This window comes from Drosophila bipectinata, chromosome 3L (assembly GCF_030179905.1).
Source record: "Drosophila bipectinata strain 14024-0381.07 chromosome 3L, DbipHiC1v2, whole genome shotgun sequence".
Taxonomy (NCBI): Eukaryota; Metazoa; Arthropoda; class Insecta; order Diptera; family Drosophilidae; genus Drosophila; species Drosophila bipectinata.
The window spans coordinates 14,583,866-14,830,528 of NC_091738.1; the positions used below are offsets into that span (position 1 = coordinate 14,583,866).

A 246,663-nucleotide genomic window follows, 5' to 3' on the forward strand; every position below is an offset into this window, starting at 1 on the left:
GGCATTTTTTGTTGGCACTTTTTTTTTAAACTCAACAATGCGCCACGCCCACAAGTGGCTGCCACATTGAGTTTCCTTTCGTTTCGTTGGGGATGCGGCCCGAACATAAATCTCCAAAGTGTCACATAAAATTCCCGCACATGTACGGAATCAAAATGAAAAGAAATCGGGGACCGGCGAAGAGGTCGTAGTGCAATAAGTTATCAAAGTTAATAATTCGTAATGTTAGTGCATAAATAAGCTCCAGACAGGCACAGGGACGAACGACGTATCAGGACTTGTCACAGCCAGTGCCCGTAAAAGTATGCTTCAAAATAAATACGACGCAACAACATCCAGCCAAGTCAGCCAACCCAGCCAACCAGCCAAGCCAGCCAACGAGGAGCAGTGAAGAATAAAGAAGGAAATTTAAAATTTATGCAAAAAGCAACAGAGGCAGCGGAGAAATTCAACTGAGGCTGACTGAAGGCTAATTTGCATAAGGAAAACGGCAAACGAAACTCGAACGAATATTTCCCTCTATATGTGTTTCCACTGTACGAGTGTGTGAGTGCGTGTGTGTGCCCACTGGCCTGGCAAATATAAAGCGCAAAGTGTTCTTGCTGACATCGCGACAGCAAACACCCACACACGGACACACGGACGCACATTCGTTCTATAACTGTGTTGGTACAAATGTTTCCCTTTTATTTGGCAGGCCTTTTGGCTAATAGCAGTCGCCAGAACCAGGCCCAGGCCCGGGACAGGGCCGACTGTTTGCCGAAAGCAGCAAGGCGGAAACGCCAGTTCGACAATAAAGCGCACAAACACTATTCAGGCATGCCAAGAAAAGTACACAGCGAGAAGCAGAGATAACATTTAAACCATTCTCCCAACATCAGGCAGGACTGGGGCCCACCCTTCCCTCATAGAATGGTTGGGTTTTTAGGCCAGAAACAATCTAAAAAGGACTTCGATTGTGTCCAGACATTGGTTTGGTTTTATGTTTCTTTTGGCCAATTGTTCCGGTTAGTGTTTGTAACCAGAAAACCGACTGGGCCACATTGCGGTTATGAATATCGAGAAACGTTATTGGACTACAATCGAATGAACTGAAAATATTGCTGGGCTAAACAATTTGAAACAAGTTTTAATTTAAGCTTTAATTGCCAGCGAAAATGACTGGAGGATAACCACAAGGCAGTTTCTAATCACATAATTGGCAAAACTTTGACTTTGGCCAACAACTTTTGGCTTGGGGAACGCAGCATAAGCCGTCGAGGTCATGGAAAATACGAGTACAAACGCTTTTCCTTTTTTTTTTTTGCCAGCTATCTATCTTCCGCTGCTGGAAAATTATGACTGGCGCCCGGAGCCAAGGAGGCTAAAGGACTTGGCCGGCAGAGTTCATTGTGCCACATTTCATTCGGCTAAAAGTGCTCGCAAATAATGCCCGTGAGCTATCAAAACGATTTCTTTATTTTGGGATTTAATGGATATCTTTGAGATTGAAGGACGCTCCTTCGGTCGTGGGTGCAGTTCTAACTGACTGACCGAATGGGAATTCCGACAGCAACTGTAACTGCAACGGCAACTGACTTTCTTGACCGACGAAGACGAAGGCAGCAAAATGGAACTGCCCATCTTGTAGTCCCTGGCACACAATCCTCCTGTTCTCCAGGGTGATTATTTTGCAGTTGTTGTGCCAATTTTTAACGCAAATTGATGCCATACACATTCTGCTAAGGCTGAGGCTGAGGGAGGTATATTTTGATTTCATTATTCCGGCAGCAGGCGGAATGTTTCCAGTTCAGAGCTCAGTTGCTAGCCCCCTCGGTTATAATGGCCAGATGTAGACATTTATGTACATTATTATGATTTCTCCTTTGCCGTGACGGTGGGCAGGCACTCCTCCTTTTTTTTGTATTTTTATGTTATGCTTGCTTACACAGTCGCCGTATTCCGTGCCAGCTCCTGCCTCTGGGGGGCTTGTTAAATGATTGACCTAGGCTCCTAGGCTCCTCATTTGCCTCCAACTCCACCTCCACCTCCTCCTGCTCCAGCTCCTGTCACGGCTATTATTGTTATGGCAATCGCTTTGATTGCACGTTAGCAGCGTATAATTATATTTCATTTTGAGGATAAAAGTTTGCCTATTAATGTGTAGTTTATTGTCCATAATTCGACGATTGCTTTCGAGGCACACCCGAAAGCCCTCATTAAAGAACCAAATCCCGGTTAAATTTTATTGTCCACCTGGCCGATGGCTGGTGGCACATTTTGTGGCACAAATCCATCATAAAATTCATCGTAGTTTTCACTTTTTTGCGGCAGCCTTTTGTTTCTCGTTTTTTTTTTTGCATTTTGCATTCCTTTGTTTTTAGTGAAATCACCCCCTAGACTTCTTTCATGCGCTTGACAAACTGCGTAAAAATCTCCGCTGACCGGAAAGTAATTTGAAAATGTTATTCATTATGCATAGCACTCGTAGTGCTGGTTTCCGAATCACCCTCTATTACGCCCCACTTCTGCTGTTATTTTTCGCGCACTTCCTGCCTCACTTTTCCGAGTTTGTTGCAGTTTCTACGCACGGTCTGGGAAATCCCGGAGAGAGACTTGGGGCGTTTGCCAGGAGTTGGGTGGGCTACTGTATGTGACCGAAAGTTGAAGAAAAACTTTTGGTTTTCGCTTTCGCCGGGCTCTGCGAAAAAGTGCGCGAAACACTAATGCCCGGATTTGAGCTGAGGCTGCCGGAGTTTTAACCAGATTGTTGCCTTAAAGCCGAATTAGCAAAGCTTCTGCGGCGGGCAGGAATGGCTGAACCCATTAAAGATTGCGAACTACTGAAGTCTTTCCCACCAAATATATGAAAATGGACTTTATCTTTTAACTTCCTAATTGAGAACATCTTGAGCATTGCCAGCCTGCTAAGCCTTCTTCTCACAGAGTCACATAAATTGTAAGTCGACAAATTAAGCCGCGCCCAGAGGCCACTCAGCTACCGTCAAACGGCCGAGGATGTGACCAAAAAGTGCAGTGCTAGCCAAACGCCACAGGACCAATATCAAAAGGACTACCGTGGAAACAATGACAGACCAGAGTGGAGGAGCCGTGAGGAGGGGCGGCCAAAGGAAGCCTTGGGAGATACAGCCAAGTTTTAGAGACAAAAGTCTGGCGATGGTTTAAGGCAGGCCAAAAGGAACTGAGATAAAAATGGCGTGCGTCGCATGGAACATGAACCAAAATGGCACCCACAAGAGCTTCCGGCAGACGTCCGCTTTAACAACTCTTTTACCCACGCACCCTCACATATGGAAGCAGGCACCCACACGCGCTTATCCTGCACACCTGAGTACAGACTAATAGGGCAGATTCCACCCCACAAGGACACTCTGGCTCACTTACTTGGAATTTAAAAGACCACGGAGATTGTTCTGCCAAAATAATATCTTACGCTGGTTGGACTTTAAGACTGGCCTTTTTCAGTCTGTGGCTTGAAAAGCTACCATTTCGGCCGCAACTGTTTCTAGGAACATGGCCGAGAACGCCCTGCACATTAGCGAGGATTCGCAGTTGGGAGTTGGCTGTGGAGGGGATGGCTTTTGTCATAAACCCATTAAAAGTCAAGGACAAAATTCATGTTGCATGTTTACTCATGCACACTCGCACACTCCGCCCACACACACACACACCTCCACAAACATTTGTACTATGTACCACCATATATTCATATACATACATCACAGAGCAGAAGGAACAAGCAGCGTCAACAAAGTAGCTTTAATTAATGAAACTCATTAAAGGGACGCCAGGCACTGGCTCTGCCACCGGCACATCCTCCTTCACAGAGCACAACAGCACTCAGTAGCTCGGCAAAAGGCCACAAACGCTGCCAAAAGGACCAAGGACCAAAGGAGCAGCCTAGACTGAATTGCCTGCTTTGACCTGCCACAATGCGCTGTGCCATACATTAGCCACGATGGAGCATTGCTAGCGACTTGGCCTGGTCCACTGCCATTGAATAAAATAATCAGCAGCAGTAGTAACCTTATCCTGCTTCCTGTTTCCAGTTGGCCAAGGCGCACGACTCGACTGTTGGCTTCAAACCCGAGCTTACTAGACACTCGGAAAATTCACGAACACCGCGAGAGAGTAAAAGTGGGGAAAAGCTGGGGAAATGGTGGTGAAAGTTTTCTAGACTCCGAAATCGGAATGACAAAGTGAAAGTATGACAGTCAAGCAGGATATGTTTAGCGTGAAAACTAGTAGCGGAAAATACTGCTTGAGTCAAGGGTAAGAAAAAACAGTTACATTCTACTGCTTTCTATAACGGTAAAAAAGGATGCTTTATGGAAAACTGCTTAGAAAGCAGGACTCTTAATAGAAACAAATTAATAAATTTAAAAAAAACTAGCTTGTGGAATATTTAATAATGGGTAGAAAATGCTTAACCTTTAAAGGTTAATGCTTAACCTTTAAAGTATTTCAAGATAGGAGTAACTTTTGACTTTTTTGAAGAAGGATAACAAGGATACTTTATTGAAAACTGCTTATTAAGCAGGACTCTTACTAGAAACGAATTAATAAACTTAAGAATAACTAGCTTTTGGTAGACAAAATAATGGGTTTAAAAGGGTTAAATCTTTAAAGCATTTCAAACTAGGAGTAACTTTTGAATTTTTTTTTAAAAGGATAACAAGGATATATAATTTTCAAGCAGTACACACAAGAATAACAAACATTAAGAGAGAAAAACTGCTTGAAAGGACATAAGGACACTTCCCCAAGTTGCATTCTACTGCTTGTTCACCATAATTTATCCTATAAAGGACATATTTAAAGCGGTACCCAAAAGGGATGTTTGGCATTCATCATAAGTGTTATATGTCCTTATTTCATACAATAACCGACAGAGGGCTTTTATACCAAATACGATATCGCCCCCACCCCAAGGTCATGCGCTCTCACCAAAGCACCATAGCTAGCACACCTGTATGAATAGTACACGCTCTTGGTCCTGCCTAACTCTCCTTCCCCGTGACCTGCGCACTCCCGTTTTCGCCTTTGAAAGGACTAGGACAACTGAGAACAGGCCGAGATGGCTGCACAGAAAGCAACAGCTTTGTGCTTCGTCCCAACCACCGCCTCCCCCCAACGCCACCCGTCCGCACATCCACATCCTGTCCCGTCCTTTGGCAGCCCCGGCACCTGCTGCATCTTGAAACAAAGGCCATTTATTTAGAATGGCAGCGCAAAACGGAAACGCCAAGAAAATAGACAACACAACATTCCAACGACACCGCAAACGTCGATGGGGGATGGAATGGCAGCCGGAGGAGGAGGAGTGGGAGTATGGTTGCCGGGTTCCCGGTTGCCACAACAACTGCCACAAGCCACAACAAGAGAAAAGTGCGACGGAAAATTAATAAAATCCCGTTCGGGAAAATATATTGTTCTGTGGAAAACGTCAAAGGCTTAAAGATGCAGCTAAAATACCTGCGAACCTTGTTGGAGGGTCAGGTGAGACTAGTACCATTGAAATAGGTCTTAAACGAGGACCAAGCTAACAGAATCGTTATCCTGAAGGAGCAAATTCAACGCATTGCTGGCCTGGCCTGGTCTCCCAACCAACAAAAGTTGGCTATAGCCTCTGCCGATCGGCACATCCTCCTCTACGACGATGCCGGTGAAAGACGGGATAAGTTCAGCACTAAGCCCGCGAATCCCGCCAACGGAAAGAACTCCTATGTCATCCGAGGATTAGCCTTCAGCCCGGACTCCACAAAACTGGCGGTGGGACAGAGCGACAGCATTGTGTACGTGTACAAGCTGGGTGAGTCCTGGAACGACAAGAAGGTCATCTGTAACAAGTTTCCCCAGGCGAGTGCAGTCACGGCTCTTATCTGGCTTTCTTCAGGAGCCATAATCGCAGGTATAGCTACCATTCTAAGTGGTGGACTTAATATCCTTAAGAGAAATCTTTCAATGTGTCCCCAGGACTGGAGGATGGAAAAATCCGTGCTCTTCACAGCAAGAACAACAAGTCGCAAAGCCTTTACGGCGGCGACAGCATCTGCATTTCGCTGGCGGCCAACACCAAGGGGACTGGGTTCCTCAGCGGCCACAACGACGGCACCATCATCCGCTACTTTATGACGGATGAGGCGACGGAGCCACTTGGTAGAGTGGTTCAGCATCCGGTGCCGCCATTCGCTCTTGCCTGGCCGCAAGGAGGATTCTGCGCGGGCGGCTGCGATCAGCGCATAGTCTTCTATGACAACATGGTGGGTTGGCCAATCAAAAGCCACCGAATCCTTGGGTTCATCCTCCTCCATTACAGGGTCGCCAGCTACGCACCTTTGATTACTCCCGAACCGAAGGAGAACGAGAGTTCACAGTGGCCGCCTGCAGCCCCAACGGACAGGCGGTGGCCTTCGGCAGCTTCGACCGTATCCGCATCTTTGCCTGGAGTCCTCGACAGGCCGCCTGGAGCGAGAGTGCCACCAAAGAGGTATCCTGCCTGTACACCATCACCTCGCTCATCTGGCGGAGGGATGGCGCCCGGCTCGCCCTGGGGTCCGTGAGTGGAGCGGTGCTCCTCTTTGAGTCCGTCCTCCGTCGCACTGTCTGGCAGGACAAGTTTGAGCTGATCTTCGTGGCTCCCAGCCAGCTTTTGGTGCGAACCCTGACAGAGCCCTCCCAGCAGCTGACCATTGAGTCGCAGCTGGGACTCGAGATAGACGACGTAAGGATCATGGGCAGGGATAACTACCTCGTGGCCCGCACTGAGGAGTCGCTGATTCTGTGCGACCTGACCCGCAACCTAAGCAGCGAGGTTCCATGGACAGCGTCTGGCCACCACGAGCGTTTCTACTTTGAGAATCCGAACGTGTGCCTGGTCTTCAACGTCGGTGAGTTGAGTTTGGTGGAGTACGGCGATAACTGCATCCTGGGATCCGTGCGGACCGAGTTCGTTAATCCCCACGTGATATCCGTTCGCCTCAACGAGCGAGGAAACGCTAGGGAGAACAAGAAACTGGCCTTCTTGTTGGACGCCAAGACCATATGCGTTGTGGATCTAGTGAGCCAGATGACCTACGGACAGATCAGCCACGAGACCAAGATCGACTGGCTGGAGCTAAGTGAGACGGCCCACAAGCTGCTCTTTCGGGACAAGAAGCTGCGTCTCGTCCTGGTGGACACCTACACGGGCAAGAAGCAGACCCTTCTCAGCAACATATCCTTCGTCCAGTGGGTGCCCCAGAGCGATGTGGTCGTGGCCCAGAGCAACACGAACCTGGCCATTTGGTACAACATTGACCTGCCCGAGCACGTCACCATGCAGTCCATTCGCGGAGAGGCCATCGAGGTGTTGCGGGAGAATGTAAGTAAATCGGAAGATCAATGGTGTCTTATTTTCATCCGAAATCTAATCCCACAGGGACGCACTGTTGTCCGCTCCCAGGATGGGCCGAGTGAGCACAACTACCAGCTGGATGAGGGCCTCGTGGAGTTTGGCACGGCAGTGAATGACAGCGATTTCGGAAGGGCGGTTCACTTCCTGGAATCCTTGGGCGACAAACCCGCTGCCAAGGCCATGTGGCACAACCTAGCCATCATATCTCTGGAAGATGGAAACCTGCGCGTAGCCCAGCGCTGCTATGCCGCCTTGGGCAACGTTTCGAAGGCCTACTACCTGGCCGAGATGATTCAGCTGGCGGATGAGTTCGAGGCTTCCACTGGCTCGCCAGGGCTTCTGTGCCCCGAGGTTCGTGCCAAGATGGCGCTTCTAGGATCGGACCTGCGCACGGCAGAGCGCATATACCTGGAGCAGGGCAACATTGAAGCCGCCCTGAAGATGTACAAGCAGCTGGGCATGTGGGATGAGGCGGTTGCGCTGGCAGAGAGACGCGGTTACGGAAATATAGCGGAGCTGAAGCAGCAACACATGGAATACCTGATGAGCAGCGAGCAGCAGGAGAAGGCTGGACTCGTGCTGGAGGAGCAGGGTGACGTTCAGCAGGCCATGTCGTTGTACCTAAAGGCCAATAAGCCGGCCAGGGCTGCCCGGCTTGCCCTGAAAACCCCACATCTTCTGCAGGATGAGCAACTGATGCTGCAGGTCACGGAGGGACTGGTGCGCTCGGAGCTCTACGAGCTGGCCGGGGACATTGCCCACCGATTGTCCCGTCCGGAAGCAGCTCTGGCGCTCTACCGCAAAGGTGGGGCCTACGCAAGAGCCCTGGAGCTGGGACGGGTAGTGGCCCCTCAAGAGGTTACGTCGCTAGAGGAGGAGTGGGGCGACTGGCTGGTGAGCCGCAAGCAACTGGATGCCTCCATAAACCACTACATCGAGGCAGGTGCCACCCAGAAGGCTTTGGAGGCAGCCGTTGGAGCCAAGCAGTGGCGCAAAGCTGTGCAAATAGCAAAGGTTCTGGACGAGCCGGAGCTCATCCAGCGGTACGCCCTAGATCTGGCCAAACATTTGGCCTTTGCCGGAGACCTGGACGCCGCCGAGGACATGCTGGTGAGAGCCAACCTCCACAAGGAAGCTATTGAACTGCTGAACCGCCATGGAAAGTGGGAGCGGGCCTATGTAATTGGAGAGAAGTACCTGCCGTCGGAGCAGCTCAGGGAGCTTTTCGTGCAACTGGCATCAACCTTGGAGGAGCAGGGAAAGTACAGGGATGCGGAAAAAGTCCTCATAGCCGTCAATGAGCCGGATTTGGCAATAGCCATGTACAAGCGCCGGGAGCTCTACGACTCCATGATTCGTTTGGTGGAGAAGCATCACAAGGATCTTCTCGACAGCACCCACCTCCACCTCGCCCGGCAGCTGGAGTCGAGGGGAAAACTGAAGAACGCCGAACTGCACTTCGTGGCCTCCGGAGACTGGAAATCGGCAGTCCATATGTACTGCTCGTCGGGACGCTGGGAGGATGGCTATCGCGTGGCCAAGCAGAAGGGCACAGAGGGAGCCAGCCAGCAGGTGGCCTACATGTGGGCCAAGTCCATGCCCACAGAGAGTGCTGTCCGATTGCTGAGCAAGCTAGGGCTCCTGGACACCGCTGTGGGCTTTGCCTGCGACTCCGGACAGTTCGAGTTCGCCATGGAACTGTGCAGATTTGCGGGAAAGCCTACGGATGAGGTTCACTTGAAGATCGCCATGTCGCTGGAAGACGAGGGAAAGTTTGAAGCCGCGGAGGAGGAATTCTTGAAGGCCCACAAGCCCAGGGAAGCCATACTGATGTACCAGCATGCTGGGGACTGGCAGGCCGCCCTAAATGTGGCTGAACAGCACCTTTCGGAGGCGGTGGGGGAAGTCCTGATCGGACAAGCATCGGCGGCCCTGGAGACCAGAAACTACAAGGACTACGAGGCTCTGCTTCTGAGAGCCCAACGCCCGGACTTGATTGTGGAACACTACAAGCAGGAGTCGCTGTACGAGGACGCTTTGCGGATCGCCGAAGAGCACTACCCGACAGCGTTGAATGATTTGAGGCGCCTGCAGGCTCAGCTTCAAAGGGGCCAAGCCCAGGCTCAGGCCAACGAGGATGCCGCCTCCATTTCGAGGTCTTACCTCCAGAAGGCGGCAGAGTTCGCGAAGAAGGAGCAGTTCCGCAAGGCAGCCGAGTGCCTCATGCAGATAGATTCGTCCAACGCCGAGAACGCAGTCACCTTAGAAAGAGCCTTGCTTCGAGCCGCGGAGATATGCAACCAGTTCCTAGAGGGTCAGGATGCCCAGGAGCTGGCGCAGACTCTAGGCCCCCGACTTCTGGCCATCAAGCAGATAGGACCGGCTGCCCAGCTCTACCTGGCAGCCGACATGCCCAAGCAGGCGGTGGACGTCTTCATCAAAACCGAACAGTGGAGCAAGGCTCGGCGGCTGGCCAAGGAGATTGATGCAGACCTGCAACTCCTGGCCTACGTGGAGCAGCAGCAAAAGCTCTCCCTGAAGAACGAGGGCAACATCGAACAGCTGGCGGACATTGACGTGGTATCCGCCTTGGATCTCCTGGCGGAGCAAGGCCAGTGGCAACGTTGCCTGGAGAAGGCCAAGCAGCTGAATCCACAGGTCCTCCAAAAGTACGTGGCGGTTTATGCGGCACAACTCATCCGGGAAGGCAACTGCACCACTGCCCTGGGGCTCTACTTGACGTACGGAGCTCCACCCATCGAGGCTCACTACAATATCTACACCAGGATCGCCTTGGATTGCCTGGCACTGAGGGAGGAGCAATCGGAGGGCGGCTCGTTGTGGCGCCAGCTGAGGGAGTTCCTCTTTCGCTTGATACACTCTCTGAAGGAGTCTCCCGAGCAAGCTCAGTCCAGTTTCACTGGCAGCATGGAGCAGTTCCTGTTGGTAGCCCATTACTACGCCACCCGAGCCGCTTGCAGGGAGGTCCAGGCCCTTCAGCCGGTGGCACTTCGTCTTTCATTGGCTCTGCTCCGGCACACGGATCTTCTGCCGGTGGATAAGGGCTTCTACGAAGCTGGGATGGATCTTCGCCAGGCAGGTCGCGAGTCCGAGGCCTTTGTAATGCTTAATCACTACCTGGACGTGTGCGAAGCCATCGAAGAGGGCTCCGGGCAGTTGGTGGATCATTCCGACCTGGCTAGCACCGATTTTCCCAGCTCCGTACCATTGCCGGAGGACATTCACTTGAAGAACGACCCGAATCTGCACGAGGAGGTGCGTGAGTGGGTGCTGGCCGTGAGCATGGATCAGCAGGTGGATCAGCAGCTGCCCACCGACGATCGCGGCTTGTACGAGTCGAGCTTGGGGTCGGGCGATCTGGCCTGTCTGCTGAGCGGGTTCCCAGTCAGAGGCCGCCAGCCGGTAACCTTCCAGGGATCGAGCAACCAAGTCAATCGTGACGTCTGGAGCAAGTTCTCTGTAGCCGTAAAGATGTCCCCCGGCACTGGCATTGCCGACATTATAACCTTCACCGAAAAGTGGCAGGGAACAGCCAACTACGTAATGCACTAAATGAAAAGACCAATTTTTTTTGAATGGCTTGAAATTGTATAATCTATTAAACGGCCAATAAAGGGCAATTGAATTAAAGACAGGGAGGACAGGATGACAGAGGGGAATATGAAGAAAACTGAATATATATAATTGTATATATGTAACTTTAGGTAGCTCCTCTTGAGCAAGATGATCAGGCAACGGATCAGTGCAGTGCGTTGAAGAGATCGCCAGCAGAGGGCAGGGGTGCCAGTCCGCCAGTCACATCCGGCAGCTGAGTCAAGTCGGGCAGGTTGGAAAGGTGGTCGTGGATCTCCTTCTGCAGGCCCAGCATCTTGGCTAGCTTCTTCTTGTGTTCCTGCAATGATACAGGTTGTGAATCGATTATTAACGATCATAAGGGTATTAGGAAAGTCCCATTAGTGGTAGTCATAATCGGGAAACAGTAATGGAAAGCGTGTTTTAGGAAGTGTTTTTCTTATTTTAATCAGATCTTTTTTGAACAACCACTTTGGAACCTTATCTAGTAACCCCCCTAGCAAGTAACATGCCAACAAGGGCGGAAAACGTACATCGAGGCGTTGTTCGGCCTGGGACAGCAACTCCTTCTGTTCCGCTTGAAAATCGCGCAGCATGGTAGCGAGCTTGGTGCGTTCCTCCATTTCTGCAGCCAGCCGGGCGTTGTAGTCGTTTAGCAGATCCACAGCCTCGTTGACCTGAAAATGGCAGAGTTTTAAATCCAAAAGTTATGATAGGTAATCCTAGTTCCCATTTCTCTTGAAAGAGAATAAGTTCCCACCTGCCTCGCCAGTGCTTTGGCCTTGTCCTTATCCTCCAGCTTGCTGATGCAGCTGATTTCAGATATTTCCTGGGGAAGCTTAGCAATCCGCTCCCGCACCACAGCATCACTAGAGGCCGAGTTCTCGATGCTGGTCAGCGCCTTGATCAGCTCCTCCGGTTCAGGGGGTTCGCCCAACGGTAGGTAGGGTGGCGTATGTCCGTTTTCTGGTTGGGCGGCGCCGGCAGGCTCCTCGGCAGATGGCCCAGCGTTAGCACTGCTGTTGCTGCTTTGGTGGTGGTGTTGACGGGAACGCTTGGACTTGGAGTGCCGCTCCTCATGTTTACGCTTCTCCCGGCGCTCGGACTTCTCCGATCTGTGCTCCCGCTCTTTCTCGGATTTTTCCGGATCCCCGCCAGACTTGCTGCCATTGGTGCTGCTGCCGCCCGCCCCACCATTGCTGGCTTCACGGTGCAACCGCGCACGCCAGTCACCGATAGCCTTCGGATCGTAAACTCCGCGCTCCAGCCAAATATTTAAGATGCGTCCGAGGCTGCCTAAAAGTTTATCCGAGTTGCACTTCTCGCCGATGTGGGAGAAAACCTTAGCCAGAACATGACTGAACTCCTTTCCGTACTCCGGGCCCTTCTTTTTGCTGTTCTGAATCACATCGTTGGCCAAGTACATGAAAGTCAGCTTCTTGGGCTCCGGCACTGTGGGTTATGGGAATCAAGCCATTAGGATACAGCGGCGAGTATCCTCTGTGTACTTACCATTCTCCAGCTCCCGCTGCCAGGTCTTCACTATCACCGCACTGTGTTTGCGGTGGTGAATCAGCCACAAGGATAAAGTTTGGATCGACTGTTGGCTGCTGTTTAATTCCGCGAGTTTTTTCATTAGCGCGGATTCCGTAAACGCCGACATGGCTTCTCCGGCTTGACTGGCTCTTGCCTCCGTAAGATTGATTCGTAAGGGGCTTTACTCGGTTGACGCGGAATACGAAAAAACCAAAATATATATTTTACCTTTTCACCTGCTGGTTGCTTTTAGGGTTGTTGATAATATATGGAGCTATCGATTTTTTTCTTATATATCGATATCGCATATTTTTATGCAGTGCGGTCTCTGTAATAGTGATACAGTATTTCAAAATATACCAGATTAAACAGTGTTGCCTAGCGATCGCCTTTAGTCTTTCTACCAGACAACAGAGGGCGCACGGGGAATGGCGCGTAAAATTCAAATAATGTATCCAGGTTGATGGAAGAGAATACCATATAGTTGATCAGCTAAAAGTCAGCGTGGGACGTAATCCTCTCTAGTGCACACCATTACTCCAAACAATTTGAAGTACGCACAGCTGTGTCATCAATTAGGCGCCACCGCCGTCAAAACTGTTCTCACTGATAAGCCATTCAACAGGTCGTCAAAGGTGTGGGACAGGTGGGTGCCTCAGTTGGTCGCGGCAGTTCGTTTGGATCGGTGTGCTCTGATCGGTCGTGTGCGCGGAGCTCTCCATAAATCACCCGGCAGGCAGTAGCGGGGTACGGCGACGAAATCGAATCGGGGCGAGTGCTTATCGCGCCAGAAAAAAAAAAGAGTAATTTGTGATACCTGTCCGTTGAATATTGGCTTGTTGGAGCGCTACGCGCTTAAGTGGTATTAATTTTTTATTAATTATTATCGTATTTATTGCCAACCGAAAGTGGAGTGCGAAAAACGACTCAAGTGCTCTCGGCCATACGTGCTAAGCCAATAAATAAATTACACAGCCATATAGCCGTGATCCTTCCCACCAATTGCAGCTGATAATGCACACGGACTTTATTGGCTGGCCGTGTGAGTGGGGGTGGTGATAGTGTGATTTACAAACCATTAGCGCACTATCAACAACACATTAGACAAATTGCTAAATGAGCTGCTGTTTTAGCAGCCAGCCATCAGCCATTAGCCATCAGGCCTCAGCCGTTAGCCCCTTACCCTTACCCAGTCATTTGTCAGCAAATACAAATACGAATAAAAAACATATATATGTATATATATACGAACCACTGGAGCCCCTAAAATCTGGAGGGCTGCCCTCTCGCTCACTCACATTGGAACTCTCCATTTCCCGCCTACGATAAGCTAAAGCCAATTTACCAATTCAATGGTTATTGGGGGGTGTGATATTTCCGAAGCTGATACCCCATTGTGGCTAATTGTTCGATCTGATAATACCCGCGATTTATTGCCAGCCAGCGGCTCAGACTGCATCTGGTTGGGCCAAGCCATATAGCTGCCACCGAAATGACCCCCCGGGAAGGCTACTGAGTTCCCCCAACAAGCCCCCCCAACGAGTGACAACATGGACTCCTACTTCGACTCGGCCATCGAGTACAATCGCAGCAACCCGCTCAGCCTCAACCGGCCCCAAGAGCAGTCGCAGACCATCCAGAATGAGAAGAACTGGGAGTGGTCCTACCTGGTGGTGAGTGTCAGGAGCTACAGGATAGACATATACACTTTCCTTCACTTCCTTCCTTCATTCCTTCGCAGCGAAAATGTCGCAACCTGGAGCTGGAGGAGTCGTACGACCTGTACATGCGGCGTCTGCGAGTCGGCTACCTTTCCCTCTTCATTTTCATTCATGTGGCTGTGACGGTCATCCACACGCTGCTGCTTCTGACCACGCCGGAGATCACGTACGTCTACGTGGACATGGTGGCCTACCTGTGCTCCGGATTTATTATTTGGTTCGTGCTCTCCGTGAACTTTCGCAGCGAGCTGGTCAGCAAGCACGGCTGGGTGGTCTACGCCTCCTCCTGGCTGGCGGTCTGCGTGATGGTTCTGATGGACATCGGCCTGAACGTCTACCACGCCACGAGCCACAACGACATCCTGAATCCGATCTACGATGCCTACACCCTCTATGCCATCTATATGTTCATGCCGGTGCCGTATCTGCTGCAGCCGTTCGTCCTGGGCTCCGCGGTGACCCTGTGCTACATCATAAACTATAGCTTCGTGATCACCGGGAAGGAGGACAACCAGATGCACAGCATTCTCAACGAGGCCATCTACCTGAGCTGCGTTAACCTGCTGGGGATCTTCTTCCGCCTGATGCGGGACATTGCGCTGCGCACCACCTTTCTCGACCGGAGGCAGTATGTGGAGGAGAACCTGCTGCTGCGGTATGCCCGCGACCAGGAACGCAGCCTGCTCCTCAGCATCCTGCCGGCCCAGATCGCCGACAGGCTGCAGGAGGATGTCAAGAATCGCATCGAGCGCTCCAAGCAGCAGCACCAGCAGCGCTCGCACGTGGATCTGCGTCACAGTTCCGACAGCCAGACCCTGAGGAGGTGGCGTCAGCCTAACCACGGGTAAGACCAAACCGTATCTCGAGTACTCTCTAATCACCCACATCCATTTGGCAGACCCCTCTTCATAGAGCCTCACGAGGACGTGACGGTCCTGTATGCTGACGTCGTCAACTATACCCACCTGACGACCACCTTGGACGTCAAGAAACTGGTCGAGGCCCTCCACGATCTCTTCGTGCGCTTCGACATCGCCAGCGAAGAGTACGACGTGCTAAGGATCAAGTTCCTGGGCGACTGCTACTACTGCGTGGCCGGGCTGGCGAATCCCAACGCCGATCATGCCAAGTGTTGCGTGGACCTGGGTCTCCGGATGATCAAGGACATTCGCGATGTCAGGTGGGTCTCTCAATCCTCTAGTCATTTCTGATAAGGATTAGGACGACTAATCTCCTAATCTCAATCGGGAAAATTCATAAAAAGCATGAATGAAAGTCGAAGTTTGTATTGAAAGTGTGTTTATTTGAGGATGATGTCAGACCTGTTAGCTTAGTTTGGCGAACACTTCACAAACAGAGATAAGCCTGCACATAAATACGGTACGACTTTTAATGGACGAACAACGAACGCCAACAAAAGCTGCACTTAAATGATAAAATTAGAATACATTTGAAACCTGTAGCCAGCACATCTGTTGACCATTTTTCGCCCATCAGGGAAAAGCGTCACCTGAACATCGACATGCGGATCGGCGTGCACTCCGGCGACGTTCTCTCCGGCGTCATAGGGGCGGCCAAGTGGCAGTTCGACATTTGGTCCAAGGACGTAGACATTGCCAACCGACTGGAGGCCACCGGCGCCACTGGACGGGTGCACGTTAGCCAGAAGACCCTGGCCCTGCTCGACGGGGAGTACTTCTTCGAGGACGGCACCGAAAAGGCCCGCGAGGATCCGGTGCTGCAGAAGCACGGCATTCGCACTTTCCTGATCAAGTCGCTGCGCGTGAGTATTACTGGCGGAGATTGGGGCATCATTCACAGAACAGCTCTATTATATGGAACCGAAAGTTGTAGGCCCCCATGCACGACCCGCGGAGGCGTCAGCGCGAGCGACAGGCCAAGAAGCTGAGCGAGGCCAGCAAGGCAAACTTCATGCACAACTCCACGCTCCACCAGTACAACCAGGTGCGGAACCAGGCCAAGCTGGAGATGTGTCGGGAGCTGGACAAGATGCCCATCGGCAGGATTCAGTGAGTAACTGGGGAGTCTAACCAGGCCTATGGCCGACCATTGGAAAGACAATAAATAGGAAGATACTCAAGTTGGCATTCAAGTATAATACTTGAAGAGGCCTGATAGTGATTTTGAAAAAGATAAAGTAATGTCTTGTACTACTTTGAGGTGTACTACAATCGACATTAGAGACAGTCTTGCTAAGCTTTCAAAACTGCATCCACAGACTTACCAAGGTGTTCCGGCGGAGCACTCGCCTCACTCAGGACGAGATCGAAGAGGAGACCTTTCGACGCAACATCAGCTCCTGCTGCCTGTTCTTCCGCATCCGCAACTGGGAGTACCAGTACATGCAGGAGCCGGACGTAATGCTAAAGTACAGCATAGCCCTGGCCTGGGCCATCTACATGGGCCTGCTGACCATCCAGCTGCTGAGCAAAGAGTGAGTACTTCCACCGTCCCACGAGAATTAGTAATCAGCCACCTCCCTTTCAGTGCCCGCTACCACTACTGGTTCATCGACGGAACCACCATTATCCTGCTCACTTCACTGCTGATCGTGTCCTGGTACAAGAAGCTCTGGATCATGTACATGTCGGATGCAGAGGTGTCGTCGCCCAACAGCAGGCTCAGTGGCTTCTTCTTCCGGATGTCGGACGAAATGCAGCGCAATGTCTACATCAGGATAGTGATCTACTTTCTGACCATATTCTCCTACTGTGCGGTGGCCATAATGCAGGTGGTGGGCTGCAGCAGCAGTGACGACTACTTCGACGATGACCCGAGCGTGGATGAGCGGATGCAGTGCTTCCATCCTTGGGTGAGAAACCCCTCTAACGAACTGTCTTTCCTTGGTTTCACTTGGAGCTCTCCCTGCAGATCCTCACCAACTGCATGACTTTGGTCATCGGCATGTCCTTCCTCTTCACTCGCATACCTTTCATCATCAAGGCCTGCTTTTCCACCATAATCACAATCGCCTACGCGATTCTCGTGGTGTTCGAGTTCCACTACATCTACTCCAGCAGCCCGTCCACCAACGTCAACTTCAACGCCAAGTACTCCCACATTTTGCTGATGATCATCACGATGGGAATCTTTCATGTGATGGAACGCCAGACGGAGTTCATAGCCAAAGTGGATTACAAGTAATGTCTTCATGGAATTTTAGTCTCCTCCACTTCTAATCTCTTCCTGATCCTTTAGCTGGAAGCGGCAACTCATCAAGAAGCAGGAGGATGCCCTGATCACCAACGACACCATCAAAGTGCTTTTGACCAATATATTGCCCTCTCATGTTGGTATGTACCTCGTTTACGCGCAAGTGAATCCTTTTTGATCTTCTCCTCACCCCTCAGCCGACTTCTACCTGTCCAACCAACTCCAGAACGAGCTGTACTATGAGGAGTACGACAATGTGGCGGTGATGTTTGCCTCGATAAAGAACTTCGACACGGATAAGATTGGACTGAGTGTGCTGAACGAGATCATCTGTGACTTTGACGATGTGGTGAGTAACCTTTTGAAACCTTCGGGGACTGCCGGACCCGGTATAAGCAATTCTAATCCTATAATTTTTTAACCAGCTTAACAAGTACGGCCAGGCCCTGCGAGTGGAGAAGATCAAGGTGGCCAACTGGACGTACATGGCAGCCTGCGGCCTCGACGTCTCCCGCTCCGAGCAGGTCAACGCTCCCCAGATGAAGTTCCGGAATGTATCGCTGATGCCCAACGGGAGAAGGAGTCGGTACGACGGTGCCCGAAGCTCCAACACGGACGGAGTGCAGCGAGTTCCGTACGGGAACGGAAGCAACATTGCCCTTGATCTCGACCTGGAAAGGGGTCAGTACGAGGGAAATGTGGTCGCTAGCGCCCCGCGACCCAGTGCCTTCCAGAACAGCAGCAGCAGCAGCAACGAAGTCGTGAGGGTGATGGCCGAATTCGCCCTGGATCTGATGCGGACAATGCGCCGCTTCAGCGCGGAGAACATGCAGACGGAGTACGAGGGAAGCACCGACTACGGGATGCTGCGCATTGGCATTTCGCACGGCAGAGCCATGGCAGGGGTAGTGGGCATCTCGAAGCCGCACTACGACATCTGGGGCAATCCAGTGAACATGGCCTCGCGCATGGACTCGACGGGACTGCCCGGCCAGATCCAGGTCACTGAGAACACGGCCATGAAGCTGCGGGAGTTCAACATCCAATGCAACTACCGCGGCATGACCTTTGTGAAGGGTCGCGGTAACATCCCCACCTATATTGTTGGCATCGACAAGGAATACGAGTTCCTGCCGCACCGTGTGTCCAAAGGATCCAAAGAGGAGTAGCTGAATTCCAGGATATTAGAAATAAGATTCATGTATATACATTTTTTTAAGATAAACCCCAGATATAAAATCCTAATCCTTAGTTTATAAATGTTAAGCCTTGGTTTGTACCTCGTCTAGCTTGTATGGAAGCTCGACTCCCTCGTTCCTAGCGCATCTAATCAAACATTTAGATTAGTACTGAAACTATTATTCACACTCCAAAGATGGAGAACACAATTTTTAACGAGGATGTGGTAAACCTGCGTTCCTTGACGAACCTCAAGGGGTTCGAATGGCGGCATCTGAAGGTGAGTCCAACATCTAAAGGTGAGACCTATGTTCTCGATTGGATTGAATCCCTCCTTTCCAGCAAAAGTGTCACGAGCTGCATCTGGAGAGCGTCATGGACTCCTTGATAAACCTGAATCTTGTTGCCAATTTGGCTCGCTTTACACTATACATAGAAGCTCTCGTAATATCGCACGTAATAATGCTGTTATTAATGGTAGATGTGGGTTTGACTCCAATGCCTTTGGTATGACCCCTTATTGTCAGAGTTCTTCTTCAGAGAATTGAAGTCTACACGTTGGTCCCATATGCTTTGGTGGGCATTTTGACGCCTGTCATTGGATGGTACAGCTTCCAGAAAGACCTCAAACACCCCCATGTTATCCACACAATAGTGAGCGTTGCAATATCCCTTCTAATCATCATGGCCGACTTGTTCGAGTCCACCGTGTTACGTGGGGCGTATGGAATAGTTCCCAGCTACGATCACATACTCATCTTGTCGATTTATATATTCCTTCCCATCAGCTCATTAGAAGGCTTCAAGGTATATCTCCTGGGAGTGTCCGTCTCCCTAATTTACTTCTCCCACACGGTCTGGGTAGCGTATAGGTGCAAAAGCTTTATTAAAACCAAGATCGTTACCTACGGTCTCTACCTCTTCCTCCTTAACGCTGTCATGGTGTTCTGCAAACTCCAGCGACTATATGAGACAAGGCGTTGGATCGTCACCCGGTACCAGCTGGTTCTCCAGGGCATTACCTTTAAGGTGGGTAGGATAATCACAAGATGTTACTTAATTTAACTCCTCAGGTTGTGTTCAACGAAGAGAGGGCCCTGCTCGAGTCGATCCTGCCGCAGAGGATGTCCAACTTCCTGCGAGAGGACATGTCCAATAGACTTGCGTACGAGTCGAAGAATGTCTTTCGAGGAACTTACAGGAACCGGTCTGTGATCTCTGGCTTAAATATTTTAGTTTTCCTTTCAACTGTTTCGTTTCTTTATAGGAAACTATATATTGAACCGTACCAGGAAGTGACTATCTTGGTGGCCGACATGGTGAACTACACCTATCTTACCAGCCAGATGCGGGCGCACGAGCTGGTGGAAATCCTGCACGAGCTGTTTGTCAACTTTGACTTGGCGGCCAAGAACAACAAAGTTCTGCGAATCAAATTCCTCGGCGATGCCTACAACTGCGTGGCAGGGATCCCCACCTATTTTCCCACCCACGCCCACAGCTGCATTGACCAGGCGCTGGAGATGATCAGCATAACCCAGCAGCTGAGCCACCGGAAAAATTTAAACATCAATATGCGCATTGGGGTGCACACAGGAGGAGTGCTGGCGGGCATCATCGGGCACTCCAAGTGGCAGTTCGACATCTGGTCTAAGGACGTTGATATCACCAATCGGCTAGAGGCGTCTGGAAAGCCGGGCTTGGTGCATATTTCAGAAAGAACTATGGGCATGCTGGGGGACCAGTACGTGATCGAAAACGGCACAGATGCAGCCAAGCTGGATCCGATATTGCAGAGTTTCCGCACCTACCTAGTCAGTAGTCGATCTTCCGATGCAGTGGAACTCTCTGACTTGGAGGAACACAGCTCCTCCGACAGCTCCAGGGAAAGTTATGCCTCATTCGTCACTGGCGACGTTTATGATGAGATTCGGACCCGGGCGCACCGTGAGATGATCGAAGAGATGAGCCACATACCGGTGGGTCGACGGATTGCATGTCTACACCCGCCAAAGCTAAGAAAGAAAACCTTGTACGAGGAGCACATGTTCAAGTCCCAGATCGAGCCAGTTTTCCACACTTTCCGCGATCTTAAGATGGAGTGGAGATTCGTCAAGCAACCAGACCTCATGATGAAGTACAGCATGTTTGTTGTGGCCATAGCTACCATAGTAATCTTAAAAATGGTTCTGATTGACCCGTAAGTCCCTTTGAGGAACTAAATACTAGAAACATACACTTGATTAATCCCCGATCCGCACTTAAGGAGCGAATCAACCGACGAGGTCGTCCCGTTTAACGCCACACCGTTCGGGTATGTCCTACCACTGTTGCTGCTCTGCCTGCTGGCGCTCTTCAAGAAGCTTTGGTTGCAGAGGCGGCCGCTGACGCCCATGACCCAGCCCAAGCTCGTCCTCTTCCGCTGGCTCCTGAAAGGATCTGAGCTCATCGAGGGGTCGCTGCCCTTCCGGGTCAGTGTGGCGGTCGTGTCCCTCCTGATGCTGTACTTTATGTCATCCCAGCGAGTGGTGCGTAGACAAACCCATCCTCCCATCCTAGCTTCTACGTGGATGCCCTTTTCAGTTTCTCTGCGACATAGCGCAGCTGGAAATCGATGTTATAGACGCGGACCTGCACAACGTGCTGCCAGACCTAAAATGCTTTCTTCCGTGGGTAGGATCGGTGAGACTAGGCTGCCTAGATTACTCCTACTAAGAACCTTTTCTCGTAGGCCGTAACTTACGCTGTGGCTCTCATACTCAGTTTGTTGCTCGTTTTTTCCGGCGTTCCGTTGGTTATTAAGGTGGCACTGGGCATCTTTATCCTTGGCAGTCATTTAGGCACCGTTCATGCCTACTACGGATTTGCCTTTGAAAGATCGCGGACAACGAACGCTGGTCTGAAAGCGGACTGGGCTCACACCTGGTACCTGATTACATTTTTTTCCATCGTGTTGATAAGAGAGCGGCACTTCACCTACATAGTTAAAGCCATGTTCTAGTACGTGGTCCACCAAAGATACTCCCAAAAAAATAACCATCTACTAAAGCACATCTTTTACAGCACTCGCCATTTGTACTTAATAAAACACGAGCAAACCCAGGCCTCCACCCGCACCATCAAAGTCATCATGGCCAACATCTTGCCCTCCCATGTGGCAGAGGTTTTCAAGCAACGGCGACGCCAGGATCAGCTTTACTACGAGAACATTTCCAAGGTGGCTGTGATGTTCGCCGTACTCGATCATACGTCGCTGGAGACCGTGGGACTTCGAGTCCTGCATGAGATCATTGGCTTCTTCGACGATCTTTTGGCCAAATACCAGGGAAACCACAAAGTGGAGAAGATCAAGGTGATTGGTTGGACTTATATGGCGTGCTGTGGTCTCGACGTGGAGGACTACACAGATTTTTCTGTGAGCATTCAAGAGGGCTTAATCGAAGAAAATGAGGATGTGGAAAGGCCAGAAGGTATTCCATTTATAATGAATCAAATCAGTTTCTATCATAGTCCCGGTTCCAGAGCCTAGTGAGAGAAACGTTCGCTTTGCTTCAATATTGGAGGAACAGGACCCAGCCTGGAGTAGTCAGATTAATGCCGAAAACGTAGTCCTGACTATGACAGAATTCGCCTTCGACCTGTTTCGAATCATAGAAGAGATTGGGGCGGTAGAACAAGGCTCATCTTATTCCCCGTTGCGACTCAAAATTGGTAAGCTATTTTTGTAACTTATTTGATTGTAATCCACCCCTCCTTCCGTAGGGATCGCCCATGGCCCTGTTATGGCCGGTGTGGTGGGACTCTCGAAGCCGCATTATGACATCTGGGGTCATGCTGTGAACATGGCCTCCCGAATGGCAAGCACGGGAGTACAGGGCAGGATTCAAGTGCCTCGTAAGACCGCCAAAGTCTTGCGGGCGTTCAACATTCATTGCGAGTATAGGGGTCCGACCCCAGTAAAGGGCGTGGGTGATGTTCCCACCTACCTTGTGGCTCTGGAGCAAGACAAGAGCGAAACGCAATCTGACACTCCGCGATTCTCTAATGAACCATTTCAGAACGTAGAATTCTTCACTCAATCTTCTACCGACAAAACGCCAGACATTCATGAGTAGATTGCATAAAAAATTATTAAAAGGATATTATATTTTGTTTTTAGACCCAAACAGCGCTTTAATTTCCTTCTCAAACGAATTTTTAGAAAGTTATTAGCAAAACCTGATATAGAACTTTTTCAGAATAAAAGAGCTTAGATATTTTCAATGGGCATATAGATTCAAATTTATGTCCGTTAAATATACCAGGTTTAATACACTAAATATACTAAACAATATTTCGATACATTGCCTATCGATACATCTATTGCAAGACAGACGTTTATATTCAAGCTTTCGTAAAACTCATCTCTAAAAAAGCCCGCCATTTTCAAATTATGTACAAGTTACTAACAAGTTAGATAGCTTTTTTGAAAATAAGAAGTTGCCCTTTTCAGCAGTCTTTAGACCTTTTATCAATTGAAGAACGTCTTCCTGTTAGACTGTTAAAGTCTTCCAATATGTTAAACAAAAAAATACATCCTCATAGGACCTCTTAACTTAATGGACTAGTATCTAGCGATTATATTGTTAAATTTTAGTTTAATCATTTTACATTTACAAAGTTTCCGAGCTATAAACGTACGAGTTAAATACAGTAGTTTAAGTTTGTTTATGGCGCATTGTTGTTAACTGAACTATGGGCATTCATGTGGCTATGGGGCTCCAATATTTCAGGCTCCTGTGCTATGCCTCGCTAGGCTTCTCATTCAGCCAGGGCCGGAAGATTGGAAGCGTGGAGGGATAGTGGGTGTGGGTGTCCGGCTTGAGCACCGACTCCGGCCATGTATTCGGATTCGCAGAGTCACCGGAATTGCGGAACGGATATGTGGCAAGTACGATGGGCAGTTGCAGCTTAATCTCCTTTTCCAGGGACTTGGGTTCAATGACGAAGAAGACATCGTAGGAAGTCTTAATCAAGTGACAGCCTTGCAGGTTCGTTGGCGGCAGCGGTGGAACATACAGCTCGTTGTGCCACTCGTCCTTGCCACCGGGTCGGATCTTTCCGCGCACTAGAACGGCCAACTCCCGCTTCTCGGTCTGCACAACCTTGCCCCGAGCCAGGTACTCGATGGTCTGAAGGAAAAGGTGAATTCGTTGTAAGAGGCGCGTACAACCCATGATGAAGTACATACCTCTGTGAGAGATGCCTTTGTCCGTTTGACGGTCACGTTGCTGTGATTGGAAATGAATGCCGTGACCAGAATGTTCTCGCCCGGCACATACCCTCCGCGGTCCAGAGAAACCCTGCACTTGATCTGCCCTCCGCCTACGCAAACGACGCCCAGCTTGTGGTCAACCTCGCAGGTGAATGGTTGCTGCAAGGATGTCATATTAGTGATATAATGAAAAGAAGATTACCCACATCTACTTACCGCCAGAATGGGCTTCTCCAGGTTCAGGTCAATGGGGTTCATTACGATAAAGACCTGATGGTTTTTGTGGATAACGCCGTTGTTTTCCCGCAGTGCTGCCTTGCAATAGAACTGGATCCATCCATAGCGCCCTAGGAAGGTGGAAGGCAGGCCATGCGGCAGTCCGAGCTTGAAGGGAAAACTGTGAATGCCTGGGGAGAGGATGGCCGGCCCACCTTGATCCACGTCCCCGAGCAGTCTCATACGAAAATCAATGTAGTTCTCTTTGTCGTAGGTTCGTTCCTGCCGCCGGCCATTGCGGACGACGCCCTCGCCCACCACATGAAAGTGAAGACCTAATGCCGGCGTTTCGTCCTGGAGTTCGATGAGTACCCGGCCGGACAGGAACTGTCCCGGGAAGTAAAGCAATGATGTGTTGTCGAAGATGATCAGGAATTTAAGGAGTTTGCGTGGCATCTTTGCAGGGGATGATGGACACTTTCATTGGAGACTGCCTGAAATGGAGAGGAAACAAAGGGACATTACTTCTCCTGTCAGGCAGTTGAAAACCTTTAAAGGATCCCTAGTCCCTACAATTTCACTGACTACTAAAATACTCCAGATGGCCAAAAAATCACTCAAGAACCCACTTTTCGAGCTTCGTGCATGCGTTACGTTAGGATCGGCTAATGACAGCTTATCCGTCACAGTTGGATTGTTCTCCCCCTGCACCCCCGTATGTAAATATGTACGAATGGATGACTCTTCGCGTATTTATGTGGGTAGTATTTAGGCGGCAAAGGAAGCAAAAACCAGTTTGGTGTGGCCCCAGTTGCTGCTGCTGCAACACGACAGTCCAAACTTCCGCAGGGCAAGGTCAGCAGCCGGATTGGGAGCCTCTCGTGGCTCAGCCTCGGGACGGGTCACGCCCTCATCGCTGGCCTCGGCCATAGCCAAGTGTGTACATCGTTGCCAATATCGTAGGCTGCAACTACCATAATCGGAGAGCCACTTCGGTGCAATATTTGACAAACTGGGAAAATGGAAATTGGATATATAGGAATTGACGTAATTCCGAAGAGGCCAAGGAACCTGCATTCCTCTGATTTTCAGACAAAAAAGTGTAAATCTCTCTATATGGCCTCTTAACGTTTTTCGGGTTTCAACTACATTCCGATTCCGTTTCCATTGTGGGCGCCCACAAAAGCAATGTACGTATATAATCGCTTATTTTTCTGTTAGTAATACTCGCGCACATACAAATCAAGTTTGTGGACCGACTGGAGCACCGACACAGTCCGTCCCGATCCGATCCGACTCGCTGAAGCACTGGGAGCACGCTAACTTGGCTCGATCGCGACCTCACTCGCTGACGTTGGTTCGGCGACTGATCACCATGGCTCACAATGGTAGCCTTGCATCGTCTCGGGCTGAAAATAACTTGTTTGGAGCTGGTTTTTGTGAGCGATCTGTCGAGAGAGATTCAGCTGGAGCCGGCGATGGATGTCGTAATATGCCAATGAGTTTCCCCTCTCTCTTGTTTTTGTTATTGGCGCATACACACACCTTGTGTTTGGCTGTGTTTGTTTACCTTTTTTGGGAAAGGACAGGATACGCTCAATGACTTTCTTTTGCAGGTGTTTTATTTGAATAAAACAATGGAAACCCCACAAGGGAAGCCCTTAGAATGTAGCAAAAGACCTCTGGAATGGTTCCACACCCTGGGCACTCCGACCAAATGATACCATTCGACTTCAAGCCACTTGGAGCCCACTACTTATTATGCGACGTAGTGGAAATCGGTCGCACCTACAAGTGCCCGACTGGAGGAGGTCTATAAACTGGTGCTGGTATACACAGTATATCCCCGGACCCCCAAACCTGTGCAGACACATAAATGCACTAAGTGGCACACATTTATGCATAATGCATGCAATTCATACCGGTTTAGCGTTTAGTTTTCCAAATCGAGGTATCCAAATCGAAGAACCTCAACTGTAACTCATGAAAATGAAAGGCCAAAAGCCAAGTAACCTGCCAAGGAATAAACAACATAAACATAACTGGCTTTGCAGACACCAATATCTTGTCCAGATACTTGGATAACAGACTTAGAGTCTTGATGGTTCAGTTGCCGAAATTGGCAAATCCAGAGCTGTAGTCTTAGAGCAGCTTTCCAGTAATTCATTAAGACTAACCAATCACCTCTAACCACCGCGCTGATTAGACATTTATTTAGAAAAGCTAATACCACCAAGTTTCTCCTCAGATTCTTTTCCATCCACATTAAGCACACTTTGTGGTAATGAGCCGAGTTTTCCTTTTCAATGTTTTCTCTTCTTAATTGCTGGGAACTGTTGATCTCTAATGACCCTACCATCCACCATTCGTCGACCATTCGTCTGGCATTAGTGTTAGCCCAAAATAGGATTACCCTCAGCTGGTATGGTATGCTCGTTTAGACCGAAATGATAATCGAGTGGCTAGGCTCGTAGTTTTGGCCAGCAGACAATTAAGTCTGTGCTGGCGTTCCAGTCAGTACCACTTTGTAGCTGCTCCATGCACCACCTCATATCCGAGGCTCGGATCTTGGCTCCGTTTAGCGCTTTGTTAAGAAACGTCTCTCCATTCGGCTTCGGGTAATTACAGTAAACTCCACTGTGCGTCGTCTTTCATAACATCAGCGAAAGCCGCACCACTGTGGCTGGCGGGCAAGAATATCTCGGCGTAGCATCAGCCGCAAGGGGAGTGGCTCGGCTCAGAAAACGGATTTGTTTTGGTGGTTTGGGCCAAGTTATAAAACTTACCCACGATACCCGCTACATGTACATTCGAAGAGAAAAAACAAAAGGTGTTCGTTCCTTAACTCTTGCCTTGCCACACAAAGCTTCTGTGTTTGTCGGTGTGTGTTTGTTTTTGCCACTTGGCTCTTTCGTCAGCCGAGCGCCACTTGGACACGTCTCTCCGAGACGCTTCGGTGTTTCTTTTTAAGTCCGCCCCGACCGCGAAGTGGCTCAGTTGTAGCGATGACGCCGAGTGCGCTGGTAAGCCCGATCCCCGCCAGCACGTACTCTCTTTTCGGGGGAGCAGGTGTAGTGCGAGAAAGTTGAAACTGTAACAAGCCGAGTGTGGTGTAGTGTAGTGGTGGTGCAGTCAATGAGTCACCTGCCTTACGAGGTGCAGATGTGCAGCAGGAACTACTCCAGTTGGTCCGCGATCGTATCTGACCGCAGGAACACAGGAGTGTCGGTGGATTTGCATAATTGGCTAATTACCGATCTTGACACGTTGTTTAAAGTGGAGAACGTTTAGTGGCAAGAACTGTTAACGTCTGGTTTCATTCCGTTCACCGAGCAGCCACTAAGCGGCCGCCGAGTTCACTGTCCCGAGTAAACAATAGTTGGGCAAGAGTGGGCTAAGCGGAGCTGCATAAATTACGGCAATACCAAAGGCCTTTATGGCTTCGAGCCAAACCGTTAAGTGGCTGCCGCGACTCTTACAGCATCGGAGCTTTCTAACCCCCCAGCTCAGCTATATAACCCTTTTTGGAACTATCTCTTGTAGGATGGCAGCCGAACCGATGACCACTGACCACACAACAGGAGTAGGCTTGAAGCCCCAAAGTCCACAACCCACCGGGCTGTGCCGGGGGGACGACGGAGACGGGGACTCGCTTTCCTCCCTCTCGGACCACCTGACCATCTGGGTCGACGGCGAAGAGCACTGGATATCCGGCGTGGACGACAATACGACCTGCGCAGATCTGGTGTGGGCTCTGCTCAACTACCAGAATAATCCGCAGAGTCTGAGGAAGCCGACATGGAACCAGGAGTACGCCATTGTGCAGAAGCTGCAACACTACGAGGAGTACCTGGACGGGGGTGCCCGACTAGTTGATGTTATCTCGAAGCGACACGCTTCACTTCATGGCGAGGAAGTAAGTCAAATATTGAGGGTGATCCCCTTTCCATTAATTCTCTCTCCCTACCTCTGCCAGAGCCAGCTCCAGCTACGCCACCTGGGACCTTCATCGACGGTCAAGCACCCTGCGATCACCGACAAGGATAGTGGAATGGGCAGTCCTGTGGAGAGTTCGCGCAGCGTTCGCTTCCGGCGTAGGGGCAGGCACAAGGGGCTCCCCCTGGCCCGAGTAGGCCAGCTTTTGGAAGGGGAGCAGTGGGGGGAGTATGCGACTAGGGGCACCCCAAAGCAACCAAAGAGAAGCCGGAAACTACAAGTACGAAACGGCCAGGTGGCGCCAAACGAGACCCTGCTGACCACAATATTGGCTCAGGATGAGACGATCCTCCAGCAGATGTCCATGTTGCAGTAAGTGAAGTGGTATTGGTGCTATCACGTTCGACTTAAAACGTTTTACTCTTCACAGCGAAAAGGATCGACAGATCCGGAAAATAGAGGAGGAGAAGCATCTAAAGCGGGAAAGGGAGATGGGCAAGAACTACCTCCTGGAAACGTACCTGAAGGACCTGGAAGAGCAGGAGGAGAACGCCCCTCAAGTACAAGATCTCGATGAGGGCGTGATAAGGTTGCACCAAGATCGAAACATTGAAATAGGTATGTCCATGGCGATATAGGTATTCCGTTTCTTAATTAAATGGAATAATTAATTAATTAATTAATTAATTAATAATAATTATTATTTCAGCTGAAGAACCCGCTTGTAAGGACGACGGCTCCGTAACTGACGAAATGCGTTTGTTCTGGCTGGAGAAGATCCACGCAGTGAACAAGCAGCTGCAGCGGGAAGAAGAACGGCTCCTCAGCCTGCACGCCAAAGTTCGGAGGCACCACGTGAAGCGGGCATACCAATCGAAGAGCGAGGTTCTCCAGCACATCGATAGACTCGACTCGGAGCTGGCGGCGCAGGTGGCGGATATTCTTCAGGTGGAGCGGAAGCTCTTCACGGCCAATGAGCAGCTGAAAGCCAAGCTGGGCGTGCTCGAGTGTCTGGGTCGCGAATTCGAAACTTCGGTAGCCTTCAACGACAAAGCTCCATCTCCACTCACAGCTAGTGAGGATAGGTTGACCAAGTTGATTGACTCCTGCTCGCAGCACAAAGAAACCAAAAACGATCTCCGTGTCTCAGCCGTCGGGCAACCAGTATTAGAAGACCATTTACCCAAATCCAGCCGCATCCAATGTCTGAGCCAGCAGGAGTTGACAGAGAAGAACCTCAACGATCGCCATGTGCCCGACAAAGGCTTGTCCAAGCAACTGTTCATGGAGGAGCCTTCTACCTCAACCAACACCAGGCCCACCAGGCTCGATAAGTGTTATGCTCCAGCTCTCTACTCTGCCGGAACGGACATCCAACATCTGGGTACTCTCGTTTAGAATATCGTTTAAGAGATTTTCAAGTTTTTGTACCAAATTATCACCTAACCAAATACAGATTTGATTCATTGTTTATGTTTTAAATATTTTTTGTTAGTTTTATTAACAAAATGCCCTTATCACACTATAAAAAAAGCTAGACACCGCAAACAACATTTACTTAATAGACTTCTTCAGCTGCTGGACGAAGCCAGCATTGGGCTGGATGCACGGACGCCAGGACTTGACCAAGTTGTAGGCCTCCTCGTAGCCCATGTCTCGCCGTTGCATCAAGTAGCCGATTACAACGGCGGCGGAACGCGAAACTCCCGCATTGCAGTGAACCAGTACGCAGCCCCGCGATCTTCTGGCCTCGTCGATGAATTCGATTGAGACGGGCAGCACATAGGGCATTAAGTCGGTCTCTGGCAGGTCCAAGCAGGGTAGATGCTTGCATTTAAGTGTCGCGGGTAGCTCGACATTGGGAGTTTCAATGCCAATACTCAGGATGTGCGTAACCTTAAACTTGAGCACGTTTTCGGTGCTTACGGAGTCCTGAGAGCCGAGGTACAGAAACTCGCTTAGGATACAGGCGGGCACGGTATCGGGCTTGGTGTCTACCACGAAACCGTAGGCACGCGCCTCTAACTGCTGCTGCTGCTCAGGAAACAGATCGACATCCTTTTCGTCGCTGGGGGAAGTGCGCCGCTCGATGAAACGGGCACCGGTGGGCGTAGTTACTACTGTGTTGGTTGGCCGTAGATTAGCCAGACGCTTCTGCAGCTCGTACAGCAAAATCATCTTACTTTTGGTCCTCCCGGTAGTGCACACGACACAGGTAGAGTCCGCAGGCAGGGGCCAGAAGAACGCGGTGATCCCACGAGTTTTTTGAGGGAATTGTGAGCATCTGGTAAATACTTTTCTCGTCGATCCGCCCACAACCTAAGGCGAGCAGAGTGCCAACAATGCGCCTTACTTGCTTGTATAAAAATGATTTAGCTCGAATCTCGATGTCCCAGTAGTCGTACGTATCCGCGGCCAGAGCGGCGTTGTTTGCCACAGCAAGAGCTTTTCCTGGACGGATGGCTATATCGTCGATTTTGCGCAGTGTAAACATGGGATGATCACGTGAGGGGCTTTTTTGACGGCTTACGCTCATGAAGGTACGAAAGTCGTGGATTCCGATGAACATTCGAGCCGCATTCCGGACTCGTTCGATGTCGAAGTTTGTAGATCTGTGGGAATAATATATATATTCATCGTGCGCCTTATACTTTTCTAAGAGTGATATTTACTGTAGAAAATAGCAACGATCGAGTTCCTCAACTGGAACAAAAGACTCGTAACCCTTGTTTCGGAGCTTTCCGCTCTCCAAAGTGCCAGGATTTCGGGAGACAGCGAAACGGTAAAGATAGGTACGACCGGTGGCGTGGTAGCGGCAATGGAAGGTGTCGGACACTACCTGGCTGCTTAGGATGCGGATAGGAAGACGCTGTTTGTCGAGTGTCCGGTTAAGCACACCAGTTAGTGTGGTAGTATCATAGGGCTGACCATCATGCCGCTCCAGATCGACGTGAACCGTCGAGTGGAGAGCGTGTACACCTGCGTCAGTGCTGGAGCAGAATTAGTATGAATTTGAGGTTATTTTATGTTTAAACGTTTGATTTTTTAACTCACCGACTGGAAAGAACTGTTTGAATATCGTTAGTGGGCCGAAAAACGCGCAAAGCCAACTCCAAGCAGCCCTGAATGGTGTTAGTGTCCAGGCGGGCCTCTTCCGACTTGTTTACGGTCTTCTGAATACCACTATGAAATGGAATAAGTTGACCGACAGATGCATATATTGGTTTTTTTAAACTACCTACCGAAAGGTCGTGCCAATGTAGGATATATTCAGCAAATACCTGCAAGAGTTTACGATAATATATCAATAGAACAAACAATATAAAAACATGAACATAATACCTGTGCATAGTACCACCCCACGATGATGAGAAAAACAGCTGTTCTAGATATGTATCGATATATCGACAGATTTCTAGTGATGGGGAAATTAGAAAACGATATTCAGGCAATGTTTTGAATAAGGAAAGTTGCTCATGGGTTCGCTGATTACTGAATGGTACACTATTTCCTGATCGGATACAAATTGGCAGAGCTATGGCCATCGGAAGAAGCAAAAGTGTCCAAAATGGGAAATCCCACAATTTTATGGGGGGACCCCTAGGAAAAAAATCGAAAAATTTCAAAACGATATTCAGGCAAAGTTTTGAATGAGGAAAGTTGCTCAAGGGTTCGCTGATTACTGAATGGTACTTTATTTCCTGATCGGATACAAATTGGCAGAGCTAAGGCCATCGGAAGGAGCAAAAGTGTCCAAAAAGGGAAATCCCACAATTTTATGGAGGAACCCCTAGGAAAAAAATCGAAAAATTTGAAAACGATATTCAGGCAATGTTTTGAATGAAGAAAGTTGCTCATGGGTTCGCTGATTACTGAATGGTACTTTATTTCCTGATCGGATACAAATTGTCAGAGCTATGGCCATCGCAAGGAGCAAAAGTTTCCAAATTGGGAAAACTCCCAAGTCCCGTTAAAGGGGTACCCCTTGAAATATCTGCTACAATTAAAAATTATGTTTTAGGAATACTTTGAATATTATGCATAATCCAAATTATATTTGGGATTTCAAATTTAAATGTCTTTGGCGGCAGAAATGCGTTACCCAGCACAGGCCGCACTATCGATAAAATGCCCGTTATAGAAAAAGTCCTACCCACAAATTTGATCAGGTGACAACACTGCTTGTGTCAGTCATATAGAAGTTTTGTAATCATAAAATTAATAAGACCAGAGACTGGACAGCCGTGCCGTGCTCCTCCCACCGGTCAGATACAGTTGCAGGCTCTTGTTCAGCAAGTCCACCCAAATTGCAGGCGCCAAATCTTCCGACGACAACAGCAGCACATAACCGTACACAGAATGGCCGGCTTTCCCGACTACAATACTCAAATCGAGGAGAATGCTGAGGTGAACGCTTGGATTAGGTTCGGCCTGAGGTTGGGCGTCAGCGCCGCCCTGCATCCTTTTGAGTACTCCAAAACACTGATCCAGCTCGGCTACGAGCCGATCGCAGCCCGTCCTGGCAAGTCGATGCTGGGGAAGCCGATCATGAAGCTGCCGAATATTTTTCAGTATGGTGGGTGCAAAGTTCCCGGTTTTTGGATGCCGGCAAGCAGGATTTGATACGTGACTTTCCGCTTACAGCTGGACACATAAGGCAGATCGATGGCTTCTACGGTTGCTACCGCGGCTTAGCCCCGAAACTGGTGGGATCCGTGGTGGCCTTGGTGGTGAGCGAGCGGGTGGCCGACAAGCTGGGACTGGACAAGCCGGACGAAATCAAGGACGACTTAGACCTGAGTGAGGAGGAGATGCAAGTGGTTTCGCTAATCGATGGTTGGATGCCGTCTCATTTATTTTGTTTCTATCTTGCAGGTATGTCCAGTTCAAGACGACCCTGAAGCGAGACATTGTTCTGATGGTGAGCGGTATTGTCGCCTCACAGCCGTTTCACGTAATCTCGGTGCGCATGATGGCCCAGTTTGTGGGACGTGAAACCCTATACACCTCCATCTTGGGCTCCGTGGCTGAGATCTGGAAGACCGAGGGCATCGCAGGCTTCTTCGCTGGCATCGTTCCGAAGCTTCTTTGTGATGTGGCCTGTCTCGTGCTCAGCAGCTCCACGGTCTACATTCTAAACAAATACCTGATCAAGGACAAGCTGGGCAGGCAGTACAACGCCGGCTTCACGCAGTTTGCCATCTCCAGTCTCCTGTATCCCCTGCAGGTAGTTTCTACCTGTTGTGTTGTTAGTGGCTCCCGCCTTATGGCCGGGCAGCCACCAATAATGCCGGCCTACAACAACTGGGTGGACTGCTGGAACGACTTGCAAGTGCGTGGCGAGATCAAGCGCGGCAGCTCCCTTTTCTGGCGGTAAGTCCCAACAGTAACACCATGGAAATCATGACCTAACCCATCTACTTTGTACAGATCCCAACCATTGAGCGTTCCCATAGTGCCCACTTCTTTCGCGCCCTTGCCGAAGCTTGCGCGTTACCAGTAGACCGGAGATTACCTACTAGACCACCACGTTCAGGCATTGAAGGCGGCATGGACTGCACTCCGACCCAAGAAAACTGCATTTGTTTCACATTTCTGTCACAATTCTTTAACCCCAATATACTTAGATGCACTCCTGTGTTGAAGTCGGCAATGGCCTAGTGGTTGCCTAGTCCATATAATCGCCACCTTTATTTTCTGCATCCTATAGAACTGGTTAATTTTCTAAGTCAGACTAGCTTTTAAATCGGCATAGCTTGCGACATGATTCCTGTTACTGTTTTACTCAAAAAACATTTAAAAAAAATTAAATAAAAATTATTGCCAAATCAGTCGAAGAGGAGGGTATTTATCCTTGGGTCCTTGGAAGATAGAGTTCCACCACTCCACCATTATAAAAAAAATATTTTTTTTTGTTTTAAATAAGGCTTTTTGCTTTTATTAAATTTTCGCTAAAAACTAGAATTAAAATTAATAATCATAATAATTAATTAATAAGTAGAGTTAACGTAATGGTATTATTTAAAAACATTTTCGCGCACAATTATTTACAATTACACAATTATCGTTAACTTTTAAATTTACTTTTTTGCATTTTTTTTATGTTTCTTTACAGATTTATGTGAATTATTTTCTATTTTGCCGCCTTGGGGTTTCTCATTATTTTTTTTTTTAATAAATATTTGACTGTGATTTTTTAATCTTTTTATTTTTTTTTTTGCCGAAAATGTGTGCTTTTATTTTGTTTTTTTTTTTTAGGGATGCACCCGTGTTGTGATTCAACTCAGTGGGAGCTTGAAAATAGGACGAGTCGGATAATGGGATAATTAGTGTAGAGTATACCTAGTCGGGGAGGCAGAATCTGGAATGCGAATGCAATCACACCGATAGAATGTCACCGGTAGATGGGGGGCTTCTTGGGGGCGTGGGTGTTTTGTGTTCGGGACTTGGCTCGAGGCATCAAGCACCTACCTTTTGCTTAGAAAAACCAGTGTACTTTCGCCCACTTTCAAACTTTCGAAAAAAAAAAAAACGCAAAAACAAAAAATATACTAAAACAGAACGTATTTCATTTGGAGTTTTCGGCGCGCGCCAATTTGTCGCAATATCTTATATCCTAAAATACAAAACATTTCCCCCCCCCCCGTTGGGTGGTGGGGGGGAAACATTCAGCTGATCTCTTGTTCATCATCATCTCATCATCGTCTAAGAGGGAAGAGGGGGGAGTTTTCCTTTCTCAATATATATATGCACTTAGATTGCGGCCAGGACGACCGACTTTGATTTTCGCTAAGAACTACAATTAATGACTATATAGCTACAATTGTTGAAATTGTTGTTACTTTTGCACGCATTTAACAGTTTTTCTTTTTTGCTAATATTTTACGATTACTTTACGCATTTTTATTAAATATTTATTAATAAATAGTGTTTAGAATATATATATATATATACGCGTATTTACTTGGTATTCATTTCTTTTTTTTTTTTAACTTTATCGTCAGTGAGTTTTTCAGTTTTTTAGGGGGGCCGTGGAAGGATTTGTGGGATTATACCTAAACCAAGAGCATTTGTTTTTGGATTCTCAGGCTAGACCGCGTTTCGGGTTATCCATTTTATAACTTTAATACAGTAATTTACAGAATCTTAATGTTAGAATTCGCTTCACTAAAACTGTACAATTTAGCATTTCCTGTTTCCGCAGTGAGGCCTCACTGTACATCATCATAATCCCCTCTCTACATGTATATGCATACTAATCAAAGGTATATATATATATAATATAAGTATATATAGATAATATCTTGTTTACGCTCATGCGATTACAACAAATCAATTTTTGGGGCAGGGGCAGATATATATGGATTGGGAGGATTGGGCGTTTCTTACAAACTAACTGTACAAATTAAGACTGCCGGGTCGGGCTCGATCAATGACAACGCAAGTTGGTTACTTAATGGATGTAGGATATAGGTATAGGATAAAGGATATAGGACGCTGGACAAGGACAAGGACACGCGCTCAAGGACATGGCTGCCTCGCACTTCTTATGATTATCATCTAACCTCACAGTCTTTTTTCAATGGAAGTAAGCTGCCTCCTTCGCTGGTGGCGCCTCCTCCGCTACCGTTATTGTTGTTGTTCGAGTTGCTATTGCAGGAATTGCTGGAGGCCGATCCGGTGCCACTGGCCGAGGGCAGCGAGTTATTGCTGTTCTCATAGTTGCCCACATTGACGCACAGCGGCGTGGTGGCTCCCACGAGGGACACCGGCACACCCATCCCGCCCGACAAGCCCATTCCGCTCTCCGGCAGGGAAGTAGAGTCCTGGACATCGGCGCTTTTGCTGGAGTCAATCACCAGGCAGGGCGGGGAGGGGGTGCCAGTGTCCTTGCCCAGCAGGGCGGGCGAGGCGTTCGCGTTCTGGGAGTGCGGCGTGAAGCTGTTGAGCATAAGCCTCTCCGAGGGAGAGGTCTCCCCGAGGGGCGCCACCATCGGCAGCTCGGTCATCGGGGACTCGCTCTCCGGTGGCGGAGGCTCCTCCCGCTTGGCGCCGATGATGTAACCGCCGCCAGAGGAGTTCCTGGCTATCTTGAGACGGAGCGGCGCCTCCACCGCCGGCGGTTGGTCCACCGAAGCTATCTTTGTTGTGGTCGTGGTCTCCGTTTTTCGTTTTCCGAAACGGAGAATCAGCTTCGGCTTGTCGCCCGGCGAGGTGTTGGCCGTGTTCTCGATCAGCGTGCTGGTCATGGTGGTGGCGATGGTGGAACTGCTGCTCAGGATCAGTTGTTTGTGGCGCTTCTTCTCCTTTTTGTCCTTTTTGGGCTTGGAAGACTTGGGACGTTTGGTAGGCGGCTGGGGCATTACCAGGGGATCCCCACCGATGGCCAGGGCCAGGACCTCCTTCTTGCTGGTGTCCTCTCCCTTGTCGAAGTCCTGCATCACCTTCTTGCGATAGTTCATCGAGTCGCGCTTGATCTCCTCCAGCGTCGGAGTGCTGAAGTTGCTTGTAAGGCGCTTCTTGGGCGGACAGGTCAGCCGGGACATCTCGTAGCTGTAGCCCTGAGCCTCGCCGGTGCCGGAAGAAGCCGGAGGTTCATTGGCTGCCAGGTTCCGGATCTTGATCTTCAGCTTCTGCGGCTGGTGGTCGTCCTCGCTGCTCTCGAGTGTCTTGCTCCGTCCACGTCGCTTACCTGCACTGCTGGCCGCACCCGTCTTCCCGCTGTCGTTGTTGCTGCCCGAGCTGCAAGCGCTGCGCCTCCGGCCGTCGCCGGAAGATGTTCCTGCTCCCGGTATGGTGCCCAGCTGGTCCTCTCCTAGTCCAGCCAGGGAGTTGGCGTCGAGGGCTCGCAGCTCCCGACTGCTGCTCGAATTCTTCTTGGACCGCTTTGAGGCATTTCCAATGCCGCCCAGTTCCTCCTTCTCCTCCGATTTGCGCAGCAGGTTCTCGAGCGGCACACTGTCCGAGGCGGCTGGCAGGCCGCAGGAGCTGTCGTCGTTCAGGTTGTCCTTCTGCACCACGTACAGGCTGAGGAGCTCCTTCTTTCGCATGCGCCGTGAGTTGCCGCTGACCGCCGAGGAGGCGCTCACCACCGTCGAGGTGGAGACGGTAGCCTGGACCGCGTTGGAAGACTGCACCAGAGTGCTGGTCAGGCTGAGGGTGCTGCTGTTCGTTATGGAGTTGTAGTGCTCGGGGTAGGCCAGCGGGCTCTTGATCTTCAGCTTCAGCTGGCTTCGCGCGTCGGAGATCATCGCCTTGCTCTGGAGTATCGTCGTGTCCGAGTCGATGGACACCTCCTCCGAAGTCGCCTCCATTGAGGCCTCCACCAGGGAGCCCTCCACCAAGTGCGTGGCTGCCGAAGTGGTCACGGTGCTGGGCGCCATCTGGTTCGCCTCCGTGGAGTGCAGCAAGAGATTCGCTGCGTTGGGCTGCGGGTTGGGCGCGGATGGAGGCACGACAGGAGCCACCGGCACGGCCGGTTGCTTGCTCGGGGAGGTGCCTGTGCCCGTGGCCCGCAGGGCTGACTGGAACTGGCGCTCGTCCTCCTCGTCGAACTCGCTCAGCGTTTGGTCCGCCGTGCCGGAGTCGAAGGCGCCCAGCAGGTTGTTCTGGTAGGCCTCCTGGGATGCCGTGCTGAGCTGCGCCTCGAATCCGAGGTTGTACGTTCGCATGTCCACTGGTCCCGGTAGCACCGGGTGCAGGAGGGGATTTGTGCTTGGCGTGGTCGTTGCCTTGTTTTGGCCGCGCGGCGTTCTCAGCTCGAAGCTCCTTCGCCGGTCCCTCAGAGACTGCAGGTTCTCCACTCCCGGCCCAGCCATGTCGTCGTCGTAGTTGTTGAACTCGAACGGCGTTCCAACGAGGTTGTTCACGATGTGGGTATTGCTTCCGTAGTCCGCCATGGGGGGTGGCAACGTCATGGGTATTCCGCTCGAAGCCCCGGCTCCCCGGCCCCGACCTCGTCCTCGTCCGCGACCCCTGCCCTGCGACCCGGAGGCTCCGCTGCCGCGAGGAGCGCGCTGCCGAGGCTTACCCTGCAGCGTGTGCGTTTGCGGGTCGTACTTGACCTGGGGCAGGTTCACCACAGGCGCGGGAGTCGGTGGCGTCGGCGGCTGCAGGGGCTGCCGTGGCGACTTTCCTGGCGACTTGCCAGGCGGCACTTGGGGCGACTTGTGCGACTGCTTCTTGATCGAGTTCCCGCCACTGGCACTGTTCCGCTTGTTGGGCGAATCTTTGGCCGCCACTGGCACTGGAACGGGAAGAGGCACTGGAGGCGTTGGCGGCATCATGGAGGCTGCTTCCGCACAGCTGCTCATCAATGGTCCAGGGTACACGGGCATTTTTCCGTCCACAGGTGAGGTGAGGGCGAACTGGTGGTTCGGGGTGGTTGTGCTCTGGACAGGAACGGCGACAGGCGGGTGCGAGGGCTGCTGCTGCTGGGGCACGGGCAGCAATCCCAAAGTGGGCGTGGAGTAGGGCGTTCCGGAGTACTGGGTCGCCTGGGCCTGGGGTGGTAGGGCCGCCGGTACAGGACCCACGCCCACTCCGCCATTTCCATATAGGCTGGGGGAGTTCTCCGTGGATGCTGCCTGCGGATGCATCATGGCCGCCAGCTGGGGGTAGATGCCTCCGTTGTACTGGCTGTTCGGAGTACGTTGCTGCGGGTGAGTCGGTGTGGTGCGCTGCTGCTGCGGAGGTGCGGTGGTGTTGCCGAACATGGGCATGCTGTCGATTCCGTTGACCAGGGGGGCGTGGTTGAAGGGCGCTCCGGCATTGGATGGCACTGCGTTGGCGGGTGCTCCGTTTCCGCTCGGATAGCTGTTGAAGAAGTTCTTGCAGGACTCCAGGGAGGACATGTTCCGGGCCACGGATGCCGCGGCTGCTGCTGCCGCTGCCGAGGGAGGCGGATCATTGGATTCTGAGACTGAACTGGGGGAGCTGCTTCTTCTCTCCGCGATGAGGTCGTTCTCGTTCCACGGAATCCTTGCGAAGGGCGACTGCATGCGACTGTTCTCATCGTAGTCGTTTATCTTGTTGTTGCCTCCGGATCGGGTATGCGGTGGCACGGCCGTCACTCCTCGGAAGCCGGTCATGCTGTTCTTCACCACCGCCGCCGCCAGATCCACAAAGTCTGGCGTGGATCCGGGCGGCACTGCGCCACCGGCCCCTCCGTTGCTGGCCAGCGTACACGCTGATCCCTTCTGGAGGGGTGACTTTTCCAGGAAGATGCTCAGCGACGGAGGTTGCTGGGAGTTGGCAAAGTTCACCTGGAACCCACTGCCCGGCCCCAGGTTGTTGCTCATTGTGGCGTTGGTCGGCGTGGCGTTGGGCGTGTTCGTCAGGCTATTGGCGTAGCTGCCGCTGTTGGCGGTCATGGGCGAGTCCTTGATCGTCAGCGACGCCACCGAATTGGGACCGGAGTTGCTATACAGACAGCTTTGTTGTTGTTGTTGTTGTTGTTGTTGCTGATGCTGCTGCTGTTGTTGTTGTTGAAGCTGCTGCTGCTCCTTCTGAACATGGATGATATCCTCCGGGTCAGCAGCATTGTGGAAGGGAAACACTGATGGAATAGCCGGCGTGGGGGGCAGCAGGTCCACCGCCTCCTTGGAGCAACAATCGTCCTGCGCCTTCCGCTTGGTCTTGCGCAACTTCTCCAACAGATTCCGCGTGGCTTGGATGCTGTCCTCCTCGCAGATCGACTTCACCCTGTCCATGGTCGGGATGAGGCTCATCTGGCCCGGATTCGGGGGATTGAGAATGCTCGACGCAAAGTTGTTGAACTTGCTGTCCTCCATGTCCAGAATCGCGTCCACAATCGGCTCCTCCAGGGCACACGGAACCGATGACGCCGCTCCCATGGAGGGAGTCAGGTGTGGCACTGGCAGCGGGTCCATGAGGGACTGGTGGGTCGGAGGTAGCTGCTGGGGCTGCAAACTAGTCGCCACATCGGCCGCGGGTGACTGTACAATGAGCGGTGGTGCGGATCCCAAGGACTGCTGCTCCAGCGGCTGTGCATCCACTCCTGAGTTGGCCGAGTTGGAGTCCAGTTCTATAATCTCCGGTGGATCGGGCGGAATGACCGTCACCGCAGGAGAGGACGTGGAGGCGGAGTACTTGCTGGCGTTGGCCAACAGCTCGTTCTTCCGCTCCTCCTCCAGCTCACGGGCCATCTCCATCTCGTTAAGCAGGTGCTGGGTGTGATGCGTGTGCTCCTCGTCCGGCTCGTCGCTTCGTCTCCTTCTCCGCCGCCTGGAGCGCCATCGGATGCGCCGCCGTTCGCTCAGGTCGCTGCCAGCTTCGGACAGCTCATCGTTCGAGGTGGGTGTGGGAGTGGGTGAGGCGGGAAGTGGGGCAGCGGGCGGTCGCTCATCGTCGATGATGTCCGCCAGCTTGCTGGCGTTCGCCGACAGCTGCGTGTGCGTCGGAGCGGTGGTTAGCTCCTCATCAATGTCCATGGGCAGTTCGCCGGCCTCGGCCGCTACTATCGGCTCTGGCTCTGGCTCCGCTTCCGGCTCCGGCTTCTCGGGCTCCGGGTCGGGCTTCTCCTTCTCCGGTTCTGGGCTGGTTACCTTCCGGGTTGGCGTCGGGGATGGAGAGGGCGTTCGGGACTTTCGAGGTGGCGAGCTGGCGGCAGCGTTGTTGACCTGCTGCTGCTTCTTCCCCAGGAGCTTGTCCAGGGCGCTGCCCAGCTTACCACTGGCAGCCTTCCTTTGGTTGATCTCGTGCTCCAAGCTGGGCACCTTCTTCGGAGACTCGTCGGCCCGGGACTTGCGTCGCGCGGTGGACTTCTCCGGGGAGCTGGACTGCTTCTGTGCCGGCGAGGGAGGACGCGACTTGGAGCCGCGTGTCGCCCTCTTGGCAGACTGCTCCGACTGGGCGTCCAAGGATGCCTGGCGCCTGTGCACCGTCTTCGGCGTGCTGGGTACTGTATCCTCCTTGGTCGCTCCCACTGACTTCAGAGGAGATGTCTTTGGCGATTTGGTGGTAGAGTTCTGGCGGGTCCGGGACGCGGGTGGCTGGGGAGGAGGCGTGGGAGGCGCTGCTGGTGCCGCCGTCGAGGGTGCTGGCTTGTCGACGGACTTGCGGGGCAAACGCTTTGGCATATTGGAGGCGACTGATGGGGTGGAAGAGGCACCAGCCGGCACTGGCTGCTTCGCTGGCGGCTTCTCCGCTTCACTAGCCGGCGAATCGCTGTCGGAGTCGCTGTGGCTGCCGCTGCTAGAGCTGCTGCCGGAGCTGCTCGAGGAACTGGAACTGTCGCTGTCGCCGGAGCTGGAGCTGGAGAGATTCGGTGCGGCAAGGCGACGCTTCAGCGGACTCGTCGTCTTGCCACCAGAGGACGCGTCCTCCTTCGACCTTCGCCTATTGGGGGTCGCTTCCTTCGGCGTGATGGAAGTCTCCTTATGTGAGGTTCGTCTGGTTGGCTTGACCGGCGACGAGCTCTGCGCCGCCGCTACTCCTCCTGGTACAGACGCCACCGGCGCCGCGGTATCCTTCTCCGAGGTCTCGTTAGCGGATGAGAAGCTATCCTGGACAGGCTTGCTGCTCTTCAGCTGCTCCGCCGCCTTCTTGGCAGCCTGCCGCTGGGGAACCAGGGAGACCGCAAAGTTTGACTTGGCAGCAGCAGCCGAGGACTTCGCTTCGGTGGGCGCAGAAGCAGCAGGTTTATCCTTATCAGGTGCCGGTTCCCTCGGCACCTTGGGCGGTCTTCCGCGCTTGCCGCGCTCCGCAGGTGGATCTCCAGAGGCCTTGCCGGCCTTCGGAGGCTGTTCCTTGGTGCGACCCTTTTCGAGACTAGATTTGGAGTCAGGATCCGGCACTAACCGCGAGCCGGAATCCTTCGACTTGCCCTTGCTGAGTGACGAGGTGGAGTTGGAGTCCGGTTCCCGCAACCGGTCGTTGGCATCGGGCTGGAGCGTGGCGGCGAGATTCGTGGAACGCATGTTCTCAGATGCCTTCTTGGCGGCCTGCCGTTGCGGCACCACCAGGAGATCCGCCGGATATGGCAACTTGGTATTGGAGTTGGTTTTTGGCTTTGTGCTGTTGCTGGAACTCGTCCCTCCCTCCGCTGGCTCCTTCGCGTCCCGCCCAGACTTCGCCTTGCCGGACGCCGCCACAAGGGGCGTGCTCGGTGTCGTCCCGGGCACGAACTCCTTCATGGCCGCCTTCGTCCTGATAATCTGCTGGTTCTGCGAGTCACTTACATTGCTCTCCACGGTGGTTAGCTCCTCCGGGTCCTTCTCTGGTTCGGAGGAGCTATTCTCCGAGTCGGAATAGATGTGCTGGCCCATCTTTCGGTTGGCTGCCGGATTGGAGTCCCGCTGCCGGTCTCTGCTCAGAGGCAGCAGCTCCTCACTTTCGTCGCTCGACAGACTCTCATCGACGTCCCGGTCCATTTGGGCCAGGCCCCGCGTCGCTGTGGACAGTTTTCTTCTCGCTGGCGTGGCATCGGCTCCTGGCTTTGATTTGGCGGGCTGGGTCTTGTTAGGTACTGACTTGTCATGGATGGGGCCACGTCGCGCGAAGCCTTTGTCCGACTCTGGTCCGGTTCTTCGCCGCTCGTCCTCCTCGTCGCTGGAACTGCTTCCCGAGGCCGTATTCGGAGACGCAGCAGACGCACCCGCAGCGGCTTGACTCTGGCGTCGTTGACGCCGCTTCTGCCGCTGTTCCACGGATCGGGCGTAGCTCTGCTTCTTGAGGGGACTGTCCGCAGAGGACTTCCGTCGCGAGGCTCCGCTTGTGGGACTGGAGCTTCCGCTCTCGCTTCCGGAATCGCTGCCGGAGGAGCTGGCGGAACTGCTGCTTCCGTTCGCCGAACTGGAATCACCCGATGACGAACTGCCGCTAGACGAACGGGAGGACGCACTGCTCCGGGCATTGGAGTGGGATTGGGTTTTGTTTTGGGTCGACGTCCCCGCCGGCGCCCCGCTCTTTGAGGCACGCCTCCCGGCAGGCGGCTTCCCGGGTGGTGCCGCTCGCCCTTTGACACTCCCGCCCGCGGATCCCGTTTTGGCCGCCGAAGCGGACTTCTCGGGGGAGGTTGTGCGGGAGCTGAGGGCGCCGTTGTTGAGCTTCTTGCTGGGTGACGTCTTCGCCACCTGCTTCCGCTTGTTGGGGGACTGGGAGGCCCGACCGCGCTTGTTGGCTTGCTTGCCGCTCTGGAGCTTACCCATCAGCTGCTCCAGAACGTACTTAAGATCCTGGTACTGTGCAGGCACCGTCTGCTCCGCCGTCGAGCTGTAGAAGCGATCGTACAGCGTGGGCCCGTCATTGGCATATATAATGGCGTCCAGGTCCATGGAGGGGCGCTCCTTCTCGTCTTCCTTCGACTGTGTCAGCTGCTTGTCCTGACGCACCTCGTCCAGCACTCCCAGCTGCTTGTAGAAGACCTGCTCGCGCAGCTTGAACAGAGAGCGCGACAGCTTCTCGCGGCGACTAACCATGTAGCAGAGGTTGCGCACCCGCTCCAAGTCCTGGCGAAGATGCACCACCAGCTTGTGGTTCTCCAGGTCCTGTTGCTCCTGCTTGCGAGCGATCATCTCCACGTCCTCGGACTTGGGCGGTATCAGCTCGCGGTTGTGCCGGGACTTTCGCTTCAGCTTCCAGTAGTTGTAAATGGCGACGATGGCGTCGTGGTCCAGGTCGAACAGATGGCAACTGATGTCATTCACGTTCACGTGCTTGTCGAACTCGGCCTCCACCTCCTGCAGACGTTGCGCCCGCGCCTGGTTGCGCTCCTCGGACGTCAGTTCATTCTTTCTGTGATTTTTCCGCCGCCGCAGATCCTCTCCGGACGTTCCGCACGCATTGCTGCCCTCATCCGCGCCCCCACCCGAGGTCAGTTTGTTCGCCTTGTGCATGGAGCTAGCCAGCGAGCTGGTCGCACCGCCGGCACCATCCTTCTTGCCCTTGCTCATGCTGTGCTTCTGGCAGTAGGAGCGCAGCTTAACGCCATCCTCGGCGTTGCCCTCCTCGATGATGGCCCGCATCTCCAGGCCGTGCTGGAAGGCGCACGTAACGTGGTAGGCTGTTTTGCATGGCTTGACAGAGCACTGGATGCAACTGCCCACTCTCTTGCGACAGAGGACGCAGATTAGGGACCAGCGCGACTGGGGAATGCTTGAGATTTTCGTGATGGGTTCCATGCGGTCCACACAACCGATGCTGACCTCCGGAATCCATAGAGCGCATGAGACGTGCGCCCAGTGTTTTCCCGATTTGTTGGACTTCATGGCACCGCCCTTATTGGGGCACAGCACGCAGTCCGGCTTGATGCCCATGGAGCAGGTTCGACAAAGCCATTGGCCTGAAACCAAGTGGAGGTTAGAGAACTGGATGGAGAGACGCCATTGCCTATTTAGGAGCTTACCCGATGGAATTGCTGTAATGCCGTAACAAGCCTGATGAACGCAGATGTTGCAATTATCACAGAATACCATTTCGTTTGCCTCCTCGGAGTCGGGCGAGCGGCACACGTCGCAGATGACATTCTCGTCGAACTCTATGCCCAGGCCCTCCTCCTGCTTGAGTATGACCTGAATCTGTTCCCAGCAACGAACCTGTAGAGAATAAGAATGTTGTCTTCGTGGGGGAATCACTTGCTTGACCAACTCACCTCCAGCTCCTCGATAACTCGCTCGAACTGAGTCTCGTTGATGGGAAAAGCACCGCACTGGGCTCGATCTCCATTGTAGAGCCGCAGCCAGGCCTCGTCTATAGGATCTATGTCATAGGCACAAGTGTTCTCCGCCAAGGCAACGACATTCGTCAGGTAGTGCAGCTCCGGCGTGTAGTGCTCATCTTTGGTAATGCGCAGATAGCGATTCTTCGGACTGGAAACCCAAATGGTTAGTTGAGAATTCTAGAGCAGATCTATAGCGATCTTGGGATAACTTACAGCTTAAAGTCGTGTGCTGGCGAGACAATTGGCTCAGGCAGAACGTAGACACATGGCTCGGGTAGGGAGTCTGGGTTGACGGGCACCTGCACACCCTTTTCCCACTCCTGCTTCCATTGGTCCGTCACAATTAAATACTCATAGTTGGCCAGCGGTTCCGAGTCAGGCAATTTCATTGCGCTAATGAGATCCTTGCTGCAAAGTCAAAGGATAATACGAAAGGTAAATTATAGAATCTACAAAGTCGGATGGCTGGGTAATCACATACCGATACAGTTCAGCTGGTGCTTCCGTGGAGCTACGATTATAGATGCTCGACATCTTGATGTCCGCCACGGAGCGCGCCTGCCACGAGCTGCTCGTACTCGCCCCCTGCGACTTGCACTTGCTCGTCGACTTGGCAAGTTTCGTTGACTTGGATTTGCTATTGCTGGCGGCACCAGCCGCAATTCCTCCTCCTCCACCACCTCCTGCTCCCGTCTCCCGATCGGCCTCTGGATCGCCGTCATGCTTGCTGTTGTTCAGGGGCAAGAGCGGAACTCGACCCGAGCTCGCTATTCCTGTCACAGGTCCCGTTACAGATCCAGTGATGGCTCCTGCTGCCGCTATGGTTGCCGTGGTCGCCCCGTTGGGGGGCCTACCTTTGCGCCGCTTCGTAGGCGGCGGCTGCGGCTCAACATCCTTGCGCTGCTGCTGCGGCGGTGGCGGATGGTGCGACTGATGGTGATGCTGACTACCGCGCTTACCTCTTTGTGACATTTTTCATTGGTGTCGGTTGATTTTGTTTATGTTTTTGTTTCGGTTGGATATATTCCCTCCTTGTTGTGCTTGTTAGAGAACGGGTTCTGGCTTCTAGACCTGCCGGAGGATGAACATCGGATGGTCAGAGATCGGATCTTGGTAGCAGACTCCGGGATACTTACTACATGCTTAAGGCCACAGTTGGCGACACCACACCGGCTGCTGCTGCTGCGCTCTCCTGGTCGTGGTGCGTATGCTGTTATCGGTGAGCCGTCCTTGGTGCCCCTGGGACATGGACGCCGCTGCTGCCACAGCCCTGATTTTCAGTAGCGACGCCACTTTGCAGTCCGTGTGCGCTCCGCACTCTCCACGGGCCAGTTAGTCCACTCCCACCTCCTACTTGTTCCTTTTGTTATTGTTCGTGTTGTTTGCACAGAATTTGTGCGTTTTGCTTCCGCACTTCTTGATCTCGCGGCTGCTCTCGTTTTAGTTTTTCAGTTTATAGCCAAGCATCTGCTGACCTGCTGGAGAGGATTAGAAGTTAGGGCGCTCGACTGATTCAAGCAAATGCGCTGCGAGGACTTTCCACATTTTTTTTTTGTCTATTCCTTGTGTTTTCACACCGAAAATACACAAAAAAATATAGAAAAACGCTTGCGCTGCCAGCCAGTAGCTGCCCGTTGCGGCACGCGACTTGCGCCCTCTCGCTCCCACTCAGCACGCTCGCCTAAGGGCGCGCTCATTGCTGGCGAAGGTGCGAGCAAGAGGGCAAGCAGGTGGCGTGCGTGTCGGATCAGGCAGCTTCGACTCCTCTGCGGCAGCCTACAAAAACCTCCTTAGCCACTCTCCTGCTAGCCAAGTAATCAAGATTTTTTGCACTTTTTACAATATAATTGTTACAATTTTATTTGTTATTGCGAGTCGCGCACTGGGCCGTCATTCTGCGTCACTGCGCGAATTCGATTCTAAAAAACTCCCGCCCGTTCGGGTGGCCTCGCTTTCGCACAGTCTTGGGGGAGTTGATTTTTGTTATATATTTTTACGTTTGCGTTTCTTGCCGCCGTGGACACACGCGCAAGCCCCCTGTTGCTAGGCGATAGCGGGAGAGCCCCTCCGAATATCCCGTTCTTTCTTTTCAAACTCACTCACAATACAGTTGCATTTCCAATCGCAAGAATTATTTACAATTTTTCCGAAAATTTCGATCAGATTCGCCATTTGCTTTAGTGTGGCCAGATTCGATAAAAATAGTGTGGTCCTCTTGTGTATTCATAGTTATGCACAAATCCGTCAGATAAGCGTCAGCTATGTAGCGTTGCAATATAGCCTAGAGCGCGATTTTATTTTTGAATTAAAAAACTTAAATAGAGTTAATTGTTTATTAGCTATGTTTTAAAAATAATTTCGCGAAGACATTTTTTGTTTAACATGGTCAGCTGTATAGTTTTTACATCGGATGATTCGTAAATACAACGTATGTATGTATGTATTCGAAACATAGATTTCCGAAAAGGAATTAAAATTCATACAATCATTCAACGATAGAGCGAGTAAAGTCACACTATATATTTTTAAAATACTATTTTTGTTTTCCCAAAAATGTTTGATTTATGGTTGGTGCTTAAAATAACAATGTATCAACTAAAATATTATGCTATTTTGGGGTTTTCTGCCGTTTAGTGTCTACCAGTACAAACAAGAATTCCAGCTTCCTATCTTTATCATATTTCTTTTTATTTATAAAAAAAAAATGAAATAAGTGTTTAAATAAACGTTGATTGGAGAGTACAACTAAAACATCAATAGCGGTAAGGACCAGTGCTGCCAGTTAAGCACTCTAGCGACTTTTATAAAGTTTTTCAATAATTTACACATTGGAAATTTTGGAAAGATATTAATATTTCAAAAACATTTTTTTAAATTTTAAACATAATTGTGATTAAAAAATCATTTCAGCATCATTTAAATATCGATATCATGATATTTCATCAAGCAAAGTATATCGATACTTTGACAATCGATATATCATCGAAAATACTAAAATCCAATCGGAATTTGCTTAAGCGGGCCCCTTTTACTCCTACACAACACTAAATCGAATCGGAATTTGCCGAAGACGGTCGTCTTTTCGCGTCGCTCGAGTTTTCAACTTTAAACAGGAGAAAAAGTTGCCCGGTACGTGTTTCACGGCCTCAAAGTGTATGCAAAAATTCGCAAAAACAAGCTGCATAAGGATACGGCATAAGTGTTTGTCGGGAAATAGAAAAAGCTCCCTTAAATCTGATTTGCGAAATTGAAAAGTGCCGGAAAATTGGTGTACAAAACAAGGGACGCCGACGCCCGTGAATGTGTGTGTGTGAAAATCCTGGGCGGACGCCACTCCTTTTGCGCAAGGAATCTTTATAAAAAAAAAAAAAAAAACAAGTAAGCATTGTATAGAGAGCTGCGCCGGAGTACCAAAATCGCAAACACAAATAGGGGAGGCGTGCAAGGGGGTGCAAATAATATGTCGAGACTTTAAACCAGAGATTCCGATCGCATTAATGGATTCTGATTTTAGGGATAAATCATAAAATAAATAAAGTACTTAGGTTTTAGATAATTTCCTATGTACATATGTGAGCTGGGCTCTGTTGGCACTGCGCAGAATCGAAGCTAAAAAAAAAAAAAGATAACGAAAACTTGAATAATTCCATTTTGCAAAAATATACTTTTGCTCCAAACTGCAAAACTGCCAAACAGCTGGTGGGGGGCAAACACCTGGCGAAGAAAAGACGCCTTGAACGGCTCTCCTTATTTTTTGTGGCATTTTCGCAGCAGTCACGGCGGAATATAACTGGTTTTGGAGCCTTTTCGCGTAGGTGCAAGCGAGCAGGAAATAGCGCCTTGCAAAGAACCGTTGATCGGTCGGTCAGGTTAAGTGCTCCCCAACTTGGTGCGGGATCGAGAGAGAGAGAGAGAGCAAGGAGATTGCAAAGAAATCAAAACAAGAGACAACTGATTTTTGTTTTCTTTCCCGCTGTTGTCTTAGGTTCTATCTTGGTATAGGTGTGTGTCAGTCTGGGTGTGTTTGTGTGCGTTTCTGATAAGTTGCTATCATTCTGTTTTTGCTTTCCGTTAGCTCGTTTATCACTTTTCTTCTTCTTTTTTATGCCCCAAGCCCCAGGCCGCTGTTGTTGTTGTTGTTCTTGTTGTTTATTTTTTTTGCCTTCAAAGCGATTTATGCAGAAATGAACATTATTTGCACTATTTTTCCTTAATGCAGTGCCACAGTTACACTGACAAAAATAATGCAAGTCTTTTTAATTAAAAAAAATCAATGTTTTCTATAAATCAGTCTAGGATCTAGTCTAAGATTAGATAGTTGCTTTCTTATGGTTTATTACCTTGTTGACATTATAATTATTTTTATCTGTAAGTAGACTTTAAAGTCCACCCTCTTCTTGAAGGCTTTGTTTATTTTTAGTTGCGGAATTTCTGGTTACAACTAGTATTTAATTTCAATGGCTTCCCCCCCTGACCTGCTCCTTTTCTTTCATCCACCCCGACACTGACTCCAACTCCGACTCCGACTCTGACTCCTCCTCCTTTGTCTTCTGGAAACAGTTGCTCTCCATGTCATTTTGCTCCACAAACATACTCCATTGGGGAGCCACAAAACAGGGTAGAGATCTCTGGGGGAGGAGTGCTCCTCTTTTGTTGTTTATTTTTAGTATTCTTCCCCTTAATTTTGTTCCAATTCTTGAAAAATCATAAAATTTTTCCAGCAATTTGAATTTTTCTTCGAAAGTTCAAGGCATTTGCATAAAATTAATTCATTAATTAGTCAAATGTGGCCACAAATTATTCTTAATTAAAGCCACAGCCAAAGTGGACAGATTTGTGATCAGCATAGCTCTCTTCTTAAGGTCTATTCCCTACTTAAACCCCCCTTTAAAGCCCAAATCGATGGCATATCTGAGGCTGCCCACGCGCAGCTGGCCAAATCCAGTTTGGAGACCCCTCTGGCCCCGAGTCCAGCCTCTTGCGTCACTTTATTTGGCACAAGTTTGGCTCACGACTCGGGGGGCTTCCAGTTCCAGTGAAATATGGGTCTAGATTCTAGACTCTACAACCGAGGCAGCTTAAAAGGTAATGCCACCATATAAGTAGCCGTTTTCTGGTTGATCAGAGATCATCATAACTACTATATGTATATATATACTATAGGAACATAGGTATATTATAGCTATAAGCTCTCTCCAGACTTGTCTTTGGGGGTTAGTGAACCTTATAGCTAATACCTTATACCATACATACCTAATATCAGTAAGAACACCACCATTGTACTTGCTTAAAATTTAAAAAAATAATTTAAATATTTTTGCAACAAGTACTTGGGGAGTTGTGCAACTCAGAAGCCTACAATTGCAGCAGCCGCCCCAGAGCTGAATGGCAACTGGCTGCCAAGTTGCATGACTGGTTTTTCGAAAATTAGTAAACAATGTAAGTTGCGCCATTCATCTACACCTTCAAGGCCCGTTCCCAGCCCTCTGGCACGCGAAACCACCCGATTATGACATCTAAACGTGGCTAATTTATGGCCTACGAAGAATCCAGGACAACTCCTCCACCTGCCCAGGCACACCCTTGTTCCGGTTGACCCCGATTCCGGGTCAGGAACTGCCCAAAATGCTGTCTAATTTGTTAATTAGCGGCCTTAGGCCCTTTCCCCCCTCTGAGGGGCCCTATTCATTGGCTTCATTGGCTAATCCGGAGGGGGGATGCATTCGAGTGGACTCTGGAGAGTGCCCACCAGTCATGGGGGCTCAGTCATGGAGCCAGTGGCCGAACAATGTGTGTTTTCGGTTTTTTATTTTTTAAATTATTGTGCAGCTGCGGATATAAATGGATCTAAGGGGGGGGAAGCCAGAGCGTAAGGCAGACAGGAAGTGTGGGGGGCGGAAGGGCGGCAAGTGCTGGAGGAAAACACTGCCCCGAATAATGACTAAAGTTTATTTTTTTTTTTTGTTTTTTATTCGATTTCCCCTCTCAGTTGCTGCACTTTGTCCTTTGTTGTGTGAAGTACACTGCCAAAAAATTGGGGTGAGAATCCCAAGGCTTCTTCTTGTGTAAGCTTTCGGTTAGCTGGCATTTCCAAGGGTTGTTTCTTAGCTTCCACTGCATCCTCATCCACGGGAAAGTACAGTAGCCGGCAAGGGCAAACCAAGAGCCCTGGGAACTGCTAAAGGAAGAGGAGGAGGAGGAGGTCCAAAGAGGAGGAGGAGGAGGAGGAGGGTACACCTACCCAAGTGTAAAGTGTCTACTTAAGGTTGAGTCAACTTTGATTCTGCCTTTCTTTCAGGCTCCTTCTTCTTCTTACTTGCCACGCCCACCGCCCACGGTATGTCTGGTGGAGTTCTGGTTAAGGAGAGCCCTGAGACCAAGTGTGTATCTTGACAATGACGAGCGGCGCGTGGTCCTGAGTCTTAGGATGGGAGTTGCAATCGATATCTGGAGGAAGTACATCTTATATAGAAGTCTAATCCATTTCTTTGTAGAATCAAGACCCATAACTGCGCCATTAGAGACAAAGTTCATGCGAAACTGAATGAATTAGAAGCCAGCTGAGAGCCATCTGAGTTGCGAAAATTGAATTTTAATGGGAGTGTGAATCAGCTGATAGCGATAAGCCAAGATCTGCCGCTCCAGACAGCCCAGCGCCAGTCCAAGTTCAATTCTAGACATCGTGACTATCACGATGAGGGCAAGTGTTCCACAAAGCTGCAGCTGCAAGTCAAGATAAGAGCTACTAGTTAGTAACTAAAGCTAAAGCTACTAAACTATGACAGTGATAGATATAATAAATCTTAGAAATATAAGAATTATTATATTATTTCTGGCAGTGTACTTGCATTAGCATTCAAGGCGGCGGGCCACCCACTTGGCGGGTCTTAAGTGCAGAATTTTTTCTATTTTTTTCGCTTAAATATTTGACTGCACTTGACTCAAGTGGCGGTGGTGAGTGGAGGCCATCAGACAGAGGGAGGTAGTGGGTGGCTCTACTGCCTACCTGGCAACTGGAAACAGTGTTTGCCCTTTGCCCTCTGAGCCGATAATCCCTTTGGCTTTAAGGAAAACCAATAGAAGGGCTGCAGTTCTTCATGTTTGTAGTTCTTACAGATCTGGTTTCTATAATGCCATCTTTAATGCAATTTTCCGCATTCCAGCGAGCCCATATCTCCTCACGTGCATTTCAAGATTACTGGAGGGGGGAATTACAAAAGACCATTTGTCACATTTAAGATTTTGACTTTTTGGAGCCCATGCCCATCATTATGGCCCATTTTGGAGCTGCTACCTTTTTCACTTTTCATTACTTTTGCTTTCGGGGGCCAAGAGCGTTGAATTCCAGTCGCTTTTTTATTTGTTTAGCTTTTATTTTTTATTATTTGTGGTGTGTGTTGACATTGTCACGCTCTCCCCGATACGCTCGGCTAGGGGGGCGACCCTCGAAGCGAAGAGATCGTTTTTTTAAACGAAAATATATTTCTCTTTTTAAGCTTCGACTTTGCTTTCATTTTCGAGCCGTGGAGAAAGGGGTTAAGAGTGTGGAGAATGAGGAGAGTGGGGTTAAGGCTGGCGGCCAGATGTCTGTCGAGACTTTGGTCAGGGTCGTGGCTAGAAACAGCCTCCCTAACCCATCTGGCATGGAAGGGAATACCTTGAAAGCTGGCCTGAGAAACTCTCTGGTTCTCCAGCTCCAGGTCTGGCAGAGTCAGTCACGCAAGGCGGCAAACGGCAGACGACAGAAGGAGGAAGCCCTACTAATGTCAAGTTCATTGCCTCAATGAAACGACACCATAAACGGCAGAGCCGGCTGCCAAGCTCCACAAACATGGCCAGCTCTCCTACCATAACTCGTTTCTTGGAGTTCGATCCGTCTTCGCTGCCGGATCTGTCCAAGCTGGGCAGCTTGATGTTAGCTTGGATATCTGCCGATAGAGACTAAGATATTTTCACCGTATTTTAGCCAAAACGGATTTTGTGGCAGGAAAACAGGTTGCCAGTGTAAGGAGGAGGCCTTGGCTCGAGGCCACGTGCTCTTCCAGTCTAATTTAATGCGACATGGGTGATTATTTAACTTTAAAGTGACTTGCAACATGAACTCTACTTAGATGACTACTAGGAGAGGGTAATATTCTGTTTGAAATATAATTAGAAATTTAAAAAATATAAGAAAAGATAGATAGATAGAAAGATAGATATTAACAAAGGTTAAAGTTAGAAGAGATAGTAAGACTCTTTCCGAAAGTTGTATCTTTTCTAAAGGCTTTAAGTTATGGAGCTCTATTAACCTGCCTTTCATTACAAAGATTACAGATTACATCTGAGCTCATGGGAAGGGTAATGTAAGCATGTAAATCTTAGCCTATATGACTGTATCTTTGGGATACAGCATCTCTTAATCTAAATCTTTTACTTATATCTAGTGATTTTTAGAAAAACCCCTGGTTCTATAGCTTCAGTTTCAGTATTTTATTATATTTTCAGCCTTATACTTTAGTTCATTATTTATATTGAACTATAGTTTCTATAAGTACAATAGTTTCAGTGTTTAGTTATAGTTTCAATGATGATATACATACTGACTATATCATGGCTTAGATCTCATGCCATAGCGAAATCGATATTAGCTATAAGACCCCACTGCTTCATTAATGAGTAATTTCCAATATTTCCCAATTTACTTCGATTGTCTTAAATATGATTATTTTTTTTGATAGTTTTTTGTTAGTTTTTTGAGTCAAAACATGCTTCATAAAAATGAGTTACGGTTGCAAGTTGCTAACAATTACAGAAGCAGGCTATCGAGTCTATATTATACCCAACAGCACCAGTGTGTTACAAAATCCTATTATGGGGAAAGTATCTTCATAATTCAGCTAACAGGCTTAGATTGAGTATGAGTATCTTTGAGAAAGAGTATTGTAAACTGGCCACTTATCTCACAGCCACTCTTCCTCTAAAATGTCAACTTTTCTTTCCATAAACTAGATATCTTATGGAAGCCTAAGTAGATCAGAATTAGAATGTGCTGCCACCTGGATTGGCTTTCAATTAAAATCAATCAAGATTAGAGAACCAATTGGCGATCAAACCGGTGGTGGCGACTAATAACGGATGGAAGCCAATCTACAAGAGAGTCTTGGAGAGAGTAGCACCTCAACCCCCATATGGTAGTCCCACGAAGTGTGCGAATTCTAAAGGGATGAAGACGTACTAATATCTTCTATTTTGTTGTAGATTCCATGTCTCTTTTTATAGCCTTCTGGCCAAGTTACAAAGAAGTTTTATGTAAACCCGGTAAGGTGTTGGTTTCTCTTGTCATGCTGGCTCCTCGTTTTTATGGCCAGCCACCTTTTATGGTTCGGAGTTTAAGCTCTGAGACTCTGGGAAGATACGTGTAATGTCTGAAATTGGTTCGAGGCTAGAGGCTAGAGTCTTTAGCTCACCGATGTGGTCTTGCCTTTTAAGAGCCCTGCTGCCAAGTCAGTGGAAAGTTCATTCTGCCAGGCAGTGTGTTTATTCTAAATATTTAATAAAAGTTTAAGGTTTATCTTCCATAACTCCAAGACCTGCCTTAAGCTGGTTGGAGGAGCTTGGTGGCCTTACCACATACTATATAGGGAGAGAGTGACGACTGACCATCCGAGTGGCTACTGGAAACGGCCTTTGTTTATCAATTGATTCAACTTTCGCCCCCGGTTTTTGGTTTTTGGTTTTCGGTTTTCAACTCTTCTCTCTGTTTTTGCCCAGAGTATCTTTAGTTTCAGCTCCATACCCCAAATGAAACTAATTGCTTCCGTTCACAACATTTCACCTTCAATTTCCCGGCCCGGCCCGGCCCGGCAAGAAACTAATTTCGTATGCCTTGGAGGGGCACCTTAAAATGTGGCAATTCCATTCAGTTTCGGAGGCTAGCTCTGGGCTGCTTTTCGGTTCATTGAACTCGAATTACACTTCGAAAAAGGGGAAAAGGTGGCTTGCTCGAGGAGAGGATTTGGTAAACAAACATTGGAAGCCATTAGGAGGGTCTGGCTAGGAAACCTCTTTCCTCTAAAGTCTCAACTGAGACCCACTAGTTTTAATAAATGATATATATATGTTTCTCTCTTACTGCTTTGGCTTTTTGCAGAAATTTGCATTTTCATCTTTCGCAAGGCAAGCCAGCCCAGCACACACGAAAAATGCTGACACCGATGAGGCCAGCGGTGGGTTGATTGGCTGACAACCACGACATCCACGTCCACAGAAACAGCAGCGACTGCCAGCCACGCTTGAGTGCCAGCGAGTGGGAGGAAGTGGTGGAGTCGGGTCGAGGCATCTGGTCCAACTGGAAACCTACTCTTGTAAGAAACCTAAGGCCCTCTCTGCCATGACAAGTGTTTGGAGCAACTGCCTCTAAGAAGAAGGATCAGCCGGAGCAGTAAACCAAAAACAGCTAAGAAGCACCTACTAGTTGGCCAAGACAAGGTGAGTTATCCAAAAATGAGGTGAGAGATGATAAATGAGGTCTAAAGATGAGGTCTCTTATTCCGAGGTCTGGTATTGAATCTCCCATTCAGGATCTCCAAGGCTGACAGCTTCAGCGAGTGACTGATTGTCCTTTAAAGACTTGTGAGGTAAACACATTGTAGCCACCCAGACCAAGCCCAGTCCCAGGTGCCCAACCCAACCGACAATCCAGTTTGGTAGCCAACAGATCGGGACTTGGATACACATTCAGGTCTCCCCACCACCTGGCATCTAGTACTCTGCTAGGCTATCCGACTTGTTTTCTCACCGTCTAATTGGCATAATTTGTCTAACAAGACCAGGTAACCAACCAACCACTGGCTGACTGACAACAATAGGCAGTAACAGCGACAACTTGTTTGTTATTCACTGCAAGTCGGGGAGATGGGGGGGCAACCGTGTCGGAGGCATCTGGGATGGCAATAAAATAATGCAACTGAATGGCCTGAAACTAGACAGTTCTCTAGAGCTTTTAAAAAGTCAAATAATAATAATATTCTTAATAGGATTTTATTTCAAGTGCAGAGGCCTACGCGGAAAGTCTCTTGTAACGACCATGGCGGACAAGTTTAGACCCAAACCCCCCTCCCCAAGGTTAGTTCTTGGAGCTCGGATCAGGCCAAAAGTAAATGTCCAACTGAAATCGGGTTGTCTTTCAGTTAACCCCGACCCTATTGTTCTTCCGCTGGCTCCCAACATCATAATCTTCATAATCTCCATCTGTTTCTGTAACTATATCATACTTGCTCTGGCGCCAGCTTTAGTTTTTAATTCCTGGGAACTAGTTGACAGGCCAGCTCCAAGAACTCCTGGGGCTCACTAATTGCTCGCAATCTTGGCACTTCTCCTAGCAGTTCTAGAGCTCTTCGGAGTGGGGCCATCATTTCATTGTTGACATTGTTTTCGTTACACGCTCTGAGCTCTGTAGACTGAATGGTGACGCAATTATGACACATGGCGGTGGCTACCTGCTGCTCACCTCGGGATCGGGTGTCTCCCAGGCCTCCACTGCACGTGTTTCGGCTAACGAGCTCAGCTTAACATTTTCCGACTGCAATTAACTTTTATGCAAAAATTTGAGACCCCCCTTAGTCGGGTAAGCGGGTAAACGGGTTTTTGTGTCATTTGCGAGGCGCTAATTATGATCGTTATCGTTGTGATCGGGGTCATTTAGCCACGATAATGGTTTAAAATGATGATATAGTGAGTCTTAATCCATATTTATGCAAATGGAGGTGTTGATCTGGAGAGGAGGGTGTCTATAATTAGGACTTGATAAGAGGATATTAATAGCTTGTCTAGTTCTCTAAAGTAGGTAGTCTTGAGGGCTGTACTTCTTTGTTTATTCACCCCCCAGCCCTCCATCCATACACGCCCAACTGGCTTACCGGATAAGATAGTCTCTTAGTCTAATCTTTTGCCTCATCCATCTTGTTTCAGGGTCACATTCTGCTTAGATTAGATAGGTTTGGGTTTCTTAGTATCAGTACCTATGTATTTACAAGACCCGGGAAGCAGTAGGAACGACAGTTTAGAGGCAGCCTTTGTCTTCCTACGGGCATGGCCCTGCCCTTTCCCCAGTTAGGTGGACATGGGTGTTGTTTACTGGGGTTCTGGGGCGGCTGGGTGCTTGTTGACTTTGCGATAAGTTCGGCTGTCTGCTTTGTAGATAGTGTGGCGCGAAAATGGAGCTATGAGGTATAAGAGGTATAAGCTAGAGAGACTAGGAGAAACATATCCCTTACCATCTATAGAGCCCTTGGAAAGCCCACTTAGTCCATCGAGTAAATCATAACCAAGCCGTAGTACTTCCTATCAGTCCACGAGCCTATCAGCCCACCAACCCGATGTCGCGCCCTCTCTTTCGATGGCTCTCTGGCCAAAGAAAGCCCCAATCCCCTGCCAGCTGGCAATACCATTAATCGCCAAAGCACAACATTGAAATTTTGCTCACTTCGGCGATGACTTTCACACGCCGAGCACCTCGACGAGTCATCAATGGGCCTCTAATTGTGTTTGTTGTGAAACGTGAATTTTTGTCAAAAAATACAGAAAAGTAAACAAACCAACAAAAGAAAATCATAAACGCAAGAAATCAAAACCAAAAGGTGAAAATCGTTGCGAAAGTCTGTCGGAGAGGCGATCGATTGGCGAGAAAATGGCAAAGGTAATGGCAGTGAGCCACAACCATCGATTTAATCAGTTTTTCCATTTGGGGCGCGGCTGGTGGTGCTCTTTGGAAGGTAACAGTGATAGCGTTGGTAGATAGCACTCCGGAAGTGAATGGGTTTCGAATCTGAGAAGCTAGCATTCCAAACTATATACTCCTCCTCATTAGTTTCAAGTATAAACCATTTCCCTTTCTATTCTTGCAGTTTCGAAATGGAGAAATCGATGCATCACGCCCCCGCCCCGGCCGCCGTGGGTAAGGTCAGCCAGATAGCCAACATCTTCCAGCGCAAGCCCATCGAGATCCAGCCCGTGGAGCAACTGAGTGCCGTGGCTGCCGCCCATGCAGCTGCCGCCGCCGCCGCTGCTGCTGCCCACAACCCCACACCGGTGCGCACCGAATCCCACTCGGCCAGGTTCAACAACGCCCGAGCTCTGTTCGAGAAGCTTGGGGTGGAGTCCAACTCGAATGTCAGCTCCAGGCTTCTGAGAAGCGGCTCCCGGGAGGACAACCTTTGCGACGGATCGGACCGCTCTTCGTCGCGCTCCTCCGACAGGTCGCAGTCGCCGCCGAAGAGGAGGACCCCCTTCCCATCCGGCGTGTCCTTGGTCCACAACAACAACAATGCCACCGCAGCCCAGAACGGAGTGCCGAGCAGCGAACAGCGCCTGAGCAACAGCAAGTTCATTGTAGAGCCATCGGGCCAGGCTCCCCAGGGAGGAGGGGCCGTCAAGTTTCCCCAGCCGAACTTGTCCCGCTTGAAGTCGGGGGAGGAGGGATCACCGCCACCTGGAGGACCTCCCGTCGGCTCGGTGAGTGCCCTGTTCGCCAACTCGGGTGGTGAGAAGCCCGAGAAGCCGGAGCGCAAGTTCAACTCAAGGGAGCTGATCGAGAAGCAGAAGAAGTGGACCTCCCACTTCACCAAGACCAAGACCAGTCGCACCCACAGCGACCTCAACCGGTGCGACATTATCCGGACGGTGCCCGGCACGGGCCTCATCATGGACAGCGAGAAGGTGGCCAAGCCGGCGGCGGAGCCACCACAACCGCCGGCAAACACCAGTCCCAATCCTCCGGCAAGGTCGCAGGCTCCGCCGGAGATAAAGCCCCGCAGCGGGAAGATCGGCAGCCCCGTGAAGTCGCCCCCCCTTCCGCCCATTCCGGCGGCCAAGCCGAAGAACGTCAGTCCGGTGAAGCTGAATCAGGAGCGACTGCGTCAGTCGCCCACGAAAACGGCGGAGAACTCGCCGCCACCTCCGCCCGCCAAGTCCGCGGCAGTAACGGCCGCCATGCAGAGGTCCCTGCTCCAGGAGCAGCAGCAGGAGCTCCTGCGGAACAGCGGAGACGCACCCATTCCACCGGAGAAGCCGCGCAAAAAGTCCATAGATCTCATTGAGGAAACCCCGCCCACAACGGACTGCTCCACGCCCTCGTCCTGCGCCTCGCCCACCAACAGCTCCTACATTGTCCAGCCGGCCAAGAGGGGATCCGTGGACAATGCCATCGCCGCAGCAGGGCAGGTGTCCTACACCGGAAACGGCCTCACCGGAAGCACCAATTCCGCGGCCTCGGGATCTCCGGTGGCCAGCGCCTCCTCGGGTCCCTCCTCGCCGGCGCACACAGAGGACGAGAAGCAGGAAAACGAGTCCACAGAGAAGTCGGAGCTGGAGTACCCCCAGGGCATGCCCCGCCGGTTGCGCAGCGAAAATGAAGGTGAGTTCCATTAGGAATTTAAGAAAAGCTCCACGACAATGGCGGAGCAGGCCATCAAGATAAAGTTGGCACTGATAGCACTGATATCAGGTACTAGATAAAAAGAGGCATTACTCATGTCTTGGTTCCCTGTGGGAGTTCCAAACAAGGGCATTTGGCTCAAAGCGGACTACACCAGGTCACTTCCTCATGAACTCTGCTACCTCGAGTTCAAACACCTTCCAGCTCCCTTTGTGTGTTGGCCTGCTTGTCTGGCATGGCATGGCCCTCCTGGCTTGGCTCGGCTCGGCTCATTCCATTCCATTTAATCCCATCCCATCCCAGGCCTTGCCGGGCCAGGCCATTCCATTCCATTGCATCCCACATTCATTACAAGCTTTTCTAAGCGGCGTACAAATCGTGACTTGTGCGCCGCCTCAGACCGTGCTCCGTGCTCCGTGCTCCACCCCACCTGTCCTTACTCCTCCTCCCTCCTGGGCAACACTGGAAAAACTACATCTTCTTTTATAATACCAACTACAAGCTACCTAGCTACTATTTCTCTTAGTGTACTCGACTACTCTGGAGGCAAATTCCAATATGGGTCAAACACAGCAGGCATATCAAATGCAGCCCCCAACGCAGCCCACAGGGCCCAGCTCGACAGCATTCCAAACCAGCGTTCTGCCGTCCCGCTCCCGTTTCTGCAACTCCGAGTCTCTCGAGTGCAATGCTCACAATCTGTCGTCGCCCATCTTCATGGTCCGAGGCCCGTCCGCGGATTTTGTTGGGATTCCTTCTCCTCCGTCTTGCTCCGTCCGCCTTCCTGGACCTGGGCCTAGGCCTCCTCCTCTTCTAGCTCCAAACATAAAATTGTATTAATGCCAGATTAAAAATTCAATGATGCGTTGCTCCACGGCTCTTCTTCTGCCTTGGCTGCCTTCTTCTCCGCTGATTGCAAAATTGGAATTTGCACGCCGCATTTCCGCCACCAGCCTCAGCACTAAATCTCAGTCCGCGGCCCAGCCTCGGGAATGTCTTAGATGGGCTATACCCTGCTCGAGGAGTTCTTTTACTGCTTCGCTGGCTTGAGACTGAAAAGATATATGAGGTTTAGGAAACTAAGCTGTACCTTCATCTGGGATATTAAAATTACAATATTTATTATCATCTACAAGATAGATTCTAACTTTATCAATAGACTTAAGGGGGGACATCTGAGTAGAATTTTGAAAAAATCGAAATTTTTTTTTTTCGCTTAAAAAATACTTTAGGGTCTTAAAAATGACATATCAAAAGATAGAGTCCGGCAAAAGTGTCTAAGTGTCGAAATTTTTCATTCTGCGGCGATGCCTCACAGGTATATCCCACAGTACTTAAAACTTTAAACGCGTTTTTCTCGAAACCACTTTTTTTGAGTTGGCCGAACACCTAACTCGAACAACTCTTAACCTATCGATCTAAAATTTTGACAGTATACTCAGAATACCTATGTCTATCGACACACGTAGGATTTTTTTTTTATTTTGCTTACTTTTTTTTTTATCAACAATTTTGTGACGTTTTTTGTTAGTGAAAATTGAAAATTTTGTTCAATCACTTGCCATTTTGGAAAAAATCAATATATCGAAAAAATCCTACGTGTGTCGATAGCCGTTGAGATAAAGAAACTAACCAAACTTGATTTTTTGTTCTATATCAAAAATTAAGGACGTTAGGTGTTCGGCCATGGACCCCCTTTAAAAAAATAGGGCCTACGAATAAGGGCTGCAGGGCCGCCATTTTGTTTTCGATTTATTAAAAAAAAATTTTATTGTGTAGTTTAAATATAATATAATAAAACCCCATTTACAAATTTTCGATTAGCTGTTTTGATTTGGCCAAAAAAAATTCGAGAAAAACCGCTTTTTTTTGGCCTGTTACTCAGATGTCCCCCCTTAAGAGATTATTATCTATATCTAATTCCTAAATTATAGAGATATTTTTTGGAGAGACGTCTGCCCACTTTTAGCCATGTATTCCACATTTTTCTGGCACGAAAATTTAAAACTTAAAAATCTCTGATATTTTTTTACTTGCCTAAATTTTTAACTTTTCAATCACTTTTTAGCGTATATCTTAACTATTTCGCAGCTGATTGAAAAACGGAATACCATCCAAAATCAGAAGTCTAATAAGATTCGATTTGCATAAAAAGATGCAACATAATCTAAAAAAAAAATTGGGCTCAATTTTTCGAAAAAATCATGAGGGTGATGCTGATTTCCTTAAAAAATTAACAAAAATTGGTCAAAAATGGTTTGGGCAGATTTTGATAGAAAATAATGCTACTCTCTTTTCTAAGATTGGGAAGGTATTCCATGTCTACATCTGACAAATATTAGCCAAGTTATGAAAATTTTTCTATTTCAAAATCGGAAAATTGGTATATCGCTTTTAATATCGCTTATTTCAACTATTTCTGGATAGATTCAAAAACCGAATACCATTTATTAATCAGAGATCCTAGCCTCTTCGATCTGCATTGAAAGATTTTAAAAATTGAACAATAAAATTTTTGGTCCGATTTTTGTCAAAAATCATGATGGTACCCCTTAAAAAAATTTCGAAAAATGGGTCAAAAATTGTGTTGCCAATTTTTGATGCAGAATGGAGGTACTTGGTTTTCTAAGAACGGGAAAGCATGACATTTCTGAATATGATCATTATTAGCTATATTATGAACATTTTTTCCATTTCAAAAATTGAAAAATTCAAACAATGTTTTTGATATTTTTTATATGTACAAAATGTAAACTTTTCAATCACTCTTTTTCGAATATTTATATTATTCCGCAACCGATTTAAAAGGGGAATGAAATTATTAATCAGAGATCCAAGCCGCTTCGATCTGCATGAAAACATCAATGAAATGATACGAACAAAATTTTAGTCATTTTTTGGGCAAAATTCCGATGGTACCCCTTAGAAAAATTACGAAAAATGGGTCAAAAAAGTTAAGGTCAGATTTTGGTTGGGAATAATGCTCCCAGAAGTTATATGTTCGGGACGGTATAACATTTTAGGATCTGTTAATTTTTGGCCAAGTTATAGCCATTTTCCATAAAAAAAATCCAAAAATTGTGACCATAAATTGTGAAATTTTTTAATTTAAAAAAATATAAGCTTTTTCTTCACTTTTTTGAGATTATTTCGGTTATTTCGCAACCGATTTAAGAATGGAGTAGCATTTATTAATCAGTGATCCATTCCCATTCTAACTGCACAAAAATATGCCAAAACTAGATAAAAAAAATTTTGGTTAAATTTTTGACAAAAATAATGATGGTACCCCTTAGAAAAATTACGAAAAATAATTATATCGCCAGGGATTGATTAAAAATTATACTACTCGGAGTTCTAAGAACGGGAAGGTATGCCATTTCAGGATCTGAAAAGTATACCCCGGTTAATAAACCTTTTTCTGTCTTGAAAATGACCAAAATTAAATATTCCTTCAAGTTCTGTTCTTCAACTGCGTATAAGTGATATAATCGATTACAAAGTCGACTTGGAGTAATACCCCTTTCTTAATACTCCTCCCTCTTATATGTTTGCTTCTTTAGTTCTCTACCCTTTTTTCTCTATCCTACTCCGCTGCGTTTTAAGTATCTTTTTCTGATTGTTTCAGGCCATAGTCTCATAAATGGGGGCCTTGGGATTTCGATTGGGGGAGCGAGTGCAAGAATACGGGCATGCATAGGTGGCATGGCAGAAATTTGAATGGCTGGTGCCGCCTGCTGCCACCGCTTGCCGCCTGTCACATGCACAAGAGTTTATAAATAAATCGGAAAATACTAGTCAAGCACTAGCCCCGTCGAAAGTTGGAGCAGCTGGTCTCCGTGGCAGGGAGGCGGAGTGCACCAAGTGTGCACTGAAAACAAAACAGAGAAACATTAGATGGCTCGTGTAAACATCATAATTCGGGGAAATAACATCATTACAAGGTCGTCTCTTGATTTTCAAATAAAATAGTTTAATGAGAGCTTTGGAAGGGGGTTTCCTGCTCTGAAGGATGGAGGATGGAACTAATTCCAAAGACAAACCCGAGACTATACACATATAGACACTCAACAAAGAGCCGGCATATGAAACAATAATAAATTCATTCGGGAATCTACATAGATTCTCTGGGAAAGTTTGCGAGCGATTGCGCACACTCCTGAAGCACTTTTTCCAGAGGAGCTTTTCGCGGAAAAGTTTCGCCAAGTCAACATGGCGCGAAAATGACAAAAATACAAAACAAAATTCAAAATAAGATACAGATACAAATATATTTGTTTAGCAAAAGCTTTTAGCCGATACACCAACCAGAGGAACTTGTTGACAAAAGCTTCTATAAGGTTTATCTGTGAAATACTTAGTTTTCTTTAGGGGGACATCGCAAGACATCGCTGGGCCCCCAAGAGTTCAACGCTCTGGCGTTAATGGAAGACGCGTGGGCTTCTGACATCCACTTTCTGACGTTCTCCACTGACCACCCGAGAGATACTCGCGGAAATATTAGCTATTTAAGTGCCATGTAAATTGAAAAATATTTATAGTTTATTAAGAGAATTACTAGAATTATTATTTAATCTAATAGGATAGCCTAGGATTATAATTCTAAGGATGTCCCTTCAAGCCTAGTTGATATAGGCATAAAGTTAGCCATTAGATTCTTATATTCGGAATGTAGCTACCACCCTCTACTGCCAGCTATTTCGAGGCAATTTTTATAATTAGATAGACCACGACTATATCACTATCCACTGGTGGGAGAATTTGTCCCAGCACTTGACATGTGGCGATCGTCGCGACCCTCTTGTCGCTCCATCATGCCAGTTTCTGGCCTTTCCCAACATTTCATTTTGCGGATTTTGCAATCTGGCGGCTTGTCAAGTGGCGGCCCTCGGAAAAGCTGTCGCGGATCGCAGATCGCGGTCGCTGGGAACTCAGATCACCCTGTGACTCGGCTGCCAGATGTCTGGCCCCAAGATGGCAAAGAGAATTTTCCTCGCAGCACTCTCGGTTTTCCGAGACGTCTCTCTGGGGCGATGCTGAAAAGGCGAAAAATTTTTCGGCTGGCGATCTCTCCGGCCAGCAGTTGATGTCGCGTTTCTGTGATAAGCGGGCCGAAAACTTTCGCAATCGTATTGTGACAAGATTCTGAACGCGTAATCCAAAGAATTCCCAAGATTAGAGTAATACGACACAGAAGAAGACAAATCAAAACAAATTATTCGCCGCACGTTGCCCCGGCATATATGATAGATAGATAGATGGAATAGACATACACAGTAACCATGAGATTGGGTCGTGATGGGTGTGGGTTGGTTCGGCTTTTGAGGGGCACGTGAGGTCCGCAGATTTGGCTTCCAGCTGCTGATAACGGATCCTCCGCTCTGGAAATCTGAAATCTGAAATCTTGAGTCTGGAAATGTCTTGAATGGTTTGGTGAGGTCTGGCTCAGGCTCGTTCGCTTCGGTCAGTTGATATTCTGGCCTCCGTCGGGAAAGTGTTGCTCCTTCATTTTCTTAAAAAAAAAAAAAGCGTTAAGGTAGGAATAGTGGCTTCATTGCATAATGGTTCTCCAACGGAGGAAGATCGTCCCAAGTGACCCTAATTGGAGTATTTTTTCATTAAGACAGAGATCAGTGACTCTGTAGATGCCGAGTATCGTTAATTGCTGGAAAAATTCTAGCTCTTTGCAGTTCAGAGAACTGCGTTCTGGCAAGAGTGCACCATGGCATCCGAGGCCCAGAATATTGGCATTGCCGAAAAACGTTAATACTTTTTTTATCGCTCGTCTGGCACTTTTGGCACTTCCCCGTCTGCCGCCGGGTTTATTTTAAAATTTGAAACTGTATGCCGCAGCAGAAATACCCAGCCATTGTCATGTGTTTGCAGTTTTCTTCATTCAGAGGTTGCAATGGCATTCGTTTTGGTGTTTTCCTGGACAGGAATGTAGCCGTTGCATACATAGAGATTGTGTGTCTCTTGGAATGTGTCCCAGCACTTTCAAATTCCAAATATTTTGCCAAAGTTGTGTTTATTTCGAGCCAATGTGTGTAAGCCACTTTGCTGGGAAAAGCTCCTTTGTTTTCGAGCATATGGCTATTGCATATCTGCATTGTCAGGACTTTCGGACTTTCTGGAGGCGACTGAGATGAGAGCCACCCACCCACATCTCCTCCTCTTGGCACATTTTGACAGCAACTTCCGCTTCTTGTCTTGACATTCCTGTTTGTCTTCCTTGTCACTTCCTCGGGCTCTCACAACTGCCGTTTGTCTTGTATAATTTGGCTCCCCTTCTGTTGTGGTTTCTCCAACAATTATTTTTGCATTTCTGCAAAAAACTCTTTCATTTTCCCAGAACTAGAAAGAGGCAGCTCGCCTCCACTTGCTTAGAATATGAATTTAATATCCCTATCCAATGATGTTCTCTTTAATTTTTGTACAAAAAAATTGAATTTTTTCGGGCACTTGCTCGCCTTTACTTTTTTAATTGTCTTTGTTCTCATGGCTTTTGTATTTTTTGCACAGCATTTATTTCGGGACCGGCTTTTTCATTAATTTTCGCATCTCATTATACAATACTCTGCAGAACAGAACGAAAAGTGAACAAAAGGCGATTTTCTCTTTGCCTTTCATCGATTTTGAATTTCGCCCGTGCGACCTGCGTTTGTTTATGCCCCGCCTTACGCCTCCCACTGCTCCCTCCCAGCTGCCGAGTGACCTTCGCATTTTGGCTTCGATTTTCATCAAGTTTATTTACTTGAACCGCATCAGAAATTACACATACGCCGCGTTGGCCCGGCCTTCGCCTCTCATCCTCTCATCGAACTGTCTCTTTGGAGACTGTTTGCTTTGGCATTAATTTTTCAGGCTGCTCTTGATTGAAAGTCAATGTGGTTCTGATTGGAATTAGGTTGGGGTAGCTTTTAGTTGTGTTTCTAGGGTAGTTCTTAGAGCAGGACCTATGGAAGCTCCTAGAGTAGCTCCAAGAGTAACTTTTAAAGTTGCTCCTAAGGTGGTTCATAGGGAAGCTGCAAGGTTAGCTCCTAAAGTATCTCCCAGAGTATCTCCCAAGGTAGTTCATAAAGTAACTCCAAGAGTAACTTCTAAAGTAGCAACTCCTAAGGTAGCTCCCAGGGTAGCTTCTATAGTAGCTCCAAGATTAACTCCTAAAGTAGCTTCTATGGTAGCCCCTTTGGTATATTTTAAAACATATACTAGAGTATCTCTTAGAGTAGCTCCTAGACTGGTTCTTAAGAAAGTTGCTAAGGTAGCTCCTGAGGTATCTTCTCGATTGTAGGGTAGCACCGATTTTACATCCTACAGTATCTTCTAAGATAGCTTCCAAAGTATCTCCCAGAGTACAGTAGCTCCTAAAGTAGAGTACCCCTAGATTAGCTATCACAGCATCCCCACATCATGGGTACTTTGTTTGTTGACCATCTTTAGCAACGTTTTCTAGATACAACAGACATCTCTAGATCCATCTATAGACCACAACATGCCCCTGAAACTATAATCAACCATTGAAAAGGTTCACGCCATAGAGAAGTTGTGACAAACAAAAATGTGTCTCAGTTTGCGGAAACTTTGCCAATCCTGTCGAGGTTAGTTTAGCCGTCTGGCATGTAAAAAACTAAAAATATTCCCAAAATACCTAACACATTCCGCGTATAAATATCTTGAAGAACTTCCACGGCATTCCTCCGAAATAGTCAATACTCTTGTGCTGCTTTGGATCCCCCTGGGGCCCATTGAGAGACGTGTATAAAGAAATCTAGCGTGTGGGTGGGCGACTATATTTACGCCGATCGTTGACAGGTTTAGCGTCTGCCAGGCAACAGCACTACCTAGATGGTCCGTGTCCAGGTCCATTAGGGAATCTCTGTTTTCCAAACTCATCTCTAAATAAATAAATTGTGGAAATGAGTGTGATGGTGTGGCCCGATTAATTAAACAATTCATTAAGTTGTCAAAACACTTTGGTTGGACGAGTCACTGAGTCACTTTCTAAGCTTTGACACTTTTGGAATCCGTTTCTACGAAATTGAGAAAAAAATACACAAAACTAAGGAGAACTACAAGGATGCCAGAGACTTCGCAGGCCGAGTGCGAGGAGGACAAGTCCCTTCTCTCGAACGACTTTGTGGTCATGATTGACTGCCTGCCGGAGCTGGAGGAAGCCTTCTGCCAGAGCTCCGAGGAGTACGATCTGGCCTGGATGTGGCTCAACAAGCTGACCACCTTCGAGTGCAGCACCATCTACGAGCTCCGGATGCGCAACGCCTTCATGAGCCACTTCAGTGTATGCCTCAACCAGAAGCGTCTGACTGGGATCTTCCTCCAGCAGCCGCCCGAGGAGCTGGAGTGGGTGAACTTTGATGATAACGCGCCACAAGAACTGGCCCTTGGTCAGGCCACTTGCTGCGCCATGCAGGCCGCCACCACTATGATGCAGAGGTCCAACAATGATGCGACTGCCCGCGACGCCCCTTGCTGCAGTCGGGGTCAGATGTCTCAGTCACAGTGCTCCTTTAGGAATCCCCGGGAGGAGTCTTATTATCCACCCAATTGCAGCCGCTACTCCGCAGGCCATTCCTTTCCTGGCTCTCAGGGGTTCGGGGACCCGGGAAGTTCCACAAGCGAGGAGGAACTGAGTCGCCAAGCCTCCGGCTACACTCTAATGGAGCCTCCGGCCACCTACCGCTCGAGGTCCTCGCCACCCAAATCCCCAAACCGCAACCAGTTGGCCTCCAACTCCTTCTCCAAGGATGACGCCTCCCACTTGCTGCACCTCATCCGGGGAGAGCTGCGCGGCGAACACGACTCCAAGCGGAACGACTTCCTGGAGCAGCAGCTGCGCCGCTACCGGGACTTCTACGCCATCCACAAGCACAAGGACCCGGACTTTGACGCTCCCGTGGTGGGGGATCTCAGCACGGAGCGCATCAACCTGCTCCTGAACATGCAGAAGGATCTCATCAAGTTGTTATTCGAGTAGCCTCTAACTATATTGTTTTTTTTTTTGCCGTGTATTCTTAGGGAGGACGAATAAATTTTAAATGGAAAACTTTTCTTATTATTTTTACCTTAAAGACTCCAAGATATGTAAAGGACATGCTCTAGACACCCTCTTTAATCCTCCAATTCCTTTCTCTGTTTCAGGTCGCAAATCTGTGGACGAAACTCCGGCCATCACCCAACATTCCACTCCGGGATCTGGCTCCGGATCGCCGCAAAGGGTGGCCAACAAGCGGAGCAGCATTACATTCAACATGCCGGCCGCCGGTCTCGGCCAGCGACCCCCGAGCATGATCTCCACCGCCAGCCAGGACGAGGGTGGATTCAACGAGTCTACGCCGGAGCTGAAGGCCAAACTGCAGCCCTCCTACGACCCATCGGAGGAGGAGCAGCAGCAGCACAGCTTGAACTACGTCGATGTGGGCTTCCGCCTCAATCCGGATGGCAGCGAGAGCCGCGAGGTCTACGGCTCCGAGGCCGAGCTCTACGACACAGCCAAGGTGACCGACATGCAGCGCAAGTTCCATGGCGCCAATGGGTTTGGCCGGGAATCCAGTACAGTGTACGCCATCATCAAGCCGGACGTCCAGGACGCCCAGCCCGTCGCACCCTCTAGGGCTGCGCACCTGCAGTCGCCCTCATCCTCCAGCGTGGACGGATCTCCGTTGCACCGCGGAGTCTACAGCTCCCCGCCCGTGGGAGTGGTGTCCCCGATTCGACGCCGGAACAGCAGCAGCAACAGCGTCCAGGAGCAGAGTGGCGGAGGCGGAAGCGCAAAGACGACGCCTCCCATATCGCCAGCTCGCTCGTCCTTCATCAAGGGCATCGCCCCCATTGCCTCCATCGACTCCCACGAAGAGGAGGGCCTGGACTACAACATTGAGGAGGAGGAGGAGGAGAACCTGGTGGTGGAGGTGCACCACGACGAGGACGAGGAGGAGGCACCCGTTCTGCCCGAACGTCGTCCCACCGCCCAGGGCTCGTTGGAGATGCAGGACCTGGAGTACGCGGACACCAGTGCCGGCGAAGACGAGGAGGACATCCTCAACCACCTCAAGGGCAGCGATGTCCTGGACGTGGAGCTCATCGACGATGTGGTGGACGAGGTAATCAAGGTCCATGTGACCCACAACGTGGCCCTTGCGCCACCAGAAGCCCCCATGCCGCGGGTGGACAGCTTCGCCGATGAGATGACCGCCGCCGAGGCCGAACGACTGTTGAGCTCAAGGTTTGTATCCTTAAGATATCCTTTTAAGTGTTGCATTTGCATGTCCTTTTAGGCATTAGAGTTGTCTGGTCTAGCCAGATTAGCATTTAAGTTCTTTGTTTTTGTAATGCATGCTAATATTATCTCAGTCCTGCATGACAGCTTTAAGGACATTCATCTGGGAAGCTTTCTCAGACAGCCTTCGCCTTGGCTTCCTTCCGGGCAGGTGACCCCACATCTTGAGCAAATATTTACCTTACTAGCCGGCCCTGTCTGCCACTATTCATCTTGAGGAAGTGCTGGTGGCTCTGGAAGGCTCCTTTATAGGCCTCCTCTAAGCTGGAAGCCGCCAAACGCGCTTTGTGATGAGGACTTCAATCCAGGCCTTCTTATTCTTGGCCTGGCTTCCTGCGAAAGAATTGACTTGCCATTGATTTATTGTAAACCAGGTGGAGTACCACTTCCTCCCCACTGCCCACTACAGTATCGACTGCAATTTTCAAGCGATTTCCCAGCCATTTCGTTTTGGCTTTCAGAACCCCCATAGTTTTCATGCCGGTGGCTCCGACGCCTTTTTTTTTTTTTGGCCATTTATTACCAGCCAGTACCAGGAATAACAGCTACCCCTGGCATATTCGCACGCAAATACCCAATTTCGTTTTAGCCACGGAAAAAATTACACTTACCCGTAGTTCCTTTCCAGCGCCAGGGTCCCCGCATACGTCAATTAGACGAGCGTTTTGGCCTTTTTATTTATGAGCCTTCCGCTCCACTCCACTCGATGCCAGAGAGCCGAGCCGAAAGCCGAACTTCCACTCGAGAGCTTTCCCTGCATGCACTTTCCACTCAAGAGTTTTTCTCTCATTTTCCGTGCAGTTTTGTCCTGCATTTTCGGAGCAACTCGAATCACATGCCCGCCGCTCGTTCGTCCTGTCGCATGGCTGGGAAAAAGTGTGTGTGTTTTTGTGAAAACCGTGCGGGGAAAACGAAATTCAGGAATCAGGACTCAGCACACCGAGAAAATCCGTTTAGACCGCGAAAAATAAATACCAAAGTAGTTACTATTTAAATTTAAAACAAGGACCATAACGAGGTTACCATTGGGTAGGTAGGTGCTAACTATAATATTAATATTTAATTTTCAGAACAGGATCTCGTCCGAAAGTACTCCTGTTTTTGGCTTTTAATTAGAACTCTGTCGGGCGAGCCTCGTTAGTGGCCAGATCCCGTGGTGACCTGTCGAATGACCAGTCCAGTCCGGTCGTCCGCCCATATGTATCCTCGAATGCATTAATGGCACTGGCCCGGATGCGAGTTGCTAATGATGATGATTTGTTTGCTGGTAGCACTTGATTGGATGTCTTTGTGGTTGCCCATTGAATGCCAGTGCATTCCAAAGATACCTCCATTGAGGCTTTTGCGGTTCAGCTGTCAAATGGTTGTGTAATCGGAATCCTTTGGGTTAATCACATTAAGGTTGAGTGGCTATCCAAGCGATGTCTTTTTGAGGAAGCTATTCGGTTTATACTCCCTCTTCGTTCAGATATTCAAATGAAATTTGTGTAGAGAGTGCGAGGTAATGCAATCATAAAAACAAGCTGAGGAGGAGTCCTCCTCCATCATCCTGGCAGACATCAGCCAGGCGACAAGTGCTAATCGCTCATTTGGCATTCAATATGGTCGCGCCATCCACTTTGCTTTCCTCCGGGGTGCCATCGCCTCGGTTAGTCACCCAAATTCGATTCAGCCAAGTTTGCTTTTAGTCCGGGACCGGGCTTTTAAGCTTAAAGTGCCACAGAGGAGCAAGTAGTAGTGGTCTTCTTAAAGGTGGAGAGAGTTTAAAGTGCACTTCTCCCCCTTACGAGCAATTATTTTGAAATAGTTACTCTCCGCTCCACAAAATTAACATATCCAGGGGGTTCTGGCTATGATTTTGTAAAGTCGGCCACTTTTCGCAGAGGGGGCGAATAAAATTCATAATTTCCCAGCCGAGGGGAAAAGCGCCAGTTGGTCAAATAATTGAAAAACTTCACGCCCCTGTGGGGGCTTCGAACTGGAAATTGAAATTCATTTGCAGCTCAGCTGGAAGTGGCAGCATTGTCACATGTGGCAAGTGCCAGCCTTTTGTATTCAACTCTTCAACGTTTTACATAAATTGCTGGGATGCAGGTCCTGGCCAGAGGAGAGGGAGCCATCTTCGAGTCCAATGCATTCATCTTCCGGGCGAACGTTGGGAGCTCAACAGGAGCGACTCTTTGGTGGCCTTGCCATTCTTTTTGGCAGCCTGCCCAGCTGACGGCACTGTCCCCAAAACGATTGTCCTTGACACGATGCCTTCCACTCCCCAAAGCCCTCTCGATGGTCAAGTGCTTCTCCGATCCAGTAGAGTTCTGGAATTTACAAAAATATGCGTTTAACTTTAGTTAGTAAGAGGGTATAGTTTTGGGAGGTTTAACTTTTCGTAGCTGCCGGCCACTGGCTGGTTAGCTTGGACCCCTTACCTTTGAACTTTTGGCGCCTTTTGAATTTTTTCGCTGGAGCTCTGGGCTCTATTTTAATTTCTGGTTGGCTCTCAGAAAAAGTTTCTGGTTCTGGCTTCGCGTTTTTAGTGCATTTCTTCCGCTTCTCCTATTGTTGCCCCTGCCACGCCGCGGCGTCGTAATCTTATTTGTGTGCTTGGCTTATCGCACGCCCACTCCAGCCCCTTTCGGCCTGGATTCCCCGCCCTCTTAGTTGCAACAAAGAGTGCCACATAAGAGGCGGTGCACAAAGTTTCGAGCGGAGCACGGAAATGGGGCACGAATGACGTTTTGGTCCATTTATTGGTATTTATTTCAATCGGTTCTCGGAATACCCTGCCTCACAGGCCATTACTATTATAATAATGCGAGGGTAGTGGCTCTTCGACTTCGGCAGCCACTCGACCCACCTTTTCTAATGCATTTCCCATCTCTGGACCACTCCATATGGCTCGAGCTCTCCTCCGTAACTTTGTTTTCCTGCCAAGTCCTCAGTTTGAGGCAAATAGTGGAATTTATAGCTCCGCCGCGTCGGAAAGCGTGAAGTTTTCTGCTAATTCGCATATAACGTCGGGATACAAGGACAAATAGTAGAAGTGTGACAGTGCCACTGTCTCTCCCGTGGCCGGGGCTGGGCTGGATGCCTGCTGCGAGGCGCCACACGCTGATTGCAAGTGGAAGTGCCAAAGTGTGGCATTAACTCGCTCCTCCACGCTCAGTTTTATGCAGCAAAGTTATTGAAGTTTGCATTTTTTTTGGGTGCAACTTTTGCTAGAAAAAGTTTTGCGAAAAATGTATTTAAAATTGTTTTTGCCAGCACTTGGCAACTGGAGCACCTCTAGAGGATTACTACGAGGGCGGGGGCTTTCATTAACCCTTCGGGGCAGGCCGAGGTTCTTCAAGCGTTTGATTGGCAGGATGTACAGGATACAGTTTGTTGTCATTTTACTTGAATCGAATGGATTTTCAATCGAACATCGCTTATCCACATCCACCCGGCCATGCAACTCGTTCCACATGCGGGCACGCACTCTGGAATATAATTGTTGCCAAGTTGTCATTTCCAACAATGTCCTGCCTCCGCCTCCGCCTCCGCCTCCTCCTCAACCATCCTTCTGCGCGATTGTGATTTCCTTGCTGCATACTTTGGTGCACACGCAGTAAATATTGTTTCTGGCTGATTGTTGCCACTCGGTCCATCGGGGGGGGTGTGCACTGTACAGTGTACATCTGTATGTAGGAATGCTGTTGTGCTATCGTACGTGTTCGCCATGATAAAATCCCGTTTTCAATTTTCATCGGTGGTCCACCTCTCTCGACTCCCTCGCTGCTGCTCTGCACGCTCGGATTCTGCATATGATTAAGAGCTAAATGGGTTAACCTCCGCCATTGCTCCAATTTATGCAAATAAATCCTATATTTAAAGCCCCGAAGCACTCCAAAATCGGTTCGAAACCCAAAATCCTGTCGTTTTAAATGGTCTCAAAAGTATTAAATTTAATGCATGTGATGTACATCGATCTAGTTTGTCATTCTAAAGAGACATTTTTAAACTCTCAAACTCTTTAAAACTTTATTTAATTAATTACATAAGGTATTTGAAGTCAAAAACAACAATATCTTAAAAGGTTGTGCCATTTTTTGTGTATTTCTGAATGGAAAATTATCCATTACTTCGCTGGCCATTATTATTACTGGCCAGATCTTGAAATGTTATACCTTCCCGGTCTCAGAACTCAAAGGAGCATCATTTTCCACCAAAAAAAAGGCAATATAATTTTTTACCCATTTTTCGAAAATTTTCCAAGGGGTACCCCTTATGATTTTTAGCAAAAAATTGCCAAAATTTTTGTGGTTTGATTTTTGGAAACTTTGGATGCAGATCGAATGGAATCAGATCCATGAATTATAAATGGCATTTCGTTTTGGAATCGCTTACCAAATAGTGAAAATATTCAATAAAATGTTAATGAAAAGTTACGTTTTTGGACATATAAAAAAACTCTTAAAACTGGTTCCAATTTAGGTATTTTAGGGACACAAAAATGTCTATATGTACCTCGGCTAATAAAAGCAGATGTTTTTATACATTTCCGAGCTTGGGATTCGAAGATGCATCCTTTTTTATCAAAAACTAGCAATAAAATTTTTAAGGGTTAAGTGGTTATTGACAAAAATCGGACCAAAAATTTTATTGTTAAATTTTTCAAATCTTTCAATGCAGATCGAAGAGGCTAGGATCTCTGATTCATAAATGGTATTCGGTTTTGTGATCTGTCCAGAAATAGTTGAAATATTTGATAAAAACTGATTAAAAATCTTCGATTTTGGTTTAATTAAAAATTATTAAAAACCATATACAAAATTTCCGATATTAAAATCGAAAAATGTTCATAACTTTGCTAATATTTGGCTGATCAGATCATGGAATACCTTCCAGCTCTAAGAAAACCGAGTAGCAACAGCATCAATCAAAACCTGACCCAACAATTTTTGATCCATTTTTATGATTTTTTTTTAAGGGTTCCATCATGATTTTGACCAAAAATTAAGAAAACATTTTTTTTTTCAATTTTTTGTATCTTTTGATGCCAATTAAAGCTTCTTAGCTTTTTGATTCATAATTGATATTCCGTTTTTGAATCGTTGAAGAAATATTTAAAATATTTGCCAAAAACTGGCTAAAAATCTGAAACTTTCCCCAAAAATAAAAAAAATTTCAAAAATAGTACTGCTTTTGTGAATGACGTTTCTCATGGGCGAACATAAAGGCAGACTAGGATAGACTCCCTAATCTGAGCCAGCAGCTATTAATACGCGAGGGCTGTAAACTGTAAAGCTCACGAATGACTAAACATAAATTCAGTTAAATTTATCGCAACAATAGAAGGCTGGCCGAGTCAGACACATGACGTCATTGTGGGCCATGGCCAGGACGAGCGCAGCCGAAACTCGACTCAGCCGCCAGCTCACCAGGGGAGACTTCAGCTCATTTTTTCCCCAATTTCGTCCTGGGAGAGTGCGAGCGCTCTTGAGTGAGTTTATGAGTCCTGAACTCTCTCTTGGTTTTCTCTCGCATGTGGCTCCGCTTTTGTAGGACAAGGCTTTTGCTCTGCGGTTTCTTTTGGCGGTTTTTTTTTTATTTAAATTAATTATGAACACACATGCATATGGGGAAAGAATAGGAGCTGACCTTGGGTTTCCTAATAGGACAGCGTGCCCCAATAAATGGGCAACAAAAAATGACAATTAAACATCCATTAACAGGATGTTGAATCCTTAGAGTTTCTACTTTCCGCGTTCTCCTGATTTTTGACTTTGTAATTATTTTCCCCCTCCTCCTCCCACTCCCCTGCCAGCGACAAGAACTTTGTCATCCTGTTTCTCACGTCACACACGGCGTATGCGTAATATTCTGTTATGCATGCAGCTGCGGGCGGAAAGGGGTGTACTTAAGCGACACGTACGCTTCAGGAGTTTGAAGCCCAGCGGGAACCTAGTGGCACACATTCCCCATTTCCACCAATTGATCACGAGAGTGTTCCATTTTATTTTAATTACAAACAACAACATGGTCCTCGAAGGGGACTATAGGAGTAGAGGATTAAATCCCATTCCGATCCTGAACTATTCCCAGTAAGCCGCTTAGAGTTTAGTTTTTTGTTTTATTCCGAAATGGCCAATATTTTTGGCGATTGTTGGCCAAGAGGGCTAAAGTTGGCTAATTGTTTGATTGGATTTGAGCAGCTCGTGCTGATGCTGATCCAAATGGTATTGTTTATAGAAGAGCCCCAAATCGGTAGCTGGGGGGAGCTTGGAACTACGCGCTTTAGAGCCAACTAATTAACATACAGCTAGTAGGGCTGCGTGTGAAAATGGCAATGGGAATGGAGGGAGTTGCTGCTGAAAAAGCCATTTAAATGCATGGCACAGGTGAAGCTAGCTGGGGGGACTACCACTTTTAGCTGTTTGATGTTGCCTCAGTGTCTGGTAGTGTCTGCCACTCGGCTCTCATTATCAACAACATAATCAGCCACTTGCAACAACTAAGACCATGTGTGTGTTTCAATGATTGGCAGAGTGTACACTGAACTAAAGATTTTAAAGGTTCTCTGAGGCAAACTCCAGGAGTACCAAGTATTTCTCTCACTGTATGATAGCTGACAATTGTTGGCAGTAATTAACAAACACTACGGGGAAACAGGCACCTTACACGTGACGTCACGCACAAGTGAGAGTGACAAACACTTGTTCGTTAAATGCACCCAACGCTCCAACTGTCTGCCTGGTGGGGTCAGGTGTGCCTCCGTATGCGACATAACTTGTCCTGCCTCCGGTCCTCCCGGAGGAGCCTGCTGGACGTGCTCGTGTAAGCGTGCATGTTTAATTCGACATTGCACCACGCCCAGCACTCCTCCCAGTACTCCGCCAGCCAACATTATTATTACGGGCGAATGAAAGGGTAACTTGTGGACTGGCAGAGCCAGGAAGTGTAGTATTGACACCACGCTGGCTGCTCTCGAATTAAAATGAGCATTAAATTATAATTGCACGCCCTAGTCCCGGCCAACTTGATGGCTGTAACTACATGCATGTTTTTAATTTGTTTGCTTTAATTTATTTATTTTAAAGTGCTTTAGTTTATTTATTATTTTTAAGAATTTTTTATTATTTTGTGCATTCATCTCTCACTTTGTTTATTTTCATTTAATTATCGTAACTTGCCTGTTGTTGTTGTTGTGCTTGTTCTGTCTTGTATCCTGTATCCTGTATACTGTGTCCTGTCTACGTAGCATTTTGGAAAACAAAATCAGGTTGGTCCTGCGAGCCAGCGAGACAAGTGATTCCTCATTTTTCTAATCAACTTTTATCCTCCGAATAGGCAACAGTCGCTGCTGTCGGACGAACAGGCCAAGGAAGTCGAGCAAATACTCAACGCCGCCCCAAGTGTGGGCGTGGCTGTTGCTGCCGTTGTTGCCACCGCAACATCGCCGACCAGCATCAAGAATCTCATCGAGGACTCGGCCCCCGTAGCGGAGCAGGACATTCAAATAGCTGCCGTGCCGGCCATTGTCGACGAGGAGGAGGACGACGAGGACATCGAGGAGGACCACGCTCGAGCCGAGTTCAACGAGGAGGCTGACGGCGACTCGGACGAGGTGGAAGCAGTTGACATTGTCGGATATGGTCAGGCCACCACAGCAGGACCTCTAAACGCCACCTTCACCAAGGCGGACAGCACTGAGACAGAGACCACGACCACTACCACACCCTCTACGGCCACCACTGCCACCACTCGCCACGACGACGACGAGCCAGAGTGGCTGAGGGACGTCCTCGAGGTGAGACTTGCCGCTTTAGCTGATAACCAAACATTTTTACTTAACTTCCACTTTCAGGCTCCAAAACGCAGTCTAGAGAATCTGCTCATTAGCTCCGGACCTTCGGCTGGCGGAGACGGGCAGCGGGAAGTACGGGAGCGGGAGGAGATCCTCCTCGAAGCCAAACATTCCGATCCTAACCAGACCTTTGTAACCGGCGGAGGAGAGTCGCTGCACGAGTCGATCGTGTCGGTGGAGTCGACCCAGTCGGACGCCACACTCAACCAGACCACCACGATCGATGACAGCATCATCTCTAGCAAGCACAATTCCACCTACTCCCTGGCGGATGCCGAGCCAGCCACCAATTCAACGGTTCTGAGCACCGGCGTGACCGAGCTAGACGACAGCCAGTACTACATACCGGAATACCCGCCTGTGAGGAGCAAGGAGGTGCTCGTGGAGGCAGGAGTGCACTACTTTGAGGATGGCAACTTTTGGATGGAAGTGCCTGGTAAGGATGAATAGTTTCTCACCTTTTATTGGAACTTCAAAAGTATCCTTCATCGCTTACAGGTCTCCTAGACTTCGACGACGACGACTGCTCCTATCCACCCATCACAGTGCGCAAGAACCCCAAGGTTCGCTTCAGCTCCGGACCCATACACGTGTACTCCACATTCTCCGTGAACGACTACGATCGGCGAAACGAAGATGTCGATCCGGTGGCCGCTTCGGCGGAATACGAGCTCGAGAAGCGCGTGGAGAAGATGCACGTCTTCCCCGTGGAGCTTATGAAGGGTCCCGAAGGATTGGGTCTCAGCATAATTGGTATGGGCGTTGGCGCTGACGCCGGCTTGGAGAAACTAGGAATATTTGTGAAAACCATTACCGACAACGGAGCAGCAGCCAGGGACGGCCGCATTCAGGTGGGCATCTTAAGGCCGGGTTACCAAGCAGCATAGGTCTTATATTTTAATTCCCTCTTTCAGGTCAACGACCAGATCATTGAAGTGGACGGCAAGAGCCTCGTGGGAGTCACCCAAGCGTACGCAGCCTCTGTGCTGCGCAACACCTCCGGTCTAGTCAAGTTCCAAATCGGACGCGAGCGCGATCCCGAGAACTCAGAGGTGGCCCAGCTCATCAGGCTGAGCTTGCAGGCCGATCGCGAGAAGGAAGAGCGCCTCAAGCGGTTAGTTCCTTGCCTCTCATCCTATAACTCTTTTTGTAATTTCCCATCCTGTTACTATCCTAGCCAACAAGAGGAGTACCTACGTCGCACCCTCGACTACTCCGAGGACTCCACCCAGCCGGTGTCGGCCAATTCGAGTGTTTGCGAGGGTCCTTCCAGCCCGGTCCAGGTCGAGCATCCGATGGAGGTGGAGGCCACTCACTCGCAGGAGGTAGAGTCGCTGAAGCGGCTGCTACAGGAGGTAAGGACTGCCCAGGCCGATCAGAATGTATCTTGATGCTGTTGTTAACTTGTGTGTTCTTGTGTTCTTCTCTCTCCTTTTGCTGAATTTCAACATTTGTGGGTGGATATTGAAATGCAGCACAAAGCGGTAATTGGATTTGTGAAAACGTCATTGAAAGCCAAATTTTAGACACTGCCAGAAATTGTAGAGCACATTCTCGAAACACGTTTACCATTTAGTTTTATAACCTAGACCTTATGGTTCTCGTTGATTAAGATGTTGAGTTGCATTCTGTTTATATTTAAGAACCATTTATTATTTTATTATTCTTATTTATTTATTTTATTTTATTTTTTTTTATTCTTTTCCCAGAGTGAAATGGGTTGCCTGGTTAAGGATGAAATAATCCAAAATCTCAAACGAAAGGTTCGCTTACTTTTTACTTTTGTTTCTCCATTTCATCTCATCTCATCCCTCATCTGCACCAAACTCCCATGAAAGCCCAGTCCCAGATACTAATAAAGTCTTAACCCTTCCCAGCTGGTCAAGCTCGAGACGACGGGCAACGAGAATGAGCTGCTCAGCGAGCGACTGCGTCAGAGCGAGCGGGAGCTCGGCAACATCCGGAAGGAGGCGGCCAACCTGCAGAACATGCTGCAGCAGTCCCAGGGCCAGTACATGGCCCTCGACAAGAAGTACAACAAAGCCAAGCGCCTGGTGCGGGAGTACCAGCAGCGGGAGCTGGACATGTGCCACCGCGAGGAGTTCTACCAGCAGCTGCTGCAGGAAAAGGACACCGAGTATAATGCCCTGGTCAAGAAGCTCAAGGATCGGGTCATCAACCTCGAGCACGAGCTGCAGGAGACGCAGCGAAAGGCCGGGTTCCCTGTGGGCCTGCCCTACGACAGTGCCACCCTAAAGCTCACACCACAGATGATGCGCAAGGCGCCGCCAAAGCCCCTCTTCCACAAGCTGGAGACGGAGCTGTCGGACACTGAGATCTCGGACCTCTCGCCCGATGGCGATGGGGTCAAAACGGCCACGGTGGAGCGCAAGGTTCCGGTCAAGGACGAACTGGACGCAGCAGTGCCCCAGCACGAGCTGCTGGACAATTCTGTGAACAAGACCAAGATCGACCTGGGTAAGTACCCTTTATTACTTATATTCTCATCTCGGTTTGTTTTGTCATAGCTTTGTCGAAAGACCGTCTTGGCTCAAAGGGAGGGATTATGGTCTAAAGAACGACCTGATTTGAAGATTCCCGCCGTTATCTCGTTTTGGCGAATGCCTTGAAGAGCTCCCCCTTTTTAAGGAGGCTATCTTCCTTCAAGGTGAATGGGTTTCAGACCTAAAAGTATCAGGACGTAGTTCTGGAAATACCCAAGAAGATACCTTATAGAGATTCTAGTCCTAGTGACTTGGCCTAATTGATGCCGATTCCATAACGATACCAATGTGATCTCCACTTCTTCAAATGTGGTTCTATTTCCATGAAGGAAGTGTCTAAAGATCATCTAAGAGTCAGAGACCCTAAGACAAGCCTTAAGTGGGTTCAGTACCCCATCTATCCAAGTGTCTTGAGGCCTACCTGCTATAGTTACCCGCATCCTGGCAACTATATCCTTCTACCTCTTCCTTAAACGATTCCCCCCTTTGAGCCATAGCCTGGTTCAGGACAAGTGATTCATTTTGTTTTTGAGCTGCACTTCCGGGCTGACCTCCAATCACCTGCCTCGACCTACCTTTTGTTTTGCCTTTATCGCTCCTCCTTCTTTTGTACTTTCACTGCCATTTTGTGCTAACTGTTATTCTCTTTCTTTTCACATTTCTCCGCATTTTATATTTTGCCTCTCTGTGTCTGCCGTCTCTGTTGTCGTTCCTTCTCGTTGTTCATGTTTGCGTTACGTTTTCTTGCTCGTTGTTTTGTGACTGCCACGCCTACACGCTGCGCCCTCATTTCGCCCAACAACAAAATAATAATTAAAAAAAAAAACAAAACCAAAAAAAATTCCAAAAACACAAATGCACCCCCAAATCGCAACCGATTTTTAAAACAAAAGCCTCCCGGGGCGGTCTAGCCAATCGCCAGCTGCCCTCCACGAACGGAGCCAACGGCACCGCCAACGGAGACGCCCAGCTCTCGAACGGGAACCTCATCAAGCGCAGCCGGAGCAACAGCCGCAGCTCGGAGTGCACGCTGGACGACAGCGACGAGGAGGAGGCGGACGAGGGCTCCTCCCCGAACTTGGCGGGCACTGGGGCGAACGCCCACGAGACGATCAGCAGCCTCTCCAATGGGAACTCGCACCTGCTGGCCAACGTGAACAACCTGCTCCAGCACCATCCGCCGGCGATGGTCGCCACGTCAACGGTGACCCCCTCCAACGGCCATTTGGGCACCACCACGGCCATCCTGCTGAATTCGACGTCGTCGGCCTCCTCCAGCTCGTCGAACCAGTCGACGGCGCGGGAGGCTCAGATCAATCAGCTGTACGCCCAGGTGCACAAGGACCCCAGCAAGCAGCAGCAGCAGTTGCAGCAGCAGCAGGCGGCGACCAGCATCAGCATACCCGGCATCTTCAAGAACTCCCTGGGCTCGCCGGCGGACAGCGGCGGTCTCAACGACTTCCATCGCGGCAGCATGACCACCTTCGGGACGGGTCCGGCCAGCAGCAGCAACCGGGATCTCAACAGCTCGTACGACTCCATACTCGGGTCCAACGACAAGCTCTCGGAGAACGAGCCGGCGGAGAGCTGGATGTACCCCAGCCGGCGACGGGTAGCTCCCAACGGCAGTAAAGTGCCGCTGCCCGGTTCCAGCTTCACGGACCAACTCAACCAGGCACTGTCCGATCGCGAGAGGTGGGTTTTTGGGGGAGAAGTAGAGAAGTTTCATTTGCTAAACGGCTGCTTCAACTTTGCAGGCGACTTGGGGACGGATCCTCGCGACACTCCAGCGACGACTACACGGAGATCAACAAGAGCCAGAGCGCCGCGGCGATCAACTGCAAGACGCTGATCAACGAGATCCGCCAGGCGGTGAACGAGGCGCAGCCCAAAGGTGAACTATGCCCCACCACCAACCTAGTCACGAACCGAATCTAGTCACTTCAGCCAAACCGATATCAACCAGATCAATCCTCCGAATCTCTCCCCTATTTAGCTACATAGGTCGTAAGCCTCCAGACTAACCTCCATTCAGTACCCAGACAGCCAGACAGCCTCCCCGACAGACCAGACCGTCTCATCTCATTCTCATACAAATCTGTACATATGTTTACCGTTCAATCCGTTCAAGCCGTTCAATATATATAACCCGATATATACTATACCTATATAAGGTCTTGAGATTTCATTGAAAGCTGTTTACCGTTAACATTAACCACATCTTCCACACTGTCCTCTATCTATCTTTGAATGTCTACGCTAACCCCACTACGCTAACGAGCGGTGCTGAGCGGTGCACTCTGAACTTACTAACCTCTGTCTCCGGATTCTCTGTCTTCCCCTCTCTCTCTCTCCCCCAAATGATCGATCGATCCAAAGTTAAACAAGTCGTTCCACAATCACTCTCCCCGCCCGGCACAGTCCCCTGGCAGCAGCAGCACCATCCCCAGCTCCAGCAGCAGCCGTCCGCCCACACCACCGGCCCGCCCTCGCCCACCAGCATGTCCTCGGGCTGCTCCTCGCCGGGCTACTCGCCCAGCCGCACCCTGGACCTCTCTGGATCAAGCTCCAGCTTCTCGGATCGCAAGGCGGCGGCTGCCGGTTACCACTACAAGGGTGGCCCCGTCCACGAGTGGACCAAGGATCAGGTGGGTGTAGAATTTACCAGCTAACTAGAAACAGTCACTCATGTATCTCCTCGCAGGTGGGCCACTGGCTGATGGGCATCGAGCTGGAGCGCTACATACCCGTCTTCAAGGAGCACAACGTGGAGGGCGGAGCGCTGCTCACCCTCGACTCGAAGGACTTCAAGACGCTGGGCGTGAGCGGCGACGACAAGCACCGGCTGAAGAAGCGCCTGAAGGACCTCAAGGCGAACATCGAGAAGGAGCGCAAGGACATGGAGCGCGAGCGACGGGAGCGCGAGAAGGCCATTCGCAAGGCCGAGAAGAAGGCGGCCAAAAAGAAGTAGTTGAATTGTTAGCCAGTAAGACTCTGAAGAACAGAATGTAGCCAAAAACCAAAAGCGTACGCAGTATATGTAGTCTATGCATACACACCACAAACACACACACACACAAGCAACACACTCGTATTAGCAGTTATATATATATTTATACGCATCTAATGATAACATAATTTATTTGTACAACACCCACTTCTATTACACATACGTACTACATTTTAACCTATCTCTACTACCCTAATGGAATTATAGATGTAATTACTCTAGAGAGGAGGGCGCGGAGTGCATCCCGCTGTGTTAGGAGGGTTAGGAGCGAGATTCCCCAAGAGAGTACGACCAGACAACAGTCGACAGCTCCCAACCCAATGATGGAGCTAGCAACTAACTCAAAAGGCGTTGGACTGACTGATTTTACGATTAATTTAAAAACAAAAACAAAGGAAATTCTTTTTTAAAAGCCAACCAAAACCAAATAGCCATTTGAAGAGGAGCGGAGCTTGGAGTAGACGGATGTACGGCAGTGGGAGGAGTTTGAGAGGAGACTTGAACATTAATATTAATAGCGACTAATTTAATCCACGGAATGTCTCGTTTTTTTCTAATTATTTATCTGTGTAATTTAATGACTAGTGCGTACTCGATAATATTCAATTCTAGATATAATAACCTATACATATATACGAAACATAAACGGTGGATTGTATTCTATGTCAGACACCTATGGATTACGTATAACAACTAACAACTAATGCTAAAGTATTGTATTGTACTGTATTGTGTATGCTATGCCCGAAAGTCACTGAGTACTTAAGTATAAAGCTGATACCATTTTTGTTCCCTGTTACCAGCAAAGGCCAAACCAATGCAAGTGTCCACCAGCCAAAAAGAAAGTAATCTTTAATCTTTAATGTAATTCGTTAGTTAATATGAGTGAGTGAGTGAGTGTTAGAGTTTGTTTTTCTGCCTTGTATAGTTTTTTGTAGAACTCTTGTATTTGTATATTTTATGCCTAGTTTATGTCTTTCTATCCTTGTGTGTTCTTGTGTTGTGTACTTACTTTTACGTTTATCTTATAATTTCAAAATGTTGCAATAAATCTATAAACCAAATCCTAACTATCGGATCTACGTTAGTCTCTACAGAGCTATGGCCACAGAACCAGGACCCAACTTTGAATTTTATCAAAGAAAAACCAAGTTTAGAAACTAGTCCTTGTTTGGTGTTAACAATTAGCGTAATAATACCTATATGAACATATATGAATACTCTCTCCTTTCTATCTAACTCTCTACCAACTACCATTCTGTCTCTATTTGACTTTTAAGACCCCGGCCGTGGCCAGGTGGACGTCCATCTAGGTGGACGACCCGGGAAGCCGATGGCCGGCAGCGCATATTCACCGCATGTGCATTCACGTCTCGTCGCAAGTCCTTAATATAGCTTTTGAAAAGCTCGCCTCTAAACAGTGCCACAAAAACCATAAAAAACCAAAACAAAAAATCAACCATTATAACTTACAAAAAATGATAACGAAAGACACAATCAAATCGAATCACTTGAACAAATTCAAAATGCAAATTTTTGTGGCGCTGCACGCGTCAAGTGGAGATCAAGTGGATCTCCCCATCCCGGATATTTGGAGAAACCTGATCCGAGAGATGTGATCGCGTGCCGCCGCCACACAAAACGCTCCCGAATATGTGTGTGTGTTCTTTTAAATTGTGCACTTTGTTTACAGTTTATTTTTGGGTAATTGTTAGTAAGCGATTTACATCACATTTAAAACAAAAACGAATATCTTTGAAGAGTATAGGAACCAGTTTGGAATTCGTGAATCAAATTAAACGATTAAAGAACCTTAAGTCGCACCTGTCACCTCGAAATCCTCAAAGAGTAGAGGCCCGACAGGGGCGCCTGATAAACAAAAAATAAAACGAAATGTTAAACACCTACAGAACACATTCGTGCCTTTTTCATTGCGAAAAACCGTCCCAACCAGAATGAACGAACTAATTACCCAGAGCAGAGGAAGACCGTCCTGGTGGAGGGCACTTGGCTGGACACTGACACCCTTCCAGCTCACACAGTCCCACCCCGGCTAGGATGCGTGTGCACTCCTTTGTCACGAATACGTTGAAATATTAAAACTCCCGCAAATGCCTTAGATGAAAATTATATTACCCATTAGATACTCAATATTATTGATTATTTTGCTCGTAGAATTATAGCCCTTTCGAAAACTGGCTTTTTGTCTCCGATTTTGGGAACTTAACGACCAAAGTTGGCTCGGTTTTGTGGCCTCGGGAGTTGGAATTGGATGTGGATGTGGATTTGGATTTGGGAGACTTGTGACTATCGTTCTCACTTAATTATAATTTTAAATGAACTTTAACTCATTTTGGTTGCTCATTCCAATCATTCTTAAACTTTCTGTTTTAAATATTTGAATAATGGCCATTAAATCTTAATTATTTAAATCTTCAATTAATAATTCAAATTTGTTTGAGTTTTGAGTTTGTGAATTTTGTACTGCGTATCTGTCGTATCATTTGTGCAAATGAGTCTATTTTGTTCATATCATAACTAGTTATACTCTTTGAATTTAGAAATCCCTTCTTCAGAAAACCCCAGAACTTCCGCAAAAGATTACTCGAAACTTAATTCGCAAAGGAATAGAAACCTCTTATTAATACAAATCAACGTCAATATTTAAGAATTGGTCATTTAAAATTACAAAATGCAACTCAATCTTAGCAAATCATGGAAAATAATGAGTTATGCAGAACAACAGACAGTGCTAATAAATATACTCCGAAATAAACCCAAATGGAAACCGTGTTGTTTACTCCCCTCACTGGGCCAATCTGCGTTATCGGTGCATCCATCACGTTCCTGTTTATAAATGCAGCACAAACAGCTCGAATGGGTTTGTTGTTCCGCTGCACAATCTGGGAGGGAACGGAGATACCCTCTCCAAGATACACACACTTTACAGCCTGAAGATGCCACCAAACGACCTGCGATCGAGATCTTCCACGGAAAGATGAATGGAACATTTTGAAACATTAGCTGGGTTTTCCTTATCATCGTGGAATTTTCCACTGTTTCTTTAGAGAGTGGTCGGCATGTTGTGACCTCTGCACACACTTTGGGTATTGTCGTAGGGTGCACCATAGAGCATTCGAGACTCGGGTTTCGGCCCTGGGCCTCTGAAGTTCCCACACAATCGTCAACAGATTATTTTTCCTCACGTTGCCGCACCGGAGAGCCTAGCAACCAAAGGGATAGATTAATTAAAATAGGATTATGATTAGTTGGTTAGTCGCATTTTTAGTTAGTCATTTGAGTCTAGTCTTATAACCCTTGACTAGTGTGCGATTAAATTCTTTCGACATGCCGAGAGTTGTTTACACATTCTGCTAGAAATGATTACGCCTCGGATCATTGCCTACGAAGACCCCCCACGAACTGATAAGGATGTTTTGAAATCTATGCGTCTCATCATTCAATATTTAATATAAATATGCTAAAATATTGCAATAAATGCATCATGCCACATCGTTTTTGATTGAGAAATGCACTGTTACTGGGTGATTCAAGATGCAGTCACTATTTCAACAGGCTCGTGTGACGGGGTGTCTGGGCCAGAGCCCTAGGAACTGATGATCTATCAAAACTTTCCGCCTTCTCCGGAGGCTGATAACCCTTGACAGAGGTTACCAGGCAAATTAAATATAATTCTCGGCCAGTGGCATGTTTTGAAAATAATTTTAAAAATAGCTAGAGATGTTTGTGTTTGCAAAAAGTGATAGAATATACTTCAGATTCTGGTAATATTGGGTCTCAACTGAAGAGCTGACTAAGTTTGATTTCAAGAAATAGCTCTTTATGAGTCTATGAGGAAAGAATTCGAGGTCTGATGCTATAAAGCTCATATCAAAAAGTCCATATAATTGAACCCACCTGCCGGGACAATGGCGACATCATTTATGATTACATTATTTGGTTTCTTATCTGAGCTCTCTCGGGGAAAGAGTTGTTTGCCTCCCAGTTGTGGTCTCCCCACTTGGAGGTAAATATACTGATTCGCTCAACTCAATTAATTGGCCACAACAATTCCGGCTGAATAATATGCTACATAATAGGCCCGCGCAAACAATTTAAATTGAATGCTGAACAATCAGCGCAATGACTATGGCTATCCCGATGCCGATCCCGGTTCCGACAGAATCCGATCTTGGTTTTCCTGAAGCGACGCTTCATCAGACCCCGTCGTCGTCGTCGTCGTCGGCAGCAGAAGCAGCAGCGACGTCAACGCAGGCGCAGGCTATATAGTTTAAAAGTCGGCATCCCGGAGCCGAACGACTTCACAATTCCGTAAGCCCTCGAACAGTCAACAGCTCCGCGGAGGATACAATCGACGCAAAAAATATATATGTTTTTATTGAAGAACATTCGAAATTAACCAACAGCTGTGAAAAGTAACAAGATTACAAAGGAAATTCCGGTTCCAGATCACCAGTTCGGTTTCAGTTCCAGATTTCTAAATTGGCTTTTGCAAAAGCGAATAGAAACGTGGCCCGATTTTGACTTTTGATTCGATTTGCGCGAAAGTTTCGATTTGCATAAACAGCGAAAGAGCCGCTGAGATTATATAATTACAGTGAATTGTTCATCTCGAGAGCAGCATCTCCCATCCGTACAATGACGGGATATAATTCCAATGGCGAGGTTGCCACCAGCAATGGCAATGGACACTCCAATGGCCACTCCAACGGACAGAAGACGGCCGACTACACAGCCCAGGAGAACGCCTCGTAAGTAGAGTGGGGGTTAGTGACTATATCTTACATAGTCCATATCGGAGGGCCTCACGCCAGGCGCTCGTTTGCTGCAATCACCTCCAGTTGGGATTTCCAATAACAGCAATGCTTAATGGGGCTATTTGCTTTTCCTCCACCCCGCCAATGTCCTCCTTTGCACTTACTCTACCCCACCTCGACCTCTGCTCTCGCTTACTCCTGTGACCCGCTTTCCAAAGGCCGAATCGATACGGCCTTGGATGTGACTGCCACTTTCCGTAGCAAGCCTTTCTAGACACTTCACTTTCCTATAATTTCCTAAAAAAAAACACTGCTGCCTGCAATAGCCCAAGTTCGGTCTCCGGAAATCCTTCGCAAAATTTCGTGCCTGCTTTTTCTGTTGGGTTAGCCAGGAGCACTGCTCTAAGATCTCTTACCACCGGCAGGATGTGCTCGCGGGACTGCTGCGCCGGCCCAGGAGGCTCCAACAAGGGAGCCGCCAATTCCTGTACGGAGAAGAAGGGCAAGGCTAGTATGGTGAACGGCGAGAAGATCATACCCACGCCCCAGAGTCTTTTGTAAGTTTCCACAAAGTATCCTCCAAGAGGGGGAGTTGGGAGAGGACGGGAATCTCTTTCACACCTATCCCTGACTTAGTTGTCAGTTTGATTCTGTTGTCTATCCAATCAAAACCTGTTCCCTGCCGTTGTTGCATCTTAAAAATGTGCAACACAGACTGCTGTTCCAATCCCAGGGGCAAGGCCGGCAACAAGACCGCCATCCTAGATCCCGAGGTGTTTGTACCCATTCTAGCCACCCCGCAGTCTGAGCTGTAAGTCCTCAATTCTGTTTTGTTTATAAAAACCAGTTTGGAATTCGAATTAGAACCAGAAAGCTAAAGACTCTAGAGTCTAGACCTTGTCCTTGATCTTTCCGCTATCAAAAATCTGTGTGGTGGTATTTCGAATTTGAATTAAGTCATTCCAGTATTCCAGAGGGGCTTATCATTTTTCGCGGCTTGACGTCGGCAGGTCATTAAAATCTTATTCTGAATATATACAAACCGAATAAAATTATATTGAATGATCCGGTTGGTCAATGGGCTCGCTCTCCTGGTTTGAAATTAAGGAAAACATAATTATATATTATATTATTATCTACTAAAAGTAGTGAACTTCAACAACATCTCATATTCTTGTGTAAGCAGTGTTGGCCATGTAACCAAGCCCCCTATGAAAGCGGGTGTGTTCGTCCCGTGATCTTGACACAGGCCCCCCCAGTACGTAATCTTTACTACCAGTACCAGTTCCGTCAGTAATTGGAAAATTGTCCGATAAAGAATGCTATCCACTTGGCCACCGCACCACCAACTTGGTAGGCACTCTGATTAGTTTCTAAACTTGTTTTCGATTTCGATGCTGAATATTGATAAGGCGGCGAAAAGTCGTCGCGTGTTTCGAATGAATTTGCATAAATGCTGCCGACTAGCTGCCGGGGGGTTTAATTTTATTAAGGCTATTCATGCTAAACTAACCAATTAATACAAGTTATGATGGAGGAGGCCTGATGCGGCATTTGCCTTAATGACGCACTTTATGTTTACACTTGATGATGTTTTTGTTTTTCATCTGCAACAATTGATAATATTGGGAGCATCATTACAGGGGCTTATCAGCCTGGGGTCTGATGGAAAAACAAGTGATGAATGATGAAAGCATTTGAGCACGTGGGGTTAGGGGTTCATATGTAGTAACAGCGTTTGACGAACCGCAGCTTATTCGGTTCAAAGTCGTCAAGTGTAGTTTTCAAGCAGCTGAAGTTCATTAAAAGTTTTAATTGAATTCCAATTTTATTGGTAGCTTGGAGCTTTAATTACTCTAGAGCACTACGCGGCCCAAATAGTCATGCAATCTTACCATATTGTTTCTTTTATCGATTGGAGCCAATAAATGATAAGCGTTCTTTGCGGGGGCGTACTACCATCCATATCTTATGACCGTGTTTTTAATAAGAATGGAAACTTACCCAACAAATCAAATCAACCTTCTTTTTACCCTTATTTCAGAAAAAATGGTGGCAAAATCGAGTGTTATTTAACGCCTGAGGAATTAAGAGCAATACGCGTTCTAAACGAAGACACGTTTGTAGTCCAATTTCAAAATTAGCTAACTTTTCATGTTTCCTTTTTGTTATTTTGTCCAAACATTAAAAATGTCTTCATTCTAAAGTTTTTTTTAAAGTGATAACATCTTTGTTGTTTTATTAGAACCATCATGGTATATGTTTATTGGCAGGAAAGTTAAATTATATTGTCACATTTTAATTACCAATTAGTCATCAAAAACAAAGTGGAATCTTTCATAAAAGGTGAAAGGTTCTTGTATTTTAATACCAATTTAACCCATATTGTATAGTTTGTCCAATTCGTAAGTCATTTTTCTATTAAAAACCTTCGTAAAAGTTTCTATTTAAAAACCTACATTGTTTTTTCCGTTTTGTCTCTTTCGTCTTATCATTAAACTGATTGAAAGTTTATGTCTAACCAACCCAAATTATTTTATCAAAAATGTCTTATGTTCAACATTTCATACCATTAAAAAATATTGGATTATAATCATTTCCTAATTTCAACAGGTATCCGTATGAAGTAATCCAGGAAATTGCTGATTTCATCATCAAGGGCTCTGGCATGCGCCCCAAAATCGGCATTATCTGCGGCTCCGGACTCGGCTCGTTGGCGGAAATAATCCAGGATCCCAAGATCTTCGAATATGAAAAGATTCCCAACTTCCCCGTGTCGACCGTTGAGGGCCATGCGGGTAAACTAGTCCTTGGAACCCTGGAAGGCGCTACGGTAATGGCCATGCAGGGACGATTCCACTTCTACGAAGGCTACCCCCTGGCCAAGTGCTCCATGCCGGTGCGAGTAATGAAGCTGTGCGGCGTGGAATACCTCTTCGCCACCAATGCGGCTGGCGGTATCAATCCCCGGTATGCTGTGGGTGATATAATGCTGATGCACGACCATGTGAACATGCTGGGATTCGCTGGAAACTCGCCGCTCCAGGGACCCAACGATCCTAGATTTGGTCCCCGCTTCCCCGCCCTCGTGAATTCCTACAACAAAGAAATGATCAACAAGGCCCTCGAGATCAGCAAGACTATGGGCATCGAGTCGAACGTTCATGTCGGTGTCTACTCCTGTTTGGGCGGTCCGAACTACGAGACCATCGCCGAGCTGAAGGCTCTGCGAATGATGGGCGTGGATGCAGTGGGCATGTCCACAGTTCACGAAGTAATCACCGCCCGGCACTGTGACATGAAGGTGTTTGCTTTCAGCCTCATCACCAACAAATGCGCCACCGAATACAGCGACAAGAAGGACGAGGAGGCCACCCATGAGGAGGTAGGTTTAGAAAGCGTCAATATCTTTGTTTTCCATTTTTCCTGATGGGACCCCTTGGAAATGGGGTTTTCCCCTATAGGGCCCACTGTGGTGGCTATATCTTCGCCAATTCTCATCCGATACTAAAGCGGAGTACCTCAATCAATTCCTGGATCGATTCTCCACCATTCTGCACCAAAATCCTGAGAAAAAATATTTTTTAGATTTTTTGTCCATTTTTCCAGTTGGGAACCCTTGAAAATGGGGTTTTCCCCTATAGGGCCCACTGTGATGGCTATATCTTCGCCAATTCTCATCCGATTCTAAAGCGGAGTACCTTAAACGATTTCTATGTCGATTTCTCCACCATTCTGCATCAAAATCCTGACACAAAATATTTTTGAGATTTTTTGTCCATTTTTCCTGATGGGATCTCTTGAAAATGGGGTTTTCCCCTATAGGGCCCACTGTGATGGCTATATCTTCGCCAATTCTCATCCGATTCTCAAGCGGAGTACCTCAAACGATTTCTGGATCGTTTCTCCACCGTTCTGCATCAAAACCCTGACACAAAATATTTTTTAGATTTTTTGTCCATTTTTCCTGATGGGATCCCTCGAAAATGGGGTTTCCCCCTGTAGGATCCTTATGAAAGTTGGTATGTCGTATTATTTTGTAAAAATACCGAAGTTGTGGCATTTCCTATCAGTCAGTTATTCAGTTTTAAAATATGTCAAAATATCGCATGCGATTTTTGGCAGCCTCGAAAAATGGAAAAACTCTCGCATGCTAGTAAAGTGGAAAATGAAGAAACAACGTAATGGGCTTGGTATAAATACCTCACTAAAATATCATATTTTAACGTAGTCCAACGTATAGGTCTTGAACAAAATATTTCGCTCAAAACATTTGAGAAAAATCAAATTTTAAATAAAACATATAGAAATGTATTTTTTTTGTTTAACATTTTGTTTATTTATTTCATTTTAGGTGATGGCCGTGGCAAAGAACAGACAGAAGGCTTGCTGCGAATTGGTCGCACGTCTCGTCCGCGAAATTCACGCCTCCGCGTCCTAGGCAGCGACGGCGGGAAATAGTGATGGATGCTAAATTTAACAATAGTTAATTCACTTAAACTCGCAGTCACGACTCACTACGACATCAACTGTCCCAAAATTTACAGTATAAGCTTAGGCCATAAATACAACTAAATTATGTAAAATAAATTTCTCAAATAAAATAAAAACTAAACGTACACAATGATACGCAATAATAAAAACAAATACATAGAAGTAGATACAAAGTGGTAAAAAATAAAGCTAATATTGAAAGGATTTCGAATTAAAAACAATGGTTAACCAAATCTAGTCAAATTTTTGGTGTTTGCAGAGATAAAACAAATGCAATTTCGTAAAATTTTTAAAAAATAAACGTAAAACAACAGACCTTAGAACTATAACTATACGTAAAAGCGATTATCTCGAAACTGCATTAAAATGAAGCGGTTAGCATATTTATTGCCTGGCCTTTGCACTTTGTAAAATAATTTTAAAGTGCCGCCTGCCTACATTTGTATATATATATGTTTATATAAAGTTGTATGTACTTGTAAAATAGAAAGTACATAGGGATATGCGCACGTGTATATATGATACTTGGTATACTAAAAAGGCCTAATATGTAGAGTATGTTATAGGGTCTGTTTGTGCCGATTGCAAAAGCATTGCTAAGAAAATTTTCTTTGAGTGATTGTTTTTTGTGATATAGTGTTCAAGTCTATAAGGTTGCATTGTGCTCCTCTCTCCTAGAACAGCCCTCGCTCCTTCTTCAGTTTCGTTTGCTTCCAGATGGGCAGCTGCTCGAACTCCGCCCGGCTGCAGCCCAGTGCCAACTTGAAGTCATCACTGTTCAGGTAGACCTCCAGACGAGTGGGTTCCACGCCCTCGGGCAAGGGACGTGCCTTGAGCACCTCCAGCGGGTATTCGGTCTGGGTCATTTGTGCTAGCATTTCGCTAATGGTTACGGGGATATTTGTTCGACCATCCTAATAAATAATAAATATTTGTTAATAACTTTTATCGGACTACTATTCCACTGTTATACCTCTTCATTGATGTCGCGCACATCTGATCGATCTGTCCACTCGGGGAAGAGAGCCTTGAAGGCCACCGGTTCTAGACCGGCCCACACCACCTGTCCTCGGATGCCATGGAAGGGTTCTTTGTCGTTTTCGCCGTGCTTGGCACGCCAATAGTCGACGGCTGTTTCTAGGGCAGCACGTCGCTCTGAGATCCAGCGATTCACCCCAGCCCGGTTGTCGTTCGTGGGACTGCTACGTTCATCTGTATTTACTGAAGAAGGGAATATTATAAAAAAAACCCACTTAATCAGGATTAAATTTTACATACTTTTCACATCCTCCAAGGGCCACCAGCCCATCCAAAGCCATAGCACGTCGCCATCGTCCAAAAGGAAGCTGGTCGGTTGCCTGGCATTGTACAGTTGCTCTTGGCTGAAGGGATACGGACTCTGTAGTTCTTGGCAACGTAATGGATCAATCAATTCCATAGCTTTGAATACGCCCTGCGTACTGGAGAAATTGAAGATCCTTAGCTGGTAGTTGTAGGCCTTGGAGGACTCGATAAGACTGTCGTACTCCTTGCGCTGATCGCTTAATCCTACGGCCTTACGACACTCCTCTGTTTCGGAGCCCTCCTCCATCTCTGAAACGTTGACACCTTCGCAGCTGAAGAGGTCCTTGGGCTTTTCGGTGACGAGTTCCTTGGACGCTTCCAAGGCCAGAGATCGGGTGTGGGCAGCACTCTTAGATCCATGCCAGACGATTACACTTCCCTGACTTCCATGAATTAGAAGCATGGAGTTCCGGGAGCGCAACTGACTCGCCTGGCAGTCGACTTCTTTGAGGAGAGTTTCCTCTTTAACGTTGCCCTGCAGCTGATACAGTCGCCACTGGCTACGCCTTTCCAGGCAATCCTCCTTGCGTCCTCGATGCTGCCAAAGTTGGCGGAACAAGCGCACGAAGGCGGTGCACTCGTCTCCCTGAGACACCCGCATCTGAGCTCCCTTTTCCTTATCCAGCTCCACGGTCAGAAGAGCTGCAGCTCCCTTTTCGTTGGCACTGGACTGCCGGCCCTGCCAGGTGAAGTAGACACAGCGGTCACGTCCCACCGTGCTTCGGTTCGAGACCTTTCCACTCAGTTCCCGCACTGTCACCGAAATCTGGTAAATCCAGCGCACTATGTAGCTCTCAGCTGAGTAAAAATGCCCGTAATCCTCGCGAGCATTTTCCGAATCGAAGTTGAACTCGTGGATCTGCCACTTGTCTGTGGACTTTGTGATTACATCAAAGTGCCGCATGGTATCCGTATCATAGTAGAAATTGCCGCGACCCAGGTTGGCCTGTTCCAGGACCAGATTTGGTTCTTGGTAGGGTTCTCCCTTGAACAGAGCAGCTCCGTTAAGGGCACGCACTTCGTGGATTCCATTGGCGAGGTAATCTTTTTCCAAGTCCTCGCGCTCCAGCTCCGGCCAGTCGCTGAACTTCTCCTTAAATAGCACCGTTTCCATGTTCTGGGTGATCTTCCCGAGAATGCACCATTCCGGACGCTTGGCAGTTCTCTTGGCATACTTGGTGTTCTCACGACGACCCACAATGCAGGCATAGTTCAGTGGATTGAGGTAGCACTGGGCGTAGTCCGCGGAGTTTTCGGCACCAAAGTGTTCCTGCGCCAGTCGCATGGCCGCCCTCTTGGCGTCCGAGGGGGCGTTCTTGCCGTTCCAAACGTACAGCTCGCTGCCAAAGTCAAAGATGAGCACCTTGCGAGTGTCCAGCATGTCCACCTTGGGAATGCATCCCCAGAACTTGTCCAGTGGAATCAAGCCATCATCTTGGAACTCGTAGATCTTGTTCGTCTCGATCAGGCTGCTCTCGAACACGTCGTCCTCGTCGGCATGTCCGCAGTCGGCAATTTCCGACTTGTCGTCCTCCTTCTTCCCCAGGAGTTGCCAGAACTGGCGCCACTGCCTCTCGTTCACGTACTTCCCATCGGTGAGGATTACCTCCTGAGAGGCAGTGCAGCCCAGATCCTTGTTCTCCACAATGGCAGCGCAAATCTTCTTACTGCGCGAAATCTCAATCACGTTGGCGAAGGAGCCAACGTAGCGGAAAAGCTGGGGGCCAGCGACTAGGATGAAGCAATCTCCTCGGTTGAGGGAAGTGTGAACGGGCTCCACCAGACGGGTCTGGACATGAGTGCGTCCCTTAATGTGGAGCAGCATGACCGGCTTGTGGGGCAGCCACATCTGTTGCAGGGGGATGGACGAGGAGCGCAGGGCCACCGACTTGAAATCCTCAATGGAGGCCAGGCCTGCGATAGCCTCCGCGGCCAGGTTTGCGTTTTGGCCATCTGTTAGAAGGATAAAGACGGAATTAGTTCAAGTCTTAGGCGATGGAAGACATGACTTACATGACTCCAGCTTAAGGCGTCTGAGTTCACGCTCGGCTATTCCGGACTTTACTTCCGTGTATTCTGAGCTGATGTCCTCGCGGGCGGCCAAACTCTTGAGGGGATTGCGAGCAGCTCGGCGTCCCTTGGGTCCCTGCACGTTTCGCTTGCTCACCAAGCTGAAAGAAATTAGAAACCGAAACGAATTTTAGATTTGAATTTTAAAATCAGGCTGTTGGTTTTCCAAAAATTGTAGTTCTGGGAAGCCTTGTGGATAACTTACCGCTCCGTGGGCTTGATGTCGTCGAAGGAACTGATCTCAAGCTGCACGGTCTCCTCCTTCTTGGGCGCCGAGGCAAAGAAGTTCTCAAAGGTCTCCTTGTCGTCCAGACGAGGAACCAGAATCCTGGCCCCCACATTGGTGGGTGCCGCGGCGCTCTTGTTGTTGGCCAGCTCCTTGTTGTGCTTGGCGGTTTGTGGAGCACTTCGCTCCCCATCCGAGTCCGAGCTGCTGCTGTTGGAGCGGCTCAGGCTGGGCACCTCCTCCTCCGGGTTGACACTCAAGCTGCGCAGCGTGCTTTTGGTGCTAGCACTGCCCGTGGTGACCATCATGGAGGGGCTCTTGGCCAGGCCCAGCTGCGGCTGGTTGGCGCTGCGCACCTCCAGCATGGGGCACTTCTTGGCCACATCGTTGGGCGAGCGCTCGAACTGGAGCTCTACGGGGGACTGGGCCTTCTTCTGCAGCCGGCCAGCGACTGTGAACTTCTTGGCATCGGTTTGTTCTGCGGATGATGGGAGTTTTCAGTTGAAGTCACTGTTGTGGACTAAGGATGCCTTACCTATCCGCTGCTTCCAGTTTTCAGAGTTGCACTTGAGTTGGCTGAGGCGGTCGGATACCTTGCCGCCCTCCAGGCTAGTGGGTATAAGCGGGGATGGGGGCAGCGGCTTGTCCGACAGCGAGTGGGCCAAAGAGAGCGATTCCTGAAAGAGATACAGATACAGTGTATTTTAGTATTCGGTTTCAAGATGATCTCCAAAACAAGAAAGGAAAGCTAACTTCGGGCGGAGCCGAAGTTTATATACCCTTGCAGTTAAAACCGGATATATATCGCAAACATCAGATATAGTTGGCCGATCCTTATGAAAATATGATAATATAACCCAATTTAATATAATACAAAAACCAAACCTAAAAATATCCCAAACTTCTATCTTCAAAAACACAAAAGTTGGGGAATTTCCGATCGTTCAGTTATATGGCAGCTATAGGATATAGTCGGCCGATCCTAATGAAATTTGGTACGTTAGATCAACGGACCAAAAATAGAATCTGTATTAAATTTCAGCTTTCTATCTTCAAAAACACAAAAGTTGAGTAATTTCCGATCGTTCAGTTATATGGCAGCTATAGGATATAGTCGGCCGATTCTAATGAAATTTGGCATGTCGTAATGTTTTGCCAAAAATAGCTCTCAAATCAAATTTGAAGCTAGTGTCAAATTTGAACTCTCTAACTCTAAAAACACCAAAGTTATACCATTTCCGATCAATCAGTTATATGGCAGCTATAGGATATAGTCGGCCGATCCTGGCCGTTCCGACTTATATACTGCGTGCAAAGGAAAGAAGGATGTGTGCAAAGTTTCAAGACGATAGCTTTTAAACTGAGAGACTAGTTCGCGTAGAAACGGACAGACAGACAGACGGACAGACGGACATGCTCATATCAACTCAGGAGGTGATCCTGATCAAGAATATATATACTTTATAGGGTCGGAGATGTCTCCTTCACTGCGTTGCACACTTTTGACCAAAATTATAATACCCTCTGCAAGGGTATAATGAATATTCATATTTGTCCCAAAGTAGAGGAGACAATCGTGATTACGTTCACTTTCCAAAGACTGAACCACCCATAAAGAAATTAACAAATTTTAATAGCCACAAATATGGTCAACAATCGCGGCCTTATCGAGTGGCCGGCCTCACCGCTGGGTTGTTCCCATGAGTCAGCCACCTGCTACCACCACTTCTAGCTATAATCCCAATAAAAGGTTTGTTTAAGGAAAAAGCTTTTACCAGTTTTACTTTTTCCATTCCAGCCACTGCCACCGACTTTGCCTTTAATTTTGTTTACTTTTTTCCAGCGATGGGCGCACCTTGAAAACAGCCTCAGTGCCAAGTACGCTCCTCCATTAGTGACCCGCGGATTGATGCGCAAAAAGACCAACTGCGAGCACAATGCCAATTCGGTGACTGCCAATCGCCGTTTGGCTAATTGCCCGCCCCGACCGAAGCTCTGGGGCTCGAGAGCTTCAGTTTGAGACAGTGCCAGTCATACGATTAGATAAGGGGAGCTGCACAGAAAAATAATTCCACACCAAACACTACCAAGTAGATCTAGTGCCTCTGATGCGTTTCTTTCAGTGTGTTGGGTAGTAGTTCGATAGGGAGATATGGTATGCCTATTCGTCTTTATAGGGTGTGGTCTCCTGTTGGCTTTGTTTACGTTCGAAAAGTGTCAAGGCATAATTAATCTTATCTTTCATTTATTCATTGAAGAGAACCAAACAATCTTTGTTAATTTTATTGTAAATAATATTTATTAGCTTGCATTATGCAATTTTAGATGCTCATTTCAGTCTTTTATTAAAAATCAGGGCTCTCCAAACAGATAAACATATGTAGAGTAGTCCCAACCTTGACGAACTCAGCTCACTCCCCTTTCCATACACTTCTCTCGAATTTCCGAGTGTGTCATCCAAAACAGACCATGAATCATCCAATATAAATTGATAAAGCACATAAAGACCTGGTATAAAGAGCTAATGGGGCGCGGAAGAGAGTGTGCCACGGCAGTTTCCTTAACCGAGATGGGACTCCAAACTGAGAACTCTAAAGACAAAAGCCACTTTACCTGAAAACCCAAAACCAACATCACCAAAAAAGAGTATGACGCCACAGAATCTCAGCAAATAAATGCCAATTTATAATATTTTATTGCCAGTTTGTTGTTTCCACTATTTGCCTATTTGCGTCACTTTATTTACATTTGTACTGAAAATGCTAAAATTAGCATATAGTTTTGAGGAATTTGGTTATTATTTTGGGCCACTAATCCACTCCAAGTTCAATAGCAGACATGGCCATGGAAGTATTAATGGATATGGGTGCTTTTTATTAATCAGCACTTGTTGGGAAGTAGTCTTTCCTTTCAGTGATAAGCCTATATCTTCATTGTTGGCTGGTCAGTTGCAGTCTCCAGAGTTCCAGAGTTGAGTGGCCAGCGAAGAATGCAAAGCCCAGGCCTTTCACTGCCGGGTGGACGGATCTTCCAGCTCAGCAAGTGGTCGCTCCATCAAATCAATCAAAAAAAAAAAACACATCACAATGATTTTGCGGCGAATCTCTCTACCCCATATTCCAATTTATAATTAATGATCGCTGCAGAGACTTGATTTGCGTCAATTTATTTGACAAATTGAGTTTGCGGCCAAGACGCGCTTCGATGATTACGAAATGTGTAAACTTTTAAGAGACTTTTACCTTAGAAACCACTAGAGAAATATTCAGCAGCTGTATCGTGGGGATAGAAATGAAGACTACTGACAGCTGTGCATACTAGCTATGCAATTAATGGGTTCTGTTTTTACGAATATGTATATATTGAGGTTTATTTCTTATATTTTGTAGTGTGTTTGTGTTGCATTTGATACAATTTCATAGATCTAACAATAATATTAATACTACAAATTCACAATTTTCATATTATACTCTCTATCAGTTGATTAGTTTAGCAGTACGGTTCGCATGATGAAACAAACAAAGAAACATTTACACAATTACTACACTAAGTACGGCCAACTAAGTGAGCTTTCTTTACTTTGATTTGCTTAAAACATCCGTCGTTTAAACAAACAAAATGCAGGGGAAACCATCAGAGAATGGCACTTTCAGGGACTTCCATCTAACATATAGACTCGTTGAGGAATACCGATTCATCCACCGAGGAGGACTGCTCTTCGTTGAGCAGATCGGTGATGGAGTAGGCGGAGAGTGTCCGAGAGAACCGCCTTTCCGAGAGGATCTCATCGATGCTGGTCACTGGCGACAAGCAGTTGAGGTTGCGTGGCTCCTCCGGCTCCTCGGCGCTCCTGGCAATCACCTGAAATATATCCTCCATACTGGTCTGGAGGCACAGGGATGGAGGCTTCCTCAGGAGAACCGGCGATGAGGGTTCTGCTTCGGGGGAACTGGATAGCGGCGATGCGGTTGAGGGAGTGGCCGAGGTGCCCCTCGTACGCCTGGCCACCGGCACAGCCATCGGCTCCCAGTCGCTGTGCGAAGAAGTCGTCTTCTTGGTGCCCGGCTCCTCCTCCAGCTCCTGCCAGAGGTGCATTGACTGCTCGATGTGCTGCAGCTGGGCACTGAGCTGGCTGGCAATGCTCGGCTTCCTGGAGGCGCAGGGTGTCGAGTCGCGGGAGTCGTCGCTGGCCCCGAACATCCGGATCTCAGGCAGCCGGATCTCAGGGGCCACCCTGCTCACCTGCCGCGTGTTTCCCGACTCGAACATTCGCGCAATCTTGGTGACATTACTCCTCTTCACGGGCGCTGGAACCGGCGGCGCTAATTCCTCCTTCGCCTGGACTTGCTGCCTTTTAGGGTAGACCCTGGTAACTGGTTTTCTCGCCTTGGGCTTGACCTTTCCGGAGGCCTGCTCCTGGGCCAGGACATGGCAGCACAGCTCCGGGCCGTAGCAGCGATGGTAGTGGTTCCTGTGGGCCTCGTAGTCCGCGTCCGCAAAGCGCTTCATCCTCACCAGGGACTTGGGCACTAGGGTGAGGACTACGTAGGCGACCAGCAGGTATGGCAGCCACTCGGCCCACTCCCTGGCCGTGTCCAAGTAGTCCATATAGTCCGCCATGCTGGCCATGACACTCTCACTTGGCAATATTAACTTTTATTATGCCTCTCCACTGATATCGTTTTTGCAGTTTCTGATAAAGGGTAATGGTCTATTATGACATCACTCGCACTGTTATTGGAGGAGTATTATTATGGGTTTTATTGATTTGAAAGAACGGAAAACATTGCAAAATATTAAAGCTCTAATTAATGGCTATTTATTTTGCAATGTTTTCCATTAATTTTACAACTGGCATTCGCTGTTGGAAAGGTACCAAGTCCATAGTTCATTTAATATTTCATATATTTTGTTGCTAAAAGTTCACTTGTACTGATCTCCCACTGCACTGCATCCTTTCGCACCTTTCTAGACAAGAGTTGGCCTCCGTTTGGCGTTTCACATTACTCTTAATATTTTAAAAGCCTTTATTTATAGTTTAGTGACCATAACGCTTTATTTATTTGCTTTTATTTTTGCAAATATTTTGTGGGGGGGATCGTTGTTTCGGTTTCAGTTTTCGGTTTTCAGTTTTCGGCTTTCGGCGCCTTTTGTATTCCGTTGCGCCTCGCGGTCGTTCTCTTTTTGAAACCAAGTGCCGACGACGCCAGCGAAGCAGCCGATCTGGGCCCCAAAACTTGACGAAAGCGAATCACAGAGGCACAGTGGGTCGCATGCTTGGGGTTTTTGGTTAAAAATGATTTCTCTTTTTTCTCTTTTTATTTTAAAAACATAATTTTTGTAGTTTTATTCTTCTGGCTCTGTCTTCTTTAGGGATATAAAGATACTTTCTTCTACTGGCACTCCCCTTAAGCCTCTTATTTCAGGAAGACAGCTCCCTGCTGGGGCTTTGGGAGTCTCTTTCGTTGAGTTGGATGGCCTCTCTCTTCTCTCCAGCCTGCCGCACTTGCGCAGAATTCTTTTTCGCAATCTGAAGATGCCTTTATTCTTCTCCTTGGGTCAAGCTCAAGAAAGAGAGTTGGAAGAAGGGCCACTCGACCCTTTGGCCATCCTTTGTCTGGCCTCACTCCTCTACCTCCATCTCCATTACGAGGTATGTATATTTGCCTTGTTTATCAGACTCTGGCGACATATGCAAACAGCTCACGTAGGTAAACAAACCCAATTTAGAACGAGAGCATCACGAACAGCCCCAACAACCGATGTCGCTTTGTGATTTATGGGAATTTGTTGCTAATTGTTGATTTTCCGCCCCTAGAATTTGTGTCATCTTTCTGTAAGTTGCACATCATAATATAGTATTTATGAGTGTATTTTTGCGTGGGTTTATTTCTCTATAGATTCTCTAAGATTTGTAATGGCCAGAAGATTGCGGTCACTTTTAAGATTTCATTTCTTCAAAAATCTATTTTGACAGTCGCCTCTCGAGAAAGCTTCACATGGTGGGTGGGTGGTGGCTGACAGCTGACAGCCAGTGGGAGGTCAGCCTTGAAACACTTTCTTGTGGCGATTATTTTTTATTAAATTATTCCAATTCCAATTCACTTTTCACTTTTTTTTAATGCCATCGGCGAATGCCAGACATATACAAAATAAAGACACTAATATACACCAACTGTCTTCCTGCTGGGGCACAGTTTATGCAACTCAGGAAACCACTTGGCATCACTTTTTATGCAACTCGCCTCTAGTTTTAGTTTCAGTCTCAGTCTCAGTCTCAGCTTATCAATTTTAATGTCAATTGAAGCCGGCAGAGATGGCAGAGTCGAGTAATAATGCAAAACAATAACAATAACCCGCCACTAAAGCCAGACTTGGGTGTGGCGCAGCAGCGAGTGGTGCGATCCGCATGCCTTAGAGTCGCGACTGGGACTGCATCGAGTCGGTCGGCTGGCGAGATCCCAGAGCCGGCTTGGCATCGGGAAGCGTACTCGGGAGAGCGAACTGCACTCGGCGAAAAGAGGAAGTGTTTTCAAAGCCATCTACGGTTTGCAAAACTAAATTAGTTTATTTTAAATGCATTTGGATATTGTAGGCTTTTTAGAGAAAAGATACTCTGAGGTCAGTGCCCCAGCGAGGATGCCACAGTCTGGCAGTCATCTGCCAAAGTTCGAGTGACTCACCAGCCAAAAACGCAGCCAAGGAGGCCCAACTAACTAAAAATAAACCAATGCAGGTTCGACAATGATGTAATGGTCTAAAAATTCAATAGCACCGATGGCACCAGAAGATCGGATCTTCAGAGAAAGAGAGCCAACGGAACTAGACGACACGCCACCTTATCTTTTCGAAAATTAATGAATCACACACAGAAGCAATAAAAATAATCAGCAATAAGCAGGCAGGCCAGGCCAGGCAGGCTGGCAGGCCATTCCGAATGCTTGCAGCTTGTAGATACAAACGGCCAGATACAGATACATTCGCGGACACAGATACAGATACATGGGCAGATAAAAGAAGAGACCCGAGAGGGCAGCAGTTGATTTTAGAAGTTTATAAAAAAAAAAATAAATAAGAAAAGAAAACAAGGGCATGGACTAATGAACAAGTACAGCAGCAGCCGCAACATCATCCCAACCATCCCAACAACAACAATGATAATGAAGTTGAGGTCGGAACGCGCCACAAGAAACTGCAAGTATATCAAATTTACAAAACAATTTACAACAGAAGGCAGAAGGAAAACGAGCTGCCAGCCAACCAGGCCTGCTGGCTACGAGCTGGGGAGATGAGCACGTTCAAGATCGAGACAGAGATCAAATGGTGGGCCCTTAAACAAGAAATAATAGCATATAGTAAGCTGGCTGGGTTCTAAAAACTGGCTGGCTCGGCCCACGACGACAGGGGCAGGTTTAGAAAATTATGGCCAAATGCAAGTTGGCAGCCTGGATGCTCTCCTGGTCCTCTGAGAGATGGGTTCTGTACACCATCCAGTTCAAGTCCAAGCCATTGTTATGTGCCTTTTGCGATCATGGCCTGATAAATTGTACTAAATTGCTGGATTTCTCTTTCCAGAGTGACACACGCCGGGGACCCAGAAGGGCTTAACCATCAGAGCAGAGAAAAATGGGTCGCCCAGAACTCTAGCGGGGGCTGGAGAATAGAAATCCATCTTAATTTTAAATAAATTGTTGTGTAATGGGCGTCAAGTGTCGTGTGGCGGAAAATGAGGGTACCGTACCAGATCTTGCGAGGTGACTCTATAAGAAATCTGATGAACTCCATGTTTACATCAAACATCAACATCAATGTTATTTTACTTGGAACTGTTTAGAATCTAAACTTGAGATAGGAAAGAGCTTCACGGAATGGAAAGCCAGTGCCAGGCAGCTTGTAATTTTCCAACAAAAGCCATAAACTGAAAACTGAAACAGCAACAGCTGTGGCAACAATAACGAAAGCGACAGCACTTCCAAACTAATTTGACTCGGGATCTGGGCGGGGGATTGGCTTCTGGAACTAGCTCAGAAGTCAGAAGATCGGGTCAGAAGATGCCTCTGACATGATTTCCTCAAAGTTCTTTCTTCCAGCACAGATCCACGAAGCCATCTCTGACAGATGACGGGCGTTGCAACTAATTAAATGTGATTAGGGGGGGAGGTGTGGACTACCCGCATAATTAGTAGCCAGAAGTAATCGTTTAATTGGAAACGAAAGAAAAGGGGCGCGACAGCGGAAAGAGTTCACTAAACTTTCACGCCCAGCACCGGACTAACTGACTAAGTGGCAATGGCACGGAGCCACGAGCGGAGTGGTCATGTCCATAAATATTGGCCAAGAGCAAGCAACACTTTCGGGCAGGTGAAATTAGCTACCAAACCTGCACTTCCTCTTCACCAATCAAGGTTTTCGATTTCGTTTGGGCTAGTCGTTAAAAAGAAACGCACTCGTTAGATGGCGCCACAACATGCGAGGCCCAAAAGTATGCAATATATATATTTGATGTTTGTAGAATTTGTGTAAAATAAGTGGATTTTTGATAAAAAATTAAAAAATTGGAATAAAATATATAAATTAAAGGTAACTTCTATGTCTTTTAGTTAAATAAATGTTTTATTTTATTTTATAAACGTACCCTCATCTATCACTAGCAGTATTAGTCATTCTTTACCTCAAATAGCCTTACTTTTTAAATATTTCCCTTACTACTTCAAGAATATTGGGATTATGTTATAAAATATTTATAATATAAACACAGATTAGAGGCCTAAGAATCTTTGCACTTCCCAGAATTATAAACAAGCCACTTTATCTCTAATATAGCCGCTCCAAGGCTCCTATCCCGCGGAAAAAACCACATCTCACCTCCCCCACCAGGTACCGAGAGTGCGTTCAGGTATCACTTGCACTTTTCGCATTATTATGTCATTGCCGCCAGGTTTCACGCTCGCCCGCCACTCTCGATCGGCAAACAACATTTCTGAGGCATTGCAGAAATAACAGAAAAGCGCAACAATAACGATAAACAAAACGATTAGCAATAAGGAAGCGATTTGAACGCAACACCACCAAGATGATGGTGGTGGTGCATGCTCCACCGCTTAACCCAACGGCCAAACGGTAACGCATGTTTGTATTTCAGATCGTCCACCAGACACCAGGTATTACTGCGGAGTGGTACTCACGTTTACAAAGTTTTCGCGGCGCACATCGTCGACCTCGTCGCGCTTCGAGATTCGCTTCTTCCAGTCATCCTCGCCGCTCTTCTGCAGGGCCGCCAAGCGCTCCGCGATCGAGCCGGTCTTGGCGATCGAACGCTGATCCGGGCCCATGACCTGGTTTAGTGGGGATTGGGTTGAAATGTCATTCAGAGATACACATTCAGATCTTATTTTTTGAAGTAAAACTCACCTCAGTCTCTTCTGATGAATGTTGGGCTTCTTGCAAGGATTGAGAAGCGTCTGCGGGATCCTGATCCTTGGACTTCTCTGGCGTATTCTTGGCTGATGATGTGCTGCTACTGCTACTGGTGGTGGTGTTGTCAGCCTCCTTGGCTACATGACGCAACTTCACAAATCCACTGGCTCCAATGGGGGGCAGCTGGGGACCAAGGCCGATGCCGGATGATATGGCCGAGTGACTTTTGCTTTTCGCAACGGTGTTGCTGCAATAGAAAATAAAATGATAAGCTGGTGAATCATTCGCATAAGGTGCGTATCTGCGAGATACAAATGCACTGCATGGGCAGTTCAGTTCGTTCCCATTTCCACATCTCCAACCTCCCCATTATAGGAAACTCGTGACTTGGAATTTTCCCGGCCACTAATGAGAGTTGGGGACTTTTCCGTTCTTCTTTGAAGAGAATGACCAGGAAGAGGTCTACTCTATGAGGTCCAAACTTTCTCCTTTAATGGGAGACTGGCTGGGGGTTCTCGATAAGACAAGGTCTCAGTTTCCTGCCACCCTGCTTGTAGAGATCGAGGTGGCTTATTCACAAAAGTTTACCCAGAAGACGGCGATTATTAGTCAGCCGGGAACTCGTTTGGATGTTGGATCGAGAACACCACTCACCACTGTCTCTGCCTCTGGGAGGGAAGTCTGGTCCAGATGCTAAAGGTGGACTGCACGCGGCGAGCGAACAAAGACGAATGAGCTCCGATTCGGCGAAAAAAATGGAAATAAAGGCCAATACCAGCATGGCCAGGTCCAGAAGATACCTATCCTAGGCCGAAGCAGGAGCTTAGTACCTGTCGAAGTGGCAGGTAAGCAAACACACCGCTGACAGCCAAATTGCATATTAATTTGGGAAATGCTTTCAAGGGAAACTGTGGGCCGGCCAGGTGTACGAGATTTTAGGTTCTACCTGGAGGAGAGGTTCAGACCAGCTGTCTAAGAATTTCAGAATTTAATGGAATATTACGAGAAACTGCAAACAAATACAGGACATTGGTGAATGGATTTTGGAGTGGGAGGAAGGCAGACCCCCAAAGGTCAAAGGCGAGACACGCGATTGGACGTCAGCAGGGACCCTGCCCTAGACTTCCTCGATGGCTGATGATTCTAATGCACTAATTGCCCTTTGGAAACCGTTTAGCAAGCAATTAGTTAGAGTGCCAAAGCTTATGGGTGCGGCATAAGCTCGTGGCCAGCACCACTCCCACAATAAAAGCCAATAAACGGTGGCCAGCAGAGAGGACTAGAGGACTATAATTATAAGCCATTCCAAGGATCGTTGATCGCTTCTTTCGGCTCTGGAGGGGGGGCACATTTTGTAATTCAATTACCCAGTACCCAGCACCCAGACCCAGTCTCAGTGAGGTAATTAAATTTTTTCGCCATCCAAAGTGAATGGAGAAAGACTAAGAGTGATCACGCCATCTCTATAGCTATAGCTATAGCTTTAGTTGTGGAGCTCCGACTAAGAGGCCTTAATGATATAACAAAATGAATTGTTTTATAAACTATTTGCCGCGGCATAAATAATTGCACGCCACAGAGAGCTGGTGTGGATCTTCTGTTTATGAGCCCGTCACGTCAAACTAATGAAGCTGTAAGTGCTCCCAGGTTCCACTCGAGGTGTTGAAAATTTATGCAGAAATACGAGATGATTATGCGGAGAATACTCGCTGCTACTTCTCTGGCCAGTCAGGGGTACTTGTATATATGAAGAGAAATACAATAAATCAACGTCCCTGGGTTTAAGCGGTTTCGAACAAGGTTAACTATAAAACATTTATAATAATAACATCTGATCTGAAAACAACACATATATTTCCAACAGAAGCTTCAGACCGCAAATGAAATAGGTACTTAATATGAGACTGATATCTAATGGCTAGAATAGCAGACACTTTACAAAAAAGACTATATACCTTTCTAAATCAAACTAGAAAGACCTCCAATAAATTCCCCAAAGGTATACCCCTTATTTCCAAGTGCAAGTGTCCAAATACCTCCCCTGATATGTCAGCTATTTCTCAAGTCATCCACCAGGTAAGCAGAAATTCGCTTATGTAATATATGCTTATTGTGCCAGAAAGCGAAATCATATAGAGTGTTGAGCTTCAAAAGCTAATGAACATTTCAGACTCGGACTGGATCTCTGGGGGATTCAAGTTCGCTCGCCTTTGACTTTCCCACGCAGTGTTTTTCCGCTTCAGGGGCTCAGGGAAGAGGTTGCCCTGGAGGGCGGAGGATGGTAATGACGTTAAATTACAACGTCAACATGGGCCTACAGCGTGTCTCAGAGTCTCTTTTGTTTTTCAGCCACTTGGCTCTTGTCTCTCTTGTCGGGCCATTCGAGCCAACATAGCAATAGTTTCGACGGGGTTACAAGGTAAAAATTTCACCTTTAAGATCAAGGTTTGAGAGCGATTCAGTGACCTATGAGGTGGAAGATTTCTAAACCGAATTATGTTTAGAAACATCATGAGTTTGGCAACCATGTTGCGGAACTTTCCTCATCAGCTGACTTACAGACCGGCGCAGTATCCTTGGCACGTGCTGTCTGGTGGATTACACCCCCCAGTGAGTAAGCAGGACTCCCAGACACGCTTGCCGGTTGCCGGGGGTAACCGACTGCGTCAAAACAAACCCAGCTTTGTCCGGGAGTCGATGGCCAAAAAAAGTTCTGCCCCGGGGGTGGTGAACTCTGCGAGGGATGAGCCAGCTGGTCTGGTGTGTGGGTGTCTGGGAGGCGCCGACAGATGGCAGTAGAGTGACTGGCTGGAACTGCAGCGGAAGCAGGAAACATGCGTTTTTTTTTGGCAAACCAAACAAAGAGCCAAACTCTAGATGGCTGGAGAGGTGGATGAGTCTTGGATGCAGCCATCTCCGAGGAGGTGGGTTTGCCTTTCGGTTGGCTGGCTACGTGCCTGTCACGGGTTTCCCCAATTAGGGGGGTTGGGCGTACCTAGTATTGATTGAGTTTTCCCTGCCCCCCCTAACTACCAGCCCCAACCCGCATTGAATTCTTCCGCTTTCAGGTTCAGTTCCCCTGGGAATATCGTGAGTCAACGATTTCTTGCCGGCTTTTATGCTTTTCTTTTCTTTGTTACTTTTGTATCTATGTATCGGTCAGATACAACGAAGACACTCCCGTTTACCGTTCTTGTGGCGTCATCGACTCTCATGCCTTTCCCGCTTTTTGACATTTTTGGTATCTTGTTTTGGTTTTTCGGCCAGGCCCAGACCCAGAGCCAGAGACACTGGCTTGGAGAACAAGTGCGGATGTCATTCGAGTACCTTAATTGACCGCGAAGGGAATGTACTCGTTGTCTCCAGTACTTCGGCTCCCTCTTCTAGTTGGCTGGGGCAACTACCTTTTCAACTCCAATGAACTCTGCCGTCAAGTTCAACGAGTTGGCTCAGCAGAACTGGAGTCAGTCCATTCAACTGAGGAACGTCACTCGCAAAAATGGTTATTATTTAAAGAAAACGATGATAATAAACAGACTTAGTAGATTTGCTTTCCTGCTTTTATTTAAAATTAAAGTCGGGAATCTATTTGTTTGTTTGTTTTTAAGGGCAGGTTCGGGGTCTAGCCTCGCTTCGATTGTCGCAGCTGTGTTGTCTAGAATCTAGACTTTAGAGGGTTATTGTGGCTATAAGGGGACCAGGGGACATATATGATTCGAGTATTGAGTATTAAAAAATATTTTTAATTACCCTGTACAATTACTAGATACTTACTATTACAAGTCGCACTTTGGCTACTTAATACCAGCTGTCTTTTGATGGGCTTTTGATGGAATAATTAAAAAACGAGCTGCATTTTTATTATCAGCTATATATATTGTCAAACTACAGTGATCGATAAGTTAAAAGACCATTTCAAAAGTGGATTTAATTTAATATTTTTCACCAAGGCACTCAAGTTACTCATCAGAGGCTATATATACCTCGAAACTCTAATTTCGCTATATTTCCACCCAACTAGGAGCCTTTTTCGAGGCTGTACTGTATTTATATACATCCTACCACCTACCACCACCCCTCCCGCTAGCCATTGACGACCTTAAAATTTGTTAGAATTAAACGCTCACTTAATTCGCAATGCAAGCCATGAATAGCGAGACCTGAGAGCTGCAACTTCCAATAGTTTGAAACTTTTCAGTTTCAAAAACAGGTTCCCCGCCGAGAGCTTCCACTCTCAGAGCACGAGCCCCAAGTGAAGCCCCATTCTATATGGTATCAGTGCGCAATATATATAGTTTTTTTGAAACCGAAATCGCGCTTGGCTGGTCAAGCGGGCGGCTATCGGAGCTGGTGCCCGCCAGTTGAGCGACAAAAGCGGCGGCGACAACAACGCCGAAAGTGAATCTTTAAACAGCCCACAGCCTTAATCGCCAGGGAAGTTCGTGAAAAACCCAACAACAACGACAACAACATGTTGCTGACCCTGATAGCTGGCACTCTGATCTTGCTCCTGACCTGGGACTTTGCCCGCAAGCGCCAGCGCGTTGCCACATTGGAGAGTTCCAAGATCACGGGGCCGCTGTCGCTGCCGATCCTCGGCTGTGGCCTGCAAGCCCTCCACCTGGGGGCCGAGAGTGAGTCCTTCGGAGAGAAGCCCTCCTTCCGATCTTGTCTCATGACCTACAACCTTTGCAGACATCATCCAGTGGGTGGGGGAGCAGTTTGAGCGGTATGGCAAGACCTTTCGGATGTGGGTACTCGGGGAGTCCCTGATCTACACCAAGGACCTCCGGCAGTTTGAACACATCCTGGGCAGTACCACCCTGCTGGAGAAGGGGCAGCTGTACAAGTTCCTGCGACCCTTCCTCAACGACGGCCTGCTCCTCAGCACGGGCAGGAAGTGGCACTCGCGGCGGAAGGCCTTCACCCACGCCTTCCACTTCACCGTCCTGGAGCACTACGTGGAGATCATGGACCGGAGCAGTGGGATAATGGTGGAGAAGCTCCGCCCAGTGGCGGATGGGAAGACACCGGTGGACATGCTCAAGTTCGTGTCCTTGGCGGCGCTGGATGTGATCACAGGTGAGGTGCTTAGCTAGGGGGTGAGCCGGGTCAGGTGAGCGTCTTACTAAGCGGTGCTAATGGAATAGACTCTGCCCTCCATCCAACAACTACTAAGTTTTGAAAATCTCCACCCTTTAGAGGCTGCCATGGGCGTGCAGGTGAATGCCCAAAACGACCCCGACTTCCCCTACATCAAGGCGCTCAAGAGGTGGGTCATATCACCCTCCTGTGAACCACTTAACCCTCTCCCAACTTCCTTCCAGTGTGGTCTACATCCAGCCCAATCGGATGCTCAAGTTCTCGCAGCGCTTCGACTGGCTGTTTCCCCTGGCGGCGCCCCTGCTCTATCGGAAGCTGCTGGACGACATCCGCGTCATGCACCACTTCACCGACAAGGTCATCCGGGAGAGGCGATCCACTGTGGAGCGGGCGATAGCCGACGGCAGCTACAGGCCACTGAGTAGGTGAACCACAACCATAAATACTACCACAACTAACTCTCTTTCTTGGTGATAGGTCTGGGTGATGCGGAGATCGGGCGTAAGTCGCAGATGGCTCTGCTGGACATCCTCCTGCAGGTCTCCATTAACGGCGAGTCCCTGACGGACGCCGACATCCGCGAGGAGGTGGACACGTTTATGTTCGAGGGCGACGACACCACCAGCAGCGGGGTATCCCACGCCCTGTACGCCATCGCCCGCCACCCGGAGGTGCAGCAGCGCATCTACGAGGAGTTGCTGGACGTCCTGGGTCCGGACCCCGAGTCTCCGGTCACCCAGGCCCTGCTGCAGAACCTCAAGTACCTGGACTGCGTCATCAAGGAGACCATGCGCCTCTATCCGGCCGTGCCCGCCATCGGCAGACACACCCAGCGGGAGATCAAGGTCGGCGAGCAGACAATCCCGGCCGACACGAGCATCTACCTGGTGCTCTACTTCGCCCACCGGGATCCGGACCACTTTCCCGATCCCCTGAGCTTCAAGCCCGAGCGCTTCCTGGAGGGGCAGGAGGAGGCCCACGAGACCTTCGCCTATGTGCCCTTCAGCGCCGGGCCGAAGAACTGCATCGGCCAGAAGTTTGCCGTCCTCGAGATGAAGGCGATGATCAGCAAGGTGCTGAGGAGCTACGAGCTGCTACCCCTGGGCGAGGACCTAAAGCCCATGATGAACTTTATTCTGCGCTCCTCTTCGGGCATCAATGTGGGGTTGAGGCCGAGGGTTTGATAAGAGGGGGGTTCTATCCTCCACTAGGTTTTAGGGGTTTGGGTTCGGGAATGGTCGTGATATATTACTTAAGAGCTTATATTGTAGTTTAGGAATAAAGTCTTCAGAATCAGAATTACTCACTTGTTACAATCGGACGCGGCGCACTGCGACTCACCCGCCTGACTCGAGCTCCTCGAAAGTTGGACAAATATTTGCCAAGATCGTATAATTAGGCCCCCAAACAAGAGCTATTTGAGTAGCGGATGAGCGTGGCGCGCCATAAACTATTCCCAGTATTTGTTTTCGGCAAACATTTATGCTTGCTACTCGGACAGGCCGACTTCACACCGGTTATTACGGCAATTTAATTTAATTTATTGACGTCACTTGCAGGGGGAGATGCAATTGGGGGAGTCACTCATTTCTCGGAAATGGAGCATCCAAGGCGATCCTAATTCAATCACTCCAACCGGCCGGATCTAGGGCTTATCTGTGGTGCTCTGTTGGTCCAAGAGATAATGCGCCAAGCCGATAGAAAGATTTTGCAAAACCAGCTAGCAGATACCAAATCTCTTATCAGATATCGCGAAAGGAAATAACATAACAGGCTTATCGTCCCGTGCCTGTCAGCCGCATCGGCCGGATTCGCATATAAAAGGCCATCCCAGCCAGACAGAATGCGTCAAAAGTGTATCCATCTCAGAGTCTAGAGACTAGAGACTAGAGCATCTCCTCCGCAATGTCCGCCCTGAAAATGTCAGTCTTTGTCGCGATCGCAATCGCCCTACTGGGTCTAGCCACGTCTGGTGAGGCCATCAGCCGGCCCCTGCCTCCCTACGTGGGCCTGCCCAGCCAGGACAGCCTCACGCACCTGTTCCTGACCTCGCGGGTTACGCGTCGCGATCCCTTCGCCTCGGTGGCCTGTTTCGGCGGCTACATCGGCGAGTCCAACACCATAACGGAGCTCTACAGTGGCGACTACAGCGGCTGCGCCAAACAGGCCGCGGACTCGCGTCATGGCATCGACACCGACTTCCTGCCCACGCGCCGGAGCATCGAGAGGAGTGGCGAGCGCGTCTGCCAGGAGCTGAGGGCATGCAACACGATCAACGGCACCCTCGACTCCCTCAACTGCCACGCCAATGTGGTGAGTCTCTGGAGGGTCGGCAAGGAGTGGAAAACTAACCCTTCTCCTTTCAGGGCTCCAACAACACGGTCTCCACCTACAGCATCTCCGGCAACGCCACAGAGTCGGCCAGCATTCTGCAGGAGCGCTACCGGGTGGTGGACCTCCATCACGAGCAGTGCGTCCGCAAGGCGGAGCGTCGCTATGTGGAGTCCACGGCCAGGAACTACAACTACCTGCAGGCCTGCCTGGATGGACGGGCGAAGCCGAAGCCCATGCCCACCAGTACCAGTACGAGTACTACCACGACCACAACCACCACCACCACCACAGAGGCTCCCGCAACAGAGGCGCCCACCACCACCGACAGTCCCTTGAACATGGAGGATCAGTTCAAGCAGCTCCTAAACTTGTTGAACTAGTCACGGGGGTCAGGGAGAACCACTTTCTAGGGGAAGGGTTTCCGAATTAAACAACTACTTGGAAAACGAGAAAACAAAGCCTGGTCTTCCACTCATTTGTTAGCTCTCCTCCACCACTCGATGACCCTATCTCCCCCATCATCTGGAGGTGTGTCCACACCTCTTATCGGAAACACTTTTGATTAATGAATAGTTTTAGGAGACCATTCTGATAAAAAAAATGGCATGAAAACTTTGAAGAAATGGCAGCAGGAATCTTGAGGAGATTGGAGAGGCAGCCAGAATGGTAATACCTCCATTTAGGGCACAAAGCAGAAGACTATCTGCTTGAACACGTTTGGCTTTTATGGCTGTGGTGGCTTTGGCTTTGTTTCTTCTGGCGGTGGCGGCTTTTCTATTCGAATGTCTCTGACCATTTTGGACGACGACTAGGGCCGCCGAGAACCTGAAAGCGGCGGAAAACAAAGACCACTTGGACCAGAGACGAACACCTGTTGGGTCCACAGCAAGGCCTAGACTGTGGCTTATTTATTGGCACAATTGGCGTGCCGTTGGACAAGTTTCTACAGCCGAGGCAGCGTAGGCAGGGGAGTATGTGCCATTCCAGGAATGCGTCGAGAACCTGCCACTGAAGTCTGGCCGGAGGAAGGGGTGGGGCTTCTAATTACAATGCCACTTGCAGGTCTGTGAGGTTCTTATAAGGTGTGGCAGATAAAAAGACGTGATTGCAACAGGCCACTAATAATTTCGAATAAAAATTCAACTGATTGGCAGGCTACTTGAGTCACTCGACGAAGACCTTGCTATAAAGTCAGTGATTATGTGAGGTTTTTTGAGAACTATATATATTCCTAACCCACATCGACAGCTCATTTTACGCGCTTCGGTGAGCTCTAGCACTGGGTCTGGCCCACTCAGCCGTGCCGAACCAACAAAATATCACCAGGCCTGTCAACGATTTGCAACCGAAACAGGTTTCCACATCGAAAAGCTTTTCATTTTCCTTGGCGGGGCAGAAAATTGGGGAAATGTGTTAATGCAGAGACTCACTCGGTATTTGCATAAAAAAACATAAATTGCCAAAAGCCACAGAGCCTGGTTCGGGCCAATTAAGGCAAGAGTTGCAAGTGCCAGAGTCGAGATATGAGAGAACGACTAGCTACTACCCTGTAAAAGCTTATTCAAGAGCCTAAATACCTATTAATATCTCTGTAGATCTCCTAGCATCTTAGCCCCTTTGACATTTTAGGCAACTCTTCTTGTGCCCACAGCTGGCAGTACTGGTAGTACCCTCCTCCTTATAGAGCAGCTCCCAACCAGCTGTACGCAAAACTAGTTTTCTGCAAAAATCGACAAAAAAAAAAAAAACTGAAAGCTCAGAAAAGGAAATCGTCGCCCGCCGTCATCCAAGTCGTGGCTGCTGCCTTTTAAGGCATTTTTGCCTGTTGCGTGTTGCGCATGCGCCTTGTGGCCTATCGATTATAGTGTTTCGGAGTGTGAGAGACACTGTCCCCCCCAGTGTATGGCTGTATCCGTTCGTGGATTCGGGTCATTCGCATTTTCACATTTTAAGGCGCAAGTGGTTTTGTTTTTTTTTGAGATTTCTGCCTTCCAGGCACTTGCTCGAGTGGCAACTTTTACTGTCCATGGCCAGGGACTCTCTCCTCCGCCTCCTGTCTTCCTGACCCTGCTGGAGCAGCTTTCTTCATTACCTCATATAGCACCATAGCCATTAATAATCGATTAGCAGTCTATGGCGAGAGGATGCTGATGATTTCCAAGCTAAGGAAGTGGGTAGAACTTCCTCTATGACGAGTCATAGAAGTTCGACTGTTAGTGTCACCTGTCAGCAAGTCACTGGCAAGCAACAGGTGTCTAATTGAGTGACTGACAACCGACAGACGAGACACCCAAGATGGGATGATTGGGGGGCTGGGAGTTGGAATGGAAATGGCGATGGCCAAACAATGCCATTCAGAGGAGAAGCTCACAAGCCATTGTTTGTCACTCTGTCGACTGGAAATCGATAGCACTGATAACCAGCAGGACACGAGGCGGAATACTTCGAGGAAGTTACTCAGCTTCAGACAAAGGAAGTGGAACAAGCCCATGGAGGAGAACTAAAGGAATAACAAATGTCCAATGATGATATCTATGGCAGGACAAGCAGACAAAGCAGCCACAGTAGGAGTCTGAATGTTGGATGCTGGAGAAGCCACTACTAAGAAACCAGAACTAGCCGGCGATGCAGATTTATGAGTGCCTGTCATCCAACAAAGGAGGAGGAGGCCGCGACTTGTCCGAAATGAGTTCATTGCACGCTGATCCCAAGGAGGATGCTGGAGGCTCCTGCATTTCCTAATGAGTTGTCAACTGGCTGATGAGTTCTATTTGCCAGCCAGACATACAAAAAAATAAACACAAGCTGGGAGGAGAGAAGTGCAAACAGTCTGCTGGGATTTGCATATTATCCTGTCGGGGTCGGGGGACTTCGCGAGTCTCAATGTCAGTGTCAGACTGAGTCTGGGAGCTGTGAAGTAAAGTGACAGGTTAAGAGCATCTATTTCAGGCGTTACTCTGAAGGAGGCACTTCCTAAAAAGAATGGAATTATAAATATATGTGATAACTATGACTCCCAAGAGATATGTTAGACTTTGAGGCGGTTCATTAAAAATATTTTCTAATTAAAATCGAATCAATTCAGATTATACCCACCATTCTATAGAAATTTCTTCTATCTTCAAGCTCCTCCCTAAGCCTCAATTGCTATTTAAAACCACCTTTTAATGAGATGGCCAGTTGGGGAGCTGTATCTCATGGTTTGAGCAACCCAATCAAGGGTTATCTACCCACAAAGCCATCTCAATCAGCTGATAGTTGGGCCAATCCACTTTCAACAGACAAATTGAGGAAGCGGAGCAGTTTAAAACCGACACACAGCTATCCACAGATACCCAAGGCAACAGCTGTGCAAACCGTAACCCAAAAGATACAGATACAAACGGAGATAGAGAGATACAAATAATAGAGTCAGGATTGTGTAATATACATTAGAAATTTGGTTGTGTACACTAGAGTCTCCGAGACAGAGAACAGGTCCCATAAACTTGCCAGATTTTCCAATAAAAGGAATATTTATAGCTTGGACTGGATTCTATAGCAATGCTGGCTCCCCCCACAAACATAATTAATGGAAATCCATAGCTGTGAGTTAATGGCTGTATAATCTGGAAATCCATTTCCCCGCCGCATCAAATAACATGCCTCCAAATGGAAATGTTTCTCCAGTTGATGGCAGGAGGGTGGGGGATGGCATCGATAATGCATCATCCGATCATGCAGCATATGCCACATGCACTCAAATAGAAAATAAGCTTTTTTTTTTGTTTTTGGGTTTTGGGCGAGGCCTAGACCCTCAGAGAACATTGTTTCAGCTGCGGCTTTGGCTCATTAGCGTTGGGAGTCACGTTCTGGTAGCCAGACGGGGTTGGACTTTCCACAAAACACTTTCCCATGCCTCCCATGCCACTCACAAACTGGGTATCATAAAAATCCAAACCGATAAGCGGCACTCGAATCTGTCTATTTATGGAGAGTCGCGACTGTTTTGTTTACTTTTCGGTAAATAGACCCCAGAGATTAATTTAGTTTGTAGTTTTATTAATGGCTTTTATTTATTGTTAAGTTTCCGAGTAAATTAAACACTTGAAGTAATAAAGCAACCTTTGAAATTCGAGAGGAATCAGTTACCCTGGAAGCCTTATATTCCAAGTATTGGGTGTGGGGTTTGGGGTCTGGGATCTGGCTAGGCACGCTCCCCATCCAAGGCCTGCCAATTGCCAACTAATTTCGATTTCATTTCTCGCCAGAGGCAGACCAAAAAATAAATAAAAACCAAAATTATGCAAATTCATTGAAAACGAAAGGCATTCTCCAAGCACTTTGATTCGCTCCGCTTTTGATTTTTAATTAGTTGTTGGCGTGGGTTGGATTATGATGCAACTTTGCTCAGTTTTTTGGAATAATTATAGAGCTCTAGGGCCTGGGATTTGATTGATTTGCCTTTTTGATTCGTTTTTCTATGATGGCCTGAATAAGGGGGACCTTGAACCGCCATCCAAAAGACAAAGAAACATAATAGACTGAATATTTGCCTAAAACTATGGCACTCGAAATTGGAATAAAAATAATAGCAGAGACGGCTGCAATCTTCAAGAGACGGAGAAACAATGGAGCACAAATATACGTTGCAATAATTGCTTCCAATTTGCAATTTTTACTCTCGGAAATACTAATTACTTGCAAGCTTCTCTGAATCAGCAAAAATATGAATGACGACAGAGGAGTTTGGTTTTATTTTCAGACTCTGGTAGGGGAACCAGGTAGCAGAAACCCTCCATCCCAGGTTCAAATGTAGTCTTTAGTTGCAGATTCTTTTGTTTGCACCAACCTTTAAACGAGAGCAATGCCAAATTCCAGACGTTGCTGCACTTCCACTTTCAATTGTCTCGACGGATCGCCCGATGCATCGAAGCATCAATGGCTTTTTTGCAGCCGGCACGACGCGCGCGCTTAAATGCGTAAACAAACACAGACAAACAAACAACAGTCGGGCTCGGAGCGACGCGTAAACACGTCCGAACGCAATGGGAGCCACTAGAAACTTGGGGCTCAACAAGCGACTCGCAATCCACAATCGTAAAACCGGCTTTGAAATGTTAGGGGTGCGGGAGACTTGGGGATAGGGATGGACTATCTTATATATCGATAACATTGTGTCGTGACTATCGAACGGGTGGTTCGTGTCTTTGCTTAGTGCAAATCTGTATCGAACACAGACCGAGTAAAATGAGTGCAACTAATGCAGTTAGAGCTGGTTTTCACCAAGCAAGGGAGAACGAAGAAAATATCATATTATAGCATATATATTCTAAAATAATTTGTACTATATATTGGCGATAACTATCGGTTAACATATACCTAGCAACTCGATAAATACTAAAGATTTGGTATTTAGTGTTGGAAAAGGTTCTCTGGCACTGTTAACATACTGCCCGTTAACAACATGGCGCCAACATACAATTCAAATCCCCGTTCAAAATTAAATTTCATCCAATTATATTAAACAATAAACTATGCTAGCATGCGGTTAATCAACATCCAGTTAGTAAGCACAACGGAAGGATTATTTTCATAGAACTTTATTCGCGTTTCTCATAGGTTTCTTTGGCTTCCAGTAAAAATATATATCGAGGCGTAATATTTCGTTTAAACAAGTCTTCAGTAAAATATATTGTTCAGATTCATGTGAATACACGTGTATATATATCAGTTGATTAGTTTTGCAAAAATCGTAGTGTAAGCAATGCGAATTGGAACTTAGTTGCTAATTTTTACAAAGTGTTTCGGCCGAAGAAGCTTGTAAAAGGTTCTCGGTTGCTGCTGTGCCACCAGCAACGTGGGCCTCCCTTGTGGCTGCTGCTGTTGCTGCTGCCGATGTAGTTGCTGCTGCGGCTGCTGCTGTGGTAGCGGCGGTATCTGGCCAAGAGGGCAGTAATAGCTCCTTGCCACGGGCATCACTTTGGCTAGGAAACTTTCGTTCGTTCGGGGCATGGAAATTGGTGCGGGAAATTGATTTAATCAAGAGTTTGCGGCAAACGAGCACACACGAATAGAATGGAGCTTGTGAAGACATTTACAATGAACTTCTAACTAATGTAAATTCCGTCGCAAGTTTGTGTTAATTGTATATTTAGTTTCGCTTGGGAACCAGTCTTGAGGTGCACACACATTGGACGCATGTATGGCGTTTATGATGGCCACTTTCAGGGCGCTGCATGATCCTTCCGAGGGTATGTTAGTAGCTAGGGGTTAGAGCACTAACACGCGGAGAACGGCACAGAGGAGTGGCGAGGGATGCGAGGGCCTGGCGTGTACCAGGACCAGGACTCACCCATCAGCCTGCTGCTGTTGCTGCTGCTGTTGGCGGCGCCTTCTCGCCACTGCGCTGTTCTTGATGATGGCTTCGATCTCCCGGCCGCCGGAGCTCTCGCCCTCTGACGCGGAGGCGCAGTTTCCGGCCGCCTCCTCGCTGGCCGCAACTCGAGGCTGACCCAGGGTGGCCAGGTTCCTCACCAGGCTCACCGCGTCGTCGTGCTTCGGAGTGGCGTTCTCCTTGGCCACGTTGCGCAGGATGTGTGCCAGGTTTCGCTGGGGGTTGTCCACCTCGTCACCGGCGGGCCGCGTTGCGTCCGCTGTGGTGGCCGACTTGCGCAGGTTGGAGACAGTGGCGTGGGTGGAGCGCTTGAGCCGGTTCTTCAACTCGGCGTTCAGGTCCACGGGCATAAGGCCGCGACCCATGCCGAGGATGGGCTTTCCCGCCTTTAGGATGCTCTTGAGGGGCTCGGCTGGCTTTTCTGAAAATATATTAGAAGACAATTAGTGGCAATCCAACAAGATCGAAGGGGTATAGGGTGTGTTTAGTCCACAAAAGAGTAGCAAGTCATTCCATCCAAACGGGCAGGCCACATGCAAATACTCACTCAGAGCTGGAACATCAAGACTCAACGATTCATGCTTTAGATTCAGTTTAGCACTTTCTTGGATTTATTTCTCGTTTCAACAACTTCCATTAATTAAATATTACAGTAATAATAATAAGTGTAATACATTCTCATCGTAATATAATGCCGGTTAAGGTACAATTCGCTCTAAGGTTAAATAAAAAGTATTAATGTATAAATAAGCACAAAGCAGTTTCGCATAATAATAGTAACGATTGGTTAACTGGAAGGTTTGCTGGCCAGGCACTAAGTGGAATAGTGGCCGTTTTGGAATAAAACTGTCTCTCGGTTTAAATACAATTCCTAGAAGCTAGAAGTCCTTTGAAGGTTCCTTCCCTTCATATTTCGTTCGACACTGCTGGGGTTTGGGGTTTGATTTCGTTTCGTTCATTGTTTTATTTGGATAACTACGAGACTAATACAAAGCATTGGGGCGAGTAGTGGGGCGGTCGGGGCAGTGGGGACCGGGCGCATCTATCACACTGAGCGCAGGACCCCCCGCACGAAGAGAGCGGTAATTTTCAGGGATTTCGTTTTTTTCGAAAAAATTGGGGGGCACTGGAAAAAAAGAAGTGCAGTGATGGGGGGAATTGAAAAATTGGGGAATTTTGAATGCATGGCCAAAATAGACAATTTTTCAGCCCAGTATCTCGCCGCAGAGCCGCTTGAAGTCCTTCCCAGCCGCGTGCAGCTCGTCCTGCGTCACCTCAATGTCCTCGAAGCTGTCGATGGCGATCTTCCGCCGCCCAACCACCGGAGAGTGGGCCCGCTTGGCGCTCGGCATGGCCGTCGGACTCACACTGCCGCTGGCATAGTGATCCATGGAGACGGGACGGGTCCGCTTTAGGAGCTCCCGGCGCTTGGGCGTCGAGGGGAAGCGCACATGCACGTTGGTGGCTTCCACCTGGATGGGCTGCCTTTCCGATGTCTTGGGGGGCAGCGATTGGGTCTTCAGCACAGTGGTGGTGTTGAAGGTCTCCTTAACGCCAAAGTACTTGGCGTAGCGGTCGTCCACATTGGGCGGCTTGGGGGTCATCGACATGGGGGTACTGATCTCGGTGGTGTGGCGCCGGTTGACGGGCTGTGCCTGCGGCTGCTGCTGCTGGACCAGCCTGTTGATCTTTCTGCGCATCTCGGACACCTTTTGAGGGGCCCGATCCTCGTCGGCGTTCACCTGGTGTTGCTGGTTGGAGGCGCAGTTCTCCTTGCCCGATTCCGAACCGCTGTCGCTGGTTCCGTTCGAGAACTTGAAGTTCGTGTGACTGATCTTCTCCTGCTGCTGCTGCTGCTGCTTCTCGAAGAAGGGGGACTTGATCTTGCCGATGGTGCGCACAGTGACGTCCACAGTCATGGGCTCGATGCTCTGCAGCTTGGCCAGGCATTTGCTCCAGCTCTTGCTGGCCGCGTTGTTGGTCCGTACGTGGCTGAAGGTGTCCGGCACGACAAGCTTGCCCACTGTGCGCATGTTGACGGCCGTGGGCCCTCTCCCGGGTGTCGGCTCTGTGGCGGATCTACTGAGAATGTGGAATCCGTTGTGCACGGGCGCCTCTGACTCGGATCTGCGCACGTGCTCCTTCTCCCGCAGCCGTAATTCCACTTCCGCAAGGGGATTGGTGCAGTTCTCCTCCGGCTCTACGATGCTCTCCAGGGTCAAGCTAGTTGGCTCCCTGTCGGGCACGAGCGAGGAATAGTCCATGGCCGTCGGAGTCGGAGTCCCGCTGGCACTGCTGGCGGTGGTGCTGCTCCTGGGTGTGGCGCGGTCTAGCGGCGGACTCCGGGAGTAGCTGCTGGTGCGACTCCGGAGTCTCCCGCTGGCGCTTCCGGTTCCGCTATTCTCGCAGAGGTTGCTGAAGAAGGCCAGTCTCTCAGCCAGTGACAGGGACGAGGGCTCTAAAGGGGGAGGACCAGAGATTAGTGTGTGTGTGTGTGGGCGGAAGTCCTTCTGGCTAGTGGTTTTGCACCACTTACGCATTTCTCATTTACTCAGACTGCTCGACTGTGTTCAAATATTTACTGCTGATGCTGCGCGGAGGCTGTTGCCGAATCTGTAGTTGCCCCGGAAGGCGGCGACTTACAAAAGTCAACTGCGGAGTAATTTCAGTATTTATCCGCTGCCCACGCCGCGATACAGATGCGACTGATGCTGTTGTTGCTGCTGCTGCTGAGATAGTGAGTATTTCTTCTCTCACTGGGCTATCACTTGGAGCTCTAAACTGACCCACCATCACAAAAGAAGCTCCCTTCCCGCTCCATAACTGATTCATAGAAAGTTCGTCTGCCGTTTATACAGCAATTTCTATAATTTGCCACTTTTTTGCGCTGACTGGCCGGAGTCTTTTGTGTCCCCCAATGGCGTATCTATGGCCCCTACTCGATTTCATTTTCATTTTCATTTCAGACTTTCGATTTGTTCTGCCACACAGTGCCGTTTAAATTGATATGAACTTTCTTTGTGGCGTCTCTAAAGAGGGAATGGGGGGCTAATGATAAGCAAACCTCAAAGGAATTATGAATTGTTTGGAAAATGACTGTCCAAGGGCTTGAAAGAGATCTGATTTAAGCACAAATTAATGAAATAATGAAGAGTATTAAGTTTCAGACATTTTTGATGCTAATTCAGTTTTTTTTTGGGAATGTTTGCCAAGGTCAACGTCATTATGGCTTATCGGTGATAAGTTTTATGGCCATTTCTGAAGCGAGACCACAAAGAATGAGGTTCAGTCATAAAAACTCAACCGATAATAATTTAAAACTGGAACCCACAAAGTGTGTCAGGAGGAACCTTTTCAAGGAAACCAATCCGCATAAAAAAGGCCATTAAATCATGAACGCACAATTAACTGCACTAAAGACTACGAAATGGATATGTTTGGCAGATAAATAAATATTTGCAAAGTAAATCACGCGCGGCTTAAATTACATAAAAACATACAGTGTGGCAAATAAATGTTATTAGTTTTCTCATGCGGCAACAACAACAGATACACATACTGAATAATATTAAAAAAATGAAAACCGGGCAGGTGGGCAGGCAGGCAGCAGCCACAATGGGCCGTTAATTCATTTGTTAGAAAACCAAAAACTGTCAGATACAAAATGAAAAAGTCGTAAATGAAAAACCAATGAACGCACATGCATGGAAAATGGTTTGGTTGCGCCTCTTCCCCATTGTTGCATACTGCTCTGAAGAATTGCGCAATTCTGCGTGGTTGCATTTTTTTTTAATGCACTCCGATTTTGGCATTCATTTGGAATTTGTTCAAGCCCATTAAAAATTAGTCCCGCACGGGCCAATGAAACGTGTGTGCTTTAATGTAAAATAAAAACACAGAGACAGACAGACACAGATACGGTAAGCAACAACATCAATAAATATTTGAATATTAGATTTTTTTTTGGCATTCCAAAACAAGAGCATCGTGCAATAAGATAAACGTTAATGGTAGGAGGGAGAGATTCCCCCTCCAAACTGAATCTTAGGGACAAGTCCACTCACCGAATTCCGCGTCCGCTGAAGTATTTGGCGTTGATGGCTCCTCAGTTGGCGGGGAACTGTCTGCTGGGTTTGGAGCGGCGGATACTGCTGGCGGGGAGTGCCGGGACGATCCTGAAATCAAAAATTCGCACATGTTTATTTTTTTGATCGTGCGATCCCTCAAGTAGCTGCCCCGCTGAAGCCAATCCTTGCGGCAGACCGTCATCATCTTGAGGAATCTTGTAAACTATTGAACTGGCTGCCACCTAGACGAGCTAACTATTTGCTATTTTTTGTTGGGGTTGTGTGTGTGTGTGTGTATGGTTCGGTAATTGTTACAAAACTGGTGTGGGAACAGTTGACAGAGTTCTCAAAGGCATGTTACGTGATAGATAACAGAAACCACTTGTAGACTCCTAATCGAGACTGACCAGCACCCACCCAGCCTAGTCTCCCTGCCGGGCGGAGGGCGAAAGTCACACAAATGTTACCCAACACGCAGCCCCAATTAGTGGCTGATTGCCGGCGATGGGAGAGTAGTGTGAGGCAAGTGACACACATTTTACAGCTTATTAACTTGGCCAGCCACCATGAGGGGCTTGCAACAACAACCTGGCAAACGGCTAATGGCAAAATCTGGCAAAACACTCAGGGAAAAGTGTCGCCCACTGACCAGACCCCGGGCATGGGTTCCATTAATTAGTAATGGAGAGATGTGCTCTGTTCCTTGTTAGTCAGACAATAGCTCCAGTTCACCCGATTGCCAATAATGAGACACTACCTCAACCGAACCTGTCTGCACCCATTCTGGCCCTAGTGGTCTTGGCCCTGTTGTCATGGTCGGTTGCCTCATGGGCCGCCACAGTGCCCCCGGGTCGAGTACCGGTCGCAGCCAGTTTTGCTTTATAGCTTCACGCTAATTTCTGCACCCAACCTGCCGGAGATGATGACGATCGGTCCCCACTTGGCCCCCGGCTTTGGCTTGTCTTCTCCACTCACCCGTAGCCCGCTGGGTGCGGGTCTGCTCCTGCAACTGCTGGAACATGTTAGCCCTGGCCCGGACACTGTTGCTCCTCGTCAGTCCGCTGGACGTCGTTGGGGTTCCTGTAGCGGTTGAGCCAGTGGTGGCTGATGCGGATGCGTTCTCGTCGCCGAGCGACTGGATGGCCGAGTCCTCCTCCAGGCCGGACATGTCAAAGATGTGCTCGGTATCGTTGCCCACTGACAGGGTGAGCTGCTCGCTGAGATTGGCGCTGCTGTCGTTGACCAGCGAGGAATAGCTCCCTGGGCCGGCTCCCTGACCGGCTAGGTGGGAGACGCGCGGCGACTGCAGGGGTTGGGTGGCGCTGCGTACCAACCGGAATGAGGTTCCGGATCCGGAGTTGGTGGACGAGGAGAGCAGCAGGGGGGCTGGCACGTGACTAAGCGGCTGGCCAGTGATCGGAGATATCAGTGCTGGATGCGTGGCTTGGTTGAGACGGATGTCCAGCGGCTTCGTGGGCTTGAAGGCGGACGTGGCCGAGATGTCGAAGGGTGCGGAGTTGGCTTTAAAGCTGCAAGAGGGAAGAGTAAGGTTTGGATTACACATATGTTCTAGTTGTGATTCAGAAGCATAAAACCACAATGAGCTGGAGTTGTAAGTATGACAAAGATGAGTGTCTTCCATATCGGCACTGAGCTTCCTCACGCCACTAGCTACGAGCTAGTAACAGTGATTTGCTTGGAAATCCACTAAAAATTTACATAACTCTGTAGAGCTTCTTCTATCGTTCGTGCCCCTCCTTCTTCCCCCTCTAAACAATGCTCCTCTGACATAATTATGGGCCATTTCGGCCAGGTCAATTATGTTTTTTTTTTGTAGAGAAACTCCGGCGCTAGTGGCATGTGGCTTTCGTCGGTTTCTGCGGCCCTCCAGGCAGTGAAGGTAGCAGTTTGCAGTCTCCGGGACGGAGAGTGAAAGGTGTGAAGAAAGCTCCAGAATCTAAACACTCCAAGATGGAAGCACCTTTGCATTATCTTCTAAAATTAGCCCCACACCTACAACTTGTTAGAATTTTTCGATTTCCAATATTTGTTTTGTTTATCGAGGTTCCCTTTAGAACCTTTACTATGGAGGATGCGGAAAAACAAGAAACTAAAAATATACATATTGTTGTATATTTTTAGTTTCTTGTTACTACAAATGGGCTAATTGGATTTCGAATGAAAAGAAAGAGCCGCAGAGAGGTGTCAAAGAGAATTGGCAATATGCTTTCCTAGTCTTGGCCGAGTTATGGGTCTAATAGCACGACTATCTACACAAAAAACGGCTATAACCTTTGGCCGAGTCAGCGAGGACCCAAACCACACCAAAATGTTGCCAAAATATAATCAGGCACTGTCTTGGACTCTCATATATGGTCATATATATGTACTCTATACTATAATTATATTTTTTTTTGCACATTTCGAGCAATTCGAGCTCTGATTGGCACTTGGGAATGGAATATTCATGACTTCACTGTGCACATTTCCATGGATTTTATTTTTAGACCATTACGAAATATATAATTTCAAGAGATCTGCCCGTTTTTCTTCCACTTTTTTAAGCACTTTCGAGTGGTATGTGGTGTTACCTTTTTGGATTCACACGCGTTTTCAGGGCCCGTCACCCGGCAACTGGCGACTGGCGGGCAACTTCGAAGGGAACGTGGTTGGTTTCTTCGTCCCAAGTACACACACCTGATATAGATATACAGGAGTCTTCCGATTTGTTCTTCCACTGATAAGCCGAGCACCGAACCGAATAATCGACGCGACGATCTCTTGATAGTTTATCAGTTAGTTTTATTATTACTTTGCCCTATTCTTTCGTAATTAGTTCTTGCTATTTTTTTTTTTTACTATTTTTGGGGCTATATGTTGGCGCGGAGCTGGGGAGCCGAGGAGCTGCCGCCGCGGAGACGTTAAAATTGAAAAAGCGATCGCGAGCAACTGAGCGCAAAATTTGTAAAAACAAAAAAATACAGCCGCTGACGCTAACGCTGCCGTCGTCGTCGCTGCTGTGGAAGAGCGGTGGAGCAGCGATGGGTGGTTGGGTGGTGCGGTTCGCCAGTGGTGCTCTGCTCTACCTCTCCCTCTGTCAGCAAATTTAAATTATTTTCAGTTTTGTTTCTCAGTTTCTTGTTGTGCTTTATATTTATTTTGGTACGGCCTTTTCCTCGGGCTCTTCGCCTCATCTTGGCTGGGAAATTGGTCTGACTTTTCCCACTTTTCTTTGGCGGCCACTCTTCGGTCGAGGAAAGAGAAATCCAGATCGCGGTAAGAGCGGTTCCTCGCTATTTTTGGGGCCACTTCTTGTGAATGGGCCACCGACTCGGTTGTATTTATAGGAACTATTGACTCGTAGGGCTAAACACACCAGAAATATTTACTATACCACCAGAAGACCTGGTACACCTGGTAGGTCTGCTCTTTGGCTATCTTATCGGAAGATTAGAAAAGATATAGCATAACTTCGAAGTGGACGTTGTATATGGCTTTATCGATTTAATCGGGCCTCCTATCTGAGTGACGATTTGGGTTCTGTTACCGTTTTCTGATGTATGCCTCGAACATGTTCTCGCTCTGACTCTGACACCGCTGGAGCAACATGGAGCTGGACCCTCTACTGGGGAACCCGCTACTGACTACCGAGAGGTGGCTTCTGTGACGCACAGTTGCCGACCGCGGGCGCCTCCTACTGAACCATCCAACCAACGAAATGCAACTGGCGGACAGTCGACTGGTGGTGGCGGAAACCCCAGGCAGCATAAATTACACGCCACAAAGCGTCGGCAAATGTGCAAAAGATATTGACAATAACGTTCGCAGAATGCAAATGTGACAGCCAGCCAGGCCAGGCCAGCCAGCCAGGTGGAGTGTGAAAAACAAAAGCAACCTGCCTGCTTTCGGTTCGCTTTTTGAGGAATGGGAGTGCCGATGGCGGGTTGCTGATTCCGGAGTGGAACAAAAGCCAGCCCCCTCCCGAAAAAACACAAACATACGAGCACAACAAAGTGCTGACATAAAAACACAGTTAAACAAGAACTGGCAACTTTGTGGCCATGTCTCCGCCTCTGCCTCCCCTGGGTGAGGGGGAAGATTCTAAAACGCTTTTAGCGAAGAAACTAGGTTTACGAGCATGACATTGGCTAGCCCGTAGTTCGCGGAAACAACCCATCCCAGAGGTGGGAAAGGCAGTCGTCTACTCACTACTAATTGCTGGCCAAATTACAAGTCTTGGCCATGAAAATGCAGTTAGTTGGCTGATAAGCCCCCAAAACAGATATCCAAATGGCTAAGAAGGCTAAGAAGGCACTGTCTTGAGCTCTTAAGTCGATCGACCTTCCATAATCGCGAAACCATTACTAACCTTTATTTGTATTTCGCACTCGGGCCGGGTTCTGGCTTGTTGGCCTCAATAGCCCGGGCGGGTTATTAGGCAAGCCGTAAGCTGCTTAGGTGACAAGTACAACCGTAGGGCAATAAAAAAATAAAAGACGGGCCAAAGAAAAGTGAATATATGACAGGCCGGCGAATTGGGGTCACCTATAAGGGATTTCATTGGCTGTTTCGGAAACAGAAAAACAATTAAAATTGTATCAGTTTGGGTAGTACACTAGGGTATGCAGATTGAACTCTATGTAGAATGGCACATGTAATCTGTGATCCATGGTTAACAAAGTATGTCCAAAACAAAGCTAATTAAGCTGATCATGACTGGATTATAATGCCTGCTGACAGAGGGACAGAGGACGGCGCTGTGCGGATACCATGATGGTATGAATATTTATAGGCTCGGCCAAGTGCCAGCCAGAAATGTGCTCGTCGGACCAAAAATAGCAATGAATGCGCGTATATAGACAAATATTTCTCCGGTCGAAGCACAAACACAGATGCACGGCCAGCACCACAGCCGCGCTGGAATTCTGGGGCCCATCGGAGCGTAAACTTGGCGGCTGCTGAGCCGCTGACAGCTTGACAGGCCACACGGCGTATGCGCAATTTTCGAGGGAGTATTGCCCGACAGTGGTCTAGTCGGAAGGGGGACGAGGAGTAACTGACTCTTCCCTAATGGATGACAGAATAAGCCCCCATGGAATGGAATATCAACTCACAAGCTCTTTTCTTCGTTGGTCACTGGTTGGGTCTTGTAGCGGTCCCTCTGCATATCCCTGCGCAGGACACTTGGCTTGAGGAGTCTGGGCGTGCCGGAGGAGCCCTGCTCCGGCGTGGACTGCAACGGCGACTCCCAGCTGCTGTTGGCGCCTCCGGCTGAGCGGGATGTGGGCGTGGAGAGCATCTCCATGCGCTTGATGCGCTCCGCGACTGAAATTCCAGAGGGCGTAGCCACAAAGTCCACGGGGGTGCTGGGCGTCGCCTGAGAGGTGGAAATGGCATCGAGGGCAGCCGCCAGATCCATCACTGGCGCCACGTCCTGCCGTTCCAGGGAGCGTGTGCGTCGCTTGAGAACCCCGGGAGTCGAATTGGATTCATCCAGGTCGTGCGAGGCGGATCCGAGCGAACGACGCTTCGAGGGCGAGTCCGTCTTGAGGATCGAGGAGAGGGAGTCGCCCACCTCGTGCTCCATGTTCAGATCGAACTCCTCGCGGCTGCTCTTGCGCGAGCTCTTCAGGATAGGTCGGATCTCGTGCTCGTCTGCCTCCCCGAAGGACTTCTTCTTGAGAATGGGCTTTGGCGGTCGCACGGCCTCCTCGCTGGAAGTGCTCTCCTGCTTCAGAATGGGTCGGATCTCGTGTTCCTCGCCAGTGTCCTCCACGGCCATGCCATCATGGGCAGCCAGCTCGGCCGCAGCCAAGATAACCGCTTGGGAGATGGACACGTGCTTGTGGCATCCGCCATCGGAGGGCGTCGACAGGGAGTCCTTCTTCTTGAGGATGCTGTGCGGCTGGCTCTCCGTGGCCGAGGGGCATCCGTCACTCTTGCTGCTGTCGTAGCTGCTCTGCTTCAGGATGCCGTGCGCCTGGGCTGTGCTCAGTCCTGCCCCCGAAGACTCCTCCAGCGAATTCCTACGTGCTGACTTGATCAGGATACTCCGCTCGTCGGGAGAGTGGGAGCGCGAATAGTAGCGGGACTCGTCCAGGCTGGACCTCTTCTTGAGTATTCCCTGCCTCTTGCTCCTGGCAGCAGCTCCTGCCAGAGGAGGATCCACCACGCTCGAGGAGAAGGTCACCGGCGAGGGATTGCTCGAGGCACTCGAGTTGCATTCGCCCAGGCCGTGCTCCTTTTTCTTCAGTATAGAGACAATCTGGTTAGGAGCCGGGGGCGAGCTCTGCTGTGGAGCTCCCGTATCGTCCGTGCTCTTTCTTCGCAGGATTGCAGACATCTTTTGGACGGCGGACTCCTCCAGAGGCTGCTGTGGTTGCGGCAAGGTATCGGATTGCTCGGCAATCTTCTTGATCTCCGCCAGATCGGTTCGGGTCCGCTCGTTAAACTTCTGGCTGACTGCTCGTCCCAGAGGAGCGTGTATGGGTCGTGGAGCGGGCAGCACCGCTGTCATGGTCCGAACTGGAACCTCCGGATGGCGAACAACCTGGACGACTGGGCGATGAGGCTCTGACTTGCTGGCGGATGCGGACGTAGTGGACTCGCTGCAGGAACTCTTTATGGGCGAATGTAGCAACTCTCTAAGGGCTTCATCGTCGCCGGGGACCAAAGGACGAGACAGTCCAAGCTCGCGCCGGCGGCGTCTTCGGTTGGCACTGGCAGCTTCACCTGCAAGAAAGGGCTGAGATTAGTATTGCGGACTACGTGAGGAACGGGAGCAACAGAAGCCACTGGACAGAACACATGCATAGCACAGCGATTTTAACGTATTTCACACAAGTGGCGACAATGGAGTAGCTCTCGCCACGCTGGACAAAACGATGGATATGAAAGTGTTGCATGTGGTATGTAAAATGCTCTGTAAGATTCCGATGATGAGGCAGCCACATGATGCTCGCAGACCCGCGACGAGACTGAGTCAACCCGAAGAGGCTCATCGTCGGGGAAAGCCCTCTAGGCGGTGACCCGATTGCGGAATCATTCAAGCTTGAAGGCACTCCGAATACGGTCTTGTGCCAATCATCTGCCACTCGAGTCGTAGCTGCAGTGCATCATCCCGGCTGCCCACTTACCGCCATCCTTGGTGGCTTCGTCGGTCAATGAACGGTTCAGGTTCGACTTGCGTTTGGCCGACTTGTCCCGATCTCCCATACGTCGCGGTGATACCTCGGGCTGGAAGAGTTGAAATTAAATGGAATTCTTTAAAGATTCAAACTAATCCTCACCGTTCTCTTGTTCTTCTGCACGGGACTCAGTTGCAGGTTGGCCAGCTGATCCCGATCCTGATCACGCGTCCCGTTCTCCGTGTTCTCCGTGCTCAGGGTGGAGCTACGTGGGCGCATTCTTAGGGAATACTCCGCTGTAACCTTGGGCGGGCTCATCGCTCCGCCCGTAAAGTGCAGCTCGCTGAGGCTCTGCTTCATGGAGAGGCCGGAGCCCACAGCCACCAGAGGCTGGCGGCGCTGGATGGGCGGCGTGTCCACCGGTTGGGATGTGGACCTGGCCGGGATCCGAGATGAAGTGCCTGCAGAGACGGGCTCCGAGTTAAAGCCACTGGCTCCCGCCGACTTGGGGGACAGTTCCGAGTTGCTTAGTCGTCGCTGGGCCAGCGAGGAGGGTGCACCTCCGTTACCAACTGTCCTCGGAGATGCTGGGGAACTGACGCGCTGGCGCTGCTCCTCTTCCTTCTTTTTATCTATCGAGGAGGAGAAAAAAGAGGGAAACTCTGGTATTGAGGGTGAAGAAGTGATGGATGGAAAGAACAGAGATCTACTTCTTCCAATGAGGGTTAGTCTACACGGATTCACACAAAAAACCTCTAGGGTTGAGCTACCGGAGGGCGGGACTACCAGGAGGATTGAGGGACACTCACCGAGAGCGGCCGCGCGCAGTCGACTCGCCTTGGTGGTGCGCACCGCTGGCGAGGACTGGGGCGAGGTGGAGGTCGCGATTGAGTTGGAAGTGGCGGAGTTCGAGGAGGAGCAGCTGCCGCCGCTCAGGAGCGGACTGGCAGAGGCCTGCGGAGGCGCAATGGCGGACTGGCCGCCCAGACGCAGCGGCGACAGGGGATTCGTGCGGCGCTTGGCCGGCGAGCTGGCGGTGGACGTGGCTGCTGCACCGCCAGTGGATGGTGATGCGGCTGTGGTTGGTGTGGCTGCTTTAAGCACAATTAGTGGCGCTTTGTTGGCGTTGGCTAGGGGCGGCATGGGCGTGGCGTGGCTTGGCTTTGTCTGCTGGTTAGTGTTGTTGTTGCAGTGGCGCTGGCTGTGGCTGTTGCTGTTGCAGTTGTTGTTGAGGTTGAAGGTGCAACTAATACTGCATTTAGCGGCAGATACGATGTCTGCTTTTCTTCGGAGACTGCTGCTAATGCTGCTGCTGGTGGTGGCTGATGAGTTGGGTGTTTGTGTTTGGTTGAGGATGGAAAATGCGTGTTGATATAGTAAGACTTTAAAGCACATGAATGCAGCTTGTTGTGGTTTCGGTTGCTAGTGTTGCTGTAGCTGTTGTTGGTGTGTTTGTGCGTGAAGGGGTTCGAGATTGCATAATGCAAATATGGGAAGCTTAAGGGGAAACCCAGGTGCAATCTAATGGCCGCTAGTGGTTGCTGGCGGAGATTGATTGCTGGTGACAAAAATGAAAACACGGGAAAATAAAATCCAATTGCGAAAGCTCTGTGACAAAAGAAAGGCATTAGGCCTCTCGGGTCATTAGGCTGCGGGTCTAAACGATGATGAATTAGCTTGTGTCATCATTATATTGAGCTATTCGAGCTGACAAAGAAAGCGATTAGATTATTGGCCCACGATTAGATTTCGCTCAAAAACCAACCAAAATTGTTGACTCCATGGAGTACTCGAGTGTGGGAATCAAAAGCCACTACTTATTGAATGTAAACTGGATACCCATCTAGGTAATGATTTGGAAAGAATTTGCTTCTGACCTCGGTTACGTAAGACCGAAAATGATTTCATAATCCAGAAAGAGAGAAATGGGCGGGGAAGTGCTTACTTTTGGCCAAGTCATCAGCCCTCTGCCAGCATCTTCTCTGTAAACTGTCCGTTCATTGCCTTCTGGCCTGTCAGAGATCACTGAACGCTGCGCAGAGTTCGCGGCGAGCGATGGACCCATAAAGTGAGGCAAGAAGTTGCCAAATTGGCGGATACCGAAATCAATATACCGATGCCATCCCACCTGGGGATGGAGGCACAAAGGCCGACAACAATTGGCATGAAAAATTGGAATTTAAATGAAATCGATACCCCAGGCAGGGAGATCAATCATCGAATCATCATGAATTAATAATATTTTCTTTCAAAGCGCAGTTCTTTGGGGCAAACTACTTTGGTTTATTTGGAGTGTATGAAAGACCACCAAACCTCTATGGTTAAGCAGAGAAGAGGATTTCCCATGACAGCCGAGCGATATGCAGATCTATGCTTTCTCAAGACCCCGGCAGACCGTTATAAGAGAGAGAGATACTGTCAAAAATTTATGAAACCCTCGTCCACGTCCACGATAATAAACCCGATTCCGATCAATGAATGGAAGCGGCGGGCTGATAAACAAACACGGAAATTGGGCACAGCCGTCTTTTTGTTGGGATCTATTAGCAATTTTATGGCATCTTTCATTTGCCTAAGTTGCGTGAAGTCCCGGGTCTCGATGGGTTTCTCTTCGGACTCGGATTCGGTTAATGACAAACAATTTTATTCATTTATACGCAGGGTTTGCACAAACTCCACCGAGAGTTACGGCAGCTCCCAAGTATCAATGGATCATAATGCGAATAAAAATTGCGCAAATTGTTTTATATAATTTTTGGGGTTTTCGGGGGCTCTGGCTTAGACTCTTCTGACAGGTCTCAAGAAAGAAACATTAAAGTCAAAACATTTGGAACTGATTTCGGTCTGTTGTGTTGCTCAATTGCAATTTGATACAAATGATTTCGGCCGAAGGTCTCCCAGCTAAATTAACATTTGTCTAGAAAACGTTTTCGCTTGATTGGCAAGCCGACAAAAATCTAATTTAGTTTAAATTGCTTTTAAGTGTTCGAGAGAAACGGAAAACAACTCGGCTCCTCGTACCGCTCACCTCTTCCGAAGATGGAGTTTTTTTTCTTTTTTGGTTTCTGCAGACTAATTTGCAGAAAACGTTGACAGGCTTCGGGGGCTCATTCAGGGCTAAGTCGGTATGGGGCGGGCTAATTGCTGCAATCTAAACTCTTCGGTTTTTGGGAAAGTTTCGGCCAAGAAGAATTAATGAATTTTGTAATGTTCAAGCCAAGGAGGTGAAGGGAAGGTAATCGATCGGAGAAACACACTACTGAATAGAAAGGGGAATCCTTTAGCCCTTTCCGACAATGAGGACCTGCCTAGGCAACAATAGATCCGTGGGAACATCATATCTAATTGCATTAATCGATCGTTTGATATGGGAATCGACGCAAAGGACTCTACTCCTTTAAAGGTTAGGGCATGCAATGCAGGAAAAGAACATAAACACTCAAGGACGAACAAGGACTCACAGCCAACACAGACAAACACACAAGCAACACAAATAACACAAAGCTCTATGAGGAACTCACCTGAGATATCGGCGGGTACCACGGCTTCTGGCTGGAGCTCGGCGGCCAGAGGAGCCCTAGGAACTTCGGCTGGTGGGGCAGGTCTCTGGTGGTGGGCTGGGGGCGGAGGTGTGGCTGGGCCGTGGGTCATCACAGTTGTGGCGGCCGTCTCATAGGCAGAGCTGTTGCCGTTCGCCGACGAGGGGGGATCTCCACTGGCGGTGGCGACCAGCCTGTTGCGCCTCCGGGTGGGCGAGTGCGAGGGCGAGGCGGAGCTGTAGGAGGAGTCGCTACGGTAGCCGGCGGAACGCGACAGCGGTGGCGGCGGGGAGTGGCCGGCGGAGCCCTGGCGACTGGCGGAGCGGGTGGTGCGCGTTATGAATCTGCGAATGGTGGATTAGATACTGTTACTTGGCTGTATCCATTTCATAGCTGCTTTAAATTACACGGGGCGGGGCGGGGGACTCTTCTGGGGAAAACGCGACTGCTGCGGCAGCAAATGTTGAACAACTGCTACGGCTGAACAAGAACCAAAACAAAACACAATAAAATCGTCAATCGGGTATCTGCGATCCGGAGATACAAAGTCGACAGTTCCGCTAGATGCGGCACGGCTAGACGGCAGCAAACACGCTCGGCAACTGCCGAGCCACAATCCAGCAAACACAGAGGAAACCCACAGAGTCGAGACTCTTTTTCTCGTTTGTTCTTCTTTTTTTTTTTGGCGTTTTGGGTTTTGCCGCTTACTGGTACTGGTACTGCTGCTGGTATCTGACGGATACAGATACAAAACGGCGCAGCAGCATCGACGGCCAGAGCAGGGAAAGGCAACCGAAAACCAAAAACCAACAACAAAGTCACTCAACGCGAACCGAAATCACTCAGAGCCCCGAAGAGAGCTCGAAAAATTCGCACATTTGCGCCAGGTAGCTGCGCGACGGTATCTGAGCGCTGCGCTGCCTGAGGTGGTATCTCGGCGGCAGGCATGAGATACAAAAACTCACAGTCCGTGAGCCGTTTGCTTTATCTCCGGCCGTCAAAGAACACAAAGCGTAACAAGTTTTTTATTGTTATAGATGCCTGTTGATACCAACATTGCACGCATGCGCAGAGCCAGAGACATAGAGTGAGTCAACGCAGGTAGCTTCCCGCGCTGCCAAATGTGGCTGGCAGTCTGGCATGTAAATGATATCCATTTAGCAGACACTTCCTCGTCTCCGACAATGCATCTAGTGTCTGTTTAGCGACAGAGTGAAGAATTTTGCAGCTTGCCGCAGACATTCAATCAAGCGAGATACTCTCCGCAGACTGTCCGTCCGTTTGTCCGCCAGTTCGTCCGGCGAGTAGAGGCTGTGTCAGGTAGCTGAGCATTTAAATGTCGCGACATATCAATGTCACTTTTTTGCTTTGTGTTGTTTATGATGGCTCGGGACGAGATGCCAGCGACGCAGATACTGCAACGTCCTTGGAATAGAAGACGTAAATGGCAGGCCCGAGGGAGTGAGCAGGATTCCGAGTGCCAGGAAGTAGGTCAAGGGATTAACCCGGGGGAATGCCATTTGGAAATTTAGACACTATCCTATAATCGAATAATAGTAGAGTCTGGCGTTTATTTTTTTTTAAGTGAAACGTGACTTGATTATCCCAAAGGCTAAGCCCCTTCAATGGACCCATTCTTCTTGTCTTAAGTCTTAATTAGATTATCATTACTATATATTGGTTTTTAATATCATAGCTTTCTAGAAACTTGGTGAAGAACTTTCCAACTCGATGGAAAACCTCATTAGAAAAGGAAAAGTGATGATGAGCGCCAGTCTGGCAACCAGTTAGTGGACTTTTCAGATGTTTTCTTGTATTTTTTGGGAATCTGCACAGCTGCAAGGAAAGCGAAAACAGGACTAGGAACTGGGCCAGACCAGGCCAGACTAGACCAGATCTGGCGGCGAGGTAGCGGCTATTAAATGGACACCAGCAGGTGATCGGATGACGATGTTGACACCGCCGAAGCTAGACAAATTCCCCACTTAATTGCCGCGCATTCAAATTTTGTCTCCATCAGATTCTACATTGAATGGTTTTTAGAAAACTGTCGCTTCTCTTTTCCTCGATTTTTTTGGGGCTTCGTTTCTTTTATGCCCAGGTTGTGGCTGGTGTCGCTATTATGAGGCATTTTTGTAGCGAAAGCCTATTGGAAAAACTTGTCGCTCGACTCGGTTTCGGTTTTCGGGTTTGGCTCTTAAAACAGGTGCTTTCTACGCCAGGTGAGTTTCTTGGGTCTCGGCCAGAGGTTGGGGGTCACATTCGGGAGACAGCGGCGTCAATGTGCCATTCGCTGTGATATATCGCATTATAATTGATGGGGCCCGACTGCGCCGGGTGCCGCTGCGAATTGCACTCCACGCATTGATGCGATTGCCGAAGATCTCCAGACCATCTCGAGACCCATGCGCAGCAACCCCCAGACAATGGACCACGTAACACCCCAGAGCGTTAAGCCAGAGCCAGAGGCACAGAAAGAAATAAAAGCAAACACAATACATGGATTTTGTTTGTTAACAAGCCCCCAGCCCCGCCCTGTGAATCTCGATTTGTTTGGGGACCTGGCTTAAAGAGAGCCGCCAAGTCGCGGGCCATTGTATAACATCGCATCGAACAATATGGGTGAAGATAGCATATGCGTCCGTACAAGAAAGAGGTGGCCACAATGCATGCAATTTGTTTTGATTGTAAGCCAAGGATTATGTCGGGACAACCCTAAACAGATTATGCGTGGCTTAATGGGAAGAGCTTATTCATAAACTGAAATCGCATTACAGCCTGGCTGGACAATCGGCCCCAGTTCCCTGGCGAACACTTTCACGCACCTTGCACTCTCTCCCTCTTGAAACCCAATACCCACCACCCCCAGGTGATAATCAGCTCAACGACCTCGACGTAATTTCAATCAAAGCCAACATGTACAGCTAAGGTCAATAGACTAGTTATCGGATGATGAACGTTTTTGAAATACCAATATAAGCTTCAAGAATCTCTGATATATCCTAAGCATGAAATATAAGTCCTTCAGACTATAGGATCCATAGTCTAATCGAAAACCTATTTCTCTTAACTGCACTGTTTCATCAAGTCCAATTAGCCATTATATAAATTAGCCAGGATAACAGCATATTAAACCAACTCCTGGTCGTAATTATGACCACCTAACCGGTGCCAACGAGGGGCGAAAAGCGGACTAATTAGGCTCTTAATTGCACGGTCAACAAATAAAAGATACAGATAGATGTCAGCAGGGATCGGGATGGCTTGGCTGGCTACAACTGATGGGGATGGTCAGGACATGTTAGTTGGAGGTCATGCGGTGGAATGGCTGGCTTACCTGCGCGCGTTCGTGGCCTGATGATGATGAGACTGGGGCAGAGGTTCGACTGGCTCTACTGGCTCTAATGATTCATGAGGTGGATGATGGTCATGCTCATGTTCGGGATCAGAGTGCTGGAGGCCATTCGCTGCTCCACCGTTCGTCAGCTGCGCTCCTAGGGCGCACAGATCGGTGGTGCTGTCGTTCTCCTCAATCTCGTAGTGGTCGTCGTAGAGGGTCCGTCGCAGGGCGGCCATGGGGACGTTGGGTGGCTCCACGAACAACCTCTCCGTGTTCACTGGGGCACCCGCGTCGAAGTTTAGGACATCCTGGGAGGCAGGCGGGGCAGTGCGCACAGACGAGGGCTCCAGGCTCTTGGCCAGGCGTGGGGCCGGGTTGGGGTTCCTGTCGCCCACTTGTTCGGATGAGCTTGCTGCTATGCACACCACCCCCGAGGCAAGCTCCGAGGGTGGCAGCGACTTGGCCTTGGCGCTCAGGTTGGTGACCTTGCGACTAGAGTGTAGGGCGTGGGCGGAGCCCTCTTCGCAGCTGCTGCTTCCGCTCCTGGCATTCCCATCGTGGCTAGGCTTCTGGATGGGCTTCTGGCTGGGCTGCTTGGTGTTGGAAGTGGGACTGCCGCTGCTGGCCAGGTTGCTGCTGCTCATCGGGGGAGGATTGAGGTAGTGATGGTGCAGAGGCCAAAAGGTCGCCAGCTTGTCGGTTGTGGAGTTAGGGGGCTGCTTCGGCGGGCTCTGATGGTTCAGGTCTGCTGGATCCTGCTCGTTGCTGCTGCTGCTGCTGCTGTTGCTGGCTCCCACGTCCAGGTTCCTCTCCTTGCATATTATGTCGTACAGGGCACTGATCGGACGAGACTCACTGCGCACCCGCACGGCTCGCCGGGATCGGCTGTGGAAGCGCTGCTTGTGTCGACTGTTCCTTCCAGATCCACTGGGAGGATTGCTAACTACTGGAGGAGGACTAGCCGGTTCTACGGGGTCACAACTACTGTTGATGCTTGTGGTGGTGGTGGTGGTGGATGCAAGGGGAGTGTTACTGCCGGTGATTGTGGTGCTGACTACTTCACCTTTGGTAGGGCTCACAGATGCCTGCGAGAATCTGAAGCAGCGTCCCTCGCTGCCGGTCCGCGGATAGAGGCCCCGGCGTCTCGTATGACTGTCGCTGCACGCAGAGTCGCCACGAAAAAATGCGCCACGAGCCTGTGTAGGGGCCGGGGGACTGCTATTGATGGGCGGCGGGGCGACTGTGGCCTTGGAACTTTTGGGAAAGGAGCGCTCCTCCACCAGCTGGGTGCTGGGCGTACTGTAGACACTCCGGTAGTTCTCGTTCAGAGCCCCCACGTCCGAAGCATTCGGCGTGTGGATCCTCAGCTGAAGATCCGTGTAGTAGGCGGGGGTCGTGTGGTGGTGGAAGTGGGGATGCTGGCCTCGGTAGGATGGCTTCTGCGAACCGGAATCCTCCGAGTGGCTCTGTTGCTGTTCCGGTTGTGGTAGTTCTTGTTTCTGTTTCTTCAGCTGACTCGGCTGGCAGCTGGATTTGGCAGTGGCAGGTGCTGTGGACAAGTCACTAGAGGCCGCGATGGTTTCTGCAAATGAAATAAAAATAAAAGGCAAGAGTGAGAGTGCGGCTAAATGAAAAGTAATGTTAGTTCGTTTCCCCTAATGGCGTTTTAACTTGGTCCCCCAAGATGTTCCCCCTTTTCTCTACACTGAGAAATGAAAGAGCAGAGTCTTGGAAATAATAAATTACTTGTTTCTATCATATTTCTGCCAGTGCGCAGTCCCCCATGTTCCTTCAACTAATGCTTGCTTTTCTAATTCACTTTTTCCACGCCGCACTTGGCGCGTAAAAAGCAAATCTTGGCAGCAATTAAATTGCACCTGAGCACTCGGATTAATATATTGCATGCTCTACAGCCACCCCAGACCCTCATCCCATCCGAGGCACCCGAAACACCCACAATCGTGTCAAGGTGAGGTGAGGGTTGCCTGCTTTTTATAGCCAAGCATCTGCTCTGGCAATGAGTGCATTTTCGCTTTTTTGGGCTACGGACTTTTGGCTCTGACTGTGCAAAAACAAATCTCATTTGACGACTGCCAGGGCATAAGCGATTAGTTATGCTGTTGGGCAAAAAAAAAAAAAAGGGGGGGAAGCGCACGGCACACGAGGGCCTAATTAATCACATATAGGGGCAGCACTTGAGAGGAAGATCTGTTGGTTAGGCATTTCCTTACAGCAACCGAGGGAAATGTAATTTTTATTGCGAAAAAGTAATCCCCATTTGACAGATGCTGCGCACATTCCCAGTCGAAAAAGTCGAAAGTCGATGTGGAATTTCATGAATTGGCACTCGGCGAATAAAAATAAAATAAATAACCAAATGCCGAACAAACGCTGAAGATCTGGTAAAGATTTTTTTTGCTGTTTCAATTTATTATGACAAGCCAGCAGCAGCCGGAGAAGAAAAAATATTATTCAAATACAATTAACAGATACACAGGGAGAGCTGGATCTTTCAGATATTTGTCCAGCAATTACGAATGCCCAGTGAAATTCAAATATTGGAACAGTTAGCACTTTTCAAGACGCAAACAGACTCAGTCCAGAGCCGCAATCGAATTGTGTATCTTATCAGTCGGTCTCGGCAAATATCGAAAAAGCAAGTACAATTCAGAGATCGGCGGAAAGGAAAACACTGCCCGTAATTAGGAACAAGTTTTTCGCTGAAAAAAATTCCTAAACATAAAGTATAATTGAATTAATGGAGCAACTAGTGTGTGGGCATTCGTCAGTTTTAATTTTAAGAACCTCCCTCTCATGCCTTCCAATCTGCGGCTGAAGGGCTGGTTGACTGGTTCCCCCTTTTGAGGTCACCTCCCACGGCCAGCCAACACAACAATTAAAAGAGAAAAACGTTGCCAAGCGCCACTGCCTCGGCATTTTGATCTTTATTTTTATTTTCCTGTGGTTGCTCTGCTGATGAATTCTTTAAAGCGAATCTAAATTTTTATCGATGTCACCTGAGCAGTGACTGGCCGGCAACGTCAAGTGCACAGCGCATTGCAATTGGCGATTGTAGAGAAATCAGTAAGAGTCTGTTTTAGGATTGTGGGCGGGAAGCACGTGTTCCCTATTTTTAGGGAACCGCAAATGTCAGGAGGCATCATCTGTTTTCTATAGAGTTCACTGAAATTCCTCACAAGACCTAAAGGAATAGGTCAAGTCCGGAACATCATCATCCATTTGGAACAAAAATCCATAGAGCCCCTAGTGAAGGCTATATCTTTGACAATATCCATCCGATTCCTTAGCGGAATACCTTAAACGATTTGTAGATCGATTCTCCGTAAATCTGCATCAAAATCTGAGAACAAAATATTTTGTACATTTTTTGTCAAATTTTGTGGAGGGTCCCCTTCAAAAATCCTCAAAAGTGGGTCCATCCATTATATGGCCCATATTGAAGGCTGTATCTTTGGTAATATTCATCCGATTCTTATGCGGAATACCTTAAACGATTCCTAGATCGATTCTCCGTAAATCTGCATCAAAATCTGAGAACAAAATATTTTTTACATTTTTTGTCAAATTTTGCTGAGGGTCCCCTTCAAAAATCCTCAAAAGTGGGGCCACCCACTATATGGCCCCTAGCAAATTCTATATCTTTGGCAATGTTTATCCGATTCCTATGCGGAATATCTTAAACGATTTGTAGATCGATTCTCCAAATACTGCATCAAAATCTGAGAACAAAATATTTTTTAAATTTTTTGTCAAATTTTGCTGATGGTCCCCTTCAAAAATCCTCAAAAGTGGGTCCACCCACTATATGGCCCCTAGCGAAGTCTATATCTTTGGCAATGTTTATCCGATTCCTATGCGGAATATCTTAAACGACTTGTAGATCGATTCTCCATAAATCTGCAGCAAAACCTGAGAACAAAATATTTTTTTTCCATTTTTCTGGATGAAATCCTTAAAAAATTCGAAGAACCACTTTATAGCCCTCATTGGGTGGAAATTAAGGAATAAGGGGCTAAACGCAGAATGATAGATAATTATTCTACAAATCATTTAAGGTATTTCGCTTAAAGATCGGATAAAAAATTGCCAATGTATGGAAATTGTGCCGTATGCCGGATATATTCTTAAAGCAAAAATACAATTTCAAGAAAATATTCGCCCGACAACAAAGTCTTTTGTCTTGGCGGCTTAAAAACAACAATTTATAACAAGATATACAATTTATAAACAGTATATTTTGGTAACAATGACAATGGCCGAGAAAGAGTTGAATGAACAAAACTCTATAAGGCTGTGGGGAACGTAGCAAGAAACGTGTGCCGGCCACAATTTGTTTTCATCCGAAACTGCACGGAAAATATTATATTTCCGAATGCATTTACGCAATGTCTAAATCTGGCCGTAAACAAACGAAAATCTTGCAAGGCAAAGTGCCAGCGTGGGATTCTCCAACATATATTGGCCAAGTTGGATGCCAAAATCCAAACCAGAAAATAAATAAGCCAGCAAGTCGTTGGCAATATGCCGCCTTGTGGGTTATTCGAGAAAAGCGATTTGCAAACGAACTATATCCCAGCCTGGTCGGGGCGCAGAGGTTTCCTTTCCGGGAAGGAGATAAAACTATGCCTAATTATTACGCTGGAGTTGGTGTAACTAAACCGCATTGGGGGACAATAACAATTACGGCAGAAGGCAGCAGGCGGCAGGCAGGCAACAGGCCACAAATACAAACTGCTGTCAACATTTTTGCGGCTTCGTTGCGTTGAATTACCGAACGCTTCTGCTTCTGTGTGTGGCAGCCAGGCTGATTGATCGATTGGGTCTTGGGACTGGGGTCTTGCGTCTTCGAGTGCCGCAGTCCCAGGTTGCATAATTAATAAGGTGGGTTGGGGCAGGGACAAGGCTTCAACTTGCTGCACTGCCGCCAATTCATATGCACTGTCAAGGCAATCCCAGTCAGAAGCAGAAAAAGAACACACTGGACAAAAAGTGGCAGAGATGGAAAAACCAAAAGTTAAATCAATATTGGTAAGAACTGTGAATTTTTCACAGTTTGCAACAGCAACAAGGCAAGAGTGCCGGGAGGGGCAGGCAGGCAGCAATGTTGCAACGTCGTCTCGGATTATTTTTAAATGCAAGGGCAAACTGCCCACGTTGAAGTGCCCCTCCACTAGTGGCCCAGCTTTTTTTATGCAATAAACACACATTTAATTATCAACAGCCAGAAAACCAACCTCTTATCGAAACTGCCCATAAACTGGTCAGTTCTGAGGAGAATCTTGGGTAAAGGCCTGGGAATCTGTTGATGGATGGATGTGTGTGTGGGTGCCTGGCAGGAAATTGGGTTAAATAAAGTTCATCCGATACCGATTCTTAAGCGTGGGATGAGTGGGAATCAGATTCTCGAGAGGAGGATAGGTTGAGGTATCTTTCAGGGCCTTTACGAGGCTCCAACCCAATTGCCTCTCTGAAGTAAACCTTGACCTCGTAAAATAAAGTCATAACATTGCAGTTTAGTACTCTATAAAGTAAACCGTTTGGGATGACAGGCAAATACCCCATAGAAAGTGCCCATCTCATAAATCACTCAAGTTAAACCAAGCCAAATAAAGAATAATTCCCTGGACGTAAATTATTTTATTGATGGCCATCAGCATTAATCCGCTTGCTCCAAACTTAAACTCTTTTATAACAGGTCGTGTGTACAAATGACCTCTGATTGGAAACAGCTTTATAAGCTGGCCTCTTGGCAGAACTTAACCCTTTTAAAGCTATACACCGGGTCGCAGGCCTAAGAGAATCAATAGATTAGAGGGCCTTGTCCACCACAGACAATAAAACAAGTGGTACAAAAACAAAGCCCTCAGCTTCGTAGACAAATGACATAATCTTTCTGGGTCCGGGTTGGGGGGCTCTTGTAAAAAAATAAATGTATAAATAAAATAAAAAGCATTAAAACAAACGATCTGCCAGACAATAAAGGGTCGATGTCGAGGTGTCTCTATCGCCAGGTGCTGTTCGGATAGTTTGGAAATATCGACAATAACGAAAGACAATACTCCGGAGCCGGGTCCCCAGCGACCATTTGATGGTAAACAATGGCAATACAAATCATTAACAGTTATTAGACGACAATCCGGTGGAAAAGGCGCATATATAGGGGAAATCGTGCAGATAACTGGCGACGCCATCGTTTAAAAATAACGAATTGCAATAAAAGTGGAACTCAAGGGTTTGAATTCGATAGCTTTGTCCAGTAACTGCCTACTTTTAAACTTGCTATGATTGAAAAATGATTCACTTTTATTATTCTTGAAATCAATAGTAGTTAGTGTAGTATTTAGGTACTTTTGAAGTAGATCCCTTTGGAATTATCAACCGACTTTTCATTTACTTAATGGGGAATGCCCAAGCCACCCACTAGTACACCCGTACACTGATTGGCACCTGTTACCCTCTGGGGTATCTCACAGATACCCGCTATCTCTCTACCCGAAATGCGTAGATTGCGATACTAACTGCGATACCGGGACATATCCAAGATACTGCCACTGCTCCTGGTACCGTGCAGCTGATACTGCCGGCATTTGTCCGGGGCGTCCAGGTTGAGGACCCCCTCCCGGATCAGGCACTCCTTGATGGCCAGCATTCTCAGCCGAAGATGAGGTCCAACTAGCGCACTGCAGTCTAGACAAAGGCCTGGCTAAAATTGGCCCCCCGATGGTAATGGGTGGATTGCTTGCAGATTTTCGTATTTTATTTTAGAAAGTAAGACACACGCGTCAAGTGTTTATTTTCCCCCTCCTGGTGGCTCGAAAAGCGAAACGGATTTTTGTGTTTTTTGGGTCTGTTATTTGTAGGATTTGTGCAGCGACTATGGCGACTATGTGTAGACCCGCAGAGGCTGCACTTGAGGCGAAAATAGAAAAGCGCTTTTCACTCGCGTCAACTTTGCAACGTGAAGAGCGACACTCGACGAGTCGTCTTCTGTTGTTCCACAGTTGCCTCGAGTTGTCGGTTTGTCGTTGCAGCTCCCCGCTTTTCAGTTTCTTAGTTTTTCTTTTTTTTCAGATTTTTTTTTGTAATTTCCCAAACGGTTTCTCGTCGTCAACGACGTCGTCACGTCGTCCGTCTCGGCGCTAAACGTTTTTGCGACTGAGCGGCAAGCGCTAGACAAAAGTATCTAGAACCCAGCGCCCCGTTCTCTGGCATGGCTGGCTTTTCATTCTTTATCTTTCAAAGAGACTACACACTCGACTCGACCCGCCTCGGCGAAGCAGGGGAACTAAAACAAAACGAACAAGCTGCTTGCGGCTGCGGCGCACTGGCTCTGTATTGGTGTGTATCTGTGTGGCGGCTGGCGTATCTGTGAGATACTCGACTCCGCCCGTGTGTGTGCTCGCTCGGGCAGAAGAAGCAAAATCAAAACAAAATAGCCAAAACAAAACGGAAAACGTGCTGCAGCGCCAACTGCCACAAGGCGTGAAAGACTTGCAAGCTGCGGGGGCACAGATGCTGTGCCAGTGGAGAGCTGTGTGTTGAGTGGCAAGGAGCGGTGGCACAGATCGATTCCTCCGCAGAAAGATGCTGCACAGTAGAAACGATGGAAATCGAAAGAAGTTGTTGTTTAAGACTTGAACTATCGGGGTTACTGAAGGGGTTATCCATCGATGGAATTGCATAGAAAATGCTACATCTTTGATGCAAATTCCGAGTCTCTATGTGGCACGTGCCACTGTAGCAGTCTCAGCCAGAGGTCGCTCAGGAAACCTGGGGAGGAAATGGATGGCGTCGAATGCTCCACATGACGCGCAAAAACCAGCCAACAACAACCAGAAACAAAGCTCATTAAACGGCAGGAGAGCCAGATCTAGAGCCAAAGCCAAAGCCAGGCCAGAAGCTGAAAAAGAAACAGAACAGCATTGCGGCTTCGGCATTATCTGGTTTATGAGGTTGGACAACGGTAAATGCGGGAGGGGATGGGGCGGCACGGGGGGAGGAATGCAATGCCGAACACTAATGAGTGCGTGCCATAATTGGCCCGGTAGAGGAGGAGGAGGAGGGGGATGCCAACTACCAACTACCAACTGGCATTCTGGCAACCTGTTTGCGGCCAACTGGGCGTATACTTAATATTTTAAAGCTGTGAGCCAAAAAATCCCCAAATATATGCTTTGTACAGAGAAAAAAACGATACTACTATTTATAAATTTAAGGGTATTTTAATTTTTTAATTTTAAAGAACGACTTTTATTTATTGTTTATGGGGAACTATTTTTTTTTCCACCTGTGCCACCCAGGTTCTGAGGCAGCTTTTGTTCGCCAGCCTTTGTGCGTGTTCTGTGGCATATGGAAAATGTCAAGCGGCGTTGTGCTTGAACTCTGACCTCCGAGACCCTCCCTCCATTCCCCGAAAACATTTGCATGTAAGCGAGGGCAACTTCCCTCGACTCGTCTCGAGGATTTCCACAATTATTATGATTATTATATCAATTTCGTTGGCAGGCCAAGGCGAGACTCCTCGAGCGGGAATCGTAGTTCAGGCACGTGCCTTGGGGTCAGCCGGGGTCTCTGTTTCTGTTGCTGTTTCTGTTCCCATTGTCAGTGTCAATCTAGGAGATAAAGCTTTTCTAGCTAATTGAGTTTTGGCGAAAACAAAACAAACACTTCCGCCGTGGGTGTCGGCGGCGGCTTGTGGGGGAGAAAGATACATATCGAGATATAGAAAGCAAAAAACAGCGATAACTTCCTGCCACTTAACGAGACAAATTGAAACCAGAAAGCGCCACCTAGCATCGGTTGCATCTTGATTTATGAATTGAAATTATTAAGTGCGGGAGATTGTGTTTTGAATTGAACTCGTACCAGTACTCGTACACCGTAGTCGTGTGTTTTTATTGTGCTCGTTAGACCTCTGATTGCGCTGCCTGCCCACTCTAGCGGCTCAGGTTCTTGCCCCTTCGCTTCCGTAATGAGTGCACACCGCGCCACAACACGTAGATACTAAAAATAAACGCAGACTAATAGGTCGGCTTTCGGCAAATGGAGAGCTGTATTTTATTGAATTTGGACCACATTGTAAGCCCTCTTAGGAGGCACCCGACTGGCCATTTAATTAATATTTAATTCAGTGATTACTCCACCCGCGCCAAAGCTCAGCCAGTCTGTCAGATTCATGAGATACTCCGACGCGAGTGACAGTCGGCAGATTTTTTGCATTATTTATGTCAATAATTGGGTTATTAATATGCAGGATACGTGGCGTATGATTGATGCGCCTGCATAACTGAATAATGCATGATCCCCAAGTGATGTCACTGTCCCTATCAGCAGGGTAGATAGACGCGGCAACACTTTGCAAATTGAATAAAGAAACTGGCAGCGTGGGAGGATGAAATAAAGTTTTTGGCGGATGAGAGATCCCTCCAAATTAAGTTACACTATAGAACTATTTCGTCGGCCAACTGAGGATATACTTAGGGGGTAGCCAAGACCACCATAGACCAGCCAGAGCAACCAAACAAACCATAAAAGTGTTTGTCTTTCGGTTTATCGACCTTTTCATCCATCACTGGCTTCGCCCCCTCGCATAGTTGAGTGTCGGGGGTGGCACACCCACTATCCCCCCGTCGTACAAGAGCGCAGAACATTTAGTGGTGCAGCCACAGAACGCATTATTTAGCAATGAAAGTGGATTAGCCGGCAGTGCCCGTACTCACACCTGTCACCAGCCAACTAACCTACTTTTACCTGCCGCCAGGGGGAGTGAGGCGGTGGCCATGGCGGCTTAAAAAGCATGTCAATATTTGTTACGCCCATTTAACCAGTTTAAAAGGCGTTATCAGGCTGGCAGGCAGCGACAGGATGCCACAACACAGGCAGAACACTCTGAGCTACTTTCGGGCTGTGTCTTGACGGAAGAAGACTAGGGGCTCTGAGGACTCCAATAGGCACTTCTAGACCGTCATTGTTCGCACTTTGGCGGCGCAATTACCTCCGACAATTAAGCCAGAACAAGAACGAGCTACGAGCTTGTCAGTACATACGAGGTGCACTTAAAACGACACAAAGCGACAGCTCGCAGACACGCCACAAAGCACCAACTGGAAAAGTAAATTAGCCATAGTGGAAGAGCCATAGCCCCCTCCTCTTAGCTGGAGGAAACTAAAGAAATAACTTGATCAATGCAATGCCATTTAATCACAATTAAATTATGTTTAATTTCAAGCACATGCCTCGAGAGAGTGGCACAAGCTACAGGATATATAGATTCAGAAGGGGATTTCTTGCAATTTTAAAGCTTGCTAGAAAATATTTTTCCCTTCGAATATAGAATATTTTAATTATTTTCCTATGAACTGCTGTCGTGTGTGCTTTGAGGAGATAAGAATTGCGGTGCTGATAGCACTCTGACGGTGCTGATGACGAACATAGCTGACTTTTGAAGCAAAAGGCAGCAACATTTCAATATTATACGTGGTCTCTGGTGAGCGATTATGGCGTAAAGCGGGTAAACACTTTTTTTTTTGTTGATGTATTTCAGTTGTGGGCGCCGGAAACAAACTCTGGTCTTTTTTTTGCAAGTTGAGGGATTAAACTATTTTGTGGGCGGCTGTTTATTGCAAAAGCCAAAGCGCTGAATTGCTGAATAATAATAAATCCCAGACAGACTTTGGAAAACTGTTCTATAATTTGGAGGGAATTCAGACTGTCCCATCAAATCGCACTTCACATTCAACGCCCCTCGAAGTGACTAATCGGACAAATAATGATGTCATTATTGGATCACTTTGTTTATCCATGAAGTTGGGCGGTTGGGACTTATCTAACAAGCTTTTGTTACTTTCTGCCTTCTCCTCGAGTGTATACCTTCGAGTATTGGGGTCAAGTTTGCCGTTTTTTGTATTGTTTATATTACCATTATTGTGCCTTGTATTTGTTTTCTTTATTTTCACTTTCTGGGCGTTTTCCGAGCTTTTCAATTGAATTTTTCAGCGTCAGTGCACGTTGCAAATTACGTGGCCCTTGAAGGTGGCATAAAGTGCATTTCGTGATGACAAGAAGGTAAGCCTGGAAATAATAGAATCCTATTGGCAGCTAGCCAAGTTAGTCGAATGTGAGAGGAATCTGTGGCCATCGAAGCCATCACCTGGGGGAAATGCTCGCAAATGGCGAAAGCCAACTTTAATTGTTTGCAAATGCTAAATGCCATTTAGAGCGATGCTAAATGCTATGATAATTGGGTTTAATGATCCCGTCACTTTGCAGTCAGCCACTTCCTCTCGAAGACTTTCCCACGAAAGAGTGCGAATTCGACACTTTCCTATGAGCCCAACGCATAATTGATTGATCAATAAAATCGAATTTATATGGAAATTGTCCAATTACGAAGCGTTAAAACACAAATCTGACATCAAACCAGGCGCTTATGCAACCAAAGTGGCCACAAAAACAATATCAGAGCGTCGAAGAGCCAACAGAAATGCAAATTCAAGTTGCATTTTCATTTGGTTATGCCTGAGTAAGAGTGAGTGGAAATTTGAATGCAAATGCACCATAGCACCATGGAATGGATCGAAAGACAAGCCAACTTGAGGATGGTGTGGCTGGGAAAGGGACTGTTTATTAATTAATTAACAAGCCGTGACATAATCGAAGTAAAGCAGACAGATGAAGATATTTCAAGTCTAAGATTTATGAACTATTTGGTTCGTGAAGAAGCTAATAGGGGCTTGTTGTTTGAATTATTAAGATTGGAAGATCAGTAGTCTCTTAACGAACTACACTCCCCAAGAATCCTAAGAAGTCACAGTGTATCAGGCCACTTGTGTTGAAAGTTCCTCAGCCAACTGTGCCAAAGTTTTCCGGAATGCAATATGTAAGTTATGCACTTTGGGGGCGTGGCTCAGGGGCTTAGTGTGCCAAATAGTTTCGGCAGGGCAGTAGAAATGTGCCATCGGGGAAAGTGCAACTGCGGAATTCAATTACTGCTAAGTGCCTGAGAGCCGCAGAGCTTTAAAGCCAAATTTTACGACGATTTCAAATGCCTGGGCATCCTGGTGACTTTATTCTGTCATCATAGAGCTCGTCGCCACCATAAATGTCCATCAATTTGCTATTCGGAACCCCTTTTCACTCAACTGTCAGTCAGAAGCTCATTAACGAACCGATACCCTTTGGCTTTTTTCCCAGTCCCTGGCAAGGAGCTGTCAAAAATAGGACAAAGGACGAGGCCACAGAGGGCAAGCCAAGCTCAAAAGTATTTATTGTATTTTTGGGAGAAGTTATCTCCGGATGCCACATTGACAAAAGCTCATTTTTGGCTGGTGTTGCCACGGATGAGTGCACCCATCTACGATGACACCTGACACAAGGCAGTCCTCAATGGGCCCAAAAGTGCCTATGACACATTTAACCCCCGCACTCGGCCACATTTATTTTGTTTGTTTACTTTGACAGCCCTAGGGCTCTGTGTTGGGATTATTATTATTGACAGTCAGTCGCCCAAAGGCCGCACTTGGCGAACAAAACACATAGACCTTTGTAAAGCCTGAAAAACAATAGTACTACAATTATCAAAATTATTTAGATTGTAGCCCAAAAATAATGCTCAGTGCAAGGACATTGGGTGGGGGACGGCTTTCGTCAGTCAATTCAGTTGACAGCTGACAGGAAACGCGTGGGGGGAAGGCAACTGGCAGCGGAAGGAAGACACACTCGCCGAAGTGACGGCCTTCCGAGGGGGAGGATTACATCCATTCAGTGACGTTGAAAAGTCGCGCGTTTTGTAAATGCTATTTACGGATTTATCGATCCTGTTCTATACTCTAGAGTACCAGAGTCCCATTTTATAGATTGCCTTTGAAGCAATCAAATTTAATCAATGAGTCGTCTAAGGACATTGCCTTCTTCTAGAACATTGCTCATACGCCACGTTGTCTTATAAATCACGAAAAACAAATTTTTATAAATCATCGTAACTTTGGTACGGAAAATTCCGCAATTAAGACCTTAGAGTGGGTGGAGAAACCAAACAAATTCTGAAGAATGAGATTTATGAAGCGAAACCTTAAGAACAAAAACGAATAAATTTTCGTCATCAAACAAAGGGAGAAGTCCTCCTCCATACGCCCCGTTGTCTTGGCAATGAAAGCACGGAGATGAAGTTGGGAGGTCGCCGAGAAAGATAACCCCGAGTACAACAGCTGACCTTTATGGCTGCAAATGGTAACCAGACACTTGGGTTTTGGCCATGGCGAGAGCAAAGAAGGTAAAAGGTCGCGTAGTTTCTTGAAGGAGAACCCTTAAGGGGAATCATATTTTCTAATTAATGAGCTCCACTTGGTATTACTTGGAAGACTATGAAGGTTATGGGTACCGAGTACTGAAAATAAATACCTATATCCTATATGCCATTCTTCAATCTACTTTTTTGGATTTTTAATCATAAAATCGAACCGTAACCGAACTTTCCGACCAACTCCAATCGGCTAAATGCATTTGAAAGTTGGCATTGCCATGGCAACAACAAAAACAAACCCATATGCAACAATGGCCATGTAAGCAACAACAATGGGGCGTGCAAACAAAACGCACGCCTCAATGCTCCAAGTAGAAATAAAAAAAAATACAAAAAATCAAAAAACAAAAAAACAAATGTCCCCAACCAGAGCGCAACAACAATCAAATCCCAGACCAGCACCAGCAACAGCAGCAGGTGATTATGTTCCTCCCTTTCCCATCTCTTACTCGGTATTATATAGCCTCTATAAAGCCCATAAGTTCTACGCGCGCTGAGCACTGAATTAAATTATAACAAATTCGCGCAATAAGGCTGGAATGAAACGCACATGAAGAATGTGTCCATTTAAATTAAAAGCAGCCGCATTCTAAAAATAAAATCAACAACGATAAGCCCCCAGGGCTAAAAATAACAAATATGCTAAGTAGACGAAGCGAAAGAGTGTCTGGCGAGGGCTTAGTTAGTCTCTCGTTCGGGGGTTTATCGGTCAAGTGTATATCCGATGATTGGAACTTTTATTTTACAGTTAGAGAGTGAAACACGAACTATCTCTCCTCCGGTTTGATGACCGGCTTTTGAGAGGCAGAGCTTCCCAAAATAAAGATTCCACACTCGACTATCAGTAATATCAGTATATCAATATTATTGTTTATAAATTGTAAATAATTTTGATAATTGTGTCGCGCATTTTCTGTTTACTTACGTAAGTCAGGGGGTTCTACATATATAGTATAGACTTTTCAGAGTTCCAATTTCCCTTGCAATTTCAGGTTGGTGGTTGTATTTCGACAGTTGGCCGCAGAAACTCTACGCGAACAAATCGAGCATGACAATAAACGAAACAATCGGCGCAGATTTGAAACGCATTGCTAAACTTGTTTACGGCGCACAGAGCTCCAACCAGAGCTCCAAGCAGGGCTCCAAACAGAACAACAAACTCACAAAAAAAACCAAACTCTCTCACCGCCAGAACCGAGTGGAGCAGAGGCGGAACCAATTCTACAACTGCAACGGCTACGAAAGTGCGGAAAGCCGACGAACCGACGGTGGGGCGATCGAAACTCTGACTGGAAAAAGCCAGAGTTGGAAGTTGCTGTTGCGCCAAAACAACACCGGCACCGGCACCACCACCACCATCAGCACCACCATCGGCCAGAGAAACGATGGAACGATCGTATGATCGGGTCTACAGATAGCCCGAGACCGAGTGGAGTACAAAAGCGTGGGTGGGGGCTGGAGAGTGGGGCCTCGGAGTGCAATGAGCAAGCAAGTCTGGGGGGAAAAAAGCGAAAAGAACCAGCAACAACAGTTACAGCAATTGCTGGAAAGGGAAAGGGCCTCTTCGAAAAGAGATTATTGGAAGAATCGGGAGCTAAGAAGAATCGTCAAATTTGGGTCTTTGTTTGATAGTAACTATTTAACCCACTAAGGCATAGATCTTGGGGATTATAAATACATATGTAGGTCTATATAGAAAACCGAAGATGGAAAAATACCAGATAGTTTTTAAGTCTTTAGTTTATAACTTAAAAGGTTCTTATTTAATCTAAATGAAATTTGGTTTGTTGTAGGATAATACCACCTTACATAAACCTGCATAATTTATTTTCCTCTAATAGCTATAGGGGGGATATATGCACATATGTATATGTATGAATATGATAAGAGCCCCTATAAAAAGGAAGTCCTATGTAGATCCATTGTAGACTTTCCCACCTAATGTCCATCATTGTGTTACCCCTAAATAGCATTAGAAAGATGATGTCTAGGGATCTCTTCTCGTTGATTATATTCCACATAGATACATACATATGTACATCCTACAAGAACCATCATATCGTAAAGGAAATCTATTATAACATGAATTTTACTAAAAACACTACATGTACTTCCTATGCCCGACTGACCACTGTCATTGCCCACCACCCATTCACACCGATTTCTTATAATTTCGCACATCTGGCTCATATCAGTCGCCGAGACCGACCTTAATGACTCAAGCCGGAATGGAGGAACAGACCGAACAGAATCGGTCTGGCGGTGAAGAATTCGCCATTTTCTACATTGAGTGTGGGGTGTGTTGGGGTGTTGGGGGAAAGTTGGAAATGCAGGTGCCGTTATAAGCATTGCAATGCCCAAGAATTGATCATGATCTCCGGCGTAATTATGATGAAAAGCTCGCAAAGCACGGAAATGCCATAGAAAATTGCTTAATGAACCGTTTCGTATCGCGTCTGCTCCAAATGGCAAAACCCCGAGCGCTCTTCTTCATCCGCACCCAAGTCCAACCAGTCCAATAGATCAGAGTGGACCAGACCAAATCAAATCAAACAGAACCGTACCAAGTTCAATGCCATTAGCAGAAGTGCTTAAATATGTATATAAATGCAGACCCACTTCATGGATCCTTCTCGGCGAGAACACGAAAATATTTATTGCGTAGGAACGCTCTGAAACAAGTACCAACAAATATAAAAAAAAGAAGGTAAAAACGATAAAGAACTGCAGAATGCTGCACTTTCTGGATTTAACCTGCAAATGCTTGCTTTTATTGGAAGGCTTTTATTCCATTTTTTTAGCTCCGATATTTCCCTGTTTGTGCAGGCGGGAGCTACTATAGTATGTATATATGGGAGGCTAGTGGAGTTGTCTCGATGACTGACGATGAGGACCAAGTTTAATGGATGCAGCAGAAAAAGTTTAAGATGAGGTTGCCTTTCAAATGGCAAGATACAAAGGAGGAATAGAAGTAGATGCAACTTCAATCATAGTTGTTGAGATAATGAGACAGGGACCCCTCTCGATAGAATATCTTCAACTCACCCGAAAGCCCAAGAACAGTCCTTTGGTAATATCAATGTTTTCAGTTTTCGAGACTCACCTGTAAGGAGATAAAAAAAAAAGGAAAGTTAAGTTATATTGTCGAATAATAATTCACAAATCATTGCATGTTAATAGGCGAAACACACAAAATGTTGCCTCCACAACACAAGACAACAAAGTGTTGCAAAAATGATGAAGTCACGTCGCGGGCTTTGTGGCACGTGCCCCGAAAATGTAGCGACAAAGCATAATTAACTAATTAATTTGCCAGACAGCAGGCAAAATTAAACTAAAGTTTTAAACAAGCGCATGGGTTGGTTGGTTGGGACGAGACTCTAAATGGGAGTCGGGGTTGGGTGGTTGGTTCTCCGTGAAAATTCAAACAAAAAACTACTCGACTTGGAAGATAGTTTCATTCAGGTTTCGCTTTGCTGTGCTCACATTTTATTTGAGTTTTTATTTGCAAACATTTCAATTGCCATTTGTTTGCGTTTTAGCCTTTGTTTGTTCCGTATTGTTTATGCCTGTTTGCTTGCCTGGTTTTACGACTTAATATCGCCTCACCCTCGCCCTCGATGGTCCCCAGCTAGGGAATTGGACGTTTTAATTAAAGACCCTTTTTACGAGTTCCGAAAAATCACGTGACATCGTCTAGAGTCGGACAGACTCCATAAAATCCCAGCCAAGGACTTGGGTTACTGGCGCCTGAATGGATGATCGACTAAACGGGAAGGTCGTATAATATTTCACTCCCGATCCCATCCCGAGCAGTAAAATATTAAATGAAGCATATTGCAGATTAAGCAGGTCTTATTCAAGTATATAGTAACTAAACCTTTTCCAAAAAAAAAACCTCTACTAAGTTACGACTTTATTTTAAACTAATGACTCGCCATTAATGTTGTTATGGGATCCCTTTGCTATCTATACTTGACACAAAAATGCAAATTAGTGGGACGCCATGGAAACTTTTCAGTGTCATTTTGGGTGGGTGGCAATGATTAACTTTGTGAGCCGTCTGACCCAGGAATGTTGAATTATGCAGGGCTCATACCCCTTTCAAAGGAACCGACACGCACTCATGGACTTTTCAGGAGCTTACCTCTTTCGGCGATGACAACGCTAGCTAGCTTCCTGATACCACCGACCCTCGTCGCCAAACTATTTGGGCCCGGTTTCAATGTTACCAAAATACAAATTTCTGTGTAAAGGTGCGTGTAAAGGTGGGCGTGAACGAAACGTTTGTGTACCTTCTGGGGGCGTGTACGGTTGTGTGGTGCAATCAAATCGAATACGACAAGTGGAACTGAGTCTCAAGTCCAAAAGTTTTTATAAATACATATTTTTTGATTTTTTGCCTTAAATTAAAATTGAAATTTCAGCCCGAAGACTGCTAAGTTAAGCTAGAAGCTTCTTGCAATGTCAAAATATTTGGTCAAAGGTTTCCTATTATTCTCAATATTTATTCAAGACTCTTTGATGATATTATGAAGCGTGGTTTGGCAATCAGTACTAAAGATACCAAAAAAAAAAGGTTTGTCGGCAACACTGAGGATGAGGCAACTGGAGAAACAATCAGTTGGCAATTTTCTGCCACCTTCGAATGACTGTTGAAATACTTTTTGGCATTAACTGGCACTTCGTGCATACGTGTCTCAAATACCCGTTATAATACGATTTAAAGCCACATCTGCCAGCCGACGATGAAACATAATTATGTTGAATCACTCGAGTATCTGAAGGATACACAAAGGCGGAACGGTGAACGTTAAAGACCCAAGATGGCCAAAATATATATGTAGGTATGGGAGCTTGGAGCAACCGACAGAAACTCTGTAGGTGGCAAGGGTTAGAAGAAGCCTAAGATTACAGAAGAAGCCCTAATTAGAAGGGAATTAACAACGTCTTTAAAAGTATAAAGTATGAACCATATATAACAAGTCCTTAGCCACACAATGACTTGCCAGAGCTGCCTCAAAAGGCTGTCAAGAAAGGAAACCCCTGCACTCCAAGAGGAAACATTGCAGAAGTAAACTTGAGCCCCAAAATGCGTGGAAAATCGTGGGTGGGTGCGGGAAAGTCAACCGGGTTCAACGCCCCACGACAATGAAAATCGGCAAACACATGTCAGACAGTCGCAGCAGGACAAAGGCGTGAAAGGCTGGAATGGGGGCGGCGTACGGTGGCGTGGCGTGGTTTCGGCCATGAAATACATGAACTAAGCATTAAGTGAAATGAATTGCTAAAATTATCCAGAGCAGAGAGACCAATCAATGACACAGAGCGAGCAAAAGCGGAAAATCCACAAAATATGTTTTGTGCTCCAAGGAAGGAAGGAAAACTTCAAACAGTTGGCTGTACATTTCGGAAAATTTCGATTAACTGTTGCTGACCAGAATGTTTCACCTGAAGCCAACACGTGCATTCACTCCCACATATACATATAGTATCTTATATATTAATATTCGCCTATGTACATGCCACTTGGTACATGTACCATATATTTATGAACAAATATCGAACTTTAAATCAACGAACCGTTTTAAGTTCTTTGAATATTCTTCCACAGTTTTATTTTACTTTGAAAAGGTTTTCTTGTTTTCACTAATCACTTTTTTTGGGGTTTTCCCCCGAGGGTGGGCCGTAGATTTACGTAAAGTCAGTACTCCAAGGTACCACACTCGCACTCTGCCGCGGCAACTTCCGACTTGGTGGAGAACTCAGCGCAAACTGAGATTCAAAACGGTGGCAGGCAACAAGGCTATGGACGGGTTTTCGTCACGACTCGGCAGAGGCAATTACTGCCTCGGCTGGAGAGGAGTGGCAGTAACTTGCCCCAACAGCAACAACAACCACAGACAGGTCCTGAGCATCCGAACAGCTGATTTTATAGCCGGTTTTTACACACGACCGAGAGAGTACGTGTTCCAATCTTTTAGGATAACACTTGGAAAAAACTAGTCAATTTTCTGGAGGGAATTTTGTAAAAAACGTTGCAATTTAGGGAAAGGCTCTGTCTCGAATGTATAGCCCTAAAGGATGTCCATAACTTGGTCAATCTTACTGAGGAATAGCTCTATCTATTGGTAGATCGATTCTCTATCTATCTCCATTAAAATCTAAGATTTTATATTTTTTAAGATTTATTATTAGTTTTCGGATGGGACTTCTTTGAAAATTTTAATATCCAAGCGAGGGCCCATTAAGTCCCCAAAAGATTTCCATATCTTGGCAAATTTTTATCCAATCCTTATCCAATCCAAAGGATAAGATCCTTAAATGATATCTAGATCAATTCTCCGTCACCTTTCGTTAAAATCTATAACCAATCGTTTGTTATCCATTTTTTGTTAATTTTTCTGAAGCCTGAAAATTTGACCATCCTGACATATTCTTTAATAATTTATTTGACTATGATATCTTAAAAAGTATAATCTGATTATTTAAGTTATTTTATGTTTAGTTTTCAACAGGGCTTCAAGTATTTTGAATTCGCCGTTGGACTCAAATGTCTCCCATCGAGGCGAAGTATTTTGTTTGTACCTGCGCAGTGGCAAGGACGATGTCCAGGCAGCTCTCTCTCTCTGGGAATCCGCACGATGCCCTCTCTAACTGCAGTCCCACCGAATTGAACAAGTCACTTGGCCCGAAAGAGGTGACCCCTCTCCGCGGCCTCGGGTAGCAAAATTTGTGGCCTGCCCCCATTCGATCAGATTGCAAGGGGAATAGGGGAGTCCTAAAGGGCAGAGAGGGCGAGGGGCTCCGCCAAATGTAACCACAATAATCCACGCAACAGTAGCGCCAAAGCCACTACTGACCACATGCTCCAACTAGACTGGCAATCGAGACCGCAGAATGCTCGACAACTGGAAAAAGTCTGATTGAAATCTTCTAGGTCTAGTGAATAGGTAATATTAGGCTTAATCACAAACAAAATGAGACAAATATCGTGGCGTACCATGCGGCGTATGAGTAATGCTAAAGAGGGGAGCCCTTGCCTCACCGTGGGCTTGATAGTAGTTATCAACTAGGGCGGCCACAAAAGGTTCTCAATGAAGCGTCACCGACTCGGAGCGCCCTCTTGGACACGCCCCTTTTGACTCCAGGGGGTGGTGTCAAGTGAATGTCGCTCATACGCCGGGTGGGCTTCCCTGGCACATTTAATGGGGTTAAGTGAGTTATGATTATTTCAGTGATAGGGGGAATAGGGGGAGCTATGAGAAAAGGAACTTCCCACACACAGACACACAAACCCGAACACTTTGTGCGGTTTGGTTTATTTATGGCTTGGAAGCCTTTCTACATTTTGAGGTCCTTGGGGCTGGCAGCCAAGCGAGTCGTGTTGGCCAAGTCCTGGCGTAGACAAAAAACAAATTAGAGCCGGTTGACATTTTTATTGCTATTTAGCCTGGTGTGCCCCAGTGTGTGAACGAGAGCAATGCTCCGGTTCTGCTTCATCAAGGTGAATGAACTCTGGGGAACCCTTTGTGGCTTCATACTTTCAGAACTCGGCCAGGAACCTCGACAAACCAATAATTCAAAAATAGGAGCAAGGTAAATACCTTTCCAAACAAAAAATTAAAAAATTAGAAGAAAATATAATTAGGAAAAAAAGGCTAACGTCCTTTCTGCAAAGGACGAACACGGAGCATAAAACAATAAGCCAACCCAGGTCTGAAAGCAGGACGACCGACCTGCAGTTGAATGTCCTTTTTATGCCACAACATGAACCCGAAGAAGGAGCGGTGGGAAAAGTTTGAACAGCTCCTTGAATGGGTCCTATTATGAGGCCACGACTTTCCCTTTTTTGTTGTTCTTATTGCCGCAAGACGATTCTCAGCTGAGAGCTTCTTCTTTTTCTATTTGGTGAAAAAACAACAAATAAAACATCCGAGGGGTTACAACTTGGCAAACAGTCGGTGACCTGACGAGACAGACAATTTGTAAACAGATTCCAGAAGAAAAGCAAATATACACGGTCCTTTGAACAAAGTTTCAAGTAAGAAAAGTTTTTAAGGTTTACCTCAAATCTTTGTTTGCTTTTGGTAAGTTAATACTTGATGTTTATATAAACTATCTTCAAGAAAACAATTTAATTAATAAAGTCTTTGAAATGCCCACAGCTCTTGAAACCTTCACTCATAGGTGGCGCTCGGAGCAAGGCGAATAGCTTTTAGCGTAGACACAAACCCAAAGCCAATACACCTTTCTCCCAAATATTATTTTCTAAAAATGGTTAAATATTTTAAAACATATATATATTAAAAGTAAGACGGCATTTTAAGCAAGCAACAACAACCATAATTAATTTTTGTCTTTAATATCCGGATTTTTATTTATTTTCCAAAAACACGTTAGTAAAAAAAGGGAAACTAAGTGGGGAATTGTTAGTGTTAAGATTTTGGAAACTAAATTTTAAATAAAAAAAAAAAAAAAAAACACAAAAAGCAAAAACAACTACAACTACAGCGTAAATGAGATAAACTAAAAATAAAACATTGAAAACTGGATTGTTTTGAAATAACATTTTATTAATGTGTTTTATTCGCTTGATGACTTCGGGGATCCATTTGTCTGCCAAATAATATTAACATTAAATTATAGCGAAATAATATGAATGCTACGTAAGATAAGTGTTCGCTGACAAACTTAAACTATTAAACTTTTGAGCTGAAAGTACACAGAGAAATTTTAGAAAATATATATTCTGATTAGTAGACTCGTCAAGTTGTTTAATTCGTTGTGGAATTTTGTCGCATTTTCGCAATCGGTGCTTAACAATTAGGGATAGTACATATCGTGGATTATGATTAAATATTAAGTTGATTAATGATTAGCGCGTAATTAGGTAAACGTAATAAAAATCATTGGCACAAGTTGCAGTCAAATTAACAATTAATTAAGTAATCAAGTAATTAATAGTTGGGGAGTGAGTGAAAACAAGAAAACTGAGTTAAGTAATTCGCATATTTTTGGATGTTGGATGAATTGCACAGTGGGTTCGAAATGTTTTGGTTCACATTTAAGAAAAAAATTGTTGCACTTAACATAGAGTTGGAAAATACTTTTGGTTCGTGGAAAGCATACAGCTAAACTAAATAATAAATTACACAATATCCATGTCCTAAGACTAATTACGCAAAATGGAAATATTCAAGTGCACTTGGTGGCGGTAAGAGTAGTTCTCCCGCCGCTCCCTCCCCTCGAGCATTTTCTCCGCAAAAACAACAAACACTGGCTAACAGCAACATCAATCTGGAGGAGCCGCAATCCACTCTCCTCATCAGGCCAGCGCAATTGCAATAATGATAATCACGCCAATTACGATCAGGCACAGAGTGAGCAGGTCGTTGGGGGAAACCAGGCCCACGGTGCAGGCGACAAATACGTGCTCGAGAGTGGTCCAATCGCCGCGGGCTGCACCACCAACCACCGCAGGTGCCACAGTTCGCTCCTCGCCGAATACCGACAGCGCCTTGGAGCTGGTGGTCGGTTGCTCGTCCTCTCGGGCCGGAAGTCCTCTGCGCTGATGTGTGCCATCTTCTGACCCGCCCTGCTCGTTACGTGCTGAAGTGTCCTCCAATTGGTTGGCTTCCTCAAGGGGTTCCAGTTCCGGTTGCGCTTCTCCTGCCAGTTCCTCCTCCCCCTTCAGCTTCACTTCCGAAATGCTCAGATTAAGCTGTGGGGTCTCGTAGACGACGCTCTTGCGACGATGGAGGGGCCGGCTTGAGTCGCTCTCGTCGAGATCTGATGCCTCCTCCTCCCTAATGGCCAGTTGGCTAGATTCCTGGCACAGTTCCAGTTCGTCCAATTCGTCGAAGGAGGCCTCCAGCAAGCTAGCAATCTCGGCTTCGTCAGTCAGCTCCTCGCAGGCGCTCTCCCCATACCTACTGTCCACCTCGTCCCGGTTCGTCACCTGCAGTGCTTCCGTCGTCAGGTTGTACACCTCCCTACTCAGACTAACAGTGCCGTCCAGTCCGAGCTCCTGTTCCCCCGCCCCTTCACTGACTTCTGAACCCATGTCCGTTTCCTGGCTGCTCTCAGGTTGCAAGTCCTCCCTCAGACTCTCCTCCAGCTCCGCTTCAGTGGGCAGGGGTGGAAAGTCCTCCTCCCTCAGGGCCTCCCGGCTGCCGAAGCACTCCGTGTCCGTGCGCTCCTCATCCGTGGACTCCGAGGCGCTGATCGAGACCTCGGACACGTAGTGCTCCCTGACCTCGAAGCGGCTGTTGTAGGTGGTCTGCAGCTCGATGGAGGCATTCGCGTGGCTGGCAAGGGGATAGTCCGTTAGGCTGACGTTGCCCGAGTCCGGATTGGACGAGGTCTCCTCCAGGGAGCTCAGCGAGTCGAACTGGGTGAGGGCTGCGTTCGAAGCTCCACCGTCCTCCTCATCCCGGTCCATGACTATGCGGATTTTGCTGGCATATATCCGGTTGAAGTTGGGCGAGAGTTTGGGCGTGGAATCGGCGTGGTCGCCCAGTTCCTCCAGGTCATCGTGCTCCGGGATCGTCTCTAGCTTATAACTATGACTACTACAGGTACTAGCATTATCGTTAGCGGTTGGATGGGTAACTGAGGTGGTGGAGCTAGTAGTAACATCAAGTGGGGCATTCAGAACGGGATTAGTAGCGCTATTAGCCGGTTCGAGCTGGGCGGGATTAGTAGAAGTGGCATTGGCATTGGCAGAGGCAGTGGCAGTGGCGTCGGAACTCGGGGCATCGCTGGCGCTGGGGTCATCTCCGTTACCTGTGGGATTCGACGGTAGCCTGTGACGCGGCTGCTTCGGGTGCTCCTCGATGCCAAAGATGGCGGCCAGCTCCTCACTGGAGTTGTACTGCGACGGCGATGAGGTGGCAGAGGAGCAGGAGGCACCCCTATCGTGCCGGCTCCTGCCCCTCCGCTCGCCCACCGGTGTTAGCTGCAGCGGTGGTGGTGAGCCCGAGGTGGTGGCAGATGTGACCCCCGTGCAATTTGATTCCTGACCGAGATTAGTGGTGCTACTGATCGTACTGCTCTGGTTCGGATTCAGGCTGGTGCTCATGGAGTTGGTGCTGATTGTGGTGCTCTGCGGTGTGGACTGCACCTCGTACGAGGTGGTGCTGAAGGTCTTGATCGGATCTGTGCTGGGTGCATGGCAGTCGCTGCTCTGTGACTTGATGTAGTCGCTCGAGGAGTACGGATTGAAGGAGGTGATGCTCGAGGAGAGCGGGCGGCTGGCGCGCGAGGGACTCGACGACTTCGCCAGGCAATCGCTGCTCGAGCTGAACGAGCTGGCGGTGGTGCTCACATTGGGTGGGAAGCTCCCGCAGCCACTGCCGCTGGTCATGCTGGGAGCGGTGGTTCGCTGGTCGTCCGTACTGGGGTGAGAGGCAGATCCCGATCCCGATCCGGAACCGGATCCCGCACTGCTAACCTTGGCCTGACGCTCGCACTCCTGCATTATCTTGTCGATCTCCTCGAGCGTCTGGTTCGCGGCCCGGGGCTCTGGAACGGGACAAACGAGAGTGGCGTCACCCGCTGCATTGGCGTGGATGCTGTTGCTCATATTACAGTTGGACAAGTTGTCGTAGTCTGGGTTGGCGGCCAGCTCGCTCAACTGCCGCATGCAGCGCCGGGCAATGTGCTCGATCTTATCCGACTGTATGGGGTCCAGTTTCTTGATAAGATGCGGCATTACCAGCTGCTCCCCGCCGGCTCCGGTCTTGGTTGTTTGCTTCACCTGCAGTGCCTCGTGCACCACCACCGGTGGCTCGGTGGTCACTATATCCTTGAGGATCTTCTCGCAAACGGCGTTGGCTGCTTCGGACACCTCGTCGATGGCCCGGATGAGCTTGCCCTCCTTGTGCAGCTTCCGCTGGGGCGGCTGCTCCGCCTCCCGATCCTCCGGGTCGGCGTCGGGCAGGGTCTCTAACAGCATCTGACCGCATCGCTTGGCCGCCTCGGACACGGCCTCTATCTCCTGGAGCTCCTCCTCCAGTCGCTGCTGCTCGGGATTCAGCTTGGGCCTGGCCGCCGTTATCAAAGCCTCCTTGCGCAGCTCACTGAGCTCCTGGCTGAGCTTGATGCTGCTGGCCTGGGCATCATGGGCAATCTTGGTCAGGGCGTCGTCCAGCATGGGTTCCGGAGTGACGTTCTTCCTGGGCGCCGGCACAGGGGCCACCTTGGAGGCCTCTTCCTTGGTGAGCCGCTCCGGGAGCTGGGCGATAGCTCCGCCCTGGCTTGGATGTCTAAAGGGTATTGGGTGGTGCTTCCTGGCCAAGTCCAGCTCTTCGTCCTGGGCCTTCAGCTTGCGCAGGAGGTCCAGAGTGGCCGGTACATCATTGGGCTCACCGGCCGCCTCTCCCTGCAGGTTGGACATGCTGCCGGATCTCTCGAGGCTTCGCGACAGCTCCATGTAGCTGCTGAGGTCTCCTCCCGAGGGCTTCGCCGCGTCTCTGTGGATCAGGTTGTATATGTTGGCCGACTGGGTCCTGGTGGCCCGCTGCTTTTTCTGCATGGGGTATACGATGCTGGCCTTGTGGCCCGGCGTGTCCTTGCGCAGGGCTCGGACTGCCAGGTCGTCCTTTACGATGTCCGGGGAACCACTCTTCTTGCGCGTCCGTACCGGCTCCACGTGAAGGTAGTCGGACTGCGGGGCCGGCACAATGGGACCCACTGGGATGCCAAAAGGCGGCTGCCGTTCCGAGGAGCGGTGCTGGAGGTTGGCCAGCTGCAGGTTCCTGAAGGCCACATCGTCGCGGACGGGATCGGGCTCTCCAGTGGGGGAGTCCTCCTCATCGTAGTCATCCGCATGGGCCAGTGCGAACTTCTCGAACTCACTGGGCGTGGGCACTCGGATCTTGGGAACGGCCTCCACCTTTGGCTCTGGTTTCGGTTCGGGCGGCTCCGAGAGACCCAAAGACTTGTAGATGGCCTCCAGTTCGTTGATGGCCTCCTCCAGGTTGGCGGGCTTCTTCCGTGGGAAGAACAGTGGCGGAGCATTCACACTGGCGTTGCTCTGCTTGCGTTCCGGGTAGACTTGGGCCGGGGCCTGCTGGTGCTGCTCCCGCTTCTCGGCCACGTACTCCTCGTACTTGTTGGGCAGATCCTCTCCGGAGCGGCGGTTCTGGTAGTGGTGCGGCATGGAGTTGGTCTTCTGCACGTCCCGGTGGCGGATCTCAACGTAGTTCTGACTGCCACAATCCTGGCTGGGCTTGATGTGCAGGCTGCCGCACACAATGTTGTCGGAGTGGTCCATCGGCGGAGCACTCCTCTTGGGCTTCTGTACCTCGGAGTACATGGGCATTGGGTAGGTGCGAAGCTCGCTCAGCCGGGAGCTGGAAATCGATCGGGGCTTGGCCAGCGGGGGCTGGGAAGAAGGCTGGGGCGTGGGCAGGCCACTCTTGGACGTCCTCAGGATGCCACTGGAGGGCGGCGTGCCTGCTCCGCCAGCCCTGCCGGCAGAGTCCATCATGTGAATGGGTTTCCGGGAGCGGGGAGTCGCGTCGGCCACGTAGTGGAAGTCAATGCCATTCGGAAGCGACTGCTTTCCGGGTTGGGCGTTCCTCTCCGATCGCGTGATGAATCTTCGGTGGTGGGGCTGCTGCGGCTGGCTCACTGGCGGGGCACTGGCGATCGAGGAGGTGGGCTGGGAGTTCAGCGAGTGCACCGACTGGTAGTGCGGTGGCTGCCAGATCCGGTCGTCGGACACGCAGCGGCCGCCCTGGTCGAAGGCGTAGGACACGGGCCGTAGGTCTCCGGAGCTGGAGCCCATTTGGCCGGAGCCAGATACATGGACCCTCCGCAGTGGATCGCGAGGAGGTGGTGGCGGCGGCAGGGGCTTGCTTTGCATCCTCCCGCCCATGTTTTGCAAGTGGATGTGACTGTCGTAGCTGATGCTACGCTTGCCGTCGCTCTGCATCGTGTTCTGGAGGCTCTTCTGGGGCTGTGGCTGCTGGTGTGGCTGCCACTGGACATACCCGCCGGTGTGGTTCGTCGGCTGGTAGATGGACAGCGGGAGCGGTTGGGTTTTGTAGCGGGGCTGCGGATTAACGTTCGCCGGAACCCCCCCGTGACTCTGCTCCCCGTCGCGGGACAGCCGCTTGTAGTATCGCTCGTTTCTCGCCGCTCTACTGCGACGACTCTGTCCTGGCCCGGCGGGTCCCAGATGGATGCTCTCATCGCTGCGGTACTTGGAGAATGTGGAGGAGTTCAGGGATATCAGCTCCTCCTCGCTGGAGTGCCCCGGCACCTTGGGACCTCGCTGCACCGACCGGGACTTGTGCTGCTGGAAGCCATTCCCCTGGTAGGTGGGCGGCTGTTGCAGCAACATCCTTCTGTCCAGGGAGTTGCTGGACCTTTGATAGTAGCCAGGCTGGTTCTGGTAGTAGGGCTCAGGCGGAATAGCCTCTACGGGCAGGAAGAACTCGTTGTCGACTGGGTGCGGCGGATGGGGTGGTGCTTGCTCCTGCTGGGGCGACGCCACAATGTGATCGAATCGTCCGGACGCCCGCGATCCTTTTCCGTGCTTGGACTTGGGCTTGCTGCTGGAACTCTGACGCTGCGAAGGCACGAAACCCGCCTTGCGATCCTCCTCACTGGACGAGGCACTCTCCGCCTCCTTTTTCTTACGGAAGAGCCGCCCGAAGGACCATTTCTGTTTGCCGGAGAGCTGTTGCGAGGAGCCTCCAATGCTGTGATTTCCCCTCAGCCGGTCCATGCTCTCCTCCTCCTCCTCGTTGTTGTGGTGGTGCGTCGATGTGTGGTGGTGGTTCGGGTGATGGATGTCCGCTGTGGTGGTCGTGGTGGCGATCACCTTCGAGTCGTTGTCGTCGGCGCTGTTCCGATCATCGGCTAGCTGGAGCTCCCGGGGCAGCGGCAACTGGGGCCGCCAAGTGGTCTGAACAGTCTGCAAATAGATCGAGGGAAGGGCATAGATTAGTTTATTTTGCTCAAATGGCATTCGCGATAAATGAATGGGTTGACATAATGGGCTTTTGTTTGCCAGTGCCGAAGCTCTGATAAGATATCATACACGGAAAAATATGTCAACAACTATATATCTGACTATACCTATATCTATCATTTTTAAAAGAGTCTATCTGGAGTCTGTCTAAAGCTCTCCATTCTCACAAAAAATAGAATAAAATTCTAAAATTTAAAATATCTTAATTGGGATTTAACTTTCTCAATTTATTTTCACCGTATTCTCTCAGTGTATAGCCAGTTAACTTGCCTCAAAGGCCATACGATAAGCTCGCGAGAGGTTTTTATGGTTTACGACCTCACGTCGCTTACATTTACATGACAACTGGAGATAGCCAGGGTATCAGGGTCGTTGCTTCCCCCCTCTAAGTTATCTAAGATTCGCCAAGAGACCTCTGACAGTTTCTACAGTTTTTTGTAGAATTTGCATGAAGCTCCCACGCCAAACGTATGTAGAATTAGAGCGGAAGCTGCTCTTTATTTTGCAATTAGATGTTTTGTTGAGCACTTAGGAGCTTTTCCGAGAGTTTCTAGATAACAATCTTATCAGTTTGGTTTATAAATAATGTATGATATGAGGTTGCGAATTCATGGAAGTCATGAAGCATATTTGCTCATGAGTCCCAGTCCTAGGAAACTATTTAATCTAATCTGACGCATTCCCACTTGCCAATTGAATTAATTTATTTAATTTTCATTATTTCATTTCAATTTTAAAAAAGAGAAGAAGGCCTGGGGCCGAAATAACAAACTGAATTGCGTGTGAAATTCGTTTATTTTTTGGTCTTTCGAGGGGAATGTATTTTTGTTTACAGAAAAAGCTCTGCAGCAGGCGGCATCTGTGGGATCTGGACGCATCATTTCCGCCGCTGACGCCATCCAAAATATCTAAAGATGATGGGAGAGAAGAGATCCCGAATGGCTACACTATAGGCTAAAGCTATAGCCCAGAAAATAAACAATCATAATTGTAATGATGTTATGATGGTGTCGATTGACATTCGATATGGATTCTGGACATCTGTGATCCGGATCACTTGAAGCATTGCCTAGTAATACCATCCATCTGGAAACCTTTAAGGGCGATACTTGGGCATTAAAATGCCATTCCTCCAGACGCCTTTCAAAGTCTCGTAAAATATTTAAGAACTTTTTGTGACGAGAGTTTCATCAGACTCCCAGAACACATGTCGTGTTGTGGTCACCATTCCGGCACTTGTCAGCATTGATTTATGAATTGATGCAACATCTCACCCCGAAAACTGCTACAGTTTGTCAGAAATCTTTAGCCAGATTGTGAATCACACTGTTTAGAGTCAAACTATAATTTTGATTTGGACTATATTACATGGGAAATTTTGCTGTGGGGAATCTATGGGGTTCTAAACAGCTGCGTAATGTCGGGCAATGTGCCAGTAAAAAGTAAGAAAAATCATAGGTATATACACACATCACTCATACGCAGTGCGTACTATGGCGTAAGCCGCCGACAAAGCACAATAGAAACACACATATCAAACGATTGCGATTGTATCTCCGGGGAAACTATAAATAAGCATACGAAACTCCAGCTGCAAAAAAAACGGAATGAACTGGTTGGGCATCGTATCGCATCGTTCAGATTCCCCAATCCCAAATGGCAAATCCCCAAAAAAGTATAGGCAGAAATGCTTGAAAAAAAACTTATAAATAAAACAGGCGTTAGAAGTACACACTGGGAACTGCGAGCTGGGGGTATTTTCGCAAAAATGACTATAGGATAAACCGAAACTGAATGCAATCCGTTCTGATTCGATCCGATCCGTACACGCGCGCTTTCTAGACTGATTATGGGGCAAAGGAAAACTTTCCGTCAAGATCGATTCGATCGCGCCAGCAGGCGGCACTACAAAAAAGCTCCAACCCGAAGCTCCCTAGCGGCTATAGAACTTGGCGCATAGGGTGGGTTGGGGTGGGGGAACCGGCCAACGAGAGAAGCGTTTACATGGGCGAGAGGGATCGCCATCCCCGAGGGCGCCTCTCAGGGCTCCCAGCTTAGGGCTTGGGTAAACAAAGAAAATTGAAACTAAATTGATTCCTCTACCATAGATTGGGTAGATTCATTAAAAGTGTATTACGAAGGCAACGACCTCTTTCCTCTTTCCCTGCCAGCGGCTATTTAATTAAGGCCGAAAATACACAATTCAATTAAGTGGCTAGGCGGCCAGGTGAAGGCCCAGACTCCACCTCCTCTGGATTTTTCCAGGGAAGAAGAAAAGGCTGGCATGTGTCAACTTTTGTTTTTGAATCTGTCGGCCGATTAACAACCTCATTAATGTCATGCACCCGAAGCAGGCAGGAGCCGGGGTGGGGAAATGCCACCAACTTATGGTTATAAATGCTCGCCGAAAATAGAACCCCCTTATAGTACTGATCGAAATCGTTCCACTTGTGTCATATAAACATGTCCGAATGATTCAGATCGAGCGGCGAAGGCTTACTAATGCAATCATCTACGGCAGCAAGGTAGGGAAAATATTTGGACAGCTTGGAAAAGCGAACTGGCAGTGTGCTATGCGGAAGATTTGGTCGCCGAGACTGGCACTAAAGTGCACTCGCAAAGTGGGTGAAGTGAGTTCCATCTAATTTTAGATGGACGTTTTGCTAAATATACGCCAGAGGAGCCAGCCAGAAGAATGGAGAGTATGATGCAATGTGGGTCACACTTCTGGGGAGCGGAAAATCACCTGAGAGAAGTACTCGGAGTAACCTTGGAAAGCCGGTTTCATTGCCCTCGATGCTGCCCTCCATCTAATAAAATCTCATTCGAGTAATTCTTATTTGGCAGCTGGGCAACGAGAAGTTAATGAACCGCAAAATGTTGCTCATTATGAGAAATACTCGACGTGTTGCGTATTTAAATTTTAATTGCGAGTTTAATGACTTTAATCTGATTTTTTTTTACAGATACAGGCTTCAAAGCGAACAGATATAGCCAGCGATTCCTAAGGGATTTGTCTTCTCAAGTTATTCATAGACCATAGACCGTTTTAAGTATCTGCAACATCCGTTTGCAAAGTTGAAATACCTGCGAGGTATCTGTGTCAGAGCAGAAATCCCCCAAGCTTATCACATACATTATGCAAAAAAGCCACAGAGCCGGCCAGAAATTAAGAAATTTCTTGGCCAAAGCTGAAGTTTTGAGGCTGAAAGGCTGTCAGAAACAAGTGGTTGCCAACAGAGAGAGAAAAGAAGGTGGAACTTCTACGCTTGGCATTCCATTCTCTTAAGTTTGGAGTCTTTATTGTTCTCCGTGTAATACCACATCTAATTCATTCGAAATGGCCCAAACAAACGAATGTCTCTGTCTTTTTGTGGCCGCCTCTCGAGCATGCATAATCTATACTAATTTCTGGTGTCAGGATCCCCGCCTGGAGGTCAATGACAGGGTGAAAGAGTTGGAGTCGGTCAGCTGGAAAAGTGGAAAATGCAGGGAAAGCCCGGTTCTAGTCCAGCCCAGGTTATTATTGTTTATGCAGAGCACGTGTTGCATTTGCGGCGATCCCTAAACGGGGGAGTGCAACTTGTGGCAGCTTACCCCAGACAGGGCTAATGACGAGTGCGTGATGTTGTTGATGTTGCAACACAATCCCATTGTGCATCACAGCAGTGGCATGCGCCTTGCGTGAGTGAATATCTGAAGGGAGTATCAACCAGGAAGTGCGCTCGGCCAACATACCACTTTCTGGCTAATAAATTATGCATATTTTTTGTTCATTTTTCACTTAAGAAGCCCCCGAAAAAAAATGTATAGACTTGTGGCAGGGTTATGCAACTATGGTTCTTTCTGTATAGATTTTAGTTCAACAAAAAATATATATATACTTTACTCCATTCAACGCCAAACTCTAGCCGAGCATGAAAGCGAAAAGCAATTTTTGAAAGCGGTCAGGCCCAAACATTATATTTTTTTTGTAATTTGGCTGCCATTTACCCGCTTGCTGTAATTTCATATGAAAATAAAAATTCTGCGTGGCCCCATGAAAGAAAAATATTTTGCATATTTAAAAGGAAAAAACACACATGCCGCCACAACAACAAACAGAAACTCTTCGCTTTCATTTTCAACAAACTCTCGGAACGGGGGGCCAACAACCTCTCCACTGGTGGCTGGGGCATTTAAGATCTTGGCCAGTGGTGGGCATGGCCTGTCCCATGGTTTCTTACCTATTGGTTTACACTCTAAGCAGCCACCGCCGCCGCTGGGTTTTGTTATACAAAACTACTTTCACTGGAAGTCATTAATTTTCACCCAAAACCTCAAACATCAGACATCAGAGGGCGAGGGAACACTTTTGATTCAAAAAACAACATACAAACATGCATGTAAATCGATTTTTAATTGCTCCGATATGTGCGTTGGTCTGGTTGGTGTTTCATAAGCCCTCTGGGAAACCTAACAAGCAGGTGGCAAAGATCTATTTAAATTTATGAAAATTATTTGTCAGATTATGAGGCTTGGTTAATTTGTAGCGTTTAGTTAGGGCTTTGGATAAAGCAACACAAAAATTTGCATAATTACGCGAAACTGTTGAAGGCTTTTGCGTAAGCTGGTGTTTCGTGGGATTTGGGGGTTTCTATTTTGGATGAATGAAATCCCAATCGGGCCACGAGGCAACAGGTTCAATAACGATGGCTCAATCGAGTGGCTGAAAAAGGTTGTGTTTGGAGTAAACCAGTTAAGGGCTTTGAGAACGGTGGACTTCTAATCAGATCATTATGATAATTGGCGTTCGAATTTGCATTTAAATTTGTTATAATCTTAAGATTTTAACCTTTTGAAAGTTTAAGATGGAAACTGTACTTGGAAAGACCCACAAAAGACAAACATTTCTTCATAGAAATCAAGAACAAAGTCGTGAAAACTGTTTCCCAATGTTTATTTAGTTTTTCATGGACTGACTCAAAAGTCGTATAACTTTTACGATCCCTGGTTTGCTCTGTCTTGGAAAACTCCATCACAGAGGGATGCTACATGTGTTTACTTCATCACAGAGTCGGATCATTGTTGCAGCTTACAAAGAGGAACATTTTACGGAAACAAGACAAATTAATGAACTTTTTGCATGCTTCAATGTTATTTTCTGGCTCCAATCAGACCCCAGACCCGAGACATAAACACGTCGAACGATACTTTCATATAAGACGAGACCTTGACCCAGCCAATTGTACGACGGGGCTTTCAGGGTTTCAGATGGGGCGTATACCTACTAACATAGACTACAAATTGCCCAAAGCAGATCTTCAAAATGTACGTATCTATGTATAACTATACGTACTATACGTACACACAAGAAACGTGCATCTTTTTGAGCTGGCCAGCTATTTCCGTAATACCTCTAGTTGAACACACTCGAAATGGCTTTTGCCATGGCCTCAAAAAAATCAAAATTCACATAATCATCTTGTTTAAAATGCTCACAAAAATTGAACAGCCGCCAAATGGGATTTTGGAGGAGTGCTTTGCCTTTCAGATAATTTTTTTGCCAACAAATTTCAATTGTATTGATTTGGGAAGCCTTTTTAAAAATATCTTTAAATTATAATACATATTTCTTTGTGAATATTTTTTTACTTTTCTATAGACTTTTACTACAGACTATTTTTTTGGCCGCATTCTAGAGACACAAAATGTCAAATCACAAAAGTATATTTAGTAATGCCGGCTAAAATCTTTGTATATACGACCAGGTGTATATACGATGACTTTTGTGATTCACTTTTGAATCAGAGATGTGGTAGAAATGAGATTTTTTATTTAGGTTTTCTGGCATCTGGCATCTAATCGCAAATATTTCGCATTATTTATGAGGCTCGAGGGCAAGGCCGTGTTGGGCATATTCTCTTAGATACCTCTTGGCAGACATTAACTAGACATCGTACAGAAAGCACAACAACACACAATCGATGGGAAACCACCAATTTACATAAAAGAGGCGGAGAACCATAAGCATTAAAATTAATTTCATATACCGAGAGAGCGGTTTCCAACATCCTTTGGGTGGCCGGAAGCGGGCATTTTACATTTCCGTTTGACAACAATAGCCAATGGAAGAGTTGGCCACAAAATTACAGAGTAGTGTAGTGTAGTGTGCCATTCAATCTTCACAGTCAATGGCTGCCAAACAAACTGTGAACAGTGATCGGTGAACGACAAATTGGATGATGTGCGGGACAGGCTCTGACAGGTGGTCTAGATTTTATAGCCCAAGGTTCGAGTGCAAGCCTTCATTGCGGATTAGTTGCAATTATTGTGGCCTCTTGACATTCTTCTTTATGAGAGGTATGAGCGGCACTCGCCACTTACGCATAGTAGCATCGATTTTTTTTTGGGGCCCGTGTTTAAGCCCATTTAAGCCCCCTCTCTTCTGCCATCGATTTGTGTTTTGTTTGACAATAAAAACCGGCCGACGTCATCATTTAAAAGTCAGGTACCGCTAAACTTGTGTTCTGTCAAGCTCCATCATCGAACTTGCCCCAAAAGGGCTTCATCCAAAGGCAGACCCCGATAAAGAGCAATAAACTAAGGGCTAAGCCGGGCAAAAAATCGAACTAATTAAAAGAAAATATCTGATTTTGTTTGTTTTCATTCTCTCTCATTACTGTTTCTTCCTCTTTCACACTTAATTGTTATTGAACTTAATTGGATTTGTTAATTACTTGAAGCTGGTACGAGGGAGAAGTTGAGATATTTCATTACTATTACACTTACTATCCAAGGCAATTGAAAAAAATAAAAATAAAATAACAAGAAACAAAAACCAACTTTGTGGGGACCGGTAGTGATATACCGCTTCGGTTTTATTCTATATGGCAGCTATGGCTATCCTGATCCGATTCTCAAGTGGGGTACCGCAAACGATTTCTGGATCGATTCTCCACCATTCTACATCAATATCCTGACACAAAATATTTTTTACATTTTTTGTCCATTTTTCCTGATGGGACCCTTGAAAATGGGGTTTTTCCCTATAGGGTCCACTGTGATGGGTATATCTTCGCCAATCCTGATCCGATTCTCAAGTGGGGTACCGCAAACGATTTCTGGATCGATTTTCCACCATTCTACATCAATATCCTGACACAAAATATTTTTTAGATATTTTGTCCATTTTTCCTGATGGGACCCCTTGAAAATGGGGTTTCCCACTATAGGGCCCACAGTGATGGCTATATCTTCCCCAATCTTGCTCCGATTCTCAACCGGAGTACCTTAAACGATTTCTAGATCGATTCTCTACCATTCTGCATCAAAAATCTGAGACCAAATATTTTTTAGATTTTTTGTCCATTTTTCCTGATGGGACCCCTATAGGACCCCTATATTTCCCCTATAGGGCCCACTGTGATGGCTATATCTTTCCCAATTCTCATCCGAATCTCAATCGGAGTGCCTTAAACGATTTCTAGATTGATTCTCCACCATTCTGCATAAAAATCCTGACACAAAATATTTTTTAGATTTTTTGTCCATTTTTTCTGATGGGACCCCTTGAAAATGGGGTTTTTTCCTATAAGGCCCACTGCGATGGCTATATCTTCCCTAATTTTTATCCGATTCTCAAGCGGAGCACCTTAAACGATTTCTCGATCGATTCTCCACCATTCTGCATCAAAATCTTGAGACAAAATATTTTTTAGATTTTTTGTCCATTTTTCTTGGGGACACCTTGAAAATGGGGTTTTCTCCTGTCCTCTGCAGGGATATAATAAAATAGAAAAATTGCTACATAAAATGGCCCACCAACAAGGTTTTTGTTGTTTTTCTAGAACTAGTTTTAATTTGAAATCATAGACCATCTCAAGTTTCTGGTACTTTTCCATCCTCTTTTTATGAGAGTTTTTACACACAACTCCAAGATTTGTTTGTCGATAGGAAGCATCACGTAATAAATTTCATTATCACCACAAACTTGACTGAAGAGACTCGGTTTCAAAGGTAAAGAGATTACATTATGTGGCAGGGCCTCTCAGGCGGACATAGATTTTAGAAGCTATCTTCGAGAATAGTGTTATTGACAATACACAATATTTTGCATATGATTCGTGATCACTTTCCGCTTATCTAACCCGTAGAGGGAGTACACATCTAACATCAATTCGAAATGCCATTCAATGTGAGGGACAGACCCCCCCTTATACAATTACACAATACTCTGTCAGTGAAAACATGGCCATAAAAAGCCCATTTCATCATTGTCAGCTACGGAGAATCGAGCCTACCCCGTCCACCCCTGACATGTGTCATGGAAGTCACATCAACATCAGCATACAACAGCATACACTTTATAAGAGATTTCTTTTTCAGCCAAAACACGTGCGGTAATTATAAGCAAAGCCAATAATTTGGTACAGGGAGTATGTGTATTGTGGCTTGAATCGAATGTAATTATGGCCATTAGCTGGTCAGTTTTTTAACGCATTTCTTTGCCGGCAGTTGAAGGTCATCGGGGAGCTGGTTCATGACTCTCTAGCATTTGCATCGATTAAATTAAATATAGATACAACTCGTGTAGTGTTTGCCTCGACTCGTGACCTCAGTCACTTTTATTTTATTGGAAAAGCGGCAAATAAAAGTAAAACAAGTTTTCCCCGCGGAGTCTATCGAGTTAGATTAGAACGGCAGGCAGTGAGCGTGAGTTCCGCTATTAATTGAAACTGGGGGGGCTATCAAGCCCCGAATAGTATATAGAAACTGTTTTGGGAATCAACGCCCTCAAACACCTTAACAAATGGGATTCTCGTTATGCTTGGCTGGATTGTATTAGGAACCATATAAACCTCTTATAAGTCTCATAATCGTAATGTATTCAAATCGAAGAGGGATCCAAACTGATGGCCCATGAAAAGAGTCTGTCAAAGATAAATCATCTTGGGGATCAGGCCAAAGAACATCTGAAAACAGGTAGGAAGAGAGAACAATCCTCCATAATGGGGATTTGGATTCCAAGTCACTTTTTATTTCAATGCCCTATTCTTTCGAGGCCATTCCAAGGAATTACAGAGTTACAGCATCACCGAATCCTGTTCAGGTAGGCCAGGGGTGTGTCATTGTTTGTTTGTAGAACCCCGAAACTACGCTTCTGAAAAAAAAAGGTTCAAAGGCTGGGCACGAAAAGGGTTCTCTCGACATTAATTGCGTGCCCAGCCAGGACACCTGGATAATTAAATTGATACACATTTCATGTCGAAGGGGAATGCGGAATTATTTCGAAGGCGTGTATCGTTTGGAATTCCGCAGTGAAAACTTATCCAGAGTCCAAAGGCCTCGCCCAGACATAAACAAAATTCCATGGAGCTTAGGCTTAAGGTTTCAATATTCGAATTCGAGTGAGTAGAGATCATGTGGCTGTACCCGGTCCGGCCCAACCCAATTCGATTTGAAGACGATCCGCACAAAACCACAGACGACAGAAATTTGAGGATCATGCAACCGCTCGAGTGGGGTATATAGAGCAAATAATCAATGCCAGTATCAAGTCGCCTCTTCCGAAGTCCCCATCTCAGTTTTCAGAGACCAGAGTGGTTGACCCAGAGTAACGGAATCGAAGGTTTTAGCGATAGAATTGATAGAACTGAGCCTCACTACTTAGAACATGTTTTTCCATCTTGGAAAGAAAGAGTCACTGCAGCGACTGGCCGACTGGTTGATGTATGGGGCTTTCGCATGGAGGCCGCCTTATCGAGGCTGCCCCCAGAGATCATTTGTCAATGTGTCAACTGCAGCCTTTGTTTGTGTGTTATTTAGCTCTGGTGTGGCATCTTCGTTTTGCCCTTTTTTCGGGCAAACGGGCATCATTGTTGACCCGCCTCGCATATTTGGAATCTGAGCAATGAAAATTGAGTAATATGCTCGGCTTTTGGGTCTGAGTCTGAGTCTGAGGCATGGAGTATATGCGGTATGCGGCATGCTGCTTCTCTGAGATGGTTAGTCCAGATTAGCGGCGAGTGATGCGGCATTTTATAATGCCAGAGATGAGAATAAGAATGATGTGGCATGTCGAGGGGATTGGCTTTCGGAAGATTCAAGATTCATGGCCGCCTTGACAAGGCCGGTGGCTCAAAGGGGATAGATCAAGATTATAGCTGATGGCAAGTCAAGGCAAAGGTAGTCAGGTATTCTAAGATGTTCCAGCAAGAAAGCTTTTAAAGAAAATACACATTGTGGACTTGAAATATGGCTCTCTATAAGCCGCTATAAAAATTGGGCAATGCTCGTTACTTTAATGAAATTAAACCATTTTTGGTACAGGTCTTGAACGTATTTGGCGCACTTGACACCTCAAGTGTCATCACCTGCCGCCCGCGCCAGACCTTTCACATGAAATTGATTACACAATTTAACCATGACCGCTCTACAAACTGCATTTCCCACGAGGGGCCAAATAATAGTCCAGTGAGGTGCGACACCCACGTTAGCCAACTAATTGCTGAAAAAACAAGTTGGCGTTTCGGCAAAAAGAAATTTCATTGTGAGTGCGATTTATGGTCGAGTGTTTTGACAACAGGCCGCAAAGACTTTCAAAACCAGCCATTGAGATTCGATTTTTGCAAATCATTTACCAAATAGGAATTGGGTTAATTGAGCCCCCGGTTCGAACCGAAAGGGTCCCACAGCCATGAATTCTTGTGTGTAGGCCTGGCCGGCCGGGTCTCCTCCTCCTCCAAAGAAGCGTAGTTTGAGAACTCTGATCTGCGAAGTCGTACAACTGCGATTCCCGGCCGCCTGCGGTTTTCGAGATCTGAACGCTTGAGCTGCCTTGCATCCGTAGGCCCGTAGCACTGAAAAGTGTAATAAAGATACGCTCAGCCAGTTAACTGGGCAAGTGGATCAATATTCCGATTACGATTCCGATTCCGAGATGGAAAATCTAATCGAGAGAGCTGCGAGTGTTGTATGTCAATATTAAAGATGATTGATCGACTTGAGGCGAGAAAGATTCTTCTTGAAGAACAACAGCCAATCAGGGAATTTCTTTTCATACTAACTAACTTTAAGCCACAAAAGATCTTCCAAGATTTTCACTTCATTAAGCCGGCTTTTGTAGAACCACCGTTAAATGGGGTTTCTTTCTGGAATTCTTTGGATTTCGGCACTTTGGTAATTCAGTTGATTAAATGCATTGATCGGCCAGAGCCGAAAACTAGTTTATAGAACACAGCACAGCTTCCTGCCACCGCTAGAGTCTTATTCGTTGAAGGTAAGCCACATTTTCAACCCAAAAGACAAAAGCCAAACACAATGAGCTGAGGAGACACCTGCTGTCCAAGCCACCACACACAATGGACCCGAGATCCAAGATCCAAGAACTAAGAGCCAAGAGCTTGGCCTGCCTGGCCCGTAGATATGCACTTTATAATTGCACGAACCGCTGCACAAGGCTGACCCACTTCGAGCACACCGCTACGACCACTCTTTTGGCACCCGCAGACCAGCAGCCATAATTGAGCTCGTTCTGGGGCTACTGTGGTCCCCAGTCCCCCACAAAAGCCTAGATAGAGAGCCATACACCATACACCGGAGTAAATTAGTTTCAAAACAAAACAAATGGAAGCCCGCATGGGTCGGTCGGGTGATAATTTATGCCACGGAGACAAGTCTTTGAACTTTTCTGAATGCATTTTGGATAACCTGAACCCCAGTTAGCTTTTCTCCTCATACATTTTTTGGCTTCAAAACAACTGAATAAAATTCAAGTCACCAGCAGCTGCCAAGAGGCTCTGATTTTCAGGAACTGCCATTATGGACACGTTGCGGAAAAAGTTTGCGGAACTGTTCCCCCAACAGCAGCAGCAGTCCAAGCTGAAGCCGGAAGAGGGCTCCAGGACCGATGCCGAGGGCATTAGGCTGCCTACCGAACCACAAATCGACCCTTCACTGTACCCAAAGTGGTCGAGTCCGTCGCCCCAAGAAAAGGACCCACTATATCCGAGGGAGGCACCTTCGAACCGGCACCGACGGGACCGGCAGCTCAAGGAGGAGCAGCAGAAGAAGGCCCCCTTGGACATAGACTACCAGATGGAGTTTATCAATTTCGTGGACAGAAACGCTCCCAAGGGGTTCTCCAAGAGATTCATGGAGGTGCTGCCCTACCTGGAGTTGAGCTTCCTCTCCTGGCCGACCTTTTGGCTCTGGCGCGGCTACAACTGGCAGTTCAAGAGGAACTCCGAGAAACTGGGTGTCTACATCCATAGGGTATGATAGATAGTCTTTAAATGATAGCCTGGCTGATAGCTCTCCCCTCGACAGACCTATCAGCAGGCCAAGGCGATGCAGTTTTGCATTTTGGCCACTGGTCTCCTTGCGGTCTCCATGAACCGGTCAGCTGCCCAGGTCCCCCTACAGATAAATAAAATGGATCACGACATAGCCAATCCCACTCCCGAATCGGTTCCTCTTGCCCAGGGTAAGCCTTGACAAACTCTTCCACTCTGACACTTGTCAGCTCCACACCTGATTCTAAATTCCGGCTCCCTGCCTTTTGAACCCAGCTAACGATGGGCCTCCAGGATTTTGTGGGCAGTGTGAAGGAGAAGGCCCAGAAGTTCAGCAAGTCCAGGCCAGAGACCAGTCCGACTCCACCACCGCCCGTGCCTAATCTGGGCGAGGAAATGCGCCTGATGGTCGAATCCGAGCCCTTCGAAAGTGGTTTCACAGCGTCAGCTCCCTTCCTCTGCGCCAGTCTGGGAGCCTGGCCGGGATACTGGCTCTTTCGGGCATTGGACTATCACTCCTATCGGGCGCACATTCCGCTGCCCATCTACATCAAACAGGCAAGATTCAGCATGGGGTTCTTACTGTAGATAAAGTACTTAGTTTTTGCATTTCTAGACCTACTACCAGGCCAAAGTAGTGCAACTGTTCATCATTATGGCGGGAACTTTCACGGTGCTCCGGAAGAACCGGCGACTGCGATGGATGCCCACAATGGAAGTTGGAAAGACTTAGGGGGAGAACATCTTCCCAGCTATGGTTCTGGCAAAGTATGGCCTCGAAGCTGACTCTTCTGGTGCCTCTACCCCGAAATATCCAATAACAGCCATGCCGCCAACTGCTGTATCATCATTTTCCGAGCTAGGAAATTGCGAAACATGAGGCCCATGCTGAAACTTGACCAATAACTGGGAATAACAATAACTTTAATTTGGACAAAATTTCAACGATAAATATTTTAACAAGAGACTACGCTTTATCATCTTTCGGTTTGGAATTTTTCAAGGCATTCTCAATAGCGAGTGCCAGACCTTTATGTTCCTCAGACTGCAAATCCTCACTGGGAGTCTCTTCCTTGATCTCGCTCCTAATCATTATGATAACTTTGGCCAGGTCCTTGGCATTCACTCCTGCTTTTATCAATTCTACGCAGATCTTCAGGGTCTCGCGGCTTAGACCAGTATTCAACAAATCGGCTAGGGCGTGCAGCACGGTCAGCTTAAAATCCGACTGATTCTGTGTTTTAGTCCCGGGCATAAGGAAGATTTCATCCTTGACTACTTCAGTTTGTGAGAGTTTTTCTGGGGTAACTGAGGTATCCGAGATATCATCCTCGACTTCTTCAGTTGTCGAGAGTGTTTCTGAACTGCTTGAGGTATCCGAGGTATCATCCTCAACTTCTTCAGTTGCCAAGAGAGTTTCAGAGGTATTTGAGGTATCTGAGATATCATCCTCGACTTCTTCAGTTGGAAATAGTGTTTCTGAGGTATTTGAGTTATCTGAGGTATCTGAGATATCATCCTCGACTTCTTCGACAACAGTTGGTAAGACTGTTTTTGGGGTATTTGAGGTTTCAGACATTTTTCTTTTCTTTTTATAGCGTATTCCCAAAGGTTTCCAGATACAACATACAAAGGCTTGAATACTAAAACTATAAATGTGATTGAAATCTCCAAGGCCCCCCTTTTGAGGCTCTAATCTCGCAACACCGTTTCAAGTTCAGAGTTCAGTAATGAGCCACCTGCTCCAGTAAACCCTCACTCACTCCCCTAGCCACCACAGCCAGCAAGTGGAAAGATAAATTATCCACAAATTAAACAAATTATATACGCCAGCAAGAGGCACGCACGTCCAAAAGTGGCTAAAGAAAAAATCTCAGCTGGCAGACAATTAAAAAACGCTTAAATGAAGATCTCTTTCAGGCCCCGCTGGGTGTCTGTTTGCCTCCAAGAGATACACAGATGCATTTGTAATTCAAACTTTGGGCAAATGAATGTGATAAGTAAGAGCAAACACTCAATTACGACGGGGGTTTGTGTAGCGGTTGGTCTCACCTGTATGAGATACATTCTACTGGCGTTTATCTTGTTGTTTCTTCGGGTTTCTGCTGCTCAGCTGCTCCTCTTCTCGACCATCGAATGCTAATTATGCAGCGGCATCGGTCGAGATTCTGATGATGTTGTTATGGATTTGCTCTACTTCTCGAATGCAGTTCACTTCTTTTTTTTATTGGTCGAATTCGTTTCGAGTCTAGTGCAATTGAGTTCAATTAAAAACCAAAACCAAAAACCAAACGTTCTCGACTTTCTCGACACTTGATGAAAATAAATTGAAAACCAAACGTTTTCTACTTTTTTTTATATTTTGCTGCAGAAATGTTGAACTTCACTCGTTGCGAAGCACTTTCCAGCATTGGCTCCAGTTGGAAATAAAAAAAAACCAAGAGGGTTTTGGGTTTCGGCCGTGTCTTATTGTAGAGCTTATATAGCCGGGCTATATAAAGGCAATTAGTCAGCAGCGCGTTTTAAATAACGAAAACGAAACGAAAACTTTAAACTTCAACCGAGGGGAAGTGCAGTATTTTTTTTTGCATTAATTGTGGTAGGTTTTCCGATCGAAGGGGGTTGCTGTTCTCAAGAGAGTCCCATGTGGGGTGGCAGCTGGTGGTTCGTTAACACACTTTCCTCGCCATGGTAATAGCCGTTTAGTGGCAACCGAAAATGCCTTCACTAGGTATTCTCGCACAAAATCGATCAAACAAATATCTCAATCTATTGGAACTTGGGCTATAAGATACAAGCTACAAGCTACAAGTACACTGTGAAGTTCACGCAGGCGCTCTGGTTTCAGAGCTGCTACAGGTTCGAGGACTTTTATTTACACAATTATATACAGTTCGTGGGGTTAATTAGTTGTGGTTTAGTGCATTTTAGTTGTATTATTGTTTATTTTTTAATACAAATCTTGAATTATCGTTTGCATGACCGTCGGGTCTGTGAGTTGAGCGCGAACTGAAATACAATCCGATGGCTTGGCACGGCCGAGCTGTTTGTGGATTGTATCTGACGAATACCACAAAGTGATGGCACAAAAAAACAGCTGGAAATGGCTAAAGGTTGAGGTTTTTAAATTCTAAAAAAAAGTAGTGAAGCTTTGAAGAGATGTTAGATGAGAGTATAAGACTTATAAAGGTCTTATTAAAGAATAATATACCTTTCTTTAGAGATCTATCTGTATTTTAATAGCTAAACATAGCTAGAATGCTTGTCATGGATTGTATCTGACGGATTCCATGCAACCTCATTATGAGGATGTTCGCTTCAAACATGTTCCACCGCACTCGCCATGGACAGGTTGGGCGTTCCACTGCCGCTATGCCCCAAGAATCTTGGGGGCTGCACTTGAAACGTGAATAGCTTGGACATTTTTTCGCTGTCACAACTTGGGAATTCGAACTATTCGGGTTGGGAGAGGGCGCCCACAAAGAATTTAGTTAATTTGTTGATTATTCTAGGCTGATGGGGGCAGAAATTGGTCTTAATGAAAGCTAAATGGTTTAAATAGGTGAGCTATTGAGGCGCGGTCGTAGTATAACTGATGTGGACTCTTACTGAGAAAGAGACTCTTACACTTTCATCTCCTGGCCCCCACTCTTGCCCCCAAAAAGGCCCAACAATGTGTATCCCCCCGTTCCTAGCTGTGGATCGCATTGGCAGCAACAGGTTCGCCGGCAAGCTTTAAAAAATAAAAGCTAAAAAATTGCAGTGAGCAAAAAAAACGATACCATAATAATTAATCTGATCGGCCGAGAGACCCACCGAACGAACCCGCCGCCGCCTCAAGGCGAGAAGTGCGTAACTAAAATAAAGAAAAACAGGAAAGCCACAAGAGTTGCGAAAAGTTTCATAACTCGCGATCAAGCAGCCTAGAAATGGGCTTGCAAATCGGAATTTGCCTTTCTTGTGGCAGCTTGTGGCACAAATGTGTGGCACCGTGATAAATGCACCATCGAAAAAGCCGAAAAATGCAAAATCGAAAAAAACCTGCCATCAGGCAAACGAAAGTGAAACAAGAGGGAAAAAGTCGGTGGCGGAGCAAAAAAGTTGCAATTTCCATTTTAAATTCGCAACAACTTTCGGCTAGAGGCAGGCCAGCTCCAGCTCCAACTCCATCTTACTCCTCCAACAATAAAGGGTAAGGCGAGGAAGAGGCAGTCGCGATCTTGAGACCCAGAGCCAGAGCCAACTCGATAGTTGTTTTGTCTGTGGATCGTCTGGGCCTTGATTGGAGCTGCCCTGGAGGAGCAGGAGGAGGAGGAGAAGGAGGCGGTCCTGGGCGGATTGAAGCTCTTTTGTTGGGCATGTCATCAACATAAATTTCGCCTCGCATTCATCATAATTTCCATGCATTTAATGTGTATCATAAATTGTCTGCTTTACTCTAGGACCCGGCTGGACACTCTAGAGATGGGGACGAGTTGCGAAGCCATAAAGGATGCGATATGAAATCTTCAATTAGTTCTGTATTGGCGGACAGCCAAGAAGCAAAATACAAGCCATTATACTTTTTCGCAGAGTCTGGCCTCGGAGGTGTAGGTCTGGGAGTTCATTGAACGCTCCTTTGCGAGATAAACATTTCCACTTTCACTTCAAGCAGGGAAATGCAGGTTGAATGGTCACGCAGTGGCTGGATGCAGAGGTGAGATGGAAGCCAGCGACTAATTGACAACCCTACCATAAAGCGTCTGATTACCCAGCCGATTTGCAAATGAGCCAGGCCAACATCTTCTACCACTCATTGTCGTCAGACAGGCATCCGCCAGATACAAAGATACTCAACAGTGTAGTACTCCGCGATCAATAACAACACAAAAGACCTGCACACAGACTGGGCTGGCTGGTCAGGTTAAAGATCGTTAGGAGCGACAAGGGGTCAGGTAGTGGCAGAAGATTCAGAGTCGGGGATTGGGAGATGCAGGTCCGATAATCAAGGAGGCTCGTCGAGTATCTCACGGCTGCTCAAGTGTCTGTATATACTTTTTCGCCGCCTGACCAAATGGGCCAATAATTTGGATGGTCGCGCCATGTTGCAAATGACTGGTAACCATAATCATTGGGAATTGATTGGGAAATCCATTACAGGTCTCGATATTGGCATGCACATGCTAATGGCTCCATTTTTCTGAGGCACTTCCTTGCCTCCTGAGGGGCCTCAGGATTATGCAACCACCTCTGCAAGAAAAAGTCCTAAACAAACAAATCAATTTTGTTTTTATTGACTTACGCAATGACTTCCTTTTTTATTGTTCCTTTAAAAAAAAAAGGAAGAAATACCCTCATGGCGATATGATATGCGTGGAAATGATTAAGCAACTTCCGCTGGCATGCATTTTTCCAAATGTATCTCGAACTGAGAGTGAGAGTGCCTGCGAGATAGCAAATATCTGCAATTTCAGCCATAAATCAAGTTTCTCCATTGAGGTTTAACGATTGCTTTATGGCGACAGACTTTGTGGTTGCAACCAAACGCAGTTAGTGCTCAGGAATGTGGCCAACGACAGTGTCTTGTAATAGAGTTTGCTTAATTTTCGAGTGTACTAGCTAGCTAGAGATCAAGATACTTCCTGGAGTCTCTAGAGTCCCTAGAGTTCCCACGAAGATGCCCTAATCAGCTGGCACCACGCCTACGAGTTCCACCCTCTATTTCAGACACCTGCTGCTGACCTGTGACGCAATCACTCCACCGATTGATGGATGGGACACTGTCAGGTATCCGCATCCGAGAGATTCCACATACAGACACATTGGTGTGAAATTATTTTGTTGAGGCTGTTAGTTCAGAGACAGCTCTTTCAGTATAGCGCCAACTCCAACTCCAAGCCAAGTTCAATGGACGTCGGCGGACAAAAAGGGTCTCCTTTTATGTTTCTTATTTTTATGGACAGTTAAACAATTATATTTGGTATTTACGGCCGGTCGGACGACTTGGCTAGGGGGAAATATGAGATGTGAAAGATGATGCAATGCGGCAATCGACCGGTCAGTTGGGTGGAGGGACCCGATTGCTCCAAGGAGCAACCCAGCAACAATCTTCCACCGCCTTGGCACTTTCGTTTTTCGCTTTCGCAATGCATTGGATGTTTAAGTTAAAAAAGAAAACGTACTTTGTTGTATCCAGGTGGTCACGTAACAGGCCACCAACTGGCCATTAAGAAATTCTTGGAGATTGGGCTTGGGCAACAGCTACTGCTACTGCACCCACCCAATTGAGGGGCCACTCCCAGGCGGCATAAATCATAGGTCTGTGCATAAACTTAATCGATCGGTTAACATCTAGAAGACTATCTATATTTATCCAGGTCGTAGCCGATTAGTAGTCTAAATAGCATGTCCAGAACTAAGATCTATAGGCAAGAGAAGTACCTAAAGGTAATCCCTAGTCACCTATTCCCTCTATAGGTCCCCACACCATCCTCTTTCCATCAGACCCCACCCACCCAACCTACGCATCGATACAAAAAGATAACATGACAGTGTATATTGCGTTTTGAAATTCCAGAAAGAAAAACATCCCCAACCCCAGCAACCTATGAGGTTGTTTTCTGGTTTTTATTTTAATTTTTTTACGATCCCTTCTCATGTGTTTTTATGAAATCTCGTAGCTCATGTGGTTGAGGTTGCTTGAGGTGGGCTATGTGGTTATTTTTTTTTTGGTTCATTTGTAAAATGCTCACGTGCTACGATCGCCGATGCCAGCATATTTTTTGTTTGCTTAGACAGAGTTGTGAAAAAACTACATATATGTACATATATTGGGGATACGGATACATGTGAAAGAATTCCATAGAGTTGGCACGTATTGGGTTAGACGTAGCTCGAGAAATTTGTTTGCCTATTTTATGCTAATGCCTATGACGGACGATAATCCCGCCCGACATCCATTCCATGGCCAATCCTTGCCAGTTGCAAGCCGATCTCGGGCCGAGGTGTGCCACTCAGGGTAGGGGTTTCTTGCAAATTAATTGCCAACTTATATGCAAATGTTATAATAACCATTCTTTCATTCAAATTACACGCCGTTGCACACAAGGCTCTCTCGAGTTTATGGAAATGCCTTGTTGGGTTCCACCCTTTAGATGGATCGCGAAGCAATTTTCCAGCCCACGCACGACTTATGGCAGACACATCGAAATGCGAAACGAGTTTGTGAGTGAACTTGAATGAAATGCCAAGCTCGAATTGGGTTACAGACAATTGGTGGTGATTATACCTCAAAAAAAGACTCAAAAGACGGTTAAACTATTAGAACTAGTCTAGTCTTTTAAAAAACAAACTAATAGATCATCAGATCATTAACTCTTCAAACTTCAGAAGTCTTCAGCATGGTGATAATAGCCTCCTCATGTCAGGCCATGCTAATTTTAGGCCAACCGCAGAATGAAGATAATATCGTTTGGATTTCGCCAAGACAGACCAGACCCGACCAGGCCAGCCAAATCAATCAAATCGAAAGTCCAGCAACCGCACATGGAGCAAAACAATCAAAACATTATCGCAAAAAACGAGCTAAAGCCCAAAAAAAGAAAGATTAATGAACAGAAACGCACATTAAATTGCCTGCCTCGACGCACATGGACTTTCACTTTCCGGTCGAAAGAAAAGCGTTTATCGACCGATCTATAGATAGGTTTCCAATCTGGTAGGTACAACTATTGGCACCCATTAGGGCCAACCCAAATCACACGCAATGCAAAACGCATTGAGCTTCTACACCCGCCGGTTGTCCCTGGCAATTGTTTTAATTGGATTGATTATCAGGGTTCGGTTGCCATGTAAGCTACATAGCTCCTTGGGTGGCCTATCTTTTCCTGACCCCGTTCCCGGCTGCGATATTGAGTCAACGCATATGCCTCTATATTTATTGACCCAGTTGGAAATACGAATCGAAAGAGGATTGTTTTCAGGGTCACGTTATGGACAAATGGGACTGACTTGAAAACGTTTTATTTTTTTGCAACACTCCCCCAAGGCTATCCGGAGATGTATTATACTATATACCAGCGATGTCGTCAGATTTGATTTTATTTTGGGGATTCTATTTAGAAAATTTTGTGCCTTTTGTTGTTTTTCAATTCTATGTGCGACGGGTTCTAGTAAATAAATGTCTTGGAATTTGTTAGAGGAGAAAATATATATTATTTTCTTTCAAAAAAACAAGAGTATTTATTAGATATCTTTGTAGTTATCTCTAATAATAATATACAAATACTATCTTAAATATCTACAGTTCATAACCAGTTTCTTTTTCTGAAAAGAATCTTCAATTATTTCATTAATTTTTGTAAATGTTGTCTTATGTCTTGGCTGGTCCATTTTTCATATTTTAACGAGGCATCTTAAAAAGAAAAAAGATTCCAAACAGCAATTGAATATCTGTATTCCGCCAACAATCTGTCACAATTTATTTTAGCACTTGCTCCGCCATGTCGTTACTCTGTCTGCGAAAAAAGCAAACAATATCTATGCTGATCGTTTTATTTTGTGATTTTTTTGGGGATTTTCTCTGAAAACATTTTGGTTATTATTTGGTTTGGTGACGGAAGTGCGCGTGTCGGGGCGACGCCATTTAAGCCGATATTTTAACGAAAATGGCACTATAATGATAAAGAAAAGGCATTAAAAATCAGAAGTGACGCCCCCGACGCTCCTCAGGTATTTGGCAAAGTCGGACATCACATAGTAGCACCTGGGTTGCATTACGAATGAGGATGGCCTTTAATTTCCCTGTATAGAAATCAAAATACTACACACACTCAAAACCATACCTATAGAGAATATATAAACCAAAACAGACCATGGGCTGCATAAATAATTTGACGTCAATTCGCGATGGAAAAGAGAACAGAAATCTGAACAGACTATGAATCCGCAAAATCAAATCAGACTAATGGTTTTTGATCAGCCTACTCTCATCAGAATCAGCTATAAGCTATTGCGAGGAAATAAACTCATTTTCTTCCCCCTTAGGTACTGGATACTCACTGGCTGGACAACCCTTATATGTAGAAATGACTCAACGATCCAACCAACCCCCGTGCCGGCTTTTTGCCAAAACAGAGAAATAGAAAAAAAAACTAAAGGTTTTGGTGGCCAAGTTTCCGAGGCATGCAGCGTAGACAACATTGAAAATAAATATGTAAAGAGCGAACATGTTTAGGCGGTGACCCTTAAAAAGCAATATTTGACATTTGTGCTCAAAAGATACTTTTACGAGATACAAGCACCGCAAAGCACCAAAGCAAAGCAAAAATGTAAGGCATTTCTAGGTACATTTCTACACATATGGTAGGTAGGCTTTAAAAAGTTAAAATATTAAAAAAAAATCACTTAAAGATTCTTCATTCAATGGGAATCCAATAGGTAGAACCACCCATTCATACAAGATCTACCAAATAACTTAGTTGGAATACACACAAGATATTGTATCTTATTTTTGGGAGGCCGCCTTAATTGTCGACGAACTGATCCAATTTTAGAGAAAAACTATTGAAAGCTCACACACACAGAGAATAGATTTCTGAAGATGCGACTTCCAAGATAGATACAAGTTCAGAGTACATACAGATTCGGAATCATGATGGACCTCGGCCACACCTCTACACCTCGAAGGTGTAAAATTCAGGCGGATGTGCCGAAATGTTTGTAAACAAAACAAGTTAATGGCACAGCGGAAAAATATGGGGAATATTATTGAAATTAATTATTATATTTCAGCTAGAGTACTTACACTTATTGCGCGTACTGTCAAACATTTAGATGCCGAGCATTCCCATTTCAGAACAAGAAACTAGCCGCTTCAACGGGGTGATATTTGTGGCCCTTAGTCTACGCTGGGGAGTGGGGAGTCGACCGTTTGTTTAGGCCGCTGACGTTGTCACAGAAACAGCCACCAAACCACTTTGTGGTTAAGAGTTCGAGGCGCCGAGTGGGGGTCGCCTCGTTCGAGTTAGAAAGTAAAACGCGCGAAAACACACAAAACAAATGCAACTATTGATTACTGTTGGCCCTACACCGGGGAGGGACACACACGCGGAACCAACCGGAGAAGTTAACCGGAGTCGTTGCTATATTGTTGTGACAGGCTTGTGTCGTCGACAATCCAATTAGCAAGTAAAGATACCGACACCCGCTTGGAATTCCAAAGATATGAGTCTAATATTCGCTTCAGTTTCCATCACTTTAAATATTTTAGGAATTAAGCGAGATATTTCGAAGGAAATCGCTACTGTGATTAATCGAGAAACGTGAGAAAAGCCACCAAAAAGCCACGGCGGAAAATTGGGGAAAAACGCGAATCGGAAAGCGCGAGACGATGCGCACAAGAACCCAACCGAAACAGAACTGAATGACCGACGGAATCGGAATCGGAATCAATGGCCAGCAATTTTCTGAGGCGAGTTCTCCGCCGAGTGGGAGGGAGGCTTTTCTCTCAGAAAAGTGGGAAAACTCAGAAAAGAAATGCTATTTTTGCCACGACCGGAAAACGACTCAACATCTAATTGAGTATTTTGTTTACAACATATTCTGCAGGGCTCGGCGCGCCGGCGTCCAGTGGATGAAAGTGAAATATTGTCCAATTGGGGTGGCTGGTTGGCTTATCCCATTCTCGGACTCTCGGAGGACTCTTAGGATTATCAAGGAGAGAGAGGACTCTTCTAGCTCTATCAAAACTAATCTAAAAAAACTAAAAATAATTAAACTAGGGTATTAAATGTAACTGTACTTGCATGCACTTGTAACGGCACATGCTAATTGTCGCGCAAGCTCACCTTGACAAGAAAACAGCTGGGATTCCTCGACACCTCTCCTGGTCCTTAACGCGCAACAGCTGTTCCGATTTCCTCCCACCTCCGGCACCGCCACACATCCTCCACCCACTTCCGAGATGACGCGACTCCTCCAGCAAAGTTGGGGCTGCACGACACCTTCGCATAACACACACACAGATACGCGCGCGAATAAACATTGCATTGCCGGTTGGGAGGCTTTGTTGTTGCCGCTCCATAATGACGCTATCTTTTAGTTTACAAATCGACGCACTTACCTGACGTTCTCTAAATTTCCCTTAACAAGCTTTAAGACAGCACTCTCGCGTTTTTAATTAAATCTTTTTCAATTAAACACTACATAAACATATTTATTAACTAAGACCGTTGACGCTTTTGCTAAAAACACTACAACATAGAAAGTGTTGACAAACATTAGCCCCAAGAATATCGATATATTGATAGATATCGAAATGCACGAAACAGCTGTTATCAGTTAACAGTGCTGTAAAGTGTAATCGAAAACCAAAATAAAATGTGAATTTCAGTTGGCAGATATATTATTTTTTGAATATCTCATCTTTTAAAGTTGAACGTGTTTGTTTATTTACAACATTAGAGTTATCTCTGTGTGGGAGGTTTTATATTACGGGACTTGTTGATATGGCGCGCTCGGAGCAGGAGAAATCGGATAAACGAAAGGGCAAGAAACGGAAGCACGAGCAGGCACATGTTTCCTCCACCGGGAGCGACGACGAGGTGGCCACAAAAAGTCTAATCCTGGAGCCAGAGGTGGCTTCTACAGGTCAGTTTAAAAACTTTTAAAACTCTGCAGCTACTCAACAAGTTGATTATTATCAGATAAACCTTCCAAAAGGCGCCAGGATGCGTCTGAGACACCGGTCTTGAAGAAGCGTAGTAAAAAATCGGCTGAACCTCAGGAGGACACTACTGATGACCGGAAAAAGGCTTCAGCCAAGGCTTTAAAAAGAAAACATGCTTCAGGAGCGACAGAGACCGCCCCGGAGAAACGAGGCAAACAGGAGCCTGAATCGGAGGGCGAGGACGGAGACAATCTACCCACTGCCGAACAGCTTCGAGAAGCGGCTCGGCCAGAGAACACAAAAGCCATAGTTACTGTGCGCCAGAAAAAGAAGCAGAAGCACCAGCAACGCCTGGAGGCTCAACGAGCACAGAATTCCAATAAGGAGTCCGAACTGAACAAGGAGTACCTTCTGAAGTGGAAGCAGTCCAGGGAGGAGTGGAAATTCACCAAACTGCGGCAGATTTCCATTCAGCAAACGGCCTTCGATGAGGAGAAACTAGACGCCGATCTGTGGCCCACGGCCCTGGAGTACTTGGCCAGTTCTCAGGGAGCGGCGCGCGCGAAAATCAGCAAGCTTGCCGAAGAGGAGATCGAAAAACTGGACAAACAGTGCGAAAAGCTAGAGGATGAGTCCGAGAGGCAGAAACTTATCGAGTCAACGCTCTACCAACGAGCCAGAGATCTTCTCCAGAGTTTCGATTAATTAATAGCACTAAGTCTATTAGTAGGAATAGTTTTCTAGAATTACATCCTGAAGCGCCTTTTTTTAAATCATTAAAATTAAAACTAAAATGGGTTCTTTATTTTTTAAGAATCTACAAGTCGACGTAAGCCAGTAGCTTGTCGAGATGATCCACCCGCTGTTCGAGCAACTTCTGCTGCTCCTCCTCCAGCTTCAGCTTGGCCAGCTGCTCCGGCTGAAGCAGGAAGTGCTGCAGGAAAAGCCTTATACTCTGTTTGAACTGCTGGAGCTTCGAGTTCTTAGCCACCCGCTCGAATGCCTGGAAGACCTCTTGTTCATTCTGGGACAAAAGCAGACGCAGCATCACCTCCTTCATGAAGTAAAAGCTGAGCTTGTCCAGCTGCATAAAGTCCACCACCTTAAGCACTGAGAGTTGCAAGCCGCCAGACAGTATCACCTGTTGCAGAAAGCTGGCAAGGTTGCGGATCTGTGGCTTGCCCAGGGACTCGATGTCATTGATCCTGTCCCAGCTGGCGAACTGGAAAGCCAGCTGATACTTTCGGTTAAACTGGCAGAACTTTAGGGCCAAGTGGGCGTAATAGGGATTGACCTTCTTCTCATTCAGAGCGCAGTGGATTATCACATAGGCCACCGAGCGCTGATCCTTGAGAGCCAAGTGCAGAATCTTCTCAAAAGCATCCACGTAGTCGGCGGCGCTCATAACAATGCAGAAAATGTTGCGCCTCTCGGCGGTGTTCATCTGCTGCTTTTTGGCCAGCTCCAGCATCTTATCCGCGAATCCACTGCTCGATGACTTGGATTGGTCCTCAGGCTTTTGCTTAGCAGTGCCCATTTCGTTGAGGTTCCCAGTCCAGGCGGAGCCCACGACCCACCATTTACCCACTTTGTCCGCTCGCAGAAGATCTTCCAGGGTTATGTTCAGGGTAACTACATAGCGATCGTTCTTCAACATGGCTTTCAGGCGCTTGCGAAGATTCTCCGCCAGCTCTGGGTCGTACTGAGGTAGCTTCTGTGTGTTGTTGTTTTTAACCGCATTGAGAATGTCCACCATGAAGCGCAGGCGGGGATTCTCTTTGAGTTCCAAAGGAGCTGTGGAAATCTGCGACTGCACCTTTTGCATCATTGTCTTGAAGGCAAGAGGATCATCTTTGCGGAGGCGGAAGCCAATGGACTGCAAGATTAGCAAAAGGCACTCGACACTCTTCTCGCAAAGGTTATCCGATAAGCGCCCGATCAGCTCCATTAGGAGGCTCAGTTCGTAAATGCGGAAGAGGTACATGTAGCAAAGTATGAGGACTAGATTATTCAACCGCTTGTCTTCCACTTGGAAAGTGGACATCTCCTTCACGTAGCCATCGAACAGCTCCACGAAAGTCTGCAGGAAATGGGCCCCGATTTCGCTGCCGATCTGAGCATGAAGATAGGCCAGAAGCACCATGTGCTCCTGCACCATGCGCTCGTTGGTTTTTGTGGAGCCCAGCAGCGCTTCATGGAGCAACTTTGTCAGAGTTTCGTTCATATTGTAGCGGGAGTTCTTCATATAGAGCGTCTCGATCCCAGCAGCAATCTTGTGAAGATTCGCCTCCGACAATCGGTTCAACAGACCTTTGCACTGCTTCTGCAATCGAGCCAAGATCTCGGCCTGCTTCTCGTTGGATCCAGCACTGGCGGCCATCAGAGCCCGTTGGTGGGGAGGTATATACTTCTGACCGGCGGCAGAGGCCTCCTGTTCCACGGGATCGGGCAGGATGTTTCCCTCAGCATCGCGTTTCCGTCCATAGATGTCCTCCTTGACTGTGGTGTGCAAGGTCGAGATTAATTAAAGACTATATGGTTCTGCGGATTCACTTACCTTGGGCTTCCTCTTCTTGGTCTGAATTCTCGCTCTGCTCCTCCTCATCCTCCTCCCCACTAAGGTCCCCTTCGCTCTCATCTTCTGAAGCCTCAGATCCGTCAAAGTTGTCCCCTTCATTACCTTCATTATCTTCTCCATCCTCCTCGTCACTCCACATGCCAGACTCCTCCTTCTCCTGATCCTCTTTCAGTTTGCGCTTCCGCTCCTGCTTCTCCTCCCACTTTCGCTTTTCCTCCTCGTCGTCTAGGACAAAGTCCAGAAGGTAATCCAAGCCATCATTGAACATCTTCCGGACCAGGCGGTTCTTGTCCTTGCTTTTGTTCAGCTTGAGTTTCTTCTCCAGTTTGGAAATTTCACGATCCTCCTCCACGTTTTCCAAACGCAGCTGCTTGAGCCTCTGCTTCTTGGATTTGCTCTCCAACTCCTTCTGCTGGCGGAGCTCCTTCCTCCTGACCTCTGTTTCGTCCTGCCGCTGAATTCCTCCCTTCAGGATCTTGGCAGTTTTCCCCAAAGGCTCATAGGTCTCCACTTTCGGTTTCTTCGGTAGCAACGCGTCGATCTCCTCATCACTAAAGTCGGAGGCTATCGATTCGTCCTCATCGGAGGGCACGTCCCCAGACAGCAGCTGCTCCTTGGGAATCTCCTCTGGATTTACTTTGGGTTTCTTCGGTTTCTTTTTTGGTTTTTTACTCGTTTGCCGAGCTGCCGAGGCTGCCTCCGCTGCAGCTACCACGCGCTGGGTTCCATTAGTCTTTCCGGCGTGGTACAGGCGTTTGTTTTCTTTCTTGAGCTCAACTTTTTGTTTCCGCTGTTCCTTCCGGGTCAAAGGCTTCTTGTGAGCCTCCTTCTTCTTAATCTTTCCCATTATCAGTAGGAGTTCTGGCTAATGTTTTCATAAAACTCGCATTGGGAATTGTTGTGATAGGACACATGGTGTTTCGGCTAGAGATGGGCGCGTGAGGGAAGAGTGGAAGAAGAATTAATTAATAACAATTATTTTAATTACTAATTTTCATTAAAAATGCTATAATTTTCCTACAAATTATTTTAATTTGATCTATAAGCTATTGATTTATTGAATAAATGACTTCATAAGCCCCCCTGTCCGCCCATGCTGCCCTAAGCCCATTTGGTATTTTTTAGTCCCTTTTTAAAACTAACAACATATTTTGGTTTTTTAAAATCTTAACTGAAAACGTGCATTTAAGACAGCCATGTCCACCAGATGGTATCCCATTTACCAGAGGGGTAACCCCCAGTTGCGCGTCTTCCTGCCCAACTTTTGGATGAAGATCATCCGGCCCAAGGAGGAGCAGCCGCCAAATGTTGTCACTTTTTCGGTGTCGATGGAAATGACCAAGTACGATGTGAGAAACTACCTAGAGAAGATCTACAAGCTGCCGGTGGTGGATGTGCGCACTCGTATTGCCCTCGGGGAGACCAAGAGGGATCAGACATATGGCTATGTGACCAAGAAAGACGATGTCAAAATAGCTTATGTAACACTGGTGAGAGCATTGGATGGAAGTTTAGGAAGATTCTATTAACGTAACCCATTTCCAGCCACGGGAGGAGTCTTTCGTCTTCCCTGAAATGTTTGCCGAGAAGGCAGAGAAACAGGCCCAGGAGGAGAAGTCCCTGGACGAGTCTAAAAAGGGATTCCGACAGTTCCTAGACAGAAACAAGAAACGGCCCGGCACGCCCGGCTGGTTCTCCATTTAGACTATTTAACATAGGCGTAGTTTATATTTTTTGTGGCAACATAAACATTTATTTCGAAAGTCCGAATTAACTTAAAGCTTGGCTTCATTTGTGGGTATATATTTTCTACATATTTTCAAAGGCTTTCATGGGGTAACGAACTATTACTTCGACTGCTTAACGGCGGCGGCGACCCAGGCACGGATTTTGTCCTCGTCCTGGAGACCCACCATGCGCTGCACCTCCTTGCCGTTTTGCATCACCACCAGGACTGGAACGGCAGCAACATCGTAGTCCAGAGCCAGTTCACTGTGCTCGTCAATGTCTACTTTTGCTAATTTTATGGAGCCGGCCTGTTCCCCGACAATGTTCTCGATACGCGGGGTCAGTAGCTTGCAGGGGTTGCACCACCTATTGATTGGAAAAGTAAGGATCGTTCCGGCATTATTGGATAATTACTTACGTTGCAAAGAAGTCAACAATGACGGGCTGCTGGCTGTTCTTCACCTTCTTGTCAAAGTCCTCGGCACTCTGCACTTTGAAGATCTCTCTGCGTTGGGCGGACACTGACAACGGGCGAAGCTGTTGTCCCAGCATCATGCGGCGCCCTGTCTGTCCCAGGATATTAATCATTTGTCGCTGCATTCTTGTGGTTGCTTATTTTTCGGTGCAAAAACGTAATTGAATGATTGCAAAATAGTGACAAGGGACGTACAAAAACAAAACGTGATTGTTAGTGGTGGTACATTTTTAGCGGAAGAGGTCACACTGGTCCGATAGGACTGCTACTTCCTAGTCACGGTATTGTCTGAACTTAAACCATATATAAAGAAAATAAACCATTGTGAATTTAAAAAATATATATATATATATTTATAGTTTTATTGTAAAAAATATTTGGTACTGCTTTGGTTGCGCAGCTTTAGTTGCCACTAGTAATTCTGGTCAAAATAAATCTCGTGACTTTTAAATGGTTTTGCCACCATTTGGTGCCAGCTCTAACTGTTGGAGTTTTTTTTTCCCCAATACGACGGTGTGTACGCACTGAACTATTTGTCTAAAACTTTTGTTTTGTCGTAATAACATCACGAGAAATTAGTTAAATTTAAGTGTAAGATCCGCTTCAGGGACACTTAGCCATTTCAACTTACGATTGGGCACAGCACCAAGGCTATTGAGAGCATCAGAGCGCGGGCCAATTCACAAATTGCCTTGGAACTACGCAAATGGCCAACGGAACTATCGGCCAGTGGGCAAAACTGAATTAAAGGATTGGGATTAGGAGGAAAGTGGCAGGATGGATGACTTGTCGCAAGGCGACATTTGTCGCGTCTGTCGCTGCGAGGCGCAGCCGGACAGACCACTATTCTATCCGTGCATCTGCACGGGATCCATTAAATACATTCATCAGGACTGCCTAATGCAGTGGATGCGCTACTCGCACAAGGAGTACTGTGAATTATGTGGCCACCGCTTCAGCTTCCAACCCATCTACGCCCCCGACATGCCGCGAGTCCTGCCGCTGAAGGATGTGCTCGTTGGACTGATGTCTGCCGTCATAGAGGGTGCCCGCTGCTGGCTGCACTACTCCCTGGTGGGCCTAGCCTGGTTCGGAGTGGTCCCCCTATCGGCGTATAGAACCTACCGCTACTTGTTCCGGGCCAGCTCCTTTGACATGATCCTCACGCTGCCGTTCGATATTTTTTCAATGGAGAATCTGGCGACGGATGCTTTTCGAGGATGCTTCGTCGTGAGTTGTACCCTGTTGTCCTTCATTGGACTTGTCTGGCTCCGAGAGCAGATCTTGCACGGTGGTGGTCCGGACTGGCTGGAGCGAGACGATGCTCCACTGCAGCCTGCTCCTGTTCCGGCTGCGGCACCAGCAGCTGCCGCCGACGTGGCTGCCGCGCAGGATGACAACAACAACGGAGAAGCTCCTCAGGACTTGCCCATGGACAACGGGGCCCCTGCTCAGGCGGACAACGACTTGGGACAAGATGAAGTCGCTGCTGCGGCTCCAGCCCCCGCTGCCGTGGATGCTGACGCTGACGAGCAGAATTGGAATCCCATGGAGTGGGATCGTGCAGCCGAGGAGTTGACCTGGGAACGGCTCTTGGGACTGGACGGGTCCCTGGTGTTTCTAGAGCACGTCTTTTGGATAATTTCACTAAACACTATGTTCATATTTACATTTGCCTTTTGCCCCTATTGCGTGGGAAACTTCATTCTCAGCTCAATGGACCTATTGCAGCCCGAGAAGCCGCTGCTTCACTTCCACGGTCTGATTACGACCTTATTTGGCTACTGCTGCATCGGATTGACGCTGGTGGTGCTGCACTTCTTCGCCAGAGTGTTCCGACTAAGAAAAGTGTGCTGGTTCATCGGGCTGTGCTACATAGTGGTGAAGGTGTCGCTCTTGTCCGTGGTGGAGATCGGAGTGCTGCCCCTCATCTGCGGCTGGTGGCTGGACATCTGTTCGCTGCCTCTCCTCGATGCCAGTTTGAAGGATCGCAAGGCAAGCTTCAAGGCGGCCCCGGGTACCTCGCTGTTCGTCCACTGGATGTTTGGCATGGTCTATGTCTACTATTTCGCCGCCTTCATATCGCTGCTGCGTGAGGTACTCCGCCCGGGAGTGCTCTGGATCTTCCGCAATGTCAACGACCCGGACTTTAGCCCCATCCAGGAAATGATCCACGTCCCGATTGTTAGGCACATTCGGCGCTTGGTCGCATCTGCCATGATCTTTGGTTTTGCGGTCCTTCTCATGCTCTGGCTGCCCATCCGCATTCTACAGGTGGCTTGGCCCAATTTCTTGCCCTATGCCCTAAGTGGTGATGCCGAGGTCAATGATCTCAGTCTGCAGCTACTGCTTTTACAGGTAAGCTTTTTCCCATATGTCCTCCGACATCAGCTTGTAATGACTTTCCCCATACCTTCTTGTAGATCGTCTTGCCGGGCTTCTTTGAACAGACCCAGACGCGCATATGGCTCAAGGGACTGCTGCGAATCTGGTGCACAGCCGTGGCTTGGCTCCTGGGCATCCGTAGTTATTTGCTGCCGGCACCAGATCCCGCAGCTACAGCCGCTGCCGAAGAGGGAGTGGAGGCTGCGGCCGGCGAGAACGCAAATCAAGAGGGCCAGGAGGGCGCCGCAGCGCAGCCACTTCTTCCTCCACCTCCTCCCCCACCACCTGCCGAACCGGCTCCGGCTCCTGCTCCCCGGAACCTTGCCGCCGCACATCAGGCCATTATGCAACGCGATGCTCCCGTTGGCTTTCAGCCGTACGATAAACCCTCCCTGTTCGCCTTCCGCTTGTGCGCCCTGCTCCTGATGATGTGCTTGTCCATTGTTTGCGCCGCCATGGTGACCCTAACGATTCCAGTTTATATCGGCAGGAGGCTAATGATGATCTGGACGCATCCGCTAATAGATAAGGCAGCTGCCCCGGCGGCGGCGGCGGGAGCTGCAGGAGCCGCTGCAGTAGCAGGAGCAGCTGCTGACCCGGAAGCTGCTAGAAAGAACGAGCGACTTCTGCGATCGCACGAGCTCTACACCGCAGAGATTGGCGGCTATTTGTGCTGGATTGTGTGCCGGGGAATAGCCGTCGTGGTGACCCTTCTGCCACAAGGACGCACGGCTATTGTCAACAAAATGAAGCAATGGGCGCGTGTGACACTGCAGTACGCCGTGCCTGTTGTTACCCTTATAGGAATATTTGTGCTGGTACCCCTGCTGTTTGGCCTACTTCTGGAACTTCTGGTGGTGATTCCTCTGCGAGTGCCCCTGCGCAAGACACCCATACACTTTCTGTGGCAGGACTGGGCTCTTGGCGTCCTCTACAGCAAGATAGCTATCGCTCTGACCCTCATGGGTCCGGATTGGCACATGAAACGGGCTCTGGAGAGAGCCTACATGGACGGATTGCGTGACTTTGATTTGAAGTTTGTTATGAGTGATCTGGCCGTGCCCGTGGTCACTACTTTTGGCCTTGCTCTGGCCGCCCCCTATGTCCTGGCCCATATGGTGGGGCCGATGTGCTTCGCCGACCCCTACACTCGCCACGTCATTACCCGACTGGTCTATCCCGTCTGCTTCATCGTTGTGGGCAGCATCTGCTTTGTGCTGTTCCAGATTAAGCAGCTCAAGAAGCTCTACCTTTCCATTAAGGTGGACAAGTATTTGGTGGGCCAGCGGCTGGTCAACTATGAACACCGGAAGAAGCAGCAGCAGCAGGAGGAGGAGGAGAAGCAACAGCGGGCAGCGCGCGAAGAGAAAGAGAACCAGGAGATGGAAATGGAGCGGGAACTGGATCGAGATCGAGATCGAGACCGAGAACGGGAAAGGGATCGAGAACGAGAACGGGAACGGCAACTGGAGGCTCAGGACTTTGGCGAGCTCCTGTAACGAGATCAGGTGCGAATGGCTGTGCTGTGGGAAGAGAATTCTTATTATTTAAATTTTGATCGTTTGGTTAATTAGTGGAAATATTTTATAAATCTTAGACTACTTGAATTTATGAAAATATTTTCTAGCCGTTCAAAAATTAAAATTCTGTAACTTTATATATTATATTCTTATTTCCGTAACTTTCTAAAGTAGAAATATAAGTCTTCAATTGGCTTGCACCTCCACATCCTAATCCTATCCTATTTTGATTCTAGGGGATAACTCTGTTATAATTGAAACGAAAATTAATTATTTTTAGATTATTCGTTTTATGTTTCAAGATTTTTATTTCAACCCGACAAGGAGGATGAGGATGTGCTCTACTATTCGTGTTGTGCTCGTTCGACGAGGAGCTGCTCCTGCTGCTATCTTCCCAATATGATTCCCGGTCTCAGCTATGGATCACTTTGGATGCACACCACTTTGAACCTGGCTTTTGGCCCCCTATATATTCACCGGCTTTAGTTCACTTTCGTTATATGTTAGCTACAATTGTTGTTATCCTTCCTACCTTCCTAGAGTCCTTTGTTTTTATGGTATTTTAAGACAGTCGCGATAGGCCGCGTTTCAAGTTTAAACCTTGTACTAGAAGCTAAATATGAGAGAGTTGGCGAAAACTAACATTTCTGAACATCCAAGACACGTATAATTCAACTTAGTAAAATGGTGAAAAGATTTAAGGATAGTGGAAAATTAAAAAACGAAAACAAAAAACATTTTCGAGCTAGCTTTACGAACTGTAAAAAATATATATGTATACATTATAAATATAACTGATTTAAAACTAATTAATAAACTGATTTAAAACCAATAAACTCTAGAGTGTATCCAAGGCCTTGTTTGTTAAGGATTCGAATCAATCAACCATAGCTAGTTGTTTCTAAATGATCCTTGGATGATTGCCATCAAGGATGGTTCTAATAATAATGGAATGAGGCAATAGTTATTTGCAACAAATGGGACATCTGTTGTGCCAAGTCGAGGAGCAACAAGCCCCTGCGTAACAGACGATTCGGGGAATTTATCAACGTCCAAACATATTAAATGAAGCTCCCCAGTATGAGTGGAGTCAATGGACGGGAGAGGTTCACTCGAGTGAGCTAATCATTGAATCTGTTGTGATTGCTGCGCGGGAGGCTGAAGGAGGGCGATTCTGTCAATCATACGCCCCGAGAGCCGGCAGCAATTGACAGCCACGAGTCTTCCGCCCACACGGCGTATGAGGAATGACCAGACTGGGGACTGGTGACCGGAGTCGAATGTCGATTGGGGAGGATGTTTTCCCCAAATCAAAAAATAAAAAGCTCCCAAAGTTGCCTTTAACTTTCGAGTCGCTGTTGTGGATCTGGGCGCTCGACAAATAGAAAAGTTTCCAATGTTTGTAACTTAAATTGTTTTGTGGTCTGACACGGCCAGAACGAGGCAGAGCTCCACTAGCAGCTACCCAACCAAATACCCAACGACGAAAAGTGGCCTATGTGCGCCTTGGCCATTAAAATGTGCGGCAGGTCCTTTCGGCTTATCCCGCTCGTCAAATTCCATCCCAGGCCCCGGACTTTACCAAATTAAACACTTAAAAAGTTAAAGCCGGCGGGGGAGACAAGAGCGACCAGAGATAACAAATAATAAAATGAAATCAAATAATTTGCATTATGTCAAAGTTGAAATGAAAAGTTGCTAAAACATTTTGCTTTCTAGCGCGTGCTTAAGTACAGGACGAAACCAAATGGGTACAAATGGGAGCAGTGAGGAGGGTTCGGATGTGGGATGTGGGGGCGTCGGCCGGGGGCAGGATGAGGAATGTGTGGGCATTCGGCATTTATAAAGTTTACAAAACTTTGGCGCGTGTTGGAGTGACCCAGGCCGGGATAGTGGAGAACATCTCGCACATTTTAAAATGAAAGGTTTACTTTGCGGTTCATTGAACCGAAAGATAAATATAAATCTCTGGAACTGAATAAATTTCAATTAATCATCATCGATTGGCGCGGAATAGCTCCTTCAAAGAGGTTTTCATCCTCCAGTTGCATACGTAAGTGCCACATGAAGGAAGCAGCTCATTAAGCTGAAAACCAGGCAAAAGACTTTTAATTGGATTTCCCACAAGCCCAGGCTCCATCCACGAATGAGATGCATTTGGCCCTTCATACATATCTGCCTTCATAAATCAATAGACGCCCCAGCACACTCTCCGTGGGGGCCATAATTCAAAATATTTACAAGTCAGACTAGGATGAAACAATATGCTTTTATTGCTCCATTAAATGGCTATCGCTGTGGAATTCTAATGCATTTATAATTCTTTTATTGGTCGTGCTGTCGTATCAAAAAATATATATCTATAAGTTATGGTACAGTAAGTACCTTTCCCTAAGAATACCTTTCCCTACCTTTCCCTGAAATTAAACCATAGTCTGTTGGTAACTACGATTTTTACTTAAATAATTTAGTATTGAATAGTATAGAATCCCATCTATAGACATGGTAAGTCCTTTGGGCTTTAATATTGGCCTTTAAGCTACCCACTGCATTCCCTTTTTTGGTATAACATTCCCAAAGTACCACCAACAGCCAGACAAATAAAGTTTCCAAAATGTTCAATGGTTGAGCCAAAAACTCTCGCCACTTGCCAACTGTCTATCAATCTGTTTAGAATTCATTTGAATAATTAAACCGTCTCGCTTTCAACCCAAAAAGGCGGCCCAAAATATTTAATTACTTTTAATAATGTAAATGTCGAGTTTTGACTAATTTGAAATGCGGTCGACTTTTATGAATGCGCCACCAAATTGCATTACTGGATTTTATTTTATTCCATATTCGGTTGTAGCACATTAATCTCAGTTCCCCCACTCTACCAGCCCATTAAAAGGGGCCAGGAAGGGCACAGCCTAAAGACTCGTACTGTGTCAACAGGATATTCATCGTAGGGCTTTGTTGTTGCAAAGTTAACAACTTCATATGTCGGGGTTTATATCTTCGCACACATCCTTGAATACTTGCTGGTTTGCTCTTCTTTATCATTTGTCGCGCATTACGGGTCGTATGCGTAATGTGTCAAGGCAAGGGCTTTAAGCGGAGCTCGTTTGCATGAATTGTTTCGTACTTGTTATTGTTGCCGTTTCCGCTAGAGGCTCTTATCAAGCATAACCAACACTTTATAAATTGTCTAAAATTAGCCATAAAACAAAGCAAACAACCAGGCCGTCTGCCGTTGTTGTTTTTCCCACCACTGCAACAACCTCAAGAGTGAAGCAACCTTCCAGGCCTCCCACGTGCCCACATCCCAGATCCAACCCACCCCATCTCCACCCCCCCAGCCACTTGACAGCCTCTCTAAGCTCGTTATGCTTTATTATGGACTTCCTCGTAACCCCCCCAGCCATGGCAACTATCTTACCGCCGAGGTGGGAAACGGGAGTGAAAAGCAAAATATGTCGGTTCGGCTGGGTGGCCGAAGTGGCCTTTTGATTTCCTTGCCATTATTTTCAACTTTCCCAACGCAAAATATAATAATTTGTATAAGAGCATTGCCCAGGGAAACATCGGGGGGCGGGGCACCATTGGCTGGGGAACAGGGTTTAGTCGAGCCCTAAAAAACAAATAAATAAAATAAATTGTGAAACGAATATAGTTAACCACAGAAGAGCGAAAACAACACAGATGACAAGGACACACCAATCCCCTCTTGGGACCGTTTCTGAGCTTCATAAAATTTTAATTGGGGTGACAGATTGAAGGGGTAGTATCATGGATTACGACAAATAATACTCACTGTGTTTCCTATTTGATTAAAAATTCAGTTAACTATTATTTTATTTTACTAATTTAACTTCTTAGTGGTTCACAGCTCTCGTCTAGTTCTGTAGTTTTGGGAAGGTGTCAGTGTTTTGAAAAGCTACCTCAGCGAAAAACAAAAAACTTCCGCAACCAAAAGAAGGTCCGGAAAGCTGAAAGCCCTGGAGTATTTTTCTCTTTTTAGGTTTGGACCAACAGGAAATAAAGCACTGCCCTACCTTTTATACTTTAAACCTGCAATGACCAGTCTTGAGTTTAAACTCAATATTAGAAACTATACGAGTGTAGTCAGGATTATAATAAAATACAGGTGTCCATTCTATTGACTCATATAGAAACTTTCCAAATGTGTTTTCTCCCTTTACCAGACACAAAAGTAAAGGGGATTGTCCAGTTCGGCGATAAACCAAAAAAATTCCACAGGAAAACTGAGCCAAAGAGCTGAAACCCCAGGCGTATTTATTTAATTTCTGGGTGTGGGCCGGTTGTGGTTACAACAATAGATAAAAAACCCCGCCCAGTCAGTAGTTTTAACGCTGCTCTTGTTTTTCGGCACACTTTAAGGATATACTAGTACACTCGCAGGAATCTCCGACGCCCTCGACTTCCTTTCACGTCGTTGACCCTCACAGTGGCCGGGTTAAAGTTTGCAGTTCGGGGTGTTACTTTTTATGGTCTGAAGTCGCTGGCAGCGTCTGATTGAGCGTGAAGTTGTAAAACTTAAGGAGTGCTAAGTGCCCCTGGTCCTGCCACTCGCTGGTTATGGGCCATAAAGCACGCATGTCGACTCCAAAGTCCAAGGAGCGACTGGACTAAAAAATTAAATATGCCTCGGCTGGGGTTTCCTGGCTGCCTTTGAAGAAGGCATTGGAAGAAGGTGTGCTCATGGACACTGTCCGCTGGTTCGCTTCAGTGAGCAAGAGTGGGTGGGGAGATTTACGAGATAAGTGGGAGGGGGGATGGCCGGTTAAGTGGTCAACAAGATGGAGAGATTAGCCCGACTTACGAGGCACTTGTTCCTGGATTTCATTTGTCCTTTGAGGAAAACTAAAAACCCCCTTTCAGGAATGAAACTTCCCACGAAAACTCTTAGGGAATCTCGGGTTATGAGGCAATGCCATACTGACAAAATGGCAAAGTTATTTTCTATAAAAACAAATAGCTACATGCTGGGCAATAAAACAAAACTGATATCTCCATAAAGCCCATGCGCACATAAACAACATCTGCTGGCCAAGTCTACAATACGAGGATATTGTATGGATATCCCTTGCTTGCCTTCCAAACTTCCATTTCGACTTATTTCAGCTCCAATCAAATGAAGCTGCAAAAGCATGAATGAAAACTCAATATGTAATTCCCCCAAAAATAAAAAGCGTGTGGGTTTCTTAGGCCAAAGACGTGCAATAAATACCAAAGCCATACAGACATCCAGCAACAAAGTAGAATGCACCCGAATTATTTGCCAATCGAGGAGAAAAGTTCAATAAGGGGGAACTGTGGATATAATTGCCAGTGGGCCACGCGTTTTTGGAGCCAAGGCAGAGGCGCCGCAGGAAGCCCCACTATGTATTGTGCGGCGGTGGCGAATCGAGTTCCCACAGACCAGTGTCTGGCGTCTGGGTGTCAGCACACTTTTTATGCAAAACGAATCAGAATCCAATTATAAACCGAAAGCGTGTGTGGACCAGTTTTGGGTGCTACTGGGGGCGGGGGCTAGCGAGTGGTGGCCCTGCCCCCCCACAACAGACACACTTGGTCCGGCGGTAATGAAAAATTCAATTTGGTAAACAAAAGACGCTAACGAAAATGCGATTTAATATACACACGCGCTTTTGTGCGTTCTATTGCAACGCTACAAAATGCATGCACTTAAAAAAAATTGGTTAAATATATAATAATTTATTCCAAATATGAAACATATCCTCCCAAATTTCCATAAAGAAACCTGAACCTATAATTATAGTCCCCAAAAGAAATTTTCAAAAACCCTTTTCCTATTCTAGAGATTTTAATTTTCAGTGAGGTCATACGCATATGTGGCGCCACAAAATTGGTCTGCAAAATGGGTCGCAGCTCGCCCGCAATGAATGGAAAGTTCTTTGGGGGATTGGCGCCCTAAACGGACATTTGAATATGCTCTGAAAATATTCAGACCTCCATCTGTTTTCCAAAAGAAACGTATGTTTTTAGCTTTATTTTATCATATCTTGAACTTTCTAGTTTTGATATATTTTTCCAGTTACCTGTTAGGGGCATTAGTCCTCCCACAAACCACAACCTCTGGCATGATATCAGTTCTTACACTTTTTCTCTGAGATGAGCCTGGTGGGGCAGATGTTGTGGTTAACAGCTGTTGACCTTTTGAGATGTGGGCAGTCCAACCTAATAAGCCCCTACTCCCCCGCCCCAGACAGCACAAGGATAATGTGGCTCAAACGCCTAGCCAGAAACTGGAGCCGTTCGGTGTTGTAATTCAAAGTGGGCCAAACTGAAGCCACTTCCCTCCAGACCATCAAAAATGTAGCCATCACAGCATGCAGATATGAGCATCAAAAGGCAGAAAATGTAGCATTGCAAACTTTTTAATAACGCCACAAATGGCTAAAGAATGAAGGGCCCAGCAACAGACATCCCGGAGGAGGAGGAGTATGAGAAGGAGGAGCACATGGGATTGCTAGATGGAAATGGACAAAACAATATTTGATGCATGACAAATCTGGAAAAATTGTTGTTAGTTCTGCTGCCGTTGTTTACGGAGAAACTTTTCCGGCTGCACAATGGGCGCCATTCAAGGGGGTTAGTCAGGCGTGGAGAGCTCTAAAAATATGCAGATTATTCCCAGGAGGTGTGCACTGCACTATGTAGGGATAACAGAGCCTTCGTCCTTGCCGAGTTTAATACTAATTTCCTACTTTTCAAGCATTTGGACTTTATGGGAGTCCACTCCAGGTTAACCCACGATTTGTCGCCATGAACATAAATCTTAATCAGCCCTCAGTCTAGCCCTGCACGTGCCACAGATGTGTGAGAATTCGCCCGCCAGAACTCTGCCATTTATTCCTTTTTTTAATTCGCACAAGTGTCCCTGCCAACTTTAAATGGCGGCGTGGTTAATTGGAAGTGAAGTGCAGTCCCGAGCACAGAGAGCAGACAGTCTGGGCCCCGACGCAATCAAAGTGGTCACCGACCCACCCAGGTGTCGGTTTCCTAGGCAATTAAATACATTTATTTGTGTTCTCCCCACCACACATAGTAGCACAGCTCATTAATTTATTTGACTGAATTGTGTCTGAAAAATTTCAAGGACGAGTCTACGCAGGCTAAGTCTAGGACCTCTTCTGGGTCCTGTTCTCGCAGTGTATCACTGACCGGAGCCCTGAAGCTTCTGGCAGCAATTGCTGAAAACAGCTCCCACTTACTCCATTTGGTGTCATATTTAAGGGCTTATGCCATTTCTCGGTCAGTTTAGGGCTTGCTGTCTAGTTATTGGTTGAGTTACATGCAAGGCTGCTGCTTAATTAGCAAACCCTGAGCGACCCTGCCCTCTGACCTCCGCACCAGGCGCACCAAGTGTTGTCACCCGGAGCGGAGTCCCAGCCAAATGTCGACAGCTGGCAAAGCAAACCCGAAACGAGTGCGAAAACCGAAAAACAAGACGACAGTGGGGCGACCTCTGACAGCTGCCCTGTCAGGGGCGGTCGGAGGGCGCTCGTGTCACGCCCACTCACTGTCTGCGTATGTAGTACACTGCGAATACAGTATCTGCTAAGTGCACTTGTATCATGGGAAAATGGGAAATCCTTTGGGACTTACAACATCGGGGTCACAGCGAAATGCTTCACAGTGTACTTCAAACGTAGAACCTTTTAATCAAGTTTTGGCATATTCGAGATTCCCCTTCGTGATATAGACGGTACTGGGCAAAGGACTCAGCTTAGCCAGGCCACCCGAGAACATCATAGAGTTCCCACACATTTTGCGTGTCAGGTCTTCGCCGAAGGTGGCCAAAGCACCTAAGAATGGCTTAGGATCCTTTCCAGGAGCTCATTACTAAATACCGTCACTGCAGCGGCAGTGGCAGTAGCAGCTGCTATTCAACGCCTTTGAAGTCGTCGGCTCAGTGAGCCAAGAGGAATGCCGGCACCCAAGGATCCCAGGGAGCCCAGGGAGCCCAAGGTGCAGATGTGGTAAATGAGCGAAGGTAGCAAATAATCCCCAAAGGCCCGGCCCCAAACAGCCGACTTCGTAAGTGGGCTTATTTGAATATATTGCTGCCGTCTCATGCGCGACGCGGATGAAAAACAATAATTTACTTGATTTCACTTTCGGGCCAACAAAGGTCGCGGGGCGTGCCACGCGGCACAAATTGTCTGGAATTAGTGGTAGATGGGGATTATTATTCGGGTTGACTACTTCGGCTAATTGCCCCGGGGTCCTGATCCCACAATACGAAAATTGCCAGCAGATTCTGGGCCAGAAACTTTGAAGCGCGGCAAATTGGCAAAGTTGGGATTGATATATTGCCCTCTACTATATATGGCTCTTATTGTTACCAATGGGTAACGATAGCGATAACATATGGCCCTTCCAGAAATTCTCAGAACTCTCCTAACCGACCAACCTGACTGATTTACGAGCGCATAAAGCAATTTTCTGCGAAAAAGTTCAACATTTGAAAGTGGAAACTGGAAACTTTCCTGCCTGCATTATAAAGATGTTAATCCCAGTGACAAGTTTTCAGGATTACCAACTGACGTCATGTCTGGCTATGAACAATGGGGAAAACGAGAACATTGAAAATGTAAAAATATAAAATATGGAGAGTCCAGCGAAGCCCCAGCTCTTCAACAAGTGTTCATAAATGCAAATAGTATCTATAAGATACATGGACATAAATAGTTAAGGCGTTATGTGTGCTACCCTTTTGTGTCTCCATATTGCGGATTATGAAAATGGGGCTTCTATTTGCATAATTGACATTTAAATAGAAACTAGCTCGCCTTCAATTGAAAAACACTACGAAGGAAAGGAGACTAAGGAAATCCCATGACCTGGCAGTCCTTGGCAGTTGTGGGTGTTTCTGTATCCAAGCCTGCGGGAAAACGTTCTTTACAGACGAAAAGAGTCGGTGAAAAGTTAATGATGTTGCCAGCTTCCAGCACGCATTTTTCAACATTTACGTTGGCAATTAAAATTCTCCACAACTCCCAGGCATACTGGAGTAATTTCATTTTCCAGACAGACCCACACGCGTCCTGTCTGACTCCTTTTATGGTACGAATACATGAATATCGCATATTGCATGCTGCCTCGCCCAGAACAGAGCCACTGGCAATCAAGTTCTAACCTACCCAATATTATTTCTCACAGCATTCATTAAAATAAATGGGTAGTGTTAATAGAGTTCAAAAATGAATACATTAAATATCTGATTTTAAATGACTGAAAACCAAAGATAGATCTGTTAAATCCAGCTGCATGCTGCAATGACGTACATAAATTAACCTTCCAGCCGCAATTAGATTTGCTTAATTCCATTATAAAATGTTTTAAATTAATGCCATCAGCCAGGCTGTGAGCACACAAAGGGCTCGTTAAATGAATGCTGTAGATTAAGTCAGTGGCAACAATCGCCAAACGGAAACAAGAGCCAGCTTTATTCGGAATTTGATTCAATAACTATTTAGGGTCTGACTCTTTTTCCCCATTTTCCGCTCATTGGAGATTTAGTAATTGCAAATTTAAATTAATTAGAAAGATTATGATTGTATTAATCGAAGAGCCAATCAGATTATTCGTTTGTTTAGGTGGCCATTGTAAAATTTATAGTAAACGGACTTACAAAAACACCACATTAATTATTATGCCTCCACATCCTTGGTATCGGAAGGCCTCATAAGGCCCCCAACGATGCCCATATTTTGGCAAATTTTTGTCCGATCCTTGAACGAAATAGCTCAATCGATTTGTAGATCGATTCTCCACCAATTTGCATTCAAACCTGGAATCGGAAATTTTTTTCAATTCTTTGTCATTTTTTTTATGGTATGCCCTTGTAAAATGGGCCTTTGTATTGGAAGGGTCCATGAGGCCCCAAGCTATGTCCATATCTTGGCCAATTTTTATCCGATCCTTGAACGGAATAGCTCAATCGATTTGTAGATCGATTCTCCACCAATTTGCATTCAAACCTGGGATCGGAAATTTTTTTCAATTTTTTGTAAATTTTTTAGGGGAAGCCCTTGAAACATGGTGCTTTGTATGGGAAGGGCCCATGAGGCCCCAAACGGTGTTCATATCTTGGCCAATTTTTGTCTGATCTTTGAACGGAATAGCTCAATCGATTTGTAGATCGATTCTCCACCAACTTGCATTCAAACCTGGAATCGGAAATTTTTTTCAATTTTTTGTCATTTTTTTTAGGGTAAGCCCATGTAAGATGGGGCTTTGTATGGGAAGGACCCATGAGGCCCCAATTTTTTGGCCAATTTTTATCCGATCCTTAAACGGAATAGCTCAATCGATTTGTAGATCGATTCTCCACCAACTTGCATTCAAACCTGGAATCGGAAATTTTTTTCAATTTTTTGTCATTTTTTTTAGGGTAAGCCCATGTATGATGGGGCTTTGTATGGGAATGGCCCATGAGGCCCAAATTTTTTGGCCAATTTTTATCCGATCCTTAAACGGAATAGCTCAATCGATTTGTAGATCGATTCTCCACTAATTTGCATTCCCGACCAGTTTTTCCATCAGAGGATGCACCCTTTTCAATAATGTCAGAATGATGGATAAGCCAATACCTTTTTAAATAATATCTTTCGTTAAATGTTTAAATTATCCTCCTTGTCTCCAAACATACCAATTTAAGTTTGTAGACTAATTTTTTTCGCTAGAAGCCTAGACCCGCTTGCAGTCTTCTTTTAGCGGCGAATAAATATTTGGCGACAGTTTTTTGTCTGCTTTTGTTGGCTTAGTTTTTTTAGGCCCATCATCATTAGGGACAACCCACGTTTCTTGTCTAGCCGGCTTGCTCATTTCTTTTTGTTTGTCATTTGTTATTTCCACAGTTTTTTTTCGGCCTGGCTGGAAGTCGAAAGGGATGCCTTCCAAAAGTTTGCCTAATTAATGGCAAATTTTCCTGTCTTTTGTCGCCGAAACCCACTTAAATTGATCGATGACATTAAACTGTTGTCATGTCAGGCGAGCGACACAGAAATGCTAATGAAATAAATACTAAACACATACAATATAGCCAGAGGAGCCAAAGTTAAAGGATGATGTCACTCTGGAAGGACTTGCTAGTAACAGATTATTTACACATATTATTGCTGGTCATTGACAATTTTTGATTACGTCAAAGTAATTGAATACTATGCATCAGAATTCTATACTTTAATATGCACAAGCCCGAGCGTGTGTCTTTGGCGAAAATTCCCATTTAATCAGCTTTATGGCCCTGGGGAACATGGAAATGGTCACGCAGAGCTTACGAGCTTATTGCCAAATTTTGCGTAACCGCCTGCACAATGAAATGTTTTCCGCAGGCCATAACTTTCATCACCACCATGGTCCAATCTGCTGGCGATGGTTGAGGGGTTGTGGGGCGGGCCAATAATGTCGGGTCATAGGACTCTAATTGATTCGTTTTAAGCGCAATGATTGCGGTTTTTGGTCGACGACGGCTAAGCCAAACCGAGACCCAAGCCCAAAGCAACCGAAAACTGAAACCCAACATCGATCAATTGGATTTGCCGGATGAGTGGCGAGCTGACTGGCCACTGGTGGGTGGGTTCATTAGATGTGTCATAAAACGCTGGCCCAGATAAACATGGCCAACAACATTTGAGAGCGCAAATAATCTAATTAAGCGGGCCCAGATTTCGAGATTTGGTAGCCATAAATAACGCAATCTCGGCCCGAAAGGCAAGTCATTAAATTTATTGCCACTGACCGACTCGAATCAAGGCACTTAATTCAGATTTTAATAGCAGCAGGTCCTGTGCAAATACTGATAAGCCGTTTTCGGGCCCAGCTTCGACGCTAAAAATCAACAGAACTAGGTCCTGCAGTGGCAATTAGCATATTCTACAATTAATTGGTAAACAGCGTGCGTTTTTTTTCGCAGAAATCTCCTTCAGGGGCATTTAACTAATGGGGGCCGACAAAAGAACAAAGTCCTGGGGGAAATACCTCGTGCTGGAATTCGACCTGAGAGGGGTTATCAGATATAGTAGGTAAAAAAGCAGTCACAGGACTCATAAATCAGTTGGCAGAAAGTCAGGAAAATTAAACTGCAGGAAATATGCACGTTTTTCCTGTATCCTGGGGATATTTTGTTTAGCACTTTACCTTCTCTTGACTCTGTACTTGCTGACTTGTCATGCAAATTTTCCAATTATCGCCAAAAGGACACTTTGGCCAGAGAGAGAGCAAGCAGTTAAATTGAAAGAATTTATAAGGATATTCACACGCCCTTCGAATGGAATTAATTGGCAGAAAAGCTAGAGGCGAAAGCTGCCAGGATTTGAGTTTGTTTAGTTGACCAAACAGACTGAAGTAATTTTTTGCATAGTTTGAATATTTTTAAGACTTTACAGCCAGTAGAAGGCTTCGGAGGGCGTTGCGAAAAGCTTAATGGTGTTTCAATTGAGGGACTTTTGTGTTATCCCCGGAATCCCCCGACTGAGCCTGCTCCGCCGTTTCTTCGTACACGTCGAGTGCATTTTATGGGAATTTTATGTAAATTAATGGCCCTTTAAACACGAGGTTGAGCTCGGGCGGAGACAAACGATTGAGTCCAATGGGCCTGCAGGCATTGACTTCGACGGAGATCTGCCATCTGCCAGTGTATTAAGTGTAATACAATATTGAGATAATTAATTTGTGAGTACCATGTAAGACGACACTTGTAATCGTGTCCGCCCGGAATAATTGAATTACTGAAATACCTGCCTGCCTGCCCGCCTTCTCCGGTGGGGCAAGTGGAGCTTTGATTTTCCCTCTGAAACCCATCTCCGCATAGTCTCCTGCATAATTGTTGAAAAATGCCACCGGCATCAAAGTTTTGTCTGCCGCTTAATTAATTCTCAATTGATTTTTGGGGCACATGCTGCTGGCGGCAGCAAACTTGGTAGCAGCAATATTTGCCTCCTTCTGGGACGAAGTTTTGCAGTTGATAGAATGCATGTTTCCGCAAAGTTTTCAAGTTCCACAGACTGGCTAATTAGTTGGACCGTTCAGTAGTCGAATTTTTCTTTGTCCGGCAGCTACTGGGGCTGCAGTTAGCAGCTGTTTCTGGCACTTTATTGACATTAAGCATACGCAGCGTGGTCCTTGCTCTGTTGGCTGCTCCAGTGCTCTTCTAGATGCCTAAAAGGAGCTCTAGATGGCCAAGTTTAATTAAGACCCCGATGACACCTGACACTTGCCCTGCTGCGATTTCAATTTACTTTCTACGCGACTTGCAGTTTCGGGTCTGCGCTTTCCATTCGTTAGTATTCCGTGGCTCCGGGCGGAAACGGGAGACTACTGCCAGGTAGAGCTGACTACAGCGAATCGTTGGAGTGGACATGCAAACACTAGGACTCGCGTGTTCCGCAGTCAGCACTAAATCTCACGACCAGGAGGCGGACGACTTTTATTGCCGTGTCCCTCGAGCTTGTCCGGACAAATAAGCCATAGTGATGGCTTGGCCAGAATCCCAACTTTATAAATAAAATGTGCAAGAAGAAACCGTTCAAACTCCCCAGAGACTTTTAAAAATATACTTAACCTTGTAAGAGTCTTAGTCCTTGTTTCCTTTTTGGTTAAAAGGTAACAAATATGTGCCATCTTTCCCATCACTGACTGGTACTTGGCAACACGACTGCCAAGTTCAAGGACTCTTGATTTTTTCCCATTTGTTCGCCCGGTACTTTTTACGATATTGTATTGTATCTGAGTCAGCTTAGGGTGAGATTATCTGGCAAGTGGTTTATGTTAATGGGTTTGCCGCTTTTCCGTGGTTCCCGTGGATTCGCATCCAATGCAATCATTATTTATGGCGCCCAAAAGTCTAATTTTCCCCCAAAAACCAGACCAGAGAAAATGCAAATAGAAAATCGGACAATATATTCAAAATTGCGAACCGACTGGTTGGTGGTTTGTGGGTAGTGGTTCGCGCGTTTATTGAATATTTTGAAGTAGTGATTGTTGTGAACATACTCTCCAGTTCATAACCAAATACCATTTAAATTTGAATCTTAAACTGTCCCTGGCAAGCTTTAATTTCCCACTGAAATTGGCAATCCAAAATGCACAAATAAATTAAGCGACTTAGCAGCCCAAAACCAAAAAAATTAAGTGCGAATACTGGTTCGGGGGTGCACTAAACTTTGATGATGTGTATGTATGTGGCACGGTTTTAGTTTGCAGTGCAAATTACATTTTGGCTTCCGCTGGCGCTCCCCCTAGCACCAGAACAGGTGCACACAGACCCTAAATAAACGGACTAACAGGTGTACGGCAATAATACAAACTACTGGTGGGCTGCATAACATCGGTGACAAAATGGAAGAGCAACAAATAAAAGCGAGCAGCAATGGCGGAAGTTGTTATGCAAATTGGGGGAGCCAAGCCCAGGCCCAGACCCATGCCCAGGCCTATGTCCTGTGGATATCCCATCAAGTCCGACATGATCGAGGTCCTGCCGGGCGCCACGCAGCTTATGGAATAAAAAAGCGAACCAGGGCTCTCTCTTGGCCACTTTCAATCTGTGCACATTGTTTAAGCCCCCGCTGCAGCCGCTTAAAAACAAGCAGATAAAAGGACGAACAAGGACGAAGCCCATGACAACTTAAGGCGATAGAAATGTCAACGAGCGGGAACGGATTTTCCAGGAAGTGGATAGCTGGGTGGGTGGTGGATGCTGCAGGAACACGCAGCCATTTTTTACCATTACCATTTTTTCCAAATTTTTTTTTGGGACTGTTATAATCTCAAGGATATCACTGAAGCTGTCACAAATGCAAATATGGCAACAATTTCCCCGAAACTCTAGGTGGACGATGATTTCTCTGACAGTTTTTTCCTGCACCGGAATTATTATACCATTTCAAGATTTAAAACAATTTAAAAAATAAAAAGTTTTCTAAACTCTTTTTTTGAAAAGTCTGACAGATTTGTAGTCTGGAGTAACAAAAGTTGTTACTGTGAGAGACAGAGTACCCAAAAATGTCTGCCAAATAAAAGAGTATGTGTCGCCTTTTACTTGGATCCCTTGTAGCTCCCCCCCATTCCTTCCCAAGGATAAGACTTTTTTGGCAAATTACCCGCGTGGCACACGGCTTGTGTGTAATATGCATCGCACGCCACGAAGAGTCCTTGGGCGGAAAATCTTCTCTAATAGCACTTAAGGGCTAAGTTAAATTTGTGAAGCTGATGCTGAGCTTGACTGTCGCCATGGCAGCATCCGCTTTAATTAAGCTAGTTAATTGTTACACATACGCACCGCTGCACCTTGCACAATTAATTTCGAAAAAATACTGCCAAAGGTCAGAGCGAATTTGAAACTTTTTCATAAACTTGCGCCGCCGCTCTCGGTCGTTCGTCGAAGACAAAGAGGAATTTGTCACTTTTTCCCTGCAACTTGGCTCTTCTTAGTTGTTTTCAATGACTTTGTCTCAAGCAGATTAATTAATGGTATTTTATACCCTAGCAGAGGGCGTAGTAAGTTTAAATATAGGTGGGCCGTTTATACCTTTTAAAGAGGGGTTACTATTTTTGATGCATGGGGAATAAAATATTACAAGCTCTGTGTTTAAAAAACGATTTTATAAAGTTTTGAAGCATCTACTCCAATTCTAGTTAAACCGAAATATATTAAATATATTTAAAAAAAAAAATTGTATATATTTTATTTTGCTTTTAAAACAAATATTATTTTTAAATTTTTTATCTTTGCTGAAAGTATACACAATTAATATTATATGTATTATAACTATATTGTATAATTTTACCCAAAAAAGAAAAAGTATAGGATTATACTTCATATTCAACTGGTAATGCTCATTACTTTCTTTTTTTTATTATTCTGATCCTAAAAAAAGAAAGGAATAAACAAAATACCCAAAAAATTTAATATTGCCTGAAAGAAAAACTGAGAAATCCCTTACAAGAAGGAGTTAAAAGCGAAGGAGTAGGAAGATAAAGATACAATATCTGTGCTCTTCCACTCTCTTTCCCCAAGTAATCCACCGCCTCTCTCTCAGGCTCCTCAGCTGAGGAAACTCCTTTTATCCTCCATTCGCTCTCTCGTATTGCTCTCTTTGTAGTGGCGCTCCTTTCATTCGCTCTTGCCACCCACAAGATTCTCCTCCATTTTCGTATCCTATTTACCCGCTCTTTTAGTCTCAGTACAGCTTGGTCCTGATCTCGCGTTGGTTAAGATCGGTGTTTCTTCGCGTCTGCATCGCAATAATGTGGAGCTCCGCTTGTGTTATTTTAATTAAAATTCAATGTTTTAGTTGTGTGATTTAATTTAGTTTCGATTTTAGGTTTTTGTGACTTTCATGGTGATTTTTCTTTATCCTTCTTTCGCGTGTGTTTTATGTGTGTGTGGCGGTTGCTCCCCGCGTCTCCGCGCTCGTGCAGTGGGACGCGTGGCAAGTGCCCCCGTGGCAAGTACAGTTGACCATTCACGGCATAGTTGGCCGATAGAGTGGCAGGTATGTATGTTTTACTTCAATTATTTTATTATTATATTTTATTACTAATATTACTCCTTGATAATTATATTACTTATTTATATGATTACTTATGATCCTTTATCGAAAGAATGTATTTATTTTAGTAACATTTCGGTTATATAATAACAAAATTAGGGGATTTCCTATGATGATTTTTTTCATAGTTTTTTGTATGAAGCATCAACACACATTTATACAAGTCCTTGAACAAATAGTCCTGTTCATATATCTTATTGGTACTTTGGGAGCTAACAGAGATAAACATAAAAATGTAATGGAATGTAATAAAAATATCTTCAAGAGTATAAAAACATCGTCTTTCATCAAAGTTCGCATTCCCCTCCCACCCGATATGTATTCGATGCCCCTTTCCTGGTGTGAGTTGCAAAAAGTTCCAAGAATTTTGCTGTCGCTGTTACAAAGTAAACTTTCCCAGCAGACACCATTTAGTGTTGCTCGTCTTCTGGTTGAATATGTTTTCTATGCTCGAGCACTTAAAGTTCAGCAGCCGGCAGTTGGCTGAGTCACAAGATGCTGAACAAATTTTCACACCGCCCCAGCATCAGTACAAGTGGCAACAGGAATCTCAACTACATAGGAGTACGTGCAGCTACACACTTGTCTGAAAACCCATATCATAATGGGGCTATGTGTGTGAACAGAGTTGTTGTGCGGCGGCTCCTTGACAGGTGTTAAAAATGACGCTGACTGGCTGGCTTTGTTACCAGCTGCTGTCGAAGTTACTGCAGCTTGTTGCTCGCTTTATGCAAATTGAGACGGCGACACGAGTAGTTGTGCCACTGCCAGTGGCAAGTTGATTTCCCGGCTCCCAGCTACTGGCTCGATTGGCTCCCCCCTCGAAAGATGGATGGATGTCAAACGGAAAAGTGTAGCAATTTCAGGACAATGCAATGCATTGTGAAGCCATTCACGGAAAACTTGTTTACTGTCGCCATAGTCTACTTTAAAGCTTCCATAATAATCCTTCGAAAATAGCCAAAAATCCAAAGAATGTATAACACAATCGTCTGTTGCTTTGTCACTTTAATTTAATATTTTTGATGAAAACTTGCTCGAGAGATAGATTGTCTTTCAGTTGTTTTTCTCTATTTCGTATACTCTATTAGAGGGTGTTACAGTTTCTTTGAAAAGCGGTCTTTAGTAATCCGATTAGGCACATGTGCCAGGGTATATAGGTTTCGGATCATAACTTCCTTGTTTGCGACTTGCGGCTTTGTGTATTTTTAGGAGCCAAACATTGGTAACAATGTCCTTTTTGTGACTATCAAATAACATGGCAAATTAAACCAACTAAGCAAATATGGGAATCTATCGGCTTACGTTTCTGATTCGTGTTCAAAGGGTTGGGACTCTAGCAATTATTTTAAATGTGGTTTATGGCAATTGCTTTGATGTGCCAAGCCAAGTGAAAGTTGGAGAATTGGTATGGCAACTGCTATGGATGCCATATCCTTGCCAACGCGTTAAAACTGATGAAGTTCAAGTGATACCTCTGGCATTTTGAATCTTAGTGTCCTGTCATTAAAAATTCATCGTGCCCACGAAATAATTCCCTTAATAAAATTTTCATCCGCAAATCCTAAATGTCAAGTAATTTGGAAAATTGTATTAATTCATAATTAATAGCTAGCTTTCTGCAAAACTTTTAGCTAAATAATTTGTTATTCAAAATGAACCTCCATAGTGCGGGGCTGGTGCTAAGTGTTTGCCATAATTATTTTTCGGCAGTTCCTGGAGGTGGGAGGGAGCCTGACTAATTTATGTGCCCCAACTTCCGGAGTTGGGGTACGAAAAAACCGAAAAAAATATACAGAAAAGGCAAAGAATTCTTTGCCATTTTATTTGTGGCAATTTAAGTCAATTACAAACGTTAAGGCCAGCCTTTTTTTGCCTCTCACGGTCCATAAAGCAGGAGCATTAAGCTTTCGAGGATGTGGCGTCCATGGATCCCCTCGAGTTCTGTCATGGCTTGTTAATTATTTACATCAAACATTTTTTCCTAGTTCGGGCAGCCATTCGGGCAACGGCCCCGTAAATTTCGAACCGGCAAAGCACTTTTTTTGGCTCGTGTTTCATTTTGTTCCTCCATCGGGACATACAAAGGTAATGAAATGGCATTTAGGTGAGCTTTACGAATTAGCTGACTTTTAAAGCAGCACTGTGGAGGGAAAGAAGTTTAAATTTGGACACAGAATATGCTGTATTTAGGATAAAGTAAAATAAATGGAGGTCAAAATGAAATCCCCAAGCTTTCCAGATACTCAACTAATGCATTCCAAGGCGTTCGAGTGTGGCGGCAGAGACTAGACACAAGTCTGATGGCCCAAAAGCAAAATCCACCAACTACAGGGTCTGACAATTGACAGTTACATGGAAAACTCAGCTGAGAAAACTCAGAAAACCCCAAGACATTTTCGTGAAAAATTGTGGCTGCTGGTGGAAAAAGCAATTATATGTAAGCCGAGTTTCAGCCATACTTTGTTTGGGGGACAGACGTCGTGCCTGATGCAGAAATTTGACAAAGATTGAATATCCCAAAGCTTGTAATTTTCAATTTCTAGGAATTTCTGAGAAGTGACCGTTGGACTAGAACACTAAGCGGGTTTCTACCTGAATTATTCAGCTGTGCATTAGAGCCTAGTAGTCCTACGTCTGCCATTAGATTAATTGCTGTGGCTTTTGTAGTTAATCGGCTTCCACACGTGTTTGGGAATAATGTGCAAGTCTGATAAGTGCTATTGGCTTTGGCCTTGATACATAATTTATTGCAAAGTGTATTTCGGGAACTGTTTTCGGTTGATTTTCCCTTATTAAAGGTGGGTGCGGAAAACCGCAGACGAAGCTGTGGAGCTCAATAGATCTAATAGAACTTAAAATATTTTAAATGATTAATCACTTGGATGCTCGCGGATTATCCTTACATGTGCCAGGAGGGTAGTCACCCATCACAGGGGTAATCAAGAGGAAAGGATTTTCCCCAGTTATTGCCAACATCACGTAATTACGTTAATGAGCCTCATTAGATGCACAGGAGCAGCGACTGCAACTGAAGCTTTGAGGGCACACTGCCTGCTAAAATTATACACAATCCCTTGGCGCTGTGGGTTAAGTGGTGGGGGGACCCAGCCAGTGTGGAGTATTTTAAAGCGCCGACCAATTAGGAAAACGATTCTGGGTATTAACGCAGAGGACCTCTCATGAGGGGGTGCTCTTGACTCTGCGGAGGATACAGCAGTGTTGCACTGTTGCAGTTGCAGTTGTCAGGCCCTTGGGCTTTTCTGGCTTTGCCAAATCAAGTTCATGGCTCTATGCCAGCAGTGCTTCCCAAATTAGGAAAAGGGCTGGGAAACAGGATCTTTAGTCTGTGTGATGTATTTGTTCACAGGAGCAGTAAGTAATTCCTTGTCGTAAAGGCTTCAGTTTGTAACTGTGGCTGGGGATCTGACTAATCCACTTGTGGTCGCTCAGCTCGAAAAGAGCTGTTTCAGTTGCACTCCTAAACTCGGAAGAAGGGCGCGGGAAGAGGCTGGATCCGTTGCAAGTCCTGTCAGTGGCAGAACAGGCAGTAACAGCTGCCAGCTAATTGAAGTCAAATCCATTATGCAAATGGGCGCGCTGCAAAGGGGCGGTTCTAGTCCGCATTCCCTCCGTATGGGTAGCATTTAAGGTCTCCTCTCAGGCACGTGCAATGCAGAATGCACACGCCAGCACCGAAATCGGAGAGCCAGGTTGCCATGACGGTGCGTTTGGTTGCTCTGAAGAATTTCCCTTTGCCACCCACAGCCCAGAGCCCAGCTGGAACTCGAAGGACCCAAACCCTTTGAAGAGGAGCTGGCTCTGCAAAAGTTTTTCAATCAATTTCATATGAAAAGTTTGAAGTAGTGCCACTAGTAGGTGGTGACAGCGGTGAAAGTCACCAGGCCCACGGGGCGAATACTCAACAGGTGAAGACTAGGAAGGGACTCATAATTCAAGTCTAACCATAGAATATTTTAATAAAAAGAATAGAATATCTCCTCTGCTTTAATTCTCTCTCTGCATTCTGGGTTGCAGGTCTATTCTAGGCTTACACCAAAAGCCCCCTTCGTAGTCGCAACACGTTCTAATAATGGCCAAAGTTTTGGCCATTTTTTTGTTATGCTGGGTTAATGCCTTCGATAAAATGTGTTTATGAGTGCCGCAAGCTGGTCCCGAGCTGCTGCATTTTATGGTCGTCCAAAGGCCGAGGGGGTATTCATATTTAATTGAGCGCAGAACAATAAACGGGGTCCAACGATTTTGGCCATAAGGCGAAGCCAATTGTTGCTCTGGAAATTAGGCATTAATCACGAAAATTTCAAAAGTATTGAGTGTGGGGGAAATTAGCTTAAGGTAATGCCAAGGTGAGCATTAATTGAGTTAATTATCAGATTAAAAGGGAAGCCTTTGAATAGCCAAATAATTAAATAGCCAAGACGAGCTTGGGGCAAAGGATGATTAGCACAAGCAAACCCCTTTAAAATATTTTCTGAAAGGCTGTAAAAGTTAAAGCCCTAAGTAGAAGCCAGATAAAAATGTTACAAGTCTGCGGTCTTGGCCACAACTAACTTGTCTTTCAGACAACCATTTCCTTGGCTTATCAGCGCCACTAAAATCTGAAGTAATCTTTTATTTCTGCTCGGAACTACAGAAAAGTTCTCCAGCCATCCAGGCAGCCAGCCAGCCAACCAGCATTTTTCATCTTACTTCGATTGTAACTTTCCACTCTTACCTCCTTTTCTCCTCTCTATGGGTCATAAACTTTTGTGGCCCATTTCTCATGCTTATTGTTTTAGCTTTTTTGCCACCGACTAGCACTTTGAACTTTTCCCTGCGGTTCACTGTATTTTCTGGCTAATGCAAATTAAACTTTGTTGGAGGTTTTTTTCGGCCATTTGATTGGCTGCCTGGTTGGGGCACCAGCGTAGTCATTGGCTAAATTAAAAATAATTGAAAAACTTGCATAAATTGTTTTTAAATAATGTTTCCAGCTCGTTCCCAGCATGTAATGAAAGAACTTCTTCTGGCTTCTCATAGGTTTTTGTTTTATTGATTTAATTTAACTTAGGTCTAGGTAATATTTAGCTTTAGCATTTGAAACGATTTTTTATTTATAAAAACTTAACTTGGTAATTGAGTAGTCACACTTGCCCACGCGTATGATTATTACAACAAACAACTATAAATCTATTATTTATGCTTACTTTCAGCAAGCAGAGTGGCAACATTATAGTTTAATTAAATCTATCGTTATTTGAGTATAATTTACAGCTAATTAATCAGCACTGAAAATAAGCTGTAACCGGCAAATAATTACATATAGTTTCACACAACAGGACAAGAGGGGCCGGGCTGTTGCTTATTTTTAAACGTGTACGTGCTTTCGCGGTTGATTTATTTGTTCATTATTAACGAGATTGAATGTATTTGTCGGGGCTCAATTGCAAATACTTCAATCGTCATAATTTATGCGTTTGTTGGCCATTTGTCACTTTCGTGCAGCTGCTCTTGGTCGCAACTTTATTTTCAATTTTTCCCAAATGAGATATATCAGAGCTGCAATGACCTAGGAAGGGGCTAAATCATATTATATGAATGTGAAACCCAGAATAGGGTGTTGTGAAACCAAGGCAAGCAATATTAAGTATCTTTCACAGCCCAAATACAATTCCAATTACCAAAGAATTTCCATTATCTTTATTCAACTATCTCAGTGCACAGCAACTGAATTATTTAAAGGTTGCCTTTAAGATTCCTCAACTAAAGTTTATAAATTATTCGCCAGGCATTCCTTGCGTACTTTTTATTAAATTATTTAGCCTATGTGTATGTACATTATTTTTCAAATATTCTGCTTAAATCGTTGCCAAAAATTCGTAGTTTGGAGTGTTGTTAGTTGGATTCCGAGCCAGCATGCATATTACAAACTGCATACAGAGTCGTAGCCGAATGAAATCAACAAGAAAATTGTTTAAATTTCCAAAGCCTAGCAGCCTAAACGTTTTTGATTCGATTTTTGTGGAAGAGCTGAACTTTTCAATAACATTTTTATGGCTTGCCCTCTCGAGAGGAATCTCTTCCTGGCCGGGTCATAAGAATGCAACAAACTCGATGCCCAAATCCTTAAACTAGCATTTATCTCTACAAGGAAACATCTTCGAATTTGTATAAATTACGTTACATTCGGAGCTTGTTCTGCAGCGAAAAGCTGGTTCTCCGTCGCCCCACTCGCCTTGTCCACAACCACAACAATCGCCTGAAAGTGCAGTGACGGATCCAGCGCTTCTCCGCCATCGGCCACAGGACCGCGGGCTTCCACACGCCGCAGCTTCAGGACGCTGAGCAGCCGGCTGAGCAAGCTGCGGCTGTTGCCTCGACGATTCCTGTGCTACAGGTTCGTCACCTGTGTGATATTGGTGGTTGTGGTAGCCACCACCAGCTGTGGCCTCTGCTGGCCCTTTGCGAGGGCGGGTGCCACAGCAGAGCGCTCCGCCCGGGCGGCCGCCACTTCGTCCTGAGCCACAGGAAGCCACTTGTCCAAGAACTTGGGTCGAAAGAGCAGCGCGAATGTGGTGCGGAACTGCTTGCTCATGGAGCAGTAGAGTATGAAGTTGATGCTGGAGTTAATCAGGGCCAAGATGTCCATAAGGTCGCCTAGTGGGAAACAGAGCAGGTGGACCATGTTTCAATATTTAATTAAACAGAAACACTATGAAACAGCTATTGGGGGATACTTACTCAGTCTTAGGTAGCACTGAAAATAGAAAGCTTCTCCCAGCAGGGCGTTGAGGAGACCCATGATGCCCTGCGGAAACTCCGTTATGAGAAAGAGCAACAGCACTGCCAGTAGCATCCTGGTGGTGCGATCCGTCTGCTTCTCCTTCTCCAGGGTCTTGCTGTTCTTCCTGGGGCGATCGGCTGCCTTGCCGTTCGTGGATTTGGTCCCGTTGCTGGCCGCCGTGGCAGCTGCTGTCGGCTTGCTGGTAAGCATCTTACGCCGCCGCTTGGCCTCCAGCAAGGCCAGGATCAGTCGTACCGAGAGGATGGTCAGGGCGATGCAGGGAATTAGTTTAATCACCACGCTGTATATCAGGAAGGTGGCGTTTTGCAGGGAGGTGTTGTGCAGCGCCAGGTCGCTGTGGTACAACCTATAGACCGTCACGTTTTGCACCACCGGCGAGGGAGTGGGCGGAGCAGCCGTTGTGGTGGTCGATGTTATCAGGGCACTAACATTCAGCCACATGGTCTCGTTCGCAGCCGTCTCGGTCATCGAAGTATTCGGGTCAGCCGCCTTGACGCCTTGGAGGAGCTCATTTCGGTAGTCAATCACATACTGGGTCATCGGAATCGAGCCTATCACCTTGCCCTGGGCATCCAGCTGGTCCATGAACTCAGCGATCGCGGTGATCAGGTACAGCGAGGGGGACACCACCAGCACACACACCACATACGCCGTGGTAATCGTTATGATGGTGGTTCGCATGCCGCACCAAACCCGGTTCTTCTGGGGATAGCCCACGGCTATGTAGCGCCACACGGCCAGGGTCACTGTCAGCCAGATGGATATGGTGTGGAGGACCTGGGCGAAGATCGAGTGGAACTTGATGAAGCAGGCCCAGCTGTAGCTGAGCTTTTCCTCCCGCGGCAGGCTGTCGGTGAGGATGTAGTCGTGTATGGTGTAGGGTATGTACTCCAACATAACCGCCAGGTCAGCCACCGCCAGGCCCGTGAGGATGGCATTGGTGGGGGAGCGCATCTCCCGTCGGGTCAGGACTATGATGTTCAGGGTGTTGGCAATGGTTCCGAGGATGCACACCACCAGGGAGACGTAGCCGTGCATGTTTTTGTAGCTGGAAAGTGAAGAAGGACTTGATTAGTTTTTCCTTAAACTGTAGAAAGGATGGGGCACTTCAATTACATTCCAGCCCTTCACGTAACAAGGCACTTAATTATGGGAAACACAAGTATGGAGTAGAAGACAGACAAAAATCGAAATCATGTGGGTGAGTGGGTGGCTGTGCCGAAATTATGTTTCAGTTATTATGCCCTAGTTAGCCTTAACCAATTTGTTACTTCTGCACTGGCGTCTGCTCTTTGAAACCGGCAGTAAAGCCATCCAAAAGCCATTTCCGTTGACTTGGCAAACAGCAGCCGCCCTCTCAGCAGTCGAGGCAATAAACCCAGCAAAGCCTTAGGCCCTTCCTAGCCACGCCCCGTCCGCCCATTATAGGATAAACATTTTACCGACTTTTGTTTAGTTTTCGTCGTGAGCTTTGAGGCCGAAAACACAAAAAGAAAAAAGTACAGAGGCGGTGGGAAGCCCTGGAGGAATAGAATTCAAATTTCTGGCCAGCCGACTTAGCCAGTTTTCGTCCCCAGCCACAGTGGCTTTTTCTGGAGGAATTCTTTCCTGCCAGCCGCACTTGCAGCTGCTGCAGAATGTTGCAACAAACCAGTTAGGATTTCCATGAAATTTATACAGAACTGTGTAGAGCAAAGGCGAAAGCACATAAACACGTCACTTTAATGCCTCTAGGGGAAGGAAACTCTTTTTTAAAAACCTACATTTTCATTCTTGAGACTTCAATATTAATTAGTCCTTGGATTGTGTCTTTTCCAGCATCCTTTTTTCCGATCCACAATCCCAACTTCTATGCTGCCTGGGAGTTCATTTCGTTTTGGGGTTGACTGGCAGAGAAATTTTTTAATAAACTTTCGCCATGCATCCTCCAGTGGCAACCAGACTGCTCCACTCTGCTCGGAAAGCGTGAGTGACACGTGTGTGCCCTGGCGCTCCTGCTGGTGTCAGGACTTTAGTTAAATTGTTTATTGCTTCTGTGCCGAATGCTCCACTCACTTCTAATGCCACGGACAACCGAATAGGGGGATTCGGCTCGAATGACAGTTTTATAGAGGAATCTAAGCCAAATTTGTTGCCAGAAGACTTTCCTGGCTCTGCAGGAGGTCTCTGGCACTGCATGTACATTGTAAAATAACACAAATCCTATGCATTTGGGGCTTTTATTTTAAATAATAGATGTTTGATAAAAATTTAAACTATGCTGGAACTTATAATTCTCTAGGTCTGTCTCCCAAAGGGAATTTTCAATTAAAATGTAGTTCCCTTTTTATCTGAACGACCCAAGGCTGACTCTGGGCCTGATTTCTGGGCCAGTAACTCTGGTGGGCCACCTTGCCCACCTTCAACTTGGGCAAAACAATTCCAGGACTTCATTCATGTTGTCGTCGATGTCGTTGTCGTGGCTGCCATTCATCAACATGGATTATCAAAGGCCATAAATTAGACTCTGCAGAGCATTCCGGCGGGGGGTGTGGGAGCCTGGATTTGACCGAGGTGGAAATCCTGCCCCGGGAGTGTAGGTGTGTGGGTGTAGGGTGTAGGTTGCAGGGCCCTGCGACAAAGTTTTTGCGAATTTGATGAATGGAGTTGTAAATTCCCCAGGAGTTTGCCGAGACGAGGGTGCGCGTCCCTCCAAGAAAGTGTTGCCATTCAGCCGTTCTCCGAACACGTAGACATACCTCATCCCGATTCCGTTTTCTGGTGCTTTCAGCCAGCCAGCCAAGCAGCCAGGCAGCCAGCCACCTGTCCGTCAGAATGAGAAGAAGCCTTTAACATGCCAAGTCAGACGCCATGTGTGCTCCCCGAAATGTATTTGTTTTATTGTTCGGGGAATACACACGGCCACCGCAACGAGCGAAAGTGAAAGCGTAAGCGACAACGCATTTGGAAAATTAAATATATTTTGCAGAAGCAATTTTCCACATTTTTTGGTTTTCGGTTTCGCCGGTTGCGCTGGTTTCTCCTCTTTTTTTTTTTTTTTTGGGGAGAACCGCCTTTGACAAAAGGCTCGCCATCCGTACTTTATTATTTATGTTAATTGCTTGTTTTGTGCGTGTTTTGTGCGTGTTTTGTTGCGGTTTTTTCCCAATTTTTTTTGCCAACTTTTGGGGCCCTTTTCACATCGACTTGCCATTTATATTGCGTATACGTCACGTAGCCGCCACAGGAAGGGTTGCAGTTTCTTCACTGACACACTGCCAGCCAGCCAAAAAGTGGGAAGTTCGATGTGGGACTACTGTGTGACACATTGGCGTTGGGATTCTATTTTTTTCGCAATTCGTCTCTTGTTGTTTGCCGCTTGAGTGGGCGGTAGGCGGTGGGCGGTAGGCTGGTGGTGTGTCTGTCTGGGGCGTGACAGCGTCAAGTGTCGCCGTCGCCAGCAATTTGGCACGTCTTTGACACAAAAGTAAATGGCCAAGTGTTGGATACACATCTAATTGCCATACAGCCATCTTTCAAACTCCATCTCCGCGTGGCGCTACCTTTAATTAAACCCACGCCGCCCAGTATTCATCCGAGATGCTGTGGCGAGCCACTTTGTGGCCATTAACTCTGGGAGGACTGGCTCTAATTAAAACTAAAGCCAGTGCCTTGGCCAGAGCCAGGCCAAGGTGGTCTGGGCGATATCCTGGCGACCTCCAGGTGGGGGTTTGGTGACCGAAGTATGAATAATTTTCTATTTTCCACGAAGCAGAACTTAATCATGGAAAATAATGGTTCTCTGATGAATTATTGGGAAATTGAGTAAGGAGGGTTATTAAACCAGCGGCCTTATATAATATTGCTGAAATCATAATATTATTCTTTGGAAATATTCGAGTGGCAAGTGTTTTTATGATCCCATTGTTTCAACCATTTATTGGACGTATCTTTGCAATTTATTGATTTGTAACAGTTTAGGCATTAAATTAAATTAAATCCATACCCGAATAAACTTTTTAGGGCCTTCTTTAATCATCACTTTTACGTTTACGAGCTTGTGGCATGCGGAGAATATAAATAAATACTGGCTTCCCCTAGTCGGTTTTATGGGTGCAGCAGATGGACACTTGGATTGCCCAAAGAAATGGTCAATTAAATTGATTTTAGCCATCAATTGCTGACCTTGGTTGTTGACAAATCTGTTTTCTTCTACATGGCTATTTTCCTGTTTCGTTTCCTTTTTTTTTTTTTTTTTGTCGGTTAATCGTCCGACAAAATTGTACGGCAAATCAAAATTGAAGCTCCCGTCCCGGCTACGGGGTACTGGGTACCGGGTCGGGGCAAGTGGCAAGGCTGGGTGGCAAGGCGATAATCGATTTCTGAACGATTCCCATATTGTTGTCACCGCAGCGGGCTAATGGTGTTGTTGTTTTGGCCTGTTATTGCTGCGATTTCAGTGTTGTTGTGTTGTCGAGTTGTCTGCCCTTGAGGCGCACTCTCCCCTGGCATTGACTTTGGCATTGAAATTGCTTACTGTGAGTAGTGATGATCGGAAAGCATTCGAATATGCAAATCAAATATGTGTATTTTGAACTTTTTTGTCAGCTTTATTTATGATTTAACTTTATGATATATGGTTCTGTTTATTTCAAACTATTATGGTCCCTATATGTCCCTATTATTATCCAAAAGCGAGAGACACAGTATTTTGAGTTTGAAATATTTAAGAAAGCTACATGACAGTCAGAGTATTAGTCTTCAATATTTTAATTTCTTTAAAATAATAAGAGTTCTTCAAGGTTTAAGCCCCATGGTATTTTAATAAATTAAATGTAAATATAGTACAAATATATAGGTAAAGAACCATCATCACCTGATCATCTCTAATTGGCAGGTCGTAAACTCACCTTGTGTGGAAATTGTCCATGCCGCTGCCGCAGTAGAGCGGCGCAGTTTCATTGTTGCCACTGGCCATTGTTGCTACTGCAGCTGTTGCAGTTGTTGCTGTTGCTGCTGCGGTAATCACAATAGACGATTTCAGGCTGTCACTCCGAGCACTCGCATCGGCTGCCAAGGCCAGCGGCAGAAAGTGTTCCCGGCAGATGCATTAATAATTAATTTCCAAGGAGCTCCTGCAAGTGTAGAGAGGGGTAGGTGGCTACAGTGCTATTGTTCAACGGGACAGTGCGGGACTATATTTATAATTAATGCGAGTTGTAAGTCGTTGCGTATACGGCCGTTACCCCATCGACTAACGTGATTAAATATTGCATGATGCAGGATGTTGCCTCACACTTTGTTGCCACACGCTGGCGTTGCATCGTTGTGGCTAAGAGGAGCGGCCCTAAGCCGATTAGCAAAGAGCCGGCAGATACATTCGTTGCACATCGTGCCTGGAATCGTGAGCTCCTTCCCAGCGCCTGATGAGGCAGCTGCCTTGCAACTTAATTAGCAAAGGAAGTGCCGGGGGATGTGCACTTAATGAGCAAATAGGGCTGGCCTTCGTGCGTCTTTTTATGAGTTTCAAAAAAATGTTTTAATTGTAAAGATGCCCTAAATAGAAGTTATTTATTTAACCCATTAAGCCTTATAAATTATAAAAAATAGGTACTTTCTATAGATGTTATAGCTGGTTCTATAGACACAAACACCATTTTGTAAAAACTATAATAGTCTTTGGAACTATCCTGTCCTGTCCAAAAGATAAATAAACCGAATTAGCCAAAAGCTAAAGCTCATCATAAAAGAATGTCTGGTGAATCTAGGAACCAGATCTGACCGACAAACCGCATTAGTGCGGAATATAAAATATATCCATGGCAGAGGTTTGCCTTCGTGCGGTCTAAATTAGATTTGTATGGAGCCGGAGCGTGGCTGGAGCTCCCTAGGAACGCAGATAAATGGCATTTATTTCAGTATTTTTTTGAGAAATCTCTTTAGTTTGTTCTGGCCATATACATTCCTCTTGGACGTGAACCGCGCGTGGGCAATATGTTATCTGTCACAGCCCCCCACTGCACCTCAAGCTGTTCTGTCGTTTCGCTTTGCAACAATTTCTTTTGCCCCAAGATTTTAATTGCATTTGTTAGGCAGCTGCAGCTGGCAGCGACTGACAAAATGGGATGGGAGGGGTCATAGGTTGGGGATCGGGGGTTGACAGGGCATGTGGCTGCAATTAACACGTTCCACGAGGCGCAGAAACCGCAAAGCCAGCAGCCAGCAAACTGCTTAAATATGCATAGATGGCAGCCCGGCCGGAGATGTGGCTAGTCGAGCTTACCAATTTGATTTGCAAATGTTCGTGTTCTTTATTTTATTTTTTGCAAGGGCCCACTAAAGAAAAGGGTTAAGTTATTCGGCAAATTAAGTTTTCAAGAGGGATCTGTAGGTCCCGGAAATTGCCCAACCACTCCCAACCGAGTTCCGAATTAATTGATTGATGAACAGCCCATTTGACTGATGTAATTGTTATTTCTATTAATGTGGCAGAATACAAATGGCCAAGAAATATTAATTAAAATCGTGTCGGGCCATAATTCGATTATATAAATTAATTGCCGCTTGATGAACGCTGCAGCGCCAGACTCCTCGTAACGATCGCCATCATTTATTCGATACGGAGTGGCTTTGTTGCATCACAGCGGAAATAATTTGAGTATTAATTGCGAATATGTATATCACGAGTATATGGCTCGATGATTGCTGCTGCCTCTTGCCTCATGCCTCATGCCGCACGCCTCATGCGGCGAGGTGACAAGCGAATGATTAATGAATGACAGCTGCCGGTTGCCCGCAGATGTATGCTATAATTTTTGCAAACAATAGCCAGGAATAATATGCCAATGCCATTTATGTGGATGGCTCAGACGCTGCCTGACGGATTAATACGTAACATGTCGAAGGGAGAGATAAGTAGGATTGTGTGGTCAGACACTTGAAAAAAAAACTTTCAAGTTCCAGTTCGACATGGACTTTATTCCACTATTTATAGTACTTCCACGACTTTTTTCCGAGTGCTCTGGAAGAACTTAATTTTTCGCATGAAAAGCAGACTAATGGGAGACCTGAACAACATTTTCATTTTCGACACACTCCACTGGGCAGGATAACAACAATGAAAGCGTAAATAAGGCCAGCACGTGGGGAAAAGGCAGAAAGCGAAAGGTGGACGAGAAATTGAAATCAAACTGATTTCCGCATTTCAAGGGGAACAGGACTCTGACTGGCAGTCTGTCCGTGGCTAAGGCCCCTAGCTCCGGAGTGGCAGCTTCCACTGATAAACCAGTTATGTCACGCCCATACTGCAGAAGCTCAGTGGCACAAATCGCAGCAGCCAACACCAGTCATTCCGAAGCATCCTTCGATTTCCTTTGTGCGGCGGAAAATAGCCAGCGATTGCTCTGAAAATGAAATTCATGCTGCTGTCGGGGGGGAGCGTTCTTAAAGATGCCACATCCATGGCTCTGATTTAAGCCAGTGCCCCGGGTGTTGCTATTTACAGCTCCTCAAAACAATATTTACTTCATATTGATTATTGATTGCTGTTTTGCTATCCTGTTTACTTTCGATTCGTCCTTTTCTGTTTCCTGCTCGGCTGTTTGTGTTACGCTTTTTTATTTGCATACTCCTCGTTACACGTCAGCAAACGAATAAAGTTGCGCTGCCGCTGCCACGTTGCCCGATTCTGTTTGTTTTTCTCTTTTCATGAGCATTATTTTAAATTGTTTTCTAAATGGTTACCTAAATAACAATAATACAGAAAGCAAAAAGTGAATGTGACTGACTGGGTTGTGGAAGGGTCCTGGGGATTCAAGCTCCCGGTGCGATGTCCTGTGTGAAGATGGACAGCTGGAGTTGTTGCTGGCTGCCGGGGTTTGGGGTTGAGATGATCAAATTTAAGATAAGTGGTTTCGGCAGCCAAGCGAAAGGATGCTTACGAAGAACATGGTGTGTTGAAGCTTAAAGCTGTGTTGAAGCTTAGAATTTAAATCAGAAGAAACTCTTAGCAAAATCTAGACAAAATCAAGAGACGATGAGAATTGTGTTGAAAGGCGACGATGTCGATTCCATTAACGCTAGTGACTTTGAGCGTCTGCAGGATGCATCAAGAAGGATGCAAGGATACCAGACAAGGACGTACATTTGAAAAAAAATCTTCAACTTTTTTATGATTAAAGAAATTTTAAACTGTATTAAAAAATATAAGTTTTGAGAACTTTTCATTCTATTTGAATAATAGTTTCTTTAAAAACTTTCTCTTTTTTAAAACCTTGTTTTTTTTTTGCCTGTGCTAGCAGTCACATTAGGTGGTTCCTTAATCCACACTTTCGTCGGATGAAGGCTGAGGATTCCGCGACCTCTGCCACAACCCCTGCTGGAGGGACTGCAGCCGTTTGTCACGATGGCTTGATGTTGCTGCCACTTAACCACACATTGGCGCGAGTCTCTAGCCATGATTGCGGCACAGACCGGGAGGGATAAGCACAGAGGCTGGAGGGGCCTTGAGCTGGGCCAATACAAACATAAATACTGTTACAATCTGTAAATATTTGCGCCAGGATGTCAGTCAGTCTGACTTCCCTACGAGTTTCCCCACCAAACTTTCCTTTCCGTTTGCCGAGCCCACGCTGTTGGTATTTGCTTTTTTGCTTCTCGAGAAAGTTTCGGGCGGAATAAATCAGATATGCCGATGTAATTAGACAGAACGTGGCGCGACAATGCCATTATTACTCAAAGGCCCACACATTCCGCAGACGCACAAGTGGCTTTAAGCCGCCACCTTCGTCCTGCCGCCTGCCGAGTTTCTCAAAAGTCATCCAGTCATTGTTCGGTTTACCCCCCAAACACCTGTTTCCAAGGAACTCGCTAGGAGAGCCTCGTTAATTCAGCTCCGTCGCCCGGAATTCGCACATCAAGTATACGCCATGTATTCCGCTTAATTCCCCAGAACTAAGCCCGCAGACAATGCAAAAATTTGATTCGGGTGATATGGGAGCTGTGTGCTAATATTAGCTGAGATTACTTTTCTGTCTGCGGCGAGTCGAATGCGGCTTAAATTCCATCCCAAAACGACGGCGCTTTCAATCCACGTTAACCCAGTTGACCTGGTGTTTAAACTATTAACGCATAATTAGTTTCAATGTGATGGCTCTCCGAGAGCATTGACCAAACTTTAGCCACACAACACTGGCCAACTTATCAATGCAGTTACGCATGAGTTCCTGCCACACACTCTCTCCCCAGAAGTTGACACAATTTGGACCATTTTCCGACCCGACACAGATAACACAGAAAGTGATGCATATTTGGGGCCAAATTGAAAACGTGTTTGCTGACAGACTCCGACCTGTTGGCCAACCCATCTGAATACCTGCAATTTGTTGTATAACTTTTGGCCATGTTCAAATAGTTTTGGCCAGAGTCATAGCAGTTCTTGGACTCGAGCTAAGACAATACCCCCCTTAATTGAATGGCAAACAAGTCGGACCTGATGAGTTGGGTTTCAATTCGGTTCTCTCAATGCGTCTTGGTAATTGCTTATCCTTGCCACGAGCTCGGCAGGTATGCCACGTTTTCTTTATTAGCAATTTGTAAAGTACTGACCACAAATCAAGTGCAAGCCACTAAATACTATTAGCAAGAAATACCATTTATTATTTTTTCTCTATCGTGGCCATTCCAAGTCCATAATAAGCAGCTGTTGCTGTTGACCGTCTCTTGGTGAGGCAAATAACAATTGGCCTGCTTGCCGAGAACATGGCTGGTTGGGCACAGCCACGCCTCCATGCCCGCCTTACTGGCTTAGCCACTTTGTTTTGCCGGGAATTTCAATGGTAGTGCCAAGGCGGTAAAGGAGTGGGTGGGGCTACCATTAAGGAAAGGCATTGGGGCGCAACGGAACCTTGGCTGGGTCGAAGTGGATGGGTGGGCTGAGTGCACCATTGTGCCCCCTGCAATCCGCCCTCCGGCCTCCAGCAATCCGGCAATCCGGGCATTGATAAGCAAACACAAGGTCAGGGCCCAGGCAAAGCTGAAGGTGTGAAAACGAAATGAAATTATGTAAATAGCGAACAGCAAACACCAGGAGAGTAATTAAAAATGTGATCTCGAGAAGTGCAAATTTGTTCAGGTAAAGTGGCAAGTTGACGACGGAGTTCGGGTAGTCAAGAAAATCAAAATTACAGAATAATTAAAAGAACGTTTTGTTTGCTTTTGTACCCCATTAGCATTCTGCACTAGCTCTGGAGCTTCAAGCTAACGTCTTTAACTTTTGACATTTTCAAGCTTCGTTTGCTTTTTCTAGTGACTACACTGTAAAAACTCTACCTCGAGACTAAACTCTACCTACTATGGCTATATTTTTCTTTCATTTACGAATACTTCTTATGAAAACTTTCCCAGTGCAAGGCTACATTTATCCAGAGTCCGGGTACTGGCTCGTTTAGCAATTTCGGTGTCTTGTTTGCATTTTGCCACAAAGCTTTGGACCAGGAAATGCGTTTTCTTTCTTAGAAAATGAGATAGAAATGAACAAGCGCCGCAAACAATGGAAATTGTAAAATAAAAATGGTTACTGGCCGCAAAGTGCAGATAATGGCGACAGGAAACGTCATAAAACCAAAGCGGAAATGACACTTCACACAGTGCAAGACAGTGCAAGGCAGCGAAGGATACGCTGTGCAAATTTAAGCGAGCCCACCCAGCTTGACTGCACATTAAGGCTGGCCTTAAAGGACTAAGGAGCTCCAGCAGCATCGGGCATCGGGAGTAGGGAATAAGGAGCAGCATTGATACCGGGATAATAACTCAAATGAATTGCTCGTTGAGTCTCTGGCTCGGGCCCCGGGGATCTGGGGGCTGGCGCTGCGCAGTGGTCGGCCCTTGGGGCGCTCATCGTGCTCAATAAAAATGCCAGTCGGCAGGACATTGTGCTCTGATTTGCCACACCGACAGGAACAACAACCGACAACCGGCGAGCAAACAGAGACATCAAATGAGGCATTCCGAGAAGCAAACTGCAGAACAGATGATTCCAACATTATCATTCCTGTTCAGTTGTGGTTGTTGCCAGGATTGCCAGGAGTTGTCGCTGTGCTGCTGTTGCTCAGCGTTAAAGTAAACGACATTAATGGAAACATCAAAGTAATTTGATTGCATTTTCTCCCCACAATGGATATGAATGAGCAGCGAGGCGGGCTTACAGCCAAACGAATGAAGGAATCCCCATATATGTATGTATGGCATGTATAGATGGCTGCACTGTTCAAATAATTGAATGAAATTGAATTTCCATAAAAACAGAGAGAGACGAGCAATAGTAGTTCTTCGTAGCAAGGCTTGAGCTATAGGAGAACGAAATCCTGAAAAGATAGCATTCGAATTTCTTGTAGTGTACGATACCCCCAGGGGCATTCCGTGTGCCTGTGTGGGTTGCACGCATAAGTAGCAGGCACAGCTCCTACCAGCAGCTCCCGCTGTTTTGCCATTGATATTTCACCGCCTGCTGCTGCTTTCTCCACTTTCTCTACTCCTGCCCCTCCAACCCCCCTCTTAATGGCATCTCATTTTCATGTGTGCCCCAGCCAGCCACCAGCCAGCCAGCTACATGCCTCCCTCGGAGCTTTGGTCGATTTTCTTGGCCTCAGCATCAGCATCAGATGATGCTGTGTTAATTTCATTTGGCGAACAAAAATAGACAAGCGAGCAGCAGGGAATGACACGAAATGGAATATGTCCGACGATGTAATTGCCATGACCAAAGCAAATAAAATTACGAGAGGTCCAAGGAACTGATACAAGATGAAGGCCGCACTTAAAGTGGCATTAGGCATTGGGCATTAGGCGAGTGGACCTTGCTCGGCCGGGACTAGCTGATATCATAACATTGTCGCCTCAGGGCGACATTAAAATGGGTCCCGAGTCCCACTCGCCCTCGAAAAGGGTCTGATGGTTTATTTATTTCCAGAATTTTAGTACCCTTTCGAACATAAATTATGGAAAATTAACCCGAAACGATTCATTAAATGAACGTTTTGGCCTACGAATGCATTACACGACTACCATGGGCCCAAAGCAAAGACCGCACCTGCGATCCTTTAGGTGTTTGTCATACTTATTTATGAGCTCGGGAGAGAGACATAATTTTATTTATTTATATTCAAATTTATGCCAGTTCTGTGTAAATCAATGTTAGTTGAGTTGCCTCCATTGTTCCTGCTGATGACGGCACCCTGAATTATGCAACACGCCGAGAAATCCGGTTGAGAGTTGAGGTCTGTGAGGGTTGTGGGGGCTGTGTGGGTGTCCCTTTGCCACAGGCCTTATCAATTCCAGGCACAAACACATGTCCTTATTTTCGTCGTCCTTTTCGGTATGCAAATTTCCCTGCAAGCCGAAGCCCGCCCTCCTGCCGACTGGAGGCTTTCATCGCCGGCACATGTTTGCGGCTGTTTGTCTTAACTACATTTTTATTTTTGGTTAAACTTTAAGATTGGTCTGCTTTTGGGCCAAATTGTTGTGTCAGCTGCCTGGGGACCTGCTAGACAGAGAGTTCGCAACGAGGTCGAATGGGCGTCTCGTATAAAAGAAACCCATTTTTTTCACCTTTCAGTGGAAATCACTAAAGGTCTGCCATTTTCAGGGCTTCTCAAAGGGACTTTTGCAAACTTGAATTGCCGAGACGCTATCAAATAAAGTATTTCTAATACTTTTCAATCGCTTACCTTTTTCTGGCTGTAGAAAATGGAGAAAGCTCTTTAAAGTTGCAAACTCATAACCCATTAAATTATGCTGCCTAATGTGTTGTGTTCTTAATAGAGTAAACACCAGCTCAGTTTTGTAGTCTCCTCTTCCAAGCAAAACAAAAAAAAACAAAAACAAGAAAGGAAAGCTAACTTCGGGCGGAGCCGAAGTTTATATACCCTTGCAGTTAAAACCGGATATTTATCGCAAACATCGGATATAGTTGGCCGATCCTTATGGGAATAGGAATATATAATCCAATTTATTACAATACAAAATCTAAAAAAAGTCCCAAACTTCTATCTTCAAAAATACGAAAGTTGATATTTCTACCAAATACCATTTCCGATCGTTCAGTTATATGGCAGCTATGGGATATAGTCGGCCGATCCTAATGAAATTTGGTAGGTTGGATCAACTGACCAAGAATTAAATCTGTACTAAGTTCCAGCTTTCTATCTTCAAAAACACGAAAGTTGGGTCATTTCCGATCGTTCAGTTATATGGCAGCTATAGGATATAGTCGGCCGATCCTTATGAAATTTGGCATGTCGTATTATTTTGCCAAAAATAGCTCTCATGTCAAATTTGAACTCTCTAACTCTAAAAACACCAAAGTTATACCATTTCCGATCAATCAGTTATATGGCAGCTATAGGATATAGTCGGCCGATCCGGGCCGTTCCGACTTATATACTGCGTGCAAAGGAAAGAAGGGTGTGTGCAAAGTTTCAAGTCGATAGTTTTAAAACTGAGAGACTAGTTCGCGTAGAAACAGACAGACGGACAGACAGACGGACAGACAGACGGACAGACGGACAGACGGACATGCTCATATCAACTCAGGAGGTGATCCTGATCAAGAATATATATACTTTATAGGGTCGGAGATGTCTCCTTCACTGCGTTGCACACTTTTGACCAAAATTATAATACCCTCTGCAAGGGTATAAAGAGATCAGCTGGGAAGCATTTTCACGCGCATTAGCTGCTCGTTTTTGGAGGGTTTTCAGTTCCAGCCCCTTCCAGAGCTGGAGCCCCCGAAATGCTGGAAAAATATTTGGCCTACGTAAAATATGCAGAAAGTTCCTCATGAAAGCAAATAAAACGCATACGCCGCGTGGGCCCCGTCCAAAGCTGCTGTCAAAATATGAATAATGGCGCTATCAGACGCGGGGGATTGGGCTGCCCTTTTTTATTTACTTGTTTTTCCGTTTATTTTTTTTTTAAATAGCAGCTGTAAAAAATTAAAAGCCTGCAGCTGCCTGCGGCTGAGGGAAAAGAAATACTGCCAAGTCAGCTGTAAATAGCTGAGCTGCCTGCCTCGGCTTCTGCGTCTTCGTCATTCAGTGAATGAATGCCAGCAAGGTCAAGTGTGTGAGTGGGCGCCCACTTTTGTATTTGCTCAGTGGGAGGATGGGAGGTTTTTAGAATGTTAATTTTGCATGAGCCTCCGAGGGCGGGCTTTCTGCTGACCACTTGACAAAATTTTCGGCCCAAACCGAACGCCGTGGAGCGGTCGTGGAAAAGTGAAAAGCAGTTAGAAGTTTATGTGCCTACGTGCCGGCCATAGTTAATTTATTATCCAGGCATCGAGGAGGCCCCGAAGAGGCCATCTAGCGCTTTAAAACATTACTTGGCAACATCTTCTGATGTCTTTTTTGTTGGCTTTAATCAATTGCTGGGAAAGCTTTTTATCTGCCCTGTCAGGCGAAAAAGAAAATTATGACAAAACGTATCCATAAAGCGGGGGAGACCAACCAGATGGGGAGCCAGCGGTATGGAAAGATGGTTACCCTGGCAATAAAGCCAAACACGATAAAGATTTCGTGGGCCGTACAGGGTATGTAGTAGATAAATACCCCGGAGCACACGAGCTCATCATGACACTGTCAGCATCGGAATCGTGGGCCATTAATCTAGCATAGCCATCCTCTCCTTCCTCGGATGGTTGGAAGGAATTGGCTCGATCTCATCGCATCTTATCTCACCTCGTCCTTGGTCTTTGTTTCTCATTTTGTCACCCCCACGTGGTCCTGCGCCCTGATTGATGGCCACTCATTTGGGAAGCTGTTTTGGGCCGCCTTATAAGCCCGCATAAATCACATAGTCTGGTGCGTTCGTGCATGCAATTTGCATTTAATTTTTAGTTAAGCACCCGACTGGCAAATCTACTCATAGTTTGTCTGACTCGGCAGGAAATCGAGATGAAGGCGCCGGCCGATAAAGTGTTGACAAATTGAATGGGATTCCCATTCCCATTCTCATTCCTATTCCCTGTCCTATAAAGAGTTCTGGACCCGTAGAATGCCTAATTAAGTTGCCGGCTAATACCGGAGGAGGCATTAGCACTTCACGTATCATCTGGAGAACGGTCGCCAAATGTCATCAGCACTAATGGAATAATTTGAAAGCTACTTAGACCCCCAGAAGGCAAGGACAATGGGTGGTCTGGACTGCCAGAGGAGTGGGTGGGACCCCTCACAGCCTTCATAAATATTCGTCCACCGTTCGTGGTTCGTGTGTTTGTTGATAATAACATTATTTATGTTGTTTTAATTATTTTACGCATTTCACCACAGAACGTTACAAAGAACTGAGTGGGTGTGCTTGAGTGGGCTGCTGGCCAAGTTTTCTTCCAGCCCAGGACCTTCGCATTCGTGTCTTTGTAGTTGTAATTAGTTGTAGGGGCAAGAGGGCTAATTGAATTATGCGAGACGCTGTCTCACAGGGTGTCCATTAAGTGGCCGAACTGCCGACGACTTCCACTTCGAAAGGCTTAAGGTTGTCTTCAGGACGGAAAACATGTTTTCGCACTTAGGAGATTTGTTGACAAAACTGAAAAGTTTACTTGCAGGCTTTCACTTGCAACTCACTTGTCTATTATTCGACACAATTGTCACTCAGCCAAGAGCCCTTAATGGTTAGGGGACCCTATATTTCGCCTCATCTCCGATCCATAAAGCAAATAGTACATTTTTGTGTGTACACAGTAATCGTAATTTTACTACTGCCGGTAAACGTGACAAACTTTCATAATTCTTGGCCAACAAATACAGTGCAGTACAAATATTTACCAAGGCCCACGCACAAAATTGATTCATTTTATTTGCTAATTACAACGAACGATAGGCCATTAAACCGGATATAGTAAAAAAATTCCACCATTCAAGGCAATCGGGGGAAACCAATTAGCTCTAGGGCGGGGTTGCGGTAGTTCGAAGTTGCAGAACGAGATTATTGTAATTAGAACATCGTAATGAAGATAAGGTCTATTCGTGATTAAAAGTAAGTTAAACCAGTCAGTAAGTAAGTAGCACAGGCCATTGAAGTTGTTCAATTAAAGCTGAAGTTAGTAGACCACGAAGGCTACTCATTGATTAGCCATCTTACTGAACGCTATTGTGCTGCAACACAGTGCTCATAAATGAAATGTGAAGAGGCCATCATTTGGGCAAGTTATTCGAACTGTATTCCACTCCAATGAGAATGCCTGTCGGAGTCCTTTGCCATGCAAATCCCATGCACATTCCCTTAATTATGCGCCAACAACAGATTGCACTTTATCGAAATGAAGCACGCACTCCAAAGGTCATCAGCCATCATCGAAGGGCCGTAGATTCGAGGCGGATCCTTGGACTAGTTTATGACCCAATTATGCCAAAGTGTATGGCAGTTGGCGATGCGTTTTCGCGCTATTAAAAAGTCCAACCTCCCCTCAGAGTTCAGAGGACACAGGGCTCAGAACTGGAAGCCGGAGCTATAGCCGGCTATAGTCATGATTTGTTTGCTTGACTCGGCCCGGCCTGGGCCCGACACGAAGCCAAATAGTACACGCACACATGACGATCGAGCCAGCCACCCAGGCCCTTCTTTTCCGGAAAACTTTGTCCGTAATAGAAATAGTGTGTGTGTGTGTGTGTGCGGGGGAAGGAGTGTTGTCCTGCTCCTTTCGATTTGATTGCTGCAATTGCTTGGCAATAAATAAATGAGAGAGGCGTTTGCAGTTTCGGAATGCTGTCTATTACGTGCCTGGCATGGAAGTACTTAGACTCCACAGCGTCGAATCAGATCCACCGAGAGAAATTCATTGTATAATGGCCAAAGCCCCATTTCTAGTCATATCCTCTCCATCTTTGGATGATTACCCTTTTTGTGTCTAGTGTATTCTGTCTTCTCGTACATTGAAATGTAATTTAAATGGATTCCGTTTTCATGTCTTCGCCCAGCCCCATTTTTACGTGTTGGGTCACTGCGGCGGTGACATCCAAAAGTTGTTAGCGAACGGCAGTGGCTCCTCCAGCTGTGCACCCCATGGATATTAAAAGGAACCCTTTTCCACGTTGTCCTTTCCTATCATGTCATAAAGACAACTATTACGGGGGACACTTGACGCCGTCATGATCTCCCGGCAATCCAATAATCAGCAGCAACGGCTAAAATGGTGAACTAATGGCAGCCCTTTGAGCTCCTCCCGGGCACCTTCTGGCCACCTGGCCGCCTTTCTCATGAAAGTGTGATGAGGCGGACGGAAAAGAAGTGCTTGACTGAAATGATTTTGGCGTACTGTTAAATTCATCGGACACATTTCGGGACTTTAATGGCCGTTCGCTGTTCCGAATGTTCCTGACGCAGCTTCATTAAGGTGTCATGGTCATGTTATGGCCGGTCCTTTGGCATTCTCGGCTGTAATGATGCCAAAAGGGACACAACCAGAAAAGCATCTGGGATTGTTCGAAACTGGTTGCCAAAGCAGAGAAAACAGAGAGCCTCTAAATTGCATTTCCAGCTCTGTGCTGGCCCTAATCCTATTTGGCTGTCTAGTGTTTTGCCTAAGCGTTTATAAATTATTCAAGAGCCGCCTCGTGCATTCTAATTTCTGTGGCTTTCTGGAAGTTATGCCATCTTTAATCGCGAATATTCCCCTTCTGTGTGGGCTGGAAAGCGCCTGAAGCGTTCGCCACGAACATTTTTGTCGCAAATTTTCTGCCCCGACTTTGCTTTGCTGTGGCCCAAAAGTTTCCACTTTTTTGGTGTTGTTAATAAATTGTTGGTTGAAAAGTCCAAAACATGAATAAACTTTCCTATGTCGGCTCCAGGCGATTGCGGGGGCGTCAAACTGGCAGTTGCAGTTGTTTCCATGGAGCTGCATTCGTAACTAAGCTTGGGGGGTGGTGACTCCAATCATCCATGAGGCGAGACTTTAAGGAAAAATATCCCATAATGCTTTAAGGGAAAATGTTCTCCGAATTTAATGTTTCAATTGTAACGATATCTTAAACGTTGTGGGCCCATGGCAACGCCAAAAGTAATTTTAATGTAATTGGCTCTACGTGCAGGGGATTTTGTTGGATATTTTTGGCATATCTGTTTCATAAAAATCTGATGCCAAGTACAACCCGTAACAAGGTCGGCCCACTTCCTCCTCCTCCAATCTCGGCAGGCGAGCATAAAAAATAAGCATTGCCTGCAAATAGGCGCCCGCACGATGCACTATAGGAAATTTGACCACTTTTTCTGGCCAAAAACCATTTTTTGAAAGTTAAAGAATATAAATAATTTTAACTGCATATCATTCACAATAGATTAATTTTTAATGTTGCGTACCAGAAATTTCCATAGATGGCGCCACTGCGAAAAAATCCGCTGTTAAAAACAGCTGTTGATGTTAACATTTGCATGAGCTTAGAATTTAAGATTTTTTGGTGCTATTTTAAAAACGCAAATACTGAAAATTTTATGGACAAAATCAAAAGTTTTGAAATGAATACTTCTCAATGTGGTTTGTATTATGTGTTTGTGTATGTGAAGTGTCCAAAAAACTTGTTTTGTCTTTTTAATAAAGTGAAAATGTAAGTAGTCTAGCAAAAGAAACTTTTAGAAATAAATCACATTTTTAAAAAGAGATTTAAACCAAGTCTGGCCGAGTCGGACAATGTAATTTAGTCCATGTTGTAGATTGTTTAATTTTCTTCAAATGAGTGTAATATGAATATGACCTTTTATGCACTTTCGAAGAAATTCATAATATAAGGAGGCAACCTCAACACCTTGAATGTGAATCTGTTAGCTGTGAGACTACTGCAAAACCGAACAGTTAGCATGTTATTTTTAAATAGGGGGCGGTGCCACGCCCACAATTTTTTCATTTCTGAGTTCTTTTGACCATATAAACTCAAATCAAAAATCAAAATCTAAATATCTTGCATAGTTTTTGAGTTAGAATGTGTTTCTTAAAAAGTGGGCGGTGCCACGCCCACATTTTTTTTAAATCTTAAATCTATTGATCATGTGAACTCAAATCAAAAATCAGAACTTAAATATCTTGTTTCGTTATTGAGATATTATTTTTGGCCAGAAAAAGTGGTCATATTTCCTATAGTGCGATGTCAACCGAGGTCAAAGGATGGCGACCCCAAGTGCGGGGGAAAATGTACGGTGGGTGGGTGAAAACAATCGAAGCCAGCAGCCCCCGCTTATCGCAAATCAACTCAAATTACGCAAAAAGCGAAACTCGAAAGGGAAATATTTGTGCGTGCATGAAACAAAGGCGAAAACAATAACACACCAGCAGCAAAGACACACACACACCACACACACAGAGGACCTCAGGAAAACATAATTCTATTCGATATTCGAAGGCAACTGAGGGAAATCCAAACCGAATCTGAATTCTCGACTGCGCAAATAAAGTAATAAAGAGTCAATAAGGCAAGTCGTCGGGCCTGATTTGGATCATTATTACGCATACGACGCTCTTATGCAAATCAGACAATTTGCTCTGCTGTGGCAAAGATTGCTGGTGAGCTGGAAAATAATTTATAATTTATAGGGGAAGTATAGGCAAAAAAAAAAAACAAAAAAATTGACGGAAATTGTCTCAAGCTTGAAGCAGCAGTTTCCAGTTGGGAAGTTGCCGAAAACTTTCCAGCGACTCTTGATTAAAATCTTATCCTGTTTCGGCGGCAGGAAACGAACGTTAGCAAGCCCAAAACTTTTATGAAATGACTATGTTAAAGTTTCACTTTCGATACCTCGATGCGGGGAGTACGGTCTATCGAGCGAGTGTCATGGTCGCTTTAATTAAATTTGTTGTGTTTTTTGCTCATTTGTTTGTTTGCTTGGCTCAGTTTGACAGATGACTTTGTTTGTCGCTGCGTTGTTGTTCTTTATGATTAGTTTTCAAAAGTTTCCAAAATGGAGAAAATCACCAAAAAAACACATGTGGAATCCTATTCTTTCATATTTTATAGAGACTTTAAAAATAGACTTTTAAATTAAAAACAGAGAGCTTTGCTTGTAAAAGCCTAACTTTAATTGAATAAAGTTTAATTTAGTTTAAGAGATACTTTTTAAGCTTTTAAAAAAATAGAAATAATTACTTTCTACCACCCGAGTCTCATTTAGAGATTCAGATTCTGTGTCAATGTGAATTTTTTGCCATTTTGTTATTCCCTTTCATTGCTGTGTTGTCACGTGCAAGCGGTCAGCCCTTGTATTTGCCTAGTGCCAGTGCCATTTTGTGATTGTTTGCTTTGTTTCAGGACATGGCCAAAGTCACTTTTTGTCGTCGCCGTTTGGCTTTATTTATATTTCGCTCAGAATTTCGATGATAGAGAAATCACAGGGACAATAGACTGGCAAAGGGATGGCCGAGAATCCTTGAAGTTCCCTGAGAGTGACGTTTCTGAGGGCCTCAAGTTGGTGACCCTTTGCCAGCCCCTTTGTCGAGCTTATGGATCAAGTATTTGCTGAACGAGGACTGCGCTCCAACACCCCCATTAATTTCTTACAGTGAAAAATAGCACCAACGCGAAATCAAAAGTATCCAATTTACTAAAACGCATTAGTCTCGATAAAATCTTTGAAAGTACAACAAAATGCCTGACAACACTTCAATTACTCCCAAGTCTGGAGATACCTTCGAGCAGATTAAACTTTTTTCGAAATTTATGAGAGCCACTCGATCAGAGCTTGATTTCGAGGAATTTAAGTTGCACCTGACAAGCACAGGCTCCCCACTTCCCCCATTAAATTATTTACAAATGAAAACACTTCACGGAATTCTTGGGTTATTTATGGCACTGCGGAGGTAGGTCTGGCAATTTATTGTTTCACAAATATTTTTCTGGAAGAGGACAAATATTCTGACACTTACTGCACTACTAGGGCCCAAAGGGCTGTTCTGGCCTTGATTTATGGAGCGATCTGCAGCTGCTTTTTAAACACACATTTAGTTGCTATTACCAGTGTCACAATATTATGGTTTTATATATTTTATCACTTAAATATGCACATCATTTTAGTTTTAAGCTAAAATCTCTGCTCAAGTTTATATCGTTTTAAAAACTGGTTTAAAAAATCAGTTAAAGAAGAACGTATCAGCAACCGTCACACAAAATAATAACGACTCGTTAGGATCCGAAAACTATCAGTTCGGCAGAGGACTTGTGTAGCTTATGATTTGTGGGGGAACCGAGCGACTGCGGTGCGAACGCCTCCGAGAGGCAATGAAGACTGTGCCCGAACGACGGGGCGTATGTGTAATGTAGCCGTGCTGACTGCTGGCAGTAACTTCGGGGTTGCCGACTACCTGCTTCCTGTGGATTATGTCTTTGAGGTCCACACAAAGTCAATCGCAAAGTAAATGCTTGTAAACAAACACAGACAGCTTCTGCAAGGCAACTCTCTTAAATCCGAAATGGTTCTCTTTGGTCCTGTTTTGTTGCGCAGGCGCAGTGCCCGAACAGCTGATTGGAAGCTAAGTCAGCTGTTCGTCCCTGAATGGAGGACTTGTTTTGGGTTTGTTTTGGCTTCCCATGCGATTCGCTTTCATTAGCGATTCCTTTTCTCCGCCACGAAATTCCTTTTTCTTCGGGGTTAAGGTCAGGCCAAAATGCACAACAGATGGCGCTAGAAAGTAAGAAAAACCAAAGAATGAATGGGAGAGCAGCTGCCAGAAGCACCTGGAGTAATGGTAATGGCTGGCGCTGTTCACAGACCGGCCCATGGGGCGTATGTGTAATGTAGCCTAAATGGCGGTCAGAAACTAGAAGCCGATAAATCATTTTTTCAAGTCAGTTTGAGGTAGAATCTCCAAAAACATTTAATATATAAAATATCAGACATTTGGACGACCAAAAACTATACATATTAAAGTCAATACCATAAAATCCAAACAATAAACTTAAAAGCCACATTAAGTTTTACTAGCCAAACTAGGTAGACGGGGCTCACGCCTTACCTAGCCCTGAAAGGGCGGCCATTTGTCAGGCAACCGCCAAAGGACACGCCAGCAAGATTTTCTGGAGGCGGCTCAGACGCGTTCCGACCGTCTGTGGCCTGAATTTATGGCCGGTTCCCTTTTATGCAAATGAGGCAAAAAATCGTCCAAGTAGATCAGGAGCTGAGTGTAGAACCCCGAGAAAGCCGAAAGAAAGTGTCGCCTGCCATGTCCCAGGCGCTTGACAATCACTTTTGCTTTCTCTCGTTTAATCCTTTAAGATGTTGTCTGCCTGTCGCCCCCAGCTAGTCCTTGTTCGGCAGCCACGACATTGTATTTTGATTTTCGGGAAAATTAAATTTAAAATACCGCTCTCAAAAGGGTCCTGCAATTAGGCTCGCTACAGCTCCCTAGATATACAAATACCATAATCATCCTAAATGGCTGCTGAATAATGGACGAAAAATACATACTATACTATGTACGGCTATACTATGTAGGGATGCATCTAATATGGCTTCCAGCGCCACCAAAATTTGTGGCAGACTTTTCTCGTTAGTGTTTCCGCATCAGCAGTCGACGCCTCCGGACTCGAGCCAAAAAGCCGCCAAATGGCTACTGGAAATGCGCAGCAAATATTTCATAATGTGCCACCGTTTTTCATCTTATTTGGCTGGGTGGGTGTGCTCCCCTCCCCAATAAGAGCAAAGTGCCATACGAAAAAGTTCGGGGCGGAGGTGGGCGCTGCAGAAAACTGCATAATTAGGAACACTCTGGGCAAAATGCAAATCATCCGGAAGTTTCCAGAGGCGAAGGTTACTGAGTAGCCGAGGAAGCAATGAATTACTGTGAAATATTAATTTCACGATTAGATTTCTGCCAGTTTTAATTAATAGTACAGGCTTGGATCTAGAATATGTTCTAGGAAAATTTGTCCAATAAAAAATTCTTTATCACAACCAATTAAACGGGTAGAATTCCAACAAATTTTCGCTGCCACCGATCCAACCTACAATGGATAACATTTTTTGTAAATTGATATAACAATTTATCGTGGCATATTCCGAGAATAGGTACAGCCATAAATACTAAACCATCGAGAAACAAATAAATAAAAAATATTGCCAAACCAAGCGAAAGCAAAGGCACGGGTGCGGAAAATCAGAATTGCTATAGAAATAGTAGAAAAATACAAATATCGGAACATAATAAAGGAAGCTTCCTAAATCGTTTAGAAACTATCAGAACAATTTTCGGTTTGGAATTTCATAGCTTTTTAATTACATTTTCATCGGTTTGGCTGCATAAGTTTCTGGGGTGGACTAGATATTTATTTGGATATTTATTTGGCGGCGTGGGCTCTGGCTGACAGCTTGGCCGCAACCCGCCCATACGTAGTTGCCAATCAAAATAGCCCCAAAACATAGCACACACCGCAAACACTGCAGAAATGACTCGAAAATGAAACAAATTTATGCGGTGAAATTGATATTGTGGCTTAAATATGCAAAGTGATTTCAGCAATTGGGGGAATATTACTGCTGAAATTTCAGGGAGAAAATGAAGTCCGAGCGAACTATATGGCCTATATCCCAAGTCATTACGGCGCCGTATAAGAGGATAGTGCATTGTTGTTTATAAACAAAACGTCAGTCGAATGCTATACATTTTTGTTTCAAAAACAAATGTGTCAGATAATTTTTGGTGGTTTTTGGACAGGAATTTCCAGTCGCTGGCCACGAGCTCAATGGTGGACACCCCCGATCAGTGGACAGTCCCACGCCCACCCGTAAAAAACAAAAATCATAAGAAACATTCATCTCAAAGCGGCGTTGTAAACAAAAACCTATATAAACCGAATAAAATAGGAAATAGGCCGCCTCCCGTCGGTAAGCATATCCGACAGGAGAAGCCAAATAATTTACAATAACAGGCAGCAATAAGTCGCGGCGCTTTCGATTTGCATTTTATGCCCAGCGTGTTGGCGTTTACGAGTACAAGGATGTTTTCCACTTGCCGGCTAATTCGGGATCGGGATAGCAGGCAAGCGGGCGGTGGAAATTGTACACTTTTGTTAGCAAACATGGCACATAAAATTATGGAAAGTCTCCAAAAGTAAAATACAAGTCTCGGCCGAAGTTGTCACGGGCAGGCGGAGCCGCAGGAGTGAGCCACACGCTTTCTGGGATTAAAAAATGCTGAAAAGGCAAACCCCGAAAAAGGCAAATAAAAACTGGACAGTCTCTGACCCAAGAGGAATAAACAAAGCTGGGATAAAGGAAACAAAATCCGACAGTAAATATAACGCTTCCCCATTTTGCCAAATATACTTTAATGCGGCCGATGATTTAAATTTATTAGTTGAGTGGTGCGACGGTGGCGGATGCGGATGGGGAGGAAACTAATTTATGCGAGCGACCACAAGATGGCTGCCGGAAGCGGAAGTGCCGCCTACAAAGGATAAGAGACTACGAGATGGAGTGGCCGAGCAATGGCAACAAATTCCTCGGAGGTCCTGGCCAGTGGGGCAGCAACTTAAATTCAAGTAGAAGAACAGACGCACTCAGTTAATTTATGAGGAGCAAGGAGCTGTCCGTTAAGCTTACCAGTGCTAATATTTTTGCTAATAATTGGCTTCATGCTGATTAATGGTTTTAAAAGGATAAGAAATAATTTAAGAAACAATTTTTTATTATTCTTTTGGCTTTTTTTTTCCTCCACTTGGGATATGCCATCACTGACCTCCGCTAAACAAATTTCTCTCCGTTTTTATGGCCTGCGGCTTCAAACAAAAAAGTATCCCAGATGCAAGGGCCCAAGGATGTTGTCATTTTCCGCAACCAACTTGGGTGTTCTTCCGCGCCCTGCCCAAACAAAAGCTCATTAGGCAGACCTCATCCTTGGCAGCTGTTTGTTTGTCATGTCCTGGCGCTAAGTGAAATGTTGTGTCATTTGCAAGTCGAGCGAGTTAGTTTTTCGCCCCGTCCTGTATTTACTTTTTATCAACAAGAAGGGGCGACTTTGTGGTACGACTTGTGGCGGATGCGTAAATCGGGTCACGGACATAATAACAATAAACCCGAATTGTTCGGTTGATTAATTCAAACGCGGGTCACTGCGGGGGCGTTGCTTCTACCTCGTCGCATTGTGTGTGCGTGTCAATGACTCGCAGGGTCGCAGGTTCGCAGGACGTCTGCTGAAATCAATCTGGATGGCGTTCCGGAGGCGTCACGTACCTCTTAAATAAACAACAAGCCGGCTGAGAAGGGCGGGAAAAAATGTCAACTTTAAGGAGCATAAATTTCTAGTTTACAAGTTCTAAAAGTTCCGAGGGGCGGTTGCGGCTGACAAATGCTAATGGCACCTGCATGAAGCAATCTACTCGGCCCCGATGTTTGTCAACCTGGTCAGGTGCCATCCTGGGTTGACCCACATCCGC

General features: G+C 46.7%; 24 protein-coding genes and 1 long non-coding RNA gene across 68 annotated transcripts; 14 read left to right on the top strand and 11 right to left on the bottom strand.

The window, feature by feature from the left end:
* The first annotated feature begins 5,387 nt into the window (after positions 1–5,387).
* Positions 5,388–10,992, top strand: Oseg2 (intraflagellar transport protein Oseg2). The gene is made up of 5 exons (XM_043214130.2): positions 5,388–5,499; positions 5,566–5,911; positions 5,953–6,263; positions 6,320–7,363; positions 7,421–10,992. The coding sequence occupies exons 1-5, from the start codon at positions 5,461–5,463 to the stop codon at positions 10,967–10,969; spliced, it is 5,289 nt and encodes a 1,762-aa protein (XP_043070065.1). The 5' UTR covers positions 5,388–5,460; the 3' UTR covers positions 10,970–10,992.
* A 27-nt stretch (positions 10,993–11,019) lies between these two features.
* Positions 11,020–12,795, bottom strand: LOC108133553 (regulation of nuclear pre-mRNA domain-containing protein 1B). The gene is made up of 4 exons (XM_017253535.3): positions 12,503–12,795; positions 11,751–12,442; positions 11,524–11,667; positions 11,020–11,309 (listed from the first exon to the last, which is right to left on the bottom strand). The coding sequence occupies exons 1-4, from the start codon at positions 12,651–12,653 to the stop codon at positions 11,157–11,159; spliced, it is 1,140 nt and encodes a 379-aa protein (XP_017109024.2). The 5' UTR covers positions 12,654–12,795; the 3' UTR covers positions 11,020–11,156.
* A 403-nt stretch (positions 12,796–13,198) lies between these two features.
* On the top strand, positions 13,199–18,631 carry ACXD (Adenylyl cyclase X D). 4 transcript variants are annotated; one of them, XM_017253537.3, is made up of 12 exons: positions 13,199–13,388; positions 13,967–14,199; positions 14,268–15,091; positions 15,146–15,427; positions 15,745–16,030; positions 16,102–16,277; positions 16,487–16,702; positions 16,756–17,080; positions 17,140–17,408; positions 17,467–17,561; positions 17,619–17,770; positions 17,847–18,631. In XM_017253537.3, exons 2-12 carry the CDS (start codon positions 14,077–14,079, stop codon positions 18,588–18,590), a joined length of 3,492 nt encoding a protein of 1,163 aa, XP_017109026.2. In that variant the 5' UTR covers positions 13,199–13,388; positions 13,967–14,076; the 3' UTR covers positions 18,591–18,631. The 4 variants fall into 4 exon arrangements, with proteins under 4 accessions (XP_017109026.2, XP_070135927.1, XP_070135925.1 ...); XM_070279824.1 differs by lacking the exons at positions 13,199–13,388; positions 13,967–14,199; positions 14,268–15,091; positions 15,146–15,427 and adding an exon at positions 15,609–15,627 and having other exon boundaries at positions 17,847–18,627; XM_070279825.1 differs by lacking the exons at positions 13,199–13,388; positions 13,967–14,199; positions 14,268–15,091; positions 15,146–15,427 and having other exon boundaries at positions 15,895–16,030; positions 16,096–16,277; positions 17,847–18,625.
* Positions 18,632–18,742: 111 nt separating this feature from the next.
* On the top strand, positions 18,743–22,718 carry LOC108133361 (adenylyl cyclase X E-like). Of its 3 annotated transcripts, XM_070280265.1 has the most exons (12): positions 18,743–18,880; positions 18,943–19,083; positions 19,141–19,322; positions 19,389–19,629; positions 19,674–19,807; positions 19,868–20,800; positions 20,867–21,128; positions 21,184–21,273; positions 21,332–21,600; positions 21,664–22,070; positions 22,123–22,311; positions 22,363–22,718. In XM_070280265.1, the coding sequence occupies exons 1-12, from the start codon at positions 18,797–18,799 to the stop codon at positions 22,713–22,715; spliced, it is 3,285 nt and encodes a 1,094-aa protein (XP_070136366.1). In that variant the 5' UTR covers positions 18,743–18,796; the 3' UTR covers positions 22,716–22,718. The 3 variants fall into 3 exon arrangements, with proteins under 3 accessions (XP_070136366.1, XP_070136365.1, XP_070136367.1); XM_070280264.1 differs by having other exon boundaries at positions 19,141–19,629; XM_070280266.1 differs by lacking the exon at positions 18,743–18,880 and having other exon boundaries at positions 19,027–19,315.
* A 520-nt stretch (positions 22,719–23,238) lies between these two features.
* On the bottom strand, positions 23,239–25,430 carry Vdup1 (arrestin family protein Vdup1). The gene is made up of 4 exons (XM_043212103.2): positions 25,310–25,430; positions 24,071–24,564; positions 23,831–24,013; positions 23,239–23,771 (listed from the first exon to the last, which is right to left on the bottom strand). The coding sequence occupies exons 2-4, from the start codon at positions 24,524–24,526 to the stop codon at positions 23,382–23,384; spliced, it is 1,029 nt and encodes a 342-aa protein (XP_043068038.1). The 5' UTR covers positions 24,527–24,564; positions 25,310–25,430; the 3' UTR covers positions 23,239–23,381.
* Positions 25,431–27,002: 1,572 nt separating this feature from the next.
* On the top strand, positions 27,003–29,464 carry LOC108133562 (ras association domain-containing protein 10). 2 transcript variants are annotated; one of them, XM_070280033.1, is made up of 5 exons: positions 27,024–27,093; positions 27,614–27,986; positions 28,047–28,378; positions 28,437–28,624; positions 28,716–29,464. In XM_070280033.1, the coding sequence occupies exons 2-5, from the start codon at positions 27,615–27,617 to the stop codon at positions 29,402–29,404; spliced, it is 1,581 nt and encodes a 526-aa protein (XP_070136134.1). In that variant the 5' UTR covers positions 27,024–27,093; position 27,614; the 3' UTR covers positions 29,405–29,464. The 2 variants fall into 2 exon arrangements, with proteins under 2 accessions (XP_017109037.3, XP_070136134.1); XM_017253548.3 differs by having other exon boundaries at positions 27,003–27,986.
* Positions 29,465–29,497: 33 nt separating this feature from the next.
* On the bottom strand, positions 29,498–30,184 carry Mkp (MAP kinase-specific phosphatase). Its single transcript, XM_017253554.3, has one exon. It carries the CDS (start codon positions 30,182–30,184, stop codon positions 29,561–29,563), a length of 624 nt encoding a protein of 207 aa, XP_017109043.2. The 3' UTR covers positions 29,498–29,560.
* Position 30,185: 1 nt separating this feature from the next.
* LOC108133563 (tRNA pseudouridine synthase-like 1) lies at positions 30,186–31,408 on the bottom strand. Its single transcript, XM_017253553.3, has 5 exons — positions 31,349–31,408; positions 31,249–31,287; positions 31,061–31,189; positions 30,679–30,996; positions 30,186–30,618 (listed from the first exon to the last, which is right to left on the bottom strand). Exons 1-5 carry the CDS (start codon positions 31,354–31,356, stop codon positions 30,186–30,188), a joined length of 927 nt encoding a protein of 308 aa, XP_017109042.2. The 5' UTR covers positions 31,357–31,408.
* A 765-nt stretch (positions 31,409–32,173) lies between these two features.
* Positions 32,174–33,843, top strand: Mtch (Mitochondrial carrier homolog 1). The gene is made up of 4 exons (XM_017253186.3): positions 32,174–32,582; positions 32,651–32,819; positions 32,882–33,379; positions 33,437–33,843. The coding sequence occupies exons 1-4, from the start codon at positions 32,366–32,368 to the stop codon at positions 33,507–33,509; spliced, it is 957 nt and encodes a 318-aa protein (XP_017108675.2). The 5' UTR covers positions 32,174–32,365; the 3' UTR covers positions 33,510–33,843.
* A 397-nt stretch (positions 33,844–34,240) lies between these two features.
* Positions 34,241–46,905, bottom strand: rno (PHD finger protein rhinoceros). 4 transcript variants are annotated; one of them, XM_017253483.3, is made up of 7 exons: positions 46,791–46,905; positions 45,824–46,165; positions 45,169–45,758; positions 44,901–45,095; positions 44,619–44,835; positions 44,373–44,562; positions 34,241–44,309 (listed from the first exon to the last, which is right to left on the bottom strand). In XM_017253483.3, the coding sequence occupies exons 3-7, from the start codon at positions 45,657–45,659 to the stop codon at positions 35,563–35,565; spliced, it is 9,840 nt and encodes a 3,279-aa protein (XP_017108972.2). In that variant the 5' UTR covers positions 45,660–45,758; positions 45,824–46,165; positions 46,791–46,905; the 3' UTR covers positions 34,241–35,562. The 4 variants fall into 4 exon arrangements, with proteins under 4 accessions (XP_017108972.2, XP_017108971.2, XP_017108973.2 ...); XM_017253482.3 differs by having other exon boundaries at positions 46,787–46,898; XM_017253484.3 differs by having other exon boundaries at positions 45,824–46,162; positions 46,791–46,895.
* An 832-nt stretch (positions 46,906–47,737) lies between these two features.
* Positions 47,738–84,306, top strand: Spn (protein phosphatase 1 regulatory subunit spinophilin). Of its 14 annotated transcripts, none has more exons than XM_070280642.1 (16): positions 47,738–48,065; positions 54,820–55,157; positions 57,575–59,082; positions 68,263–69,346; positions 76,638–76,658; positions 76,727–77,186; positions 77,244–77,679; positions 77,742–78,094; positions 78,158–78,357; positions 78,421–78,598; positions 78,953–79,006; positions 79,121–79,721; positions 80,641–81,442; positions 81,505–81,641; positions 82,127–82,395; positions 82,452–84,306. In XM_070280642.1, exons 3-16 carry the CDS (start codon positions 57,582–57,584, stop codon positions 82,716–82,718), a joined length of 6,363 nt encoding a protein of 2,120 aa, XP_070136743.1. In that variant the 5' UTR covers positions 47,738–48,065; positions 54,820–55,157; positions 57,575–57,581; the 3' UTR covers positions 82,719–84,306. The 14 variants fall into 14 exon arrangements, with proteins under 14 accessions (XP_070136743.1, XP_070136746.1, XP_070136744.1 ...); XM_070280645.1 differs by having other exon boundaries at positions 82,169–82,395; XM_070280643.1 differs by having other exon boundaries at positions 80,659–81,442.
* LOC138926351 (uncharacterized) lies at positions 59,610–60,518 on the bottom strand. Its single transcript, XR_011442838.1, has 2 exons — positions 60,218–60,518; positions 59,610–60,155 (listed from the first exon to the last, which is right to left on the bottom strand). It is a non-coding gene; the product is annotated as an uncharacterized lncRNA (long non-coding RNA).
* LOC138926466 (uncharacterized) lies at positions 67,080–68,122 on the top strand. Its single transcript, XM_070280652.1, has one exon. The coding sequence runs from the start codon at positions 67,184–67,186 to the stop codon at positions 68,096–68,098; it is 915 nt and encodes a 304-aa protein (XP_070136753.1). The 5' UTR covers positions 67,080–67,183; the 3' UTR covers positions 68,099–68,122.
* A 2,772-nt stretch (positions 84,307–87,078) lies between the features above and the next one.
* On the top strand, positions 87,079–92,233 carry LOC108133169 (purine nucleoside phosphorylase). Of its 5 annotated transcripts, none has more exons than XM_017252989.3 (4): positions 87,079–87,529; positions 89,580–89,654; positions 90,149–90,920; positions 91,890–92,233. In XM_017252989.3, exons 1-4 carry the CDS (start codon positions 87,417–87,419, stop codon positions 91,974–91,976), a joined length of 1,047 nt encoding a protein of 348 aa, XP_017108478.2. In that variant the 5' UTR covers positions 87,079–87,416; the 3' UTR covers positions 91,977–92,233. The 5 variants fall into 5 exon arrangements, with proteins under 5 accessions (XP_017108478.2, XP_017108495.1, XP_017108504.2 ...); XM_017253015.3 differs by lacking the exon at positions 87,079–87,529 and adding an exon at positions 87,961–88,092; XM_017253006.3 differs by lacking the exon at positions 89,580–89,654.
* A 157-nt stretch (positions 92,234–92,390) lies between these two features.
* Positions 92,391–187,748, bottom strand: Svil (Supervillin). 13 transcript variants are annotated; one of them, XM_070280214.1, is made up of 19 exons: positions 187,339–187,748; positions 161,082–165,222; positions 136,970–138,554; positions 133,615–133,976; positions 130,903–131,415; positions 130,256–130,725; positions 130,103–130,202; positions 128,081–129,698; positions 123,942–124,495; positions 122,964–123,074; positions 118,858–119,320; positions 105,081–105,333; positions 104,855–105,004; positions 96,205–96,346; positions 95,649–96,147; positions 95,387–95,544; positions 93,308–95,326; positions 93,003–93,250; positions 92,391–92,943 (listed from the first exon to the last, which is right to left on the bottom strand). In XM_070280214.1, exons 2-19 carry the CDS (start codon positions 165,031–165,033, stop codon positions 92,704–92,706), a joined length of 13,437 nt encoding a protein of 4,478 aa, XP_070136315.1. In that variant the 5' UTR covers positions 165,034–165,222; positions 187,339–187,748; the 3' UTR covers positions 92,391–92,703. The 13 variants fall into 13 exon arrangements, with proteins under 13 accessions (XP_070136315.1, XP_070136314.1, XP_070136316.1 ...); XM_070280213.1 differs by lacking the exon at positions 187,339–187,748 and adding an exon at positions 179,607–180,552; XM_070280215.1 differs by lacking the exons at positions 130,903–131,415; positions 187,339–187,748 and adding an exon at positions 179,607–180,552.
* Positions 99,026–102,108, bottom strand: LOC108133197 (uncharacterized). Of its 4 annotated transcripts, none has more exons than XM_070280041.1 (2): positions 101,915–102,108; positions 99,026–100,400 (listed from the first exon to the last, which is right to left on the bottom strand). In XM_070280041.1, exon 2 carries the CDS (start codon positions 100,296–100,298, stop codon positions 99,333–99,335), a length of 966 nt encoding a protein of 321 aa, XP_070136142.1. In that variant the 5' UTR covers positions 100,299–100,400; positions 101,915–102,108; the 3' UTR covers positions 99,026–99,332. The 4 variants fall into 4 exon arrangements, with proteins under 4 accessions (XP_070136142.1, XP_017108525.2, XP_070136141.1 ...); XM_017253036.3 differs by lacking the exon at positions 101,915–102,108 and adding an exon at positions 100,597–101,008; XM_070280040.1 differs by lacking the exon at positions 101,915–102,108 and adding an exon at positions 100,546–101,008.
* Positions 109,362–111,488, top strand: Cyp4d20 (Cytochrome P450 4d20). Its single transcript, XM_017252970.3, has 5 exons — positions 109,362–109,720; positions 109,782–110,168; positions 110,289–110,358; positions 110,414–110,610; positions 110,667–111,488. Exons 1-5 carry the CDS (start codon positions 109,558–109,560, stop codon positions 111,371–111,373), a joined length of 1,524 nt encoding a protein of 507 aa, XP_017108459.2. The 5' UTR covers positions 109,362–109,557; the 3' UTR covers positions 111,374–111,488.
* Positions 112,022–112,981, top strand: LOC108133227 (uncharacterized). The gene is made up of 2 exons (XM_017253074.3): positions 112,022–112,502; positions 112,556–112,981. The coding sequence occupies exons 1-2, from the start codon at positions 112,095–112,097 to the stop codon at positions 112,901–112,903; spliced, it is 756 nt and encodes a 251-aa protein (XP_017108563.2). The 5' UTR covers positions 112,022–112,094; the 3' UTR covers positions 112,904–112,981.
* On the top strand, positions 176,935–178,072 carry LOC122320941 (uncharacterized). The gene is made up of 3 exons (XM_017253085.3): positions 176,935–177,534; positions 177,589–177,745; positions 177,831–178,072. Exons 1-3 carry the CDS (start codon positions 177,082–177,084, stop codon positions 177,935–177,937), a joined length of 717 nt encoding a protein of 238 aa, XP_017108574.3. The 5' UTR covers positions 176,935–177,081; the 3' UTR covers positions 177,938–178,072.
* Positions 187,749–188,877: 1,129 nt separating the features above from the next.
* On the top strand, positions 188,878–189,965 carry LOC108133218 (cholesin). Its single transcript, XM_017253061.3, has 2 exons — positions 188,878–189,182; positions 189,239–189,965. The coding sequence occupies exons 1-2, from the start codon at positions 189,041–189,043 to the stop codon at positions 189,904–189,906; spliced, it is 810 nt and encodes a 269-aa protein (XP_017108550.2). The 5' UTR covers positions 188,878–189,040; the 3' UTR covers positions 189,907–189,965.
* Positions 189,966–189,980: 15 nt separating this feature from the next.
* LOC108133150 (nucleolar MIF4G domain-containing protein 1 homolog) lies at positions 189,981–192,706 on the bottom strand. The gene is made up of 2 exons (XM_017252957.3): positions 191,759–192,706; positions 189,981–191,700 (listed from the first exon to the last, which is right to left on the bottom strand). The coding sequence occupies exons 1-2, from the start codon at positions 192,624–192,626 to the stop codon at positions 190,019–190,021; spliced, it is 2,550 nt and encodes an 849-aa protein (XP_017108446.2). The 5' UTR covers positions 192,627–192,706; the 3' UTR covers positions 189,981–190,018.
* A 201-nt stretch (positions 192,707–192,907) lies between these two features.
* Positions 192,908–193,559, top strand: mRpL23 (mitochondrial ribosomal protein L23). The gene is made up of 2 exons (XM_017253133.3): positions 192,908–193,269; positions 193,325–193,559. The coding sequence occupies exons 1-2, from the start codon at positions 192,976–192,978 to the stop codon at positions 193,481–193,483; spliced, it is 453 nt and encodes a 150-aa protein (XP_017108622.2). The 5' UTR covers positions 192,908–192,975; the 3' UTR covers positions 193,484–193,559.
* On the bottom strand, positions 193,504–194,107 carry LOC108133283 (thioredoxin C-1). Its single transcript, XM_017253139.3, has 2 exons — positions 193,926–194,107; positions 193,504–193,873 (listed from the first exon to the last, which is right to left on the bottom strand). The coding sequence occupies exons 1-2, from the start codon at positions 194,105–194,107 to the stop codon at positions 193,627–193,629; spliced, it is 429 nt and encodes a 142-aa protein (XP_017108628.1). The 3' UTR covers positions 193,504–193,626.
* Positions 194,108–194,484: 377 nt separating this feature from the next.
* LOC108133250 (E3 ubiquitin-protein ligase MARCHF6) lies at positions 194,485–198,723 on the top strand. Of its 3 annotated transcripts, none has more exons than XM_017253113.3 (3): positions 194,485–196,340; positions 196,406–197,875; positions 198,168–198,723. In XM_017253113.3, exons 1-2 carry the CDS (start codon positions 194,760–194,762, stop codon positions 197,864–197,866), a joined length of 3,042 nt encoding a protein of 1,013 aa, XP_017108602.2. In that variant the 5' UTR covers positions 194,485–194,759; the 3' UTR covers positions 197,867–197,875; positions 198,168–198,723. The 3 variants fall into 3 exon arrangements, with proteins under 3 accessions (XP_017108602.2, XP_017108594.2, XP_070135552.1); XM_017253105.3 differs by having other exon boundaries at positions 198,190–198,723; XM_070279451.1 differs by lacking the exon at positions 198,168–198,723 and having other exon boundaries at positions 196,406–198,024.
* A 21,427-nt stretch (positions 198,724–220,150) lies between these two features.
* MsR1 (Myosuppressin receptor 1) lies at positions 220,151–242,327 on the bottom strand. Its single transcript, XM_017253556.3, has 4 exons — positions 242,160–242,327; positions 226,168–226,392; positions 221,215–222,326; positions 220,151–221,130 (listed from the first exon to the last, which is right to left on the bottom strand). The coding sequence occupies exons 2-4, from the start codon at positions 226,233–226,235 to the stop codon at positions 220,865–220,867; spliced, it is 1,446 nt and encodes a 481-aa protein (XP_017109045.2). The 5' UTR covers positions 226,236–226,392; positions 242,160–242,327; the 3' UTR covers positions 220,151–220,864.
* Between the last annotated feature and the right edge of the window lie 4,336 nt (positions 242,328–246,663).

Coding starts and splice junctions, on each gene's coding strand:
- Oseg2 (XM_043214130.2), top strand. CDS start 5,461: ATGCAGCTAAAATACCTGCGAACCTTGTTGGAGGGTCAG. Junction 5,912..5,952: donor TTCAGGAGCCATAATCGCAG/GTATAGCTACCA, acceptor AATATCCTTAAG/AGAAATCTTTCAATGTGTCC. Junction 7,364..7,420: donor TCGAGGTGTTGCGGGAGAAT/GTAAGTAAATCG, acceptor CTAATCCCACAG/GGACGCACTGTTGTCCGCTC.
- LOC108133553 (XM_017253535.3), bottom strand. CDS start 12,653: ATGTCGGCGTTTACGGAATCCGCGCTAATGAAAAAACTCGCGGAATTA. Junction 11,668..11,750: donor CCAAAGCACTGGCGAGGCAG/GTGGGAACTTAT, acceptor TGCCATTTTCAG/GTCAACGAGGCTGTGGATCT. Junction 11,310..11,523: donor AGGCCGAACAACGCCTCGAT/GTACGTTTTCCG, acceptor GTATCATTGCAG/GAACACAAGAAGAAGCTAGC.
- ACXD (XM_017253537.3), top strand. CDS start 14,077: ATGGACTCCTACTTCGACTCGGCCATCGAGTACAATCGCAGCAACCCG. Junction 14,200..14,267: donor GGGAGTGGTCCTACCTGGTG/GTGAGTGTCAGG, acceptor ATTCCTTCGCAG/CGAAAATGTCGCAACCTGGA. Junction 15,092..15,145: donor TGGCGTCAGCCTAACCACGG/GTAAGACCAAAC, acceptor TCCATTTGGCAG/ACCCCTCTTCATAGAGCCTC.
- LOC108133361 (XM_070280264.1), top strand. CDS start 18,797: ATGGAGAACACAATTTTTAACGAGGATGTGGTAAACCTGCGTTCCTTG. Junction 19,084..19,140: donor TGCTGTTATTAATGGTAGAT/GTGGGTTTGACT, acceptor GTTCTTCTTCAG/AGAATTGAAGTCTACACGTT. Junction 22,071..22,122: donor GGATGTGGAAAGGCCAGAAG/GTATTCCATTTA, acceptor TCCCGGTTCCAG/AGCCTAGTGAGAGAAACGTT.
- Vdup1 (XM_043212103.2), bottom strand. CDS start 24,526: ATGCCACGCAAACTCCTTAAATTCCTGATCATCTTCGACAACACATCA. Junction 24,014..24,070: donor TGGAGAAGCCCATTCTGGCG/GTAAGTAGATGT, acceptor ACATCCTTGCAG/CAACCATTCACCTGCGAGGT. Junction 23,772..23,830: donor CAAAGGCATCTCTCACAGAG/GTATGTACTTCA, acceptor CTTTTCCTTCAG/ACCATCGAGTACCTGGCTCG.
- LOC108133562 (XM_017253548.3), top strand. CDS start 27,507: ATGGCTTCGAGCCAAACCGTTAAGTGGCTGCCGCGACTCTTACAGCAT. Junction 27,987..28,046: donor CTTCACTTCATGGCGAGGAA/GTAAGTCAAATA, acceptor TACCTCTGCCAG/AGCCAGCTCCAGCTACGCCA. Junction 28,625..28,715: donor AGATCGAAACATTGAAATAG/GTATGTCCATGG, acceptor TTATTATTTCAG/CTGAAGAACCCGCTTGTAAG.
- Mkp (XM_017253554.3), bottom strand. CDS start 30,184: ATGATTTTGCTGTACGAGCTGCAGAAGCGTCTGGCTAATCTACGGCCA.
- LOC108133563 (XM_017253553.3), bottom strand. Junction 30,997..31,060: donor CAAACAGTTCTTTCCAGTCG/GTGAGTTAAAAA, acceptor ATTCTGCTCCAG/CACTGACGCAGGTGTACACG. Junction 30,619..30,678: donor GATCGTTGCTATTTTCTACA/GTAAATATCACT, acceptor TTATTCCCACAG/ATCTACAAACTTCGACATCG.
- Mtch (XM_017253186.3), top strand. CDS start 32,366: ATGGCCGGCTTTCCCGACTACAATACTCAAATCGAGGAGAATGCTGAG. Junction 32,583..32,650: donor GCCGAATATTTTTCAGTATG/GTGGGTGCAAAG, acceptor TTCCGCTTACAG/CTGGACACATAAGGCAGATC. Junction 33,380..33,436: donor GGCAGCTCCCTTTTCTGGCG/GTAAGTCCCAAC, acceptor TACTTTGTACAG/ATCCCAACCATTGAGCGTTC.
- rno (XM_017253483.3), bottom strand. CDS start 45,659: ATGTCACAAAGAGGTAAGCGCGGTAGTCAGCATCACCATCAGTCGCAC. Junction 45,096..45,168: donor GCACCAGCTGAACTGTATCG/GTATGTGATTAC, acceptor TTGACTTTGCAG/CAAGGATCTCATTAGCGCAA. Junction 44,836..44,900: donor CCAGCACACGACTTTAAGCT/GTAAGTTATCCC, acceptor TTGGGTTTCCAG/TCCGAAGAATCGCTATCTGC.
- Spn (XM_070280641.1), top strand. CDS start 57,582: ATGGAGAAATCGATGCATCACGCCCCCGCCCCGGCCGCCGTGGGTAAG. Junction 79,722..80,640: donor CAAGACCAAGATCGACCTGG/GTAAGTACCCTT, acceptor TTAAAACAAAAG/CCTCCCGGGGCGGTCTAGCC. Junction 81,443..81,504: donor GCACTGTCCGATCGCGAGAG/GTGGGTTTTTGG, acceptor TCAACTTTGCAG/GCGACTTGGGGACGGATCCT.
- LOC138926466 (XM_070280652.1), top strand. CDS start 67,184: ATGCCAGAGACTTCGCAGGCCGAGTGCGAGGAGGACAAGTCCCTTCTC.
- LOC108133169 (XM_017253015.3), top strand. CDS start 87,962: ATGTGCTCGCGGGACTGCTGCGCCGGCCCAGGAGGCTCCAACAAGGGA. Junction 88,093..89,579: donor CCCACGCCCCAGAGTCTTTT/GTAAGTTTCCAC, acceptor CCCTTATTTCAG/AAAAAATGGTGGCAAAATCG. Junction 90,921..91,889: donor AGGAGGCCACCCATGAGGAG/GTAGGTTTAGAA, acceptor ATTTCATTTTAG/GTGATGGCCGTGGCAAAGAA.
- LOC108133197 (XM_070280041.1), bottom strand. CDS start 100,298: ATGGCCAGCATGGCGGACTATATGGACTACTTGGACACGGCCAGGGAG.
- Cyp4d20 (XM_017252970.3), top strand. CDS start 109,558: ATGTTGCTGACCCTGATAGCTGGCACTCTGATCTTGCTCCTGACCTGG. Junction 109,721..109,781: donor CCTCCACCTGGGGGCCGAGA/GTGAGTCCTTCG, acceptor CAACCTTTGCAG/ACATCATCCAGTGGGTGGGG. Junction 110,169..110,288: donor GGCGCTGGATGTGATCACAG/GTGAGGTGCTTA, acceptor TCCACCCTTTAG/AGGCTGCCATGGGCGTGCAG.
- LOC108133227 (XM_017253074.3), top strand. CDS start 112,095: ATGTCCGCCCTGAAAATGTCAGTCTTTGTCGCGATCGCAATCGCCCTA. Junction 112,503..112,555: donor TCAACTGCCACGCCAATGTG/GTGAGTCTCTGG, acceptor TTCTCCTTTCAG/GGCTCCAACAACACGGTCTC.
- LOC122320941 (XM_017253085.3), top strand. CDS start 177,082: ATGGACACGTTGCGGAAAAAGTTTGCGGAACTGTTCCCCCAACAGCAG. Junction 177,535..177,588: donor TGGGTGTCTACATCCATAGG/GTATGATAGATA, acceptor TCCCCTCGACAG/ACCTATCAGCAGGCCAAGGC. Junction 177,746..177,830: donor ATCGGTTCCTCTTGCCCAGG/GTAAGCCTTGAC, acceptor TTTTGAACCCAG/CTAACGATGGGCCTCCAGGA.
- Svil (XM_070280213.1), bottom strand. Junction 130,726..130,902: donor ACTGCGCGCGGCCGCTCTCG/GTGAGTGTCCCT, acceptor CCTCCTCGATAG/ATAAAAAGAAGGAAGAGGAG. Junction 123,075..123,941: donor CCGCACCCAGCGGGCTACGG/GTGAGTGGAGAA, acceptor TTTTGATTTCAG/GATCGTCCCGGCACTCCCCG.
- LOC108133218 (XM_017253061.3), top strand. CDS start 189,041: ATGGCGCGCTCGGAGCAGGAGAAATCGGATAAACGAAAGGGCAAGAAA. Junction 189,183..189,238: donor GCCAGAGGTGGCTTCTACAG/GTCAGTTTAAAA, acceptor GATTATTATCAG/ATAAACCTTCCAAAAGGCGC.
- LOC108133150 (XM_017252957.3), bottom strand. CDS start 192,626: ATGGGAAAGATTAAGAAGAAGGAGGCTCACAAGAAGCCTTTGACCCGG. Junction 191,701..191,758: donor CCAAGAAGAGGAAGCCCAAG/GTAAGTGAATCC, acceptor TGCACACCACAG/TCAAGGAGGACATCTATGGA.
- mRpL23 (XM_017253133.3), top strand. CDS start 192,976: ATGTCCACCAGATGGTATCCCATTTACCAGAGGGGTAACCCCCAGTTG. Junction 193,270..193,324: donor AAATAGCTTATGTAACACTG/GTGAGAGCATTG, acceptor ACCCATTTCCAG/CCACGGGAGGAGTCTTTCGT.
- LOC108133283 (XM_017253139.3), bottom strand. CDS start 194,107: ATGCAGCGACAAATGATTAATATCCTGGGACAGACAGGGCGCCGCATG. Junction 193,874..193,925: donor ATTGTTGACTTCTTTGCAAC/GTAAGTAATTAT, acceptor TCCAATCAATAG/GTGGTGCAACCCCTGCAAGC.
- LOC108133250 (XM_017253113.3), top strand. CDS start 194,760: ATGGATGACTTGTCGCAAGGCGACATTTGTCGCGTCTGTCGCTGCGAG. Junction 196,341..196,405: donor TGCAGCTACTGCTTTTACAG/GTAAGCTTTTTC, acceptor ACCTTCTTGTAG/ATCGTCTTGCCGGGCTTCTT.
- MsR1 (XM_017253556.3), bottom strand. CDS start 226,235: ATGGCCAGTGGCAACAATGAAACTGCGCCGCTCTACTGCGGCAGCGGC. Junction 222,327..226,167: donor ATGGACAATTTCCACACAAG/GTGAGTTTACGA, acceptor TTCACTTTCCAG/CTACAAAAACATGCACGGCT. Junction 221,131..221,214: donor TCAGTGCTACCTAAGACTGA/GTAAGTATCCCC, acceptor GTTTCCCACTAG/GCGACCTTATGGACATCTTG.